General features: G+C 40.4%; 2 protein-coding genes across 3 annotated transcripts; one reads left to right on the forward strand and one right to left on the reverse strand.

Moving 5' to 3' along the window:
• Positions 1-67,201: 67,201 nt before the first annotated feature.
• SEPTIN14 (septin 14) lies at positions 67,202-234,106 on the reverse strand. 2 transcript variants are annotated; one of them, XM_045993586.1, is made up of 10 exons: positions 234,046-234,106; positions 233,274-233,342; positions 224,656-224,776; positions 224,083-224,278; positions 187,759-187,945; positions 184,284-184,445; positions 135,124-135,220; positions 133,397-133,565; positions 117,415-117,547; positions 67,202-67,381 (listed from the first exon to the last, which is right to left on the reverse strand). In XM_045993586.1, the coding sequence occupies exons 2-10, from the start codon at positions 233,325-233,327 to the stop codon at positions 67,202-67,204; spliced, it is 1,299 nt and encodes a 432-aa protein (XP_045849542.1). In that variant the 5' UTR covers positions 233,328-233,342; positions 234,046-234,106. The 2 variants fall into 2 exon arrangements, with proteins under 2 accessions (XP_045849542.1, XP_045849543.1); XM_045993587.1 differs by lacking the exons at positions 224,083-224,278; positions 224,656-224,776; positions 233,274-233,342; positions 234,046-234,106 and adding an exon at positions 193,165-193,178.
• On the forward strand, positions 156,392-157,291 carry LOC123933883 (transcription initiation factor TFIID subunit 9-like). The gene has a single exon (XM_045993588.1). It carries the CDS (start codon positions 156,392-156,394, stop codon positions 157,175-157,177), a length of 786 nt encoding a protein of 261 aa, XP_045849544.1. The 3' UTR covers positions 157,178-157,291.
• Positions 234,107-256,383: the final 22,277 nt, after the last annotated feature.

The following is a 256,383-nucleotide window of genomic DNA, read 5'->3' on the forward strand; positions in this document are numbered from 1 at the left end:
GGTGCAATCAAAAATGGAGGCTCTCACTGCTAGGATAAATGAGGCAGAAGAAAGAATTAGTGATATCGAAGACCAAATGACAGAGAATAAGGAAGCCGAGCAAAAGAGGGAAAAACAGCTACTGGACCACGAGGGGAGAATTCGAGAGATAAGTGACACCATAAGATGAAACATTAGAATAATTGGGATTCCAGAAGAAAAAGAAACAGAGAGGGGAGCAGAAGGTCTACTGGAGAGAATCATTGGAGAGAATTTGCCTAATATGGCAAAGGAAGCAAGCATCAAAATCCAGGAGATGCAGAGAACCCCCCTCAAAGTCAACAAGAATAGGTCCACACCCCGTCACCTAATAGTAAAATTTACAAGTCTTAGTGACAAAGAGAAAATCCTGAAAGCAGCCCGGGAAAAGAAGTCTGTAACATACCGTGGTAAAAATATTAGATTGGCAGCAGACTTATCCACAGAGACCTGGCAGGCCAGAAAGAGCTGGCATGATATATTCAGAGCACTAAACGAGAAAAACATGCAGCCAAGAATACTCTATCCAGCTAGGCTATCATTGAAAATAGAAGGAGAGATAAAAAGCTTCCAGGACAAACAAAAACTGAAAGAATTTGCAAACACCAAACCAGCTCTACAGGAAATATTGAAAGGGGTCCTCTAAGCAACGAGAGAGCCTAAAAGTAGTAAATCAGAAAGGTACAGAGACAATATACAGTAACAGTCACCTTACAGGCTAATAATGGCACTAAATTCATATCTCTCAATAGTTACCCTGAATGGTAATGGGCTAAATGCCCCCAATCAAAAGACACAGAGTATCAGAATGGATAAAAAAACAAAACCCATCTATATGTTGCCTACAAGAAACTCAATTTAGGCTCGAAGACACCTCCAGATTTAAAGTGAGGGCGTGTAAAACAATTTACCATGCTAATGGGCATCAGAAGAAAGCTGGGGTGGCAATCCTTATATCAGATCAATTAGATTTTAAGCCAAAGACTATAATAAGAGATGAGGAAGGACACTATATCCTACTCAAAGGCTCTGTCCAACAAGAAGATCTAACAATTTTCAATATCTATGCCCCTAACGGGGGAGCAGCCAACTATATAAACCAATTAATAACAAAATTAAAGAAACACATCAATAATAATACAATAATAGTAGGGGACTTTAACACTCCCCTCACTGAAATGGACAGATCACCCAAGCAAAAGATCAACAAGGAAATAAAGGCCTTAAATCACACACTGGACCAGATGGACGTCACAGATATATTCAGAACATTTCATCCCAAAGCAACAAAATACACATTCTTCTCTAGTGCACATGGAACATTCTCCAGAAAAGATCACATCCTGGGTCACAAATCAGGTCTCAACCGGTATCAAAAGCTTAGGACCATTCCCTGCATATTTTCAGACCACAATGCTCTGAAGGTAGAACTCAATCACAAGAGGAAAGCTGGAAAGAACCCAAATACATGGAGACTAAACAGCATCATTCTAAAGAATGAATGGGTCAACCAGGAAATTAAAGAAGAATTGAAAAAATTCATGGAAACAAATGATAATGAAAACACAACGATTCAAAATTTGTGGGACACAGCAAAGGCAGTCCTGAGAGGAAAATATATAGCGGTACAAGCCTTTCTCAAGAAACAAGAAAGGTCTCAAGTACACAACGTAACCCTACACCTAAAGGAGCTGAGAAAGCACAAGAAAGAAACCCTAAACCCAGAAGGAGAAGAGAAATCATAAAGATCAGAGAAGAAATCAATGAAATAGAAACCAAAAAAACAATAGAACAAATCAATGAAACTAGGAGCTGGTTCCTTGAAAGAATCAATAAGATTGATAACCCCCTGGCCAGACTCATCAAAAAGAAAAGAGAAAGAACCCAAATAAATAAAATCATGAATGAAAGAGGAGAGATCACAACTACCACCAAAGAAATACAGACAATTATAAGAACATACTATGAACAACTCTATGCCAACAAATTAGACAATCTGGAAGAAATGGATGCATTCCTAGAGACATATCAACTACCACAACTGAACCAGGAAGAAATAGAAAACCTGAACAGGCCCATAACCAGTAAGGAGATTGAAACAGTCATCCAAAATCTCCAAACAAACAAAAGCCGAGGGCCAGATGGCTTCCTAGGGGAATTCTACCAAACATTTAAAGAAGAACTAATTCCTATTCTCCTGAAACTGTTCCAAAAAATAGAAATGGAAGGAAAACTTCCAAACTCATTGTATGAGGCCAGCATCACCTTGATCCGAAAACCAGACAAGGATCCCACCAACAAAGAGAACTACAGACCAATATCCTTGATGAACACAGATGCAAAAATTCTCACCAAAATACTAGCCAATAGGATTCAACAGTACATTAAAAGGATTATTCACCACGACCAAGTGGGATTTATTCCAGGGCTACAAGGTTGGTTCAACATCCACAAATCAATCAATGTGATAGAAGACATTAATAAAAGAAAGAACAAGAACCATATGATACTCTCAATAGATGCTGAAAAAGCATTTGACAAAGTACAGCATCCCTTCCTGATCAAAACTCTTCAAAGTGTAGGGATAGAGGGCACATACCTCAATATTATCAAAGCCATCTATGATAAACCCACCAAAAATATCATTCTCAATGGAGAAAAACTAAAAGCTTTTCCGTTAAGGTCAGGAACACCTCAGGGATGTCCATTATCACCACTGCTATTCAACATAGTATTAGAAGTCCTAGCCTCAGCAATCAGACAACAAAAAGAAATTAAAGGCATCCAAATCGGCAAAGAAGAAGTCAAACTATCACTCTTCGCAGATGATATGATACTATATGTGGAAAACCCAAAAGACTCCACTCCAAAACTGCTAGAACTTGTCCAGGAATTCAGTAATGTGTCAGGATATAAAATCAATGCACAAAAATCAGTTGCATTTCTGTACACCAACAACAAGACAGAAAAAGAGAAATTAAAGGAGTCAATCCCATTTACAATTGCACCCAAAACTATAAGATACCTAGGAATAAACCTAACCAAAGAGACTAAGAATGTATATGCAGAAAACTCTAAAGTACTCATGAAAGAAATTGAGGAAGACACAAAGCAATGGGAAAAAGTTCCATGCTCCTGGATTGGAAGAATAAATATTGTGAAAATGTCTATGCTACCTAAAGCAATCTACACATTTAATGCAATCACTACCAAAATTCCATCCATTTTTTTCAAAGAAATGGAGCAAATAATCCTAAAATTTATATGGAACCAGAAAAGACCTCGAATAGCCAAAGGAATATTGAAAAACAAAGCCAAAGTTGGTGGCATCACAATTCCGGACGTCAAGCTCTATTACAAAGCTGTCATCATCAAGACAGCATGGTACTGGCACAAAAACAGACACATAGATCAATGGAACAGAATAGAGAGCCCAGAAATAGACCCTCAACTCTATGGTCAACTCATCTTCGACAAAGCAGGAAAGAATGTCCAATGGAAAAAAGACAGCCTCTTCAATAAATGGTGCTGGGAAAATTGGACAGCCACATGCAGAAAAAATGAACTTGGACCACTTCCTTACACCACACACGAAAATAGACTCAAAATGGATGAAGGACCTCAATGTGAGAAAGGAATCCATCAAAATCCTTGAGGAGAACGCAGGCAGCAACCTCTTTGACCTCAGCCGCAACAACATCTTCCTAGGAACATCGGCAAAGGCAAGGGAAGCAAGGGCAAAGATGAACTATTGGGATTTCATCAAGATCAAAAGCTTTTGCACAGCAAAGGAAACAGTTAACAAAACCAAAAGGCAACGGACAGAATGGGAGAAGATATTTGCAAACGACATATCAGATAAAGGGCTAGTATCCAAAATCTATAAGGAACTTAGCAAACTCAACACCTAAAGAACAAACAACCCAATCAAGAAATGGGCAGAGGACATGAACAGACATTTCTGCAAAGAAGACATCCAGATGGCCAACAGACACATGAAAAAGTGCTCCACGTCACTCGGCATCAGGGAAATACAAATTAAAACCACAATGAGATATCACCTCACACCAGTCAGAATGGCTAAAATCAACAAGGCAGGAAATGACAGATGCTGGCGAGGATGCGGAGAAAGGGGAACCCTCCTTCACTGTTGGTGGGAATGCAAGCTGGTGCAACCACTCTGGAAAACAGCATGGAGGTTCCTCAAAATGTTGAAAATAGAACTACCCTATGACCCAGCAATTGCACTACTGGGTATTTACCCTAAAGATACAAACGCAGTGATCCAAAGGGGCACGTGTAGCCGAATTTTTATAGCAGCAATGTCTACAATAGCCAAACTATGGAAAGAACCTAGATGTCCATCAACAGATGAATGGATAAAGAAGATGTGGTATATATACACAATGGAATACTATGCCCCCACTCAAAGAAATGAAATCTTGCCATTTGCAACGACGTGAATGGAACTAGAGGGTATCATGCTTAGTGAAATAAGTCAATCGGAGAAAGACAACTATCATATGATCTCCCTGATATGAGGACATGGAGATGCAACATGGGGGGTCAGGGGGATAGGAGAAGAATAAATGAAACAAGATGGGATTGGGAGGGAGACAAACCATAAATGACTCCAAATCTCACAAAACAAGCTGGGGGGTTCTGGGGGGAGGTGGTGTTGGGAGAAGGGGAGGGGGTTATGGACATTGGGGAGGGTATTTGCTATCATGAGTGCTGTGAAGTATGTAAACCTGGCGATTAACAGACCTGTACCCCTGGGGATAAAAATACATTATATGTTTATTAAAAAAAAAATTGGAAGGGGAGGCAAACCATAAGAGACTATGGACTCTGAAAAACAACCTGAAGGTTTTGAAGGGGTGGGGGTGGGAGGTTGGGGAACCAGGTAGTGAGTAATAGGGAGGGCACGTATTGCATGGAGCACTGGGTGTTGTGCAAAAACAATGAATACTGTTACGCTGAAAAAAAAAATAAATAAATTTATTTTTAAAAAATTGAAAAATCCAGAGTACACCTGCTGTCTCTACACCTTAAAGGGCTGGAGAACCAACCACAAATAAAACCAACTCCACACATAAGAAGGGAAATAATCAAGATTAGAGCAGAGATCAATGAGGTAGAAACCAGAGATACAGTAGAACATATCAATGAAACTAGAAGCTGGTTTTCTGGAAGAATCAATAAGATCAATAAACAATTGGCCACACTAATCCAAAAGAAACGAGAGAAAGCCCATACTAATAAAATTATGAATGAAAAGGGAGAGATCACAACTAACACCGGGAAGTAGAAACAATCATCAGAAGTTATTATCAACAGTTATATGCCAATAAGCTAAGCAACCTAGATGAAATGGGTGCATTCCTGGAAAACTACAAACTCCCAAAATTGAACCAGGAAGAAATTGACAACCTGAATAGATGGATATCTAGTAACAAGATCGAAGCAGTCATCAAAAACCTCCCAAAAAACAAGAGCCCAGGTCCTGACGGATTCCCTGGGGAATTCTATCAAACTTTCAAAGAAGAAATAACACCTATTCTCCTGAAACTGTTTCAAAAAATTGAAACAGGAAGAAAACTTCCAGACTCATTTTATGAAGCCGGCATTACCCTGATCCCCAAACCAGGCAAAGACCCTAACAAAAGGGAGAATTTCAGACCAATATCACTGATGAATATGGATGCAAAGATTCTCAACAAGATCCTAGCAAACAAAATCCAAAAGTACATTAGAAAGATTATCCACCATGACCAGGTGGGATTCCTCCCTGGGTTCCAAGGATGGTTCAACATTCTCAAATCAATTGATGTGATAGAACAAATCAATAAGAGAAGAGAGAGGGGCGCCTGGATGTCTCAGTGGGTTAAGCCGCTGCCTTCAGCTCGGGTCATGATCTCGGGGTCCTGGGATCGAGTCCCGCATCGGGCTCAGGCTCTCTGCTCAGCAGGGAGCCTGATTCCTCCTCTCTCTCTCTGCCTGCCTCTCTGCCTACTTGTGATCTCTCTCTGTCAGATAAATAAATAAAATCTTTAAAAAAAAATAAGAGAAGAGAGAAGAACCACATGATCCTCTCAATTGATGCAGAAAAAGCATTTGACAAAATCCAGCGTCTGTTCCTGATGAAAACGCTTCAAAGTATAGGGATAGAGGGAACATTCCTGAACTTCATAAAATCTATCTATGAAAGACCCAAGCAAATATCATCCTCAATGGGAAAAAGCTTGTAGCCTTCCTGTTGAGGTCAGGAACACGACAAGGATGCCCACTCTCACCACTCTTGTTCAACATAGTATTAGAAGTCCTAGCAACGGCAATCAGACAACAAAGAGAAATAAAAGGTATCCAAATTGGCAAGGAAGAAGTCAAACTCTCTCTCTTCGCAGATGACATGATTCTTTATATGGAAAACCCCAAATATTCCACCCCCAAACTGCTAGAACTCATACAGCAATTAAGTAATGTCGCAGGACACAAAGTCAATGTACAGAAATCAGTGGCTTTCTTATACACTAACAATGAAAATACAGAAAGGGAAATTAGAGAATCGATTCCATTTACTATAGCACCAAGAACCATCAGATACCTGGGAATAAACCTAACCAAAGAAGTAAAGCATCTGTACTCGAGGAACTAAAGAACACTCATGAAAGAAATTGAAGAAGACACAAAAAGATGGAAGACCCTTCCATGCTCTTGGATTGGAAGAATAACATTGTTAAAATGTCTATACTGTTTAGGGCAATCTATACTTTTAATGCCATTCTGATCAAAATTCCAACGGTATTTTTCAAAGAGCTGGAGCAAATAATCCAAAAATTGTATGGAATCAGAAGAGATCCCGAATTGCTAAGAAAATGTTGAAAAACAAGCAAACAGGGCGCCTGGGTGGCTCAGTGGGTTAAGCCGCTGCCTTCAGCTCTGGTCATGATCTTGGGGTCCTGGGATCGAGTCCCGCGTCGGGCTCTCTGCTCAGCAGGGAGCCTACTTCCCTCTCTCTCTCTCTCTGCCTGCCTCTATATCTACTTGTGATCTCTCTCTGTCAAATAAATAAATAAAATCTTTAAAAAAAAAAGAAAAACAAGCAAACAAACAAACAAAAAAAAACCTGGCAGCATCACATTACCTGATTTCAAGCTTTACTACAAAGCTGTGATCACCAAGACAGCGTGGTCCTGGCATTAAAACAGACACATAGACCAGTGGAACAGGGTAGAGAGCCCAGATATGGACCCTCAACTCTATGGTCAAATAATATTTGACAAAACAGGAAAAAATATACAGTGGAAAAAAGACAGTCTCTTCAATAAATGGTGCTGGGAAAACGGGACAGCTATATATAGAATAATGAAACTCAACCATTCTCTTACACTCGAAATGGATAAAAGACCTCATCATGAGAGTCAAGATGACGGGGAAGTAGGAGGAGGTACCATTTCAACCTGTACCCTAAAGTGAGCTGATTACCTACCAAAGAACTCCGACCACCCATGAAATCAGCCTGAGATCAGAATTATACACGTCTGGATCTCTACAGGAGCAGAAGACGCCAGTGGCAGGTAAAGCAGACTGGGAACGTCCGACTGATATCGGAAGATAAACAAAAGGGGGAGGGAGCCACCAGAGGTGACCGATCGGAAAGTAACACCCCAACATGAGAGTGCTCTGCGTCTGGGGACCAGCATTAACTTGGAGTCTGGTTGAAAGCACTCAAAAAACAAACAGCAAAGGATCGCGGGGGGTAATAGTGCAACCTGGGCAGTTAGGGTCAGGGACCTAAGTCCCCGGACCCAGGACAGCCTCCCCTGGCACGGAGCCAGAGAGAGTGTGGCGGAGAAATCAGGTCTCCATCCCTGAGCGGCCAGTGCACCTGAACGCCAGCGCGCCCGAGAACGAGTGGGGTCTGGCTCCCGTGAGGGGCTGGGAGCCCGGCCAGACGGCAATCCTGAAACGCGCACGTCCCACACCCTCCCTTGGGATAGGTGCTCATAGGCGCTAGCCTGGAGCTCTGGCAGCCGGAAAAACCAGACATTCCCAGCCCGGGACAGCGGGAAAATCTCAGTGTGTGATCTCTGCTCCGAACCTCTCTGGCGGTCTGGAGCTGCCCAGACAGCCACCGCTGCCCTGGTTTTGGGTACAACGAGGAGCTCCTGCATCCCCAGGGACAGTGACTCAGAACCGACTCTGCCAGCAGCTTTTGCAAAACAGTCTGAGGCTTCTCTCTGAGAGGGAGGTCAGGGTGCTGTTTGCTCTCCTCTAAACCTCCAAAAACCATCAAAATCTGTCAAGGCGAGAGAAAGCAGATGAAAGAACATAAAAACCCCCAGAGAACAAAAGGCTGAAAAAAACAGTTTCCTGAAAAAAGAAAAAGAGCTCACCCCCTTGAGGGGAGCGGGAGGACCTAACTCAGGGAACATCATTGTCTGAAAACCCACGTGGCAGGCCCCTCCCCCAGAAAACCAACCAGGAAGGAAGAAAAAAAAAAAAGACTACAAGAGAACAACCACCACTACTTCATAAATACAACTTTTATTTTTAACTCTTTACCAATATTCTGGTTCTTTTTTTTTATACATACAGATAATTTATAACCTATTTACCATCACACTGAGATGTCCAGTACATCAAATTCTTTAATAACCTTCTAACCTGAACTTTTTGATACATACACCCGTGTTTTTCTTTTGTTTTTCTTTTTTTTAATTCTTTTTTAATTTTAACTTAGTTTAGTCTAGTTTATTCTTTTTTAATTTTTATTTTCTACTATACATATAGAGTTAAACTTCAAGGTAATCCCCTTTCCCCAATCAATGCTACCCCTATAGGCAAACCAGTTTCTAATCCCCCTGTAACTTAGGAAAGTTGAGTCCCTTAACAAAAACATCAAGATACCTTCAGGAAGAATCAAAATAACCTTCCTCACCCACACTGAGAATCTATAACCATTCTCCCAATTTTTCCTTCTGTCAGTGTTTCTGTGAATTTGTGTTTGTCCTGATAATATATAAACCTTATACTTGGGGTTCTTTCTGATGAGGTTCTTCCCTTTTTTTTTTTTTGCTTATATATACATATTTTTTTCTCTTGTCATATACTTTTATCACTCTTTTTGTCTGTCTGTTTTTGTTTGTATACTCCACAAATCTTACCTTGTGGCCCATTTGGACTGAGCCTTCTCTTTTATCTTCCCTTTTTTTCCTATCTCTCTCTCTATTTTTTTTCTTTTTTCTTTCCCCTTTTTGTTTTCTTTTTTCTTCTCTATTTCTTTTTCTTTTCGTTTTTCTCTCATTTGGGTGGGGAATCCTGATTGCACAGAAGCGTTCCAGGGTGAACCTTGACTGCACCACAATCGATAAGTCCAGCTGCATCCGTTTAGTCATCTCTTACCAAAATGACTAGGAGGAGGAATACCCAACAGAAGAAAAATACAGAGGATGGGCCTTCTGCAACAGAGCTAATGGCTATCAACATAGACAATATGCCAGAAAAGGAATTCAGACTAACAATTATCCAGGCAATAGCTAGGTTGGAGAAAGCCATGGATGACCAAACAGAATTGATTAGGGCAGAACTGAAAGCCACCAGGGATGATGTTCACAATGTTAGGGCAGAACTGAAAGCCACCAGGGATGATGTTCAAAATGCTCTCAATGAGTTCCAATCCAATCTAAATTCTCTAAAAGCTAGGGTAACTGAGACAGAAGATAGAATTAGTGATCTGGAGGACAAACAGATAGAGAGAAAGGATCAGGAGGAAGCCTGGAACAAACAGCTCAGAAGCCACGAAAACAGAATCAGGGAAATAAACAATGCCATGAAACATTCCAACGTCAGAATTATTGGAATCCCTGAAGGGGAAGAAAAAGAAAGAAGTCTAGAAGATATAGTGGAAGAAGTTGTCTATGAAAATTTTCCCAATCTCACGAATGGAAACAATGTTCATGTACTAGAGGCAGAAAGATTTCCTCCCAAGATTATAGATTCTCGAAAGTCCTCACAGCACCTTATCGTTAGAATGGGGAATTTTGTTTCAAGAGAGACCCTCTTAAAAGCAGCTAGGACAAAGAAGCTTCTTACATACAGAGGAAAGCCCATTAGAATAACGTCAGACCTTTCAACAGAGACCTGGAAAGCCAGGAAGGGCTGGCAAAATAGATTCAGAGTACTAAATGAGAAGAACATGCAACCAAGAATACTCTATCCGGCAAGACTGACATTTAAAATGGATGGAGAGATAAAGAGTTTCCAAGACCGGCAAGGCTTAAAAGACTATGCAACCACCAAGCCGACACTGCAGGAAATATTAAGGGGGGTCCTATAAGAGAGAAAAAAATCCTAAGAATATCATTGAACAGAAATATAGAAACAATCTATAGACAGAAAGACTTCAAAGGCAACACGATGTCAATAAAAACCTATCTCTCAATAATCACTCTCAATGTGAATGGCCTAAATGCGCCCATAAAATGACACAGGGTTGCAGATTGGATAAAACGACAGGACCCATCCATATGTTGTCTACAAGAGAACCATTTTGAACCTAAGGATACACCCAGACTGAAAGTGAAGGGATGGAGAAGCATCTTTCATGCCAATGGGCGTCAAAAGAAGGCCGGAGTAGCGATTCTCATATCAGATAAATTAGATTTTAAACTAAAGACTGTAGTCAGAGATACAGAAGGACACTACATAATTCTTAAAGGGACTATCCGCCAAGACGATCTAACAATTGTGAATATCTATGCCCCCAATATAGGAGCACCCAATTACATAAGAAAACTATTAATCAAGATAAAGAGTCATATTGATACGAATACAATAATAGTAGGAGATCTTCATACGCCTCTCTCAGAAATAGATCATCGAAGCAGAAAATTTAAAAAGAAATAAGAGCATTGAATGAAACATTGGACCAGATGGACCTCATCGACATATACAGAACATTCCACCCTAAAACAACAGAATACTCGTTCTTCTCAAGTGCACATGGAACCTTCTCCAGAATAGACCACATACTGGGCCACAAAGCAGGACTCAACCGATACCAAAAGACTGACATTATTCCCTGCATATTCTCTGATCACAATGCTTTGAAACTGGAGCTCAATCACAAGTAAAAGTTCAGAAGGAACTCAAACACCTGGAAGCTAAAGACCACCTTGCTTAAGAATGCTTGGATCAACCAGGAGATCAAATACGAACTTAAACAATTCATGGAAACCAATGAGAATGAAGACACCTTGGTCCAAAACCTATGGGATACAGCAAAGGCGGTTCTAAGGGGGAAATACAGAGCCATCCAAGCCTCCCTCAAAAAGAATTGAAAAATCCAGAATACACCAGCTGTCTCTATACCTTAAAGAACTGGAAAATCAACAACAAATCCAACCAACTCCACATCAAGAAGGGAAATAATCAAGATTAGAGCAGAGATCAATGAGGTAGAAACGAGAGATACAGTAGAACGTATCAATGAAACTAGAAGCTGGTTTTTTGAAAGAATCAATAAGATCGATAAACCATTGGCCACACTAATCCAAAAGAAAAGAGAGAAAGCCCAAATTAATAAAATTATGAATGAAAAGGGAGAGATCACAACTAACACCACGGAAATAGAAACAATCATCAGAAATTATTACCAACAGTTATATGCCAATAAGCTAAGCAACCTAGATGAAATGGATGCATTCCTGGAAAACTACAAACTCCCAAAATGGAACCAGGAAGAAACTGACAACCTGAATAGACCTATATCTAGTAATGAGATTGAAGCAGTGATCAAAAACCTCCCAAAAAACAAGAGCCCAGGACCTGACGGATTCCCTGGGGAATTCTACCAAACTTTCAAAGAAGAAATAACACCGATTCTCCTGAAGCTGGTCCAAAAATTTGAAGCAGAAGGAAAACTTCCAGACTCTTTTTATGAAGCCAGCATTACCCTGATCCCCAAACCAGGCAAAGAGCCTACCAAAAAGGAGAATTTCAGACCAATATCACTGATGAATATGGATGCAAAGATTCTCAACAAGATCCTAGCAAACAGGATCCAGCAGCACATTAAAAAGATTATCCACCATGACCAGGTGGGATTCATCCCTGGGTTGCAAGGTTGGTTCAACATTCGCAAATCAATCAGTGTGATAGAACACATCAATAAGAGAAGAGAGAAAAACCACGTGGTCCTCTCAATTGATGCAGAAAAAGCATTTGACAAAATCCAGCTTCCGTTCCTGATGAAAACGCTTCAAAGTATAGGGATAGAGGGAACATTCCTGAACTTCATAAAATCTATCTATAAAAGACCCACAGCAAATATCATCTTCAATGGGAAAAAGCTTGTAGCCTTCCCTTTGAGATCAGGAACACGACAAGGATGCCCACTCTCACCACTCTTGTTCAACATAGTATTAGAAGTTCTAGCAACGGCAATCAGACAACAAAGAGAAATAAAAGGTATCCAAATTGGCAAGGAAGAAGTCAAACTCTCTCTCTTTGCAGATGACATGATTCTTTATATGGAAAACCCCAAAGACTCCACCCCCAAACTACTAGAACTCATACAGCAATTCAGTAACGTGGCAGGATACAAAGTCAATGTACAGAAATCAGTGGCTTTCTTATACACTAACAATGAAAATACAGAAAGGGAAATTAGAGAATCCATTCCATTTACTATAGCACCAAGAACCATAAGATACCTGGGCATAAACCTAACCAAAGAAGTAAAGGACCTGTACTCGAGGAACTACAGAACACTCATGAAAGAAATTGAAGAAGACACAAAAAGATGGAAGACTGTTCCATGCTCTTGGATTGGAAGAATAAACATTGTTAAAATGTCTAGACTGCCTAGAGCAATCTATACTTTTAATGCCATTCCGATCAAAATTCCACCGATATTTTTCAAAGAGCTGGAGCAAATAATCCTAAAATTTGTATGGAGCCAGAAAAGACCCCGAATTGCTAAGGAAATGTTGAAAAACAAAAACAAAACTGGCGGCATCACGTTACCCGATTTCAAGCTTTACTACAAAGCTGTGATCACTAAGACAGCGTGGTACTGGCATAAAAACAGACACATAGACCAGTGGAACAGAGTGGAGAGCCCAGATATGGACCCTCAACTCTATGGTCAAATAATCTTCGACAAAACAGGAAAAAATATTCAATGGAAAAAAGACTGTCTCTTCAATAAATGGTGCTGGGAAAACTGGACAGCGATATGTAGAAGAATGAAACTCAACCATTCTCTTACACCGTACACAAAGATAAACTCGAAATGGATAAAAGACCTCAACGTGAGAAAGGAATCTATCAGAATCCTAGAGGAGAACATAGGCAGTAACCTCTTCGATATCAGCCACAGCAACTTCTTTCAAGATATGTCTCCAAAGGCCAAGGAAACAAAAGTGATAATGAAATTTTGGGACTTCATCAAGATCAAATCTTCTGCACAGCAAAGGAAACACTCCACAACACAAAAAGGCAACACACGGAATGGGAGAAGATATATGCAAATGACAGTACAGACAAAAGGTTGATATCCAGGATCTATAAAGAACTTCTCAAACTCAACACACACAAAACAGATAATCATATCCAAAAATGGGCAGAAGATATGAGCAGACACTTCTCCAACGAAGACATAAAAATGGCTATCAGACACATGAAAAAATGTTCCTCATCACTAGCCATCAGAGAGATTCAAATTAAAACCACATTGAGATACCACCTGACACCAGTTAGAATGGCCAAAATTAGCAAGACAGGAAACAACAGGTGTTGGAGAGGATGTGGAGAAAGGGGGACCCTCTTACACTGTTGGTGGGAATGCAAGTTAGTGCAGCCACATTGGAGAACAGTGTGGGGATTCCTGAAGAAATTAAGAATAGAGCTTCCCGATGACCCTGCAATTGCACCACTGGGTATTTACCCCAAAGATACAGATGTAGTGAAAAGAAGGGCCATCTGTACCCCAATGTTTATAGCAGCAAAGGCCTCGGTTGCCAACCTGTGGAAAGAACCAAGATGCCCTTCAATGGACGAATGGATAAGGAAGATGTGGTCCATATACAAGATGGAGTATTATGCCTCCATCAGAAAGGATGAATACCCAACTTTTGTAGCAACATGGACGGGACTGGAAGAGATTATGCTGAGTGAAATAAGTCAAGCAGAGAGAGTCAATTATCACATGGTTTCACTTATTTGTGGAGCATAACAAATAACATGGAGGACATGGGGAGATGGAGAGGAGAAGGAAGTTGTGGGAAATTGGAAGGGGAGGTGAACCATGAGAGACTATGGACTCTGAAAAAGAAACTGAGGGTCTTGAATGGGTGGGGAGTGGGAGGTTGGGGGAAGAAGGTGGTGGGTATTAGGGAGGGCATGTGTTGCATGGAGCACTGGATGTGGTGCAAAAATAAGGAATACTGTTATGCTGAAAAGAAATAATATATATATTACATATAGATTGATAGATAGATACTGAAAGTGAAAAAAAAAAAGGAATGTGCTGAACCCACAGAGCAGAAGAAACCAGAATGCATCCCTGACGCCACCCCCAATACCGGCGCCCCTGAGGAGCAGGAACGAGGAGTCTCACGGTCCTGCAGACTCACGCCCTCAACTCAGGCATTGGGATTGGTCACCACTGTGCTGGCAGATCCGGGCCGCCATGCCCCTATGACCTAAACCTAACCCTCGGTTGGGTGTTCAGGCTTCACTCCCCAGAAGACTGGCTCCCTAGCCTTCCAGATTGGGGACCCCATATTCCCAACGTAGGACTCTGGCTGCCACCCATGATGAAACTTGATCACATGGACCTTTGCAGAACGCTCCTTGCCGGAGAAACCTCCATGACCCCTAAAGCCAACCACACCTTCTGAGCACCCCCACAACAAAATCCCATAGCCTTACAGGCCGCCAGAACAATGCCCTAAGCCCAGCCCTCCAGAGAGCCTGAGTGCGTGCTGGCACATCAAGCCTGCCATTCTCCCAGGACCAAACCCTAATCCTAGGTTGGGTGTTCAGGTTCTAGAACCCAGAGGCCTGACACCCAATTCCACCCATGGGTGGGAGCATCAAACTGATGGCATGACTCAGCTTCTCAACCAGCAGGAGATTACATTTGGTGCTCTCCAACACCCTCAGAGCCCTAGGAACCGGCCATGCTGCCCTGAGGCCATTCCCGCCATCTTTGCACCTCCAGGCCAAACACCCAGGGCCTGAGAAGCCTCCAGAGCCCTGCCCTCAACTCAGCCCTTGAGTAAGCCAATATCTGTGCTGGCAGATCCCACTTGCCTTCTCCCTAACCCTAACGCTAAGCCTAACCCTAATACTAACTCTAGCCCAGGTTGTGTGTTCAGGCATCCCTTCTCCATAGCCTGGTCCCCCAAACGGCCAGATGGGGGACCCCCGAGCTGCACCCCATAATTGCGCCTGATCCCAGGAGGAAACCCTGCCCTTTAGAAATGTGTTGAACCCGCAGAGTGGGAGAAACCTGCATGCCTCCCAGAGGCCACTGCCACTTCCGGCACACCCAAGGACCAGCAACCAGGACACTCACAGTGCTACAGACTCGTGCCCTCAACTCAGGCATTGGGAAGCATCACCACAGCGCCATCAGATCGGGGCTGCCATGCCCTTACAACCCTACCCTAACCCTAGGTTGGGTGTCAGGCTTCTGTCCCCTGAGGACTGGACCCCTAGCCCTCCAGACTGGGAACCCTGTATTCCCAATGCAGGACTCTGGCTGCCACCCACGATGAAACTGGACCATATGGCCCTGTGCAGTATGCTCCTGGCCACAGAAACCTCCAAGCCCCCTAAAGCTAGCCACGCCTTCCAAGAAATGCCACACCACAAACCCAGAGCCTGACAGGCCACCAGAGCAATGCCCTCAACTCAGCCCTCCGGAGAGCCTGAGCTGCACTGGCAGGCCTGCCATTCTCCCAGGACGAAACCCTAACACTAGGTTGGGTGTTCAGGCATTGGACCCAGAGGCCTGACACCCAATTCCTCCCATGGGTTGAGCATCACACTGTCGGCAGGACTCAGTTCTCAGCCAGGAGGAGACCTTTTCATTTGGTGTTCTCTCACACCCTCAGAGCAGTAGCAACCAGCCATTCTCCCTTGAGGCCATTCCCACCAGCTTTGCTCCTCCAGGCCAAGAACCCAGGGCCTGAGGACCCTCCTGAGTCCTGCCCTCAACTCAGCCCTTGGGTGAGCCCGTATCTGTGCTAGCAGATCCGACATGCCCTGTCCCTAAGCCTAACACTAACCATAATACTAAACCTAGCCCAGGTTGTGTGTTCAGGCGTCCATACTCTGACTCCTGGTCCCCAAGGCCCCAGATGGGGGACCCGTGAGCGATACCCCATCATTGAACCTGACACCAGGAGGAAACCATGCTGTTTAGAATTGTGCTGAACCCATAGAGCGGGATAAATTTGAATGTCTCCCTGAGGCCACCCCACTTCTAGCGCCCCCAAGCACCAGGAACCAAGAGTCTCATGGTCCTGCAGCACACGCTCTGAACTCAGGCATTGGGATGGGTCACCACAGCACCAGCAGATTGGGGCTGCAATGCCCCTACAACCTAACCCTCTCAGCAGGACTCACCCTCTCAGCCAGAAGGTGACCTTTCATTTCGTGCTATCTAATGCCCTGAGAATTGAAGAAACTGGCATGCTCCCCTGAGGGGATTTCCAACATCTTTGCCCATACAGCCCAAAACCCCAGTGCCCGAGGAGCCTCCTGAGTCCGGCCCTTAACTCAGCCCTTGGGTGAGTTGATATCTGTGCTTGCATATCCAACATGCCTTGTCCATAAGACATAACCCTAACCCTAATCCTAATACTAACCCTAGCCCAGGTTCGTGATCAGGCATCATCCTCCCACAACTCGTCCTCAAAACCCCAGATAGGGGACCCCTGAGTTGCACCCCACAATTGCACATGATCCCAGCATGAACCGTGCCGTTTAGAAATGGGCTGAAGCCACAGTGCAGGAGAAGCCTGCAAGTCTCCCTGAGGCCAAAGCACTTCTGGACCCTCCCAAGCCCGGGAACCAGAGTCTCAAGGTCCTGCAGACATAGCCTCAACTCAGGAATCAGGATGGGTCACCACAGCACTGGCAGATTGGGGTTACCATGCCCCGAAGACTTAACCATAACGCTAGGATGGGTGTTTATGCTTCGATCCACAGAGGCCTGGCTCCCTAGCCGTCCAGACTGGGGACCCCGTATTTGCAATGCCGGACTCTGGCTGCCACCCACAAGGAAAATGGCCCACATGGTCCTGTGCAGTACGCTCCTGGCCAGAGAAAGCTCCATGCCCCCTAAAGACACCCACACCTTCCGAGGACCCACACACCACCGCCCAGTGCCTGATGGGCCACCAGAGCAATACCCTCAACTCAGCCCTCCGGAGAGCCTGAGTCCGCACTGGCACCTCAGGCCTGCCATGCTCCCAGGACCAAACCCTAATACCCTAGCTCAGGTGGTCAGGCTCTGGACCCCAGAGGCCTGATACCCAATTCCATCCCAGTGGATAGGATCATCAGACTGATGGCAGGACTCAGCCTCTCAGCCAGGAGAATAAATGAAATAAACCATTTCATTTAGTGCTATCTAACACTCTCAGAGACCTAGAAACCAGCATGCTCCCCTGAGGCCATTCCCAGCATCTTTACCCTCTAGGAAAAAAACCCAGGGCCTGAGGAGCCTCCTGAGTCCCGCCTTCAACTCAGCCCTTGGGTGAGCCCATATAAGTGTTACCAGATCCAATATGCCTTGTCCCTAAGACATAACCCTAAACCTAAATTTTTTTTAAGATTTTATTCATTTCTTTGACACAGACAGATCAGAAGTAAGCAGAGAGAGGAGGAAGTAGGCTCCCCGCTGAGCAGAGAGCCTGATGCGGGGCTCGATCCCAGGAGCCTGAGATCATGAGCTGAGCTGAAGGCAGAGGCTTTAACCAACTGAGCCTCCCAGGCGCCCCACCCTAACCTCATCTTAAAACTAACTCTAACCACAATTCTAACCCTAACACCTAAACCTAACATAACAACCTCGGAGCAGTAGAAACCATCATGCTCCCCAGAGGCGATTCCCACCATCTTTGCCCCTCCAGTCCAAAAATCCAGGGCCTGAGAAGACTCCTGAGTCCCGCCCTCAACACAGCCCTTGGGTGAGTCCATATCTGTGCTGGCAGATCTGACATGCCTTGTCCCTAAGACATACGCCTAACCCTAGGCCTAACCCTAAACCTTACCCCTAACCCTATCCCCTAACTCCAAACTCTAACCCTGACCCTGACCCTGACCCCTAACCCTAACCCTAACCCCTAACCCTAACCCTAACCCTAACCTTAACCCTAACCTTTTTTTTTTTTAATTTTTTTTATTTTTTACTTATTTATTTGACAGAGAGAGAGATCACAAGTAGAGAGGCAGGCAGAGAGAGAGAGAGGGAAGCAGGCTCCCTGCTGAGCAGAGAGCCCGATGCGGGACTCGATCCCAGGACCCTGAGATCATGACCTGAGCCGAAGGCAGCGGCTTAACCCACTGAGCCGCCCAGGCGCCCCCCTTAACCCTAACCTTAACCCTAACCCCTAACCCTAATTCTAACCCTAACCCTAACCCCTAACCCCTAACCCGTACCCCAACCCCTAACCCGTACCCTAACCCCTAACCCGTACCCTAACCCGTACCCTAACCCGTACCCTAACCCGTACCCTAACCCTAACCCTAACCCTAACCCTGTCAGAAACCAAGAAGCTGGTGACAGTTGTAATACTTCAGACCTTCAACGGCCCTAGACCCTAGCACAAACCCTAGGTTGAGTTATCAGGCATAGATACCCAGTGCCCTGCTCTTGAATCACTCCATATGGGGACCTTAGAGCCATACACAGGACTCCACCTCTCTCCCAGAATGAAACCATATTATTTGGAGCTTGTCAAAAGCCCCAGAGCAGGAGAAAAACCATAGCTCCAGGATGCCACCCACACATACGACAGCCCTAGTGGACATAAATTATTCCCTTAGAGAATGCCTGACACTCGCCCTAATGTCAGATCCAGGACCTCACCTCAGCATCTGCAGATCGGTGATCCATGCCCTAGACACTAACCATAAACTAGCTTAGGGTTCAGAAATCTGAACTGAGAGTCCTGGAACACAAGTCCTACAGATGGAGGACTGCCTAGCCACACCAGGATTCTCCCTACCCTCCAGATTGAAACTGTGCCCTATGGAGCTACACAAAACCCTAGATTAGGGGGAAGATGCACCACACCCAGGCCAACCACTTTTGTATGCCACATTGCACACTAATGTGCAGGCTGGAACACCTGAGTCCCATCCTCCAACCAGGCACCGAGACAGCTGGGCCCAGAACCAGGAGATCGGGCCTGCCATGCCCCAAAGCTCTTATGGCAGAACGCTCATGAGAATTGGCTGAAAAATGCCCGGTGAATGTGCTTTGGGTGACGCACGTCTGCAGGTCAGCCCCCTGGGACTGGCCCGGGATCCCGAGTGGTCGCGTACCAACACCGCCAGAAAGACCTCCGTGAGTCAGGCACAGATGATGCCGACGCCTCCTGCTCCTCAACCTCTAGGGGTCCCCTCCCTTGCGCTGGCAGATGGGGCCGGGCCTGCCCTGAAACCCGGGCATGGACCCTTGCCTGCTTGTTCAGCCTTCCGTTTCCAGGGTCCTGTCCCTTGGGACCTCCAACTGGGGAACCTGGAGTCCCACGCCACAAGTCCCCAGACCATCCCAGAACAAACGGTGCCTTTTGGAGCTGTGTCCCAGCCTTCAAGCGAGACATTCGTTCCCCCACAGAGGGTAGCCCCATCCCTGGGTGCACCAGCCGCATGAAAAGTTGGGAGGCAGACGCCCGGCCACTACCCCTCAATCAACTCTGTTTCGGGAAAGCTCCCCTGCACTGGGGCCCCTGGCTGGGCCACGGCATCTAGGCACTTTTTCAGGTTGGCTGAGACATGCCCCAATGAGAAAGGGCCCTTGGCCACTGGGAAAAGGGGAGTCCCCAGGGCTGCCCAACGCTGGCCAATTCTCACAAGAGTTCTGCACAAATCGATCCTGATTTGGGCAGAACACTCGCGAGAATTGGCCGGAAAACGCCCGGTGAACTCACTTCGGGTGCCGCACGTCTGTAGATCCGCCCCCTGGGCCGAGCCCGGGATCCCCAGTGGTCGCGTCCCAACACCACCAGAAAGACCAATGTGAGTTAGGCACGGGCATGGCTGATGCCTTCTTCTCCTCAGCCTCTGGAGATCCCCTCCCTGGCACTGGCAGATGGGGCTGGGCCTGCCCTGAAACCCGGGCACAGACCCTTTCCTGCTTGCTCAGCCTTTCGTTTCCAGGGTCCTGTCCATAGGGGGCTCCAACTGGGGTACCCTGAGTTCCGAACCACGAGTCCCCCGACCATCCCAGTACAAATAGTGCCATTCGGAACTGCATACAAGCCTTCAAGTGAGAGATACATTCGTTCCCCTACAGAGGCCAGCCCCATGCCTGGGTGCCCCAGCCGCCCGAAAAGTTGGAGGCAGACACCTGGCCACAACACCTCAACCAACTCTGCTTCAGGAAAGCTCCCTGCGTTGGGGCCCCCAGCTGGGCCACGTCATCTTGGCGCGTTTTCTGGGTGACCCCGACATGCCCCGAGCGAGAAAGGACCCTCGGTCACGGGGATCAGGGTGGTCCCCAGGGCTGCCAAACGCTGGCCAATTCTCACGAGTGCTCTGCCGAAATCAATCCTGATTTGGGAAGAACGTTCCTGAGAACTGGCCGGAAAACGCCGGTGAACTTGTTTCTGGTGCTGCACTTCTGCAGGTCCACCCACTGGGCCTGGCCCAGGGTCCCGAGTGGTCGTGTCCCAACAGTGCCAGAAAGACCTCGGTGAGTCAGGCGCAGGCAAAGCCAAAGCTTCTTGCACCTCAGCCTCCAGGGGTCCCCTCCCTGGAGCTAGCAGGTGGGGCCAGGCCTGCCAAGATACCCAGGCATGGACATACACCTGCTTGCTCAGCCTTCTGGTTCCAGGGTCCTTTCCCTTGGGTCTCCAACTGGGGAAACCTGAGTCCCATGCTGTGAGTACACCAACTATTCTGGCGCAAATGTTGCCTCTAAGCTGAGTACCAGTCTTTGAGTGAGAGATACATTCGTTCTCCCACAGAGGCCAGCCCCATCCCTGGGTACCCGAGCCGGATGAAACGTCGCAGGCGGACACCCAGCCACAACCCCTCAATCAACTCTGCTTTGGGAAAACTGTCCTGCACTGGGTCCCTGGCTGGGAAATGTCATCTCACCACATTTTCCAGGGGGCCGCGACATCCCCTGAGCGAGAAAGGGCACTTGGCTACTGGGAACAGGGCGGTGCCCAGGGCCGCCCAATGCTGGCCACTTCTCACAAGCATTCTGCCCAAATCGATCCTGATTTGGGCAGAATGCTTGTGACAATTGGCCAGAAAATGCCCAGTGAACTGGCTTCTGGCGCCGCATGTCTGCAGGTCTGCCCCCTGGGCCTGGTCGGGGATCCCGAATGGACACGTCCCACCACTGCCAGTAAGACTTATGTGAGTCAGGCGCAGGCAAGGCTGATGCCTCCTGCTCCTCAGCCTCCGGGGGTCCCCTCCCTGCCCCTGGCAGTTGGGGCCGGGCCTGCCCGGAAACCTGGGCACAAACCCTCACCTGCTTGCTCAGCCTTCCGTTTCCAGGGTCCTGTCCCTTGGGGCCTCCAACTGGGGAAGCCTTAGTCCGGAGCCAAGGGTCCCCTGACCCTCCCGGCACATACAGTGCCTTTGAGAGCTGCATCCCAGCCTTCGAGAGAGAGATATATTCGTTCCACCACAGAGGCGAGCCCCATCCCTGGGTGCCCCAGCCGCCCGAAACGTCAGAGGCGGATGCCCAGCCACAGCCACTCAATCAACTCTGCTTTGGTAAAGCAGCCCTGCGGGGGCCCCAGCCTGGGCAACATCATCACCGCACATTGTCTGGGGGGCCGCGACATGCTCCGAGAGAGAAAGGGCCCTCAGCCACGGGGAACATGGCGGTCCCCAGAGCACACCAACGCCAGCCAATACTCAGGAGCATTCTGCCCAAATCGATCCCAATTTGGGTAGAACGCTTGTGAGAATTGGCCGGAAAACGCCTGGCAAACTCGCTTCAGGTGCCAAACTTCTGCAGGTCTGCCCCTGGGCCTGGCCTGGGATCCCAAGTGGTCGCGTCCGAAAACTGCCAGAAAGACCTACATGAGTCAGGCACAGGCGAAGCCGAAGCCTCCTGCTCCTCAGCCTCCGGGGGTCCCCTCCCTGGCGCTGGCTGATGGGGCCGGGCCTGCCCCGAAACCTGGGCATGGACCCTTGCCTGCTTGCTCAGCCTTCCGTTTCCAGGGTCCTGTCCCTCGGGGGCTCCAACGGGGGAAACTGAGTCCCACGCCACAAGTCCCCCAACCATTCTGGCACAACCGGTGCCTTTCAGAGCTGCATCCCAGCCTTCAAGCGAGAGATACATTCGTTCCCCCACAGAGGCCAGCCCCATCCCTGGGTGCCCAGTCATCCGAACCCTTCTATCAACTCTGCTTCTGGAAATCTGCCCTGCACTAATGCCCAGGGCTGGGCCGCTTCATCCCGGCGTGTTTCCAGGGGGCAGGGACATGCCCTGAGCGAGGAAGAGACCTCTGCCTTGGGGAACAGGGTGATCCTCAGGGCTGACAATGCCGGCCAATTCTCATGGGCGTTCTGCCCAAATCAATCCCGATTTGGGCAGGACACTCGTGACAATTAGCGAGAAAATGCCCGGCCAATTCGCTTCCGGTGCCTCACGACTGCAGGTCCACCCCCTGGGCCTGGCCAGGGATCCCGAGTGGTCGCGTCCCAATACCGCCAGAAAGACCTCTGTGAGTCAGGCGCAGTCGGGGACAACGTCTTCTACTCCTCAGCCTCCGGGGGTCCCCTCCCTGGCACTGGCAGATGGGGTCGGGCCTTCCCCGAAACCCGGTCATGGACCCTCGCCTGCTTGCTCAGGGTCCTGTCCCTCGGCGCCTCCAACTGGGGAACCCTGAGTCCCGTGCCACGAGTCCCCCGACCATCCTGGTGCAAACAGTGCCTTTTGGAGCTGCGTCTCACCTTCAAGCGACAGATACTTTCATTCCCCCACAGAGACCATCCCCATCCATGGGTTCCCCAGCCACCTGAAACGTTGCTGGCGGATGCCCAGCCTCAACCCCTCAATCAACTCTGCTTCAGGAAAGCTGCCCTGCATCAGGGCCCCCGGCTGGTCCACAATATCTCTGTGCGTTCTCCAGGGGGATGCGACATGCCCCAAGCAAGTAAGGGCCCTCTGCCACGGGGAACAGGGCGGTCCCCTGCGATGCCCATTGCCGCCCAATTCTCATGAGTGTTCTGCCCAAATCAATCCCAATTTGGGCAGAACGCTCATGACAATTGGCTGGAAAACACCCGACGAACTCACTTCGGGCACCGCACATCTGCAGGTCCGCTCCCTGGGCCTGGCCCAGGATCCCCAGTGGTCATGTCCCAACACTGCCAGAAAGACCTCCGTGAGTCAGGCGCAGGCGAGGCCAATGCCTACTGCTCCTCACCCTCCAGGGGTCCCCTTCCTGTCGCTGGCAGATGGGGCCTGGCCTACCGCAAAACCCGGGCATGGACCCTCGCCTGCTTGCTCAGCCTTCCGTTTCCAGGGTCCTGTCCCTCAGGGTCTCCAAATGGGGAACCCTGAGTCCCACGCCACGAGTCCCCTGACCATCCTGGTGCAAATGGTGCCATTTGGAGCTACATCCCAGCCTTTGAGTGAGATACTTTCGTTCGTCACAGAGGCCAGTCCCATCCATGAGTCCCCCAGCCACCCAAAATGTCGGAGGTGGACATGCGGCCACAAGCCCTCAATCAACTCTGCTTCGGGAATGCTGCCTTGCATCAGGGGCCCCGGCTGGGCCACATCATCTCGGCACATTTTCCGTGGGACCGCGACATGCCCCGAGTGAGAAATGGCCCTTGGCACGGGGAACAGGGTGGTCCCCAGGACTGCCCGATGCCGGCCAATTCTCACAAGCATTCTTCCCAAATGAACCCGATTTGGACAGACCGCTCATGAGAATTGGCCGGAAAACATCCGGCGAACTTGTTTCAGGTGCTGCACGCCTGCATGTCCGCCCCCAGGGCCTGGCCCAGGATCCTGAGTGGTCACGTCCCAACACCTCCAGAAAGAACTCCGAGTCAGGTACAGGCGAGGCCAAAGTCTCCTGCTCCTCAGCCTCTGGGGCTCCCCTCCCTGGCACTGGTAAATGAGGGGGGCCAGGCTGAAACCCGGGCCCGGACCCTCACCTGCTTGCTCACCTTCCGTTTCCAGGGTCCTGTCCCTCAGGGCCTCCAAATGGGAAACCCTGAGTCCCCCCGCCACTAGACCCCATCATCCCGGCACAAACGTTGCCTTTCAGAGCTGCGTCCCAGCCTTCGAGCAAAAGATACATCCGTTCCCTAACAGAGGCCAGCCACATCCCTGCTTGCCCCAGCCTCCCAAAACGTCGGAGGCGGAAGCCCGGCCACAACCCTTCAATCAGCTCTGCTTTGGGAGTTCCCCTGTGCCTGGCCCCGGCTGGGCCACATCTTCTCGGCGTGTTTTCCGGGTGGCTGTGACATGCCCCGAGCGAGAATGGGCCCTCGGCCATGGGGAACAGGGCGGTCCCCAGGGCTGCCCAATGCCGGCCAATTCTCACAAACGTTCTGCCCAAATCAATCCCGATTTGGGCAGAACGCTTGTGAGAATTGGCCAGAAAATGCCCAGCAAACTAGATTCAGGCGCGGCACATCTGCAGGGCCACCCCCTGGGCCTGGCCCGCTCTTCCGATTGGTCGCGTCCCAAACCACCAGAAAGCCCTCCGGGGGTCAGGCACAGGTGAGGCAGACGCCTCCTGCTCCTCAGCCTCCGGGGGTCCCCTCCCCACTGCTGTCTGATGGGGCCGGAGCTGCCCCGAGGCCCAAGCATGAGCCCTCGCCTGCTTGGTCACCCTTCCATTTCCAGGGTCCTGTCCCTCGGGGACTCTAACTGGGGAACCCTGAGTCCAGCACAAAGAGTCCACCGACCATCCCGGCGCAAACGGTGCCTTCCTGAGCTGCATCCCGGCCTTCAAGCGAGAGATACATGGGTTCCCCCGCAGAGGCCAGCCACATCCCTGCATGCCCCCGCCACCCGAAACTTCAGAGGCGGACGCCCGGCCACAACCCCTCCTTCAACTCTGCTTCAGGAAAGCTCCCCTGCCTCGGGGCCCCTGGGTGGGCAACATCGTCTTGGCGCGTTTTCCGGGAGGCCGCAACATGCGCCGAGTGAGAAAGGGCCCTCGGCCACGGGGAACAGGATGCCTGTAGGGCTGTCCTATGCCGGCCAATTCTCACGAGCATTCTGCCCAAATGGATCCTGATTTGGGCAGAACGCTTGTGAGAATTGGCCGGAAAACCCCCAGCTAACTCGCTTCTGGCGCCGCACGTCTGCAGGGCTGCCCCCTGGGCCTGGCCTAGCATCCCGAGTGGTCGCGTCCGAACCCCGCCAGAAAGTCCTCCGGGAGTCAGGCGCACCCATGGCCGACACCTCCTGCTCCTCAGCCTCTGCTGGTCCCCTCCCTGGTTCTGGCAGATGGGGCTGGATCTACCCTGAGGCCTGGTCAAATCCCTCACCTGCTTTCTCAGCCTTCCATTTCCAGCATCCTGTTCCTCCGGTCCTCCAACTGGGGAACCCTTAGTCCCGTGCCAAAAGTCGCCCTACCATCCAGCGCAAACAGTGCCTTTCGCAGCTGCGGATAAGCCTTGGAGCAAGAGAAACCTTCGTGTCCCCACTGAGACCAGCCCTATCCTTGGGTGTCCCAGTGGCGCCCAATGTTGGAGGCAGATGCCCGGCTACAACCCCTCCCTCTACTCTGCTCCGGGAAAGCTCCCCTGTGCCGTGGCCCCTGGGTGGGCCGCATCGTCTTGTCGTGTTTTCCAGGTGGCCGTGACATGCCCCGAGCGAGATAGGGCCCTCAGCCATGGGGGACAGGTGCTCCGCGTGGCCGCCCTACACCGGCTAATTCTCAAGAGCAATCTTTCCAAGTTGATCCTGTTTTTGGAGCGGAAGTAACCTGGTCACCCTTCTAAACCACCCCCACCATCATTGTTCCCCCGGCCATAAACCCAGATTCTGCCACACTGCAGGACACATTTCATCAATTCAACCCGAGGGAGCCCGCAACAGCACCGGCCGATCGGAGCAGCCATTCCCCAATGCCATAACCCTAACCCTCAGAAGAGTTTTCACGCTTCCTTCTATTGGGTCCTGTCCCAAAAACTCTCTGGCTTGACATCCCTGAAGTAAGACTGTAGTAGTCCACCTGCCACCCAGCAGGTAACCAGTCTCTTTGGAGCTGCACAGGGCCATCAGATCCAGTGAAAGAATGCTTTTCCCCATGAGTACTCCCTCACATTCTGCAGCCCCCCAGAGTCTGATGTGCCGCCTGACACCATTCGGCTCCTTGGGGACCCCACCTCCTGACCAGCAGTTCAGGCCTGCCACACCCCTATCTCAGCTCTCTTCTGGGACCCCTGTCAGCTTGAGGCAGACCTGGAACTCCCCTGACTGCCACAGAGCTCTGGGATCCCCTCTCCTTCTCAATTCACATCGGCCCAAGGCTTTCTTGACAAAGGAGGAAGGCTACCTCCTGACTGCTTAACACCTCCTTTTCCTCTTCTGCCCTATTTCTCTCCACTTACCTTGTACCTGGGCAAACTGGCAGGAACATACCCTTGGAACATGGACATACTCTGACAACTGAATCTTCCTGGCAGTTTTCTGAGCACCCCTTATGCAAACAGAAACTAGTGTATCATACCACGGTGTGTTTGCAAATGATCATCAAGAGAACAAGAGAGCGAATATCACTCCATTTTTACCTCACTCGTCATGAAGTAGAACATGGTCTTCTTCTTTCCTTCCTTGACTTCCATTCCAATTTATTTCCATGCAGTGTTCATTCCTTTGCTTCAGGGGTAGGATTTTGTGATTCCTCACCTGAAGAGAACACCCAGAGCTCAGCACAAGTGCCCTCCCTAATAGCCGTCACCCATTGAACCCTTCCCCTCCACACCCCTGCTCTCTAGCCGCCCTCATTTGGTGCTATAAGTTTGAGTCTCTTTCCTCATTGACCTATCTTTCTCCCCTCACTATGTTCATGTTTTCTTTCTGAAATTCCATAGAAGTCAAATTATAGGCTATTGGTCATTTCTTACTGATTTTGCTTAGCTAAATCCACTCTGGATCCATCCACATCCTTGCAAATGGTAAGATCTCATTCTTTCTGAACCTGGCTCCTATTCCATTAAGAACACGTGGGAGATTAGATATCTACACTCATATATATATATATATATATATATATATATATATATCACTCATCAGCAAATGGACATTGGGACTCCCTCCATCATTTCAATACAGTGGATAATGCTGGTGTCCTGATCACGTGCTTGTACCCCATTGAATGTGCATTTTTGTGCCCTTTAGGGAAATATTTAGGAGGGCAACAGCTGGATCCCAGGGTTGTTCAGTTCTTAGCTTTCAGAGGAACCACCATGCTCTTTTCCAGGGTGGCTGCAACAACCCGCATACCCACCGACAGTGCAGGAGGGTTCCACTGGAAGAAGAACATTCCCTGTCAGCAATTTCCTAAGGAGGAAACAGAAAACCTGGGGGATAACATGAATCACCCTGTGTCTGGCAAGCAGCCACAGAAATTCACCCCAGGGTTCCTGACGCCATGCCCTGGAGAGCCATCAGAATGCCTCTATCCAGGGGAATTCCCAAAGATTCTCCTTCTGACTTCACCACCCCTGAAACTGCAGAGAAAGGATGCCATGGCCAACTCTCTAGATGGTCCACTGAGTGAAACTAGAAAGTCAAGCTTCCCTTTTCAATCGTCCAAGGCTCCTTGGAATCCCTTTGAATGATCCTTCTATCCTCATCAGAACTCTTTGGATAAAAAAGACAAATCCATTAGGATCCATCACCTTGGACAAAGGAGAAGCTATCCTCCAAGCCTCTATCTGACCACAAACAGCCACCACACTCTAGATACCAGCCATTCCACCACATCCTAGGACCCATGGAATCAACACTGTTAGAGGAAGGAACGCATTCTAGGTCCCAAACACACACTGAGTCTGTCTCACCTTCCTTTTCCATTCCAAGGGATTGCCTAGGAAAGAGATGTTTCAAATACCTGTATGGGCCAGAAATAAGCAGAGAAAATGAGATCCCCTGCCAGGTGCGCCCTGCAAGGAATCTCAGGAACCCTAGCACCCACTAGCCATGGCTGACAGCTGTGTTCGTGTGACTTTTTGGCTCCAGTAGAGATGAGAGAAAACCCAGGAGGTTTGGGGTGAAAGAGAAGTTTTACCTCCCATGCTAGCGTGGATGTGCCATGCCCCATGGGCCTGCTGTTTTCTCTGAACGCTGACTTCCTGGGACAAGCTGCATGACTGACTCAGACGCTGATTTCCAAACTTCAGGTCTCATGGAGCCAGAGCGAAGAAGGGTTGTCAGGTGCAGATAAGCAGGCACCTCCCACCTAAAGCCTGCACACCTGCTCCAGTTCCTGGGAGGAGAGACACAGGCTTGTTTCTTAAGTGGTCATTCACTTCCTTCTCAAGCCGGCCAATGCCCTTGTCCTTTTTGGAGAAGCAAATAGACTCTCCAAACAGACACTCAACTCCTCGGTTCCAAAGGCACCATGGGTTGGATTTGATTCCCTCGGCTCCAGACCCCCACCAGGAGGACCCTCCTGAGCCATCCTGACAGCACTTTACCAGCAAACCTGGGGCAACGGGGCACAGTGCTGAGTGAAGACCCGGCTCCAGGGGTTCTTACCACCAATCTTGAACCTGGGGAAATGGAGAGTCTTCAGCTCAACACTCCATCTTGTAAAAACAAGTTGCAGTGCCTCACGTTTCAGGGTCTCTCACCCAGCACCTCACCGCTGCCCTCAGAGCCAGCAGGCTCCACTGACTCCTCTTCCCGCGTGTTTCCTACGGCAGCTCTCCACTGCCTCCAGTGATCGCAAGCAGCATTGCCATGCTTTCTGGGGCCTCTCGCTCCACAGCTCACCACTCCCTCCAGTGGCGTGAATCGGTACTGCCGGGCCTTCCACAGACTCCTAATGCAGCTCACAAACCCTCCACAGGTCTGAAGCCACACTGGCACTGTCCCTCCAGATTGGGGACCTCTAGGCCACACCCCAGGAGTCTGCCTGCGGCCCAGGAGGAAACTGTGCCATTCAAAGCTGCACCTTTGAATGGAACCTAGGAATGGAACAAACCCGCATGCCTCCCTGAGGACACCCCCAACCTCAATGGCCCCCCAGTCACAAACTCACAGCCTGACATGCTCCTTCACCCCTGTACTAGACTCAGGCCCCAGGGTTCCACCTCAGCGCTGACAGATCGGGCCTGGATACTCCTGAGCCCTAACTCAAACCCTAGGTTTTCAGGCTTCCATGCCCAGAGAACTGGCCCCCAAGCCATCCAGATTGGAGACACCTGAGCCATACCCCAGGACTCTGTCTGCCATCCACGAGGAGACCGTGCAGATTGGAGCTGCGCAAAAAACTCAGAGCAGGAGAAAACTGCATGCCCCCCTAAAGCCACCCCAACCATCAGCGGACCCCGGCTTTAAAGCCAGATTCCGCTGCACTGACAGACGCATGCCCTCAACTCAGCCCTGAGGGGAGCCCGCCTCAGCATGGGAAGATGGGGCCTGTAATGCCCCTAGGCCCTAACTCTAACCCTAGTTGCTGTTTCTTGGGCTATTCTGAGGGGCCTGGCTCCCAAGCCCCCCGGATCAAGGGCCCCTGAGCTATACTTCAAGAGTCCACCAGCCACGTGGTAGGAAACAGTGCCATTTGGAGCTGCACCAAACCCTCAAATGGGGAGAAACCTGCATGGCCACCTAAAGCCACTCCAACCATCGGCGGCTCCCCAGCCATAAAGCCGGATTCCACCGCGTCCAAATGCATGCCTTCGACTCAGCCCTGAGGGAAGCCCGCCTCAGCGCTGGCAGATTGGGCCTACCGTGCCCCTAGGCCATAACGGTACCTCTACATGGAGGTATAGGCTTCTGTGCCCAGAGGGCTGGCTCCAAACCCCGCCAATTGGGGATGCTGGAGACTTCCGCTGGCCTCCTAGGGTGAAAAGGTGCCATTTGGAGCTGTGCAGAAACCTCAGAGTGGAAGAAACCTGCCTGCCCCCTGAAGCCAGTCCCAGCATCTGCGCTCCCCCTGGACCCAAACCGAGACTCTGACCTGCCACATGATGCTCACCCTCAACTCAGTCCATCAGGGAGCCCACCTCAACACTGGCAGATCGGCCTGCCATGCCACTAGACCCTAACCCTAACCCTAGATAGGGTTTTCAGGCTTCCATCCCTAGAGGCCTGAACCTCAAGCCCCCCAGATTAAGGATCCCTGAGTGACACCCCAGGACTCCTCCTGCCACACAGGAGGAAACCTTGCCATTTGCAGCTTGCCGGCCCCACAAAGTGGGTGAACCCTTCATAGCCCTCTAAAGCCACCTCCACCATCGGCGACCCTCCTGGCCATAAAGCCGGATTATGCCGTGGCACCAATAAATGCCCTCAACTCAGCCCTGAGGGGAGCCTGCCTCAGCACTGGCAGATCAGGCCCGTAATGCCCCTAGGCCCTAACCCTAACCCTAGGTTTGGGTTGTCAGGCTTACATTCTGAGAGGCCTGGATCCCAAGCCCCCCGCATAAAGGACCCCTGAGTGATACTCCAGGACTCTGCCAGCCACGCAGTAGGAAACTGTCCCATTTGAAGCTTCCCTGAACCCTCAGGGGGGAGAAACCTGCATGCCCCCCTAAAGCCAACTGTAAGAAGCCCCCCCGCCATAAAGCCGGATTCCGCTGCACCGCTGGACACAAGCACTCAACTCAGCCCTGAGAGGAGCCCACCTCAGCGCTGGCAGATCAGGCCTGCCATGCCCCTAGGCCCTCATCCTAACCCAAGGTGGGGTGTACAGGCTTCTGTGCCCAGAGGGCTGGCTCCCAAGCCCGCCAGACTGGGGACACCTGAGACTTATGCCAGTATCTACCAGCCTCTTAGGGTGAAATGGTGCCATGTGGAGCTGTGCAGAGACCTCAGAGTGGGAGAAACCTGTAAGTCCCCAAGGCAACCCCCAGCATCAGCAACCCCCCTGGACCCAAACCCAGACTCCGACCCACCTGAGGCCCGCCCTCCACTCAGCCCACAGCAGAGCATGACTCAGCACTGGGAGATCAGGCCTGCCATGCCCCTAGGCACTAATCCTAACCCTAGTTTGGGTTTCTAGGTTTCCATCCCAAGAGGCCTAGCCCCCAAGCCCCCCAGATTAAGGACGCATGAGTGACAACCCTTAACTCCACCTGCCACATGGGAGGAAATCTTGCCATTTGAAACTGCGCCAAACCCTCAGAGGGGAAGAAACCTGCGTGCACCACTAAAGTCACCCCCACCAACGGTGGCCCCCCTGGCCAAAAATCCAAATTCTGCTGCGCCACTGGACACATATCCTCAACTCAGCCCTGAGGGGAGCCCACCTCAGTACCAGCAGATCAGTTGTGCCATGTGCTAGGCTCTAAGCCTAACCCAAGTATGGGTTTATAGGCTTCCATTCCGAGGTGCCTGGCCAGCAAGCCACACAGATTAAGGACCCCTGAGCTATACACCAGGACTACACCCATCACACGGTAGGAACCCATGCCATTTGGAGCTGCACCAAACCCTTGGCAGGGGAGAAAAGCCATGCCCACCATTGGTGGCCTTCCAGACCATCAAGCCAGATTCTGCCATGGTGCCAGTTTTAGGGGGGCATGCAGGTTTCTCCTCTGCTAAGGATTTGGGGCAGCTCCAAATGGCACAGGTTCATACCGTGTGGATGGTGGAGTCTTGGAGTGTCACTCAGGGGTCCTTTATCTGGGGGTCTTGGGAGCCAGGCCCCTCGGAATGGAACCCTGACAACCCAAACTAGGATTAGGGTTAGGGCCTAAGGGGATTACAGGCCCCATCTGCCAGCGCTGAGGCAGGCTCCCCTCAGGGATGATTTGAGGGCATTTGTCCAGCACCACAGCATAATCCGGCTTTATGGCCAGGAGGGCTGCTGATGGTGGGGGTGGCTTTAGGGGGGCATGCAGGTTTCTCCCCCTCTGAGGGTTTGGTGCAGCTCCAAATGGCCCGGTTTCATATCACGTTGCCAGCGGAGTCTTGGAGTGTCACTCAGGGGTCCTTTATCTGGGGGTCTTTGGAGTCAGGGCCCTCGGAATGGAAGCCTGAAAACCAAAACTAGGGGTAGGGTTGGGGTCTAGGGGCATGGCACAACTGATCTGCTGGCAATGAGGTGGGATCCCCTCAGGGCTGAGTAGACGACATGTGTCCATCAACGAAGCAGAATCCAACTTTATGGCCAGGAGGGCCGCCGATGGTGGGGGTAGCTTTAGGGGAGCATGCTGGTTTCTCTCCCTCTGAGGGCTCGGAGCAGTTCCAAACCACAAGGTGCCCCCCCCCCCCAGCTATTAACCCGGATCCCGCAGCACTGCCGGACACATGATCGAGCCTGTAATACACCTATGCCCTAACCCTAACCCTAATTTGGGTTTTCAGGCTTACATTCTGAGGGGCCTGGCTCCCATGACCCCCGGGGATGAAGGACCCCTGAGTGACACTCCAGGACTCTGCCAGCCACATGGTAGGAAACTGCCATTTGGAGCTGTGCCACACTTTCAGATGAGGAGAAAACTGCTGCCACCCTAAAGTCACCCTAAGTCATCAGCGGCCCTCTGGCCATAAAGCCGGATTCTGCCACAGTGCTGGGCAAATGCCCTCAACTCAGCCCTGAGCAGAGCCAGCCTCAGCTACGGCAGATCAGGCCTGCCATAGCCCTAGACCCTAACCCTAACCCTAACGCTAGGTAGGGTGTGCAGGGCCCGTGCCCAGAGGGCTGGCTCTCAAGCATGCCAGATTGGAGATGCCTGACACTCGCGCTGGCACTCTGCTGACCTAGGGTGAAACGGTGCCATTTGGAGCTGCACAAAAACCTCAGAGCGGGAGAAACCTGCATGCCCCCCCCGAGGCCACCCCCAGCATCTCACACACCCTGGACCCAAAGCCACACTCCTACCCTTCCACCTGATGCCCTCCCTCAATTAGGGATTAATTAGGATTAATCCTAATCCTACCCTAGTTTGGGTTTTCAGGCTTCCATCCCAAGAGGCCAACATGGCCAGAAAGCCCTCTATGAGTCAGGCGCATGCGTGGCCAATGCCTCCTGCTACTCAGCCCCCTGGGGTGCCCGCACCAGCGCTGGCAGATTGAGCCTGCCATGCCCCTAGGCCCTAAGCCTCTGTTGGGTTTCACGCTTCCATCCCCAGAGGCCTGTCCCTCGAGTCCTCTTCTGAACCACACCGCATGACTCTGCCTGCCACCCAGGAGGAAACTGTGCCATACAGAGCTGCAGAAAACCCTCACACCTGGAGAAAGCTGCACGCCCACCCTGAGATTATCCCCCCCATTCGGCGCCACACTGTGCCACAAACTCAGAAGCTGACTCCCAGCAAGAATTCCTCCTTCAATTCTGTCCCTGGAAAGCTACCTTGTACATGGGTCCTTGGTGGAATCACTTGGGGCCGGCCCATTTTTCCGGATGACCAAGAGGCACACCTAACAAGAAAGCACTCTAGACCACGGGCACCAGCGTGGCCCAAATTGCTGCCCAATGCCAGCGAATTCTCAGGAGCCTTCTGCCCAAATCAGTATCCATTTGAGCAGAAACCTTGTAAAAATTGGCCAGAAAACCCCCCGCGATCTCGCTGACTGTGGTGCATGTCTGCAGGGCCTCCGCCAGGGCCTGGCTGAAAGTCCCTAGTGGTCATGGCCCAAAGCTTGTGAGAAAGCCCTCTACGAGTCAGGCACATGCGAAGCCAACCCCTCCTGCTACTGAGCCCCCTGGGGGTGCCTGCCCCAGCGCTGGTAGATCGGGCCTTCCATGCCCCTAAGCCCTGGCTCTAACCCTCTGTTGGGTTTTCAGTCTTCCTTCTTCAGGGGCCTGTCCCTCGAGCGCTCAAATTGGGGAAACCTGAAACATACCCCATGAGTCCGCCTGCCACCCAGGAGGAAACCATGCCATTCAGACCTGCAGAAAACCCTCAGAGCGGGAGAAAACCGCATGACCCCCCCCCCCCGATGCCATCCCCCACCTTCTGTGCCACACCAGGTCAAAAACTCAGAAGCTGACGCACAGCCAGGACCCCTCTCTCAACTCTGCCCCCAGAAAACTGCCCTGCTTGGGGCCCCTACAGGAAGCCACGTGGGCCCGGCCCGAGTTCCTGGATGGCCGGGACACACACCAACTGAGAAAGCACTCTAGACCACAGGCACCAGCAGAGCCCAAATCATTGCCCAACAAAAGAAAATTCTCACAAGCTTTCTGCCCAAATTGATTTGAGCAGAGAGCTTGTGAGAATTGGCCGGGAAGCCCCTGGCAAAATCGCTTCCTGCGGCACATGTCCGCAGGGCCTCTACCTGGGCCTGGCCTGGGATCCCAGGGCAGCAGGAAGAAAGCACCAGGTGCATAAGCTGGAGAAAGGCGACACAGTGCACAGTTGATGGTTTTCAAGTAACATTGTCTCCCCTGATCCTAGAAGCATTTCCCCAAACCTGGGGGAGGGGGTCAAAAGCGCCATGTGGTCCACTCTGAGAAGCCAGTCTGGGTACAGTGCGACTCATGGCTGACCCCTGGCTTCAGAAGCTAGAACTCTCTTCAGAGCTCTGTGGAGGCAGAAGAGAAACAGAAGTGAAGTAGGAAGAAATGGCACGGGACAGACAGTGCCCTGCTTCAAAATGTCTTTGCGGACGACTGTAGCACGACCACGTGTCTGTGAAAGCAAGGGTGGGTGGGATCTGTATGCTGCAGAGAGTACCCCACTCAGGGGTGTGTGTGTGTGTGTGTGTGTGTGTGGACACATAGGATAAGTGCTATACGCCCAAGCCTGAGAGATAACCCTGTGGAGGAACCGTCTCCATCTCGCCCACCAGCCCTGCATGTTGCAGAGAGGAGGGGGAAGGCATAAGGAGCTTGCCACAGACTCCACTCTGTGAAGCAATGCTGGGGGAGACTGTCCCTCCACAGGGCTGACTTCTCTTTCCTCTGGAAAGACGCGTTTTCCAATGTGTGCTTGACAGCCAAAGGAAGGAGCCATGTCCCTGAAACTGAGAAACAGCATCCCTGAGAAGCTGCCCTTCTACCAGCCTCTTGCTGCCTGAAGACAGAAGCGTTTCCCAGCGTGTGTGAGGAAGCATCGGGAAGAGGTCCTGAATTTCCCTCAGAGAAAGGAGTGTGCGTGGAGCACAGCTTTGGCAGACAGCTTCCTTTGGGAATAAAGTCACGTTTTCCACAGGCTGTGGGGCAGCCTGAGGGAAGGGCCTACCTAAGGGGCTTCCCCAAGTGAAAGATGGAGCACTGCCAAGGTACAAGTTTTCATTTACATCTCCTCCCCTGAAGCTGGAAGCATTTTCAGGACTAAGGCTGAGCATGCTTTGGGCTCAACTCTGAGAAACACTTCTGGATACCATGCAGCTTATGGCTGGCCACTGGCTGCTGGAAGATAGCAGTGTTTGCAGACTTCTGTGTGGACACTGCAGGGAAATGGAAATGAAGTGATGCGGGAAGAAACAGCACTGGACAGAAAGCGCCTGGCTTCTAATGCTTTCCCAGACAACTGTAGCCCATTCAGGGGGTTGTGAAAGCAAGGGTGATGGGTCTGTTATCAAAGGAGCAAGACTGATACAAAGCAAAGGTCAAGCAAAGCTTTATTTTGTGCCAGCACCGAGAATCAAACCAACCAGTCGGAGCCACCTCTTACAGAGAGGGCGACCCCTCCCAGCCTCAGAGACTAACTTTTATAGAGCAAAGGCCATGTGTGAGCCTGGCCACACACAGGTGGCCAACTGAATTACAATTCACCCTATAGTAGCTATTTGAACTAGCCTATCACTCTGGTCAGAATTGGCGCCCAAAAGGCAGGGCCCACATTCTTGGGTGGTTAGGGAGGTGCTTTACTGATTGGATGTCTCCACCTGCCTTGACTCATCCTTGCATTCTGGGCTCTGTTATCTCCCCCTGACCTGACACATCCTGGTATATGGGCTCTGTTACCAGGGGCTGGTCAGCTATATTTTACTGGTTTCCCAGACTTGTTTCTAAGTAAGTTCCTCTGGGGGGCAGGGTCAATCTAAGTTTACTGCATAAACAACAAAATGGCAATTTAACCGAGATGGAGTCACACTGGCTAAGTAGGCCCTTACAAAGGGCAATTTCCAGGTAGTGCAGAGAGTACCCTAGTCAGCTTGTGGGGGTGGCGAGAGCCTAAGGTATGTGTCATATTCCTGCCCCTGAGCGGTAACACAGTGGAGGAACCATCCTTCATGCCCACCTGTGCCACATGTTCTTTAGAGGGGCAAATGCATAAGGAGAGCACCCCAGACTCAACTCCATGCAGCAGCACTACAGGGAGACCGTGCCTCCACACAGTTACCTTCTCTTTCCTTGGGAGAGAATCATTTTGCAAACTGGGTGGGACAGCGTATGGAAAGGGCTGTTTACCTAAGGCTGAGAAACAATGCCACCCCCTAACCCCCGAGGACCTGCCCTTCTGCCAACGTCTTTCTGCCTGAAGACAGAAGCGTTTTGCAGAGCATGTGAGGAAGAAAGGAGAAGGGGCCATGCACGTCCCTCGGAGGCATGTGTGTGCCTGAAAGGCAGCTTTCAGCAGACATCTTGTTTCAAGAAGAGAACTTTTCCAGACTCTGTGGGGCAGCAGGAGGAAAACATCTGGTGCTTAAACAGGAGAAAGGCGACAAACTGCGAACATACTGGTTTTCAAGTAACACGGCCTCTCCGGATCCTAGAAGCATTTCCCCAAACCTGGGGATGGGGGGAGGTGAAGGTTGTTATGGGCTCCATTCTGAGAAGCCAGTCTGGGTACAGTGCGACTCTCAGCTGACCCCTGACTTCTGAAAGCTAGAACCCTTTTCACAGCTCTGTGGAGGCTGAAAGGAAACAGACGTGTAAAAGGAAGAAATGGCACGGGACAGATAGCGTCCTCTTTCTAAATGCATTTCCAGATGACTGTTGCACGATCACGTGTTTGTGAAAGCAACAGTGGGGTCTGTATACCGTAGAGTAGCCCACCCAGCTCTGTGTGGAAACGTATGTTAGGTGGCATATACCAAACCCTCAAAGAAAACACTGTGGAGAAACCGTCCATCATGCCCACTTGCCCTATATGTTCCAGAGAAGACGGGAAGGCATAAGGAGTGCGCCACATACTCAACTGTACGAAACAACACTGGGAGAGACTCTCCCTCCACAGGGTCAACTTCTCTTTCCTTTGGAGAGTAGCATTTTCCAAAGTGTGTTTGACAGCTTAAGGTAAGGGCTTTGTACATAAAACTGAGAAACCAGGCCCTGGTAACACTGCCCTCCCACATACCTCTTGTTGCCTGAAGACAGAAGCATTTTCCAGAATGTGTGAGGAAGCACTGGGAAGGAGCCTTGCACTTTCCTAGGAGGAATGAGTGTGCATGGGATGTACCTTTCAGCAGACATCTTGTTTTGCGAAGAGAGGAATTTTTTCCAATGGCTGTGCAGCAGCATGAGAAAAGTGGCAGCTGCTTCCCTAAGAGAATGGAGGAACACAGTAAAGGTACCAGTTTTCATTAACATCTCCTTCCCTGAAGCTGGCACCACTCTCAGAACTGGGGGCGAAATTGCTATGTGTTCCACACTGAGAAACAACTCTGTGCAAATTTCAACTCACAGCTGGCTTTGGGAAGATAGAAACTTCCTCAAACTTCTGTTGATGCTAAAGGAAAATGGTCAGGAAGTGAAGTAAGAAGAAATGGCACTGGGAAGAACTATCTTCCTTCTCACATCTTTCCAGCGATGGCAGCACATCAGAGTGTTTGTGAAAACAAGGGAAAATTCCATATACTGCACAGTTTCTTTGTCATCTGTGTGTGTGTGTGAAAGCGTTAAGTAAATGTCATACACCTAACACTGAGAGACCACTTTGTGGAGGAACTGTCCTTCAAGCCGACCTCCCCTGCATATACCATAGGGTGGGTGAAGCATAAGGAGTGCACAGACTCAAGTCCGAGCAGCAACACTACAGAAAGACCATCTCTCCACACCGTTTCCTTCTCTTTCCTTAAGAGACAAGCATTTTCCAAACTGTGTGTGACAGCATAAGGAAAGGGCTGTTACTTAAGGCTGAGAAAAAATGCCCCCAAGAACATGCCCTTCCACGAAGCTCTTGCTGCCTGAGGACAGATGCATATTCCAGAGTGTGTTAGGAAGTACTGGAAAGTGGCCATGCAATACCTTTGAAGAAATGAGTGTGTGTGGAATGCAGCTTTTGGCAGACATCTTGTTTCAGGAAGAGAAGAATGTTTTCCAATGTCCATGGGGGCAGCATGAGGAAAATGCCTGGTGCTTAATAAGATAAAAGTGTCAAACTGTAGAGATACTGGCTTTCAAATAATATCTCCTCCCCTGATCCTAGAAGCGTTTTCAAAACTTGGGAGGAAAGTACTATGTGCTCAACTCTGAGAAACAAGTCTGAGTACAGTGCAACTTACAGCTGACATCTGCCTTCTTGAAGACAGAAGCATTTTCAAACTTCTGTGTGAATGTTTCAGGGAAACAAATGAAGTGATGTAGGAGAAATGGCACTTGGCAGAAAGCGCCTTGCTTCTAACGTTTTTCCAGATGACTGCAGCACGTTCAGGGGGTTGTAAAAGCAAAGGAAAGTTCCATATAGTGCAGAGAGTACCCTAATTAGCTGTGGGTGTGGAAGCCTATGTTAAGTAGCACATACAGAGCACTAAGAGACAACCCTGTGGAGGAACGGTCCATCACCCCCACCTGCGTGCATGTTCCAGAGGGGAGAGGAAGGCATAAGGAGAGTACCACAGAATGAAGCATGTGAACCACATATTTCCCCACTATTACCATACTATGAAATAACACTGGAAGAGACCCGTCTCTCCACAGGCTTAACTACTCTTTCCTTTGGAGAGTTGCATTTTCCAAACTGTGGCTTCTGGCTTCTGACTTCTGGATGATAGAACCTTTTTCAAACTTTGTGGACACTGAAGGAAATGGTAATGTAGTGAAGTAGGAAGAAACTGCACTGAATAGATTGTGCCCTGCATTCTATCATCTTTCCAGATATCTGCAACATGATCTGGTGTTTGTGAAAGCAAGGGAAGTTTCCATATACTGCAGAGAGTACTCTTGTCAGTTGGGAGTGTGAAAGCCTAGGTTATGTGCCATCAATATACCTATTACTGAGAGACAACCCTGTTGAGGAACCATCTTTCACACCCACCTGTCCTGCACGTTCCGAAGAGTTGGCAAAGTCATATGGAGAGTACCACAGACTCTGTGAAACAGCACTACAGAGAGACTGTCCCTCTACATGGTTACGTTCTCTTTCCTAAGGAGAGAAGCATTTTCCAAACTATGTGTGACAGCATAAGGATTATGTATGGGGCACTTCCCTTATGCCTTCATACATTCATGAGGAAAGGCCTCTGTCTTCATGATACCAGATGTTGGTTGAGACTTTTGTGCTACACGAACTTGTTTCTCACATTCAAGTATATGTCACTTTTCTTTTGCTTTCACATACAATTTGGAAAAAACTCCTGTCTTCCTGAATGCTTTTCATTGAAGTCTTCTTTTTCTACAGTGTTGCTACTCAGAGATATGTCCATGTCACTTTCCTTGGGCAATCACACACTTTTGGAAAGCACTTCCATCTTCAGGAAAGAAATTATTCATTGAACTTTTCTTACACAGTGCTGTTTCTTAGATTTAAGTAAAGGGTCCATTGTTTGGGCTTCCAATGGAACATCTTCAAGAAGCAAGATATTAGTGGAAAGACACATTCTATCCATCCTTGTTTCCCAGAATTCAGTGTCTGGCACTATCTTTCTACATTCACACACACATTTGAACTTGCTTCCACCTTCAGAAGAGAAGACTTGAGTTGAAATTCAATTTCTTTCCTGCATTGTTGCTCGGAGTTACATTTAAGGCACCTTCCTTATGCTTCCAGACACCCCTTGGAAAACACTTCTCTACCTTCGTGAAACCAGAAAGTAGTCCCAAATTGCCTTCTATACAGACTGGGTCCTCTGAATTAAGTATGTTGCACTTTTCCTTATATTTCACATACACTTTGGGAAGTACTTCTTGTGTCTGGAAAGAACTGGTTTGTTGAAGGACAGTTTCTCCAGTGTTTTCTTAGAGGTAGGTCTATATAGGACCCTTTCCTTAAACTTCAACACACGTATTTGAAAATATTTATATCTTCCTGGATCAAGATCACAACAAACTTGGTTCTCAGAATGACATAAATGACCCCTCCCTTAAGGTTTCATACACACTTGTGCAAACATCCCCATCTTCATGACAGAAGATGTGAGTTGAAAGAAGGTTTCTCTACACTGTTCTCTCTGAGTGTTATGCATGTGGCACTTCCCTTATGCCTTCTCACATACATGTGGAAAGGCATCTGTCTTCATGGTATTAGACATTGGTTGAGACTTCTGTGTTTCTCGGAGTCAAGTATATGTCACAAGTTTCCTTGTGCTTTCACACACAATTTGAAAAACACTCCTGTTTTCCTGAAAATTGTTCGTGGAAGGCTTCTTTCCCTACAGTATTGCTTCTCAGAGTTATGCCCATGGCCTTTTCCTTAGGCTATCACACACTTGGAAAGCGCTTCCATCTTCAGGAAAGATGTTCCTTGAACTCCTTTTATTATAGTGCTGTTTCTTAGAGTTAAGTAAAGGGCATGTTGATGGCACTTTCACCTGTACATTGGAAATCTGTTTGTTCTTCATGAAACAAGATGTTTGTGGAAAGACGTATTCTATGCAGACTCGTTTCCCAGAGGTAAGTGCCTGGCACTATCTTTCTACTTTCACGTACACGTTTGACGATGCTTCCAGCTTCAGGAGAAAAGACGTTAGTTGGAATTCGGTTTCTCGCCCCATTGTTGTTTGGAGTTACATATAGGGCACTTTCCTGTCACTTCCAGATGGTGTGGAAACGCTTCTCTACCTCCGTGAAACCAGAGTAGTCCAAATATGCCTTCTATAAAGACTGAGTTTTCAGAGTTGAGTATATTGCACTTTTCCTTTATGTTTCAGATACACTTTGGGAAGTACTTCTATCCTCTGGAAAGAAGTTTCATGAAGGACGGTGTCTCCACAGTGTTGTTTCTTAGAGTTAAGTCTATATAGGGCCCTTTCCTTAAACTTCAACACGCATATTTGAAAACCCTTGTCCGAAGGTGCATTCGCTCTACACAACAAACTTGATTCTCAGAATGAAGTAAACCACACACAATATTCCCAACACCTCTATCTTCATGACAGAAGATGTGAGTTGAAAGTAGGTTGCTCTACACTGTTTTCTCTTAGTGTCATGTATGGGGCATTACCCCATTATGCTTTCACATGTACATGTAGAAAGTCATCTGTCATCATGATACCATTTGTTGGTTGAGACTTCTGTGCTACACAAACTTATTCCTCACAGTCAAGTATATGTCACTTACTTGTGCTTTCACACACAATTTGGAAAACACTCCTGTATTTCTCAATGCTGTTCATGGAAGACTGCTTTCTCTACAGTGCTGCTTCTCATAGTTACGTTCATGGCATGTTCCTCGGGCCCTCACACACACTTTTGGAAAGTGCTTCCATCTTCAGGAAAGATGTTCGTTGAACTCCTTTTCTTATACGTGCTGTTTCATAGAGTAAATATAGGGCATGTTGTTTGGACTTCCAGCAGTACCCTGGATATCACTTCTATCTTCATGAAACAAGAAGTTAGTGGAAAGATGCATTCTACACACACTCATTTCCCAGAATTTAGTGCCTAACACTATCTTTCTACTTTCACACACACCTTTGAACATGCTCCTACCTTCTTCGGGAGAGAAGACATTGGTTGGAATTCAGTTTCACTCCCGTGTTGTTGCTTAGGGTTATGTTTAGGGCCCTTTCCTTATGCTTCCAGACATAACTTGGAAAATGCTTCTCTACCTTCATGAAACCAGAGAACAGTTCAAATTTGTGATCTATACAGACTGGGCCCTCTGAGTTTTGTTTATTGCCCTTGTCATTATGTTTCAGACACATTTGGGAAGTACTTCTGTCTTCTGAAAAGAACATGTTAGTTGAAGAACGGCTTCTCCACTGCTGGTTCTTAGAGTTAAGTCTATATAAGGCCTTTTTCTTAAGCTTTAACACACCTATTAAAAAACGCTTGTATCTTCCTGAATCAAGATGTTAGTTCAAAGGTCCATTCTCTCTACACAACAGACTTGGTTCTCAGAATACAGTCAATGACGTTACCTTTACGTTTTCACAAACCTCTTTGCCAACATGTCCATTTTCATGACAGAACATGTAAGTTGAAAGATGGTTTCAATACGGTGTTCTTTCTTAGTATGTATGTGGCACTTTCCTTATGCTTCTACCCATACATTCATTGGAAGATGCTGGAGAAAGGGTTTCTCTGTGTTGTTTTTTGGTAGATTAAGTATATGACACTTTCCTTATGCATCCACACATACATGGGGAATCACTCTATCTTCGTGAAAGAATATGTTATTATGAATATGAAAGAGGTTTTCTACACAGACTTGTTTCTCAAAGTTAAGTAGATGGCTCTTGCTTTAGGTTTTCTCACATACATATGAAAATGCTTCTGGCCTCATGAAAGATAATGTTGGTCGAAAGTGTTGTGTTTTTTTTTATGGTGTGCTGTCAGGGTAATCATATGGCCCTTTCCCTGTGTTTTCACACACACATTTGAAAATGCTTCTATCTCTATGAAAGATGTTAGTTAAATGATGACTACTATATGGTGTTCTTTCTTAGAGTTAAGTATCTATGCCACTTCCTTATGCTTCCACACGTATATTGCAAAAGGCTTCAGGTTTCACAACTGATGATGCAGTTGAAAGAAGGTGTCTCTACAGTTTTCTTTCTTAGTGTTAAGTATATGGAACTTTCCTTATGTGTTTCACACATACATTTTTAAAGGCTTCTGTCTTCATGAAGGAAGACATTAGTTGAAAGCTGGTTTCTAGACTGTGTCCTTTCTTGGAGTAAATTCTATGGTCCTTTTCTTATGCTGGTGCAGAGACTTTTGAAAATGCTTCTATCTTCCTGAAGGGCGTTAACTCAAGGATGGTTTCTCCATAGTCTTCTTTCTGAGACATATGTCCGTGGAAGTCTGCCCACATCTCCATGGATGTTTTAATTGTGTCAAATCCCTTGTGCCTTGAGTCCTAGTGTTCAGGCTCTTTCTGCCCCATAAGCCTCTTGAGGATTAAGATGATCTCCCCAGAGTTATTGGCAACCTATCTGATGGCACTGTGGTGATCTTCCATGAGGGCTGAGTTGAGGACTGCATTAGGGTGAGTCTCCAGCTTTCAGTGTGGCCAGGTGTTGCTGAGGACTATGGGTGAGGGTTCAATTTTTGCTAAAATCCTGCCCTGACACTCCATTCTGGGGGTTGCCTATGGCATGGTCTTACTACTTCTGTACCACAACTTGAGTAGTCTGACATTTGCCTGGGAATCCAAATCCATTGTGCCCTCAGACTAAGGTTCAGGCCCCATCATTGCCACAGCCAGGACTAGGATTATGGTTGCATTCCATGGTTCCAAACAATAGGGGCTGAGTCAATGACAGTGAGGTGATCTGCCTGGGGAATGAGTTGAGGATGACCTTGAGGGTGAGGCTCCTGCTTCTAGTTTGGTCTCACTGGGATGCTGCTAGTGATGATGAAGCTTAGGATTCACTAGAATCATGCTCTCCCGAGAGAACCCAGAGACAGCATGTGGCACAGTTTGCTTCTGTGTTCTTGCCTTTTGCAAATCCATTGTAACCTTGGAAGTAGGGTTCAGGAGCTGTCAGCCCCAGATGCTGTTCTAGGATTAGGATATGTGAATGGGAGGCAGTTAGAGCCTATCTAATGGAAGTAAGGGAGCCTTCCCTGAGGGCTATGTTAGTGACTAACATGAGGGTGAAGCTCCAGCTTCTGGTTTAGCCTCATGGCAATGCTGATGCTGTTGGTCAGGATGAGATTTTTTAAAGAATCCGACCTCCTGCTCAAAAGCAGGGTTGCAAGATGCAGGGTTTCCTTCAGTTGCCTGCCTCAGTGGTCAGCCATTTTCCAGTTGTCCCAAATCCATTGAGCTCCCAGATTTTATTTTTGGTAGGTACCTTCAGTGCCCTGACCAAGGCAAGAGTTAGAGTCATGGTCTGGGAGGTAGTAGGAGTCTATCCAATGGCAGCATGGAGACCTGCTGTGGGGCCTGAGTGGAGGACAAGCATTTCAGTGAAGCTCAGTGTTCACTGGGGCTGGGTCTCAGGGTCTAGGCCCATTGTGGTGTTGGGGGTCAGGTTTTTGCCAGAATTCTGCTGCTGTCTCAACTGTGATGTTGGCCCTTGGCCTGGTTTATTTCTGAATTCTTGACAGAGTGGTCCTATGCCCGTCTTGTATCCCCAGTCCCATTGTTCCTCAGACTTCACATTCAGGCCAAGGTAAGGCCCAAGTCATGCCTAGGGTGAGGGTGAGAATCTGGGAGATGCTTGTTCCCTAAGCCATGACATTAAGGGGATGTGCCTTGAGGACTGAGTTGAGGGATAGCACTAAGGAGAGCATCTGGCCTCCCACTTGGCCCCAGGGAGATGCTCCTTGTCTTTGTGAGTTTCAGGGTCTTCACTGGAAACACAGTCTATCTTCAACAACATCCTCCGTGACTGCAAGTTGCAGGGTTTCAACCTTCTTTGTTCTTGCCTAATTAGCCTGGTGTTGCCCAGTAGCCCAAAATCCATTCAGGCTTCACAAGTAGGATTCAGGTCTCACCAGGGCTACAGATAGGTCTAAGGCTAGGGATACAGTTCCATGAAGAGGTTAGGGGCCAGTGCGATGGTGGTGCACAGTCCTATTCTGTGGGCTGAGTGGAGGTCTGGCATTGCACTGAGGCTCAGTCTTCAGGGTTCACCTCAGGAGGATTCTCATAGTGATGCTGACATTCAGGTTTGGGGCTTGAATCCTATTGTTCAGTCACACTCTGGGGTTGCCAGGGTCAACGTTTCCTTCTGGGTTCCTTACTAATGAGTCTGGCATTAGTCAGGTGAACCAAACTGATTGTGCCCTGAGGACTAGGGTTTGGGGACCTTTAGTTCCACATCCAGGGCTAGGGCTAGAGTTACGTATGATCTGGGAGATGGTGGGAGTCTATCTGATGGGAGTGTTACATACAGCCTGGGACATGGTGGGAGTATATCCCAGATGTCCAGTGTGGACATCTGCCCTGAGGCCTGATTTGAGGGGAGCTTTAAGGGGAAGCCAGGGTTAGGGACTGATCTCTAGGGCTAGGCCCATTGTGGGGTCCAGTGTCAGGTTTTTCTCAGAATTGTGCTATTAGTTCCAGCCTTGTAGTTGTCTGTGCATGTTCCTTTGACATTTTGGGAGGAATTGCCCAACAACATTCTTTTGTCCCACTTCCCTTCATTCCTCTGACTTTCAGTGGGAAGAAGCCTTCTACAGAGGCTCCTTTCTCAGACTTTCTTGTGCATTCACACACACTTCTGCAAAATCCTTCTATGTTCTGGAGATAAGATTCTGGTTCAAAGATGGATTCTCCACAGTGTTGTTTCTTAGAGTTAAGTGGATGGAACCTAGACTTCCACACACACATTGATAACATCTGTATCTTCATTAAACAAGCTGAAGTTGAAAAGTGTATTCTATTTTTTAATTAACATATAATGTATTATGTATTTCAGTGATACTGGTCTGTGAATCATTAGTCTTATGCAATTCACAGCACCCTGCATAGCACATACCCCCCCTAATGTCCATCACTGGCACCCTGCTCCTCTCTTTCTTCTTCTGGGATCCCAATTTTTCTAATAATGTTTTGTCTTATGGTATCACTTATCTTTCGAATTCTTCCCTTGTGGTCCAGTAGTTGTTCATCTCTCTTTTGCTCAGCTTCCTTATTCTCCATCCTTTGATCTTCTACATCACTAATTCTCTCTTCTGCCTCATTTATCCTAGCAGTAAGAACCTCTGTTTTTTATTGCACCCCATTAATAGAGTTTTTTGTAAATTTCAACTTGGTTAGATTTTTGTTCTTTTATTTCTCCAGAAAGGGATTTTATTTCTTCAGATCGGGATTCTCTAATATCTTGCATGCTTTTTTTCAAGCCCAGCTAGCATCTTGATAATGATCATTCTGAACTCTAGTTCTGACATATTACTAATGTCCATAGGGATTAGGTCCCTAGCCATTGGTACTGCCCCTTGTTCTTCTTTTGGTTGTGAGTTTCTCCACCCTGTCATTTTATCCAGAGAAGAATACATGAATGAGAAAACAAAATACTAAATAGGTGTCAAAGACCCCAGAAAAATATACACTAACCAAATCAGAAGAAACCTGAAATGGGGGGGAGAAGAAAGGGGGAAAAATAATAAAAAATTTAAAAATTAGACTGATGAATAGAACAGAGCCACCCACTTGATTTTGAGTGTATTCTTGTCTCTTAGAAGAAACTACCTCCCAAATTTTTAAAGAAAAACTTATATATATACAAAAATAAGGGTAAACACATGAAGGGATGGAATATGACTGTAAAGATAAAAATTAAATAAGATTCTAAAAGAGGAATTGATAAGTTGGTTGGAAAAAGAAAAAAAAGAGGAGAGAATGTGCTCAGGCTGGAGAGTAGAACAAAGCTCTGTGCTAGATTTATGATATATTTTGATCTATGAGAAGAAATTGTTTCCCTAAATTAAAAAAAACTTTATGTATATTAAAAAATAGGGTTAAATACAATGAAGGGATAAAATATGACTATAACAGTGAAAATTTAAGATTTTTTAAAAAGATATTGGTAAGATAAAATAGCTTTAAAACATTAAAAGAGGAAAGAGGAAAAGTTTAAAAATAGAATAAAAGAAAAAAATAAAATTTTAAAAATTTAACTTTGAAATACTAAAGGATCATGGGGAAAAGGCCATGAATTCCTTGTGTTGCTTTCCCCTAGCTCTGGAGTTCAACAGCTCTCATTGATCAGTGAACTTGGTCTTGGATGGATGTTTTTGCTGATCTTCGGGGGGGGGGGGGGTCTTGCTGCAATGATTCTCAAATGTCTTTGCCCAAGGAGGAACTGCACCTCCCTTGCCAGGGGCCAGGCTAAGTAATCTGCTAGGGTTCGCTCTCAGGAGCTTTTGTTCCCTGAACATTTTCCATAGAGATTTGGAGGATAGGAATGAAAATGGCACCATCCCAATCTCCGGCCCCATAGGAGCTGAGAGCTCGGGGCCCTGCTCTTCAGTGTGCCCTCAGAGAAAAGCAGTCACTCCCTTCTCCCTGGTCTCTGGACACTCTCCATGGTCACGTGGCCTGTGACCATGCATTTCTATCTCTAGCACATGGTCCCATTTGGAGTCTCCAAACCCAGCAGATTCCTGCCACATGCTTCTGCACTGCTCCTCCCAGAGGAGGAAAGAGGGGGTTTCTCTGGGTCTGCCACTTGTGGGGTCCCTGCTCAAAGAGCAGTGGCCTGACTGAACCTCAGATCATGGCTTAAGGTAACCCTGAGCTGAGAGCCCCTCCTTGGTTCCATCTCTGTAGCCAGCTTCCCCACTCTGATACCTGGGAGCTCTGTCACACTCAGACACCCTAGGTCTTTCTGTGACCCATTGGGTCCTGAGACCACACTGTCCCTGCTAGGGCTTCACCCCCACTTAGCCTCTGGAGCAACGTCCTTCAGTGAAGCAGACTTCTAAAAGTTCTGATTTTGTGCTCTGCTGCTCCACTGCTTGCCAGGAGCCATCCCCTCCCCCCCACAGTCTATCTTCCCATTGCTTCAGATTTACTAGTCCACACATCCTACCTTCCAGAAAGTGGTCAGTTTTCTGTTCCTAAAATTGTTGCTCTTCTTCTATTTCCTGTTGGGTTTGTAGGTGTTCAGAATGGTTTGATAACTATCTAGCTGAACTCCTGGAACCTAATAATATTTCAATCTCCTATGCCTCTGACATCTTGCTTCCTCCTGGGTTTTCTGTATAGAGTATTGTGTTATTTGTTAAGAGTGGAAGTTTGACTTCTTCCTTGCTGATTTGGATGTCTTTTATTTCCTTTTGTTGTCTGATTGGTAAGGCTAGGACTTCCAATAATATCTTGAATAACAGTGATGAGAATGGACATCGCTGAGTGTTCCTGACCTCAGTTTGTGCCCATTGAGGATGAAAATAGTTTTTATATATAGCCTTTAAGATACTATATTTCCTTTATCCCTACATTGTGAACATTTTTTTTATCAAGAATGGATGCTGTATTTTGCCAAATGGTTTTTCTGCATCTACTGAGGATTATATGTTTCTTATTCTTCCATTAGTGTGGTGTATCACTTTGATTGATTTTTGGATTGATTTTGGATGTTGGGCCACCCCTACATCTCAGGAAAATAATCCCACTTGGTCATGGTGAACAATTCTTTTAATGTATTATTGGGTCCTATTGGCTAGTATCTTGGTGATAATTTTTGTATCCATGTTCATCAGGGATATTGGTCTGTAATTCTCCTTCTTGGTTTTGGGATCAAGGTAACTCTGATCTCACAGAATGAACTTGGAAGTTTTCCTTCCATTTCTAATCTTTGGAACAGTTTCAGAAAAATAGATATTAATTCTTCAAATATTTGGTAGAATTCCCCTGGGAAGCTGTCCAGCCCTGGACTCTTGTTTTTTGTGAGATTTTTTGATTACCACTTCAATTTCTTTGCTGGTTATGTGTCTGTTCAGGTTTTCAGCTTTGGTAGTTTATATGTTTCTAGGAATGCATCCATTTTCCAGATTGTCTAATTCCTTGGCAAAAAGTTCTCAAGTACACAATCTAACCCTACATCTAAAGGAAATGGAGAAAGAACAGCAAAGAAAGCCTAAACCCAGCAGGAAAAAAGAAATCATAAATATCAGAGAAGAAATCAATGGAATAGAAACAAAAAGAACAGTAGAACAAATCAATGAAACTAGTAGTTGGTTCATTGAAATAATTAATAAGACTGATAAATCCATGGCCAGACTTTAAAAAAAAGAAAGAGAAAAGGGAAAGGACCCAAATTAATAAAATCATGAATGAAAGAGGAGAGATCACAACCAACACCAAAGAAATGCAAACAATTATAAGAACATATTATGAGCAACTATATGCCTGAAAATGCTGAAAAAGCATTTGACAAAATACAACATCCTTTCTTGATCAAAACTCTTCAAAGTGTAGGGGTTGAAGATACATAACTCAATACCATCAAAGCCATCTATGAAAAATGCACAGCGAATATCATTCTCAATGGGGAAAAACTGAGAGCTTTACTGCTAAGGTCAGGAACATGGCAAGGATGTCTAATATCACCACTGTTATTCAACATAGTACTAGGAGACCTAGCCTTGGCAATCAGACAACAAAAAGAAATTAAAGGCGTATGAATCAGCAAAGAAGTCAAACTCTCTCTTTACAGATGATATGATACTTTGTGTGGAAAACCCAAAATACTCCATTCCAAAACTGCTAGAACTCATACAGGAATTCATTAAAGTGGCAGGATATAAAATCAATGCACAGAAATCAGTTGCATTTCTATACACCAACAGCAAGACAGAAGAACGAGAAATTAAGGAGTCAATCCCATTTGCAATTGCACCCAAAACCATAATATACCTAGGAATAAACTTAACCAAAGAGGTAAAGAACCTATACTCAGAAAACTATAAAGTACTCATGAAAGAAATTGAGGAAGACACAAAGAAATGGAAAAATGTTCCATACTCATGGATTGGAAAAACAAATACTGTGAAAATGTCTATGCTACCTTAAGCAATCTACACATTTAATGCAATCCCTATCAAAATACCATCAATTTTTTTTCAAAGAAACGGAACAAATAATCCTAAAATTTATATGGAACCAGAAAAGACCTCGAATAGCCAGAGGAATGTTGAAAAAGAAAGCCAAAGTTGGTAGAATCACAATTCCAGACTTCAAGCTCTATTACAAAGCTGTCATCATCAAGGTAGTATGGTACTGGCACAAAAACAGACACATAGATCAATAGAACAGAATAGAGAGCCCAGAAATATACCCTCAAATCTATGGTTAACTAATCTTCAACAAAGCAGGAAAGAATGTCCAATGGAAAAGACAGTCTCTTCAACAAATGGTGTTGGGAAAATTGGACAGCCACATGCAGAATGAAACTGGACCATTTCCTTACACCACACACAAAAATAGACTCAAGATGGATGAAGGACCTCAATGTGAGAAAGGAATCCATCAAAATCCTTGAGGAGAACACAGGCAGCAAATTTTTCGACCTCAGTCACTGCAACTTCTTCCTAGAAACATCACCAAAGGCAAGGGAAGCAAGGGAAAAATGAACTATTGGGACTTAATCAAGATCAAAAGCTTTTGCACAGCAAAGGAAATAGTCAACAAAACCAAAAGACAACTGAAAGAATGAGAGAAGATATTTGCAAATGACATATCAGATAAAGGGCTAGTATCCAAAATCTGTAAAGAATTTATCAAACTCAAATCCCAAAGAACAAATAATCCAATCAAGAAATGGGCAGAAGACATGAACAGACATTTCTACAATGTCATCCAGATGGCCAACAGACACATGAAAAGATGCTCAACATCACTCAGCATCAGGGAAATACAAATCAAAACCACAATGAGATACTACCTCACACCAATCAGAATGGCTAAAACTAACAAGTCAGGAAAGTACAGATGTTGGCGAGGATGCAGAGAAAGGGGAACCCTCCTACACTGTTTGTGGGAATGCAAGATGGTACAGGCACTCTGAAAAACAGTATGGAGGTTCCTCAAAACGTAGAAAATAGAGCTACCCTATGACCCAGCAATCGCACTACTGGGTATTTACCCTAAAGATACAAATGTAGTGATCTGAAGAGGCAGGTGCACCAGAATGTTTATAGCAGCAATGTCCATGATAGCCAAACTATGGAAAGAATCTAGATTCCATCAACAGATGAATGGATAAAGAAGATGTGGTATATATACACAATGGAATACTATGCAGTCATCAAAAGAAATGAAATCTTGCCATTGGCAATGATATGGATGGAACTAGAGGGTATTATGCAGAGTGAAATAAGTCAATCAGAGAAATAAAATTATCATACGACCTCTGATATGAGGAATTTGAGAGGCAGGGCGGGGGGTTGTGGTGGGTAGGGAAGGAAAAAATGAAACGATGCAATCAGGAGGGAGACGAAACATAAGAAACTCTTAATCTCACAAAACAAACTGAGGGTTGCTGGGGGTTGGGGAGCTAGGGATAGGGTGGCTTGGTTATGGACATTGGAGAGTGTATGTGAAATGGCAGGTGCTATGAAATGTGTAAGCCTGATGATTCACAGACCTGTGCCCCTGGAGCAAATAATACATTATATATTAATTTTTTTAAAAAAAAGAAAGAAAGAAAACCAAAAAGACTCTACCCCCAAATTGCTAGAACTGTTACAGGAATTCAGCAAAGTCACAAGATATAAAATCAATACATTTCTATACACTCACAATGAAACAGCAGAATGAGAAATCAAGGAATCAACCCCATTTACAATTGTACCAAAAACCATAAGATACCTCAGAATAAACTGAACCAAACAGGTAAAAGAACTGTGCTCTCAAAACCAAAGAGCACTTAAGAAAGAAATTGAGAAAGGAACAAAGAAATGGAAAAATATTTCATGATCTTGGACTGAAAGAACAAATATTGTTAAATTGTCTATACTACCCAAAGCAATCTACACATTCAAAGAAATCCCTATCAAAATACCATCAGCATTTCTCAAAGAGCTAGAAAAAAATCCTAAAATTTGTATGGAACCCAAAAAGACCCTGAATAACCAAAGAAATGTTGAGAAAGAAATACAAAGCTGAAGGCATCACAGTCCCAGACATCAAGCAATATTACAAAACTGCAGTCAAGACAGTATGGCACTGGCACAAAAACAGAAACATAGATCAAGGAACAGAACAGAGAACCCAGAAATGCATTCTCGGCTCATGGTCAACTAATCTTCAACAAAGCAGAAAAGAATATCCAAGAGCGGGGGGTGGGGGTGGGGGTGGGAACAAGTCTCTTTAGCAAATGGTGTTGGGAAACCTGCACAGCCACATGTAGAAGAACAAAACTGGACCACTTTCTAACACCATACACAAAAATAAACTAAAATTGGATGAAAGACCTAAATGTGTGATAGGAATCTATCAAGATCCTAGGAGAACACAGGCAGTAACCTATTTGGTGATGGCTGAACAACTTCTTCTTAGGCATGTTTGCAGAGGCAAGGGAAATAAAAGTAAAAATGAACTATTGGGACTTCACCAGGGTAAAAATTTCTGCACAGCAAAGGAAACAAAAAACCTGACTAGAAGACAACCTATAGAATGGGAAAAGATATTCACAAATGACATATCAGATAAAGGTCTAGTATTTAAAATCTATAAAGAACTTATCAGACTCAACACCCAAAAAAAACAAAAAAGTCCAGTCAAGAAATTGGCAGAACACATGGATAGACACTTTTCCAAAGAACATACAAATGGCTTAGAGACTCATGAAAAAATGTCCAACATCATTCATCACCATGGAACTATAAAAACCAAACCACAATGAGATACTACTTCACACTGGTCAAGAGGTCTAAAATTAACAACTCAGGAAACAACAGATGTTGGCGAGGATGCAGAGAAAAAGGAACCCTCTTACACTGTTGGTGGGGATGCAAACTGGTATAGCTACTCTGGAAAGTTCCTCAAAAAGTTAAAAATAGAGCTACCCTCTGACTCAGGAATTGCATCATCAGGTATTTATCCAAAGGACTGAAAAATAATGACTCAAAGAGGCATGTGCTCTCCAATATTTATAGCAAGAATGTCCACAATTGCCAAAATATTGAAAAAGCCTAGATTGTCATTAACTGACAAATGGATAAAGAAAAAGTGGTGTGTGTGTGTGTGTGTGTGTGTGTGTGTGTGTGTGTGTGTGAGATGGAATATTACTCAGCCATCAAAAAACGAAATCTTGCCATTTGCAATGATGTGGATGGAACCAGAGGGTATTATATTAAGCTAAATAAGTCTGTCAGAGAAATACAAATGCCATATGATTTCACTCATATGTGGAATTTAAGAAACAAAGCAGATGAACATAGGTGAAGGGAAGGAAAAATAAAACAAGATAGAGTGAGACAAATAAAAGAGACCCTTACCTATAGGGAACAAATTGAGAATTCCTAGATGGGAAGTGTGTTGAAGAAATAATAATTGGAAGATGGACATTAAGGAGGGCAATTGATATAATGAAATCTTGTGTTATATGCAACTAATGAATCACTAAACTCTATCCTGAAAAAAATAATACACACTAACTTTAATTAAACTTTTAATTGACCTTTTACAAGGTCAATTAGATTAAGCACTTATTTCCTGTGGGGTTTTTTTTAAGATTTTATTCATTTATTTGACAGACAGAGATCACAAGCAGGCAGAGAGGCAGGCAGAGAGAGGGAGGAAGGGAAGCAGGCACCCCACTGAGCAGAGAGCCCAATCCAGGGCTCGATCCCAGGACCCTGGGATCATGACCTGAGCCAAAGGCAGAGGTTTTAATCCACTGAGCCACATAGGCGCCCCTTTCCTGTGGGTTTAAATAGGTTTATCTTCTATAATAAAGTTGGATTTCAGAGCTCCTTAATGCCATAACCATGGCATAGTATTAAAATGGTCATTTATAAAGGTGTTTTCAAATAATTTCAAGCCTCAGAAAACTTACAATGTCTAATATCCCTTCATTCAGTGGTTATTGATGCACATTTGCTTCTTCACAGAAAATTCTCCAGTGTATTTTTCCCAGTTTAGTTACAATTTAACTCAATGATAGTATACAACTCACACATCAGGATAACAACAATGTTGAAAATCTAATCCACAAACACACTTCAATACAAGTATTACCAAGTACAACAACTACATAAAAATATGCATCTTTCTTCATCCAGTCTGAGACTATTCCTTATTTTCATAACCTTGATTAATTTCGGGAGTTCAAATTTCTTCAACCTCATCAGGCAGTTTCAGGCATCATTGTATTCCTGATTTTAGAGGAAAAGTTTGCAGTGTTTTACCATTGATTATAATGTGAACTGTGACTTTGTTGTATGTGGCCTTTATTAAGCTGAGGTATTCTACTATACACAATTTTTTGGTGGTTTTATTATGAAAGAATTTCATATTTTGTCAAATTTATTTTTGCATCTACTGAGATGATATGATTTTATCTTTAATTCTATTAATTTGATATACCATATTTATTGATTTGTATGTTTTGAACCATACTAGCCCCTCAGGAATAAATGCTACTTGGTCATGGTGTATAATCTTTTTAACTTTTTTTTTTATTTGGTTTCTTAATATTTTCTGAGAATTTTTGTATCTATATTCATCAAGAATATTGGTCTAAAGCATTTTTTTTCTTCTATAGTCCTTATCTGGATTGATAGCAGTGTAATGTTGGCCTCATAGAAAGAGTCTGAAAGTGTTTCTATTCTTAAATTTTTTGTAAGGGTTTGAGAAGTTCTTCATTAAACATTTGGTAGAATTCACGAGCTGTTAAGTCCCGGGGTTTCTGTACAACTAGTTTATTCTGTGTTTTCAGAATATTATAGTACACCTTATAGTGGTGTACTAAGTGTAGCATGGTGTAGTGAAAACCTGCATTTACTGAAATAAAATATTAAACATTATTTTTAAAACATCTTTCATATTGGGGCACCTGGGTGCCTCAGTGGATTAAAGCCTCTGCTTATGCTCAGGTCATGATCCCAGGGTCCTAGGGTCGAACCCCACATCAGGCTCTCTGCTCAGGGGTGAGCCTGCTTCCCCCCTCTCACTCTGCCTGCCTCTCTGCCTACTTGTGATCTCTCTCTGTCAAATAAATAAATAAAATCTTTTTTAAAAAGGGCAAAAAATCTTTCATATTAATGCCTTTACAGAGTGTGTTACATGCCACATTCATGAAGACCACATTCTTTGACTGAAATCATACTGCTTTTATGTTATCATATTTTCTCACTCTTAGAAAACTACTTTAAACTTTGAAACAATCCATGTAACATGCACCATAGTGTAGTGAACATATATTTCACTTAATAACACTATACTTGCTCACATATACAACTAGCATTCCTACCTTTTATATCTGGGAATTTACAGAGTGTATTAAATTGACTTTTGTAGTGGGAGTAGAGTTCCTTGTTCCTTGGACATGGCTGTATTGAGATCAGATCACTTGGAATACCCAGGAAATTGGTCTGAGCATTGGAAGAAGGATTTCCATGGTTGGAGGGATATGGTGTGGCAGGTACAAGGTGTGTGGAAGTGAATTGGGGGAGAGAAAGCTGCCATCCTGCAAAGCAGAGGGAATCATTTCCATGGGGATAAAAAAAGACAGAGAGGGAGAGAGTGGCTAAAAGAGTGTGGTATAAGACTCACACAAGAAGCTGGGGAGCTGTGGAAAACACTTGGTGGAATTTAGCATCTGTTTAGTCCTGGGTTTTCTCTACAACTAGTGTTTTCAGAATATTATAATACATCTTATACTGGTGTACTAAGTGCAGTGGTGTGCTACTTCACTTGGTACACAGGTTTTTTGCAGTGAGTTTAGCTCAAAGTCTGAGATTTTGGAAGTACACAAGTTTTGGCTGAGCAGAGCTATAGCATGTACACTTGAAGAGAAGGATGGCTTTGGCCCAAAAGTGTACACAAGGTGGTGTAGAGATCTCCTGGGTCACATAGAGAGTGATCATTCCCCTTCCTGGAGTACATTTGAAAGAGGGTACATTGCCTCTCCAAGGATGAAAGACCATGCAGGTGCCAGAAAACGGGCTCCCATTGGCAGGGCAAAGAGGCATGCACAGAGGGTGGATAACCTAGTCATTGCTTTTTGTTGTCTACACCATAGATTTTGCACACTGCACAGACATAGACTGTTTTTGTGTTTCAAAGGGAACTAATAAGAACACAGAAGGGCTCTCATCTGAGGAGGGAGCAGATCCAAGGAGTTCCAGGTCCTTTAAGATTTGGAGTTTTGAATCTCAGCCATGTACAAAAGATAAAAAGCAGGAGAGCTGTCCAGACAGGCATGCTGATGGCCCTCAACTTTTTGTAGGGCTTCCTGAAATGGAGATGGGAAATCCCCTGTCCATGGACAAGAGACTGGGGTAGCACTATTTTACCATTGCTACAAATACAGTTGGACTACGGAGAACAACACAGCAACCCCAGTTGATGTGAAGCCCCTCACATCAAACCATGCCACCCATGCTTGGCAAATGCTTTTTTTTAAAACTGGGGAAAGATTGACTCAGTGCCAGCCCAGCAGGCCTCTCCCCTAGAGAGGAAACAGAGGCAGCATGCCATAAGCCCCATACAGTGCCTCACAGCATCCCCTTCAGTTCCAGTGGAAATAGGACCAGGCTGTATTATTTTCTTTCTTTCTTTTCTCTCTCTCTCTCTTTGAATCAGGCTTATGCTTTCTGATTTGTTTGGTTTTCTTTCCATCTCCTTTTTGTTTTTTTCTTCTTTTTTTGGGGTCAGTCTTCATTTTTTTTTCCTTTCCTTTTTTTTTTTTTTTTGATAGAAAGGATCACATTTTTATTTTATCTTATTTTATTTATTTTCTTTTTTCTTTTCTTTTTTCTTTTTATTATTGTGTTATGTTAGTCACATAAAATACATCATTAGTTTTTTGATGCTGTGTTCCAAGATTCATTGTTCATGTACAACACCCAATGTTCCATGCAACACATGCCCTCCTTAATACCCACCACCAGGCTCACCGATACCCCCACTCCCTCCCCTCTAAAACCCTCAGTTTGTTTCTCAGGGTCCACAGACTCTCATGGTTCTTCTCCCCCCACCCCGATCTCCCCCAATTCACTTTTCCTTTCCTTCTTCTAATGTCATCCATGTTATTCCTTATGTTCCACAAGTAAGTGAAACCATATGATAATTGACTCTCTCTGCTTGACTTATTTCACTCAGCATAATCTCCTCCAGCCCCACCCATGTTGCTGCAAAAGTTGGGTATTCATCCTTTCTGATGGCTGGGTAATATTCCATTGTGTATATGGGCTACATCTTCTCTATCTATTCATCTGTTGAAGGGCATCTTGTCTCTTTCCACAATTTGACTGTTGTGGACATTGCTGCTATGACCATTGGGGTACAGATGGCCTTTCCTTTCCCTACATCTGTATCTTTGGGGTAAATACCCAGTGGTGCAATTGCAGGGTCATAGGGTAGCTCTATTTTTAATTTTTTGAAGAATCTCCACACTGTTTTCCAAAGTGGCTACAGCAACTTGCTTTCCCACCAACAGTGTAAGAGAGTTCCCCTTTCTTCACATCCTCTTCAACATTTGTTGTTTCCTGTAGTGTTCATCTTTGCCATTCTATCTGGTGTAAGGTGGTATCTCAGTGTGGTTTTTTTTCTCAGTGTGGTTTTGATTTGAATTTCCCTGATGACTAAAGATGATGAACGTTTTTTCATGTGTCTGGTAGCCACTTGTATGTGTTCTTTGGAGAAATGTCTGTTCATGTCTTCTGCCCATTTTTTTGACATGATCATCTGCATATTTTCAAACCAAACTGCCCTGAAACAGGAGCTCAATCATAAGCAAAAAATTAGAAAAAATTAAAACACTTGAAAGTTAAAGAGCATCCTGTTCAAGAATGATTGGGTCAACCAGGAAATCAAAGAACTTAAACAATTCATCACAAACAATGAGAATGAAAACACATCATTACAAAACTTATGTGATATTGCAAAGGTGGTCCTAAGGAGGAAATATATAGCCATCCAAGCCTCATGCAAAAATGTAGAAAAATCCCAAATGTACAAGCTAACCTTACAACTAAAGGAGCTGGAGAAAGAACAGTAAATAAAATCTAAACCAAACAGGAGAAAAGAAAAAATAAAGATTAGAGAAGACCAATGAAATAGAAACACCAAAAACAGTAGAGCAGATCAATGAACTAGAAGCTGGTTCTCTGAAAAAAATTAATAAGATTGATGAACTTCTAGCCAGACTTATCCAAAAGAAAAGAGAAAGGACACAAATTAATAAAATCATGAATGAAAAGGGAGAGATCATGATTAACACCAAGGAAATAGAAACAATTATTAGAAATTATGATCAACAACTATATGCCAATAAATTAAGCAACCTGGAAGAAATGGATGCCTTCCCAGAAACTTATAAAATACCAACGCTGAAACAGGAAGAAATAGACAATCTGAATAGACCAATAACCAGGAACAAAATTGAAAGAGTATCAAAAACCTCCCAAAAAACAAGAATCCTGGGCCAAATAGCTTCCCAGGGGAATTCTACCAAACAATTAAAGAAGAAATAATACTTATTCTTCTGAAGTTGGTTCAAAAAATAGAAGTGGAAGGAAAACTTCCATACTTTCTCTATGAGGCCAGGATGACCATGATCTCAAAACCAGGCAAAGGCCCCATCAAAAGGGAGAATAATCTACCAATATCCTTGATTAACATAGATGCCAAAATACTCAACAAGATCCTAGCCAATAGGATCCAACAGTACATGAAAGGATTACTCATCATGACCAGGTGTGATTTATTCCTGGGATGAAAGGGTGGTTCAACATTCACAAATCAAACAATGTGATAGAACACATTAATTAAAAAAAACCAAGAACCATTGCTTTGTCAATTGATGCAAAAAAAGCATTTGGACACAGCAAAGGCGGTTCTAAGGGGGAAATCCATAGCCATCCAAGCCTCCCTCAAAAAAACTGAAAAATCCAGAATACACCAGCTGTCTCTACACCTTAAAGAGCTGGAGAACCAACAACAAATCAAACCAAGTCCACACGCAAGAAGGGAAATAATCAAGATTAGAGCAGAGATCAATGAGGTAGAAACCAGAGATACAGTAGAACGTATCAGTGAAACTAGAAGCTGGTTCTTTGAAAGAATCAATAAGATTGATAAACCATTGGCCACACTAATCCAAAAGAAAAGAGAGAAAACCCAATTTAATAAAATTATGAATGAAAAGGGAGAGATCACAACTAACACCAAGGAAATAGAAACAATCATCAGAAATTATTACCAACAGTTATATGCCAATAAGCTAAGCAACCTAGATGAAATAGATGCATTCCTGGAAAACTAGAAACTCCCAAAATTGAACGAGGAAGAAATTGACAACCTGAATAGACTGATATCTAGTAATGAGATTGAAGCGGTGATCAAAAACCTCCCCCAAGGGGCGCCTGGGTGGCTCAGTGGATTGAGCCGCTGCCTTCAGCTCGGGTCATGATCTCGGGGTCCTGGGATCGAGCCCTGCATCGGGCTCTCTGCTCCGCAGGGAGCCTGCTTCCTCCTCTCTCTCTGCCTGCCTCTCTGCCAACTTGTGATCTCTCTCTCTCACTGTCAAATAAATAAAATAAAATCTTTAAAAGAAATATATATATCCAACTTTCAAAGAAGAAATAACACCAATTCTCCAGAAGCTGTTTCAAAAAATTGAAGCAGAAGGAAAACTTCCAGACTCTGTTTATGAAGCCAGCATTACCCTGATCCCCAAACCAGACAAAGACCCTGCCAAAAAGGAGAATTTCAGACCAATATCACTGATGAATATGGATGCTAAGATTCTCAACAAGATCCTGGCAAACAGGATCCAGCAGCACATTAAAACGATTATCCACCATGAACAGGTGGGATTCATCCCTGGGTAACAAGGATGGTTCAACATTCGCAAATCAATCAATGTGATAGAACAAATCAATAAGAGAGAAGAACCACACGGTCCTCTCAATTGATGCAGAAAAAGCATTTGACAAAATCCAGCATCCGTTCCTGATTAAAATGCTTCAAAGTATAGGGATAGAGGGAACATTCCTGAACTTCATAAAGTCTATCTATGAAAGACCCAGAGTAAAGATCATCCTCAATGGGAAAAAGCTTGCAGCCTTCCCGTTGAGATCAGGAACACGACAAGGATGCCCACTCTCACCACTCTTGTTCAAGTCCTAGCAATGGCAATCAGACAACAAAGAGAAACAAAAAGTATCCAAATTGGCAATGAAGAAGTCAAACTCTCTCTCTATTTGCAGATGACATGACTCTTTATATGGAAAACCCCAAAGACTCCACCCCCAAACTACTAGAACTCATACAGCAATTCAGTAACGTGTCAGGATACAAAGTCAATGTACAGAAATCAGTGGCTTTCTTATACACTAACAATGAAAATACAGAAAGGGAAATTAGAGAATCAATTCCATTTACTATAGCACCAAGAATCATAAGATACCCGGGAATAAACCTAACCAAAGAGGCAAAGGATCTGTACCCAAGGAACTACAGAACACTCATGAAAGAAATTGAAGAAGACACAAAAAGATGGAAGACCATTCCATGCTCTTGGATCGGAAGAATAAACACTGTTAAAATGTCTATACTTCCTAGGGCAATCTATACTTCTAATGCCATTCCGATCAAAATTCCACCGGTACTTTTCAAAGATCTGGAACAAATAATCCTAAAATTTGTATGGAATCAGAAGAGACCCCAATTGCTAAGGAAATGTTGAAAAACAAAAACAAAACTGGCAGCATCACGTTACCTGATTTCAAGCTTTACTACAAAGCTGTGATCACCAAGACAGCGTGGTACTGGCATAAAAACAGACACATAGCCCAGAGGAACAGAATAGAGAGCCTAGATATGGACCCTCAGCTCTATGGTCAAATAATCTTTGACAAAACAGGAAAAAAAATATACAATGGAAAAAAGACAGTCTCTTCAACAAATGGTGCTGGGAAAACTGGACAGCTATGTGTAGAAGAATGAAATTCGACCATTCTCTTACACCATACACAAAGATAAATTCAAAATGGATAAAAGACCTCAATGTGAGACAGGAATCCATCAGAATCCTAGAGGAGAACATAGGCAGTAACCTCTTCGATATCAGCCACAGCAACTTCTTTCAAGATATGTCTCCAAAGACCAAGGAAACAAAAGCAAAAATGAACTTTTGGGACTTCATCAAGGTCAAAAGCTTCTGCACAGCAAAGGAAACAGTCCACAAAACAAAAAAAGGCAACCCACGGAGTGGGAGAAGATATTTGCAAATGACAGTACAGACAAAAGGTTGATATCCAGGATCTATAAAGAACTCTTCAAACTCAACACACACAAAACAGATAATCATATCAAAAAATGGTCAGAAGATATGAACAGACACTTCTCCAATGAAGACATACAAATGGCCACCAGACACATGAAAAAATGTTCATCATCACTAGCCATCAGGGAGATTCAAATTAAAATCACATTGAGATATCACCTTACACCAGTTAGAATGGCCAAAATTAGAAAGACAGGAAACAACATATGTTGGAGAGGATGTGGAGAAAGGGGAATTCTCTTCCACTGTTAGTGGGAATGCAAGTTGGTGCAGCCACTTTGGAGAACAGTGTGGAGATTCCTCAAGAAATTAAAAATAGAGCTTCCCTATGACCCTGCAATTGCACTACTGGGTACTTACCCCAAAGATACAGATGTAGTGAAAAGAAGGGCCATGTGTACCCCAATGTTGATAGCAGCAATGGCCACAGTCACCAACCTGTGGAAAGAACCAAGATGCCCTTCAACGGAAGAATGGATAAGGAAGATGTGGTCCATACACACGATGGAGTATTATGGCTCCATCAGAAAGGATGAATACCCAACTTTTGTAGCAACATGGACGGGACTGGAAGAGATTATGCTCAAGAAAATAAGTCAAGCAGAGAGAGTCAAGTATCATATGGTTTCACTTATTTGTGGAGCATAACAAAGAACATGGAGGACATGGGGAGATGGAGAGGAGAAGGGAGTTGAGGGAAATTGGAAGGGGAGATGAACCATGAGAGACTATGGACACTGAAAAACAACCTGAGGGTTTTGAAGGGGCGGGAGGTGGGAGGTTGGGGAACCAGGTGGTGGGTAATAGGGAGGGCCCGTATTGCATGGAGCACTGGGTGTGATGCAAAAACAATGAATACTGTTATGCTGAAAATAAATAAAATAAAAATCAAGATATAAGGGGCACCTGGTTGGCTCAGTGGGTTAAAACCTCTGCCTTTGGCTCAGGTCATGATTCCAGGGTCCTGGGATCGAGCCCCACATCAGGCTCTCTGCTCAGCAGGGAGCCTGCTTCCTCCTCTCTCTCTCTCTCTTCCTGCCTCTCTGCCTACTTGTGATCTGTCTGTCAAATAAATAAATAAAATCTTTAAAAAAAATAAAGATATAAGCAAGGCACACAAAAAAAAAAAACTCTTCAGAGTATAGGGATGTAGGGAACTTTCCTCCACTTCATAAAATCCACAGTAAATATCATTCTCAATGGGGAGAAGCTGAGAGCCTCTCCTATAAGTTCAGGAACATGACCAGGATATCCACTCTCACCACTATTGTTCAACATAAAACTAGAAGTCTTAGCAACAGCAATCAGAACACAAAATGAAAAAAAAGCATTCAAATTGGCAAAGAAGTAGTCCAACACTCTCTCTTTGCAGAAATATGATACTCTATGTGGAAAACTTAAAAGTCTTCATCCCCAAGTAACTAGAACTCAAACAACAATTCAGTAATGTGGCAGGATAAAAAAATCAATGCACAGAAATCAGTTGCTTTTCTGTACAGTAATAATGTAAGTCTAGAAAGAGAAATTAAGGAATCAAATCCATTTACAATAACACCAAAAGCCATAATGTACCTAGGAATAAGCCTAACTAAAAGGTAAAGGATCTGTACTCTAGAAACTACAGAACAAATAGGGAAAAAATTGAGGAAGACATAAAAAGATGGAAAAGTATTCCATGCTCAAGGGTTGGTAGAATAAACATGGTTCAAGTGTCTATGCTATCCGAGCAATCTACATTTCCAACACCATCCCTATTAAAATAAAATTGGCATTTTTCAAAGAGCTGGAACAAACAATTTTAAAATTTGTATGGAAACAGAAAAGACTATGAATTTCCAAGGGAATGTTGAAAAGGAAACCAAAGCTGGGGGCATCACATTGCCTGATTTTATGCTCTATTACAAAGCTGTAATCACCAAGACAGCATGTATTGGCATAAAAACAGACAAATAGATCAGTGGAACAGAGTATAGTGTCCAGAAATGGACCCTCAACTCTATGGTCAACTAATCTTCAACAAAGCAAGAAAAAATATTCAATGGGAAAAAAGACAGTTTCTTCAATAAATGGTGCTGGGGGAATTTGACAGCTATACACAGAAGAATGAAGCTCAACCATTCTCTTACACCATACACAAAGATGAACTCAAAATGGATGGAAGTTCTCAATGTGAGACAGAAAACCATCAAAATCCTAGAGGAGAACACAGGCAGTAATGTCTTCAAACTCAGCTTCAGAAACTTCTTGCTAGACATGTCTCCAAAGGCAAGAGAAATAAAAACAAAAATGAACTTTTAGGACTTCATCAAGAGAAAAGCTTCTGCCTAACAAATGAAACAGTCAACAAAACTAAGAGACAACACACTGGATGGGAGAAGATATTTGTAAATAACATTACAGATAAAGGGTGGTATACAAAGTCTATAAAGAACTTCTCTGGGTACAGTACATAAACAATGAATTCTGGAACACTGAAAAGAAATTTTAAAAATAATTAAAATTAAAATAAATAAAATCGTCATAATTCAAACTGCAAAAAAAAAAAACTTCTCAAACTCAACACCCAAAAACAAATAATCACATCAAAAAATGGGCAGAAGACATGAACAGACACTTCTCCAAAGAAGATATACAAATGGCTAAGAGACACATCAAAAAATGTTCAACATCACTAGTCATCAGGGAAACTTAAATCAAAACCATATTGATAATCAATTCTCTCTACTTGACTTATTGCACTCAGCATAATCTCCTTCATTCTTCTGTGTTTGTTGATACAAAAGTTGGGTATTCATCCTTTCTGATGGCAGAGGGGGAGACAAACTATGAGAGACTGTGGACTGTGAGAAACAAACTGAGGGTTTTGGAGCAGTGGAGTGTGGGGGGTTGGTGCTGGGTTGGAGCCTGGTGCTGGGTGTTAAGGAGGGCACATATTGCATGGAGCACTGGGTGTGGTGCATAAACAATGAATCTTAGAACACTGAAAAAATAAAATAAAATTGTAAAAAAAACATATTGAGATACCACCTTACATCACTTAGAATGACAAAAATTAACAAGTCAGGAAACAACAAATTCTAGTGAACATGTGGAGAAAGGGGAACCCTCTTACATTGTTGGTGGGAATTAAAGCTGGTATAGTCACTCCAGAAAACAGTATGGAAGTTCCTCAAGATGTTAAAAATAGAGCTACCCCACGACCCCAGAATTGCTCTACTGGGTATTTACCCCAATTATAGAGATGCAATGAAAAGAAAGGCACCTGCACCCCAATGTTCCTAGCAGCAATGTCCACAATAGCTCAACTATGGAAGGAACTGAGATGCCCTTCAACAAATGAATGGATAAAGAAGATATGGTTCATTTATACAATAGAATATTACTCAGCCATCAAAAAGGATGAGTACCCACAATTTGCATCAGCATGGATGGAACTAGAGGGGATTATGCTAAGTGACATAAATCAAGCAGATAAAGACAAATATCATATGGTTTTTACTCATGTGTAACATAAGGACTAGCACAGAGGACATTAAGGGAAGGAAGGGAAAACTGAAAGGGGGAAGTCAGAGGGACAGACAAACCATGAGAGACTATGAAGACTGGGAAATAAACTGAAAGCTTTAGAGGGGAGAGGGGTGGGGAGATGGGTAGCCCAGTGATGAGTATTAAGCAGGGTATATGTTGTAATGAGCACTGGATGTTATATACAAATAATGAATCATTGAACACTACATCAAAAACTAATCATGTACTCTATGATGATTAACATTACATAACAACAACAACAAAAACTATTACCCTGATTCTAAAGAAAAAAGTAAAGGAAAAAAAGAAACCTGATCCAAAGAAAAAGAGAAAATGAAATGAAACAAACAAAAAAGCAAACAAACAAACAAAAAAAAACTATAAGCCTAATTCCAAAGAAAAAAGAAAAAGTACAAAAGAATAAGTTAAAAAAAAAAAAAATACGGCCTGATCCTATTTCCACCAGAACTGAAGGGGATGCTTTGAAGCACTTGATGATTAGTAGACTTAGTGCATGTGGCCTGTTACCTCTTTTGCTCTTCTGGGAGAGAGGCCTGCTGTGCTGGCTCAGAATCAATCCTGCCCTTGATAAAAATAAAACAAAACAAAACAGTTGTCAAGAATGGGGTGGGAGGCTTATGGAGGTTGATGTAAGCAACTCCCACCTCCACTGGGGGCCACTGTGTTGTTCTCTGATGTCTGACTGTGTTGATAGTGGGAGTAAAATGATGACATCCCCATCTCTCTTTCCTAGACAAGGGATCTCACACACCCTGCTGTTCAGGAGGCACTCACAGGAGATCGAAGGCTGTTAGCATACACAGTACTTAGTTTTCCTGCATTGTATATTTGTCAGTGCTGGTATTCAAAACTCTAAATCTTAAAGGAGCCAACCACTGGGATCCACTCCCTCCTCTGGATCAGAGGCCAGCTATACTCGTACTAGTGCTTCTTGCCCCAGAAAAACAGTCCCCTGCTTTTGCAGTGCTCAGAGTCTATGGTATGTTCACCTCAAAAATCAGCGAATGGGTTATCCATCCCCTGCCCTCACCTTTGACCCCTACCTATGAAAGGCCATTTGCTGGTGACTGCAGGGTCTATTGTCCTTGGAGAGGCAATATACCCTCTTCCAAATGTACTCCAGAATGGGGAACAATTTCTCCCAGAGCCACCCTCGTGATTGATCCCTAGACCATTCTTTGTGCACTCCCAGGCCAGAGCCCTCCTTCCCTCCAGGAGTGTATGCTACAATTCTGCTCCTACAAAAGTAATGTTGTTTTCAAAATCCCTGAGCATGAGTTTCACACACTATGGAAAAACCTGTGCCACTCAGTTCCCCCCAGGTTTTCTTCTTGCCAGAACCTGACACCTCACTCTCTCAACAATTCTCTCCCAATCTCCCTTTTCTCTCTCTGTGGAAAGGGTTCCCTCCATTCTGCAGCACAGCAGCTTTTCTCTCCCCCAAATCACTTCCATGTACCTCACACCTGCCTCCAGCTATGGAGATCCTTCTTCCAATCCTCAGATCAATTTCCTGGGTGTTCCAAGTGATCTGGCCTCAATACAACTGTGTTTGAGGGACAAGAAAAGCCCAGAATCTCCCTACTTCTTCACCATCTTAACTCTTCTCTCCAATATTAGATTGTTTTACACCACATTTTATGCCTATGGCTCATGAACAAATCCCCTAGTTTTTTTCTTTTTTTTGTTTTTTAAACAAATGCCCTACTTATATTCAGATATATTTTAAGATGTGCACTGGAAGTACAGCCAGAGGTATAGTTTTAAAAAAAAATCTCACAGCTTATCAACACTATTTACACTGTGCTATATATTCCTTTGATTTTTTTTTCATTTTAGCAAATATTTATTGAGTGGAAATTCTGTGCTAGTCTTTATTATAAACACTGAAGATACAGAATCTAACAAGATGGTCAAGGTACCTGCTCTTGAGGAGTTAACATTCTAGTTGGTGAACATATACAATAATAAAACAAATTTTAAAAGCTAGTACAGTTAAGTACCATAAAGGTCATCTCACCAGAAGATAGAATTGAGAGTGATAGTTTCTACCGTACACAGAAATGTAAGAGAGGACTACTTCTTACGCTCTTTCTCCTTCTTTATATTGGTGCACACTTGAGTCTGTAATGTTTCAGAAACAGCCTTCATTTTATAAAAATCTATTATTTCTTCTTCCAATTGTCTTCTCTCCTCCTCAAGTTTCATTGTCTCTTCTTGCTGGACTCTTTTAAGATGCTCAAACTTTTCCTGTAGCTGGGGAACAAATGTGCAGTTATGACTCAAAGCACTCTATTCCCAGGTGGCATATTCCCAGGAACATGCTTGTCTTTTCTACTGGTTATCAAACAGACTACATCAGAGTAGAGCTTGATATTAATAACAGTTTCAAAGTTTCATATTTAAAGTAAAAAATCAGGTATGGAATTTCTGTTAATTTTAAATGTGTCCCCATTGAACCAAATGGAATAAAACACGAAGTTATGGAAAACACTCAATTGTAGAAATTTTTCCTAATGAGGTAATGTTTTTAACTCTATATTTTACCATAAATCTCTTTGACTAAAATTTGATAAATCCCTATCCACTAAAAGTACATACATTAAAATATGACATGGATTATAAAATATTTTTGACATTTAATTGATAAAGGCATTCTTTAGCATAATTATAGGAAGAAACAAAAACCTCATTCAGTTACTTTTTACTTGCTTCTGAGATCTTATTTAATCTGTGGAACTGGAAATGAGCCCAATTAATCATAGGAAGGAAATAATATCACTTTACTTTCCATTACAGAAAGGCCTGGGTCTTTAGCATGAATTTATTTAACATAAGGATTGCTTGTATGCATCAGAGGACATATTATTTTTAAAATTGTGGCTACTATGATGTAAAAGTATGAAGGACAGGCTTATTTTCAGTTTAACCGTTTGAAAAACAAACAGACTAGGAGCTTAAACTGCCATAATATTAATTAGCTAATTTATATGGCTATGAAGAACACAGAACATTGTTAATACTAGAGGTTCTCAACTCTAGATGGCCATTAGAATCATTCAGTAAGCTTGGATATCTCCCAGTGCACAGGTTGCCCACAGATCAGTTGCATCGCACTATCTGGAGTGGAAACCTGAGTATCACAGCTTTTAAAAATTCATAGGTGACTTTAACACGCAGCAAAGTTTAAGATCCATATTTTTTTCTTTTTCTTTTTTTTAATTTATTTTCAGCATAACAGTGTTCATTGTTTTTGCTCCATACAACACGTGCCCTCACTAATACCCACCACCTTGTTCCCTCAACCTCCCACCCCCCAATCCTTCTAGACCCTCAGGTTGTTTTTCAGAGTCCATAGTCTCTCATGGTTCACCTCCCTTCCAATTTCCCTCAACTCCCTTCTCCTCTCCATCTCCCAATGTCATCCATGTTATTTGTTATGCTCCACAAATAAGTGAAACCATATGATACTTGACTCTCTCTGCTTGACTTATTTTGCTCAGCATAATCTCTTCAGTCCCGTCCATGTTTCTACAAAAGTTGGGTATTCATCCTTTCTGAAGGAGTCATAATATTCCATCGTGTATATGGACCACATCTTTCTTATCCATTCTTCCGTTGAAGGGCATCTTGGTTCTTTCCACAGGTTGGGGACCGTGGCCATTGCTGCTATAAACATTGGGGTACAGAAAGTACTTCTTTTCACTACATCTGTATCTTTGGGGTAAATACCCAGCAGTGCAATGGCAGGGTCATAGGGAAGCTCTATTTTTTTTTAAGATTTTATTTATTTATTTGACAGAGAGAGATCACAAGTAGGCAGAAAGGCAGGCAGAGAGAGAGGGAGAAGCAGACTCCCTATTGAGCAGAGAGCCCGACGCGGGGCTTGATCCCAGGACCCTGAGATCATAACCTGAGCCAAAAGCAGAGGCTTAACCCACCGAGCCACCCAGGTGCTCCTCTACTTTTAATTTCTTGAGGAATCTCCACACTGTTCTCCAAAGTGGTGCACCAACTTGCATTCCCACCAACACTGGAAGAGGGTTCCCCTTTCTCCACATCCTCTCCAACACATGTTGTTTCCTGTCTTGCTAATTTTGGCCATTCTAACTGGTGTAAGGTGATATCTCAATATGGTTTGAATTTGAATCTCCCTGATGGCTAGTGATGATGAACATTTTTTCATGTGTCTGGTGGCCATTTGTATGTCTTCATTGGAGAAGTGTCTGTTCATATCTTCTGACCTATTTTTGATATGATTATCTGTTTTGTGTGTGTTGAGTTTGAAGAGTTCTTTATAGATCCTGGATATCAACCTTTTATCTGTACTGTCATTTGCAAATATCTTCTCCCATTCCGTGGGTTGCCTTTTTTTTTTTTTTTTGTTTTATGGACGGTTTCCTTTGCTGTGCAGAAGCTTTTGACCTTGATGAAGTCCCAAAAGTTCATTTTCGATTTGTTTCCTTGGTCTTTGGAGACATATCTTGAAAGAAGTTGCTGTGGCTGATATCGAAGAGGTTACTGCCTATGTTCTCCTCTAGGATTCTGATGGATTCCTGTCTCACATTGAGGTCTTTTATCCATTTTGAATTTATCTTTGTGTATGGTGTAAGAGAATGGTCGAGTTTCATTCTTCTACACATAGCTGTCCAGTTTTCCCAGCACCATTTATTGAAGAGACTGTCTTTTTTCCATTGTATATTTTTTTCCTGTTTTGTTGAAGATTATTTGACCATAGAGCTGAGGGTCCATATCTAGGCCCTCTACTCTGTTCCACTGGGCTATGTGTCTGTTTTTATGCCAGTACCACGCTGTCTTGGTGATCACAGCTTTGTAGTAAAGCTTGAAATCAGGTAACGTGATGCTGCCAGTTTTGTTTTTGTTTTTCAACATTTCCTTAGCAATTGGGGTCTCTTCTGATTCCATACAAATTTTAGGATTATTTGTTCCAGATTTTTGAAAAGTACCGGTGGAATTTTGATCGGAATGGCATTAGAAGTATAGATTGCCCTAGGAAGTATAGACATTTTAACAGTGTTTATTCTTCCGATCCAAGAGCATGGAATGGTCTTCCATCTTTTTGTGTCTTCTTCAATTTCTTTCATGAGTGTTCTGTAGTTCCTTGGGTACAGATCCTTTCCCTCTTTGGTTAGGTATATTCCCGGGTATCTTATGGTTCTTGGTGCTATAGTAAATGGAATTGATTCTCTAATTTCCCTTTCTGTATTTTCATTGTTAGTGTATAAGAAAGCCACTGATTTCTGTACATTGACTTTGTATCCTGACATGTTACTGAATTGCTGTATGAGTTCCAGTAGTTTGGGGGTGGAGTCTTTGGGGTTTTCCATATAAAGAGTCATGTCATCTGCAAATAGAGAGAGAGTTTGACTTCTTCATTGCCAATTTGGATACCTTTTGTTTCTCTTTGTTGTCTGATTGCCATTGCTAGAACTTCTAATACTATGTTGAACAAGAGTGGTGAGAGTGGGCATCCTTGTCGTGTTCCTGATCTCAACGGGAAGGCTGCAAGCTTTTTCCCATTGAGGATGATATTTGCTGTGGGTCTTTCATAGATAGATTTTATGAAGTTCAGGAATGTTCCCTCTATCCCTATACTTTGAAGCGTTTTAATCAGGAATGGATGCTGGATTTTGTCAAATGCTTTTTCTGCATCAATTGAGAGGACCGTGTGGTTCTTCTCTCTTCTCTTATTGATTTGTTCTATCACACTGATTGATTTGTGAATGTTGAACCATCCTTGTTACCCAGGGATGAATCCCACCTGTTCATGGTGGATAATCTTTTTAATGTGCTGCTGGATCCTGTTTGCCAGGATCTTGTTGAGAATCTTAGCATCCATATTCATCAGTGATATTTGTCTGAAATTCTCCTTTTTGGCAGGGTCTTTGCCTGGTTTGGGGATCAGGGTAATGCTGGCTTCATAAACAGAGTCTGGAAGTTTTCCTTCTGCTTCAATTTTTTGAAACAGCTTCTGGAGAATTGGTGTTATTTCTTCTTTGAAAGTTTGATAGAATTCCCCAGGGAATCCATCAGGGCCTGGGCTCTTGTTTTGGGGGAGGTTTTTGATCACCGCTTCAATCTCATTACTAGATATCAGTCTATTCAGGTTGTCAATTTCTTCCTGGTTCAATTTTGGGAGTTTCTAGTTTTCCAGGAATGCATCCATTTCATCGAGGTTGCTTAGCTTATTGCCATATAACTGTTGGTAATAATTTCTGATGATTGTTTCTATTTCCTTGGTGTTAGTTGTGATCGCTCCCTTTTCATTCATAATTTTATTAAATTGGGTTTTCTCTCTTTTCTTTTGGATTAGTGTGGCCAATGGTTTATCGATCTTATTGATTCTTTCAAAGAACCAGCTTCTAGTTTCATTGATACGTTCTACTGTATCTCTGGTTTCTACCTCATTGATCTCTGCTCTAATCTTGATTATTTCCCTTCTTGCGTGTGGACTTGGTTTGATTTGTTGTTGGTTCTCCAGCTCTTTAAGGTGTAGAGACAGCTGGTGTATTCTGGATTTTTCAGTTTTTTTGAGGGAGGCTTGGATGGCTATGGAGTTCCCCCTTAGAACTGCCTTTGTTCTATCCCATAGGTTTTGGACCGAGGTGTCTTCATTCTCGTTGGTTTCCATGAATGGTTTAAGTTCTTCTTTGATCTCCTGGTTGATCCAAGCATTCTTTTTTTTTTTTAATGTATTTATTTTTTTCAGCGTAACAGTATTCATTGTTTTTGCACAACACCCAGTGCTCCATGCAATACGTGCCCTCCCTATTACCCACCACCTGGTTCTCCCAACCTCCCACCCCCGCCCCTTCAAAACCCTCAGGTTGTTTTTCAGAGTCCATAGTCTCTTATGGTTTGCCTCCCCTTCCAATTTTTTTTTATAAACATATAATGTATTTTTATCCCCAGGGGTACAGGTCTGTGAATCGCCAGGTTTACACACTTCACAGCACTCATGATAGCACATACCCTCCCCAATGTCCATAACCCCCTCCCCCTCTCCCAACCCTACCTCCCCCCAGCAACCCCCAGTTTGTTTTGTGAGATTAAGAGTCATTTATGGTTTGTCTCCCTCCCAATCCCATCTTGTTTCATTTATTCTTCTCTTATCCCCCTAACCCCCCATGTTGCATCTCCATGTCCTCATATCAGGGAGATCATATGATAGTTGTCTTTTTCCGATTGACTTATTTCACTAAGCATGATACCCTCTAGTTCCATCCACGATGTCGCAAATGGCAAGATTTCATTTCTTTTGATGGCTGCATAGTATTCCATTGTGTATATATACCACACCTTCTTTATCCATTCATCTGTTGATGGACATCTAGGTTCTTTCCATAGTTTGGCTATTGTAGACATTGCTGCTATAAACATCGGGTACATGTGCCCCTTCATGATCCAAGCATTCTTAAGCCAGGTGGTCTTTAGCTTCCAGGTGTTTGAGTTCCTTCCGAACTTTTCCTTGTAATTGAGCTCCAGTTTCAAAGCATTGTGATCTGAGAATATGCAGGGAATAATGTCAGTCTTTTGGTATTGGTTGAGTCCTGATTTGTGTCCCAGTATGTGGTCTATTCTGGAGAAGGTTTCATGTGCACTTGAGAAGAATGAGTATTCTGTTGTTTTAGGCTGGAATGTTCTGTATACATCTATGAGGTCCATCTGGTCCAATGTGTCATTCAATGCTCTTATTTCTTTATTGATTTTCTGCTTCGATAATCTGTCTATTACTGAGAGAGGTGTGTTAAGATCTCCTACTATTAATGTATTCATATCAATATGACTCTTTATCTTGATTAACAGTTTTCTTATGTAATTGGCTGCTCCCATATTGGGGGCATAGATATTTACAATTGTTAGATCATCTTGGTGGCTAGTCCCTTTAAGAATTATGGAGTGTCCTTCTGTATCTCTGACTACAGTTTTTAGTTTAAAATCCAATTTATCTGATATGAGAATCACTACCCCGGGCTTCTTTTGAGGCCCATTGGCATGAAAGATGCTTCTCCATCCCTTCACTTTCAGTCTGGGTGTATCCTTAGGTCAAAATGGGTCTCTCATAAACAACATATGGATGGGTCCTGTCATTGTATCCAATCTGCAACCCTGTGTCATTTTATGGTCGCATTTAGGCCATTCACATTGAGAGTGATTACTGATAGATACATTTTTATTGACATCGTGTTACCTTTGAAGTTGTTCTTTCTGTAGATTGTCTCTATATTTCTGTTCAATGATATTCTTAGGATTTTTTCTCTTTTATAGAACCCCCCTTAATATTTCTTGCAGTGTCGGCTTGGTAGTTACATAGTCTTTTAAGCCTTGGTGGTCTTGGAAACTCTTTATCTCTCCATCCATTTTGAATGTCAGTCTTGCTGGATAAAGTATTCTTGGCTGCATGTTCTTCTCATTTAGTACCCTGAATATATCCTGCCAGCCCTTTCTGGCTTGCTAGTTCTCTGTGGACAGGTCTGACATTATTCTGATGGGCTTTCCTCTGTAGGGAAGGAGCCTCTTTGTCCTAGAGGCTTTCAAGAGATTGTATCTACAATCATGATTTCTCAATTTTACTATCAGGGGCCTTGATGTTTTTTTAGAATCTATAATCTTGGGGGGAGACCATTCTGCCTCTAGTACATGAATGCTGGTTCCATTTGTGAGATTGGGAAATTTTTCATAGACAACTTTTTCCACTTTATCTTCTAGACTTCTTTCTTTCTCCTCCCCTTCAGGGATTCCAACAATTCTGACGTTGGAACATTTCATGGCATCATTTATTTCTCTGATTCTGTTTTTGTGGCTTCTGAGCTGTTTGTTCCAGGCTTCCTCCTGATCCTTTCTCTCTATCTGTTTGTCCTCCAGACCACTAATTCTATCTTCAGTCTCAGTTACCCTAGCTTTTAGAGAATTTAGATTCGATTGGAACTCATTGAGAGCTTTTTGAACATCATCCCTGGTGGCTTTCAGTTATGCCCTAACATTGTGAACATCATCCCTGGTGGCTTTCAGTTCTGCCCTAATCAATTCCATTTGGTCATCCATGGCTTTCTTCAACCTAGCTATTGCCTGGATAATTGTTAGCCTGAATTCCTTTTCTGAAATATTGTCTATGTTGATAAACATTAGCTCTGTTGTAGAAGGCCCATCCTCTGCTTTTTCTTCTGTTGGGAGTTGTTCAGTTCAGTTGTGACTGAACGGATGTAGCTAGATGTATCGACTGTGGTGCAGTCAAGGTGCACCCTGGAATGCTTCTGAGCAATCAGGATTCCCCACCCAAACAAGAGGAAAAGGAAAAGAAAAAAAAAGATAGAGAGAGGGAGAGAGACAGGGGAAAAAGGGAAGGTAAAAGAGAAGGCTCAGGGGCACCTGGGTGGCTCAGCGGGTTAAAGCCTCTGCCTTCAGCTTTGGTCATGATCCCAGGGTCCTGGGATCAAGCCCCACATGGGTTCTCTGCTCAGCAGGGAGCCTGCTTCCTCCTCTCTCTCTCTCTCTCTGCCTGCCTCTGCCTACTTGTGATCTCTATCTGTCAAATAAATAAATAAAATCTTAAAAAAAAAAGAGAAGGTTCAGCCCAAATGGGCTCCAAGGTAAGATTTATGAAGTATAGAAACAAAAACAGACAAACAAAAAGACTGATAAAAGTATATGATAAGAGAAAAAATATACATATATATATAAAAGCAAAAAAGGAAGAACCTCGTCAAAAAGAACCCCAAGTATAAGGTTTATATACTATCAGGACATACAAATACACAGAAACACTGGTGGAAGAAAAAGTTGGGAGAGTGGTTATAAATTCTCAGTGTGGGCGGGGAAGTTTATTTTGATTTTTCCTGGATGTATCTTGATATCTTTGTTAAAGGACTCAACTTTCCTAAGATAAAGAGGGGTTAAAAATTGGTTTACCTATAGGGGTAGCATTCATTGGGGAAAGGGGGTTACCTTGAAGTTTAACTCTATATGAATATTAGAAAATAAAAATATAAAAAAGAATAAACTAAACTAAAATTTAAAAAAAATTTTAAATAGAAAAGCAAAAGAAAAACACGGGTGCATGTATCAAAAAGTTCAGGTTAGAAGGTTATTAAAGAATTTGATGTACTGGACATCTCATTGTGATGGTAAATAGGTTAAAAATTATCTATATAAAAAAAATGAACCAGAATAGTGGGAACGAGTTAAAAATAAAAGTTCTATCTATGAAGTAGTGGTGGTTGTTCTCTCGTCATCTTTTTTTTTTTTTCTTTCTTCCTGGTTGGTTTTCTGGGGGAGGGGCCTGCCACGTGGGTTTTCAGTCAATGCTGTTCCCTGAGTTAAGTCCTCCCTCCCCCCTCAAGGGGGTGGGCTCTGAGGAAACCGGTTTTTCAGGCTTTTGTTCTCTGGAGGTTTTTATGTTTGTTTGTTCATTTTTTTTTCCTCTCGCCTTGACATTTTTTTATGGTTTTTGGAGGTTTAGAGGAAAGCAAACTGCACCCCAACCTCCCTCTCAGAGAGAAGCCTCAGATTGTTCCCTGTGGGTGTTGCAGAGCTGCTGGCAGAGCAGGTTCTGAGTCGCAGTCCCTGGGGATTCAGGATCTCCTCCTTGTACCCAAAACCATGGCAGTGGCGGCTTTCTGGGCAGCTTCAGACCGCCAGAGAGGTTCCAAGCAGCGGTCCCACACTGAGATTTTCCTGCTGGCATGGGCTGGGAGTGCCTGGTCTTCCTGGTCTGAGAGCGCCGGGTGGCGTGCACCGGGTCTAAGGGTCTAAGAGCACCGGTCTGGTGCGCACCTCTCCCGGGAGAGGGTGTGGGGTGTGCGTGTCTCAGGTTCTGCCATCTGGCGAGGTTCCCAGCCCCTCACAGGAGCTGGACCCCACGTGTTCTCAGGCATGCTGGCGTCTCAGGGACCAAGACTTGGTTTCTCCACCACACTCTCTCTGGCTCATCGCCAGGGGAGGCTGTCCTGGGTCCAGGGACATAAGCCCCTTTCTGTAACTGCCCCAATGCCCACAATTTCCCCCCATGATCTTTTGCTCTTTTTGAGTGCTTTCAACCAGACTCCAAGTTAATGCTGGTCCCCAGTCGCAGGGCAGTCTCGTATTGGGGTATTACTTTCCAATCAGTTGCCTCTGGTGGCTCCCTCCCCCTTTTGTTTATCTTCCGATATCAGTCCGATGTTCCCACTCTGCTTTACCTGCCCACTGGCATCTTCTGCCCCCATAGAGATCCAGACATGTACAATTCTGATCTCAGGCTGATTTTATGGGTGAACGGAGTTCTTTGGTAGGTAATCAGCTCACTTTAGGGTACAGGTTGAAATGGCACCTCCTTCTACTTCCCTGCCATCTTGTCTCCCCCCACCGAGATCCATGGTTTTAAACAAAGATTACTTTTTCCTCTGCTGAAGTTGGGTAACTCTTAGAATTATATTTCATCCCTGAGAAGGAAATGAATATCTACACACAATTAGAAAAGCTGGGGATGAGACAGTCTTGTATCTATAAATGAGAGCAAAACCAGGGGGAAAAAAAGTTTCACCTAAACATGGAAGGGTGAGTCTTGGAAGGAAGATAGCAGTGGAATAGGAGGATCTGTGGCTCACCTCATCCCACAAACACACCTAAGTATGCCAAAAATCAACCTCAAGAGTGACAGAACAAACTCCACAACAAGGAGGAGAGAGGAGGCCACATTGAAAAGGTAGGAAGTGTGGAGATGTGATTTTGGGGAGAAATGGATCATAGGTGCTGTGAAGGGGAGAGAGCTGTTGTCACAGAGAAAGGGCATGAGACAGAGGACCACGTAGGGGAACACACCAGGAGAACATTTCCCCAAAGCCATTGGTTTGGAAAGTAAGAATGACTGAGCTTTGTGAGTTCTTGCAACCTGTGAGGTTTAAAGCCTGGAGTTTTAAAGGTCAGCAGGCCTGACTGGGATAGAGTCCTGAGGGCACTGCCCTGCTCCTGGAGAGAAGATATATAGACAAACCAGGGGCATATTGCTTGGAAACAGCAATCTGAAGAACACCTGGGGCACACAGGTGAAAGACTATTTATTCTTCTCAGCGTGCATACCTGAGAGGCAGCATTCACTGAGACTTCTCTCCAGAAACAAAGGAGGTGGCTTGCACCATTTGCCTACAAGTTCCTCAGCATAAACACAGAGCCACCTGCTGGAACAGATACAGCACTGCCGCTGGCTTCCTAAATTCCTTACACCAAGCCCACCCCTCTGCATTCTGGCAGGACTGCTCTTCTTAGTCAAGCTATCCTCAGTGTAGTGGGCCCCTCCCCCAGAATGCCAGCACAAACTTCCACCCATACCACATCTCCCCACGGAGTACTTCGGGGTCTTAGTTCTGAAGGAAACGGTGTTGGGTCTCATTTCACAAGCAGACCAGAGCACATCTAGTTAAACCTCACCACATTCAGATCAGAGACCAAACACTGCCCACTCTTGGCAAGTAGTGCCCCTGCAGAGGAATGGCCTCATGGATATATTAGCCAAACGCAATAGCAGTGTGCACACAGGACACGCTGGAGACATTCTCTGAAGGCCAGGCCTGGGCACTACATGATCTTTTCTTCATAGACCATTACTTTCAGGAGCAAGAGACATAACTGGACCTTATAACACAGAGAATAAGGTAGAGAATTGGTCAAAATACCAAAACAGGAGGATTTATCCCAAATGAAAGAACAAAGTAAAATCAAGTCATAGAGTGAAGCTAGAAAGATATAGGTAACATGCCTAACGGAGAATTTAAAGGACCAGTCATAAGGATACTCACTGGGCTTCAGAGAGGAATAGAAGACATCAATGAGACCCTTATCACAGAGATAAAAGAGTTTAAAAAAAAGGAAGAGAGGTAAGATGGCAGAGGAGTAGGGTGACTCTAAGCCTGCCTTGTCATTGGAACACAGCCAGATAAAAATTGGATTGTTCTTTTCTTTTAAGATTTTATTTATTTATTTGACAGAGAGATCACAAGTAGGCAGAGAGGCAGACAGAGAGAGAGGGGGAAGCAGGCTCCCCGCTGAGCAGAGACCTGATGCAGGGCTCAATCCCAGGACCCTGAGATCATGACCCAAGCCAAAGGCAGCAGCTTAATCCACTGAGCCACCCAGGTGCCCCAAGATTGGATCATTCCAAACACCCACAGAAGGTAGGAACTGTAGAGAGTTGTTCCATGGGAGAAAAGAGCAGAGGTTGCTACCCAAGAAAGGGAAACCTGACTGAAGAGGGAGTAGCAAGAGAGAAGAGGAGAGAGAGAAAAAGCATGGAAAAAGAGAGATGGAGGAGAAAAAAGTAAAAAAACAGACAGGTGTGTTTCACACAGTGAAAATATGCACAAGAAAGCTATTGCTCAAAACCATTCATGGGGGGAAAAGAGAGACTTACATTACCACCAGTTTTCTATAGACAGAAGAACACAGACTCTGAGGTACGGGAAGTTTGCAACACACCCAGTTTCATGCTTGGGGAACTGAGTGGTGTCCTTGTGTGGGAGCAGAACTTAGCCCCAGCAGCTGGCAGCCTCAGCTCCCCCTTGAGAAGCAGTTCCCCTGCCTGGAGTGCATTTGGGAGAGGTGACATGGCCTCTCTGTGGACAAAGTTCCCTGTGGGTGTCATTAAAGGGTCCTGCCCACCAGTATAGGGACAAAGATGCTGGCTGAGAGGTGCAGACTCTGACAGTTCTGGCTGGGTATTGCAATTTACCATAAAATCTCGTACACTGCTTTCTGTGACAAACCAACTCCAGCCACAGCTTGAGAGCTTGCATGCATTTGAGAGAGGTGACAGGGCCTCCCCACAGGCAATGGACCCTGAGGGCACCATCGAAGGATCTGGCCCACCAGCACAGGAACAAAGATACCAGCTGAGAGCTACAAACCTCAGTGCCGTGTGTGTTGCGATTCACAGAAGCTCCAAACTGCTGCATGATCCTGCTACTATGTTCTGCTACAAGGCATCACTAGCCACAACATCAGGAAAACCTCTCCAGAGAATCAGTGCGGGTCTGCCTTTCCAGGGTCTCTGAAGTGTGGGGTTTTGAATCAGCCACTTTACAGGTAATACAATGGCACTAAATTCATGTCTTTCAGTAATTACTCTGAATGTAAATGGACTAACTGCTCCAATCAAAAGGCACAGAGTATCAGAATGAATAAAAAACATAAGACCCATCACCATGCTGTTTATAAGATACTTATTTTAGACCCAAAGACACCTCCAGATTGAAACTGAAGGGGTGGAGAATCATTTGTCATGCTAATGGCCATCAAAAGAAACCTGGAGAAGCCATCCTTATATGAGACAAACTAAATTTTAAACCAAAACTGTTGGGGCACCTGGGTGGTTCAGTCTGTTAAGCCTCTGTCTTTGGCTCAAGTCATGATTCCAGGGTTCTGGGATCAAGCCCTGCATCAGGCTCCCTGCTCAGCAGAGGAGTCTGCTTCTCCCTCTCCCTCTGTCCCTGTTCTTGTGCTCTCTCTCTCTCTCACTCTCTCAAATAAGTAAATAAAATATCTTAATAAAAAATAATAAATAAATAAATAAATAAAAATTTTAAAATCTTAATAAACCAAAGACAGTAATAAGAGATGAAGAAGGACACTATATCATAATAAAGGGATCTACCCAAAAAGAAAATTTAACAATTGTAAAATATTTATGCCCCTAACTTAGGAGCAGTCAAATATATAAGTCAATCAATAACAAACATAACAGAACTCACTGATAATATTACAAAGTAAAAGACTTTAACACCAATCTTACAGCAATGGACATATCATCTAAACAGAAAGTCAACAAGGAAACAAGGGCTTTGAATGACACACTGGGCCAGATGGACTTCACAGATACATTCGGAGCATTTTATCCTAAAACAGCAGAATACACATTCTTCTCTACTGCACAGGAGACATTCCCCAAAATAGATCACTTATTAGGTCACAAATCATGGCTAAACAAGTACAAAAAGACTGAAATCGGACCATACACCTTTTCTGACCACAATATTATGAAACTAGAAATCAATCACAAGAAAAAATCTGGAAAGACCATGAATACATGGAGGTTAAGTAACTTTCTACTAAACAATGAATGGATAAAACAGGAAATCAAAGAGGAAATTTTAAAAATACATGGAAACAAATGATAATGAAAACACAACCATCAAAAACCTTTGGGATGCACTTAGAGTGGTCCTAACAGGGAAGGATAGAGTAATATGGGCCTACCTCAACAAGCAAATAAGGAAAATCTCAAATAAGGAACAGAAATAAGGAACATAACCTTACACATAAGGAAGGTAGAAAAAGAACAAAAATTATTCCTAAAGCCAGCAGGAGGAAGGAGATAATGAAGATTAGAGCAGAAATAAATGATACAGAAACAAAAACATGAATAGATCATGACATTAAGATCTGGTTCTTTGAAAAAATTAATACTATTGATAACCCCTAGCCAGACTTATCAAAAAGTAGAGAGACGGGACCTGGATAAATAAAATCACAAATGATACAGGAGAAATAAGAACTGTAGGAACACAAATTATTATAAGAGAATATTATGAAAAATTATATGCCAACAAATTGGATAATTGAGAAGAAATGGATAAAGTCCATTTGGATATCAAAACTGAAACAGAAAGAAATAGAAAACCTGAACAGACCAATAGCCTGCAAAGAAATTGAATCAATAATTGGAAAACTCCCAACAAACAGAATTCCAGGACCAGATGATTTCCCAGGCAAATTTTACCAAACACTTAAAGAAGAGTTAGTATCTTGTCTTCTCAGACTATTTCAAAACACAGAAGAGGAAGGAAAACTTCCAAATTCAGTCTATGAGGCCAGCATTACCCTGATATCACCAGATAAGGACTCTAATAAAAAAGAGAACTAAAAGCCAATATCCTTTATGAACACAGATGCAAAAATTCTTAGTAAAATACTGGCAAACCAAATCCAACAATACATTAAGGATGTCATTCATCACAATCAAGCGGGATTTATTCCTATGCTGCAAAGGTGATTCAATATATACAAATCAATCAATGTGATACACTATAGTAGTAAAAGAAAGGATAAGAACCATATGACCTTTTCCATAGAGGCAGAAAAAGCAAATGACAAAGTACAACATCAATTCATTAAAAAACCCTCAACAAATTAAGATTAGAAGGAATGTAATTCAACATAATAAAGCCCATATATTAAAAACCTACCACTAATATAATCTTAAGGGAGAAAACTGAGAGCTTTCCCTCTATAGTCAGGAACAGGGATGTCCACTCTCACCACTCTTATTTAATATAGTACCAGAAGTCCTAGCCATAGCAATCAGACAACAAAAAGAAATAAAAGGCATCCAAGACAGCAAGCAGGAAGTAAAACTTTCAGTATTTGCAGAAGACATTATACTCTATATGAAAAACCTGAAAGATCCCCCAAAACTGCTAAAACTAATAAGAGAATTCAGTACATTTGCAGTATACAAAATCAATGTACACAAATCTGCTGCATGTCTATACATCAATAATGAAACATCAGAAGAATTTTTTTTAAAAATCTGATTTATAATTGCACCAAAATAATAAGATATCTAGGAGTCAGTCTAACAAAAGAGGTGAAAGATCTATACTCTGAAAATGATAAAATGCTGATGAAAGAAATTAAAAATGACAATTTTTAAGCATGGAGTGGAAAAACACTCCATGCTCATGTGTCGGTTAAAAGCACTTTAAAAAAAGCAAAAGATCTTAAGGTGCAACTGGTGGAATTGGGTGGTCATGGGCACGGGCCTAAGCCCATGAACCCAGGACAGCCACCGCCAGCAACCACCCATGATGGAGAGAGTGCAGTAGAGCCTCCAGTTCCTGGTCCTTGAGCCCCCCGCTGTGCACTGCTTGCACGACTGCTCAGCTGGGACCACCCCCGCCCACGTTTGAGGGAGTCTGGTGGGCATTCTCTAGAACCACACCCTTTTGCATTCTACACACACTGCATGAATAGGATCTGACTACACTCCCCTCCACATCCCATGACTGAGAGAGCTTGATGTGGGTGCTAGCAGGCAGGACCGGCCAGGCTTCCAGATGCTGGGCATTCCCGGCCTGTGCCTGAAGGAACTCAGCTTGATCTCTGGTCTGGATCTCTTAGCTGTTGCAGCCCCATGACTGAGCACTCCCGGCCGGCATGGGCCTGGTCCCCAGACAGCAGTCCCAGCAAAGGCAGCCAGCAGAAGTGGGCTCCCTGGAACAACATTGCTCATGGTTTTAGTGGTGCAGGGGTGCAGAGACAAGTGGGCTCTTCAGGCAAACCCTGAGATGGTGACTGGGGATGTGCACTGCCTGTGGGAGGTAACATAGCTCAGTGGAGTTTGCAGAGGTGAAGTCTGTGTGTTCTGGACCACCCAGAGTGGAGCAGACTGAGGCTTCTCTCTGAGATAGAGGTATGGGTGCAGTTTGCTTTCCACTAAACCTCCAAAAACCCAAAAAGCTGCAAAAAGCTGCCAAAGAACAAAAAACCTCCAGAGAACAAAAGCCTGAAAAACCAGTTTCACAGAGACCAGCCCCTTGATAGGAGGACTCAACCCAAGCAAGACTGACTGAAAAACAATGAGGCAGGACCCTTCCCTAGAAATCAAGACAAAAGAATGAGAGGACAACCACCACTGGGACCCATAAAACTGTAAAACCCCAACATCAGGAGAAAACAATATATTAAGCTCCTGGTTTTGCCCTAAAACCTGTATATTTCATAGATACAACTTTTTTTTTAATTCTTTCTTATGATTCTTGCTCTTTTAATTCCTTTAACCTACTTAGCAGTACAACTAGAAGTTTAATACAACATACTCCATAATGTTTTAACTTGAACTTTTTTCATACAAGTACTTGTGTTTTTCTTTTTCTTTTAAATACATATAGATATAAGCTTCAAGATAATCCTTTTTCCCTATTCAGTACTACCCCTATATATAAACCAGTTTTAATCTCCCTTCGTCTCTGGAAAGTTGATTCCTTTAACAAAAATAACAAAATATACCAAGGAAGAGCCAAAATAACCTTCCTCACCCACATCAAGGACTGATGACCACCCTCCCAGCTTTTTCTTCTGACAGTGTTTCTGTGTATTTGTTTTGTTCTAGTATTATATAAATCTTATTCTTGCAGTTCATTTTGACTGGGTTCTTGTCATTTACTTTTGTTGTTCTTTTTGTTTGTCTGTTTTTGTTTATATATCTTACTCTGGGGGCTCATTTTGGCTGGGTTTCTCTTTTTTTTCTCTCTCTCTCTCTCTCTTTCTCTCTCTCTTTTTTTCTTTTTCTTTCTTCTGATTGCTGAAAAACTTTCCAGGGTGCACCTTGCCTGGATCATGGTTGATATATTCAGCCATACATCCCCTCAACCACCTCTCACCAAAATGACTAGGAGGAGGAACACCCAAGAGAGGAAAAATTCAGAGACTGTGCCCTCTCCCACAGAACTATTGGAAATGGACATAAACAGTATGTCAGAAAGGGAATTCAGGGTAACAATTATTCAAGCAATGGCTAGGTTGGAGAAAACCATTAGTGACAACATAGAATCTCTAAGGGCAGAAGTGAGAGCTACCAGGGCAGAAGTTAAAAATGCTATCAGTGAGATCCAATCTAATCTAAATATTCTAACAGCTATGGTAACAGAAGCAGAAGATAGAATTAGTGATCTAGAGGACAAATTGATAGAGAAAAAGGATCAGGAGGAGGCATGGAACAAACAGCTTAGAAGCCATGAAAACAGAATTAGGGAAATAAATGATGCCATGAAATGTTCCAATGTCAGAATAATTGGGATCCCTGAGGGAGTGGGAAAAGACAGATAATAGAAGATATAGTTGAACAAATTCTGGATGAAAATTTTCCCAGTCTGGGGAAAGGAATAAGCCTACGTGTCCTAGAAGCAGAGAGAACACCCCCCCAAGGTAAACAAATCCAGAAAGACCTTGAAGCACTTAATTATGAAACTGACTAATCAAAATTTTAGATAAGAATTTCTGAGGGCAACTAGGGGGGGGAGTTTCCTTACACAAAGAGGAAGGTCCATCAGAATAACGTCAGACTTCTCCACAGAAAACTGGCAAGCCAGAAAGGGCTGGCAAGACATATTCAGGGCACTAAATGGAAAGAACATGCACCCAAGAATATTTTATCCAGCAACGCTGACATTCAAAATGGATGGAGAGATAAAGAGCTTCCAAGACTGGCAAGGTTTAAAAGAGTAGGTGACCACCAAGCTGGCAGTACAAGAAACATTAAGGGGGGTTCTATAAAAGAAGAAAGAACCCAATAGTGCCATAGAACAGAAATTTACAGAGACAATCTATAGAAACAAGGACTTCACCAGCAACATGATGTCAACAAAAATGTATCTTTAAATAATCACTCTCAACATGAACAGCCTGGATGCTCCCATAAAATGGCACAGGGTTGCAGATTGGATAAAATGAAAGGACCCATCCATATGCTATCTACAAGAGACCCATTTGGAACCTAAAGGTACATCCAGAGTGAAAGTGAAGGGATGGAGAAGCATCTTTCATGCCAGCAGGCCTCAAAAGAAAGCTGGATAGCGATTCCCATATCAGATAAACCTGATTTTAAACTAGAGACTGTAGTCAGAGATACAGAAGGACACTACATCATCCTGAAAGGGTCTATCCACCAAGAAGATCTAGAAATTGCAAATATAATGCTCCCAACATGGGAGCAGCCAACTACTTAAGCCAACTGTTTATCAAAATAAAGAGTCATATTGATATGAATACATTAATAGTAGGGGATCTTAACATACTGCTTTTGGTAACAGATCATCCAAGCTGAAAATCAATAAAGAAACAAGAGCTTTGAATGACACATTAGACCAGATGGACCTCATAGATATATACAGAACATGCCATCCTAAAACAACAGAATACTCATTCTTCTTGAGCGCACAAGGAACTTGTCCAGAACAGACCACATACTGGGTCACAAATCAGGACTCAACTGATACCAAAAGACTGAGATTATTCCTTGCATATGCTCAGAAGAAAATGCTTTGAAACTGGAACTCAACCACAAGAAAAAGTTTGGAAGGAATTCAAACACTTGGAAGCTGAAGACCACCCTGCTTAAGAATGTCTGGATCAACCAGAAAATCAAAGAAGAACTTTAACAATTCATGGAAACCAATGAGAATGAAGACATATTGTTCTAAAACCTATGGGATATGGCAAAGGCAATCCTAAGGGGGAAATACACAGCCATCCAAGCTTCACTCAAAAAAACTGATAAATCCAGAATACACCAGTTCTATTTACTCCTTAAAGAACTGGAAAATTAACAACAAAATAAGCCAACCCCACATATAAGAAGGGAATAATCAAGATTAGAGCAGAGATCAATGAGATAGACACTAGAGATACAGTAAACACAACAACAAAACTAGAATCTGTTCTTTGAAATAATCGATAAGATCAATAAACCACTGGCCAAAATAATCCAAAAGAAAAGAGAGAGGACCCAAATTAATAAAATTATGAATGAAAGGGGAGAGATCATGACTAACACCAAGGAAATAGAAACAATCATAAGAAATTATTATCAACAGTTATATGCCAATAAGTTAAGCAACCTAGGAGAAGTGGATGCATACCTGGAAACTTATAAACTTCCAAGACTGAAACAAGAAGAAACTGACAACCTGAATAGACCAATATCTAATAATGAGATTGAAGCAGTAATCAAAACCTCCCAAAAAATAAGAGCCCAGGACCTGACAGATTCTCTGGTCTACCAAACATTAAAAGAAGAAATAATACCAATTCTTCTGAAGCTGTTTCAAAAAAATAGAAACAGAAGGAAAACTTGCAGATTCTTTCTATGAAGCCAACATTACCCTGACCCCAAACCAAGCAAAGACCCCATCAAAAAGGAAAATTTCAGACCAATATCACTGATGAATATGGATGCCAAGATTCTAAACAAGAGGTGTGCCTGGGTGGTTCAGTGGGTTAAAGCCTCTGCCTTTCACTCAGGTCATGATCCCAGGGTGCTGGGATCCAGCCCCGCATCGGGCTCTCTGCTTGGCAGGGAGCCTGCTTCCTCCTCTCTCTCTCTCTGCCTGCCTCTCTCCCTCCCTACTTGTGATCTCTATCTGTCAAATAAATAAATAAAATCTTAAAAAAAAAAAGATTCTCAACAAGATCCTAACTAATAGGATCTAACACTACATTAAAAACATTATCCATGGGGCGCCTGGGTGGCTCAGTGGATTAAGCCACTGCCTTCGGCTCAGGTCATGATCTCAGGGTCCTGGGATCGAGTCCCGCATCGGGCTCTCTGGCCTGCAGGGAGCCTGCTTACTCCTCTCTCTCTGCCTGCCTCTCTGCCTACTTGTGATTTCTCTCTCTGTCAAATAAATAAATAAAATCTTAAAAAAAAAAAAACATTATCCACCATGATCACGTGGGATTTATCCCTGTGATGCAAGGGTGGTTCAACATTTGCAAATCAATTGATGTGATAGAACAAACCAATAAGAGAAGAGATAAGAACCACATGGTTCTCTCAATTGATGCAGAAAAAGCATTTGACAAAACACAGCATCCATTCCTGATTAAAACACTTCAGAGTATAGGGATAGAGGGAGCATTCCTCACTTTGTAAAATCTATCTACAAAAAACCCACAAGTGAATATCATTCTCAATGGAGAAAAGTTGACAGCCTTCCCTTTGAGGTCAGGAACATGACAAGGTTGTCCACTCTCACCACTATAGTTCAACATAGTACTAGAAGTCCTAGCAACAGCAATCAGACAACAAAAAGAAATAAAAGGTATTCAATTTGGCAAAGAAGAAGTCAAACTGTCTTTGCAGATGACATGATACTTTAATGGAAAACCCAAAAGACTCTACTTCCATAACTATAGAACTCATACAGCAATTCAGTAATGTGGCAGAACACAAATCAACATACAGAAATCAGTTGCTTTCTTATACACTAACAATGAAAATACAGGAAGGGAAATTAGAGAATTGATCCCATTTACACCAAGAACCATAAGATACCTGGGAATAAACCTAACCAAAGAGGTAAAGGATCTGTACTCAAGGAACTACAGAACACTCATAAAAGATATTGAAGACACAAAATGATGGAAGACAATTCCATGCTCATGGATCAGAAGAATAAACATTGTTAAAATGTCTATACTGCCTAGAGCAATCAATACTTTCAATGCTATTCTGATCAAAATTCCACCGACATATTTTAAAGAGTTGGAACAAACAATCCTAAAATTTGTATGGAACCAGAGGAGACCACGAATTGCTAAGGAAATGTTGAAAGAGAAAAACAAAACTGGGGGCAACGTGATGCTTTAGTACAAAGCTGTGATCACCAAGACAGCATGGTACTGGCACAAAAACAGACACATAGACCAGTGGAACAGAGTAGAGAGCCCAGATATTGCCCCACAACTCAATGGTCAAATAATCTTTGACAAAGCAGGGAAAAATATCCAGTGAAAAAAAGACAGTCTCTTCAATAAATGGTGCTGGAAAAATTGGACAGCTATGTATAGAGAATGAAACTCGACCATTCTCTTACACCATACACAAAGATAAATTTGAAATGGTTAAAAGACCTCAATGTGAGGCAGGAATCCATCAAAATCCTAGAGGAGAACATAGGCACAGCAACTTCTTTCAAGATATGTCACCAAAGGCAAAGGAAACAAATGTGAAAATGAACTTTTGGGACTTCGTCAAGATCAAAAGCTTCTGCATAGCAAAGGAAACAGTCCAAAAAACAAAGAGGCAACCCATGGAATGGGAGAAGATATTTGCAAATGACATCACAGACAAAGGGCTGATATTCAAGATCATAAAGAATTCCTCAAACTCAACACACACGAAACATATAATCACAAAAATGGGCAGAAGACATGAACAGACACTTCTCCAAAGAAGATATACAAATGGCTACCAGACCTATGAGAATTTGTTCGTCATCACTAGCCATCAGGGAGATTCAAATCAAAACCACATTGATATATAACCTTACACCAGTTAGAATGGCAAACATTAACAAGACAGTAAAATACGTGCATTGGAGAGGATGTGGAGAAAGGGGAACCCTCTCACACTGTTGGTGGGAATGCAAGTTGGTGCAGCCACTTTGGAAAACAGTGTGGAGATTCCTTAAGAAATTAAAAATAGAGTTTCCCTATGATGCTTCAATTGCACTATTGGGTATTTACCCCAAAGATACAGATGTAGTGAAAAGAAGGGCCATCTGTACCCGAGTGTTCACAGCATCAAGGGCCACAGTTCCAAACTGTGGAAAGAGCCAAGATGCCCTTCAACGGACAAATGGATAAAGAAGTTATGGTCCATATATATTATAGAGTGTTATGCCTCCATCAAAAAGGATGAATATCCAACTTTTGTATTAACATGGATGGGACTGGAAGAGATTATGCTGAGTGAAATAAGTCAAGCAGAGAGAGTCAATTATATGGTTTTGCTTGTTTGAGGAACATAAGAAATAACATGGAGGACATGGGGAAATGGAGAAGAAAAGTGAGTTGGGGGATATTGGAGGGGGAGACAAACCATAAGAGACTGTGGACTCTGAGAAACAAACTGAGGGTTTTGGAAGGGTAGAGGTTGGAGGGTGGGTGAGCCTGGTGGTGGGTATTATGGAGGGCACATATTGCATGGAGCTCTAGATATGGTGCATAAAGGATGAATTCTGGAACACTGAAAAGAAATAAAAATAAACTTAAAAAAATAAAACAACCACCATAGGGTCCCATAAAACTATAAAACCCCAGCACCAGGGGAAAACAGTGTATTAAGCTCCTGGTATTACCTCACAGTCTGTATATTTCTCAGATACAACTTCTCACTCGCTCACTTGCTCGCTCGCTTTTTAATTCTTTCTCATGATTCTTGTTCTTTTATTTTTTTTACCTACTTACCATTTCATTTTTTTAAATTTTATTTTACTTTTTCAGTGTTCCAAGATTCATTGTTTATGAACCACACCCAGTGCTCCATGCAATATGTGCCCCCCTTAATACCCACCACCAGGCTCACCTAATCTCCCCACCCAACTACCATTTCATCTAGATGTTTAATACAACATATTACATAGTAACTTTTTAACTTGAAGTTTTTCATACATAGAATTTTTTGTTTCTTTTATATATATAGATAGATAGATAGATAGATAGATATAAGCTTTTTCCCCATTCAATATTACCTTTATATATACACCAGCTTTAATTTCCCTGTATCTCTGAAAAGTTCTGTTCTCTAACAAAGATAACAAGATACACCCAGGAAGAACTGAAATACACTTCCTCACCCACATCAAGGGATTATAACCATCCCTCCACCTTTTTATTTTGGATTTTATTTTCTTTTGTTGGTCTTTTTATTTCTCTGTTTCCTTTTGTTTTCATACTTTATAAATCTTACTCTTGGGGTTCATTTGGTCTAGGGGTTTTGTTTGTTCTGTTTGTTTTTTCTTCTTTTTCTTTTCTTGGACGTCTGTTTGTTATGTTTTGTACTTTATAAATCTTACTCTTGGGGATCATTTTGGCTAGATCTCTTTTTCTTTCTTTCTTTTTGATCATGACTTCTGATTACTCCAAAACTTCCCAGGGTGCCTGTTGCCTGGAGAGTGGTTGATATTTTCACCTATACACCCCTCAACCACAACTCAACAGAATGATGAAAAGGAGGAGCTCCCAACAAAGAAAAGACCGAGAGACAATGGTCTCTCCAGCAGATCTGATGGATATGGATCTAAGCAAGATATCAGAAATAGACTTCAGGGTAGCAGTTATGAAGACAATAGTCAGGCTGGAGAAAAGTATTAATGGCAACATTGATTTGTTAAGGGCAGAAGTGAGAGAAGATGTGGCAGAATTTAAAAATGCTATCAATGAGATACAATCTAATCTAAATTCTCTAACAGTTAGGGTAAAGGAGATAGAAGAACGAATTAGTGATCTTGAAGACAAACTGAAAGAAAAGAAGGAGCAGGAGGAGGACTGGGGCAAAAAACTTAGAATCCTTGAAAACAGAATTAGAGAAATAAAAATGCCATGAAACTTTCCAATGTCAGAATTATTGGGATCCCTGAGTGAGGGAGAATGGAGAGAGAGAGAGGACTAGATGATATAGTTGAGTGAATTCTAACTGAGAACTTCCCTAATCTGGGCAATGAAGCAATCCTGTCATAGAGGCAGAGAGGATATGCCCCAAGGTCAATGAAGGCAGATCAACCCCCAATCATGTAATCATAAAACTCACAAATCTTACAACCAAGGAAACCATTTTAAGGACAAGTAGGGAGAAGAGATTTCTTATGTACAGAGGGAGGAACATCAGAATAACATCAGACCTGTTACAGAGACCTGGCAAGCCAGAAAAGTTTGGCAAGACACATTCAGCTCACTAAATGCAAGAATATGCAAACAGGGGGGAGGAGTCAAGATGGCGGAGAAGTAGCAGCCTGAGACTACATCAGGTAACAGGAGATCAGCTCGATAGCTTATCTAAACATTGCAAACACCTACAAATCCAACGGGAGAGCGAAGAGAAGAAGAACAGCAACTCTAGAAACAGAAAATCAACCACTTTCTGAAAGGTAGGACTGGCGGAGAAGTGAATCTAAAACGACGGGAAGATAGACCGCGGGGGGAGGGGCCAGCTCCCGGCAAGCGGCGGAGGAACAGAGCACAAAATCAGGACTTTTAAAAGTCTGTTCCACTGAGGGACATTGCTCCAGGGGCTAAACCGGGGTGAAGCCCACGCGGGGCCAGTGTGGCCCCAGGCCCCGCAGGGTCACAGAAGGATCGGGGGTGTCGGAGTGTCGGAGAGCTCGCAGGTATTAGAACGGAGAAGCTGGCTGCAGAGACAGAGCCGAGGACTGAACTCTCAGCTCAGGGTTACCTTGAACTGGTCGCGGGCTGGGTGAGCTCGGAGCGCGGCTAGAGGCTGGGGATACGGGAGTGATTGGGTGCTGTCCTCTGGGGGCGCACTGAGGAGTGGGGCCCCGGGCTCTCGGCTCCGCCGGGCCGGAGACTGGGAGGCTGCCATTTTCATTCCCGTCCTCCGGAACTCTACGGAAAGCGTTCAGGGAACAGAAGCTCCCAAAAGCAAACCCGAGCCGATTACTTAGTCCGGCCACCGGTAAGGGCGGTGCAATCCCGCCTCGGGCAAAGACACTTGAGAGTCACTACAACAGGCCCCTCCCCCAGAAGATCAACAAAATATCCAGCCAGGACGAAGTTCATCTATCAAGGAGAAAGCAAATTCAATTCCTAAGACAGCAGAGCAATTCCAGAGGAGGAGAAAGCAAAGCACGGAACTCATGGCTTTCTCCCCATGATTCTTTAGTCTTGCGGCTACTTCAATTTTCTTTTCTTTTTTCAATTTTTTTTTCTTTTTTCAATTTTTTTTCTTTTTTCTTTTTTCTTCTTCTGCTAAATTTTTTAAAACTTTTACCCTTTTCTTTTTTAACGTTTTTTGACTAGTTCATCTAAATATATATTTTTTTCTTTCTTTTTTATATTTTTTTATTTGTTTTCTTTTTTAAATTTTTTTCTTTTTTTTTTTCTTTTTTTTCAGAACCTGTTTTTATCCCCTTTCTCCCCCCCACAATTTGGGGTCTCTGCTGATTTGGTTACAGCGCATTTTTCCGGGGTCTTTGCCACCCTTTTAGTAGTTTATTTGCTCCTTCATATCCTCTTATCTGGACAAAATGACAAGGCAGAAAAAATCACCACAAACAAAAGAACAAGAGACAGTACCGAAGGCTAGGGACCTAATCAACACAGACATGGGTAATATGTCAGATCAAGAGTTCAGAATGACGATTCTGAACATTCTAGCCGGGCTCGAAAAAGGCATGGAAGATATTAGAGAAACCCTCTCTGGAGATATTAAAGCCCTTTCTGGAGAAATTAAAGAACTAAAATCTAACCAAGTTGAAATCAAAAAAGCTATTAATGAGGTGCAATCAAAAATGGAGGCTCTCACTGCTAGGATAAATGAGGCAGAAGAAAGAAATAGTGATCTAGAAGACCAAATGACAGAGAATAAGGAAGCCGAGCAAAAGAGGGACAAACAGCTACTGGACCACGAGGGGAGAATTCGAGAGATAAGTGACACCATAAGATGAAACAACATTAGAATAATTGGGATTCCAGAAGAAGAAGAAACAGAGAGGGGAGCAGAAGGTCTACTGGAGAGAATCATTGCAGAGAATTTCCCTAATATGGCAAAGGGAACAAGCATCAAAATCCAGGAGATGCAGAGAACCCCCCTCAAAGTCAACAAGAATAGGTCCACACCCCGTCACCTAATAGTAAAATTTACAAGTCTTAGTGACAAAGAGAAAATCCTGAAAGCAGCCCGAGAAAAGAAGTCTGTAACATACAATGGTAAAAATATTAGATTGGCGGCAGACTTATCCACAGAGACCTGGCAGGCCAGAAAGAGCTGGCATGATATATTCAGAGCACTCAACGAGAAAAACATGCAGCCAAGAATACTCTATCCAGCTAGGCTATCATTGAAAATAGAAGGAGAGATCAAAAGCTTCCAGGACAAACAAAAACTGAAAGATTTGCAAACACCAAACCAGCTCTACAGGAAATATTGAAAGGGGTCCTCTAAGCAAAGAGAGAGCCTAAAAGTAGTAGATCAGAAAGGTACAGAGACAATATACAGTAACAGTCACCTTACAGGCTAATAATGGCACTAAATTCATATCTCTCAATAGTTACCCTGAATGTTAATGGGCTAAATGCCCCAATCAAAAGACACAGGGTATCAGAATGGATAAAAAAACAAAACCCATCAGTATGTTGCCTACAAGAAACTCATTTTAGACGCGAAGACACCTCCAGATTTAAAGTGAGGGGGTGGAAAACAATTTACCATGCTAATGGGCATCAGAAGAAAGCTGGGGTGGCAATCCTTATATCAGATCAATTAGATTTCAAGCCAAAGACTATAATAAGAGATGAGGAAGGACACTATATCCTACTCAAAGGGTCTGTCCAACAAGAAGATCTAACAATTTTAAATATCTATGCCCCTAACGTGGGAGCAGCCAACTATATCAACCAATTAATAACAAAATCAAAGAAACACAGCAATAATAATACAATAATAGTAGGGGACTTGAACACTCCCCTCACTGAAATGGACAGATCATCCAAGCCAAAGATCAACAAGGAAATAAAGGCCTTAAATGACACACTGGACCAGATGGACATCACAGATATATTCAGAACATTTCATCCCAAAGCAACAGAATACACATTCTTCTCTAGTGCACATGGAACCTTCTCCAGAATAGATCACATCCTGGGTCACAAATCAGGTCTCAACCGGTATCAAAAGATTAGGATTATTCCCTGCATATTTTCAGACCACAATGCTCTGAAGCTAGAACTCAATCACAAGAGGAAAGCTGGAAAGAACCCAAATACATGGAGACTAAACAGCATCCTTCTAAAGAATGAATGGCTTAACCAGGAAATTAAAGAAGAATTGAAAAAATTCATGGAAACAAATGATAATGAAAACACAACAGTTCAAAATCTGTGGGACACAGCAAAGGCAGTCCTGAGAGGAAAATATATAGCGGCACAAGCCTTTCTCAAGAAACAAGAAAGGTCTCAAGTACACAACCTAATCCTACGCGTAAAGGAGCTGGAGAAAGAACAAGAAGGAAACCCTAAACCCAGCAGGAGAAGAGAAATCATAAAGATCAGAGCAGAAATCAATGAAATAGAAACCAAAAAAAAAACAATAGAAAAAATCAATGAAACTAGGAGCTGGTTCTTTGAAAGAATCAATAAGATTGATAAACCCCTGGCCAGACTCATCAAAAAGAAAAGAGAAAGGACCCAAATAAATAAAATCATGAATGAAAGAGGAGAGATCACAACTAACACCAAAGAAATACAGACAATTATAAGAACATACTATGAGCAACTCTACGCCAACAAATTGGACAATCTGGAAGAAATGGATGCATTCCTAGAGACATATCAACTACCACAACTGAACCAGGAAGAAATAGAAAACCTGAACAGGCCCATAACCAGTAAGGAGATTGAAACAGTCATCCAAAATCTCCAAACAAACAAAAGCCCAGGGCCAGATGGCTTCCCAGGGGAATTCTACCAAACATTTAAAGAAGAACTCATTCCTATTCTCCTGAAACTGTTCCAAAAAATAGAAACGGAAGGAAAACTTCCAAACTCATTCTATGAGGCCAGCATCACCTTGATCCCCAAACCAGACAAGGATCCCACCAAAAAAGAGAACTACAGACCAATATCCTTGATGAACACAGACGCAAAAATTCTCGCCAAAATACTAGCCAATAGGATTCAACAGTACATTAAAAGGATTATTCACCACGATCAAGTGGGATTTATTCCAGGGCTGCAGGGTTGGTTCAACATCCGCAAATCAATCAATGTGATAGAACACATTAATAAAAGAAAGAACAAGAACCATATGATACTCTCCATAGATGCTGAAAAAGCATTTGACAAAGTACAGCATCCCTTCCTGATCAAAACTCTTCAAAGTGTAGGGATAGAGGGCACATACCTCAATATTATCAAAGCCATCTATGAAAAACCCACCGCAAATATCATTCTGAATGGAGAAAAACTGAAAGCTTTTCCGTTAAGGTCAGGAACACGGCAGGGATGTCCATTATCACCACTGCTATTCAACATAGTACTAGAAGTCCTAGCCTCAGCAAACAGACAACAAAAAGAAATTAAAGGCATCCAAATTGGTAAAGAAGAAGTCAAACTATCACTCTTGCAGATGATATGATACTATATGTGGAAAACCCAAAAGACTCCACTCCAAAACTGCTAGAACTTGTCCAGGAATTCAGTAAAGTGTCAGGGTATAAAATCAATGCACAGAAATCAGTTGCATTTCTGTACACCAACAACACGACTGAAGAAAGAGAAATTAAGGAGTCAATCCCATTTACAATTGTACCCAAAACTATAAGATACCTAGGAATAAACCTAACCAAAGAGACTAAGAATCTATACACAGAAAATTATAAAGTACTCATGAAAGAAATTGAGGAAGACACAAAAAAATGGAAAAATGTTCCATGCTCCTGGATTAGAAGAATAAATATTGTGAAAATGTCTATGCTACCTAAAGCAATCTACACATTTAATGCAATCCCTATCAAAATACCATCCATTTTTTTCAAAGAAATGGAACAAATAATCCTAAAATTTATATGGAACCAGAAAAGACCTCAAATAGCCAAAGGAATATTGAAGAACAAAGCCAAAGTTGGTGGCATCACAATTCCGGACTTCAAGCTCTATTACATAGCTGTCGTCATCAAGACAGCATGGTACTGGCACAAAAACAGACACATAGATCAGTGGAACAGAATAGAGAGCCCAGAAATCGACCCTCAACTCTATGGTCAACTAATCTTCGACAAAGCAGGAAAGAATGTCCAATGGAAAAAAGACAGCCTCTTCAATAAATGGTGCTGGGAAAATTGGACAGCCACATGCAGAAAAATGAAATTGGACCCCTTCCTTACACCACACACGAAAATAGACTCCAAATGGATGAAGGACCTCAATGTGAGAAAGGAATCCATCAAAATCCTTGAGGAGAATGCAGGCAGCAACCTCTTCGACCTCAGCCGTAGCAACATCTTCCTAGGAACAACGGCAAAGGCAAGGGAAGCAAGGGCAAAAATGAACTATTGGGATTTCATCAAGATCAAAAGCTTTTGCACAGCAAAGGAAACAGTTAACAAAACCAAAAGACAACTGACAGAATGGGAGAAGATATTTGCAAACGACATATCAGATAAAGGGCTAGTATCCAAAATCTATAAGGAACTTAGCAAACTCAACACCCAAAGAACAAACAATCCAATCAAGAAATGGGCAGAGGACATGAACAGACATTTCTGCAAAGAAGACATCCAGATGGCCAACAGACACATGAAAAAGTGCTCCACGTCACTCCGCATCAGGGAAATACAAATCAAAACCACAATGAGATATCACCTCACACCAGTCAGAATGGTTAAAATTAACAAGTCAGGAAATGACAGATGCTGGAGAGGATGTGGAGAAAGGGGAACCCTCCTCCACTGTTGGTGGGAATGCAAGCTGGTGCAACCACTCTGGAAAACAGCATGGAGGTTCCTCAAAATGTTGAAAATAGAACTACCCTATGACCCAGCAATTGCACTACTGGGTATTTACCCTAAAGATACAAACATAGTGATCCGAAGGGGCACGTGTACCCGAATGTTTATAGCAGCAATGTCTACAATAGCCAGACTATGGAAAGAACCTAGATGTCCATCAACAGATGAATGGATAAAGAAGATGTGGTATATATACACAATGGAATACTATGCAGCCATCAAAAGAAATGAAATCTTGCCATTTGCGACGACGTGGATGGAACTAGAGCGTATCATGCTTAGTGAAATAAGTCAATCGGAGAAAGACAACTATCATATGATCTCCCTGATATGAGGACATGGAGAAGCAACATGGGGGGGTAGGGGGATAGGAGAAGAATAAATGAAACAAGATGGGATTGGGAGGGAGACAAACCATAAATGACTCTTAATCTCACAAAACAAACTGGGGGTTGCTGGGGGGAGGTGGGATTGGGAGAGGGGGAGCGGGCTATGGACATTGGGGAGGGGAGGCGAACCATAAGAGACTATGGACTCTGAAAAACAACCTGAGGGTTTTGAAGGGTCAGGGGTGGGAGGTTGGGGCAACCTGAGGGTTTTGAAGGGTCAGGGGTGGGAGGTTGGGGGAACAGGTGGTGGGTAATGGGGAGGGCACGTTTTGCATGGAGCACTGGGTGTTGTGCAAAAAGAATGAATACTGTTACGCTGAAAAAATAAATAAAATGGGGAAAAAAAAATCATTCACCAGATCAAGTGGGATTTATTCCTGAGCTGCCGGCATAGTTCAATATTCACAAATCAATCAATGTAATACATCATATTAATTTTTAAAAAGGGGTGAAGAACCATATAAAAATTTCAATAGTTACAAAAAAAATCTGACACAGTACAATATCGGTTGATGATAAACACCCTCAACAAAGTAGGTTTAGATGAAACACCTCCACATAATAAGGGCCATATATGAAAAAACCATAGCTTATATAATCCTCAATGGGAATAAAACAGAGCTTTTTTCAGGAACAAGAGAGGGATGCCCACTCTCACAATTGTTATTTAACACAGTGCTGCAAGTCCTAGCCTCAGCAATCAGACAACAAAAAGAAATAAAGGGCATCCAAATTGGCTAAGAAGAAGTAAAACTTCCACTATTTGCAGATGACATGATACTCTATACAGAAAACCTGAAAGACTCCACCCAAAAACCACTGAAAAATGAATTCATTAAAGTTGCAGGATATAAATATCAATGTACAGAAATTTTTTTGCATTTCTATATATCAATTATGAAGCAGCAGAAAGAGAAATTAAGGAATCAATCCCATTTATAATTACACCAAAGACGATAAGATACCCAGGGAAAAAACTAAACAAAGAGGTGAAAAACCTGTACTCTGAAAACTGTAAAACACTGATGAAAGAAATTGAGATGCCATCAAGAAGTGGAAAGACATTCCATGCTCACAGATTGTTAACGACAAATACTGTTAAAATGTCTATACTACCCAAAGCAATATAAAGTTTTAAGGCAATATTAACAAAATACCACAAACATTTTTCACAGAACTAGAACAATCCTAAAATTTGCATGGAACCACAAAACCCGAGTAGTCAAAGCAATCCTGAAAAAGAAAAGCAAACCTGAAGGTATCACAATTTCAGATTTCAGGTTATATTATAAAGCTGTAGTGATCAAAAGAGTACGGTACTGCGCCTGTGTGGCTCAGTGGGTTAAAGCCTCTGCTTTCGGCTCAGGTCATGATCCCAGGGTCCTGGGATGGAGTCCCGCATTGGACTCTCTGCTCAGCAGGGAGTCTGCTTCCTCCTCTCTCTCTCTGCCTGCCTCTCTGCCTACTTGTGATCTCTGTATGTCAAATAAATAAATAAAATCTTTAAAAAAAAAAGAGTACAGTACTGCCACAAAAACAGACACATAAATCAATGGAACAAAATAAAAAATGCAAAAATGAACCCACAACTATATGGTCAATTAATCTTAAACAAAGCAGGAAAGAATACCCAATTAGAAAAAGACAGTCTCTTCAACAAATGGTGTTGAGAATACTGGACAGCAACATTTAGAAGACTGAAACTGGACCACTTGTCTATACCAAACACAAAAATAAATTCAAAATGGATTAAAGACCTAAATATAAGGTCTAAATATATTGAAACCACAAAAAGCCTAGAGAACACAGGCAGCAACCTTTTTGACATCAGTCATAGCAACATTTTTCTAGATAGGTCTCCTGAAGCAAGGGAAACGAAAGCAAAAATAAACTATGGGGACTTCATCAGAATAAGAAGCTTCTACAAAGTGAAGGAAACAGTCAACAAAACTAAAAGGCAATGTACAGAATGGGAGAAGATACTTGCAAATGACATATCCAATAAAGGGCTAGTAACCAAAATATACAAAGAATTTACAAAACTCAACACCCAAGAGGGGCACCTGGGTGGCTCAGTGGGTTGAGCCTCTGCCTTCAGCTCAGGTCATGATCTCGGATCCTGGGATCGAGTCCCACATCGGGCTCTCTGCTCAGCAGGAAGCCTTGTTTCCTCCTCTCTCTCTGCCTGCCTCTCTGCCTACTTCTGATCTCTGTCAAATAAATTAAAAATTAGAAAAAAAAATTAGAAAAAAAAAAACTCAACACCCAAGAAATGGAACAATCCAATTAAAAAATGGGCATTTTCCAAAGGAGACATACAGATGGCCAACAGACACAGAAAAAGATGCTCAACGTCACTGATCGTCAGGGAAATACAAATCAAAACTGCAATGAGTTATCGACTCACACCTGTTAGAATGACTAAAATGAAAAACACAAGAATCAACAGGTGTTGGGAAGGATGTGGAAAAGAGGGAACCCTCTTGCACTGTAGGCAGAAATGCAAACTAATACAGCCACTCTGGAAAACAGGATGGAATTTCCTCAAAAAAGATAAAAATAGAACTGCCCTACAATCCAGCAATCATACTATCAGGTATTTACCCAAAGAATACAAAAATACTATTTTGAAAGGATACATGCACCCCAATGTTTATAGCAGCATTATCTATAAGAGCCAAATTATGGAAATAGCCCAAGTGTCCACTGACTGATGAACAGATAAGGAAGATGTGGTGTATGTGTGTGTACACACACAGACTACATATACATACAAAATATGTATAACAGAGTATTACTCAGCCATCAAAAAGAATGAAATCTTCCATTTGCAATGATGTGGATGGATCTAGAGAGTATTATGTCAAGTGAAGTAAGTCAGAGAAAGACAAATACCATGATTTCATGCATATGTGGAATTTAAGAAATAAATGAGCAAAGAGAAAAAAAAAGAGAGGGAGACAAACGAAGAAAGAGACTCTTAACTATAGAAAACAAACTGATGGTTACCAGAGAGGAGGTGGGTGTGGGGATAGGTTGAATAGGTGATGGGAATTAAGGAGTGCACTTGTTGTGATAAGCAAGTGTTGTTACAGAAGGGCTGAATCACTATACTGTACACCTGAAACTAGTATTATGCTGTATATTAACTGGAATCTGAATAAAAACTTTTTAAGAAATCATCCAAATACGTTTCTTACAAGATATACTTTGGACTCAATGACCAAATGGGCTGAAAGCAAAAGACGGGGAAAAAGATGCACCACGTACCGTAACAAAAAGACTTTGGAGTAGCTATACTCACATCCTATACAATGCACTTTAAGATAAAAATTGTTACTAGAGACAAAGGGCACTATATAATTATAAGAACTGAAATCCATGAAGGAGATATAAAAATTATAAATACATATGCATCTAACAAGAACTTCCAAACACAAGAGGCAAGAATTGACAGTTGATGGGGCACCTGGGTGGCTCAGTGGGTTAAACCCTCTGCCTTCGGCTCCGGTCATGATCCCAGGGTCCTGGGACTAAGCCCCATATCAGGCTCTCTGCTCAGCGGGGAGCCTGCTTCCCCCCTCTCTCTCTGCCTGCCTCTCTGCCTACTTGTGATCTGTCTGTCAAATAAATAAATAAAATCTTAAAAAATATATTGACAGTTGAAGACAGAAATAGGTAATTCTACAACAATATTCGGAGAATTTATTATTCTATTTTGGGGGTTTTTTTGTTTGTTTGTTTGTTTGTTTGTTTGTTTAAAGATTTTATTTATTTGACAGACAGAGACCACAAGTAGGCAGAGAGGCAGGCAGAGAGAGAGAGGGGAGGAAGCAGGCTCCCTGCGGAGCAGAGAGCCTGACATCCCAGGACCCTTGGATCATTACCTGAGGCGAAGGCAGAGGCTTTAACCCACTGAGCCACCCAGGCACCCCTATATTCTATTTTTCATATCAGATAGAACAACCAGAGAAAAGATGATCAAGGAAAGAGACTTGAACAATATTACAAGTCAACTAGACTTAGTAAACATCTGTAAAACAGTCTAGGGGGTCACATCATTTTCACATGCACATAGAACATTCCCTACGATAGGCCATAAACAAATCTCAGTAAATGTAAAGGACTGAAATCATACAAAGTATATTCTCCAATCACAATAGAATAAAATTAGAAAACAGGATCAGTTAAGATATTTGAGAAATTTGCAAATATGTGAAAATTTATAGAACATTCTCCTAAATAACCAATGAGCCACAGAAGAAATACCAAGGGAAGTTAAGAAATACTTGGAGATAAAAAACACAGAACTTATGGGATATAGCAAAAGCAGCAAGAGCTACATCATAAGGGAAATTTACAGTGTAAATACCTATAAAAAAGAAAATCTCAAATCAATCTGTTGTACGCCTTAAATTTACACAATGTTACACGTTAGCAATATGAAACTTAAAAAATAAAATTAAAAAGTTTAAAACTTAAAAAAGTTTAAAACTTTACAAGTTAAAAAGACCCCAAATCAACAACTTAACTGTTCACTTTAAGAAACCAGAAAAAAGGGGCACTTGGGTGGCTTAAGTGTCAGACTCTTGATTACAGCTCAGGTCATGATCTCAGAGTCATAAGATGGAGCTGCACATCAGGCTCCAAATTCAACAGGGAGTCTGCTTGAGATTCTCTACCTTCCCTTCTGTCCCTCCCCATGCTTACAAGCACGTGTTCGTGTACTCTCTCTCTCCAATAATCTCTAATAAATACATAAATAAACTAAAACAAAAACAAAAACAAAAAATAGAAAAAGAGTAAACTGGACCCAAAGCCAGCAGACAGAAGGAATGAATTAGATTACAGTGAAATAAACACAACAGAGAGAAAAGAATAAAGAAATTCAACAAAATAAAAAGTTGGTTCTTTGAAAAGATCAACAGAATTAACAATATTATTTAGATTTAAGAAGAACAAAAAAGACTCAAATTACTAAAATCAGTAATTATTAACAACCTTATATAAATAAAATTATAATGAATTATACGTGGATGGAACTAGAGCGTATCATGCTTAGTGAAATAAGTCAATCAGAGAAAGACAACTATCATATGATCTCCCTGATATGAGGACATGGAGAAGCAACATGGGGGGGTAGGGGGATAGGAGAAGAATAAATGAAACAAGATGGGATTGGGAGGGAGACAAACCATAAATGACTCTTAATCTCACAAAACAAACTGGGGGTTGCTGGGGGGAGGTGGGATTGGGAGAGGGGGAGCGGGCTATGGACATTGGGGAGGCGAGGCGAACCATAAGAGACTATGGACTCTGAAAAACAACCTGAGGGTTTTGAAGGGTCAGGGGTGGGAGGTTGGGGCAACCTGAGGGTTTTGAAGGGTCAGGGGTGGGAGGTTGGGGGAACAGGTGGTGGGTAATGGGGAGGGCACGTTTTGCATGGAGCACTGGGTGTTGTGCAAAAAGAATGAATACTGTTACGCTGAAAAAATAAATAAAATGGAAAAAAAAAGAATATGCAAACAACAATTCATTCTCTGGCAAGACTGTCTTTCAGAATAGATGGAGAGATAGGAAGATTTCACACAGGCAGAGACTGAAAGAATATTTGACCACTAAGCTGGTCTTGAAAGAAATATTAAGGGGGGGTTCGATAAAAGGAGAAAGACCCCAAGAGTGATATAGAACAGAGATATACAGAGACAATCCATAGAAACAAGGACTTCACAGGCAACATGGTGACAATAAAATCTTATCTGTCAATAATCACTCTCAATGTGAATGGCTTAAATGTTCCCATGAAATGGCACAGAGTTGCAGATTGGTTGAAAAGACAGGACCCATCCATATGCTGTCCACAAGAGACTTATTTGGAACCTAAAGATACACCCATATTGAAAGGGAAGGGATGGAGAACTATCTTTCATGACAATGAACCTCAGTAAAGCTGGGGTAGTAATTCTCAGATCAGACAAATTAGATTTTAAGCTAAAGACTATAGTTAGATAGAGTAGGACACTAGATCATGCTTAAAGGATCTATCCAACAAGAATATTTAACAATTGTAAATAACTATGCCCCCAACATGGGAGCACCCAACTACGTAAGCCAACTGTTAACCAAAATAAAGAGATAAGATTGATATTGAAAAGAATACATTAATTGTAGGTGACCTTAATACTCTACTCTCAGCAATGGACAGATCAACTAAGCATAAAATCAACATAGAAACAAGAGCTTTGAATGACACATTGGGCCAGACGGACCTCATATGTACAAACAGAACATGCCACCCTAAAACAAAAGACACTCATTCTTCTCAAGCACACATGGAACTTTCTCCAGAATAGACCACATACTGGGTCACAAATCAGGGTTTAACCAATACCAAAAGACTGAGATTATTCCCTGCATATACTCAGACCACAATGCTTTGAAACTGGAACTCAACCACAAGAAAAAGTTTGGAAGAAATTCAAACACTTGGAACCTAAAAACCAGCCTGCTCAAGAATGTTTGGGTCAACCAGGAAATCAAAGATGAAATTAATAAATTAATGGAAACTAATGAGAATGAAGACACATCAGTCCAAAACCTATAGGATACAGCAAAGGAGGTCCTAAGGTGGAAACACATAGCCATCCAAGTCTCACTCAAAAAAAAAAATAAAACACAGAGAAATCCTGAACGCACATATTATATTTACACCATGAAGGAATCAACAACAAATTAGACCTACTCCACACATGAGAAGAGAAATAAGATTAGAGCAGAGATCAATGAATTAGGAACCACATATAGAGTAGAACACATTAATGAAAATAGAAACTGCTTCTTTGAAAGAATAAGATAAATAAACCAATAGCCAGACTTATCAAAAAAAAAAAAAGACCAAGGACCCAAAATAATAATATTATGGATAAAAGGGGGAGATCACAACTAACACTGAGCAAATAGAAACAATCATAAGAAATTATTATCAACAGCTATATGTTAGTAAGTTAATCAACCTAGAAGAAATGGATACATTCCTGGAAACCTATAAAATTCCATGACTGAAACAAGAAGAAATTAGCAACCTGAATAGACCAATAACCAGCAATGAGATTGAATCAGTGATCAAAAACCTCCCCCAAAACAAGAATCCAAGACCTGATGGATTGCCTGAAGAATTCTACCAAATATTCAAAGAAGAAATAATAACTATTCTCCTGAAACTATTTCAAAAATAGAAACAGAAGGAAAACTGGCTTTCTATGAAGCCAGTATTACCTTGATCCCCAAACCAGGCAAAGATCCCATCAAAAAGGAGAATTTCAGAACAATATCCCTGGTAAATATGGATGCCAAGATTCTCAACAAGATACTCACTAATAAGATCCAACAGTACATTAAAATGATTTATCCATCACAACAAGGTGGGGTTTATCCCTGGGATGCAAGGGTGGTTCAACATTAGAAAATCAATCAATGTGATAAAACACATAAATGAGAGAAAAGAGAAGAACCACATGGTCTTCTCAGTTGATGCAAAAAAAAAGCATTTGACAAAAATATAGCATCCATTCCTGATTAAAACTCTTCAGAGTCTAGGGATAGAGGGAACATTCTTCAACTTCATAAAATCCATCTATGGAAAACCCACAGTAAATGTCATTCTCAATGGGGAAAAGCTGAGAGCATTTCCCTTAAGAGGAAGAACATGACAAGGATGTCCACTCTCACCAAAATTGTTCAACATAGTACTAGAAGTCCAAGCAACAGCAATCAGACAAGAAAAACAATAAAAACAACAAAATTTATTCAGATTGACAAAGAAGAAGTCAAACTCTCTCTCTTTGCAGATGACATGACACTTTATGTGGAAAACCCAAAAGACTCCATCTCCAAATTATTAGAACTCATAGAGCAATTCAGCAATGTGACAGGATACAAAATCAATGTACAGAAACCAGCTGCATTTCAATACACTAATTATGTAACTGAAGAAGGAGAAATTTAAAAATCGATCCCTTTTACAATACCACCAAAAACCAAAAGATATCTAGGAATAAAACTAACAAAAGAGGTAAAGGATCTGTACTCTAGAAACTACAGAACACTTATGAAAGAAATTGAAGAAGACACAAAAAGATGGAAAAACATTCCATGCTCATGAATTGGAAGAATAAACATTGTTAAAATATCTATGCTACCCAAATCAATCTATACATTCAATGTGATCACTATCAAAATACCATTAGCATTTTTAACAGAGCTGGAATAAACAACCCTAAAATTTGTATGGAACTAGAAAAGACCCTGAATTGCCAGGGATTATTGGAAAAGAAAACCAAAGCTGGTGGCATCACAATGCCTCACTTCAAGCTATATTACAAAGCTGCAATCATCAAGACAGCATGGCAGTGGCACAAAAATAGACATGTAGATCAATGGAACAGAAGAGAGAGCCCAGAAATGGACCCTCAAGTCTATGGTGAAGTAATCTTAGACAAAGAAAGAAAGAATAACCAATGGAAAAAAGACAGTATCTTCAATAAATGGTGCTAGGAAAACTGAACAGCCATATGCAAAAGAATGAAACTAGACCGTTCTCTTACAACATACACAAAGATAAACTGAAAATGAATGAAAGACTTCAATGTGAGACAGAAATCCATCAAAATCCTAGAGGAGGATTACTGGTGGGGGGAGCAAGATGGCGGGGAAGTAGGAGGAGGCACCATTTCAACCTGTACCCTAAAGTGAGCTGATTACCTACCAAAGAACTCCGACCACCCATGAAATCAGCCTGAGATCAGAATTATACACGTCTGGATCTCTACTGGAGCAGAAGACGCCAGTGGCAGGTAAAGCAGACTGGGAGCATCGGACTGATATCAGAAGATAAACAAAAGGGGGAGGGAGCCACCAGAGGTGACCGATTGGAAAGTAACACCCCAACACGAGAGTGCTCTGCGTCTGGGGACCAGCATTAACTTGGAGTCTGGTTGAAAGCACTCAAAAAACAAACAGCAAAGGATCGCGGTGGGGGGGTGGTAATAGTGGGAACCTGGGCGGTTAGGGTCAGGGACCTAAGTCCCCGGACCCAGGACAGCCTCCCCTGGCGCGGAGCCAGAGAGAGTGCAGCGGAGAAATCAGGTCTCCGTCCCTGAGCCGCGAGTGCACCTGAACGCCAGCGCGCCCGAGAACGAGTGGGGTCTGTCTCCCGTGAGGGGCTGGGAGCCTGGCCTGACGGCAATCCTGAAACTCGCGCGTCCCACACCCTCCCTTGGGAAAGGTGCTCATAGGCGCTAGCCTGGAGCTCTGGCAGCAGGAAAAACCAGACATTCCCAGCCCGGGACAGCGGGAAAATCTCAGTGCGCGATCTCTGCTCGGAACTTCTCTGGCGGTCTGGAGCTGCCTAGACAGCCACAGCTGCCCTGGTTTTGGGCACAACGAGGAGCTCCTGCATCCCCAGGGACAGTGACCCAGAAGCAACTCTGCCAGCAGCTTTTGCAAAACAGTCTGAGGCTTCTCTCTGAGAGGGAGGTTGGGGTGCTGTTTGCTCTCCTCTAAACCTCCAAAAACCATCAAAAGCTGTCAAGGCGAGAGAAAGCAGATGAAAGAACATAAAAACCCCCAGAGAACAAAAGGCTGAAAAAAAAAAAAAAAAAAACAGTTTCCTGAAAAAAAAAGAGCTCACCCCCTTGAGGGGAGTGGGAGGACCTAACTCAGGGAACATCATTGTCTGAAAACCCACGTGGCAGGCCCCTCCCCCAGAAAACCAACCAGGAAGGAAGGAAAAAAAAAAAAAGACTACAAGAGAACAACCACCACTACTTCATAAATACAACTTCTATTTTTAACTCTTTACCAATATTCTGGTTCTTTTTTTTTATACATACAGATAATTTTTTAACCTATTTACCATCACACTGAGATGTCCAGTACATCAAATTCTTTAATAACCTTCTAACCTGAAATTTTTGATACATACACCCGTGTTTTTCTTTTGTTTTTCTATTTTTTTAATTTTAACTTAGTTTAGTCTAGTTTATTCTTTTTTTAATTTTTATTTTCTACTATACATATAGAGTTAAACTTCAAGGTAACCCCCTTTCCCCAATCAATGCTACCCCTATAGGCAAACCAGTTTCTAATCCCCCTGTACCTGAGGAAAGTTGAGTCCCTTAACAAAAACATCAAGATACCTTCAGGAAGAATCAAAATAACCTTCCTCACCCACACTGAGAATCTATAACCATTCTCCCAATTTTTCTTTCTGTCAGTGTTTCTGTGAATTTGTGTCTGTCCTGACAATATATAAATCTTATACTTGGGGTTCTTTCTGAGGAGGTTTTTCCCTTTTTTTTGCTTATATATACATATTTTTTTTCTCTTGTCATATACTTTTATCACTCTTTTTGTCTGTCTGTTTTTGTTTGTATACTCCACAAATCTTACCTTGTGGCCCATATCTAGAAGATATAGTGGAAGAAGCCCATTTGGGCTGAGCCTTCTCTTGTATCTTCCCTTTTTTTCCTATCTCTCTCTCTCTCTTTTTTTTTCTTCCTTTTTTCTTTCCCCTTTTTTTCTTTCTTCTTCTCTATTTCTTTTTCTTTTATTTTTTCTCTCATTTGGGTGGGGAATCCTGATTGCACAGAAGCGTTCCAGGGTGCACATTGACTGCACCACAATCGATAAGTCCAGCTGCATCTGTTCAGTCATCTCTTACCAAAATGACTAGGAGGAGGAATATCCAACAGAAGAAAAATACAGAGGATGGGCCTTCTGCAACAGAGCTAATGGCTATCGACATAGACAATATGTCAGAAAAGGAATTCAGACTAACAATTATCCAGGCAATAGCTAGGTTGGAGAAAGCCATGGATGACCAAACAGAATTGATTAGGGCAGAACTGAAAGCCACCAGGGATGATGTTCACAATGTTAGGGCAGAACTGAAAGCCACCAGGGATGATGTTCAAAATGCTCTCAATGAGTTCCAATCCAATCTAAATTCTCTAAAAGCTAGGGTAACTGAGACAGAAGATAGAATTAGTGATCTGGAGGACAAACAGATAGAGAGAAAGGATCAGGAGGAAGCCTGGAACAAACAGCTCAGAAGCCACGAAAACAGAATCAGGGAAATAAACGATTCCATGAAACGTTCCAACGTCAGAATTATTGGAATCCCTGAAGGGGAAGAAAAAGAAAGAAGTCTAGAAGATATAGTGGAAGAAGTTGTCTATGAAAATTTTCCCAATCTCACGAATGGAAACAACGTTCATGTACTAGAGGCAGAAAGATCTCCTCCCAAGATTTTAGATTCTCGAAAGTCCTCACGGCACCTTATAGTTAAAATGGGGAATTATGTTTCAAGAGAGACCCTCTTAAAAGCAGCTAGGACAAAGAAGCTTCTTACATACAGAGGAAAGCCCATTAGAATAACGTCAGACCTGTCCACAGAGACCTGGAAAGCCAGGAAGGGCTGGCAAAATAGATTCAGAGTACTAAATGAGAAGAACATGCAACCAAGAATACTCTATCCAGCGAGACTGACATTTAAAATGGATGGAGAGATAAAGAGTTTCCAAGACCGGCAAGGCTTAAAAGACTATGCAACCACCAAGCCGACACTGCAGGAAATATTAAGGGGGGTCCTATAAAAGAGAAAAAATCCTAAGAATATCATTGAACTGAAATATAGAAACAATCTATAGACAGAAAGACTTCAAAGGCAACACGATGTCAATAAAAACCTATCTCTCAATAATCACTCTCAATGTGAATGGCCTAAATGCGCCCATAAAACGACACAGGGTTGCAGATTGGATAAAACGACAGGACCCATCCATATGTTGTCTACAAGAGACCCATTTTGAACCTAAGGATACACCCAGACTGAAAGTGAAGGGATGGAGAAGCATCTTTCATGCCAATGGGCCTCAAAAGAAGGCCGGAGTAGCAATTCTCATATCAGATAAATTAGATTTTAAACTAAAGACTGTAGTCAGAGATACAGAAGGACACTACATAATTCTTAAAGGGACTATCCGCCAAGACGATCTAACAATTGTGAATATCTATGCCCCCAATATGGGAGCACCCAATTACGTAAGAAAACTATTAATCAAGATAAAGAGCCATATTGATATGAATACAATAATAGTAGGAGATCTTAATACGCCTCTCTCAGAAATAGACAGATCATCGAAGCAGAAAATTAATAAAGAAATAAGAGCATTGAACGAAACATTGGACCAGATGGACCTCATAGACATATACAGAACATTCCACCCTAAAACAACAGAATACTCATTCTTCTCAAGTGCACATGGAACCTTCTCCAGAATAGACCACATACTGGGTCACAAAGCAGGACTCAACCGATACCAAAAGACTGACATTATTCCCTGCATATTCTCCAATCACAATGCTTTGAAACTGGAGCTCAATCACAAGGAAAAGTTCAGAACGAACTCAAACACCTGGAAGCTAAAGACCACCTTGCTTAAGAATGCTTGGATCAACCAGGAGATCAAAGATGAACTTAAACAATTCATGGAAACCAATGAGAATGAAGACACCTCGGTCCAAAACCTATGGGATACAGCAAAGGCGGTTCTAAGGGGGAAATACATAGCCATCCAAGCCTCCCTCTAAAACATTGAAAAATCCAGAATACACCAGCTGTCTCTACACCTTAAAGAACTGGAGAATCAACAACAAATCAAACCAACTCCACATGCAAGAAGGGAAATAATCAAGATTAGAGCAGAGATCAATGAGGTAGAAACGAGAGATACAGTAGAACGTATCAATGAAACTAGAAGCTGGTTTTTTGAAAGAATTAATAAGATCGATAAACCATTGGCACACTAATCCAAAAGAAAAGAGAGAAAGCCCAAATTAATAAAATTATGAATGAAAAGGGAGAGATCACAACGAACACCAAGGAAATAGAAACAATCATCAGAAATTATTACCAACAGTTATATGCCAATAAGCTAAGCAACCTAGATGAAATGGATGCATTCCTGGAAAGCTACAAACTCCCAAAATTGAACCAGGAAGAAATTGACAACCTGAATAGACCGATATCTAGCAATGAGATTGAAGCAGTGATCAAAAACCTCCCAAAAAACAAGAGCCCAGGACCTGACGGATTCCCTGGGGAATTCTACCAAACTTTCAAAGAAGAAATAACACCAATTCTCCTGAAGCTGTTCCAAAAAATTGAAGCAGAAGGAAAATTCCAGACTCTTTTTATGAAGCCAGCATTACCCTGATCCCCAAACCAGGCAAAGACCCTACCAAAAAGGAGAATTTCAGACCAATATCACTGATGAATATGGATGCAAAGATTCTCAACAAGATCCTAGCAAACAGGATCCAGCAGCACATTAAAAAGATTATCCACCATGACCAGGTGGGATTCATCCCTGGGTTGCAAGGTTGGTTCAACATTCGCAAATCAATCAGTGTGATAGAACACATCAATAAGAGAAGAGAGAAGAACCACATGGTCCTCTCAATTGATGCAGAAAAAGCATTTGACAAAATCCAGCATCCGTTCCTGATGAAAATGCTTCAAAGTATAGGGATAGAGGGAACATTCCTGAACTTCATAAAATCTATCTTTGAAAGACCCACAGCAAATATCATCCTCAATGGGAAAAAGCTTGCAGCCTTCCCGTTGAGATCAGGAACACGACAAGGATGCCCACTCTCACCACTCTTGTTCAACATAGTATTAGAAGTTCTAGCAACGGCAATCAGACAACAAAGAGAAATCAAAGGTATCCAAATTGGCAAGGAAGAAGTCAAACTCTCTCTCTTCGCAGATGACATGATTCTTTATATGGAAAACCCCAAAGACTCCACCCCCAAACTACTAGAACTCATACAGCAATTCAGTAACGTGGCAGGATACAAAGTCAATGTACAGAAATCAGTGGCTTTCTTATACACTAACAATGAAAATACAGAAAGGGAAATTAGAGAATCCATTCCATTTACTATAGCACCAAGAACCATAAGATACCTGGGCATAAACCTAACCAAAGAAGTAAAGGACCTGTACTCGAGGAACTACAGAACACTCATGAAAGAAATTGAAGAAGACACAAAAAGATGGAAGACTGTTCCATGCTCTTGGATTGGAAGAATAAACATTGTTAAAATGTCTAGACTGCCTAGAGCAATCTATACTTTTAATGCCATTCCGATCAAAATTCCACCGATATTTTTCAAAGAGCTGGAGCAAATAATCCTAAAATTTGTATGGAGCCAGAAGAGATCCCGAATTGCTAAGGAAATGTTGAAAAACAAAAACAAAACTGGAGGCATCACGTTACCCGATTTCAAGCTTTACTACAAAGCTGTGATCACCAAGACAGCATGGTACTGGCATAAAAACAGATACATAGACCAGTGGAACAGAGTGGAGAGCCCAGATATGGACCCTCAACTCTATGGTCAAATAATCTTCGACAAAACAGGAAAAAATATTCAATGGAAAAAAGACAGTCTCTTCAATAAATGGTGCTGGGAAAACTGGACAGCGATATGTAGAAGAATGAAACTCGACCATTCTCTTACACCGTTCACAAAGATAAACTCGAAATGGATAAAAGACCTCAACGTGAGACAGGAATCTATCAGAATCCTAGAGGAGAACATAGGCAGTAACCTCTTCGATATCAGCCACAGCAACTTCTTTCAAGATAAGTCTCCAAAGGCCAAGGAAACAAAAGCAAAAATGAACTTTTGGGACTTCATCAAGATCAAAAGCTTCTGCACAGCAAAGGAAACAGTCAACAAAACAAAGAGGCAACCCACGGAATGGGAGAAGATATTTGCAAATGACAGTACAGACAAAAGGTTGATATCCAGGATCTACAAAGAACTTCTCAAACTCAACACACACAAAACAGATAATCATATCAAAAAATGGGCAGAAGATATGAACAGACACTTCTCCAACGAAGACATACAAATGGCTATCAGACACATGAAAAAATGTTCATCATCACTAGCCATCAGGGAGATTCAAATGAAAACAACATTGAGATACCACCTGACACCAGTTAGAATGGCCAAAATTAGCAAGACAGGAAACAACGTGTGCTGGAGAGGATGTGGAGAAAGGGGAACCCTCTTACACTGTTGGTGGGAATGCAAGTTAGTGCAGCCACTTTGGAGAACAGTGTGGAGATTCCTGAAGAAATTAAAAATAGAGCTTCCCTATGACCCTGCAATTGCACTACTGGGTATTTACCCCAAAGATACAGATGTAGTGAAAAGAAGGGCCATTTGTACCCCAATGTTTATTGCAGCAATGGCTACGGTCGCCAAACTGTGGAAAGAACCAAGATGCCCTTCAACGGATGAATGGATAAGGAAGATGTGGTCCATATACACAATGGAGTATTATGCCTCCATCAGAAAGGACGAATACCCAACTTTTGTAGCAACATGGACGGGACTGGAAGAAATTATGCTGAGCGAAATAAGTCAAGCAGAGAGAGTCAAGTATCATATGGTCTCACTTATTTGTGGAGCATAACAAATAACATGGAGGACATGGGGAGATGGAGAGGAGAGGGAGTTGAAGGAAACTGGAAGGGGAGATGAACCATGAGAGACTATAGACTCTGAAAAACAACCAGAGGGTTATGAAGGGGCGGCGGGAGGGGGTGGGGTGGGGTGGGAGGTTGAGGAACCAGGTGGTGGGTAATAGGGAGGGCACGTACTGCATGGAGCACTGGGTGTGATGCCAAAACAATGAACACTGTTATGCTGTAAATAAGCAAATAAAAATAAATTAATTAATTAAAAAAAAAATCCTAGAGGAGAACATAGGCAGTAACCTCTTTGACACTGGATACAACAACTTCTTTCAAGACATGTCTCTAAAGATAAGGGAAATAAAATCAAAAATGAACGTTTGGGACTTCATCAATATCAAAAGTTTTTGCACAGCAGAGGGAACAGTCAACAAAACTAAGAGGCAATCCACCGAATGGGAGAAGATATTTGTAAATGACATTTAAGATAAAGGGCTGATATCCAAGATCTATAAAGAACTTCTCAAACTCAACACTCACAAAAGAAATAATCCCATCAAGAAATGGGCAGAAGACGTGAAGAAACACTTCTCCAAAGAAGACATACAAATGACTAACAGACACATGAAAAAATGTTCAACATCATTAGCCATCAGGAAATTACAAATCAAAAACACAATGAGATACCATCTTATAGCAGTTAGAATCACAAAAATTAACACGACAGAAAACAAGTTTTGGTGAGGTTTTGGGGAAAGGGAAACCCTCTTGCACTGTTGATGTGGATGTAAGCTGTTATAGCCACTCTGAAAAACAGTGTAGAGGTTCCTCAAGACATTAAAAATATAACTATCCTATGACCCAGCAACTGCATTACTAGGTAGTAACCCCAAAGATACAGATGTAGGAAATAAGGGCCATATGCACCCCAATGTCCATAGCAGCAATGTTCACAATAGCCCAACTATAGAAGGAACTGACATGCCCTTCAACAGATGAAAGGATAAAGAGATGTGGCACCTATATACAACGGAATACTACTCAGCCATCAGATAGGATAAGTACTCATTTGCATAAGTACTCATTTGCATGGACATAGATGGAACTGAAGAGGATTATGTTAGCTGAAATAGGTCAAGCAGAGAAAGACAATAATCATATGGTTTCACTCATAGGTGAACATAAGGAATAGTGTGGAGGACCACAGGGGAAGGGAGGAAAAACTGAATGGGAAGAAATCAGAGAGGGAGAAAAACCATGAGAGACTCTGGACTCCAGGAAATAAACTGAGTGTTACAGAAGGGAGAGTGTGGGAGGATGGGGTAGCCAGGTGATGTGTATAAGGAGGGATGTGTTGTGATGAGCACTGGGTTTTATATGTGACTAATGAGTTGTTGAACACTACATCAAAAACTAATGATGTACTATATGTTGGCTAACTGAACATAAAAAATAATTCCTCAAACCTAAAAAAGAGAAATAGAGAGAGAAATACAAATCAAAACTGTAAGGGCCTGGCTTGCCAGAGGGAGTCATTTTGTGTTTATGCAGTGAACTTAGATTGACCCCACCCCTCCCAGAGGAACTTACTTGCAAAACCTAGATACAAGGGCAGGTCAGGCCAGGTGAAGACATCCAATCAGTGGGATGCACATATATCTACTAGGGTAAATTGAAATTCAATTGGCCACCCATGTGTAACCTAGCATTTTTCTCTGTGTGTGGCAGACCTAGCATGACTGTGCAGTTTTCTCTGTGTATTGCAATCTCATTGGCCACCTGTGTATAGTGCCACTAAACTACCTCTATAAAAGTTAGTCTGTGAGGCTGGGAGGGGTCGCCTCTTTGCAAGAGAGGGCTTTGAACAGTCAGCTTGATTCTTGATGCTTGGCGGGAAATAAAGCTTTGCTTGACCTCTGCTTTGTATCAGTCTCACTCCTTTGATTATGGATCCTAACAAAAACCACAGTGAGATACTATTTCACACCATTCAGAATGACTAAATATAACAACAATGGGAAAATTTAACAGCAACATAAAAAAATAGTGAAACTTGACCACTTTCTTACACCATACACAAAAATAAATTCAAAATGGATGAAAAATCTCAATATGATATAGAAAACCATTAAAATCCTAGTGAAGAAATAGGCAGTAACCTCTGACATCAGCCATAGCAACTTATTTCTAGTATGTCTCTTGAGGCCAGGGAAACAAAAGCAAAATAAACTATTTGAATTTACCAAGATAAAAACCTTCATACAGTGAATAAATAACAAGACTAAAAGGCAACTGACAGAATGGGAGAAGATATTTGCCAATGACTTATCTAATAAAGTGTCAGTATCCAAAATAAGCGACCAACTTATAGAACTCAACACCCCCCCCAAAAAACCCACAAATAGTCCAGTTATAAAATGTGCAAAAGACATGAATAGACATTTTTCTAAAGAAAACATATGGGATGGCCAAGAGACATACGAAAAGATGCTCAAAATCACTCATCATCAGGAAAAAACAATCAAAACTACAATGAGGCATCACCTCACAATTGTGAGAATGACGAAAATTAACAACACAGGAAACAAGAGGTATTGGTGAGGATGCAGAGAGAGGGGGAACTTCTTGTGCTGCTGATGGGAATGCAAACTGGTGCAGCCACTCTGGAAAATAGTATGGAGGTTTCTCAAAAAGTAAAAAATGGAACTACCCTACAGCAATTGCACTAACTAGGCATTTACCCAAAGGACACAAAATATTGGCTCAAAGGGTTACATATACCCTGATGTTTGTAGTAGCATATTTAACAATAACCGAAATCAGAGATAGCCCAAATGTCCATTGATGAATGGATAAAGAAGAAGTGGTATGTATATACAATATAGTACTACTCAGCCATCAAAAAGAATGAAATCTTGCCATTAGCAACAACATGGATAGAGCAAGGATGTATTATGCTAAGTGAAATAAGTCACTCAGAAAAAGACCAGTACCATATGATCTCTCTCATATGTGCAATCTAAGAAAGAAATCATATGAACATATGGGAAGGGGGAAAAGAAAAAAGGGAGTGAGGGAAACAAGCCATCAGTGACTTTTAATGATAGAGAACAAACTGAAGGTTAATGGAGGGAGGTGGTTGGGGGTTAGGCCAGATGGGTGATGGTTATTAAAGAGAGCACTTGTAATGAATTCTGAATGTTTTTATGTGAATAACAAATCGCTGAATTCTACTCCAGAAACCAGTATTGTACTCCATGTTAACTAACGACAGAAAGAAAGAAAGAAAGAAAAAAAAAAAGAAAGAAAGAAAGAAAGAAAGAGACTCTTAATTATAGAGAGCAAACTGATGGTTACCAGAGGGAAAGGACTGATGGAAATTAAGGACTGTAGTTGTCATGATGAGCCCAGCATGGCATATGGAAGTGTTGAATCACTATATTGTATATGTGAAACTAATATAACACTGTATGTCAACTAACTGAAATTAAAATAAAAAAGTTTTTAAAAACTGAAAAGAAAGATGAACTAATCTCTAGTAATGTGGTAGATGTACAAACTTGTCAATTTTTAAGTATTTAAAATTATAAAGTTGTAATTTTGAATTCTGACTAATCTATCTGCTAGATGTTCTTAAAAGCTTACTTTACCTCTGTGAGCCTTCACTTTCCATGTCAGCTAATCCTAGTTTCTGTCAGCTTATTCTATTTTCAGTGATTAAGTTGTTCCTTTTCTGAAGAAAGCCTAGTGGGCCTGCTACCTGTCACTTTGTCCTGTGTGGATGCTTTTATAGTCCTGGTCATTTTATTTCTGCCAGAATTTTTTACTATAGCCATTCATTAATCTCTGTTAAGAATTTTGGCAACTCCTCAGTTTGCACAACAAATTTTTGTTTGGTTTTTCTTGAGGGAACATATAACTGAAGAACCGGAAAAAACAGATGTACACAAATAAGGCAGGGGAAAAAATAGAGGATTTAAATTATTGATTTGGTTTTTGGTCACTTTGTACTCTGGGCTTAAGTTATCCTAAGATCCAGCTATACTGCCTGTTCTTGGATTCCATAGGAGACCCTTGAATACTTCTAAACTTTACCTTTATCTTTAAGATAATAGAATTTTTATTATTGATAGTTCAATTAACCATGATTGAGACATCTGGTATACAGCACCTAGTCACTATCTTGCTTCTATTGAAAAAGTTCAATTTACCTATTTCTGCTCTAAACTAAATTCTTAAGTTAAAACCACATACGCTTGAGAGAATGATATTTATGATTCAAAATATATTTTTGTTAAAAAGACATTGGTGAAAATATTCAAAATTATATAAGTAGTCTCTTTTCCATTTCTTTGGAAACATAAAGAAATGAAATGGAACTCATATGATTCATCAACCAAAAGTTCTCAAGGTCTTGTGTTAGTGAATACTTATCCACTTACTTACAAAAGGTAAGAAAATTTTCTAATGCAGTAGCAGTGTTAGAGAGTAATGACTCTTCACAGAAGTCAGTAGCTTGAATTTGTTATAAATTAATTAAAATTTAATAATAAATAGAAATATTTAATTTAAATAATTTAATAATTTATAAACTAATAATGAATTAATAATTAATTGATAATTTAAGTATATATTTAATTATAATCAAATAATATGATTATAATTAAAATAATTATAAATTAGTAATTTAATAAATTGAATAATTTGAATAATTTAAATAAATATAATAAATATTTTAAAATAAATAATAAATTAATTAAAATTAAAATGCTATAAATTAATTAAAATTTATGCTTGAAAATTCAAATTGTAAGATAAAATAAAGGTAAATAGGTCTTACAAAATTGTTTTCATTTTTTAAAAAAGCAAATTAGATATTCTAGAAAAAAATAAAATTGCTGACTCTAATTTTTAAAGCTTGCATTCAAACCTATATCATAAATAGCTATCTTTTGAAAAATAGAAAATATTCTAAAATCATCAAATAAATCATTGAGACTAATACACCTAAAAATGAATGAATACAAATTATATCAGATTAGCATACTTGCCTCTTTTTCAGATTCTTTAAATGTTGTTTCTTTCTCCTTTACTCGCTGCATAAACTTTTGTTTCAGTTCTTCTTCTTCCCTCTGACATTGATCATAGAACTTTTGTCTTTTGGCTTCATAGATCTCTTGAAAACTATAAAAAATAATTTATTACTATCATATTAAAATGGTAATATAAATAAACCTGTAAAAATATATATTGCATGTTAAGTCCCATGTAAGGACACTGGATGTCTGAAGAGGAGTAGAAGTTTAAAACAGTTGTATTAGTGATTTCTTGTTATCATCATTTTTCAATATATCATACTTCTTCACATCTTTTGATAATAAAATTTGGGGAAACCTCTACTTTATAAGGTTCTTATTTAAAATAAATCTGGGCAAGGATGCCAAGATGGGACAATCAGTTAAGCGTCTGCCTTTGGCTCGAGTCATGATCCTAGGGTTCTGGGACTGAGTCCCACATTGGACTCCTTGATCAGCAGGGAGTCTGCTTCTCTCTCTGCCTATCACCCCCCCCCAATTTTGCTCTCTCTGTCTCTCACTCACTGATAAATAAATTTAAAGTCTTTTAAAAATAAAAATAAAATAAAGCCAGGCATCGTCATCATCACCAGATCATCATCGCTAAAATAATCAAAATAGTATGGCAGTGGCACAAAAATAGATACATAGATAAATGGAACATTGTAGAGAGCTCATAAACAGACCCAGGTTTATATGGTCAATTACTATATGACAAGAGAAGCAATAATATACAATGGGGGAAAGATAATCCCTTCAATAACTGGTATTGGAAAACTGAACAGCTACATGCAAGAGCATGAAACTGTACCAGTTTCTTATACCATACACAAAAAGAACCTCAAAATTAATTAAATACCAAAATGTGAAACCTGAAACCATAAAAATCCCAGGAGAAAAAATAAGCAGTAATCTCCTGGATGTTGGGTAACCTTTTTTTACCAACATTTTCTAGCTATGACTCTTCAGGCAAAAGAAACAACAGCAAACATAAACTACTGTGGCTACACCAAAATAAAAGTTTTTTGTACAGTGAAGGAAACCATCAACAAAACAAAAACAACCTACTGGATGGGAAAAAATCATTTGCAAATGATATATCTGATAAAAGGTTAATAACCAAAATGCATAAAGAACTTATATGACTCAACACTAAAAAATAATAAACTGATAAAAAATGGGCAAAGAACATGAATAAACTTTTTTCCAATGAAAATATACTGATGGCCAGAGAACATGAAAAAATGCTCAACATTATTATCATTAGGGAGATGCAAATCAAATCACAATGAGATATCATCTTACAACTGTCAGAATTGTTAGAATCAAAAAGACAAAAATAAAAAAATGTTGGTAAAGATGTGGCAAAGAGGAACCCTCATGCACTGTTGGCTAGAATATAAATTGGTGCAGCCACTGTGGAAAAAAAATACGGAGGTTCCTTAAAAAATTAAAAAATAAATACCGTATGTTTCAGGAATTCCACTACTGGTTATTTATCCAAAGAAAGAAAGAATACTAATTTAAAAAAATAGATGAAATATATGAATTTTTGTGTTCATTTCAGCATTATTTACCATAGACAGGATATGGAGAAAAACTAATTTTCCATCAATAGGAAATGGATAAATAAAATGTGCGGTGTGTGTGTGTGTGTGTAAAGAATATTACTCAACCTTAAAAAAAATAATCTTGCTATTTGTGACATGAATGGACCTAAGAGTACTATGTTAAGGGAAATGTCAGACACAGAAAGAAAAATACCATATAATTTCATTTATATGTGGAAACTAAAAAACAAAACAAATGAACAAGTAAACAAATAAGAAAAGGAGAAACAAAAGAATAAATAGAGAGAACAAACTGGTGATTGTCAAGGGGAAGGGTAATGGGAGATTGGCAAAAATAGGTGAAAGGGAGTAGAGTACAGGCCTCTGGTTATGGTATAAAAAGCCATGGGATGAAAGGTACAGCATAGGAAATATAGTCAGTGGTATCATAATAGTGTTGTATGGTGACAAATGGTAGCTACACTTGTGAGCATAGCATAATGTATAAAGTTTTCAGATAATTATGTATACACTTGAGAGTAATGTAATATTGGTATCAACTTCATTTTTAAAAATTGATTTTGAGTGAAAAAAATCTGGTTTCAACATCTTTATTAAAAAGTCCATCTCTTGGGGGGAGTCAAGATGGCGGGGAAGTAGGAGGAGGCACCATTTCAACCTGCACCCTAAAGTGAGCTGATTACCTACCAAAGAACTCCGACCACCCATGAAATCAGCCTGAGATCAGAATTATACACGTCTGGATCTCTACAGGAGCAGAAGACGCCAGTGGCAGGTAAAGCAGACTGGGAACGTCCGACTGATATCGGAAGATAAACAAAAGGGGGAGGGAGCCACCAGAGGTGACCAATCAGAAAGTAACACCCCAACACAAGAGTGCTCTGCGTCTGGGGACCAGCATTAACTTGGAGTCTGGTTGAAAGCACTCAAAAAACAAACAGCAAAGGATCGCGGGAGGTAATAGTGGGAACCTGGGCGGTTAGGGTCAGGGACCTAAGTCCCCGGACCCAGGACACCCTCCCCTGGCGCGGAGCCAGAGAGAGTGCAGCAGAGAAATCAGGTCTCGGTCCCTGAGCCGCCAGTGCACCTGAATGCCAGCGCGCCCGAGAACGAGTGGGGTCTGGCTCCCGTGAGGGGCTGGGAGCCTGGCCAGACGGCAATCCTGAAACGCGCGCGTCCCACACCCTCCCTTGGGATAGGTGCTCATAGGCCCTAGCCTGGAGCTCTGGCAGCCGGAAAAACCAGACATTCCCAGCCCAGGACAGCGGGAAAATCTCAGTGTGTGATCTCTGCTTGGAACCTCTCTGGCGGTCTGGAGCTGCCTAGACAGCCACCGCTGCCCTGGTTTTGGGTACAACGAGGAGCTCCTGCATCCCCAGGGACAGTGACTCAGAACCGACTCTGCCAGCAGCTTTTGCAAAACAGTCTGAGGCTTCTCTCTCAGAGGGAGGTTGGGGTGCTGATTGCTCTCCTCTAAACCTCCAGAAACCATCAAAAGCTGTCAAGGAGAGAGAAAGCAGATGACAGAACATAAAAACCCCCAGAGAACAAAAGGCTGAAAAAAACAGTTTCCTGAAAAAAAAAGAGCTCACCCCCTTGAGGGGAGCGGGAGGACCTAACTCAGGGAACATCATTGTCTGAAAACCCACGTGGCAGGCCCCTCCCCCAGAAAACCAACCAAGAAGGAAGAAAAAAAAAAAAAAGACTACAAGAGAACAACCACCACTACTTCATAAATACAACTTTTATTTTTAACTCTTTACCAATATTCTGGATCTTTTTTTTATACATACAGATAATTTTTTAACCTATTTACCATCACACTGAGATGTCCAGTACATCAAATTCTTTAATAACCTTCTAACCTGAACTTTTTGATACATACACCCGTGTTTTTCTTTTGCTTTTCTATTTTTTTAATTCTTTTTAAATTTTAACTTAGTTTAGTCTAGTTTATTCTTTTTTAATTTTTATTTTCTACTATACATATAGAGTTAAACTTCAAGGTAATCCCCTTTCCCCAATCAATGCTACCCCTATAGGCAAACCAGTTTCTAATCCCCCTTTAACTTAGGAAAGTTGAGTCCCTTAACCAAAACATCAAGATACCTTCAGGAAGAATCAAAATAACCTTCCTCACCCACACTGAGAATCTATAACCATTCTCCCAATTTTTCCTTCTGTCAGTGTTTCTGTGAATTTGTGTTTGTCCTGATAATATATAAATCTTATACTTGGGGTTCTTTCTGATGAGGTTCTTCCCTTTTTTTTTGCTTATATATACATATTTTTTTCTCTTGTCATATACTTTTATCACTCTTTTTGTCTGTCTGTTTTTGTTTGTATACTCCACAAATCTTACCTTGTGGCCCATTTGGGCTGAGCCTTCTCTTTTATCTTCCCTTTTTTTCCTATCTCTCTCTCTCTTTTATTTTTCCTTTTTTCTTTCCCCTTTTTTTTCTTTCTTCTTCTCTATTTCTTTTTCTTTTATTTTTTCTCTCATTTGGCTGAGGAATCCTGATTGCACAGAAGCGTTCCAGGGTGCACATTGACTGCACCACAATCGATAAGTCCAGCTGCATCTGTTTAGTCATCTCTTACCAAAATGACTAGGAGGAGGAATACCCAACAGAAGAAAAATACAGAGGATGGGCCTTCTGCAACAGAGCTAATGGCTATCGACATAGACAATATGTCAGAAAAGGAATTCAGACTAACAATTATACAGGCAATAGCTAGGTTGGAGAAAGCCATGGATGACCAAACAGAATTGATTAGGGCAGAACTGAAAGCCACCAGGGATGATGTTCACAATGTTAGGGCAGAACTGAAAGCCACCAGGGATGATGTTCAAAACACTCTCAATGAGTTCCAATCCAATCTAAATTCTCTAAAAGCTAGGGTAACTGAGACAGAAGATAGAATTAGTGATCTGGAGGACAAACAGATAGAGAGAAAGGATCAGGAGGAAGCCTGGAACAAACAGCTCAGAAGCCACGAAAACAGAATCAGGGAAATAAACGATGCCATGAAACATTCCAACATCAGAATTATTGGAATCCCTGAAGGGGAAGAAAAAGAAAGAAGTCTAGAAGATATAGTGGAAGAAGTTGTCTATGAAAATTTTCCCAATCTCACGAATGGAAACAACGTTCATGTACTAGAGGCAGAAAGATTTCCTCCCAAGATTTTAGATACTCGAAAGTCCTCAGGGCACCTTATAGTTAGAATGGGGAATTATGTTTCAAGAGAGACCCTCTTAAAAGCAGCTAGGACAAAGAAGCTTCTTACATACAGAGGAAAGCCCATTAGAATAACGTCAGACCTTTCAACAGAGACCTGGAAAGCCAGGAAGGGCTGGCAAAATAGATTCAGAGTACTAAATGAGAAGAACATGCAACCAAGAATACTCTATCCGGCAAGACTGACATTTAAAATGGATGGAGAGATAAAGAGTTTCCAAGACCGGCAAGGCTTAAAAGACTATGCAACCACCAAGCCCACACTGCAGGAAATATTAAGGGGGGTCCTATAAAAGAGAAAAAATCCTAAGAATATCATTGAACTGAAATATAGAAACAATCTATAGACAGAAAGACTTCAAAGGCAACACGATGTCAATAAAAACCTATCTCTCAATAAGCACTCTCAATGTGAATGGCCTAAATGCGCCCATAAAAAGACACAGGGTTGCAGATTGGATAAAATGACAGGACCCATCCATATGTTGTCTACAAGAGACCCATTTTGAACCTAAGGATACACCCAGACTGAAAGTGAAGGGATGGAGAAGCATCTTTCATGCCAATGGGCCTCAAAAGAAGGCCGGGGTAGCGATTCTCATATCAGATAAATTAGATTTTAAACTAAAGACTATAGTCAGAGATACAGAAGGACACTACATAATTCTTAAAGGGACTATCTGCCAAGACGATCTAACAATTGTGAATATCTATGCCCCCAATATGGGAGCACCCAATTCCATAAGAAAACTATTAATCAAGATAAAGAGTCATATTGATATGAATACAATAATAGTAGGAGATCTTAATACGCCTCTCTCAGAAGTAGACAGATCATTGAAGCAGAAAATTAATAAAGAAATAAGAGCATTGAACGAAACATTGGACCAGATGGACCTCATCGACGTATACAGAACATTCCACCCTAAAACAACAGAATACTCATTCTTCTCAAGTGCACATGGAACCTTCTCCAGAATAGACCACATACTGGGTCACAAAGCAGGACTCAACCGATACCAAAAGACTGACATTATTCCCTACATATTCTCCAATCACAATGCTTGGAAACTGGAGCTCAATCACAAGGAAAAGTTCAGAAGGAACTCAAACACCTGGAAGCTAAAGACCACCTTGCTTAAGAATGCTTGGATCAACCAGGAGATCAAAGATGAACTTAAACAATTCATGGAAACCAATGAGAATGAAGACACCTCGGTCCAAAACCTATGGGATACAGCAAAGGCGGTTCTAAGGGGGAAATACATAGCCATCCAAGCCTCCCTCTAAAACATTGAAAAATCCAGAATACACCAGCTGTCTCTACACCTTAAAGAACTGGAGAATCAACAACAAATCAAACCAACTCCACATGCAAGAAGGGAAATAATCAAGATTAGAGCAGAGATCAATGAGGTAGAAACGAGAGATACAGTAGAACGTATCAATGAAACTAGAAGCTGGTTTTTTGAAAGAATTAATAAGATCGATAAACCATTGGCCACACTAATCCAAAAGAAAAGAGAGAAAGCCCAAATTAATAAAATTATGAATGAAAAGGGAGAGATCACAACGAACACCAAGGAAATAGAAACAATCATCAGAAATTATTACCAACAGTTATATGCCAATAAGCTAAGCAACCTAGATGAAATGGATGCATTCCTGGAAAGCTACAAACTCCCAAAATTGAACAAGGAAGAAATTGACAACCTGAATAGACCGATATCTAGTAATGAGATTGAAGCAGTGATCAAAAACCTCCCAAAAAACAAGAGCCCAGGACCTGACGGATTCCCTGGGGAATTCTACCAAACTTTCAAAGAAGAAATAACACCAATTCTCCTGAAGCTGTTCCAAAAAATTGAAGCAGAAGGAAAATTCCAGACTCTTTTTATGAAGCCAGCATTACCCTGATCCCCAAACCAGGCAAAGACCCTACCAAAAAGGAGAATTTCAGACCAATATCACTGATGAATATGGATGCAAAGATTCTCAACAAGATCCTAGCAAACAGGATCCAGCAGCACATTAAAAAGATTATCCACCATGACCAGGTGGGATTCATCCCTGGGTTGCAAGGTTGGTTCAACATTCGCAAATCAATCAGTGTGATAGAACACATCAATAAGAGAAGAGAGAAGAACCACATGGTCCTCTCAATTGATGCAGAAAAAGCATTTGACAAAATCCAGCATCCGTTCCTGATGAAAATGCTTCAAAGTATAGGGATAGAGGGAACATTCCTGAACTTCATAAAATCTATCTATGAAAGACCCACAGCAAATATCATCCTCAATGGGAAAAAGCTTGCAGCCTTCCCGTTGAGATCAGGAACACGACAAGGATGCCCACTCTCACCACTCTTGTTCAACATAGTATTAGAAGTTCTAGCAACGGCAATCAGACAACAAAGAGAAATCAAAGGTATCCAAATTGGCAAGGAAGAAGTCAAACTCTCTCTCTTCGCAGATGACATGATTCTTTATATGGAAAACCCCAAAGACTCCACCCCCAAACTACTAGAACTCATACAGCAATTCAGTAACGTGGCAGGATACAAAGTCAATGTACAGAAATCAGTGGCTTTCTTATACACTAACAATGAAAATACAGAAAGGGAAATTAGAGAATCCATTCCATTTACTATAGCACCAAGAACCATAAGATACCTGGGCATAAACCTAACCAAAGAAGTAAAGGACCTGTACTCGAGGAACTACAGAACACTCATGAAAGAAATTGAAGAAGACACAAAAAGATGGAAGACTGTTCCATGCTCTTGGATTGGAAGAATAAACATTGTTAAAATGTCTAGACTGCCTAGAGCAATCTATACTTTTAATGCCATTCCGATCAAAATTCCACCGATATTTTTCAAAGAGCTGGAGCAAATAATCCTAAAATTTGTATGGAGCCAGAAGAGATCCCGAATTGCTAAGGAAATGTTGAAAAACAAAAACAAAACTGGAGGCATCACGTTACCCGATTTCAAGCTTTACTACAAAGCTGTGATCACCAAGACAGCGTGGTACTGGCATAAAAACAGATACACAGACCAGTGGAACAGAGTGGAGAGCCCAGATATGGACCCTCAACTCTATGGTCAAATAATCTTCGACAAAACAGGAAAAAATATTCAATGGAAAAAAGACAGTCTCTTCAATAAATGGTGCTGGGAAAACTGGACAGCGATATGTAGAAGAATGAAACTCGACCATTCTCTTACACCGTTCACAAAGATAAACTCGAAATGGATAAAAGACCTCAACGTGAGACAGGAATCTATCAGAATCCTAGAGGAGAACATAGGCAGTAACCTCTTCGATATCAGCCACAGCAACTTCTTTCAAGATAAGTCTCCAAAGGCCAAGGAAACAAAAGCAAAAATGAACTTTTGGGACTTCATCAAGATCAAAAGCTTCTGCACAGCAAAGGAAACAGTCAACAAAACAAAGAGGCAACCCACGGAATGGGAGAAGATATTTGCAAATGACAGTACAGACAAAAGGTTGATATCCAGGATCTACAAAGAACTTCTCAAACTCAACACACACAAAACAGATAATCATATCAAAAAATGGGCAGAAGATATGAACAGACACTTCTCCAACGAAGACATACAAATGGCTATCAGACACATGAAAAAATGTTCATCATCACTAGCCATCAGGGAGATTCAAATGAAAACAACATTGAGATACCACCTGACACCAGTTAGAATGGCCAAAATTAGCAAGACAGGAAACAACGTGTGCTGGAGAGGATGTGGAGAAAGGGGAACCCTCTTACACTGTTGGTGGGAATGCAAGTTAGTGCAGCCACTTTGGAGAACAGTGTGGAGATTCCTGAAGAAATTAAAAATAGAGCTTCCCTATGACCCTGCAATTGCACTGCTGGGTATTTACCCCAAAGATACAGATGTAGTGAAAAGAAGGGCCATTTGTACCCCAATGTTTATTGCAGCAATGTCTACGGTCGCCAAACTGTGGAAAGAACCAAGATGCCCTTCAATGGACGAATGGATAAGGAAGATGTGGTCCATATACACAATGGAGTATTATGCCTCCATCAGAAAGGACGAATACCCAACTTTTGTAGCAACATGGACGGGACTGGAAGAAATTATGCTGAGCGAAATAAGTCAAGCAGAGAGAGTCAAGTATCATATGGTCTCACTTATTTGTGGAGCATAACAAATAACATGGAGGACATGGGGAGATGGAGAGGAGAGGGAGTTGTGGGAAACTGGAAGGGGAGATGAACCATGAGAGACTATGGACTCTGAAAAACAACCAGAGGGTTATGAAGGGGCGGCGGGGGGGTGGGGGGGTGGGAGGTTGAGGAACCAGGTGGTGGGTAATAGGGAGGGCAGGTACTGCATGGAGCACTGGGTGTGATGCCAAAACAATGAACACTGTTATGCTGTAAATAAACAAATTTAAAAAAAAAGTCCATCTCTTCTCCCAAAATAAAAGTATAAAAATTAAGATAGACATCTTTCAAAATTTAATTCAAAGATAGTCAGTTCAATTTTGTTTGTCTTCAAAGTACCTAAAAAATCAATATACCTGGATCATACCACACTGTCATCCCTTGCAGTACAAATCCTATTCCTCTTAAATATAACTAAATACACCTGCTCTTAAACTATTTTCACTTGACTTCTACAATGTTACTGTTGCTTTTCCTCTTTCCATCATCCAACATTCATTGTCCTTTGACATCTTTCTCAATATCCTTTGCCAATCTTTATTACTCTTAGCCAATTTTGAACATCTCCTTCTTGAACATCTATTTCATATAAAATTCAAAAATAAAAACAAAATAATATTTTTCTTTTAGAAACATATTTCAGCATTATTCATATTGAATACTCATGTTTGAGCATATAAGTGGTCCCTTGAATTACATTGCTGCTAATAACTCTACCCATCCATGATGATTAGTAAACATATAATTCAGTTAGGGCAGAATTGAAAGCCACCAGGGATGATGTTCACAAGCGCTCAATGAGTTCCAATCGAATCTAAATTCTCTAAAAGTTAGGGTAACTGAGATAGAAGATAGAATTAGTGACCTGGAGGACAATCAGATAGAAAGGATCAGGAGGAAGCCTGGAACAAACAGCTTAGAAGCCACGAAAACAGAATCAGAGAAACAAATGATGCCATGAAATGTTCCAACGTCAGAATTGTTGGAATCCCTGAAGGGGAGGAGAAAGAAAGAAGTCTAGAAGATATAGTGGAACAAGTTCTACATGAAAATTTTCCCATTCTCACAAATGGAACCAGCGTTCATGTACTAGAGGCAGAACGGTCTCCCCCCAAGATTATAGATTCTAAAAAAATATCAAGGCACCTGATAGTAAAATTGAGAAATCATGATTGCAGATACAATCTCTTGAAAGCCTCTAGAACAAAGAGGCTCCTTCCCTACAGAGGAAAGCCCATCAGAATAACGTCAGACCTGTCCACAGAGAACTGGCAAGCCAGAAAGGGCTGGCAAGATATATTCAGGGTACTAAATGAGAAGAACATGCAGCCAAGAATACTTTATCCAGCAAGACTGACATTCAAAATGGATGGAGAGATAAAGAGTTTCCAAGACCACCAAGGCTTAAAAGACTATGTAACTACCAAGCCGACACTGCAAGAAATATTAAGGGGGGTTCTATAAAAGAGAAAAAATCCGAAGAATATCATTGAACAGAAATATAGAGACAATCTACAGAAAGAACGACTTCAAAGGTAACACGATGTCAATAAAAACGTATCTATCAGTAATCAGTCTTAATGTGAATGGCCTAAATGCACCCATAAAATGACACAGGGTTGCAGATTGGATACAACGACAGGACCCATCCATATGTTGTCTACGAGAGACACATTTTGAACCTAAATATACACCCAGACTGAAAGTGAAGGGATGGAGAAGCATCTTTCATGCCAATGGGCCTCAAAAGAAGCCCGGGGTAGGGATTCTCATATCAGATAAATTGGATTTTAAACTAAAGACTGTAGTCAGAGATACAAAAGGACACTACATAATTCTTAAAGGGACTAGCCACCAAGATGATCTAACAATTGTGAATATCTATGCCCCCAATATGGGAGCAGCCAATTACATAAGAAAACTGTTAATCAAGATAAAGAGTCATATTGATATGAATACATTAATAGTAGGAGATCTTAACATGCCTCTCTCAGTAATAGATTATTGAAGCAGAAAATCAATAAAGAAACAAAAGCATTGAATGACACATTGGACCAGATGGACCTCATAGATGTATACAGAACATTCCACCCTAAAACAACAGAATACTCATTCTTCTCAAGTGCACATGGAACCTTCTCCAGAACTGACCACATACTGGGTCACAAAGCAGGACTCAACCAATACTAAAAGACTGACATTATTCCCTGCATGTTCTCAGATCACAATGCTTTGAAACTGGAGCTCAATCACAAGGAAAAGTTTGGAAGGAACTCAAACACTTGGAAGCTAAAGACCACCTTGCTTAAGAATGCTTAGATCAACCAGGAGATCAAAGAAGAACTTAAACCATTCATGGAAACCAAGGAGAATGAAGACACTTCGGTCCAAAACCTATGGGATAGAACAAAGGCAGTTCTAAGGGGGAAATCCATAGCCATACAAGCCTCCCTCAAAAATATTGGAAAATCCAGAATACACCAGCTGTCTCTACACCTTGAAGAGCTGGAGAACCAACAACAAATCAAACCAACTCCACACACAAGAAGGGAAATAATCAAGATTAGAACAGAGATCAATGAGGTAAAACCAGAGATACAGTAGAACATATCAATGAAACTAGAAGCTGGTTTTTTGAAAGAATTAATAAGATCGATAAACCATTGGCCACACTAATCCAAAAGAAAAGAGAGAAAGCCCAAATTAATAAAATTATGAATGAAAAGGGAGAGATCACAACTAGCACCAAGGAAGTAGAAAGAATCATCAGAAATTATTACCAACAGTTATATGCCAATAAGCTAAGCAACCTAGATGAAATGGATGCATTCCTGGAAAACTAAAAACTCCCAGAATAGACCAGGAAGAAATTGACAACCTGAATAGACCAAAATCTAGTAACGAGATTGAAGCAGTGATCAAAAACCCCCAAAAACAAGAGCCCAGGACCTGACGATTCCCTGGGGAATTCTACCAATCTTTCAAAGAAGAAATAACACCTATTCTCCTGAAGCTGTTTCTAAAAATTGAGGCAGAAGGAAAACTTCCAGACTCTGTTTATGACGCCAGCATTACCCTGATCCCCAAACCAGGCAAAGACCCTGCCAAAAAGGAGAATTTCAGACCAATATCACTGATGAATATGGATGCTAAGATTCTCAACAAGATCCTGGCAAACAGGATCCAGCAGCACATTAAAAAGATTATCCACCATGAACAGGTGGGATTCATCCCTGGGTAACAAGGATGGTTCAGCATTCGCAAATCAATCAATGTGATAGAACAAATCAATAAGAGAAGAGAGAAGAACCACACGGTCCTCTCAATTGATGCAGAAAAAGCATTTGACAAAATCCAGCATCCGTTCCTGATGAAAATGCTTCAAAGTATAGGGATAGAGGGAACATTCCTGAACTTCATAAAATCTATCTATGAAAGACCCACAGCAAAGATCATCCTCAATGGGAAAAACCTTGCAGCCTTTCCATTGATATCAGAAACATGACAAGGATGCCCACTCTCACCAGTCTTGTTCAACATAGTATTAGAAGTCCTAGCAATGGCAATCAGACAAGAGAAATAAAAGTTATCCAAATTGGCAATGAAGAAGTCAAACTCTCTCTCTTCGCAGATGACATGACTCTTTATATGGAAAACCCCAAAGACTCCACCCCCAAACTACTAGAACTCATACAGCAATTCAGTAACGTGGCAGGATACAAAGTCAATGTACAGAAATCAGTGGCTTTCTTATACACTAACAATGAAAATACAGAAAGGGAAATTAGAGAATCCATTCCATTTACTATAGCACCAAGAACCATAAGATACTCGGGAATAAACTTAACCAAAGAGGGAAAGGATCTGTACCCAAGGAACTACAGAACACTCATGAAAGAAATTGAAGAAGACACAAAAAGATGGAAGACCATTCCATGCTCCTGGATCAGAAGAATAAACACTGTTAAAATGTCTATACTTCCTAGGGCAATCTATACTTCTAATGCCATTCTGATCAAAAGTCCACAGTTATTTTTCAAAGAGCTGGAGCAAATAATCCTAAAATTTGTATGGAATCAGAAGAGACCCCAAATGCTAAGGAAATGTTGAAAAACGAAAACAAAACTGGCAGCATCACGTTACCTGATTTCAAGCTTTACTACAAAGCTGTGATCACCAAGACAGTGTGGTACTGGCATAAAAACAGACACATAGACCAGTGGAACAGAGTGGAGAGCCCAGATATGGACCCTCAACTCTATGGTCAAATAATCTTCGACAAAACAGGAAAAAATATTCAATGGAAAAAAGACATTCTCTTCAATAAATGGTGCTGGGAAAACTGGACAGCGATATGTAGAAGAATGAAACTCGACCATTCTCTTACACCATTCACAAAGATAAATTCGAAATGGATAAAAGACCTCAACGTGAGACAGGAATCTATCAGAATCCTAGAGGAGAACATAGGCAGTAACCTCTTCGATATCAGCCACAGCAACGTCTTTCAAGATATGTCTCCAAAGGCCAAGGAAACAAAAGCAAAAATGAACTTTTGGGACTTCAAGATCAAAAGCTTCTGCACAGCAAAGGAAACAGTCAACAAAACAAAGAGGCAACCCACGGAATGGGAGAAGATATTTGCAAATGACAGTACAGACAAAAGGTTGATATCCAGGATCTACAAAGAACTTCTCAAACTCAACACACACAAAACAGATAATCATATCAAAAAATGGGCAGAAGATATGAACAGACACTTCTCCAACGAAGACATACAAATGGCTATCAGACACATGAAAAAATACTCACCAGCACTAACCATCAGGGAGATTCACATTTAAACCACATTGAGATATCACCTTACACCAGTTAGAATGGCCAAAATTAGCAAGACAGGAAACAACATGTGTTGCAGAGGATGTGGAGAAAGGGGAACCCTCTTCCACTGTTGGTGGGAATGCAAGTTGGTGCAGCCACTATGGAGAACAGTGTGGAGATTCCTTGAGAAATTAAAAAATGGAGCTTCCCTATGAGCTTGCAATTGCACTAGTGGATATTTACCCCAAAGACACAGATGTAGTGAAAAGAAGAGCCATCTGTACACCAATGTTTATAGCAGCAATGGCCACGGTCGCCAAACTGTGGAAAGAACCAAGATGCCCTTCAATGGACGAATGGATAAGGAAGATGTGGTCCATATACACGATGGAGTATTATGCCTCCATCAGAAAGGATGAATACCCAACTTTTGTAGAAACATGGATGGGACTGGAAGAGATCATGCTGAGCAAAATAAGTCAAGCAAAGAGAGTCAAGTATCATATGGTTTCACTTATTTGTGGAGCATAACAAATAACATGGAGGACATGGGGAGATGGAGAGGAGAGGGAGTTGAGGGAAATTGGAAGGGGAGATGAACCATGAGAGACTATGGACTCTGAAAAACAACCTGAGATTTTTGAAGGGGCTGGGGGTGAGAGGTTGGGGAACCAGGTGGTGGGTAATAGGGAGGGCACATATTGCATGCAGCACTGAGTATGTTTCAAAAACAATGAATACTTGTATGCTGAAAATAAACAAATAAATTTTTTAAAAAAGGAAAAGAATGGGCAGAAGTTATGAACAGACACTTCTCCAATGAAGACATACAAATGGCTATCAGACACATGAAAAAATGTTCATCATCACTAGCCATCAGGGAGATTCACATTTAAACCACATTGAGATAGCCTCTCACACCAGTTAGAATGGCCAAAATTAGCAAAACAGGAAACAACACTTGAGGATGTGGAGAAAGGGGAACCCTCTTGCACTATTGGTAGGAATGCAAGCTGGTGCACCCGCTTTGGAGAACAGTGTGGAGATTCCTCAGGAAATTAAAAATAGAGCTTCCCTATGACCCTGCAATTGCATTACTGGGTATTTACCCCAAAGATACAGATGCAGTGAAAAGAAGGGCCATCTGTATCCCAATGTTTATAGCAGCAATGGCCACGGTCGCCAAACTGTGGAAAGAACCAAGATGCCCTTCAATGGACGAATGGATAAGGAAGATGTGGTCCATATACACGATGGAGTATTATGCCTCCATTAGAAAGGATGAATACCCAACTTGTGTAGAAACATGGACGGGACTGGAAGAGATCATGCTGAGCAAAATAAGTCAAGCAAAGAGAGTCAAGTATCATATGGTTTCACTTATTTGTGGAGCATAACAAAGAACATTGAGGACAAGGGGAGATGGGGAGGAGAAGGGAGTTGAGGGAAATTGGAAGAGGAGATGAACCATGAGAGACTATGGACTCTGAAAAACAACCTGAGGGTCTTGAAGGGGCGGGGGGTGAAAGGTTGGGGGAATAAGGTGGTAGGTATTAGTGAGGGCCCGTGTTGCATGGAGCACTAGGTGTGGAGCAAGAACAATGAATACTGTTACGCTGAAAAGAAATTTTTCAAAAATTGAAAAAAATCAATTAAAACAAAAAAAAAAGAAATACATGCTCATTTTCAAAAATTTGCTAAAATTCCAAATGGAAATAAATAGAAATTATCGTTGTGTAAATATTTAAATTCACTTTGTTTCAATAAAATTATGACGTGTTTTTCTCTAACATTACAAACTCATTGGAACAGAATTGTATTTGCTTCAGAATCATTATTAGGTCAATACCTTTATAATAATTAGTCTATACCATTACTGTAAACCATGTTGTAATAAACATCTTTGTGTATGAATCTCAAAGAAATAAAAATAAAAATAAAAAATTTAAAGAAAAAAATAAATAAAATTTTTTTAAAAAGCACATAATTCAGGATGACCCAGAGTATGAGATGTACCGTTATTGTCATTCCCAAATAATTGAATCTCATGGTTGTAAGGGATTTCTAAATCACCCATTAGCTTGTTCTGACAAGATCTTCTCCACTCACCTAAGTGGCTTGTTGTCTGGACCCACATCAGTAAAGCCCATTTTCTTCAGTTTGCAGCACCTATAGCGTTCATAATGCTGAATGTGGGTTTGTTCTTTCAGGTCTTCCATATTTATACAAAGAAGCATATCCCGGAGCTTGACAAAATCACAGTGATTTTCATTTTCCACTAGGCAGAAAAATAAGAAAAGAACACCACTCATTATCAATCCTTGACACCCAGTAAGTATTACTGAGTGAACTTATGCATGAAAAGCACGTTTAAAATAACAGCTAAGAGATTGTTATAATTAATAGATATAATTTTTTGTAAATGTTAACTATAATTATATGGTATATATCTATTATAGGCAGAGTTTATTTTTGATAAGGACATTTGCTTTATATTTATTAGCCAATGAATAAATAAGGAACTGAATTAATGTTCATTATTAGTGTACAGTGTAGTTTTTTGTTAATTAGTTACAGTGTAATTAATTAGTGTACAGTGTAGTTTTTTGTTAATGATTGTTAGTGTTTTACAAATTGCCCCCAAGGTATTTCACAGAGCACTAACAAATACTGTTATATAATTTCACTAAAGTAAATAATTTCATTAATGTAAATCCTGTTTCCATCAGGGCATTAAAAATTATGCATGATTTGGTTCTCAAATAGTATTTATATCCCATATTTATGAAAACAAATTAGCAATATTTAAAATCAATCAATAAATTTACATGGCTCTCTCCTGTGTTTGTCATATCCAGACTACTGAGCATTATATATATTTTATTGTGCATGATATTGTAACCAAACTTAATATTCATTAAGATATATTATTTTTAAGTATGTTTTATGTATTTAGTTTTTAAGATATCAATTTATAAAACAATATTTTGGAAACTAGTACAAGTAGAGATAATCTAATCCCCAATAATTTGTATTACAACTATATAAACCAGAGGATAAATGACTGCCTGTTATACTATTTCAACCATCACAATGTTAGATAGCTAATAAATATTTAAGCATAATGTTTCCAAAGGTAAATTATCTTTCTTTATTTTAAAAATAGTTTACCATCCTTTTTGTCTAGTAACCTCTCAAAAATGCTTTATAAATTAAGCAGTAATTAATTTATGTAACAGGTTTTTTTTAAAGATTTTTTTATTTATTGGACAGACAGAAATCACAAGCAGGCAGAGAGGCAGGCAAAGAGAAAGGAGGGAAAGCAGGCTCCCCGCTGAGCAGAGAGCCCGATGCGGGGCTTGATCCCAGGAGCCTGGGATCATGATCTGAGCCAAAGGCAGAGGCTTTAACCCACTGAGCCACCCAGGTGCCCCTGTAACAGGTTTTAAACACTGATATTTATTCAATTATTCAGTGTTGTTCAAAGTTCTTTTGTTCAAGTCACTTCCAACATTCTGAATGTAATTCTGTATGCATAGAGAGATAGCATGCATATGTCAGATTGGGGTAAATGAGGAGGTTCTAACAAACATCTGTGAATATTTTTCTAAAGTACCACCTAGCAAACTCCTATGAGAATGAATTATAGTTGAAGTAAGATTTCACTTAAATGGAAAAGAATTTGTGCTCTTCATGAGTAACCCTTCATTTATTCTTTAGCAACAACTACCAATATTGACTCAAGTTAAAATATTTTAAGACTATGAGAATACACACACACACACACACGCACGCACACTTTCCAGAGCAAACCTGCTCACTTTCATCACATTTACCTTGTAAAACTCCCCAAGGGTACTGACGGCCTCTGACCATTCTTTTTCCAACTTTAACTTCATCCATACTCCCTACTACAGCAAAAGGTAGTTGTCCCTAAAAGTAAGAACACTTTCAGTTATGTTCCCTTATAACAATATGGCTACTCTGTTATTTTTTTCTGTTATGGAAATCAATAGAGACAAGAATATCATAATAAATTTATTCAAACAAGGCATTACCCAGTCTTGGATTTTAAGACTTGGTAGTAAATATGTGCAAATTAATTTTTGCAAGCATTATCATCCAGCCATGCACACAACTGAAAACTATCTACTGAGTAGAGCCTAAAGCAAGGGATTCTTCTGTGAGGAATACAAATAAATATTTTTACTAATAAATAAAATTAAATAAATTAATAAATTAATAAATTAATTATTTAATTAAATAATTAAATAAATTAATAAAATAACAAAATAAATTAAAAATAAACAATTTTTCCCACATTATCCTTACCATGAAACACAAATATGTTGAGGAAATAATATGTAAACAACTTTTAACTCCAGTATACAAGTTCAAATAGAAAGTATTTTAAAAACTATAATAATTACATAGATTGCCTTAATAGAAGGGTTGATATACAAGAAATTTCAAATATAAAAATCATTAAACATCATGTTGAATATTAAATATTTAACAGTATTTACTTTATTAATCAATTTTGGTTTTAAAAAAGTATTCCCTATGGATTCCTAGAGGTAAAATTAGAAAGGTCAAAATCTTTAAGACAAAATCTAAAGAAAATATAACACAGAAGAATAAATAAAAATTTTGTGAACATTGGGGTAGAGATGGCCCTTCTTTTCACTACATCTGTATCTTTGGGGTAAATACCCAGCAGTGCAATTGCAGGGTCCTAGGGAAGCTCTATTTTTAACTTCTTAAGGAATCTCCACACTGTTTTCCAAAGTGGCTACAGCAACTTGCATTTCCACCAACAGTGTAAAAGGGTTCCCTTTCTCCACATCCTCTCCAACACTTGTTGTTTACTATCTTGTTAATGTTTGCCATTCTAACTGGTGTAAGGTGATATCTCAATGTGGTTTTGATTTGAATCTCCATGACGGCTAATGATGACGAACATTTTTTCATGTGTCTGGTAGCTACTTGTTTATGTTCTTTGTGAAATGTCTGTTCATGTCTTCTCCCCATTTTTTGACATGATTATCTGTTTTGTGTGTGTTGCATTTGAGGAGTTCTTCATAGATCTTTGATATTAGCCTTTTGTCTATAGTGTCATTTGCAAATATCTTCTTCCATTCCATGGGTTGCCTCTTTGTTTTTTGGACTGTTTCCTTTGCTGTGCAGAAGCTTTTGATCTTGATGAAGTCCCAAAAGTTCATTTTCACTTTTTTTTTCCTTTATTATTGGAGACATGTCTTGAAAGAAGTTGCTGTGGCTGATGTCAAAGAGGTTACTGCCTATGTTCTCCTCTAGGGTTTTGATAGATTTCTGCCTCACGTTGAGCTCTTTTATCCATTTTGAGTTTATCTTTGTGCATGGTATAAGAGAAAGAAACAGATAAGTCAAAAACAAACAAGCAAAAAAAACCCAGATAATCACATCCAAAAATGGGCAGAAAACATGAATAGACACTTCTCCAAAGAAGGCATACAAATGGCTAACAAACCCTGAAAAAATGTTCACCATCATTAGCCATCAGGGAGATTCAAATCAAAACCACATTGAGATAGCACCTTACACCAGTTAGAATGACCAAAATTAAGACAGTAAACAAGTGTTGAAGAGGATGTGGAGAAAGGGGAACCCTCATATACTGTTGGTAGGAATGCAAGTTGGTGCAGCCACTTTGGAAAACAGTGTCGAGATTTCTTAAGAAATTAAAAATAGAGCTACCCTATGATCTGAAATTGCACTGCTAGGTATTTACCCCAGATGTAGTGAAAAGAAGGGCCATATCTACCCCCATTGTTCATAGAAGCAATGGCCACAGTCGCCAAACTGTAGAAAGAAATGCCCTTCAACAGACAAATGGATAAAGAAGATATGGTCCATATATACAATGGAATATTATGCCTCCATCAGAAAGGATGAATGCCCAACTTTTGTATTAACATGGATGGGACTGGAGATTATGCTGAGTGAAATAAGTCAAGCAGAGAGAGTCAATTATCATATGGTTTCACCTACTTATTGAGCATAAGGAATAACATGGAGGACATTGGGAGGAGAGAAGTGAGTTGTGGGAAATCAGAGGGGAAGATGAACCATGAGAGACTGTGGACCACGAACCATGAAAAACAAACTGAGGGTTTGGGAGGGGAGGGGGGGAGGGGTTAGGTGAGCCTGTGGTGGGTATTAAGGAGGGCACATATTGCATGCAGCACTGGATGTGGTGCATAAACAATGAATCTTGGAACAGTGAAAAAATAAAATAAAATAATATATAAAAAGATACTGTAGACTTTTTAAGTAGTTTTATACTTTTTTAAAGTTTTTATTCAAATTTCAGTTAGTTAACAAGTAGTGTAACATTAGTTTCAGGTGTACATCGTAGTGATTCAACTCTTCCATATAACACTCAGTGCTCTTCACAATGCACTCCCTAATCCCCATCACCTATTTAACCCATTCCCACAACCAATCTCGCCTCTGATAACTATCGGTTTATCAACAGTTAAAAGTCTGTTTCTTGTTTTATCTCTCTCTCTTTCTTTCTCTTTTTCCTTTGTTCATTTGTCTTGTTTCTTAAATTCCACATATGAGTGAAATCATATGGTGTTTGTCTTTTTCTGACCAACTTATTTCCCTTGGCATTTTACTCTCTAGCTCTATCCATGTCATTGTAAATAGCAAGATTTCAGTCTTCTTTTTTTTTATTTCTTTTCAGCATAACAGTGTTCATTATTTTTGCACCACACCCAGTGCTCCATGCAACACGGGCCCTCACTAATACCCACCACCTTGTTCCCCCAACCTCCCACCTCCCACCCCTTCTAGACCCTCAGGTTGTTTTTCAGAGTCCATAGTCTCTCATGGTTCATCTCCCCTTCCAATTTCCCTCAACTCCCTTCTCCTCTCCATCTCCCTATGTCCTCAATGTTCTTTGTTATGCTCCACAAATAAGTGAAATCATATGATACTTGACTCTCTTTGCTTGACTTATTTTGCTCAGCATAATCTCTTCCAGTCCCGTCCATGTTACTACAAAAGTTGGGTATTCATCTTTTCTGATGGAGGCATAATACTCCACAGTGTATATGGACCACATCTTCCTTACCCATTCTTCCGTTGAAGGGCATCTTGGTTCTTTCCACAGTTTGGTGACCGTGGCCATTGCTGCTATAAACATTGGGGTACAGATGGCCCTTCTTTTCACTACATCAAGACTTCTTTCTTCTTATGGCTGAATAATATTCCACTGTACATATGAACCACATCTTCTTTATCCACTCATCTATTACTGGACACATGGGCTGCTTCCATAATTTGGCCATTGTAAATAATGCTGCTATAAACATAGAGGTGCATGTATCCCTTTGAATTAGTGGTGTTTTTTTATTTTTTAATTTGGAGGGTAAATACCAAATAGTGCAACTACTGGATCATAGGGTAGCTCTATTTTTAACTTTCTGAGGAATTTACATACTGTTTTTTCCTGTTTTGCTTCTTATATTCTAGTTTTCTTTATTTCCATTTACATTTTAATGTTTTTTCATACCTCCACTTTTAATCTGCCTGAGTCTTTAGATCTGAAGTGAATATCTTATAGAAAACATATGGGTCTTGCTTTTTTATATGTTCAGTAATTATATGCCTTTGGATTAAAGTATTTAAAACATTTACCTTTAGAGTTATTAGTGATAAATTGATACTTATTGCCAGTTATTAATTGTTTTACAGTTGTTTTTATAGTTTTTCTCTGTTCCTTCCTCCATCTCTTGCATTCTTCCTTTGTGGTTTAATGTTTTTCTCTAGTGTTATTCTTCTATTTTTTCTTTTTAATATCTACTTTAGATTTGGGGGTTTTTTTCTATAGTTTTATATATAATATCATGTGTATAGTAGCTTATATTAAGTTGATGATCACTTAAGTTTGAACCCATCTTAAAATAACTAAATTTCTATTCCCCCTCCCCACATTTAAAATATATTATGTCATTTTTTACATTATTTTATCTTATAAATTCTTGACTTCATATTTGTGGATAGGATGATATGGGTTTTTGTTTTGTTTTGTTTTAAATTCAAGTTAGTTAACATATAGTGTATTATTAGTTTCAGGAGGAGAATTCAGTGATTCATCAGTTGCATGTAACACTCAATGCTCATTACATCAAGTGTCCTCCTTAATGCCCAACACCCAATTACCCCATCACCCAAGCACTTCCCCTCCAGCAAATCTCAATTCATTCCATAGAGTTAAGACTCACATCTGTTGTTTCCTGGCTTGTTAATTTTATCCATTCTGACCAGTGTGGGGTGGTATCTTATTGTGGTTTTGATTTATATTTCCCTGATGTCAAGTGACGTTCAGCATTTTTTTCATATGCCTGTTGGACATTTGTATATCTTCTTTGGAGAAATGTCTGCTCATTTCATGGCTGGATTATTTGTGTTTTGGCTGTTGAGTTTCATAAGTTCATTATAGATTTTGGATACTAAACCTTTATCTGATATGTCATTTGCAAATATCTCCCCCAATTACATAGGTTGCTTTTTAGTTTTGTTGATTCTTTATTTTGCTGTGTAAACAATTTTTATCCTGATGACATCCCAACAGTTTACTTTTGCTTATGTTTCCTTTGCCTTTGGAGACATGACTAGGAAGAAGTTCCTGGAGCCAGTATGAAAGAGGTTGCTACTTGTGTTCTCCTCTAAGATTTTGATGGATTCCTGTGTCACACATAGGTCTTTCATCCATTTTGAATTATAAAAAGTACTTACGTATTTATTTATTTAATTTATTTATTTGACAGAAAGAGAGAGAGAGAGAGAGCGAATGCACAAGCAGGGGGAGTAGGAGAGAGAGAAACGGACCCCCACCAAGCCAGGAGCTTGAGCAGGGCTCAATCCCAGCACTCTGGGATTACAACCTGAGCCAAAGGCAGATGCTCAACTGACTGAGCCACCCAAATGCTCCTGAATTTATTTTTGTGTATGGTGTAAGAAAATTGTCCAGTTTCATTCTTTTACATGTACTTGTCCAATTTTTCCAACACCATTTGTTGAAAGACTATCTTTTTTCCCATTGGACAATCTTTCCTGTTTTGTCAAAGGTTAGTTGATCATAGTGTTGAGAGTCTATTTCTGGGTTCTCTATTCTGTTCCACTGATCTATATGTCTGTTTATGTGTCAGTACCATCCTGTCTTGATGATTACAGTTTTGTAATATAGCTTGAAGTCTGGAAATGTGTTGTTTCCAGCTTTGCATTTCTTTTTCACCATTATTTGGACTATTTGGGGTCTTTTGTGGTTCCATACAAATTTTAGAATTGTTTGTTCCAAGCATGCTATGACTTTTAAGTACAGAAGAAAGAATTGAAATTTAAGTCTCACTACAAGGTTTATCTCTTCAAATATGATTTGAGGAGAAGTTAAGATGACAGAAGAGTAGGGGGAACATAAACTTACCTCATCCCTTGGACACAGCTAGATAATTATCAAAACAATCTGAGCACCCAATAAATCAACCTGAAGGCTGAAAGAACAAAAATGCAAGTCTACAAGTATAAAGGCAAGCACCTTCTGGAAGGTAGGAGGTGCAGAGAATGGATTTGGGGGAGATAAGAACTTTGAGGGCTGGGAAGGGGAGGGAGCCCTGCTTACCAAGACTCCACATGGTATTATAAGCAACAGAGCATAAAATCTGAAGTTTTATAAGTCAGCAACCACCAGGTCATGACTGGCTTAAAGGCTCTTTAGTGGGGAAGGAGAGCAGAGACTGGGGAATGGACAGCATGGTCTGAGAATGCCCTGTGTCACAAGAAGAATGGGTGGTGCCAACATGCTACACCGTTTCCAGGCATAGGAGTAAGGAATCCAGCTGAGGGTAGTGATACTGGATCCCCATTCTCTTTTCCTTGGCATAAGCTCTAAACTGCTGTGTAGTAACATGACCACTTTCTTGGGATGGGCCAGAAGATGGCTAAAGAGCCATGAGACCCTGACCCAGAGGACTAGCATGGGTCTTCACCCCAGAAGCCCCTAAAATTTGAGTTTTAAAACCCAGCCACAGATCTGAGATAAACAGCACAGACACAGGCAGGGTGAAGGCATGGATCTGAAGAAAGGCAGGTTCAAGATGGGGTGATTATTTGCACTTCTGTGAAAGCTTCCTGAAGAGTGGTGGATGTAAACTCTCAGCTCCAGGGCTAGAGAGCATGGTGCCACAATTTTCACCTACCCATCAGTGCTAAAATTCTTAAGGGGGCAAACCTCCATCTAGCAGAGGTTGGAGTAGCATACCCCAAGCCCACCCTCTGCACCTTGCAAGTATATCTCCACTTAGGCAAGCCCACCTGAGAATCAGCACGAGGCCTCTCCCCCATAAGACAAGCAGAAACAACTCATACACAAGTGTACTGATCATAGAGGACTGCAAAGCCTCATCTCTAGAGGAAGTAGAATCTAATTTCCTTCCTATTTCTCTTTTAATTATTTTTATTCCCTTTTTAATTGTTTATTATTTTTGACAATATATAAAATATATAAATGTATTTATATATTTTATAATATATATTTTATATATATTATATATTTTATATTTTTTTAAAATATATTTTTATATAAAAAAGATTATATATATTATCCTTCTCTTTTATTTTCTTGGAGTTTTTTTTGAGATCTAGCTTATTCTTCTTTTTGGAAGGGAATCTAGCTTTTTTTTTAGCATAATTAATGTAATGCCTGAACTTGCCTTGGACTGAGGTATTCAATTATACAGTGAATCATTATCATTATACAGAGGGAATCTAGCTTTTTTTAACAAACAGACCAAAACACAACCAGGATCTAGTTTGTTTTCTTTTGTTTTTTTTTTTTGAAAAATGGAAAAAATGACAAGGCAGAGGAATTTCTACCAAAAAAAGTAGGGCTAATGGCCAGGGATTTAATTGATACAGATATAAAAAAAGATGTCTAATGAGAATTTAAAAACAACAATTATAAATATCTTAGTTGGCCTTGAAAAATATCAGAAGAAACTAAAGAATCTCTTAATGTAGAGATTTAAATTAATGTAATGTGAATGAATTAAAATCTATTAAGACCAAAATTAAAAATACTATAACTGAGATGCAAAGCCAAATGCAGGTCATAAAACTGAGGATAGATGAGTAGAGGAATAATTCAGCTATAAAGAAGATAAAATTATAAAATAATGAAGCTGAAAACAAGAGAGGAAGAAAGGTAATGGATCATGAAGGTAGGCTTAGGGAAATCAGAGACTTATTAAACTGTATTAACATTAGTTCCATAGGAGTCCCAGAAAATGAAAAGAGAGAAAAGAGGGCAGATTGTTTATTTGAACAAATTATGGATAAAAACTTCCCTAATATGGGGAAGAATGCAGACATCAAAACCCAAGAAGCATAGAGAACTCCTATTAATTCAACATCACCAATGCATATCATAGTCAAATTCACAAAATGCACAGATAAGGAAAGATTCCTGAAAGCAGCAGGGCGGGGGGGGGGGGGGGGGGCTTAACCTACAAGAGAAGAAAGATTAGGTTTACTGCAGATTCGTTCACAGAAACTTGGCAGGCCAGAAGAAAGGATACTCAACATGCTGAATGGGAAAATAGAGAACAAGGAATTCTTTATCCAGCAGAACTGTCATTCAGAATGAGGGAGAGATGAAGAGTTTTCAGACAAACAAAAACTAAAGGAGTTCATGACCACTAAACCAGGCCTGTAAGAAATTTTAAGAGAGACTCTTTGAGTGGAGAAAAAAGATCAAAAGCAACAGACTAGAAAAGACCACAGAACATGATGAAAAACACAAACTTCACAAGTAGCACCATGACAATAAATTCAAATCTTTCAATAATCGCTCAGAATGTAAATGAACAAAATGTGCCAATCAAAAGATACAAGATGTCATAATGGATTTTTTAAAAATAAGATCCATGTATACGTTGCCTACAAGAGATTCATTTTAGACCTAAAGACACCTGAAGATTGAAAATGTGGGGATGGAGACCAGCCATATTTGTATATGACAAACTAGATTTTCAAACAGACTATAAGAAGAGATGAATGAAGTTTTTATATCATAATTAAGGGGTCTATCCATCAAGATGATTTTTGCAATAATGAATATTTATGCCCCCAACTTGGGAGCACCCAAATGTATACATCAGTTAATAACAGATATAAAGAGACTGATTGATAATAACACAATAACAGTAGAGGACTTTAACACTCCACTTACAGTAATGGACAAATTATCTAGGCAGATGATCAACAAGGGAACAGGAGCTCTGAATGACACACTGGACCAGATGGACTTAACAGATATATTCAGAACATTTCATCCTAAAGCAGAATATATATTCTTCTTGAGTTCACATGGAATTTTCTACAGAATAAATCATATGCTGGGTCACAAATCAGCCATCAACAAGTACAAAAAGATTGAGATCATATCATGCATATTTTCAGACCAAAATAATATAAAACTGGAAGTCAACCACAAGAAAAAATGTGAAAAGATCTCAAATACATGGAGGTTAAAAAAACATCCTACCAAAGAATAAATGGGTTGGGGCAGTGGGTTATGTGTCTGACTTCAGCTCAGGTCATGATCTCAGGGTCCTGGGATCAAGCCACACATTGAGCTCCCCATCAGCAGGGAGTCTGTTTGACCCTCTTCCCCTGCCCCAGCCCTCACTTGTGCTCTCTCGCTCGCTCTCTCTTTCTCTCTCGCTCTCTCTCAAATAAATAAATGAAATATTTTTTAAACGAATGGTTTAACCAAAAGTTAAAGAAGAATTTAAAAAAATCATGGAAACAGGGAGGGAGTCAAGATGCCGTGGAAGTAGGAGGAGGCACCATTTCAACCTGCACCCTAAAGTGAGCTGATTACCTACCAAAGAACTCCGACCACCCATGAAATCAGCCTGAGATCAGAATTATACACGTCTGGATCTCTACAGGAGCAGAAGACGCCAGTGGCAGGTAAAGCAGACTGGGAACGTCCGACTGATATCGGAAGATAAACAAAAGGGGGAGGGAGCCACCAGAGGTGACCGATCGGAAAGTAACACCCCAACACGAGAGTGCTCTGCGTCTGGGGACCAGCATTAACTTGGAGTCTGGTTGAAAGCACTCAAAAAACAAAGAGCAAAGGATCACGGGGGGGTAATAGTGGGAACCTGGGCGGTTAGGGTCAGGGACCTAAATCCCCGGACCCAGGACAGCCTCCCCTGGCGCGGAGCCAGAGAGAGTGCGGCGGACAAATCAGGTCTCCGTCCCTGAGCGGCCACTGCCCCTGAATGCCAGCGTGCCCGAGAACGAGTGGGGTCTGGCTCCCGTGAGGGGCTGGGAGCCTGGCCAGACGGCAATCCTGAAACGCGCGCGTCCCACACCCTCCCTTGGGAAAGGTGCTCATAGGCGCTAGCCTGGAGCTCTGGCAGCCAGAAAAAACAGACATTCCCAGCCCGGGACAGCGGGAAAATTTCAGTGCGCGATCTCTGCTCGGAACCTCTCTGGCGGTCTGGAGCTGCCTAGACAGCCACCGCTGCCCTGGTTTGGGGTACAACGAGGAGCTCCTGCATCCCCAGGGACAGTGACTCAGAACCGACTCTGCCAGCAGCTTTTGCAAAACAGTCTGAGGCTTCTCTCTGAGAGGGAGGTTGGGGTGCTGTTTGCTCTCCTCTAAACCTCCAAAAACCATCAAAAGCTGTCAAGGCGAGAGAAAGCAGATGAAAGAACATAAAAACCCCCAGAGAACAAAAGGCTGAAAAAAAACAGTTTCCTGAAAAAAAAAAGAGCTCACCCCCTTGAGGGGAGCGGGAGGACCTAACTCAGGGAACATCATTGTCTGAAAACCCACGTGGCAGGCCCCTCCCCCAGAAAACCAACCAGGAAGGAAGAAAAAAAAAAAAAGACTACAAGAGAACAATCACCACTACTTCATAAATACAACTTTTATTTTTAACTCTTTACCAATATTCTGGTTCTTTTTAAATTTTTTAACCTATTTTTTATACTTTTTATAATTTTTTAACCTATTTACCATCACACTGAGATGTCCAGTACATCAAATTCTTTAATAACCTTCTAACCTGAACTTTTTGATACATATACCCGTGTTTTTCTTTTGTTTTTCTATTTTTTTAATTCTTTTTAATTTTAACTTAGTTTAGTCTAGTTTATTCTTTTTTAATTTTTATTTTCTACTATACATATAGAGTTAAACTTCAAGGTAATCCCCTTTCCCCAATCAATGCTACCCCTATAAGCAAACCAGTTTCTAATCCCCCTGTAACTTAGGAAAGTTGAGTCCCTTAACAAAAACATCAAGATACCTTCAGGAAGAATCAAAATAACCTTCCTCACCCACACTGAGAATCTATAACCATTCTCCCAATTTTTCCTTCTGTCAGTGTTTCTGTGAATTTGTGTTTGTCCTAATAATATATAAACCTTATACTTGGGGTTCTTTCTGATGAGGTTCTTCCCTTTTTTTTGCTTATATATACATATTTTTTTCTCTTGTCATATACTTTCATCACTCTTTTTGTCTGTCTGTTTTTGTTTGTATACTCCACAAATCTTACCTGGTGGCCCATTTGGGCTGAGCCTTCTCTTTTATCTTCCCTTTTTTTCCTATCTCTCTCTCTCTTTTTTTTTCCGTTTTTTTCCTTTTTTTCCCTCTTTTCTTTCCCCTTTTTTTTTTCTTTCTTCTTCTCTATTTCTTTTTCTTTTCTTTTTTCTCTCATTTGGGTGGGGAATCCTGATTGCACAGAAGCGTTCCAGGGTGAACCTTGACGGCACCACAATCGATAAGTCCAGCTGTATCTGTTTAGTCATCTCTTACCAAAATGACTAGGAGGAGGAATACCCAACAGAAGAAAAATACAGAGGATGGGCCTTCTGCAACAGAGCTAATGGCTATCGACATAGACAATATGTCAGAAAAGGAATTCAGACTAACAATTATCCAGGCAATAGCTAGGTTGGAGAAAGCCATGGATGACCAAACAGAATTGATTAGGGCAGAACTGAAAGCCACCAGGGATGATGTTCACAATGTTAGGGCAGAACTGAAAGCCACCAGGGATGATGTTCAAAATGCTCTCAATGAGTTCCAATCCAATCTAAATTCTCTAAAAGCTAGGGTAACTGAGACAGAAGATAGAATTAGTGATCTGGAGGACAAACAGATAGAGAGAAAGGATCAGGAGGAAGCCTGGAACAAACAGCTCAGAAGCCACGAAAACAGAATCAGGGAAATAAACGATGCCATGAAACGTTCCAACGTCAGAATTATTGGAATCCCTGAAGGGGAAGAAAAAGAAAGAAGTCTAGAAGATATAGTGGAAGAAGTTGTCTATGAAAATTTTCCCAATCTCACGAATGGAAACAACGTTCATGTACTAGAGGCAGAAAGATTTCCTCCCAAGATTTTAGATTCTCGAAAGTCCTCACGGCACCTTATCGTTAAAATGGGGAATTATGTTTCAAGAGAGACCCTCTTAAAAGCAGCTAGGACAAAGAAGCTTCTTACATACAGAGGAAAGCCCATTAGAATAACGTCAGACCTTTCCACAGAGACCTGGAAAGCCAGGAAGGGCTGGCAAAATAGATTCAGAGTACTAAATGAGAAGAACATGCAACCAAGAATACTCTATCCAGCAAGACTGACATTTAAAATGGAAGGAGAGATAAAGAGTTTCCAAGACCGGCAAGGCTTAAAAGACTATGCAACCACCAAACCGACACTGCAGGAAATATTAAGGGGGGTCCTATAAAAGAGAAAAAATCCTAAGAATATCATTGAACAGAAATATAGAAACAATCTATAGACAGAAAGACTTCAAAGGCAACACGATGGCAATAAAAACCTATCTCTCAATAATCACTCTCAATGTGAATGGCCTAAATGCGCCCATAAAACGACACAGGGTTGCAGATTGGATAAAACGACAGGACCCATCCATATGTTGTCTACAAGAGACCCATTTTGAACCTAAGGATACACCCAGACTGAAAGTGAAGGGATGGAGAAGCATCTTTCATGCCAATGGGCCTCAAAAGAAGGCCGGAGTAGCGATTCTCATATCAGATAAATTAGATTTTAAACTAAAGACTGTAGTCAGAGATACAGAAGGACACTACATAATTCTTAAAGGGACTATCCGACAAGACGATGTAACAATTGTGAATATCTATGCCCCCAATATGGGAGCACCCAATTACATAAGAAAACTATTAATCAAGATAAAGAGTCATATTGATATGAATACAATAATAGTAGGAGATCTTAATACGCCTCTCTCAGAAATAGACAGATCATCGAGGCAGAAAATTAATAAAGAAATAAGAGCATTGAATGAAACATTGGACCAGATGGACCTCATCGACGTATATAGAACATTCCACCCTAAAACAACAGAATACTCATTCTTCTCAAGTGCACATGGAACCTTCTCCAGAATAGACCACATACTGGGTCACAAAGCAGGACTCAACCGATACCAAAAGACTGACATTATTCCCTGCATATTCTCCGATCACAACGCTTTGAAACTGGAGCTCAATCACAAGGAAAAGTTCAGAAGGAACTCAAACACCTGGAAGCTAAAGACCACCTTGCTTAAGAATGCTTGGATCAACCAGGAGATCAAAGACGAACTTAAACAATTCATGGAAACCAATGAGAATGAAGACACCTCGGTCCAAAACCTATGGGATACAGCAAAGGCGGTTCTAAGGGGGAAATACATAGCCATCCAAGCCTCCCTCAAAAACATTGAAAAATCCAGAATACACCAGCTGTCTCTACACCTTAAAGAACTGGAGAATCAACAACAAATCAAACCAACTCCACATGCAAGAAGGGAAATAATCAAGATTAGAGCAGAGATCAATGAGGTAGAAACGAGAGATACAGTAGAACGTATCAATGAAACTAGAAGCTGTTTTTTTGAAAGAATCAATAAGATCGCTAAACCATTGGCCACACTAATCCAAAAGAAAAGAGAGAAAGCCCAAATTAATAAAATTATGAATGAAAAGGGAGAGATCACAACGAACACCAAGGAAATAGAAACAATCATCAGAAATTATTACCAACAGTTATATGCCAATAAGCTAAGCAACCTAGATGAAATGGATGCATTCCTGGAAAGCTACAAACTCCCAAAATTGAACCAGGAAGAAATTGACAACCTGAATAGACCGATATCTAGCAATGAGATTGAAGCAGTGATCAAAAACCTCCCAAAAAACAAGAGCCCAGGACCTGACGGATTCCCTGGGGAATTCTACCAAACTTTCAAAGAAGAAATAACACCAATTCTCCTGAAGCTGTTCCAAAAAATTGAAGCAGAAGGAAAACTTCCAGACTCTTTTTATGAAGCCAGCATTACCCTGATCCCCAAACCAGGCAAAGACCCTGCCAAAAAGGAGAATTTCAGACCAATATCACTGATGAATATGGATGCAAAGATTCTCAACAAGATCCTAGCAAACAGGATCCAGCAGCACATTAAAAAGATTATCCACCATGACCAGGTGGGATTCATCCCTGGGTTGCAAGGTTGGTTCAACATTCGCAAATCAATCAGTGTGATAGAACACATCAATAAGAGAAGAGAGAAGAACCACATGGTCCTCTCAATTGATGCAGAAAAAGCATTTGACAAAATCCAGCATCCGTTCCTGATGAAAATGCTTCAAAGTATAGGGATAGAGGGAACATTCCTGAACTTCATAAAATCTATCTTTGAAAGACCCACAGCAAATATCATCCTCAATGGGAAAAAGCTTGCACCCTTCCCGTTGAGATCAGGAACACGACAAGGATGCCCACTCTCACCACTCTTGTTCAACATAGTATTAGAAGTTCTAGCAACAGCAATCAGACAACAAAGAGAAATAAAAGGTATCCAAATTGGCAAGGAAGAAGTCAAACTCTCTCTCTTCGCAGATGACATGATTCTTTATATGGAAAACCCCAAAGACTCCATCCCCAAACTACTAGAACTCATACAGCAATTCAGTAACGTGGCAGGATACAAAGTCAATGTACAGAAATCAGTGGCTTTTTTATACACCAACAATGAAAATACAGAAAGGGAAATTAGAGAATCGATTCCATTTACTATAGCACCAAGAACCATAAGATACCTGGGCATAAACCTAACCAAAGAAGTAAAGGACCTATACTCGAGGAACTACAGAACACTCATGAAAGAAACTGAAGAAGACACAAAAAGATGGAAGACTGTTCCATGCTCTTGGATTGGAAGAATAAACATTGTTAAAATGTCTATACTGCCTAGAGCAATCTATACTTTTAATGCCATTCCGATCAAAATTCCACCGATATTTTTCAAAGAGCTGGAGCAAATAATCCTAAAATTTGTATGGAGCCAGAAGAGACCCCGAATTGCTAAGGAAATGTTGAAAAACAAAAACAAAACTGGCGGCATCACGTTACCCGATTTCAAGCTTTACTACAAAGCTGTGATCACCAAGACAGCGTGGTACTGGCATAAAAACAGACACATAGACCAGTGGAACAGAGTGGAGAGCCCAGATATGGACCCTCAACTCTATGGTCAAATAATCTTCGACAAAACAGGAAAAAATATTCAATGGAAAAAAGACAGTCTCTTCAATAAATGGTGCTGGGAAAACTGGACAGCGATATGTAGAAGAATGAAACTCGACCATTCTCTTACACCGTACACAAAGATAAACTCGAAATGGATAAAAGACCTCAACGTGAGACAGGAATCTATCAGAATCCTAGAGGAGAACATAGGCAGTAACCTCTTCAATATCAGCCACAGCAACTTTTTTCAAGATATGTCTCCAAAGGCCAAGGAAACAAAAGCAAAAATGAACTTTTGGGACTTCCTCAAGATCAAAAGCTTCTGCACAGCAAAGGAAACAGTCAACAAAACAAAGAGGCAACCCACGGAATGGGAGAAGATATTTGCAAATGACAGTACAGACAAAAGGTTGATATCCAGGATCTATAAAGAACTTCTCAAACTCAACACACACAAAACAGATAATCATATCAAAAAATGGGCAGAAGATATGAACAGACACTTCTCCAACGAAGACATACAAATGGCTATCAGACACATGAAAAAATGTTCATCATCACTAGCCATCAGGGAGATTCAAATGAAAACCACATTGAGATACCACCTGACACCAGTTAGAATGGCCAAAATTAGCAAGACAGGAAACAACGTGTGTTGGAGAGGATGTGGAGAAAGAGGAACCCTCTTACACTGTTGGTGGGAATGCAAGTTAGTGCAGCCACTTTGGAGAACAGTGTGGAGATTCCTGAAGAAATTAAAAATAGAGCTTCCCTATGACCCTGCAATTGCACTGCTGGGTATTTACCCCAAAGATACAGATGTAGTGAAAAGAAGGGCCATTTGTACCCCAATGTTTATTGCAGCAATGGCTACGGTCGCCAAACTGTGGAAAGAACCAAGATGCCCTTCAACGGATGAATGGATAAGGAAGATGTGGTCCATATACACAATGGAGTATTATGCCTCCATCAGAAAGGACGAATACCCAACTTTTGTAGCAACATGGACAGGACTGGAAGAAATTATGCTGAGCGAAATAAGTCAAGCAGAGAGAGTCAAGTATCATATGGTCTCACTTATTTGTGGAGCATAACAAATAACATGGAGGACATGGGGAGATGGAGAGGAGAGGGAGTTGAGGGAAACTGGAAGGGGAGATGAACCATGAGAGACTATGGACTCTGAAAAACAACTAGAGGGTTATGAAGGGGCGGTGGGGGAGTGGGGGGGTTGGGAGGTTGAGGGACCAGGTGGTGGGTAATGAGGAGGGCACGTACTGCATGGAGCACTGGGTGTGATGCCAAAACAATGAACACTGTTATGCTGTAAATAAACAAATAAAAATTTTAAAAAAAAAATCATGGAAACAAATGACAATGAAACCACAAGAGCCTCAAATCTTTAGGATGCAGCAAAGGGAGTCCTACGAGGGACGTTCATTGAAGAGCAAACCTAAATGGAAAAGCAAGTCTCAAACACAAAATGTAAACTTAAACCTAAAGGAGCTAGAAATGGAACAGGAAATAAAGTCTAAAACCAGCAGAAGAAGGAAAATAATAAGATTACAGCAGAAATATATGATATAGAAACACACAAACAAAAGAGTAGAATGGAATTTAAAACGTGAGAGCTGGTTTTTCAAAATAATTAACAAAATTGATAAATACCTCGTCAGACATTCAAAAAGAAAGGTAAAGGATGCAAATAGATAAAATCGCAAATGAAAGAGGAGAGATCACAACCAACACTACAGAAATACAAATAATTATAAAAGAATACTATGAAAAATTATCTGCCAACAAATTAGGCAATCTGGAAGACATGGATAAATCCCTAGAAACATAGAAACTACCAAAACTAAAGCAAAATGGAATAGAAAATCTGAACACACCCATAACCAGGAAAAAAATTGAAGCAGTAATCAAAAATTTCTCAACAAACACAAGTACAGTGCTAAATGGTTTCCCAGGGAAATGCTACCAAGCATTTAAAGAATTAATACATATTCTTCTGAAACTGCTTTACAAAACTAGAAATGTCAGAAAAACTTACAAACTCATTCTACAAGGCCAGCATTACCTTGATCCCCAAAGACCCCACTAAGAGACTTACAGATGAATATCTCTGATGAACATGGATGCAAAAATTCTGATCAAGATACTAGCTAATAGGATCCAACAGAACAATAAAAGGATTATTCACCATGACTGCATGGGATTTATTCCTGGGCTGCAGGGGTGGTTCAACATCCACAGATCAGTCAATGTGATACACCACATTAATAAAAGAAAGGATAAGAACCATATGATCTTTTCAGAAGATGCATAAAAAGCATTTTGCAAAATATAGCATCCTTTCCTGATAAAAACACTCCATAAAGTAAGGACAGAGGGAACATACTTTGACATTATAATGGCCGTATATGAAAGACCCACAGCTAATATCATCTTCAATTGGGAAAAAATGAGAGCCTTTCCCCCCCTATAGTTAGGACCAAGACAAGAATTGTCCACTCTACCAATTTCCATATAACTCAATACTGGAAGTCTTAGCCTCAGACATCAGACAACAAAAAGAAATGAAAGGCATCTAAATTGGCAAGAAAGAAGTCAAATTTTTACAATTTGCAGATGATGTGATAGCCTATCTGGGGAAAAAAAAAAAGATTCCACCAAAATATTGCTGAACTCACACAGGAATTCAGCAAAATCACAGGATACGAAATCAAAGTGCAGAAATCAGTTACTTTTTTAAATTTAATTTCAATTCACATAAACAATAGCACAGAGGACCATAAAGTAAGGGAGGGAAATCTGAAGGGGGAAAAATCATAGAAGGAGATGAACCATGAGAGATTATGGACCCTGAGAAACAAACCAAGGATTTCAGAGATATGGGTGGAGGGGATTACAGGTGGATGAGTATTAAGGAGGGCACAGGTTATGATGAGCACTGGGTGTTATACATAACTGATGAATCTGTTGAACACTACATCAGAAACTGATGTGTACTATACAGTGGCTTACAGAACATAATCAAAAAAATAAAAATCAATTAATTCAACTAATAAATTATTGAACATTACATCTGAAACTAATGATGTACTCTATGTTAGCTAATTGAATTTAAATTTAAAAAATAAATTCAATTAACAAATACTGTGTTAGTTTCAAAATAGAGTTCAGTGATTCATCAGTTGTGTATAACACCCAGTGCTCATTACATCAGGTGCCTTTCTTAATGCCATCACCCAGTTACCACATCCCTCCCACTTCTTCCCCTCCAGCAACCTTCGGTTTCTTACCTTTGATTAAGTCTCTTAGGGTTTGTCTCCCTCTCTGACTTCACCTGGTTTTATTTTTTCTTCTCTTCCCCTATGATCCTCTGTTTTATTTCTTAAATTACACATATCACTGAAATCATATGATAATTGTCTTTCTCTGACTGACTTAATTTGCTTAGCATAATACCAGCATCCCTGTCCTATTCCTGACCTTAAAGGAAAAACCCTCAGTTTTTCCCTGTTGAGGATGATATTTGCTGGGGATTTTTTGTATATGCCTTTATGATATTGAGGTATGTTCCCTCTATCCTTACACTGTGGAGAGTTTTTATAAAGAAACAATGGTTATTTTGCCAAATTCTTTTTATACATAAATTGAGAGGATTGGTTCTTGTCCTTTCTTTTATTACTATAGTGTATCACATTGATTACTTTGTGGATGTTGAACCACCCCTGCAGCTCAGGAATAAATCCCACTTGGTCATGATGAATAATCCTTTTAATGTACTGTTGGATCCTATTAGCTAGTATCTTGATGAGAATTTTGCACGCATGTTCATCAGGGATATTGGTCTGTAATTCTCCCTTTTATTGGGGTCTTTGTCTGGTTTTGGAGTCAAGGTAATGTTGGCCTCATAGAATGAGTTTGTAAGTTTTCCTGACATTTCTATTTTGTGAAGCAGTTTCAGAGGAATAGGTATTAATTCTTCTGTAAGAATTTGGTAGAATTCGCCTGGGAAGCCATTTGACCCTGGATTCTTGTTTGTTGGGAAATTTTTCATTGTTTCTTACATTTCTTTGCTGGTTATGGGTGTGTTCAGGTTTTCTATTTCTTCCTAGTTCCGTTTTGGTAGTTTATAAATTTCTAGGAATTTATTCATATCTTCAAGATTGCCTAATTTTAAAATATGGTTGCTCATAATGATTTTATAATTACTTGTATTTCTTGGATGTTGGTTGTGATTTCTCCTCTTTCATTATGATTTTATTTGGGTCCACTCTCTTCTCTTTTTGAAAACTCTGGCCAGTAGTTTATTGATCTTATTAATTCTTTCAAAGAACGAACTCTTACTTTCGTTGATCTGTTCTACTCTTCATTTGGTTTCTGTTTCATTAATTTCTGTTCTAATGTTTATTAATTATCTTCTGCTGATTTAGGCTTTATCTGCCATTCTTTCTCCAGCCCCTTAGTTGTAAGGTTAGGTTGTGTATTTGAGACCTTTCTTATTTCTTGAAAAAGGCTTGTATTGCTATTTTATTCTCTCTTAGGACAGCCTTTGCTGCCACCCAAAGGTTCTTGTTGTTGTTGTTTGATTGTTTTTTGTTTGTTTGTTTGTTTGTTTTTTGCAGCTGGACCCTTGGCACCAGAAAATAACACCCCTTGGGGCTCGCCCCCCCCTCACATGCCACACCAAGACAGTGAAAAAACATTAAGAGTAGTGGTACTTCACCAGTGGTGCACAAGGCCAATGGAACCCACCCTGCCCTCTAACAAGGACAAAGGGACACCAGGGGCATCCCGTTTATCTCCCAAAGATTTTTGACACTGGAATGTTTCATGGTGTCATTTATTTCCCTAATTCTGTTTTTGTGGCTTCTAAGCTGTTTGTTACAGGCTTCCTCCTGATCCTTTTTCTCTATCAGTTTGTCCTCCAGATCACTAATTCTATCTTCTGCCTCAGTTACCCTAGCTTTTAGAGAATTTATATTAGATTGGAACTCATTGAGAACATTGTGAACATCATCCCTAGTGGCTTTCACTTCTGCCCTAATCAATTCCATTTTGTAATCAAAGGCTTTCTCCAACCCTGAATTCCCTTTCCAACATACTGTCTATGTCCATATACAATAGCTCTGATGCAGAAGGCCCAGTCTCTGAATTTTTCTTCTGTTGGGCATTCCTCCTCCTAGTCATTTTGGTGAGAGATGGTTGAACAGATGTGCAGCTGAATGTATCAACCATGGTGCAGACAAGGTGCACCCTGGAATGCTTCTGAGCAATCAAGAGTCCCCACCAAAAAGAAAGAAAAAAGAAAAAAATAGAGAGAGAGAGAGAGGGAAAAAAGAAGGATAAAATAGAATAGAAGGCCTAGCTCGAATGGGCCCCAAGGTAAGATTTATGAAGTATACAAACAAAACCAGACAAAGAAAAAGACTGACAAAAGTAGATGACAAGAGAAAAATAAATTTTTTTTAATTTTAAAAAAGAAATTCATCGGGGCGCCTGGGTGGCTCAGTGGGTTAAGCCTCTGCCTTCAGCTCAGGTCAAGATCCCAGGGTCCTGGGGTCGAGCCCCGCATCAGGCTCTCTGCTCACAGGGAGCCTGCTTCCTCCTCTCTCTCTCTGCCTGCTTCTCTTCCTACTTGTGATCTCTGTCTGTCAAATAAGTAAATAAAATCTTAAAAAAAAAAAAAGAAATTCATCAAAAAGAACCCCAAGTATAAGATTTATATACTACCAGGACAAAAACAAATACACAGAAATACTGACAGAAGAAAAAGATGGGAGAGTAGTTATAAATTCTCAGTGTGGGCAAGAAAGGTTATTTTGATTCTTCCTGGATGTATCTTGATATCTTTGTTAAAGGACTCAACTTTCCTGAGATAAAGGGAGATTAAAACTGATTTACCTGTAGGGGTAGCCTTGATTGGGGAAAGGGGATTACCTTGAAGCTTATCTCTACATGAATATTTTTATTTTTTTTTTATTTTTTTTAAAGATTTTATTTATTTATTTGACAGAGAGAGAGATCACAAGTAGGCAGAGAGGCAGGCAGAGAGAGAGGAGGAAGCAGGCTCCCTGCGGAGCAGAGAGCCTGATGTGGGGCTCGATCCCAGGACCCTGAGATCATGACTGGAGCCGAAGGCAGCGGCTTAATCCACTGAGCCACCCAGGCGCCCCGAATATTTTTAAAAATAGAATAAAATAAAAAATAGAAAAGCAAAAGAAAAACACAGGTATATGTATCAAAAAGTTCAGGTTAAAAGGTTATTATGGAATTTGACGTACTGAACATCTCATTGTGATGGTAAATAGGTTAAAAAGTTATATATTAGGCTTCCAAACATCCTGCTCACCGGTACACCAGGGGTTGGAAAAACCACGCTAGGCAAAGAACTTGCATCAAGATCAGGACTGAAATACATTAATGTGGGTGATTTAGCTCGAGAAGTCTGATCAACGGATATCATGGAGCCTGACAAGATGGCTTCTCCCAAGAGCATGATGAAAGATGCACAGATGATGGCACAAATCCTGAAGGATATGGGGATTACAGAATATAAGCCAAGAGTTATAAATCAGATGTTGGAGTTTGCCTTCGGATATGTGACCACAATTCTAGATGATGCAAAAATTTATTCCAGCCATGTTAAGAAAGCTATTGTTGATGCAGATGATGTGCGATTGGCTATCCAGTGTCGCGCTGATCAGTCTTTTACCTCTCCTCCCCCAAGAGATTTTTTATTAGATATTGCAAGGCAAAGAAATCAAACTCCTTTGCCATTAATCAAGCCATATTCAGGCCCCAGGTTGCCACCTGATAGATACTGCTTGACCGCTCCAAACTATAGACTTAAGTCTTTACAAAAAAAGGCATCTACCTCTGCGGGAAGAGTAACAGTTCCACGGTTAAGTGTTGGTTCAGTTACTAGCAGACCAAGTACTCCCACTCTTGGCACACCAACCCCACAGACCATGTCTGTGTCAACTAAAGTAGGGACTCCAATGTTCCTCACAGGGCAAAGGTTTACAGTACAGATGCCCACTTCACAGTCCCCAACTGTAAAAGCATCAATTCCTGCAACATCAGCAGTTCAGAATGTTCTGATTAATCCATCATTAATTGGGTCCAAAAACATTCTTATTACCACTAACATGGTGTCATCACAAAATACTGCCAATGAATCATCAAATGCAATGAAAAGAAAACGAGAAGATGATGATGATGACGATGATGACTATGATAATTTGTAATCCAGCCTTGATGCTTGTAACATGTATACTTGGTCTTGAATCCATTGTACTAGATTAAACATGCATGCTGGGTATTTTCAAGTTGTGTTGTAGAAAACTTAAATGCTATTTAATGAGTAAATATGGTTATACTTTCTGATTGGAAAAAAAAAGTTATATATTAAAAAAATGAAAAGAACCAGAATAATGGGAACAAATTATCCATGAAGTAGTGGTGGTTGTCCTCTTTTTTTTTTTTTTTCTTTTTGGTTGGCTTTCTGGGGCCGGGGCCTGCGGCATGGGTTTTCAGGCAATGTCCCTAGAGTTAAGTTCTCCTGTTATCATCTAGGGGTTGGGCTCTGAGGAAACCAGTTTTTCAGGCTTTTGTTCTCTGAAGGTTTTTTTTGTTTGTTCCTTTGTTTTCTCTTCCCTTGGAGGCTTTTGACAGTTTTTGGAGGTTTAGAGGAAAGCAAACTGCACCCAGACCTCCCTCTCAGAGAGAAGCCTCAGTTCCTTCCCCTCTGGGTGCTCCAGAGCACATAAATGCTCCCTCTGCCACTGGCAGAGCACGTTCCCCATCATGGTCTCTGGGGTCATAGAACTCCCGCTTGTACCCACGAGAAATACTAGCTGTGGCTGTCTGGGCAGCTCCAGACCACCAGAGAGGTCCCATGCAGTGATAGCGCACTGAGATTTTCATGCTGGCCCAGGCTGGAAGTGCTCAGACTCTCCAGGTCCTAGAGAGCACTGGCTGGTGCCTGCTTGCACCTCTCTCAGGGGAGGGTGCAGGGCACGACTCTGGTCCCATGGCAAGAGCTTGGTGAGTGCCAAAGTGTATGGTTCCACCTACTTGTAAGGCTCCCTCACCCTCATGGGTGCCACCACTCAGACGCTCTCAGGTGCGCTGGCAGCTCAGGGACCAAGACCTGGCTTCTTCACTGAACTCTCTCTGGATCAGCACCAGTGGTGGCTGTCCTGGGTCAGCGGGCTTAAGGCCCTGTCCCTAACCACCCAATTCCCCCAATTTCCCCCTATGATTCTTTGCTCTTTTTGAGTGCTTTCAACTAGACTCCAAGTTAATGCTGATCCCCAATCACAGGGCACTCTCATATTGGGGTATTACTTTCCAGTGGGTCACTTCTGGTGGCTCCCTCCACCTTTTGTTTATCTTCATATGTCAGTCCAATATTCCCACTCTGCTTTACCTGCCCACTGGCATCTTCTGCCCCCATAGAGATCCAGAAGTGTATAATTCTAATCTCAGGCTGATTTCATAGGTGGTCAGAATTCTTTGGTAGGTAATTAGCTTACTTTATGGTACAGGTTGAAACGGTGCCTCCTCCTACTTCTCCACCATCTTGTCTCCCACCCCTTCCCAAAGGTTTTGAACCATTCTGTTTTCATTTGTTTCCATGAGCTATTTTTTAATCCCTCTTTAATTTCTTGGCTGACCCATTCATTCTTTAGCAGGTTTCTCTTTAACCTCCAAGTATTTGAGTTCCATTCCAATTTCCTTTTGTGATTCCTTTCAAGTTTCAAAGCACTGTAGTCTGAAAATATGCAGGGAATAACTCCCATCTCTTGGTACTGGTTGAGAACTGATTTGTGTCTATGGCCATACCACCCTGTACACGCCCGATCTCCTCTGATCTCGGAAGCTAAGCAGGGTCGGGCCTGGTTAGTACTTGGATGGGAGAACTGATTTGTGAGCCATTATGTGGCCTATTCTGGAGAATGTTCCATGTGCACTCTGAATACATCTGTGAAGTCTATCTGGTCCCATGTGTCATTCAAAGCCTTGTTTTCTTTTAATCTTCTGCTTAGATGATCTGAACATTGCTGTGACTGGGGTGCTAAAAAAGTCCCTTCTACTATTGTGTTATTATCAATGTGTTTCTTTAATCTTGTTATTAAGTGGTTTATATAATTGGTTGCTCCCATGTTAGAGGCAATTGTTATATCTTCTTGTTGGATAGACCAACAAGATATAGTGTCCTTCATCTCTTATTACAGTCTTCGATTTAAAATCTAATTTGTCTAATATAAGGATTGACACTGCAGGGGTTTTTTTGAATGCCATTACCATGATAAATATTTTTCTACCCCTCACTTTCAATCTGGATCTAAAAGACTCTAAAAATGAGTCTTTTGTATACAACAGATGTATAGGTCTTGCTTTTTGTCCAATCTGATAATCTGTGTCTTGATTGGAGCATCTAGCTGATTCACATTTAGAGTAACTATTGAAAGATATGAATTTAGTGCCATTGTATTACCTGCACAGTTAATGTTTCTGTATATTGGCTGTCCTTCTCTGGTCTATATTACTTTTGGGCTCTCTCTTCACTAAAGATCCCTTTTAATATTTCCTGCTGGGCTAGCTTAGCGATCACAAATTCTTTTAGTTTCTCTTTGTCCTGGAATCACCTTTTCTCTCCTTTTTTGAATGACAGGTTTGCTGGACAAAGTATTCTTGGTTGCATGTTTTTTCTCATTTAGCACCTGAATATATCATACCACTCCTTTCTGGCCTGCCAGGTTGCTATGGATAATTCTGCTCCCAGGCTTATGTGTCTACCCTTGTAGGTTAAGGACCTCTTGCCCTGAGCCACTTCCAGGATTTTCTCTTTATCTCTGAAATCTGCAACCTTCACTATTATATGTTGAGGTGTTCACTATTTTTACAGAATTTGACAGGGGTCCTCTCTAACTCCTGGACTTGAATACCTATTTCCTTCCCCAGATTAAGGAAGTTCTCCACCATGATTTGTTCAAATGTGCCTTCTGCCCTTCTCTCTTTCCTCTTCTCCTGGGACCCCAATTATTATAATATTGTTTTGCTTTATGATATCACTTATCTCTCAATTTCTCCCCCTTATGGTCCAGTAGTTGATTACTTCTCTTTTTCTCGGTTTCTTTATTCACCATCATTTTTTCTTCTAAAACACTAAATCTCTTTCTGCAATATTTATTCTAGTAGCTCAAGCCTCCATTTTTTATTGCATCTCATTATTAGCATTTTTTAATCTCAACATGATTAGATTTTAGTTCTTTTATCTCTCCAGAAAGGGACTTTCTACTGTCTTCTATGTTTTTTTAAGCCCAGCCAGTATCTTTATAATCATTATTTTGAACTCTAGTTCCATGATCTTACTTATATCCATACTAATTAAGTCCCTGACAGTCAGTATTGTCTTTAGTTCTTTTTGAGGGGAGCGATTTCTTGCATGAGAGAACAAAGCATTAAAATAGCAACAACGACCCCAGAGAAATACACACTAAACAAATCAGAAGGGACCAAAAACCATAAAGAGAGAGAAAGAGAATATAATCAGACAGCTGAACAGAACAATAAATAGATTCTGTATGTATTTTGACCTGTTTATTAGAAGAAACTAGATCCTAAAATTGTAGAGAAAGAAATACTTACACATACATAAAAATAATATTATATATATATTATATATATATTATATATATAAAGAAGATTTAGTCTATATATACAATGGAACATTAATTAGCCATCAGAAAGGATGAATACCCAACTTTTGCAACAATATGGATGGCACTGAAGGAGATTATGCTGAGTGAAAGAAGTCAAACACAGAAAGACAATTATCATATGGTTTCATATTACTTGTGGAACATAAGGAATAACATGGAGGACATTAGAAGGAAGGGGAAAATGAAGGAGAAAGGGGAATCAGAGTGGGAGAGGAACCATGAAAACCTATGGACTATAGGAAACAAACTGATGGTTTCAGAGAGGAGAGGTATGAGGGCATGGGTTAGCCCAGTGATGGGTATTAAGGAGGGCATGTATGGCGTGGAGCACTGGGTGTTTTATGCAAGCAATGAATCATGGAACACTACATCAAAAACCTATGATGTACTCTATGGTGACTAACATAATAAAATTAAATTTAAATTAACTAATAAATAAATCTAATAAAATTTGCAAACATATTTAAAATAAAATTATAGACAATGAAAGATAGAATGGAACTGTAAAAATTAAAATTAAAAATATTTTTTAAAGTTGATAAAATAAATTAGTCAAAAAGGAAAAAATATTAAAATTGAAAGACTAAAGAATCATGAGACAAAACCACAAATTTTATATACAATTTTCCACCAGTGTTGCAGTTTTACAGTACTGTGAGACCCATAAACTTAATATTAGGGATTTTTTTTTCTGGAAAGGGGAGAAGATGGTGGCAGAGTAGGAGACCTCATTTCATATGGTCCCTCAAATTTAGCTGGATATCTATCAAGCCATTCTGAACACACAAGAATTCAACCTGAGGTTTAAAATTTATCTGGGTCTCCACAAGCAGAAAAACGACTACTTTTTGCAAGGTAGAGGGTGAGGAACCTTGCATCTTTGGGCAAACTATCCAAAGATAAGCAGAGCAGGGAGGGAGCCTCCATAAGCCAACTGCCAGAAAGTTATATAACACTGGAGCAAAAAAAAAAAAAAAAATCAGGACCCTTAGAAATCTGCTCTACTGAGAAGCACTGCTTTCTAAAAAGGGCACAGGGGTGAATAGGGCAGAATTCAAAGAGGATCATGGTGCTCTCAGGATTCCAGGAGACTCATAAAGAATAGGGGAGCCCGAACTGATAGAGTGCCCAAGCAGTGGCGTGGGGGGACTGGTTATGGTCAGCAAGCCCAGAAGGGATTTAATCTCCAGTCACCAGAAACCACAAGCTGAGGAGACTGCACTCTGCCTGACCACCCAGAAAAGGACTGGGCTGTCTAAATTCCTAGGGGAGATATAGAACACCCTGCACCCATGACAGGGACAGCCCTCAGGGCAGAGTGGCTCATGAAGTGATGCTGGGGCAGCACCCAGTGTGACCTGGAGCTGTGGAAGAGGTTGCATGTGCAACCCTACAGCTACTAGCAATTGCAAAGTCACAAAGCATAGAGACGCTCATGGGTCCCCCACAATTCCTATAGGAGAGGGACAATGGACATGAATTGCATGAGTCTGTGCAGGTTGGTAGTGCAGAGGTGGAGATGAATTGACCTGGGGGACTTATTAGGGATGGTGGTATACCACATTTAGGCTCGGGGCCAGAGATACCCATACTACCATATTAGCTCTGACCCTCTAAACAGCAGAAAGACATCAGGGAAAAAAAGCCTCACAGTCAACCAGCTCACGTTAAGCCCATACTCCTGACAAAGATGCCGGAGAAGCTCAGCAGCAGGCCCCTCCCCCAGAAGATGGACTGGAAGAACAGGTGAAAAATAAGCTTATTTCCTACAGGACTGTAAAACTCCAAGGCCAGGGGGAAATAAAATAGGGAACTCCAGGTCTTCATTAATGACTTGGTTATATTTCAGGTTAAAATTTTATATTGTTTTTTTACTTTCTTTTCTTATTTTTTTTAATTTATTTTCACTGTAACAGTATTCATTGTTTTGCACCACACCCAGTGCTCCATGCAATACCTGCTCTCCCTATTACCCACCATCTGGTTCCCCAACCTCCCACCACCAGCCCCTTCAAAACCCTCAGGTTGTTTTTCAGAGTCTATAGTCTCTCATGGTTCCTCTCCCCTTCCAATTTCTCTGAACTCCCTTCTCCTCTCCATCTCCCCATGTCCTCCATGTTATTTGTTATGCTCCACAAATAAGTGAAACCATATGATACTTGACTCTCTCTGCTTGACTTATTTCACTCAGCATAAACTCTTTCAGTCCCATCCATATTGCTACAAAAGTTGGGTATTCATCTTTTCTGATGGAGGCATAATACTCCACAGTGTATATGTACCACATCTTCCTTATCCACTCGTCCATCGAAGGGCATCTTGGTTCTTTCCACAGTTTGGTGACCGTGACCATTGCTGCTATAAACATTGGGGTACAGATGGCCCTTCTTTTCACTCCATCTGTATCTTTGGGGTAAATACCCAGCAGTACAATTGCAGGGTCATAGGGAAGCTCTATTTTTAATTTCTTGAGGAATCTCCACACTGTTCTCCAAAGTGGCTGCACCAACTTGCATTCCCACCAACAGTGTAAGAGGGTTCCCCTTTCTCCACATCCTCCCAAATACATGTTGTTTCCTGTCTTGCTAATTTTGGCCATTCTAACTGGTGTAAGATGGTATCTCAATGTGGTTTTAATTGAATCTCCCTGATGGCTAGTGATGATGAACATTTTTTCATGTGTCTGATAGCCATTTGTATGTCTTCGTTGGAGAAGTGTCTGTTCATATCTTCTGCCCATTTTTTGATATGATTATCTGTTTTGTGTGTGTTGAGTTTGAGAAGTTCTTTGTAGATCCTGGATATCAACCTTTTGTCTGTACTGTCATTTACAAATATCTTCTCCCATTCCGTGGGTTGCCTCTTTGTTTTGTTGACTGTTTCCTTTGCTGTGCAGAAGCTTTTGATCTTGATGAAGTCCCAAAAGTTCATTTTTGCTTTTGTTTCCTTGGCCTTTGGAGACATATCTTGAAAGACGTTGCTGTGGCTGATATCGAAGAGGTTACTGCCTATGTTCTCCTCTAGGATTCTGATAGATTCCTGTCTCACGTTGAGGTCTTTTATCCATTTCGAGTTTATCTTTGTGTACGGTGTAAGAGAATGGTCGAGTTTCATTCTTCTACATATCGCTGTCCAGTTTTCCCAGCACCATTTATTGAAGAGACTGTCTTTTTTCCATTGAATATTTTTTCCTGTTTTGTCGAAGATTATTTTTTTTTAAGATTTTATTTATTTATTTGACGGAGAGAGAGATCACAAGCAGGCAGAGAGGCAGGCAGAGAGAGAGGAGGAAGCAGGCTCCCTGTGGAGCAGAGAGCCCGACGCGGGGCTCGATCCCAGGACCCTGAGATCATGACCTGAGCCGAAGGCAGCGGCTTAATCCACTGAGCCACCCAGGCGCCCCCTGTCGAAGATTATTTGACCATAGAGTTGAGGGTCCATATCTGGGCTCTCCACTCTGTTCCACTGGTCTATGTGTCTGTTTTTATGCCAGTACCACGCTGTCTTGGTGATCACAGCTTTGTAGTAAAGCTTGAAATTGGGTAACGTGATGCCGCCAGTTTTGTTTTTGTTTTTCAACATTTCCTTAGCAATTCGGGGTCTCTTCTGGCTCCATACAAATTTTAGGATTATTTGCTCCAGCTCTTTGAAAAATATCGGTGGAATTTTGATCGGAATGGCATTAAAAGTATAGATTGCTCTAGGCAGTCTAGACATTTTAACAATGTTTATTCTTCCAATCCAAGAGCATGGAACAGTCTTCCATCTTTTTGTGTCTTCTTCAATTTCTTTCATGAGTGTTCTGTAGTTCCTCGAGTACAGGTCCTTTGCTTCTTTGGTTAGGTTTATGCCCAGGTATCTTATGGTTCTTGGTGCTATAGTAAATGGAATGGATTCTCTAATTTCCCTTTCTGTATTTTCATTGTTAGTGTATAAGAAAGCCACTGATTTCTGTACATTGACTTTGTATCCTGCCACGTTACTGAATTGCTCTATGAGTTCTAGTAGTTTGGGGGTGGAGTCTTTGGGGTTTTCCATATAAAGAATCATGTCATCTGCGAAGAGAGAGAGTTTGACTTCTTCCTTGCCAATTTGGATACCTTTTATTTCTCTTTGTTGTCTGATTGCCGTTGCTAGAACTTCTAATACTATGTTGAACAAGAGTGGTGAGAGTGGGCATCCTTGTCGTGTTCCTGATCTCAACGGGAAGGCTGCAAGCTTTTTCCCATTGAAGATGATATTTGCTGTGGGTCTTTCATAGATAGATTTTATGAATTTCAGGAATGTTCCCTCTATCCCTATACTTTGAAGAGTTTTAATCAGGAATGGATTGTCAGTCTTTTGGTATCAGTTGAGTCCTGCTTTGTGACCCAGTATGTGGTCAATTCTGGAGAAGGTTCCATGTGCACTTGAGAAGAATGAGTATTCTGTTGTTTTAGGGTGAAATGTTCTGTATATGTCTATGAGGTCCATCTGGTCCAATGTTTCATTCAATGCTCTTATTTATTTATTTTCTGCTTCAATGATCTGTCTATTACTGAGAGAGGTGTGTTAAGATCTCCTACTATTAATGTATTCATATCAATATGACTCTTTATCTTGATTAATAGTTTTCTTATGTAAGTGGCTGCTCCCATATTGGGGGCATAGATATTAACAATTGTTAGATCATCTTGGTGGCTAGTCCCTTTAAGAATTATGTAGTGTCCTTCTGTATCTCTGACTACAGTCTTTAGTTTAAAATTGAATTTATCTGATATGAGAATCACTACCCTGCCTTCTTTTGAGGCCCATTGGCATGAAAGATGCTTCTCCATCCCTTCACTTTCAGTCTGGGTGTATCCTTAGGTTCAAAATGGGTCTCTTGTAGAGAATATATGGATGGGTCCTGTCGTTTCATCCAATCTGCAACCCTGTGTCATATTATGGGCACATTTAGTCCATTCACATTGAGAGTGATTACTGATAGATACGTTTTTATTGACATCGTGTTACCTTTGAAGTCTTTCTGTCTGTAGATTGTCTCTATATTTCTGTTCAATGATATTCTTGGGATTTTTTTCTTTTATAGAACCCCCCTTAATATTTCCTGCAGTGTCGGCTTGGTGGTTGCATAGTCTTTTAAGCCGGTCTTGGAAACTCTTTATCTCTCCATCTATTTTGAATGTCAGTCTTGCTGGATAAAGTATTCTTGGCTGCATGGTCTTCTCATTTACTACTCTGAATATATTTTTCCAGCCCTTCCTGGCTTACCAGGTCTCTGTGGACAGGTCTTTCGTTATTCTAATGGGTTTCCTCTGTATGTAAGGAGCTTCTTTGTCCTAGCTGCTTTTAAGAGGGTCTGTCTAGAATTGTAATTCTTCATTCTATCAGGTGTTGTGAGGACTTTTGAGAATCTAAAATCTTGGGGGGAAACATTCTGCCTCTAGTACATGAACGTTGTTTCCATTCGTGAGATTGGGAAAATTTTCATAGACAACTTGTTCCACTGTATCTTCTAGACTTCTTTCTTTCTCCTCCCCGTCAGGGATTCCAACAATTCTGACGTTGGAACATTTCATGGCATCATTTATTTCCCTGATTCTGTTTTTGTGGCTTCTGAGCTGTTTGTTCCAGGCTTCCTCCTGATTCATTTTCTCTATCTGTTGTCCTCCAGATCACTAATTCTTTCTTCTGTCTCAGTTACCCTAGCTTTTAGAGAATTCAGATCAGATTGGAACTCATTGAGAGCATTTTGAACATCATCCCTGGTGGCTTTCAGTTCTGCCCTAACATTGTGAACATCATCCCTGGTGGCTTTCAGTTCTGCCCTAATCAATACCATTTGGTCATCCATGGCTTTCTCCAACCTAGCTATTGCCTGGATAATTGTTAGCCTGAATTCCTTTTCCAACATATTGTCTATGTCGATAGCCATTAGCTCTGTTGCAGAAGGTCCATCCTCTGTATTTTTCTTCTGTTGGGCATTCGTACTCCTAGTCATTTTGGTAAGAGATGACTGAATGGATGCAGCTGGTTGTATTGACTGTGGTGCAGTCAAGGTGCACCCTGGAATGCTTCTGTGCAATCAGGATTCCCCACCCAAATGAGATAAAAAAGAAAAGAAAAAGAAATATAGAGAAAAAGAAAAAGAGAGAGAGAGAGAGAGAGAGGAAAAAAATGGAAGATAAAAGAGAAGGTCAGCCCAAATGGGCCCCAAGGTAAGATTTATGAAGTATACAAACAAAAAACAGACAAACAAAAAGACTGATAAATGTATATGACAAGAGAAAAAAAAATATATATATAAGCACAAAAAGGAAGAACCTCGTCAAAAAGAACCCTAAGTGTAAGATTTATATACTATCAGGACAAACACATATACACAGAAACATTGGTGGAAGGAAAAGATAGGAGAGTGGTTATAAATTCTCAGTGTGGGCGAGGAAGGTTATTTTGATTCTTCCTGGATGTATCTTGATGTCTTTGTTAAGGGACTCAACTTTCCTAAGATAAAGGGGGATTTTAAATTGGTTTACCTATAGGGGTAGCATTGATTGGGGAAAGAGGATTACCTTGAAGTTTAACTCTATATGTATATTAGAGAATAAAAATTTAAAAAGTATAAAATAGACTAAACTAAATTAAAATTTTTTTAAAAGTTAAAAAATAGAAAAGCAAAAGAAAAACACGGGTGTATGTATCAAAATTCAGGTTAGAAGGTTATTAAGGAATTTGATGTACTGGACATCTCACTGTGATGGTAAATAGGTTAAAAAATTATCTATATGTATAAAAAAATGAACCAGAATAGTGGTAAAGAGTTAAAAATAAAAGTTGTATTTATGAAGTAGTGGTGGTTGTTCTTTTGTTGTCTTCTTTTTTTTTTTCCTTCCTTCCTGGTTGGTTTTCTGGGGGAGGGGCCTGCCACGTGGGTTTTCAGTCAATGATGTTCCCTGAGTTAGGTCCTCCCACTCCCCTCAAGGGGGTGGTCTCTGAGGAAACCGTTTTTTTCAGGCTTTTGTACTCTGGAGGTTTTTATGTTTGTTCATCTGTTTTCTCTTGCCTTGACAGCTTTTGATGGTTTTTGGAGGTTTAGAGGAGAGCAAACTGCACCCACACCTCCTTCTCAGAGAGAAGCCTCAGAATGCTCTGCAGAGCTGCTGGCAGAGTAGGTTCCAAGTCACAGTCCCTGGGATGCAGGATCTCCTCCTTGTACCCAAAACCATGGCAGTGGCGGCTGTCTGGGCAGCTCCAGACCGCCAGAGAGGTTCCAAGCAGCGATTGCACACTGAGATTTTCCCACTGGCCCGGGCTGGGAATGTCTGGTTTTTCCGGGTCCCAGAGCTCCTAGCTAGCACCTGTGAGCACCTCTCCCAGGGGAGGGTGTGGGACACACGTGTTTCAGGAATGCCATCTGGCGAGGCTCCCAGCCCCTCATGGGAGCCAGACCCCACACATTCTCAGGCGTGCTGGTGGCTCAGGGACCAAGACCTGGTTTCTCCACTGCACTCTCTCTGGCTCAGCGCCAGGGGAGGCTGTCCTGGGTCCAGGGACTTAAGCCCCTGTCCCTAACCACCCCAATTCCCACAATTTCCCCCCGCGATCCTTTGCTCTTTTTTTTTTTTTTTTGTTTGCTTTCAGCCAGACTCCAAGCTAATGCTGGTCCCCAGATGCAGGGCACTCTCATATTGGGGTATTATTTTCCAATCAGTTGCCTCTGGTGGCTCCCTCCCCCTTTTGTTTATCTTCTGATATCAGTCCGATGTTCCCACTCCACTTTACCTGCCCACTGGTGTCTTCTGCTCCTGTAGAGATCCAGACGTGTATAATTCTGCTCTCAGGCTGATTTCATGGGTGATCAGAGTTCTTTGGTAGGTAATCAGCTCACTTTAGGGTACAGGTTGAAAGGGCATCTCCTACTTCCCCACCATCTTCTTATTTTTTTCTTTTTTTAACCCTGTTCCTATTTCAAATAGGGTCTTATTTCCCAACTAGTGTTTTTAAGTTGTTTCTCAACTTTTTTTTTACATATATGTTTTATAGATTTATGCCCCATACTAGCCCATTTTTCACTCTATTCAATTTGAGTGTTCTCTCCCTCTCTCTCTATATATATATACACACACTTATATATATATAAATGAAAATTTATATATATAAATGATATATAAATGAAAATTTTCTATATGAAAAATTTTCTACATGAAAAAATTTTTTCTATAAGAAAAAAATTTTCTATAAGAAAAATCTTTTCTAAAATGAAAAAGAAATGAAAATATATATTCTCCTTTCTTTGAAATTTTGGAATAGAGTGTCTCCGAAAACACAAACTGAAAATCAAGCAGGAACTGACAAATCACCCTGATGAGTCCACCCTGAGAAATTATAATCTCTCTCCTGGCCTCCCCCTTCTTTATCTTTTTCTCTTTCTTTTTTATTGATTTGGACCATCTTGGCTTTGGTGACATATCTGTAGTAGCTTTTGACTACTTCAGATTATTTCTAAGGTACATTTTGCTTGGGGCATGGTTGACATTTTGGACTCTGTCCATTCCCTCAAACATCCTTCAACAGAATGACTAGGAGGAGGAACTCCCAACAAAGGAAAGAACCAGAGACAATGTCCTCTGATACAGATGTAATGGAAATGGATTTAAGCAAGATGTCAGAGATAGACTTCAGAATAGCAATCATGAAGTCAATAGCTAAGCTTGAAAAAAAGCATTAGTGAGAATACAGAATCTCTAAGGGCAGAAATGAGATCTAATCAGGATGAACTTAGAAATGCTATGAATGAGATGTCCTCTCAACTGCATACACTAACAGCTATGGTAAATGAGGCAGAATAACAAATTAGAGATCTAGAAGATGAGCTGATAGAGAGGAAGGAAGCTGAGGAATATAGGGATAGGCACTAGTAGCCCATGGAAATAGACTTAGAGAGATCAATGACACCACAAATTGTTCCATTGTCAGAATTATTGGGATCTCCGAGGGGGTAGAGAGAGAGAGGGCAAGAAGTATAATTAAGTAAACCATAGTTGAGAACTTCCCTGATCTGGAAACAAGCATTCGTGTCTAATAGGCAGAGAGGACTCCTCCAAAGCCAACAGTAATAGAACAACACCTGACATATAACAGTGAAGCTTGCAAACTTTAGAGCCGGAGAAGCTAACCTGAAAGCAGTTAGGGGGAAGAGATTTCTTACTCTCAGAGAGAGGAACAACAGAATAATGTCAGACCTTACTACAGAGACTGGCAAGCCAGAAAGGGCTGCCAAGTTATTCAGGGTACTAAATGAGAAGAAAATGCATCCAAGAATACTTTATCCAGCAAAGCTGTCATTCAGAATGGTCGGAGAGAAAAGGAGTTTCTGAGACCAACAGAAACTGAAAGAATATGTGACCACCAAGGTGGCCCTGCAAGAAATATTACTGGGGGTTCTATGAAAAAAAGAAAGACCCCAAGAGTAATATAGACTAGAAATTTACAGAGACAATCTATAGAAACGGGGACTTTACAGGCAATAGGATGGCACTAACTTCATATCTTTCGATAGTTACTCTAAAAGTAAATGAGCCAAATGCTCCCATCAAGAGTTTCAAATTCAATGAAAAAACAGGAACCATCCATATCCCGAGTTCAAGAGACTCATCTTAAACCTAAAGATGCCTCCAGACTGAAAGTGATGGGATGGAGAACCATCTATCATGCCAAGAGACTTCAAAAACAAAACAAAATAAAACTGGTGTAGCAATTCTCATATCATACAAATTAGATTTTAAACCAAATAGTGAATGGTGACTAACATAACACCATTAGGGGGGAAAAGGGCAAAAAACAAAATAAAATAAACCAAATAGTGTAGTAAGGAATGTAGAGGGACACTATATCATACTTAAAGGGGCTATCCAACAAGAAAATCTAACAACTGTAAATATCTATGTCCCCAACATGGAAGCAGCCAACTATATAAGCCAACGGTCAACCAAAATAATGAATAATATTGATAATAATGCATTAATAGTAGAAGACTTCAACACTCCACTCACAGCAATAGACAAATCATCTAAGCAGAAGATCAACAAAGAGACAAGAGTTTTGAAGGACAGTTAGACCAGATGGACATTATAGATATATACAGAGCATCCCACAAAACAACAGAATACTTATTCTTCTCGAATTCTTTCTCCAGAACATATCACATACTGGCTGATGAACCTGGTTGCAACCAGTACAAAGATGGAGGTTATTTCCTATAAATTTTCAGACCATAATGCTTTGAAACTGGAACTCAACCACAAGGAAAAATTTGGAAGGTATGCAAACACTTGGAGGTTAAAAATCATCCTGCTAAAGAATAAATGGGTCAACCAGGAAATTAAATATGAATTTAAACAATTCATGCAAACCAGTGAAAATGAAAACACAATAGTTCAGAACCTATGGGATACTCCAAAGGTGGTCTTTAGAGGGAAGTACATAGCCATCCATGCCACTCTCAAACAAAATAGAAAATTCCCAAATGCACAAGCTAACCTTACACCTAAAGGATCTGGAGAAAGAACAACAAATAAAGCCTAAACCAAGCAGGAGAAGATAATTAATAAAGATTAAAGCAGAAATCAATGAAATAGAAACTAGAAGAACAGTAGAAGAGATAAACAAAACTAAAAGCTGGTTTGTTCAAAGAATTACTAAGATTGATAAAACTGGCCAGACTTATCAAAAAGAAAAGAGAAAGGAACCAAATATATAAAATCATGAATGAAAGGGGGGAAATCACGACTAATACCAAGAAAATAGAGACAATTTATTAACTTATTACCAGCAGCTACATGCCAACAAACTAGGCAATCTGGGGAAAACATGGATGCATTCCTGGAAACTTATAAACTACCAAGACTGAAACAGGAAAGGTAGAACATCTGAACAGACTAGTAACCAGCAAGGAAGTTGAAACAGTAATCAAAAACCTCCTAAAACCAAGAGTCCAGGGCCATATGTATTCCCAGGAGAATTCCACCAAACATTTAAAGAAGAAATCATAACTATTCTATTAACACTGTTCCAAAAAATAGAAATGGAAGGAAAACTTCCAAACTTAGTCTATGAGGCCAGCATTAATTTGATTCCCAAACAAGGCAAAGGCCCCATCAAGAAGGAGAAACATGGACCAATAACCCTGATGAACATGGATGCCAAAATACTCACCAAGGTCCTAGCCAATAGGGTCCAACAGTATATCAAAAGTATTATTCATCACAACCATGTGAGATTTATTCCTGGGGTGCAAGGGTGGTTCAACATTTGCAAGTCAATCAACATAATAGACCAAATTGATAAAAACAAGAACCATAGGATTCTCTCAACTGACCCAGAAAAATCATTTGACAAAATGCAGCATTCTTTCTTGATTAAAACTCTTCAGAGTGTAGGTATAGAGGGAATATACTTTACTATCATAAAAGCCATCCATGAGAAGCCCACAGTGAATATCATTCTCAATGGGGAAAAAATGAGAGCATTTCTTTTAAGGTCAGGAACATGACAGGGATGCCCACTCTCACCACTACTGTTCAACATAGTACTAGAAGTCCTAGCCTAAGCAATCAGACAACAAAAAGAAATAAAAGCATTCAAATAGGCAAAGAAGAAGTCAAACTCTCTCTCTGCAGATGACATGATACTTTATGTGGAAAACCCAAAAAACTCCACTAGAACTCACACAGTAATTCAGCAATGTGGCAGGATACAAAATCAATGCACAGAAATCAGTGCATTTCTATACACTAAACATGCAACTGAAGAAAGAGAAATTTAAGAATCAATCCCATTTACAATGGCAACCTCAAGATACCTAGGAATAAATCTAACCAAAGATGTAAAGGATCGGTACTCTAGAAACTACAGAACACTTATGAAAGTATTTGAGGGAGACACAAAGAGATGGAAAAATATTTCATTCTCATGGATTGGAATAATAAACATTGTGAAAATGTCTATGCTGTCCACAGCAATCTACACTTTCAATGCAATCGCTATCAAAATACATTTGGTAAATTTTCACAGAGTTGGAACAAATAATCCTAAAATTTGTATGAAACCAGAAAAGACCCTGAATTTCCAGGTAATTGTTGAAAAAGAAAGCTAAAGTTGGGAGCATCATGATGCTTGACTTCAAGTTATATAATAATGCTGTGATCATCAAGATAGCATGGTATTGCCACAAAAACAGACATATAGATTAATGGAACAGAATAGAGTCTCTAGAAATGGTCCCTCAAGTCTATGGTCAACTAGTCTTAAATAAATTAGGAAAGAATATCCAATGGAAAAAAAATAATCTCTTGAATAAATGGTTCTGGGAAAATTCGACAGCTATGTACAGAAGAATGAAACTTGACCATTCCCTTGCATCATACACAAAGATAAACTCAAAATGGATGAAAGATCTCAATGTGAGATGAATCCATCAAATCTTAGAGGAGAACATAGGCAGTAATCTCTTCAACATTGACCACAGCAACTTCTTTCAAGACATGTCTCTAAAGGCAAGGGAAGTGAAAGCAAAAATGAACTTTTGGGACTTCATCAAGATAAAAAGCTCTTGCACAGCAGAGGAAATGGTCAACAAAACTAAGAGGGAACCCACGGAAAGGGAGAAGATATTGCAAATGAAGATAGGGCTGGTATCCAAGATCTATAAGGAACTTCTCAAACTCAACACCCAAAACCCAAATAATCCAGTCAAGAAATGGGCAAAAGACTGAAGAGACACTTCTCCAAAGACAAACAAATGACTAGCAGATGCATGAAAAAATGTTCAACATCACTAACCATCAGGGGAATTCAAACCAAAACCACAATGAGATACAAGTTTACATCAGTTAGAATGGCAACTAACAAGATAGGAAACAATAAGTGTTGATGAAGATGTGGAGCAAGGGTAACCCACTTACACTGTGGGTGGGAATTTAAAGCTGGTATAGTCACTCTGGAAAACAGTATGAAGTTTCCTTAAGACATTAAAAATAGAGCTACCCTATAACCCACCAACTGCACTACTAGGTATTTACCCCAAATATAGAGATGTTGTGAAAAGAAGGGGAACATGCATCCCAACGTTCATAGCAACAATGTCCACAAGAGCCCAACTGTGGGAGGAACTGACATGCTTTTCAATTGAGGAATAGATAAAGAATATGTGGCACATATACTCCAAGGAATATTACTCAGCCATCAGAAAGGATGAATACCCACCATTTGCATCAACATGGATGGAACTGGAGGAGATTAAGTTACGTGAAATAAGTCAAGCAGAAGAAGACAATTATCACATGGTTTCACTCATATGTGGAACATAAGTAATAGTGCAGAGGCCCACAGAGGAAGGAAGGGAAAACTGAGTGGGAAAAAATCAGAAAGGAGAAAAAACTATGAGTGACTCTAGACTCTGGGAAATAAACTGAGGTTTACAGAAGGGAGGGGTGTGGAGATGGGGTAGCCCGGTGATGTGTATTAATGAGCACATGTGTTGTGATGAGAACTGGGTATTATACACGACTAAAGAATGATTGAACATTACATCAAAAACTTTGATGTACTATATTGCCTAATTGAACATAATAAAAAATGTTTAATTATAAAAATAAAAACATTTTTCCAATTAAAAAAAAACGCTTAGTATTAGGATGTTCCTGCTGATCTTCCAGGGGAGGCATTTGTTGTACTGGTTCTCAGGTATCTGCCTCCTCAGAATTGCACCGTCCTTGCTAGGGGGCTGGGCTCAGTGTGAATGCCTCCAGATTGTTCTATGTGGCTTTTGTTCCCTGAAAGCTTTCTGCACTTTTAGAGGATGAATATCAAAATGGTAGTCTCTCAATCTTCAGCCCCAGATCTTAAATATTGTGTCCCCCCTTCTTCAATGAGTCCTCACAGAAAACCATTCCGTCACTCTTGTATCCCTGGTTTCCATCTGTGTTCAACCAGGCTGTGACCAGACATCTTTATCTTGGGCTCCTAACCCCATTTTGAGTCTCCAAACTTTAGAGTCTCCAGTGGCATGCACTGCACCCACTCCTCCCAGGAGTTAGGAAATGTCTTGCCACAGTTCTGCCTCTTGCTGGGCCCTTGCTTGGAGAGTGGTTTCCTGACCAGATCAAGGTTCATGGTTTATGGCAACACAGAGCTGAAAGCCCATTTCTGGCCACTCTGTTTGTAGCTGGCTTCCCTGCTCCAGTGTTTGGGAACTCTGCAACCCTCAGGTACCCCTATTCTTTTTGTTACCCCAGGGATCCTGAGACTATACTGTTCCACTTGGGATTCTGCCTGCTTTGCCACCTGAGTGCCTTTCAGACCAGAACATCCATCACTGGAGTAGATATCTAGAAGTTTTGATTTTGCACTCCACTGCTATATCACTTTGCAGTAGCCAGCTTATGGAGGCTCCCTCCCCCTACCCCCATGGTTTAATCTTCAGATATATGGCCTAGGATTCCTTGCAAAAATAGTTGCATTTCTATTTGGAGAATTTCAGCAATTCTTTTCTTAAAGATCCAGTTGAGTTCATAGATATTCAGAAAGATTTTATAGGTATCTAGCTGAATTCCAGGGTCCAGACAAAACTAGGGTCCACTACTCCTCTGCCATCTTCTTCTAAAATCTGTTATGCTTCTGTACACCTATAATGAAGCAGCAATAAAGAAACCAAGCAACAGATCCCATTTGTAATTGCACCAGAGACAGTATGATACCTAGGAATATATATGACTGAAGAAGCAAAAAGTCTACACTCTGAAAACAATAGAACACTTATGAAAGAAATTGAAGAGGACACAAATAAATGGAACAACTTCCGTGCTAATGGTTTTGAACAACAAACATTGTTAAAATATCTATACTAACAAAAGCAACCTACACATTTAATGCAATCCCTATCAAAATACTATCAGCATTTTTCACAGAGCTAGAACAAGCAATCCTATAATTTGTTTGGAACCAGAAAAGACCCCAAATAGCCAAACAATTGTGAAAAAGAAAAAAAAAACTGGAGGCATCACTATTCTGGATTTCAAGCTATGTTACAAAGCTGTAGCCGTCAGGATAGTAAGGTACTGGGGCACCTGGATGACTTAGTCTGTTAAGTGTATGCCTTCAGCTTAAGTCATGATATCAGGGTCCTGAGTTCAAGTCCTTCATCAGGCTCCATGCCTAGTGAGGAGCTTGTTCCACCTTCTCCCTCTGCAGTTCCCCTTGCTTGTGTTCTCTCTCTGTCAAATAAAGAAGTAAAATCTAAAAACAAAAAGACAGTACAGTACTAAAACAAAACAGCCACATAGATCAATGGAACAGAAAAGAAAACTCATGAATGAACTCTCAAATCTATGGTCAACTAATCTTCAATAAATCAGGAAAGAACATCCAAAGGGAAAAAGACAGTCTCTTTAACAATGGTGTTAGGAAAACTGGGGAGCAACATGCAAAAGGATGAAATTGACCCTTGCTTACATCATAAAACAAAAATAAATTCAAAAGGGATTAAAGACCTAAATGTGAGACAGGAATCTGTCAAAATCCTAGAGGAGAACACAAGAAGAAACCTCTTTGACCTCAACCTTGCAACTTTTTATTAGACATATCACCTGAAGCAAAGTAAACAAAAGCAAAAGTGACTTATTGAGACTTCACCAACATTAAAAAGTCTCTGAAGAGCAAAGGAAACCATCAACAAAACTGAAAGATAACCAATGGAATGGGAGAAGATATTTGCAAATGACATATCTGATAAAGGGTTAGCATCCAAAGCCTATAAAAGACTTATCAAATTAAACCTCAACAATAAAAATAATAATCCATTTAAGAAATGGGAAGAAAACATAAATAGAACATATAAATGACTACCAGGTACACGAAGAGATGGACAACATAACTTATGATCAAGGAAATGCAAATCAAAACCATGATGATATGCCTCCTCACACCTGCCAGAATGGCTAAAATTGACAACACGAGAAACAAGAGGTGTTGGCAAAGATGTGGAGAAAGGGGAAACTTCTTGCATTGTTGTTGGAAATGCAAACAGGTGCAGTCACTCTGGAGACCTCTACAGAGGTTACTTAAAAGTTAAAAATAAACCTGCCTTAAGATCTGATAATTGTAATACTAGGTATTTACCCAAAGGATATAAAAGTACTGATGTTTGTAGAAGCATTATCAACAATAGCCAAATTATGGAAAGAGCCCAAATGTCTACTGAATATCCATTGAATGATGAATGAATAGAGAAGATGTGATAAATATATAATGGAACATTACTCAGGCATCAAAAAAAATGAAATCTTAACATGCAATGACATGGAGGGAAAGAGAGGGTATTATTTTAAGTAAAATAAGTCAGTCAGAGAAAGACAAATATCATATGATTTCACTCATGTGGAATTTAAGAAACAAAAAATGAACAGAGGGGAAGGGAAGGAAAAATGAAATAAGATGAAATCAGAGATGGAAACGAACTATGAGACTCTTAACTATAGAAAAAAACAGGATTCTTGGAGGGAGATGGGGGGTTAGGGTACTGAAATAGATTGTGCTGAGTGAAATAAGTCAAGCAGAGAGTGTCAATTAACATATGGTTTTGCTTATTTGTGGAGCATAAGGAATAACATGAAGGACATGGGGAGCTGGAGAGGAGAAGGGAGTTGGGAAATTGGAGGGGGAGATGAACCATGAGAGACTGTGGATGCTGAGAAAAAAATCTGAGAGTTTTGGAGGGGAGGGGTGGGAAGTTGGGTGAGCCTGGTGGTGGGTATTATGGAGGGCACGTATTGCATGGAGCACTGGGTGTGGTACATAAACAATGAATTCGGGAATTCATTGAAAAGAAATTTTTTTAAAAATGGATCTTTGTTTCCATTTTTCAGATCCTTATAAAATGGATATAAGCAAACATTTCTCCTGGGAAGATATGCTAATAGAAAATAAGTACATGAAAAGACCAAATATCATTAATTCTCTTCATAATTATATGTCCACAACAGAGCAATCATCTACAGAAAGAAGTCGATTAGTGGTTGTCTAGGGTTGTTGAGGAAGAGATTTGACAGGTAGCAGAGGAGAAGAGAAGCAAGAAAGAAAGGGAGGAAGGAAGGAGAAAAAATGTAGGAAGGAAGGAAAGAAGAGGAAGAAGGAGAAGGAGAAGGAAGGAGAGGGAGGAGGAGGAGAAAGGAAAGAAAGAAAGGAAGGAAGGAAGGAAGGAAACAAGGAAGGAAGGAAGAGGAGGGAGGGAGGGAGAGAGGACAGAAGGAAGGAAGGAAGAGCTGAAGAGGAGGGGATTGAAGGGAAAGAGAGAAAAGAGATTTCCCACAATAGATTTAAATTCTCTTTGGTGTGTTCGTGTGTGTGTGTGTGTGTGTGTGTGTGTGTGTTTGCTTGTTTGTTTTTTGCAAGCAAGATGGTGGAGAAGTAGGGGACTGTATTTCAACCACCCCTTGAATTGAGCTAGATATCTACCAGAGAATTCTGAACACCTGAACATTCTGAGATGTAAGAATATATATCCAGATCTATACCAACAGACTATCTATGGCAAATGATTTCAAGGTATGAAGCAGGGAGATATGATTCTGTAGGAGGATCTCAGACAATAAACAGAAGGGGGGGTATCTGCCATAAGCCATGTTATGGGGAAGGTGAAATAACACAGGAGCACAAAAGTGTCCCACACTGGGGCCCAGACACAGGCTCACAGAGCAGTAGTGGCATGGAAAGGACTTAAGGAAACCCCTCAGACTGAAACCTGGAGCTGTGGGGGCATGCGAATGAACTGGGGAAGGTTGGTGGTTTTAGAAGCACGAAGGACAAAGACATGTCTGGACATGGAAGCAAGGGCTGGGAGTGCTTCTGTGTGGCATACAACCCAGGATGCTGACATTTTTAGCAGCACAGACAAAAATGAAATCAGTATGGCCTGGAGGGCTCTCTGGAGAGCACACTGCAATCTCTTTGTTCTGAGACAGAAATTTGAATACAGCCAATTCGGCGTTGTATGTGCTCGGTAGAGACATGGAAAGCCATCAGGAAAAGCCACCAGAAAACAAAAGCCCCCCTAAACTGGTTTTTCCTGACCAACCCTCCCCCAACAGGGAACAGGGGAACTCTGCCCAAACAGCATTGCCTGAGTAACAGCACAGCAGGCCCCTCCCCAAGATGACAAGCTGAAAGAACAAAAGACTGACAACCCTAAGATCTCTATAAAACAGGTGCATCTTGCTTGGATTGTGGTCAACAGTTTGGTCTCTGTACATTCCCTCAACAACTCCTCACCAGAATGACTAGGAGAAGAAACCCCCAACACAGGAAAAATTCAGAGACTGTGACATCTGCCACAGAACTAAAGGATACGGATATAAGCACAGAATCAGAAATAGAATTCAAGGTAACCAGAAGATCGCTACCCAGAAACAGAATTCAGGGTAACCAGAAGATGGTTGGAGAAACAATTAGTGGCAACATAGATTCTCTAAGGGAAGAAGTGAGAGCTGATTTGGCAGAACCTTAAAATGATATTAATGAGATTCAATCTAATCTAGACACTCGAATAGCTAGGGCAAATGAGGTAGAAAAAGAAATTAGTGATCTAAAAGACAAACTGATAGAGAAGGAGCAGGAGGAGGCCAGAAACAAGCAGCTTAGAAGCCATTGAAGCAGAATTAGAGAAATAAATGATGCCATGAGACGTTCCAATGTCAGAATTTTTGGGATCCCTGAGGGGCTGGAGAGAGAGAGAAGACTAGATGATACAGTTGAGCAAATCCTAGCTGAGAACTTCCCTAGTCTAGGGAATGAAACAAGCATTCATGTCCTAGAGGCAGAGAGAATATCAATCCCCAAGATCGAGGAGAGCTGACCAATCTCCAGGCATGTAATAGTGAAACTCGTGAATCTTAAAACAAGGAAAAACATCTTAAGGGCAGCTAGGGGGAAGAGATTGTTAGGCACAGGGGGAGGAACACTGGAATAATGTCAGCCCTGTCCACAGAACCTGGAAAGCCAGAAAGGCAAGACACAGTCAGGGTACTAAATGAGAAGAACATGCAACCAAGAATACTTGATCCGGCAAGGCTGTCATTTGGAATGATGGAGAGATAAAGAGTTTCCAAGACTGGCAAAAACTGAAAGAATATGTGGCCATTAATCTGGCCCTGCAGGAAATATTAAGGAGGGCTCTATAATAGCAGAAAGACCCCAAGAGTGATACAGAACAGAGAGATATGGAGACAATCTGTAGAAACAAGGACTTCACATAACATGATGACAATAAAATCATATCTTTCAATAATTGCTCTCAACGTGAACAGAGTAAATGATCCCATGAAATGGCACAGGGTTTCAGACTGGATGAAAAGACATGACCCATCCATACACTGTCTACAAAAGACACATTTTGAACCTAAAGATACATCCAGACCAAAAGTGAAGGGACAGAGAACCATCTTTCATGTCAATGGACTGCAAAAAGAAATCTGGGGCAGTGATTCTCATATCAGACAAAAAAGATTTTAAGCTAAAGACTGTAGTCAGAGATACACAAGGACACAACATCATGCTTAAAGGATCTATCCAACAAGAGGATCAGATCTAACAATTGTAAATATCTATGCTCCCAATATGGGAGCAGCCAACTATATCAGCCAACTGTTAACCAAAATAAAGAGGCATATTGATAAGAATTCATTAATTGTAGATGATCTTAACACACCATTCTCAACAATAGACAGACAACCAAGCGGATAATCAAAAGAAGTAAGAGCTTTGAATGACACATTGGACCAGATGGACCTCATAGATATATGCAGAACATTCCACAACAGAATACTCATTCTTCTCAAACTCACATAGAACTTTCTCCAGAATAGACCACATACTGGGTCATGAATCAGGGCTCAACCAATACCAAAAGACAGAAATTATTCCCTGCATATTCTAAGACCACAATGCTTTGAAACTGGAACTCAATCACAAGAAAAAGTTTGTAAGAAATTCAAACACTTGGAAGATAAAAACTATTCTGCTCAAGAATGTTTGGATCACCAAGGAAACCAAAGAAGAGCTTAAACAATTCCTGGAAACCAATGAGAATGAAAACACTTCATTCCAAAACCTATGGAATAGGGCAAAGGCAGTCCTAAGGGGGAAATACATAGCCATCCAAGCCAAAAGAAAGAAAGAAAGACAGACAGACAAAAGAGTAAAAGAAAAATCCTGAATACACAAACTGTTTTTACACCTGAAAGAATGGGAGAATCAACAACAAATTAAACGTACCCCCTGCACAAGAAGGGAAATAATTAAGATTAGAGCATAGATCAATCAGTTAGAAACCAAAAGTACAGTAGAACACATCAAGGGAACTAGAAGCTGGTTCCTTGAAGGAATTAATAAGTGATAAACCACTGGCCTGACTAATCCAAAAGAAAAGAGAAATGACCTAAAATAATAAAATAATGATTGAAAGGGGAGATCACGACTAACACTAAGGAAATAGAAACAATAATCAGAAATTATTATCAACACCTATATGACAATAACTTAATCAACCTAGAAGAAATGGATGCATTCCTAAAAACCTATAAACTCCCAAGACTGAAACAGGAAGACTTGACAACCTGTATAAAATAATATCTAGCAACTAGATTGAAGCAGTGATCAAAAATCTCCCAAAAAACAAGAGGCCAGGACGGGATGGATTCCCTGGGAAGTCTGCCAAACATTAAAAGGAGAAATAAAACCTATTCCGAAGTTGTTTCAAAAAAATAGAAACAGAAGGAAAACTTCCAAACTCTTTCTATGAAGCCAGTATTACCTTGATCCCAAATCAGGCAAAAACCCCATCAAAAAAGATAATTCCGAACAATATCCCTGACCAATATGTATGCCAAGAATCTCAACAAGATCCTAGGCAATAGGATCCAACACTACATTAAAAAGATTATCCACCAGGATGCCTGGATGGCTCAGTCAGTTAAGTGGCTGCCTTCAACTCAGGTCATCATCCCAGTGTCCTGGGATTGAGTCCCACATGGGACTCCTTTCTCGACAGGGAGCCTGCTTCTCCCTCTTCCTGCCTGTGCGCTCGCTCTCTCTCTCGCTCTCTCTCTGACAAATAAATTAAAAATATTTTTTTAAAAAGATTATCTACCACAACCAGATTTATCCCTGGGAGGCAAGGGTGTTTCAACATTTTTAAATCAATCGATGTGATAGATCAAATCAATAAGAGAAGTGAGAAGAACAACATGGTCCTCTCAATTGATGCAGGAAAAGCATTTGACAAAACATAGCATCCTTTCCTGATTAAAAATTTTCAGAGTATAATACTCCAGAGTATAGGGATAGAGGGAACATTCCTCAACTTCATAAAATCCATCTATGAAAAACCCACAGTGAACATCATTCTTAATGAGGCAAAGCTGAGAGCCTTCCCATTGAGATCTGGAACACAACAAGGATGCCCACTATTGCCACTATTGTTCAGCATAGTGCTTCTAGCAACAAAAATCAGCAATCAGACAACAAAATGAAATAAAAGGTACTCAAATTGGCAAAGAAGAAGTCAAACTCTCTCTCTTCGCAGATGACATGATACTTTACGTAGAAAACACAAAAGACTCCACCCCCAAATTACTAGAACTTATACAGCAATTCAGTAATGTTACAGGGTACAAAATCAATGCATAGAAATCAGTTGCTTTCTTATATACTAAGAATGAAATTGTAGAAAGAGAAATTGGAGATTCAATTTTATTTACATAGCACCAAATACCATAAGATACCTTGGAATAAACCTAACCAAAGAGGTAAAGGATCTATACTCGAGGAACTACAGAACACTCAAGAAAGAAATTGAAGAAGACACAAAAAGATGGAAAAACATTCCATGCTCATGGATTAGAAGAAGAAACATTGTTAAAATGTCTATACTGCCCAGAACAATCTATAATTTCAATGCCATCCTGATCAAAATACCATTGTCATTTTTCAAAGCACTGGAACAAACAATTCTAAAATTTGTATGGAACAGAAAAGATTCTGAATCGCCAGGGAATATTAAAATAGAAAAACAAGGATGGGGGCATCATGTTGCCTTATTTCAAGCTATATTACAAAGTTTACTACCAAGACATCATGGTATTGACACAAAAACAGACACATAGACCAATGGAAGAGTATAGAATCTAGTTATGGACTCTCAACTCTGTGGTCAACTAATATTCAACAAAGCAGGAAAAAATATGGAATGGAAAAAATATAGTTGCTTCAATAAATGATGTTGGGAAAATTGGAAAACTATGTACAGAAGAATGAAACTCAACCATTATCTTATACCATACACAAAGATAAACTCAAAATGGATGAAAGACCTCAATCTGAGACAGGAATCCATCAAAATCCTAGAGGCGAACATCGGCAGTAACCTCGTTGACATCAGTCACAGCAAATTCTTTTGAGACACGTCTCCAAAGGCAAGGGAAACAAAAGTGAAAATAAACTTTTGGGACTTCATCAAGATGAAAGTCTTCTGCACAGCAAAGGAAACAGTCATCAAAACAAAGAGGCAACCCCAGAATGGGAGAAGATATTTGCAACTGACACTACAGACAAAGGGCTGATATCCAAGGTCTATAAATAATTTCTCAAACCAAACACACAAAAAACAGATATTTCCAAAAAATGGACAGAAGAAATGAACAGACACTTGTCTAATGAAGACATGCAAATGGCTAACAGACACATGAAAAAATGTTCATCATCATTAGCCATCAGGGAAATTTAAATCAAAACCACATTGAGATACCCCTTTACATCAGTTAGAATGGCAAAAATTGACAAGGCAAGAAACAACAAATGTTGGAGAGGATGTGGAGAAAAGGGAACCCTTTTACACTGTTGGTGGGAATGCAAGTTGGTGCAGCCACTTTGGAAAACAGTGTGGAGGTTTCTCAAAAAAAATTAAAAATAGAGCTACCCTATGACCCTGGAATTGCACTACTGGGTATTTACCCTGAAGATACACATGTAGTGAAAAGAAGGGCCACATGTACCCCAATGTTTATAGCAGCAATGTCCACAGTAGCCAAACTGTGGAAAGATCTGAGATGCCCTTCACCAGATGAATATAAGGAAGATGTGGTCCATATACATAATGGACCATTACTGAGCCATCAGAAAAGATGAATACCCAACTTTTGCATCAACATGGATGGGACTGGAGGAGATTATGTGGAGTGAAATAAGTCAAGCCGAGAAAGCCAAGGATCACATGGTTTCACTTACTTATGGAAAATAAGGAACAACATGGAGGACATTAGGAGAAGGAAAGTAAAAGTGAATTAGGGGAAATCAGAGGGGGGGATGAACCATGAGAGACTGTGGACTCTGACAAACAAACTGAGGGTTTTGGAGGGGGCAGAAAAGGGATGGGTGAACCTGGTGGTGTATTAAGGAAGGCACGTATTACAAGGAGAACAGGGTGTTATATATAAACAATGAATCTTGAAACACTACGTCAAAACCTAATGATGTATTGTATGGTTACTAACATAACACAATAAAAATAAAAAAAAATAAAATAAAATCTTACATTCATTGAGGAGTTCACCTGAGCAGTAGTTTCATCATCTGTTGGAAACTGATAGATCTGGATGCCATTGCTAACCAATTCACTCATTATTTTACACTTGAATTTCTGCAAATCATTTTTAGAAATTGTATCTGCTTTGGCAATCAATGGTACAATGTTCACCTGTAAATAAAGAACCAAACAAAATCTCACCATTGAAGATTTGTTGTTATTACTAGAATTTTTATGTCAAAGCCTCATAATCTCTCACAGTGAATTTTTATAACTAGATAATCACTGGCTAGTACCATACCCTTGTCACAAAATGGCTGTCCAAAATCATCAGTACTTTTGAATATTGGTCTTTTATCAGAATTCAGGTTTAGAAGTTCCAAATTTATTTTCTCAAAGTTTCTTAAACTTTCCACACATTTGCAGTTATTAAAATGTACATAGTAGAACAAGATAGTCAAATTAATTCATATTCAATTTGATTTCTTTTTTTTTAAGATTTTATTTATTTGACAGAGAGAGATCACAAGTAGATAGAGAGGCAGGCAGAGAGAGAGAGAAGCAGGCTCTGCTCAGCAGAGAGCCCAATGCGGGACTCGATCCCAGGACCCCGAGATCATGACCTGAGCCGAAGGCAGTGGCTTAACCCACTGAGCCACCCAGGCGCCTCCAATTTGATTTCTTAAACTGAGTACTGAAAGTCAGGAGTAACTTTCATCAATACCATTCACTAAAATAATTTTGTCTTTCATTTTCATCACCTTCTCCATAAACCCATGTCTTTGTAGATGTATTTGTGGTTTTCAAAGGCCACCTAAAAATAGTATACCTTTTTTTGTTACCATACCTTGAAGACTGAATGTGTGTGTGTGTGTGTGTGTGTGTGTGTATAAAATACCTTGCTCACAAGTATCATTTGATATTTGTAAAAAGGTATTATTTCTATGTTGCCTACTTGAGGTTGAAATTTTATTCATAAACTTTTCTTTGTAGTTCTGCAATATGATGGCTCCTGTCTCCATGCAGTTACATTTTAATAATTAAACTTTGTAAAAATTAAAAATATGCAAAATTAGAAAATATCTGTTTTTACTGTGAAAGTATCTTATTAAATCGTTGATACACAATGTCAAGTTCTGTGATATTGTAAGTGTGCATAAAAGTCAGTTCAAGGTATATTGGTTTTGTTTTAGATTCTTCAAAGTGCATTTTTTAAAAATCCTTGTACAAATCTAGGGCCTCAATATAACACTGATGTTCAAATTTTTATCAAATTTTAGAATCTTAAATAATACCTTCCACAGTAAAAAGCAGACAACTACTAAGATAGGTTCAAGTTTAACATAAATATCTTGGGTCATATCGCTGAGAAAGCTATCTTCTAATGATAGCAAAACCTTAACACAAAACAAGTAGAAATTTCCATGTTATTAATCCCTTAAGTGTTCATATTTGAGGGATTAAAGTCACTTATTGCAGAAGATAACGGAGCAACCTAGAAGAGAAGACAGCAGACACACACACACACACACACACACACACACACACACACACCATTGTTCACCCTTTTATATAATGTTCCTGTAAAAAAAAAAAAAGTAGTTTTCTATATCTGGAAGTTGTTTGATGATAATAGCTACCCATAAAATTAAAAATAAAACTGTGTCCCTAGTGATTGAATATCCTAATGATCAAGAAATTGGGCCATCTCTTGATTTTAACTAGAAATCTAATTTCTTTCAACAACATGGTGACATATAAGATTAGGAACAGGACAGGTGAGCCTGTTGGTGGGTATTAGGAGGGCACATATTGCATAGAGCACTGGGTGTGGTGCATAAACAATGAATCTTGAAACACTGGAAAAAATAAAATAAAATTAATATGTTTTAAAAAAAGATTAGGTACAAATTTCTTTCCAGTTTGAACAATACATAGCACAACTCAGGCCTTCTTTGATAAAAATTTTACAACTTTTTCTCTCTTCAAGTTAATAAAGTGTAGGAAAAAACTCATGACATAAAAGTTTCTTTTACATGTATATTTATCCTCTACTGGAAAAAATATATACATACGTATTACGTCCTGAATCCTCTGTGATAGGACCACTAACCAGGATCATGAAAACTTCATGATTCACACAATCAGCAGTAATAGGTAAATGTTAATGGGATTGTTTTATAGTACTGTAGAATGAAATCAATTTTAAAAATACAGAAAAACTGCCACAACCTCTATGATTTTAATCATAAAAAACCTGTAAATTTTTATTTAAAAAATTTTTAAACTTTATCTTATTTTCCTAATAGACACCTAATTAAATGTTTCTGGAAAGCTAACTAAGGTTGAAATTTATCAAATGCTAGTACGTGCTCAATGTATCATCCCTCCCCAGTGTGTGTGTTGAGGCCTTAACCCCAAGTATCTCTAAAAAGACTCTTTAAAGAGCTGATCAAGTGAAAATAAGGTCATTAGAATAGGCCCTAATCCAATGTGACTGGTGTGTTTATAAGAATAGGAAACACAGGGTGCCTGGGTGGCTCAGTGGATTAAGCCTCTGCCTTCAGCTCAGGTCATGATCTCAGGGTCCTGGGATCAAGTCCTGCTTTGGGCTCTCTGCTCAGAGGGGAGCATGCTTCCCCCCTCACTCTGCCTACTTGTGATCTCTCTCTGACAAATAGACAAATAAAATCTTAAAAAGAAAAAAGAATAGAAAACATAGACATAAAGAAACATCAGATATGTGCAGAGGAAAGACCATGTGTGGATGCAGTAAGAAGGCAACCTCTATCACTAAAATAAATAAATAAATAAAAATAAAGGTTTTAGGGGGAAAAAACCTTGGTGACATCTTCAGCTTGGACTTCTAATTCACATAACTGTGAGAGAATTAATTTCTGTTGTTTGAACTACTAAGTTTGTAGTACGTTTCCCTTGGAAACTCAGAGCAATGCTTTAAAGACTAACAGAAAAAAATTATATTTGGGGGAGCCTGGATAGCTAAGTGTGTCCCTTCGGCTCAAGTCATGATCCCAGGATCCTGGGATCAAGCCCATCAGGATCCCTACTCAGAGGAAAGCCTGCTTCTCCCTCTTCCTCTGCCTACTGCTCCCCTTGCTCATACTTTCTCCCTCTCTCTGTCAAATAAATAAATAAAACCTCTTTTAAAAGAAAAATTATGGGGCACCTGCATGGCTAGGTGGGTTAAAGCCTCTGCCTTCAGCTCGGGTCATCATCTCAGAGTCCTGGGATTGAGCCCCGCATTGGGCTCTTTGTTCCATGGGGAGCCTCTCTCTGCCTGCCTCTCTGCCTACTTGTGATCTCTGTCAAATAAATAAATAAATATATTTTTTTAAAAAGAAAAGAAAAACTATATTGTAACATATTAAAATTAACAATTTCTTGTATGTAAATACCCTCAAGTTATATATTATCACAAAATAATTATCAAGTCTTGGTACATTGATGGATTTATCTAACACACCTTACTGTCAATGTTCTTCATAGTTAATAGATCAAGGGACTTCAGGGAATGTCCTGTAGGTGAAATGAAGTAAAGACACACGTGTATACGGGAATCGTGGTAGTCAATGAAGGAACGTTTAATTTTCAATTCTTCTTGAAGATAGGCCTCAAATTGAGCATCTAAATAGTCAACTACAGGTTGATAGCTGAAAAAAAAAGATTATTTCAACATATTAAAATGACAGATTAATAACACCAATAGTTTGTCTTTTCACCATTTAATAAATTATTAATATGGGGGAGCTTGGGATGATGGTGGAGTAAGACACTGGGCTCACCCCATCCCATGTTTATAAATAGATATCATCCACATCCAAGTCAACAAATCAGAAAGAGATCCAAAGACTGGCAAAACAAATTCCACAACTAAATATAGAGAAGCTGCATCTGGGGTGCCTGAGTGGCTCAGTAGGTTAAGCCTTAGGTTCAGGTCATGATCCCAGGGTTCTGGAATTGAGCCCCACAATGGGGTCCCTGCTTAGTAGGGAAACTGCTTATTCCTCTCTCTCCCTCTGTTCCTCCCTCTGCTTGTCCTCTCTCTCTCAGATGAATAAATCTTAAGAAGAAGAAGGAAGAGGAAGAGGAGGAGGAAGAGGGAAAGGAGGAGGAGGAGGGGGAGGAGGAGGTGAAGGAGAAGGTGAAGGATAAGGAGAAGTGGAAGAACCTGCATCTGAAAGTTTAGGAAGGTCAGAAAGGTGGATGAAAAGTGCCCACAGAAGGGAGAGAGCTGCATGTGCATAGAGGGGAGAGAAATAGGTCCTTGCACCAGGGAGCTCACACAAGGAAGACAAATCCCCACATCTTTTGGTTTTAAAAGCCAGAGGTGTGGGGGAGGAGTCAAGATGGCAGAGGAGTAGCAGGCTGAGAGGACATCAGGTAGCAGGAGTTCAGCTAGATATTTATCAAACCATTCTGAACACCTACAAATCCAACAGGAGATCAAAGAGAAGGAGAGCAGCAATTCTAGAAACAGAAAATCAACCACTTTCTGAAAGGTAGGAACTGTTGAGAAGTGAATCCAAAGTGACAGGAAGATAGACCGCGGGGGAAGGGGCCGGCTTCTGGCAAGTGGTGGAGCAAAGGAGCACAAAATCAGAACTTTTAGAAGTCTGCTCCACTGAGGGACATTGCTCCAGAGGCTCAGTGGGAGTGGAGTCCTTGTGGGGACAGCGTGGTCTCAGGTCCCGTGGGGTCACAGAAGGATCAGGGGTGTCTGAGTGTAGCAGAGCTCGCAGGTATTAGAGGGGGAAGCCAGCTACAGAGGAAGCAGAGGAGTGAGCTCTCAGCTTAGAGTTACCTTAAACTGTGATCCGTGGCACAGTTGGGACACTGCCCTTTGAGCAGGGACCCCACAAGTGACAGATCCAAGGAGACCCCCTGGAAGAGCAATAGGGATCTGCTGGGTTTGGAGACTCCAAATGAGGCTGTGTGCCAGAGACAGAAAAGCTCAGTCACAGGCTGGGTGAGCTCAGAGCACTGATAACTAGATAAACTAGGACATAAAGGCCTTAAATGACACACTGGACCAGATGGACATCACAAATATATGCAAACATTCCATCCCAAAGCAACAGAATACACATTCTTTTCTAGTGCCATGGAAGATTCTCCAGAATGGATCACATACTGGGTCACAAATTGGGTCAACCAGTACCAAAAGATTGGGATCATTCCCTGCATATTTCAGACCATAATACTCTGAAGCTAGAACTCAATCAGAAGACGAAATTTGGAAAGAACCCAAACACATGGAGACTAAAGAGCATCCTTCTAAAGAATGAATGGGTCCACCAGGAAACTAAAGAAGAATTGGAAAAAATCATGGAAACAAATGTTAATGAAAACACAACTTTCAAAATCTATGGGACACAGCAAAAGCAGTCCTGAGAGGAAAATATATAGCAATACAAGCCTTTCTCAAGAAACAAGAAAGGTCTCAAATACACAGCCTAACCCTACACCTAAAGGAGTGGAGAAAGAACAACAAATAAAGCCTAAACCCAGCAGGAGAAGAGAAATAATGAAGACCAGAGCAGAAATCAATGGAATAGAAACCAAAAAAAAAACACACACACACACACACACACACACACACAATAGAACAAATGAATGAAACTAGGAGCTGGTTCTTTGAAAGAATTAATAAGACTGCTAAATCCCTGGCCAGACTTATCAAAAGGAAAAGAGAAAGGACTCAAATAAATGAAATCAAGAATTAAAGAGGAGAGATCACAATCAACACCAAAGAAATACAAACAATTATAAGAACACGTTATGAGCAACTACATGCCAGCAAATTTGACAATCTGGAAGAAATGGATGCATTCCTAGAGACATATTAACTACCACTAATGAACCAGGAAGAAATAGAAAACCTGAACAGACCCATAACAAGTAAGGAGATTGAAGCAGTCATCAAAAATCTCACAACAAACAACAGCCCATGACCAGACAGCTTCCCAGGAGAATTCTACCAAGCATTTAAAGAAGAATTAATACCTATTCTCCTGAAACTGTTCCAAAAAAATAGAAATGGAAGGAAAACTGTCAAACTCGTTTTATGAGGCCAGCATTACCTTGATCCCAAAACCAGACAAGGACCCCATCAAGAAAGGGAAAAAAATATACAGTGGAAAAGACAGTCTCTTCAATAAATGGTGCTGGGAAAACTGGACAGCTATATGTAGAAGAATTAAACTCGACTGTTCTCTTACACCGTACACAAAGATAAACTCGAAATGGATAAAAGACCTCAACGTGAGACAGGAATCCATCAGAATCCTAGAGGAGAACATAGGCAGTAACCTCTTTGATATCAGTCACAGCAATGTCTTTCAAGATATGTCTCCAAAGGCAAAGGAAACAAAAGCGAAAATGAACTTTTGGGACTTCATCAAGATCAAAACTTCTGCACAGCAAAGGAAACAGTCCACAAAACAAAAAGGCAACCCACGGAATGGGAGAAAATATTTGCAAATGACAGTACAGACAAAAGGTTGATATCCAGGATCTATAAAGAACTCCTCAAATTCGACACACACAAAACAGATAATCATATCAAAAAATGGGCAGAAGATATGAACAGACACTTCTCCAATGAAGACATACAAATGGCTATCAGACACATGAAAAAATGTTCATCATCACTAGCCATCAGGGAGATTCAAATTAAAACCACTTTGAGATACCATCTTATACCAGTTAGAATGGCCAAAATTAGCAAGACAGGAAACAACGTGTGTTGGAGAGGTTGTGGAGAAAGGGGAACCCTCTTCCACTGTTGGTGGGAATGCAAGTTGGTGCAGCCACTTTGGAGAACAGTGTGGAGATTCCTCAAGAAATTAAAAATAGAGCTTCCCTATGACCCTGCAATTGCACTACTGGGTATTACCCCAAAGATACAGATGTAGTGAAAAGAAGGGCCATCTGTACCCCAATGTTTATAGCAGCAATGGCCACGGTCGCCAACCTGTGGAAAGTACCAAGATGCCCTTCAACAGACGAATGGGTAAGGAAGATGTGGTCCATATACACAATGGAGTATTATGCCTCCATCAGAAAGGATGAATACCCAACTTTTGTAGCAACATTGACAGGACTTGAAGGGATTGTGCTGAGTGAAATAAGTCAAGCAGACAGAGTCAATTATCATATGGTCTCACTTATTTGTGGAGCGTAACAAATAACATGGAGGACATGGGGAGATGAAGAGGAGAAGGGAGTAAAGGGAAATTGGAAGGGGAGATGAACCATGAGAGACTATGGACACTGAAAAACAACCTGAGGGTTTTGAAGGGGTGGGTGGTGGGAGGTTGGGGAACCAGGAGGTGGATAATAGGGAGGGCACGTATTGCATGAAGCACTGGGTGTGGTGCAAAAACAATGAATACTGTTACACTGAAAAGAAATTTTAAAAAAAGAATGAGAATTACAGACCAATATCCTTGATGAACAGAGATGAGAAAATTCTCACCAAAATCTAGCCAATAGGATCCAACAGTACATTAAAATGATTATTCACCACGACAAAGTGGGATTTATTGCTGGGCTGCAAGGTTGGTTCAACATCCGCAAATCAAACAATATGATATAATACATTAATAAAAGAAAGAACAAGAACCATTATGATACTCTCAATAGATGCTGAAAAAGCATTTGACAAAGTACAGCATCCCTTCCTGATCAAAACTCTTCAAAGTGTAGGGATAGAAGGCACATACCTCAATATCATCAAAGCCATCTATGAAAAACCCACAGCGAATATCATTCTCAATGGAGAAAAACTGAGAGTTTTTCCGCTAAGTTCAAGCACATAGCAGGGGTTTCCATTATCACCATTGCTATTCAACATAGTACTAAAAGACCTAGCCTCAGCCATCAGACAACAAAAAGAAATTAAAGGCACCCGAATCAGCAAAGAAGAAGTCAAACTATCACGCTTTGCAGATGATATGATACTATATGTGGAAATCCCAAAAGATTCCACTCCAAATCCGGTAGAACTGGGACAGGAACTCAGTAAAGTGTCATGATATAAAATCAATGCACAGAAATCAGTTGCATTTCTATACACCAACTAGACAGAAGAAAGAGAAATTAGGGAGTCAATTCCATTTAAAATTGTACCCAAAACCATAAGATACCTAGGAATAAACCTAACCAAAGAGGCAAAGAATCTACTCAGACAACTATAAAGTACTCATGAAAGAAATTGAAGAAGACACAAAGAAATGGAAAAACAATCCATGCACATGGATTGGAAGAACAAATACTGTGAAAATGTCTATGCTACCTTAATCAATCTATACATTTAATGCAATCCCTATCAAAATACCATCCTTTTTTCCCCCAAAGAAATGGAACAAATAATCCTAAAATTTATATGGAACCATAAAAGACCCCGAATAGCCAAAAGAATGTTGAAAAAGAAAGCCACAGTTGGTGGTATCACAATTCCAGATTTCAAGCTCTATTACAATTCTGTTGTCATCAAGACAGTATGGTACTGGCACAAAAATAGACACATAGATCAGTGGAACAGAATAGAGAGCCTAGAAATATACCCTCAAGTCTATGGTTAACTAATCTTCAACAAAGCAGGAAAGAATGTCCAATGGAAAAAAAGACAGTCTCTTCAACAAATGGTGTTGGGAAAATTGGACAGCCACATGCAGAAAAATGAAACTGGACCATTTCCTTACACCACACACAAAATAGACTCAAAATGGATGAAAGACCTCAATGTGAGAAAGTAATTCATCAAAATCCTTGAGGAGAACACAGGCACCAACCTCTTGGACCTCAGTCACTGCAACTTCTTCCTAGAAACATTGCCAAAGGCAAGGGAAGCAAGGGAAAATTGAACTATTGGGATTTCATCAAGATCAAAATCTTTTGCACAGCAAAGGAAACAGTCAACAAAACCAAAATACAACTGACAGAAAGGGAGAAGATATTTGCAAATGACATATCAGATAAATAACTAGTATCCAAAATCTATAAAGAACTTATCAAATTCAAAACCCAAAGAACAAATAATCAAGAAGATGGGCAGAGGACATGAATAGACATTTCTGCAAAGATGGCCAACAGACACATGAAAAAGTGCTCCACATCATTCAGCATCAGGGAAATACAAATCAAAACCACAATGAGATACTATCTCTCACCAGTCAGAATAGCTAAAATTAACAAGTCAGGAAATGACAGATGCTGGCAAGGATGCAGCAAAAGGGAAACCCTCCTACACTGTTGGTGGGAATGCAAGATTGTACAGCCATTCTGTAAAATAGTATGGAGGTTCCTCAAAAATTGGAAAATAGAGCTACCCTATGACCCAGCAATTGCACTACTGGGTATTTACCCTAAATATACAAATGTAGTGACCCGAAAGGGCACATTCACCCAAATGTTTGTATCAGCAATGTCCACAACATCCAAACTATGGAAAGAACCTAGATGTTCATCAACAAATGAACAGATAAAGAAGATATGGTGTATATACACAATGGAATACTATGCAGCCAGTAAAATAAATGAAATCTTGCCATTTGCAATGATGTGGATGGAACTAGAGGGTGTTATGCTGAATGAAATAAGTCAGTCAGAGAAAGGCAATTATCATATGATCTCCCTGATATGAGGAAGTTGAGAGGCAAAGTGGGGGATGGGGGTAGGGAAAGAAAAAATGAAACAAGATGGAATTGGTAGGGAGAAAATCATAAGAGACTCAAACTTACAAAACAAACTGAGGGTTGCTGGGGGAGGAGGGTAGGGAGAGAGTGGTTGGGTTATGGACAATGGGGAAGCTATGTTCTATGGTGAGTGCTGTGAAGTGTATATACCTGGCGATTCACAGACCTGTACCCCTAGGGCTAATAATACATTATATGTTAATTTTAAAAATTAATTTTAAAAAAGCAGAGGGGCTGAATTCCATGAATTTGTATAACCATTGGGATTTGGAACCTGGAGCTTTAAATGCCAGCTGACTCAGCACTGGGCAAGCCCAGAGAGTTAGTAATAGCTGTAATAGCTGTGTCACACTACCATTAAGAGAAAGCAGCTTGTGCATGGAAGTAACATAAAAAATGGCAGTCTAACAATACAGAGAACATCCACAGTCCACAACCCTGGGGGCAAACTGGAGACACATCTGTTTATACTGATTTCAGATTATGTTGGAGACTTCGCTGAAAATGAGAGAGTTGGTAGGTGTCACTTTCCACTCCCATTTCCCAACATAAGCACAGAACCATCTGCAGGACCCTGGGCTGCATAAACACTAGTTAACTAACTTGTTAGCAAAGTGCCATGCCCACAAGTTCTCCTAAGGACTCCAACACACCAAAGCTGCTAGTCTCAGCCCTGGGCTCAGAGAAGATTTCATTAAGCTGTATATGAGCCCTGCCCAGCTGCTGGGCGCACAGCCACCATTGCACACCTAACTCAGCTATGCCCACCTATCACCACAAACTGTGCCCAGAAACCCATACCCTCTCCTACTGAAGCCCAGCCTCCAACTGTCCCAAAACTTCAAGGGGTCCAACATAAAAATATTTGCATAAAGAAAATTTTGCTAAAGCTGCTGCCCCACCCTCAAGTTCTCCAGCAGGTGAAACTCCTAAGAGATGCCTTGCCTAGGTCCCACTAACACTACAGAGAACATGCACAGTCCACAATAGGCAGAGAGTCAGTGCTGGTGACTAACTGAAGGGAAAAGTAACACAGACACAAAAGCAGGATGTAAGTAGCACATGCAGGACACTCTACTGGAGTGCAATTTCCAGTAGACAGGGGACACTGCACAGGACCTCTTCTTCATAAAATCACTACTCTCAAGAGGAGAAGACATAGCTGACATTCTTAACACACACCAATAGACACAAAGAGGCAGACAAAGTGAGGAGGTAGAGAAACCTAACCAAATTGAAAGAATGGGACAAGGCCACAACCCATTCAAAGAAAAACAAAAGAAACATGCCTAAGAGAGAAGGCTCATGAGGACTCACTGGAACTGAAAGAGTGGAAGACATAAGTAAGGCCCTTAAGAAAGAGATAAGGAACAAACAGCAGAGACAATGAGCATAATATAATTGTTTATTTCCTTTCATTGTATTTTATTGTATTTTCCATTAGATATATATGTTTTTCATTCTTTCCTATTTTGGAATCTAGTTTCCTTTAACAAGGAGGCCAAAATAGCAAGATCTAGTTCTTTGTTTTGTTTCTAGTTTGATTTTTTCTTATTTTGTTTTGTTTTTCTATTCTTCAGTTTGCTTTTTTTTTCTGTTGTTGTTGTCATTGTTGTTGTTAAGGCTATCTTTTCTGTATATTTCTAATATTCCTTTCTGGACAAAATGACAAAACAGAGAAAATCCTCTAAAAGGAAGAACAAGAGCTTTTACTCACTGTGAGATTTAATCAACATGGATATAAGTAAGAGGACTGAGATAGAATTTAAAACTATTATAAAGATACAAGCTGGGTTTGAAAAAAAAGTACAGAAGACACAAGAGAATTCCTTACTGTAGAAATAAAAGAACAAAAATCTGCTCAGGACAAAACTAAAAATGCCATTACTAAGATGTAGTTAAAAATTGAGGCTCTAAAAGCAAGGATAAATGAGACAGAAGAGTCTGTGACAAAAGATAAAATTCTGGAAAATAAAGAAGCTGAAAAGATGAGAGAAAGAAAACTACTGTATCACAAAGGGAGACTTACAGAAATAAGCAAATCCATAAAGTGAAATAATATCTGGATAATAAGGGGTCCCAGAAGATAAATAGACGGAGACAGGGGCAGAATATTTATTTGAACAAATTATAGCTGAGAACATCCCTAATCTGGGGGAGAAAAGAGGTATTCAACTCCAGGAGGCACAGAGAAACCCCCTCAAAATCCATAAAAATAGGTCATACCTCCACATATAAGAGTGAAGCTTACAAATTTCAGAGACAAATAGAAAATCATGAAAAGAACTCAGGACAAGAGGTCCTCAACCTATAAGGGTTGGCACATAAGGCTGGCAGCAGACCTATCCACATAGACCCAGCAGGCCAGAAAAGACTGGCATCATATCTTCAATGTGCTAAATGGGAAAATATGCGACCAAGAATACTTTATCCAGCAAAGCTATCATTCAGAATAGAAGCAGAGCTAAAGAGTTTCAAAGACAAACAAAAACAAGGAATTTGTGAATACTAAACCAACCCTACAAGAAATATTAAAGGGGACACTTTGAGCAAAAAGAGAGACTAAAATTAAAGATATCAAAGAATACGATCTACAGAAACAACTTTATAGATAATACAATGGCACTAAATTCATATCTCTCAATAATGACCCTGACCATAAATGCAATAAATGCTCCAATAAAAAGGCATAGGTTATCACATTGGATAAGGGGGTAAACACAAGACCCATCAAAATGCTTCTTACAAGAGACTCATTTTAGATATATAAACACTTCTGGAATGAAAATGAGGTGGTGGAGAACCATTTATCATACTAATGGACATCAAAAGAAAGCTGGAGTAGACATCCTTATACTGGACAAACAATATCTTAAAATAAAGACTATAATAAGAGATGAAGAAGGATAATATATCATAAAAGTATCTATCCAACAAGATCTAACAATTTTAAGTCATTATGACCCTAACTAGATAGCATCCAAATATATAAACCAATTAAAAACAAATCTAAAGAAATTCATTATAGTAATACAATGACACTAGGGGACTTTAATACCCCACTCACAGCAATGGACAGATAATCTAGATCATCTAAGCAGAAGACCAACAATTGAATGACACGAAGGACCAGATGGATTAAAAGATATATTCAGATAGTTCATTCTAAAGTAGCAGACACACGTTCTTCTCAGTGCACGTGTTACATTCTCCAGAATAGATAACATACTGAGTCACCAATCAGGACTCAACTGGTACAAAAAAATTGAAATCATACAATGCATATTCTCAGACCACAATTTCAAAACTTGAAATCAACTACAAGAAAAATATGGAAGAGCATCCTACTAAAGAATGAATGGGTCAACCAGGAAACTAAAGAAGAACTTTTTAAAATAAATGAAAATGAAAACACAACATTTCAGAACTCTTGGGATACAGCAATGGTGTTTCTAGGAGGGAAGCATATAGCAATACAGGCATGTACAGATATGATGCCAGTCTTTTCTTTCTCAAGAAACAAGAAAAGTCTGAAATGGATACCTAACTTTACACTTGAAGGAGCTGGAAAAAGAACAGCAAATAAAGCCTAAATAAGGCAGAAGAATAGAAATAAGAAAGATTAGAGCAGAAATCAATGACAAAGAAATTTTTTAAAAAACAGTAGACCACACCAATGAAATTAAGAGCTTGTTCTGCAAAAGAATTAATGACATTGATACACCCCCAACCAGACTTATCAAAGAGAAAAGGGGAAAGACCAAAATAAATAAAATCATGAATGAAAGAGAAGAGATTACAACAAACATCGAAGAAATACAATTCTAAGGCAATATTATGAGTAATTCCATGCCAACAAATTAGACAATGTGGAAGAAATGGATGCATTCCTCGAAACATATAACTACCAAAACTGAAATAGGAAGAAATAGAACAGACCTGGACAGACCCATATCCAGCAAAGAAATTGAATGAATAATCAAAAATTTCCCAACAAATAAGAGTACAGGGCCAGATGGCCTCCCAGAGAAATTCTACCAAACATTTAACGAACTAAAGATCATAGTTAGAGATACAGAAGGACACTATATCATGCCTAAAGAGTCTATCCAATGGGAGGATCTAACAATCAATTGTAAATATCTATGTCCCTAACATAGGACAAATAAACTACCTAAGCCAGCTGTTAACCAAAATAATGAATCATGTTGATAATAAAACGCTAATAATAGGAGACCTCAACACACCACTCTCAGCAATAGACAGATCCTCTAAGTAGAAAAATCAACAAAGAAACAAGAGTTTTGGGGCGCCTGGGTGGCTCAGTGGGTTGAGCCGCTGCCTTCGGCTCGGGTCATGATCTCAGGGTCCTGGGATCGAGTCCCGCATCTGGCTCTCTGCTCAGCGGAGAGCCTGCTTCCCTTCCTCTCTCTCTGCCTGCCTCTCTTGTGATTTCTCTCTGTTAAATAAATAAATAAAATCTTTTAAAAAAAAAAAGAAGAAAGAAACAAGAGTTTTGAATGACACAGTGGACCAGATTGACCCAATAGATATATGCAGAATATTCCACCCTAAAACAACAAAATACTCATTCTTCCTGAGTACACATAGTACTTTCTCCAGAATAGATCACATACTGAGTCACAAATCATGTCTCAACTGATACCAAAAGATTTGAAGATATTACCTGTATATTCTCAGATCACAGTGCTTTGAAACTGGACTTCAATCACAAGAAAAAAAATTTGGAAGGAATGCAAACATTTGGAAGCTAAAAACTATCCAGCTTAAGAATGATTGGTTCAAAAAATAAATAAAAATTTTTAAAAAGAATGATTGGTTCAACCAGGAAATCAAAGAAACACTTGAACAATTAATGGAAACCACAGAGAACAAAAACACCTTGATCCAAAACCTATGGGATACTGCAAAGGAGGTCCCAAGGAGAAAATACATAACCATCCAAGCCTCATTCAAAAAAAAAAAAAAAAGAAGAATCCTGAATTCACAAATTAACTTTACACCATAAAGAACTGGAGAATCAACAACAAATTAAGCCTACCCCACGGATAAGAAGAGAAATAATTAAGATTAGAGCAGAAATCAATGAATTAGAAACCAGAAAAACTGTAAAGCAGATCAATGAAACCAGAAGCTGGTCCTTTAAAAGAATTAGTAAGATCGATAAACCACTGGCCAGACATACCCAAAAGAAAAGAGAAAAGACCCAAATTGATAAAATCATGAATGAAAGAGGAGAGATCACTACTAACACCAAGGAAGAGGAAAACAATAATCAGAAATTATTATCAACTACTATTTGGCAATAAATTAAGTAACCTGAAAGAAATTGATGCCTTCCTGGAAACTAAAAAATTCCAAGACAGAAACAAGAAGAAACTGACAACCTGAATAGACCAATAACTAGTAACAAGATTGAAGCAGTTATCAAAAGCCTTCCCAAAAAACAGGAGGCCAGGACCTGATGGATTACCTGGGGACTTCTACCGAACATTCAAAGAAGAAATAATACCTTCTCTCTTGAAGCTGTTTCAAAAAATAGAAACAGAAGGAAAACTTCAAGACTCATTCTATGAGGCCAGGATTACCTTGATCCCAAAACCAGGCAAAGATCCCACCAAAATGGATAATTACAGAGCAATATCCCTGAAGAATATGGGTGCCAAAATTCTCAGCAAGATTCTAGCCAATAGGATCCAACAGTACATTAAAAGGATTACCCACCACAACCAGATGGGATTTATCCCTGGGAGGCAAGGGTGGTTCAACATTGGCAAATGAATTTCTGTGATAGGACAAGTTAATAAGAGAACAGATGAGAACCACATAGTCCTCACAATTAATGCAAAAAAAAAAAAAAAAGCATTTGACAAAATACAGCATCCATTCCTGATTAAAACTCTTCAGAGTATAGGGATAGAAGAAACATTCCTCAATTTCATAAAATCCAACTATAAAAAGTGCATAGTGAATACCATCTCCATGGGGAAATGCTGAGAACATTTCCCTTAAGATCGAGGAAATGACAAGGATACCCAGTCTCGCCACTATTGTTCGACATAGAACTGGAAGTCTTAGCAACAGCAATCAGAAACCAAAAAGAAATAAAAGGTATTCAAATTGGCAAAGAAGAAGTCAAATTCTCTCTCTTCACAGATGACATGATACTCTACATGGAAAACCCAAAAGACTCCACCCCCATAACTATAGAACTCATACAGCATTTCAGTAATGTGGCAGGATACAAAATCAATGTACAGAAATCAGTTGCTGTCTTATACACTAACAATGAAAATATAGAAAGGGAAATTAGAGAATAGCACCAAGAACCATAAGATACCTGGGAATAAACCTAACCAAAGAGGTAAAGGATCTGTCCTCGAGGAACTACAGAACATTCTTGAAAGAAATTGAAGAAGACACAAAAAGATGGAAAAGCGTTCATGCTCATGGATCAGAAGAATAAATATTGTTAAAATGTCTATACTGCCTAGAGCAATCTGTACTTTCAATGCCATCCCAATCAAAATTCCACTGGCATTTTTCAACGTGCTGGAACAAACAATCTTAAAATTTGTATGGAACCAGAAGAGACCCCAAATTGCAAAGAAAAACAAAACTGGGGGCATCACATACCTGATTTCAAGCTTTACTACAAAGCTCTGATCACCAAGACAGCATGGGACTGGCATAAAAACAGACACACAGACCAGTGGAACAGAGTAGAGATCCCAGGTAAGGACCTGCAATTCTATGGTCAAGTAATCTTTGACAAAGCAGGAAAAAATAATGAGTGGAAAAAAGACAGTCCCTTCAATAAATGGCGCTGGGAAAATTGGACAGCTACGCATAGAAGAATGAAACTTGACTACTCCCTCACACCATACAAAAAGATAAACTCGAAATGGATAAAAGCCCTTTTTATCCATACGGTATGGTATGGTATGGTATGGGAGCCACGAAAAAACGTGAGGTAGGAATCTATCAGAATCCTGGAGGAGAACATAGGCAGTAACCTCTTCTACATCAGCCACAGCAACTTCTTTCAAGACATGTCTCCAATGACAAAGGAAACAAAAGCAAAAATGAACTTTTGGGACTTCATGAAGATCAAAAGCCTCTGCACAGCAAAGGGAACAGTCCACTAAACAAAGAGGCAACCCACAGAATGGGAGAAGATATTCACAAATGACACTACAGATGAAGGGCTGATATCCAAGATCTATAAAGAACTCAAACTCAACACACACAAAACAGATAATCACGTCAAAAAATGGGCAGAAGACATGAACAGACACTTCTCCAAAGAATACATAGAAGTGGCTACCAGACACATGAAAAAATGCTCATCATCATTAGCCGTCATGGAGATTCAAATCAAAACCACCTTGAGATACCACCTTACACCAGTTAGAATGACAAAATTACCAAGACAGGAAACAAGTGTTGGAGAGGATGTGGAGAAAGGGGAACCCTCTTACACTGTTGGTGGGAATGCAAGATGGTGCAGCCGCTTTGAAAAACAGTGGAGATTCCTTAAGAAGTTAAAAACAGAGCTACCCTATGACTCTTCAATTATACTACTGGATATTTACCCCCAAAGATACAGAAGTAGTGAGAAGAAGGGCTTTATATACTCCAATATCATAGCAGCAATGTCCACAATTGCCAAACTGTGGGGAGAGCCGAGATGCCCTTCAACAGATGAATGGATAAAGAAAATGTGGTCCATACATACAATGGAATATTACATAGCCATCAGAAAGGATGAATACCCAGCTTTTGTATCAGCATGGATGGGACTGGAGGAGATTATGCTGAGTGAAATAAGTCAAGCAGAGAGAGTCAACTATCATATGGTTTCATTTACTTGTGGAGCATAAGGAATAACACAGAGAACATTATGAGAAGGAGAGGAAAAGTGAATTGGGGGAATCAAACGGGGATACGAACCATGAGAGATTGTGGACTCTGAGAAACATACTGAAGGTTTCGGTGTGGAGAGGGTGGGGGGTTATGGGAGCCTGGTGCTGGATTTTAAGGAGGGCATGTATTGCTTGGAGCACTGGGTGTATTACATAAACAGTGGAACACTGAAAAGGTAAAATTACATATTTTTAAAAAGATAAAAACAGAAAGGGAGACAAACCATAAGAAACACTTAACTCCGGGCGCCTGGGTGGCTCAGTGGGTTAAAGCCTCTGCCTTTAGCTCAGGTCATGATCCCAGGGTTCTGGGATCGAGCCCCGCATCGGGCTCTCTGCTCTGCAGGGAGCCTGCTTCCTCCTCTCTCTCTCTCTCTCTCTCTCTCTCTCTCTCTCTCTCTGCCTGCTTCTCTGCCTACTTGTGATCTCTGTCTGTCACATAAATAAATAAAATATTTTTTAAAAAGGAAACTCTTAACTCTATGGGGAAAAAATGAGGTTTGATAAAGGAGCAGTGGGTGAGGGGATGGGCTAAATGGGTGATGGGCATTAATGAGAGCACTGGATGTAATGAGCACTTGATGTTATATTCAACTGATGAATCTGAATTCTACATCTGAAACTAATTTTTAAAATATTCATTCAATATGGGTACATGCGGGATGCCTGTGTGACTCAATTGGTTAAGCTGCTGCCTTTGGCTCAGGTCATGATCCCAAGGTCCTGGTATCAAGCCCCACATTGGGCCCCTTGCTTGGTGGGGAGCCTGTTTCTCTCTCTGTCTCTGCCTGCTTTTGTGCATTCTCTCTCTCTCCCCCCCAACACATAAATTTTAAAAAATATGGGTACATGCATCCTTATGTTATAACATCATTATCAACAACAGCCAATCTACAGAAAGAGCTTAAATATCCATCACTGAGAAGAGGAAAGTGTATAGAAGAGTAGAGGACCCCCACTTCATCGGGTCCCTCATATTCAGCTGGCTGTCTAACAAATCATTCTGAACACCTGTGAATTCAACCTGAGATCTAAGAAAAGAATTGCTGAAATTCTTGAAATAGAAAAGAGAACCATTTTTGAAGTAGGAGGTGAGATTTGAATCTGAGGGGATAGATCAGAAGATAAGCCATGGGGGAACAGACCCTCTGTAAAGTGACTGTCAGAAATTGATATAGCAGTGAAGTGCAAAATTGGATCTTTTGGAAGTCTGCTCCTGTGAAGGACTCCCAGACTTAATGATGCTCAGAGTGTGAAGTGTGACAGAATCCTGTGTGGGAGAGTGTAGTCTCGGTATCCTTAGGGTCAAAGAAAGAACGGATATTCCTGAGTGTGGCAGAGTTTCCAAACATTGGAGTGGGGAAGCCTGTCACAATTAGCAAGACCCAGAATGGCCTCTTACCTAGGTGTTGACATAAACCATGAACCATGACAGGATTGGGTCCTGTCCAAAGAGGGGACCAGTGAACTTTGGGGCCACAGTGAGACATCTCTTCCTCTCATCCCTTCCTCCCATGGGAGGTTTGGTGCAGATGTGCACTACAGGAGTCTGCAGAATTTGGTGAACATGGAAGGAACTGACTGCCTTTCCCTGAGGATACACTGAAGAAAGGGGGCTGTGATTGTTCACACAGAGCTGGAAATCAGGCATCACCATGGTTTTTTTTACTTTTATTTCATCATCTAAAAGAACTCGAAAAGCCTTCAGGGAACAAAAGCCACATAGAGCAACACAAAATAGCTTATACTGAGACTGGCCCCCTGGCAAGGTTTGGTGCAACTCTGTCAGGCAAAGACATATGAAAAGCAGTGCAACAGACACCCCCTTCAGAAGACCAACAGAATCAAGTTTACAAATCACTCATAACTGAAAAACTTCTGCACTAGGTATAAATAGCTTATAGAATTGGAGGTTTTTCACATGAGTCTTTAGACTTTCAATTTAATTTTTTTTCTTTTTTCCTTTTCAAGTAGTTTATTTTATCAACTCTTTGCCTTTAAGTCTTTTTTAATTTTCATTTTACATTTACATTTTATAGATATATTCCTCATTTTTTGCTTCTTTCACTGTGTTCAATTTTATTATTGAATATATATATAAGTTCTGCTTTCTTTACAATTTTGAGATTTAGTGTCTTCTAAAAAAATAGACCAGGGCACCTGGGTGGCTCAGTGGGTTAAACCTCTGCCTTCGGCTCAGGTCATGATCTTGGGGTCCTGGGATCAAGCCCTGCATTGGGCTCTCTGTTCAGCAGGGATCCTGCTTCTCCCTCTCTCTCTCTGCCTGCCTTTCTGCTTACTTGTGATCTCTGTCAAATAAGTAAATAAAATCTTTTTAAAAAATAAAAAATAAATTAAAAAAAACAGACCAAAATACATGCAGGACCAATTGGATCACACTGTTTTGTCCAAGTATATTATTTCTTTTTTCCCTTCGTTTTTCATTTTCTTTTCATTTTTGGATTCTGACCTTTTCAAATGTGTCTAGTGTGTATTTCACTTGGGTCATAGTTGATATTTTTCATTTTGTCTTCTTGTTCATCCATTCCTCTCTGGGCAAAATGACTAGAAGGAGGAATTCACAACAAAAGAAAAAAACAGAGATAATGTTCTCTGCCACATATCTAATTAATATGGACATAAGTAAAATGTCAGAGCACACATTCGGGATAACAATTATAAAGTTACTAGATCGGCTTGAAAGAGGCATAAAAGATACTAAGAGGATCTCTTAATGCATAAATAAAACCTAATCAGGTTGAAATTAAAAATGCTTTAACTGACATGCAGTTTAAAATGGATGCTTTAACAGGTTAAATGAAACAGAAGAGAGAGTCAGTGACACAGAAAAAGAGAAAATGGATAGGAAGAAGGCTGATGGAATGAGAGAAAAACAACTAATGGACCATGAGGGCAGGCTTCAAGAAATCAGTGGTACCATAAAGTGAAACAATATTAGAATAACTGGGGTCCCAAAGGAAGAAGAGACAGATAAGGAAGAGAGACAGAAGGTATATTAGAGTAAATCATAGCTGAAAACTTCTCTAAACTGAGGAAGGAAACAGGTATTCAAGTCCAGGAGATGGAGAGAACCTCCCATAAAAATCAACAAAAATAGATCAACACCCCAACATAAAATAATGAATCTTGCAAATTTCAGAGATAAAGAGAAAATCTTGAAGGCATCTAGAGACAAGAACTCTTTAACCTACAATGATAGGAGCATTAGACTGACAGCAGACCTATCAAGAGACCTGGCAGACCAGAAAGGACTCACATGATATATTCAGGGTACTAAATGAGAAAAACTTGCAGCCAAGAATATTTTATCTCAACGCTGTCATTGATACTGTAAGGAGAGATCAATAGCTTCCAGGAAAAACTAAAACTAAAAGAATTTGTGATCACTAAACCAGCACTGCAGGAAATATTAAAGGGTATCCTGTAAGCGAACAGAGAACCCAAAAGTATCATAGACCAGAAAGAAGCAGAGACAATTATTCAGAAACAGGACCTTTACAGGTAATACAATTGTACTAAATTCATATCTTTCAATAATTACTCTAAATAGGTTAAACTTTTGGGATGCAGCAAAGGAGGCCCAAAGAAGGGATTACATAGCAATACAAGCCTTTCTCAAAAAATTAGAAAAGTCAAATACACAAGCTAACCATACACCTAAAGGAGCTGGAGCTGGAACAGCAAATAAAGCCTAAGTCCAGCAGGAGAGGAGAATTAATAAACAGAACAGAAATCAATTAAATACAAACTGAAAGAACACTAGAACAGATTAATGAAACTAAAAGCTGGTTCTTAGAAAGAATTAACAACATTGATAAACCCCCTAGACAGACTTATCCAAAATTAAAAAGAAAGGACCCAAATTAATAAAATCATGAATGAAAGAGGAGAGATGACAACCAACACCAAGGAAAAACAAAAAAATTGAATAACATATCATGAGCAACTATATGCCAATGAATTATGCAATCTGGAAGAAATGGATACATTTCTAGAAACTTATAAACTACCCAAACTGAAACAGGAAGAAATAGAAAACCTGAACAAACCCATAACTATCAAGTAAATTGAACCAATAACTAAAAATCTCCCAACAAACTAGAGTCCAGGGCCGAATGGGTTCCCAGGGGAATTCTATCAAACATCTATAGAACTAATACTTATTATTCTAAGCTGTTTCCAAAAATAGGAAAGGAGGACACAGAAAAGATGGCAGAGGAGTAGAGAACCCTATTTCGACCAGACCCCTTAATTTAGCTGGATATCTACCACACCATTCTGAACATCCACGAAATCAGCCTGAGATGTAAAAATACATATCTGGATCTCTAAAAACAGAATATAGCCAATGGTCTCATGGTGTGAGGCAGGGAGCCATGATTCTGTGTGCAGATTCCAGAAGATACACATAAGAGGGAGGGAGCCAACATAAGCTGGCGCCAGGAAGGTGATATAACACCAGAATGCAAAAGTGTCCTGCACAAGGGACTGGGAAGACTCACAGACCCATAGAGGCAAGGAAATGACCTTAATGTCGCCTCCATACAAGATCCAGGAGTTGCAGCTGCACACACGTGAACTGGGAGCAGCTTGAGGTTTTAGAAGCACAAAGGGCAGAGACACACCCGGCCCTGAGTTCCACCTCTGGGAGTGTTGCTGTGGGGCACATAACCAGAGAGACTGTGATTTTCAGCAGCCCAGACAGAAATGCAGACACCATGGCCTGGAGAGCCCAGTGAAGAGCAGACTGTGATTTCTCTGGTCTGGGACAGAGGTTTGGATGCGGTCACTTCTGCTCTGATTCTTGGAAGAGACACAGAAAGCCACCAGGGAAAGTTACAAGAAAACAAACCCCCCCCCCAAAAAAAATTTCACTGAACCCACCCCACTGACAGGGGGCAGGGCAACTGCCCAAACAGGGTTTCCTGAGTAACAGCGTGGCAGGACCCTTCCCCAGAAGATAGGCTGGAAGAACAGGAGGATGACAATCCTAAGGTCCCTATAAAACAGGTGCATCTTGCTTAGGTTGTGGTTAATACTTTGGATCTGTACATTACCTCAACCACCCCCAACAGAATGACTAAAAGGAAGAACCTCCAACAAAGAAAATAATCAGAGACTGTGACCTCTGCCACAGACCTAATGGATATAGATATAAGCAGGATGTCAGAAATAGACATCAGAGTATCCATTATGAAGTTGATATCTAGGCTTGAGAAAAATATGAGTGACAATATGAATCTCTAAGGACGGAAATGAGATCTAATCAGGCCAAGCTTTAAAATGCTGTGAATGAAATGCATTCTAAACTGGATATCTTGACAGCTAGGGTAAACAAAGCAGAAAAACAAATTAGTGAGCTAGAAGATAAGATGATAGAAAAGAAGGAAACTGAGGAGGTCTGGGAAAAACAGATTAAATCCCAGCTGATCAGACTAAGAGAGATTAATGACACCATGAAATATTCCAATGTCAAAATTATTGGGATCCCTGGAGGAGGGGGGTGGAGAAAGAGAGGAGTCTAGAAAATATATTTGAGAAAATCCTAGCTGAGAACTTCCCTAATCTGGGGAAGAAAACAAGTAGAGAGGCAGAGAGGACCCCTTCCAAGATCAATGAGAGCAGACTGACACGCAAAATATACTAGTACAATTTGCAAACCTTAGATCTAAGGAAACAATCATAAAAGCAAATGGGGGGAGAGATTTCTTACATACAGAGAGAGGAATATCAAAATAACGTCACACCTGTACACAGAGACTTGGCAAGACAGAGGGTATGGCAAGACTTATTCAGCATACTAAGTGAGAAGAACATGCATCCAAGGATACTTTATCCAGCAAGGATTTCAGTGAGAATGGATAAAGAGACAAGGAGTTTCCAAGACCAGCAGAAACTGAAAGAATATGTAACCACTAAGCCAGCCCTCCAAGGAATATTAAGAGGGAAGGACTATAAAAGAAGAAAGACACCAAGAGTGATACAGAACAGAAATTTACAGATACAATCTGTAGAAACAAGAGCTTCACAGACAGCATGATGAAAATAAAATCAAATCTTTCAATAATCACTCTCAATGTGAATAGCTCAAATTATTCCATTAAATGCCACAGGGTTGCAGATTGTATGAAAAGATATGACCTATCCATATTGTGTCTACAAGAGCCTTTTTGAACCTAAAGATACATCCAGACTGAAAGTGAGTAGATGGAGAACCACCTTTCATACAAATGGACCACAAAAGAAAGCTGGGGTAATAATTCTTGTGTCAGAAAAATTATATTTTAAGTTAAAAACTAGTAAGAGATACAAAAGGACATTATATAATTCTTCAAGGATCTATCCAACAAGAAGATCTAACAATTATAAATATCTATGCCCCCAACATGGGAGCAGCCAACTACATAAGCCAGTTGTTAACCGAAATAATGAATCAGGTTGATAATAATATTTTAATAGTAGGAGACCTCAACATTCCACTCTCAGCAATAGACAGATCACCTAAGCCAAAGATCAACAAAGAAACAAGACCTTTGAAAGATACACTGGCCCAGATGGACTGCGTAGATATAGACAAAACATTCCACCCTAAAAAACCAAACTACTCATTCTTCTCAAATGCACATGGAACTTACTCCACAATAGACCACATACTGGATCACAAACCAGGTCTTAACTGATACCAAAAGTCAGGGATTATTTCCTGCATATTCTCAGACAACAATGCTTTGAAACTGGAACTCAGTCACAAGAAAAATATTGCAAGGAATCCAACATTTGGAAGCTAAGGGCCATCCTGCTTAAGAATATTTGGATAAACCAGGAAATTAAAGAAGAACTTAAACAATTCATGGGAACCAATGAGAATGAAAAACACCTTGGTCCAAAAATCTATGGGATATAGTAAAGAAGGTCCTAAGGGGGAAATACATAGCCATCCAAGCATCACTCAAAAAAAATTAAAAATCCTGAATACACAAGATAACCATACACATTAAAGAACTGGAGGAAAAACAAAAAATAAAGCCTAAGCCAAGCAGGTGAAGAGAAATAATAAAGATTAGAGCAGAGATCAATGAATTAGAAACCAAACAGTAGAGCACATCAACAAAACTAGAAACTTTTTCTTTGAAAAAATTAATAAAATCAACAAACCACTGGCCAGACTTATCCAAAAGAAAAGAGAAAGGACCCAAACTAATAAAATCATGAATGAAAGGAGAAAGATCACAACTAACACCAAGGAAATGGAAACAATAATCAGAAATTACTATCAACTACTATATGCCAATAAATTAAGCACTCTGGAAGAAACTGATCCTTTCATGGAAACCTATAAACTACCAAGACTGAAACAGGAAGAAACTGACAATCAGAATAAATCAATAACAAGGAATGAAATTGAAGCAGTGATCAAGAACCTCCCAAAAACAAGAGTCCAAGGCATGACAGATTTTCAGGGGAATTCTACCAAACATTAAAAGAAGAAATAACACCTATTCTCCTAAAGCTGATTCAAAAAGTAAAAACAGAAGGAAAACTCCAAACTCATTCTATGAGGCCAGCATTACCTTGATCCCCAAACCAGGCAAAGACTCATCAAAAAGGAGAATTTCACACCAATATCCCTGGCAAATATGGATGCCAAGATTCTCAACAAGATCCTAGCCAATAGGATTCAACAGTATATTAAAAGGATTATCCTCTGAAAAACAACCTGAGGGTTTTGAAGGGTCAGGGGTGGGAGGTTGGGGCAACCTGAGGGTTTTGAAGGGTCAGGGGTGGGAGGTTGGGGGAACAGGTGGTGGGTAATGGGGAGGGCACGTTTTGCATGGAGCACTGGGTGTTGTGCAAAAAGAATGAATACTGTTACGCTGAAAAAATAAATAAAATGGAAAAAAAAAAGGATTATCTACCAAGACCAGGTGGGATTTATCCCTTGGAGGCAAGGGTGATTCAACATTTACAAATCAATTTCTGTGATAGAACAAATTAATAACAGAAGAGACAAGAACCAGATGGTCCTCTCAACTGATGCAAAAAAAAAAAAAAAGCATTTGACAAAATACAGTATCCTTTCCTGATTAAAACTCTTCGGAGTTTAGTGATAGAGGGAATATTCTTCAATTTCATAAAAATCACCTATGAAAAGTCTGTAGTGAATATCATTCTCCATGGGGAAATGCTGAGAGCATTTCCCTTAAGATCAGGAACATGACAAGGATGCCATTCTCTCCACTATCATTCAACATAGAACTGGAAGTCCTGGCAACAGCAATCAAACAACAAAAAGAAGTAAAAGGTATTCAAATTGGCAAAGAAGTCAAACTCTTTCTTTGCAGATGACATGATACTTTATGTGGAAAACCCACAAGACTCTACACTCAAATTACTAGAACTCATACAGCAATTCAGTAATGTGGCAGGATACAAAATCAATGTACAGAAATCAGTTGCTTTATTTTTTTTATTTCTTTTCAGTGTAACAGTATTCATTGTTTTTGCACCACACCCAGTGCTCCATGCAACACGTGCCCTCACTAATATCCACCACCTTGTTCCCCCAACCTCCCACCCCCCGCCCCTTCAAGAGAAATCAGTTGCTTTCTTATAAACTAACAGTGTAACTGTAGAAAGACAAATCAGGGAATTGATTCCATTCACAGTAACACCAAAAACCATAAGATACTTTGGAATAAACCTAACCAAAGAGATAAAGGATCTGTACTCTAGAAACTACAGAACACTTTTGAAGGAAACTAAAGAAGACACAAAAAGATAAATAAACATTCCATCATCATGGATTGGAAGAATAAATATTGTAAAATGTCTATGCTGACAAGAGAAATCTATACTTACAATGCTATCATGATCAAAATACTATTGGCATTTTTCAAACTGCTGGAACCAACAATCCTAAAATTTGTATGGAACCAGAAAAGACCTTGAATCACCAAGGAAATGTTGAAAAAGAAAAACAAAGCTGGGGGCATCACGTTGCCTGATTTCAAACTATATTACAAAGCTGTAATCACCAAGACAAGATGATACTGTCACAAAAACAGACACAGAGATCAAAGGAACAGAACAGAGAGCCCAGATATGGACCCTCAACTCTTTAGTCAACTAATCTTTGATAAAGCAAGAAAGAATATCCACTGGAGAAAAGACAGTCTCTTCAATAAATGGTGCTGGGAAAATTGGACAGCTACATAAAGAAAAATGAATCTGGACCACTCTCTTACACCATACACAAGGACACACTCAAAATGGATGAAAGTCCTCAATGTGAGACAGGAACTCATCAAAATCCTAGAGGAGAACATAGGCAATAACCTTGGCCACAGCATTGTGGCCACAGCAACTTCTTTCAAGACACATCTTTAAAACAAATGGAAACAAAAGTGTTTTGGGGGACATCACCAAGATAAAGAGCTTCTGCATAGCAAAGGAAATAGCAACAAAACTAAAAGGCCATCTATGGAATGAGAGAAGATATTTGCAAATAACATAATAGATAATTGGCTTGTATCCAAACCCTCTAAAGAACTTCTCAAACTCAACAACCAAAAAGCAAATAATCCAGTCGAGAAATGGGCAGAAGACATGAATAGACACTTCTCCAAAGAAGACATAAAAATTGCCAACAGACACATGAAAAGTGTTCTACATCACTTGGTATCAGGGAAATACAAATCAAAACCACATTGAGATACCACCTTATATCAGTTAGAATGGCTAAAATTAGCAAGTCAGGAAACAACCAATTTTGATGAGGATTCAAAGAAAGGGGAGCCCTCTTGCACTTTTGGTGGGAATGCAAGCTGTTACAGCCACTCTGGAAAACAGTATGGAAGTTCCTGAAGAAATTAAAATAGATCCACCTCATGACCCAGTAATTTAACTACTAGGTATTTACCCCCAAAGATACAAATTATTGATCCAAAGGGGCCCCTGTACCCTAATGTTTATAGCAGCAATGCCTACAATAGCCAAACTATAGAAAGAGTAAAGATGTTCATAGACAGATGAATAAAGAAGATGTGATACAAGCATACAATGGAATATTACTCAGCCACCAGAAAGGATGAATACTTACTGTTTACATCATCATCGATGTAGTTGGAGGGTATTATGCTGAGTGAAATAAGTCAATCAGAGAAGGACAATTATATGGTTTCACTCCCATATGGAACATAAGAAACAATGCAGAAGATCATAGGGGAAGGGAGGAAAAACTGAATGGGAAGTCATCAGATAGAGAGAAAAAGCAGGAGAGACTCTTAACTATAAGAAACAAACTGAGGGTTACTGGAGGGGAGATAGGTGAGAGTAATGGGGTGATTGGGTGATGGGCATTAAGGAGGATATGTGATGTGATAAGCACTGGTTGTTATATGCAACTGATGAATTATTGAACTCTACATCTGAAACCTATGATTTGCTATATGTGGTTAATTGAATTTCAATAAAAAATAAATAAAAATAAATAAATACCCACAAATGATGAATGGATAAAGTTGTGATTTTATATATATATATATATATATATATATATATATATATATATATATATTCAGCCATCAAAAAAGAATGATTTCTTGCCCTTAGCAATGATGTGGATGGAACTAGAGTGTATTATGCTAAGTGAAATAAGTCAGAGAAAGACAAATACCATATGATTCCACTCATATTTGAACTTAAGAAACAAAGCAGATGAACATATGGGAAGGAAAAAAAAAGAGAGAACAGATGGACATATGGCCAGGAAGAAAAGAGAAAGTGAGCAAATCATGAGACTCTTAAAGATAGAGAACAAATTGAGGGTTAGTGGAAGGGAGTGGGTAGGGGATGGGCTAAATGGTTAATGAGTATTAAGGAGGGTACTTGTTATGATGAGCACTGGATGTTACATGTAAGTGATGAATCACTAAATTCCACTCCTGAAACCAATATTATTACACTATTTGTGAACTTCTTAGAATTTAAATAAAAATTTAAAAAAGAAAAAGAGAGTGTTGAATCACTATATTGGAACCTTCAAACTATACAACACTGTGTATTAACTAACTAGAATTAAAACCTTAGAAGCACACACATATTTTTTAATTAAATTCACTGTCTTTTGTCTGTAGTGTCATTTGTGAATATCTTCTCCCATTCTGTGGGTTGCCTCTTTGTTTCATGGACTGTTTCCTTTGCTGTACAGAGGCTTTTGATCTTCATGAAGTCCCAAAAGTTCATTTTTGCTTTCGTTTCCTTTGTCATTGGAGACATGACTTGAAAGAAGTTGCTGTGGCTGATGTAGAAGAGGTTACTGCCTATGTTCTCCTCCAGGATTCTGATAGATTCCTGCCTCACGTTGAGGGCTTTTATCCATTTCGAGTTTATCTTTTTGTATGGTGTGAGGGAGTAGTCAAGTTTCATTCTTCTATGCATAGCTGTCCAATTTTCCCAGCGCCATTTATTGAAGGGACTGTCTTTTTTCCACTCATTATTTTTTCCTGCTTTGTCAAAGATTACTTGACCATAGAATTGCAGGTCCTTACCTGGGATCTCTACTCTGTTCCACTGGTCTGTGTGTCTGTTTTTATGCCAGTCCCATGCTGTCTTGGTGATCAGAGCTTTGTAGTAAAGCTTGAAATCAGGTATGTGATGCCCCCAGTTTTGTTTTTCTTTGCAATTTGGGGTCTCTTCTGGGTCCATACAAATTTTAAGATTGTTTGTTCCAGCACGTTGAAAAATGCCAGTGGAATTTTGATTGGGATGGCACTGAAAGTACAGATTGCTCTAGGCAGTATAGACATTTTAACAATATTTATTCTTCTGATCCATGAGCATGAACGCTTTTCCATCTTTTTGTGTCTTCTTCAATTTCTATCAAGAATGTTCTGTAGTTCCTCGAGGACAGATCCTTTACCTCTTTGGTTAGGTTTATTCCCAGGTATCTTATGGTTCTTGGTGCTATTCTCTAATTTCCCTTTCTATATTTTCATTGTTAGTGTATAAGACAGCAACTGATTTCTGTACATTGATTTTGTATCCTGCCACATTACTGAAATGCTGTATGAGTTCTATAGTTATGGGGGTGGAGTCTTTTGGGTTTTCCATATAGAGTACCATGTCATCTGTGAAGAGAGAGAATTTGACTTCTTCTTTGCCAATTTGAATACATTTTATTTCTGATATCCAAGATCTATGAAGAACTCCTCAAACTCAATACTCAAAAAAACAGATAATCATATCAAAAAATGAGATATTCAAAAAATGTCTTCTCCAAAGAAGACATATGAATGACTAACAGACACATGAAAAAATGTTCATCATCACTAGCCATCAGGAAGATTCAAATTAAAACCACATTGAGATACCACCTTACATCAGAAAGAATGGCCAAAATTAGGAAGACAGGAAAATACATGTGTTGGAGAGGATGTGGAGAAAGGGGAACCCTCTTACACTGTTGGTGGAAATGCAAGTTGGTGTAACCGCTTTGGAGAACAGTGTGGAGATTCCTCAAGAAATTAAAAATAGAGCTTTCCTATGACCCTGCAATTGCTCTGCTGGGTATTTACCCCAAAGATACAGATGTAGTGAAAAGAAGGGCCATCTGTACCCCAATGTTTATAGTAGCAATGGCCACGGTCGCCAAACTGTGGAAAGAACCAAGATTCCCTTCAACCAATGAATGGATAAGGAAGATGTGGTCCATATACACGATGGAGTATTATGCCTCCATCAGAAAGGATGAATACCCAACTTTTGTAGCAACATGGATGGGACTGGAAGTGATTATGCTGAGTGAAATAAGTCAAGCAGAGAGAGTCAAGTATCATATGGTTTCACTTATTTGTGGAGCATAACAAATAACATGGAGGACATGGGGAGATGGAGAGGAGAAGGGAGCTGAGGGAAATTGGAAGGGGATGTGAACCATAAGAGACTATGGACACTGAAAAACAACCTGAGGGTTTTGAAGGGGCGGGAGGTGGGAGGTTGGGGAACCAGGTGGTGGGTAATCAGGAGGGCATGTATTGCATGGAGCCTTGAGTGTGGTGCAAAAACAATGAATACTGTTATGCTGAAAAGAAATTTTAAAATAATAATAATAATAATAATAATAAACTAGATGCCAAAATGGGAGCCTGCTTCCTCCTCTCTCTCTCTCTGCCTGCCTCTCTGCCTACTTGTAATCTCTATCTGTCAGATAAATAAATCTTTAAAAAAAAAAAAAAAAAACTAGATGCCAAAATAAGGAGAAAAGAAAAAAAACAGAAAATCTTACAAATATAAAACAATTTAATGAAAAGGACTAGGAAAAGATATACATGTACATAACTTATATGTAAAAATAAATATCAAAAATAATAAAAAGTTAAAAAAGAAAAATAAAACCAAAAATAAAACACTAAAAATAAATAAATAAATAAATAAAATCTTTTAAAAAAAAAAATCTACCAACATAGAGAAACTCAGGACCATATGGCTTCAATATTGAATTCTAATAAACACTTAAGGAAGAATTAACACCAATATTTAAACTCTTCTACAAATTTAAAGGGAAAATTTTAAGCTCATTTGAATGGTCAGAATTATCCTGATACTAATACTAATACTAAGAAATGACAGGCCAATATCCCTATTGAACACAAATGCAAAGTCTTCAATGAAATACTTAGCAAATGAATTCAACATCAAATTAAAAGGATCATACACGAAGACAAAGATGGATTTATCTTCAGAATGCAAGGATTATTCAACATAAGCAAATTGATTTATAAATGCCACATTGCAAAATGAAAATCAAACAACCAATAGTTACAGAAAAGTATTTGATAAAATTCAACACCCTTTCATGATTTTTTTTAAAAACTCATGAAACTAGGTATAGAAAGAATTTATCTCAACACAATAAAGGCCTTTTATGAAAAGCATCTAAATTGTTGACTTTATTATACACTGGTTAAGTGAACATAATAAAAAATTAAATTATAATCCAAGCAGCTTGCACCCTAAAAAAAAATGATAAAAATAAACTGCTGGGGAGGAGTTAAGATGGCGGAGAAGTAGCAGCCTGAGACTACATCAGGTAACAGGAGATCAGCTCGATAGCTTATCTAAACATTGCAAACACCTACAAATCCAACGGGAGAGCGAAGAGAAGAAGAACAGCAACTCTAGAAACAGAAAATCAACCACTTTCTGAAAGGTAGGACTGGCGGAGAAGTGAATCTAAAACGACGGGAAGATAGACCGCGGGGGGAGGGGCCGGCTCCCGGCAAGCGGCGGAGCAACGGAGCACAAAATCAGGACTTTTAAAAGTCTGTTCCACTGAGGGACATTGCTCCAGAGGCTAAACCAGGGTGAAGCCCACGCGGGGCCAGCGGGGCCCCAGGCCCCGCAGGGTCACAGAAGGATCGGGGGTGTCGGAGTGTCGGAGAGCTCGCAGGTATTAGAACGGAGAAGCCGGCTGCAGAGACAGAGCCGAGGACTGAACTCTCAGCTCGGGGTTACCTTGAACTGGTCGCGGGCTGGGTGAGCTCGGAGCGCGGCTAGAGGCTGGGGATACGGGAGTGATTGGGTGCTGTCCTCTGGGGGCGCACTGAGGAGTGGGGCCCCGGGCTCTCGGCTCCTCCGGGCCGGAGACTAGGAGGCCGCCATTTTCATTCCCGTCCTCCGGAACTCTACGGAAAGCGTTCAGGGAACAGAAGCTCCCAAAAGCAAACCCGAGCCGATTACTTAGTCCGGCCGCCGGTAAGGGCGGTGCAATCCCGCCTCGGGCAAAGACACTTGAGAGTCACTACAACAGGCCCCTCCCCCAGAAGATCAACAAAATATCCAGCCAGGACGAAGTTCATCTATCAAGGAGAAAGCAGGTTCAATTCCTAAGACAGCAGAGCAATTCCAGAGGAGGAGAAAGCAAAGCACGGAACTCATGGCTTTCTCCCCATGATTCTTTAGTCTTGCGGCTACTTCAATTTTTTTTTCTTTTTTCAATTTTTTTTCTTTTTTCTTTTTTCTTCTTCTGCTAAATTTTTTAAAACTTTTACCCTTTTCTTTTTTAACGTTTTTTGACTAGTTCATCTAAATATATATATTTTTTCTTTCTTTTTTATATTTTTTTATTTGTTTTATTTTTTAAATTTTTTTCTTTTTCTTTTTTTTTTTTTTTTCAGAACCTGTTTTTATCCCCTTTCTCCCCCCCACAATTTGGGGTCTCTGCTGATTTGGTTACAGCGCATTTTTCCGGGGTCTTTGCCACCCTTTTAGTAGTTTATTTGCTCCTTCATACCCTCTTATCTGGACAAAATGACAAGGCGGAAAAAATCACCACAAACAAAAGAACAAGACACAGGACCAAAGGCTAGGGACCTAATCAACACAGACATTGGTAATATGTCAGATCAAGAGTTCAGAATGACGATTCTGAACATTCTAGCCGGGCTCGAAAAAGGCATGGAAGATATTAGAGAAACCCTCTCTGGAGATATTAAAGCCCTTTCTGGAGAAATTAAAGAACTAAAATCTAACCAAGTTGAAATCAAAAAAGCTATTAATGAGGTGCAATCAAAAATGGAGGCTCTCACTGCTAGGATAAATGAGGCAGAAGAAAGAATTAGTGATATCGAAGACCAAATGACAGAGAATAAAGAAGCCGAGCAAAAGAGGGACAAACAGCTACTGGACCATGAGGGGAGAATTCGAGAGATAAGTGACACCATAAGACGAAACAACATTAGAATAATTGGGATTCCAGAAGAAGAAGAAACAGAGAGGGGAGCAGAAGGTCTATTGGAGAGAATCATTGGAGAGAATTTCCCTAATATGGCAAAGGGAACAAGCATTAAAATCCAGGAGATGCAGAGAACCCCCCTCAAAGTCAACAAGAATAGGTCCACACCCCGTCACCTAATAGTAAAATTTACAAGTCTTAGTGACAAAGAGAAAATCCTGAAAGCAGCCCAAGAAAAGAAGTCTGTAACATACAATGGTAAAAATATTAGATTGGCGGCAGACTTATCCACAGAGACCTGGCAGGCCAGAAAGAGCTGGCATGATATATTCAGAGCACTAAATGAGAAAAACATGCAGCCAAGAATACTCTATCCAGCTAGGCTATCTTTGAAAATAGAAGGAGAGATCAAAAGCTTCGAGGACAAACAAAAACTGAAAGAATTTGCAAACACCAAACCAGCTCTACAGGAAATATTGAAAGGGGTCCTCTAAGCAAAGAGAGAGCCTAAAAGTAGTAGATCAGAAAGGTACAGAGACAATATACAGTAACAGTCACCTTACAGGCTAATAATGGCACTAAATTCATATCTCTCAATAGTTACCCTGAATGTTAATGGGCTAAATGCCCCAATCAAAAGACACAGGGTATCAGAATGGATAAAAAAACAAAACCCATCAGTATGTTGCCTACAAGAAACTCATTTTAGACGCGAAGACACCTCCAGATTTAAAGTGAGGGGGTGGAAAACAATTTACCATGCTAATGGGCATCAGAAGAAAGCTGGGGTGGCAATCCTTATATCAGATCAATTAGATTTTAAGCCAAAGACTATAATAAGAGATGAGGAAGGACACTATATCCTACTCAAAGGGTCTGTCCAACAAGAAGATCTAACAATTTTAAATATCTATGCCCCTAACGTGGGAGCAGCCAACTATATCAACCAATTAATAACAAAATCAAAGAAACACATCAATAATAATACAATAATAGTAGGGGACTTGAACACTCCCCTCACTGAAATGGACAGATCACCCAAGCAAAAGATCAACAAGGAAATAAAGGCCTTAAATCACACACTGGACCAGATGGACATCACAGATATATTCAGAACATTTCATCCCAAAGCAACAGAATACACATTCTTCTCTAGTGCACATGGAACCTTCTCCAGAATAGATCACATCCTGGGTCACAAATCAGGTCTCAACCGGTATCAAAAGATTAGGATTATTCCCTGCATATTTTCAGACCACAATGCTCTGAAGCTAGAACTCAATCACAAGAGGAAAGCTGGAAAGAACCCAAATACATGGAGACTAAACAGCATCCTTCTAAAGAATGAATGGGTTAACCAGGAAATTAAAGAAGAATTGAAAAAATTCATGGAAACAAATGATAATGAAAACACAACAGTTCAAAATCTGTGGGACACAGCAAAGGCAGTCCTGAGAGGAAAATATATAGTGGTACAAGCCCTTCTCAAGAAACAAGAAAGGTCCCAAGTACACAACCTAACCCTACGCGTAAAGGAGCTGGAGAAAGAACAAGAAAGAAACCCTAAACCCAGCAGGAGAAGAGAAATCATAAAGATCAGAGCAGAAATCAATGAAATAGAAACCAAAAAAACAATAGAAAAAATCAATGAAACTAGGAGCTGGTTCTTTGAAAGAATCAATAAGATTGATAAACCCCTGGCCAGACTCATCAAAAAGAAAAGAGAAAGGACCCAAATAAATAAAATCATGAATGAAAGAGGAGAGATCACAACTAACACCAAAGAAATACAGACAATTATAAGAACATACTATGAGCAACTCTACGCCAACAAATTGGACAATCTGGAAGAAATGGATGCATTCCTAGAGACATATCAACTACCACAACTGAACCAGGAAGAAATAGAAAACCTGAACAGGCCCATAACCAGTAAGGAGATTGAAACAGTCATCCAAAATCTCCAAACAAACAAAAGCCCAGGGCCAGACGGCTTCCCAGGGGAATTCTACCAAACATTTAAAGAAGAACTCATTCCTATTCTCCTGAAACTGTTCCAAAAAATAGAAATGGAAGGAAAACTTCCAAACTCATTCTATGAGGCCAGCATCACCTTGATCCCCAAACCAGACAAGGATCCCACCAAAAAAGAGAACTACAGACCAATATCCTTGATGAACACAGACGCAAAAATTCTCGCCAAAATACTAGCCAATAGGATTCAACAGTACATTAAAAGGATTATTCACCACGATCAAGTGGGATTTATTCCAGGGCTGCAGGGTTGGTTCAACATCCGCAAATCAATCAATGTGATAGAACACATTAATAAAAGAAAGAACAAGAACCATATGATACTCTCAATAGATGCTGAAAAAGCATTTGACAAAGTACAGCATCCCTTCCTGATCAAAACTCTTCAAAATGTGGGGATAGAGGGCACATACCTCAATATTATCAAAGCCATCTATGAAAAACCCACCGCAAATATCATTCTCAATGGAGAAAAACTGAAAGCTTTTCCGTTAAGGTCAGGAACACCTCAGGGATGTCCATTATCACCACTGCTATTCAACATAGTATTAGAAGTCCTAGCCTCAGCAATCAGACAACAAAAAGAAATTAAAGGCATCCAAATTGGTAAAGAAGAAGTCAAACTATCACTCTTCGCAGATGATATGATACTATATGTGGAAAACCCAAAAGACTCCACTCCAAAACTGCTAGAACTTGTACAGGAATTCAGTAAAGTGTCAGGATATAAAATCAATGCACAGAAATCAGTTGCATTTCTGTACACCAACAACAAGACTGAAGAAAGAGAAATTAAGGAGTCAATCCCATTTACAATTGTACCCAAAACTATAAGATACCTAGGAATAAACCTAACCAAAGAGACTAAGAATCTATACACAGAAAATTATAAAGTACTCATGAAAGAAATTGAGGAAGACACAAAAAAATGGAAAAATGTTCCATGCTCCTGGATTGGAAGAATAAATATTGTGAAAATGTCTATGCTATAAAGCAATCTACACATTTAATGCAATCCCTATCAAAATACCATCCATTTTTTTCAAAGAAATGGAACAAATAATCCTAAAATTTATATGGAACCAGAAAAGACCTCGAATAGCCAAAGGAATATTGAAGAACAAAGCCAAAGTTGGTGGCATCACAATTCCGGACTTCAAGCTCTATTACAAAGCTGTCATCATCAAGACAGCATGGTACTGGCACAAAAACAGACACATAGATCAGTGGAACAGAATAGAGAGCCTAGAAATCGACCCTCAACTCTATGGTCAACTAATCTTCGACAAAGCAGGAAAGAATGTCCAATGGAAAAAAGACAGCCTCTTCAATAAATGGTGCTGGGAAAATTGGACAGCCACATGCAGAAAAATGAAATTGGACCACTTCCTTACACCACACACGAAAATAGATTCCAAATGGATGAAGGACCTCAATGTGAGAAAGGAATCCATCAAAATCCTTGAGGAGAATGCAGGCAGCAACCTCTTCGACCTCAGCCGTAGCAACATCTTCCTAGGAACAACGGCAAAGGCAAGGGAAGCAAGGGCAAAAATGAACTATTGGGATTTCATCAAGATCAAAAGCTTTTGCACAGCAAAGGAAACAGTTAACAAAACCATAAGACAACTGACAGAATGGGAGAAGATATTTGCAAACGACATATCAGATAAAGGGCTAGTATCCAAAATCTATAAGGAACTTAGCAAACTCAACACCCAAAGAACAAACAATCCAATCAAGAAATGGGCAGAGGACATGAACAGACATTTCTGCAAAGAAGACATCCAGATGGCCAACAGACACATGAAAAAGTGCTCCACGTCACTCGGCATCAGGGAAATACAAATCAAAACCACAATGAGATATCACCTCACACCAGTCAGAATGGCTAAAATTAACAAGTCAGGAAATGACAGATGCTGGAGAGGATGTGGAGAAAGGGGAACCCTCCTCCACTGTTGGTGGGAATGCAAGCTGGTGCAACCACTCTGGAAAACAGCATGGAGGTTCCTCAAAATGTTGAAAATAGAACTACCCTATGACCCAGCAATTGCACTACTGGGTATTTACCCTAAAGATACAAACATAGTGATCCGAAGGGGCACGTGTACCCGAATGTTTATAGCAGCAATGTCTACAATAGCCAGACTATGGAAAGAACCTAGATGTCCATCAACAGATGAATGGATAAAGAAGATGTGGTTTATATACACAATGGAATACTATGCAGCCATCAAAAGAAATGAAATCTTGCCATTTGCGACGACGTGGATGGAGCTAGAGCGTATCATGCTTAGTGAAATAAGTCAATCAGAGAAAGACAACTATCATATGATCTCCCTGATATGAGGACATGGAGAAGCAACATGGGGGGGTAGGGGGATAGGAGAAGAATAAATGAAACAAGATGGGATTGGGAGGGAGACAAACCATAAATGACTCTTAATCTCACAAAACAAACTGGGGGTTGCTGGGGGGAGGTGGGATTGGGAGAGGGGGAGCGGGCTATGGACATTGGGGAGGGGAGGCGAACCATAAGAGACTATGGACTCTGAAAAACAACCTGAGGGTTTTGAAGGGTCAGGGGTGGGAGGTTGGGGCAACCTGAGGGTTTTGAAGGGTCAGGGGTGGGAGGTTGGGGGAACAGGTGGTGGGTAATGGGGAGGGCACGTTTTGCATGGAGCACTGGGTGTTGTGCAAAAAGAATGAATACTGTTACGCTGAAAAAATAAATAAAATGGAAAAAAAAATAAACTGCTGACTTTATAGGCATTGAATTATTTGTTGTGTTCTTATCTTTTTAATTTTTATAAAACCAGTAATAATGTCTGCTTTTTTATTCCTAGATTAGTGATATTTGACTCCTCATTTCTTTTGCTTGCTCAGTCTGGTTAAAGTTTTTCACTCCTATCAACCTTTGTAAATAACCAGCAAAGTTAATTTCCTGATTTAAATGATTTTCTGATCTTTTTTTCTGTTTTCATCAATTTCTGCTGTAGTATAATTTTTCCTTCTTTTTCTTGCTTTAGGGTAAATTTGTTTTTATTGTCTAGTTTCTTAACATGGAAATTACAATACTTGGGATTGTCTTTTTTCCCTAATATAAATATTTTATGCTATAAATTGCCCTCTAAGCAATACTTTTGCAACATCCTGGAGGTGGGTTTTTTTCTTTAATTGTGGTAAGAACAATTAACAGGAGGTCTACTTGCATAACAAATACTGTTAAATCTTCTATTGTCCAGAAGACCTCAAGAACTTGTTCATCTTGCATAATTAAAATGTTATATCCATTGAACAGTAACTCTTAATTCCTCCTTCTCAGACACTAGAAAACATTTTACATTCTTCTATGAGTTTGATGAGAGTTTGTGTTCAAGAAAAATGCCTGAGGTCATAATTTGCATAGAAAGGTGTTTACATAGGATGTTTGGGGTTTTTTATTGTTTTTTTTAGGACGTTTCAGAATTATCTACTCACCTGTTCATAAAGGTGTTTGCATTTTTAATTACACTTAATATAGTTTAAATAAGTTTGTTCTGTATTATTTCAAACATATTTTAATTATTACAAAAATTCAGTAGTTGTATGACAACAAAAGGTCTGAGAGGATACTAACTAAACCTACAGTAGTGTCTGTTGTTGGAAAAAGAGAAGGCCCAAAGTACCTATGTTTGGCTAAGTGGGTTTTCATTTCATCTGGTGCATTTCAATTTTTACAGAAACAAATTTACTTATAACTTGGATAAGGGATAGAAAACAAGTAATCTAGCAAGTAAATTTTAAGATTTTATTCATTCACTTATTTATTTATTTATTTATGAGAGAGCGAGAAGGTGAGAGCACAAGAGGGGGTGGAGGGGCAAAGGGAGAGGGAAAAGCAGGCCCTCCACTGAGCATGGAGCCCAATATGGGGCTTGATCCCAGGGATCATGATTTGAGCTGAAGGCAGATGCTTAACTGACTGAGCTACCCAGGCATCCCAAACACAAATAAATAAATGAAAAAGATCCATTTTAGAAATTATTTAAGAATCAATCTTATCTTATAAATTAGGAGCAGTGGATTCAATGGTGAGACCCAAAAAGATATATCTGAATTCTAATCCATAAAACCAGTAAATTTAATTTTATTGAAAATAAAGAATGTTTATACAAATAAGATCATCCTGGATAATCTAGATATATCTTGTGTCAAATAACAAATGTCCTTAAAAGAGATGCAAGAGGAGCAAAGAAGGCTATGTGAAGAAATGGCAGATGGGAGAGAGATAGCCAGAGGAAGTATCAACAAAGAAACTAAGTTCCTTGAAATAAGAAAATCTTTTATAATTAAAATAAGAAAACACTAACCTGGCTTCTTTGTTTATTTGATCACCATATCCCACTGTCTTCACAACAGTTAATTTCAGTTGAACATTACTTTCTTGAAGTTCATATGTCTGAATTTTAAGTCCAACATTTGAGTAAAAATGTGAGGATTTTTTGTCTTTCAAATTGGTGTTGAATAATGTATCAATGAGTGTTGATTTTCCAATCCCAGTTTCCCCTGTAACAAACATAGATGCATTATCTAGGGGCATAAGATGGCTGAGAGGAAGTAACACTCTTAACCCCTAAAGTGGTTTAAAGGGTCTCAAATATTTCAATGACTATAATTTCCTTTAAAGTATACTTGCTTCTCTTGACCCTCTCAGTCATTAATATAATATAGAAAATATATACACAAAGATAATCCGATTTTGAAGAGCAATGAAACATTTAAAGAAAAAAAGTCAAGGTAGTATAACTAACATGATGAAAACAGATACAGATCAACAGACATGGTCTTGAATTAACAGCACCAGTGTTATACTACTTAATATAAGTTGAAATGAGCATTAAAGAAAATTAATTAATAATTCAGATGAAGAGTCAGACACTTACCCACACAGAGAATATTAAAAGAGAATCCTTGTTGGATAGATCGATTCACCAACTGATGAGGCAAACATTCAAAACCAAAATGACCAAGCATTGTTAAACAACGGACAGTATCTCCTTTGGGCTTAAAAAATAAAAATAAAATATTTTAATTAGAATTATTAATATCATTTGAAAATATAACTTTAATATGTTAAAGAAATTAGAATTATCATTTGGTTATCATAACTCAGACAACATTCAAATGAAGTAAATTTGTAAGCAAGTAAGTCTTTGTCCAGATGCATAGATTTTGCTTTCAACTTAAAAAATAGTGAATCTGGGGAGTCAAGATGGCGGGGAAGTAGGAGGAGGCACCATTTCAACCTGTACCCTAAAGTGAGCTGATTACCTACCAAAGAACTCCAACCACCCATGAAATCAGCCTGAGATCAGAATTATAAACATCTGGATCTCTACAGGGGCAGAAGACGCCAGTGACAGGTAAAGCAGAGTGGGAACATCGGACTGATATCTGAAGATAAGCAAAAGGGGGAGGGAGCCACCAGAGGTGACCGATTGGAAAGTAATACCCCAACACAAGAGTGCTCTGCATCTGGGGACCAGCATTAACTTGGAGTCTGGTTGAAAGCACTCAAAAAAACAAAGATCAAAGGATCGCGGTGGGTAATAGTGGGAACCTGGGCAGTTAGGGTCAGGGACCTAAGTCCCCCCACCCAGCACAGCCTCCCCTGGCGCTGAGCCAGAGAGAGTGTGGCAGAGAAATCAGGTCTCCATCCCTGAGCCGCCAGTGCGCCTGAATGCCAGTGTGCCCGAGAACGAGTGGGGTCTGGCTCCCGTGAGGAGCTGGGAGTCTGGCCAGACGGCAATCCTGAAACGCGGGCATCCCACACCCTCCCTTGGGATACGTGCTCATAGGCGCTAGCCTGGAGCTCTGGCAGCCAGAAAAACCAGACATTCCCAGCCCGGGACAGTGGGAAAATCTCAGTGTGCGATCTCTGCTCGGAACCTCTCTGGCGGTCTGGAGCTGCCTAGACAGCCACCGCTGCCCTGGTTTTGGGTACAACGAGGAGCTCCTGCATCCCCAGGGACAGTGACTCAGAACCGACTCAGCCAGCAGCTTTTCCAAAACATTCTGGGGCTTCTCTCTGAGAGGGAGGTTGGGGTGCAGTTTGCTCTCCTCTAAACCTCCAAAAACCATCAAAAGCTGTCAAGGCGAGAGAAAGCAGATGAAAGAACATAAAAACCCCCAGAGAACAAAAGGCTGAAAAAAACAGTTTCCTCAGAGCCCACCCCCTTGAGGGGAGCGGGAGGACCTAACTCAGGGAACATCATTGTCTGAAAACCCACGTGGCAGGCCCCTCCCCCAGAAAACCAACCAGGAAGGAAGAAAAAAAGACTACAAGAGAACAACCACCACTACTTCATAAATACAACTTCTATTTTTAACTCTTTACCAATATTCTGGTTCTTTTTTTTTATACATACAGATAATTTTTTAACCTATTTAACACCACACTGAGATGTCCAGTACATCAAATTCTTTAATAACCTTCTAACCTGAACTTTTTGATACATACACCCGTGTTTTTCTTTTGCTTTTCTATTTTTTTAATTCTTTTTAAATTTTAACTTAGTTTAGTCTAGTTTATTCTTTTTTAATTTTTATTTTCTACTGTACATATAGAGTTAAACTTCAAGGTAATCCCCTTTCCCCAATCAATGCTACTCCTATAGGCAAACCAGTTTCTAATCCCCCTGTAACTTAGGAAAGTTGAGTCCCTTAACAAAAACATCAAGATACCTTCAGGAAGAATCAAAATAACCTTCCTCACCCACACTGAGAATCTATAACCATTCTCCCAATTTTTCCTTCTGTCAGTGTTTCTGTGAATTTGTGTTTGTCCTGATAATATATAAATCTTATACTTGGGGTTCTTTCTGATGAGGTTCTTCCCTTTTTTTTGCTTATATATATATTTTTTTCTCTTGTCATATACTTTTATCAGTCTTTTTGTTTGTCTGTTTTTGTTTGTATACTTCATAAATCTTACCTTGTGGCCCATTTGGGCTGAGCCTTCTCTTTTATCTTCCCTTTTTTTCCTATCTCTCTCTCTCTCTTTTTTTTTTCCTTTTTTCTTTCCCCTTTTTTTTCTTTCTTCTTCTCTATTTCTTTTTCTTTTCTTTTTCCTCTCATTTGGGTGGGGAATCCTGATTGCACAGAAGCGTTCCAGGGTGCACATTGACTGCACCACAATCTATAAGTCCAGCTGCATCTGTTCAGTCATCTCTTTCCAAAATGACTAGGAGGAGGAATACCCAACAGAAGAAGAAAAATACAGAGGATGGGCCTTCTGCAACAGAGCTAATGGCTATCAACATAGACAATATGTCAGAAAAGGAATTCAGACTAACAATTATCCAGGCAATAGCTAGGTTGGAGAAAGCCATGGATGACCAAACAGAATTGATTAGGGCAGAACTGAAAGCCACCAGGGATGATGTTCACAATGTTAGGGCAGAACTGAAAGCCACCAGGGATGATGTTCAAAACGCTCTCAATGAGTTCCAATCTAATCTAAATTCTCTAAAAGCTAGGGTAACTGAGACAGAAGATAGAATTAGTGATCTGGAGGACAAACAGATAGAGAGAAAGGATCAGGAGGAAGCCTGGAACAAACAGCTCAGAAGCCACGAAAACAGAATCAGGGAAATAAATGATGCCATGAAACGTTCCAACATCAGAATTATTGGAATCCCTGAAGGGGAGGAAAAAGAAAGAAGTCTAGAAGATATAGTGGAAGAAGTTGTCTATGAAAAATTTCCCAATCTCATGAATGGAAACAACGTTCATGTACTAGAGGCAGAGAGATTTCCTCCCAAGATTTTAAATTCTCAAAAGTCCTCACGACACCTTATAGTTAGAATGAGGAATTATGTTTCAAGAGAGACCCTCTTAAAAGCAGCTAGGACAAAAAAGCTCCTTACGTACAGAGGAAAGCCCATTAGAATAATGTCAGACCTTTCCACAGAGACCTGGAAAGCCAGGAAGGGCTGGCAAAATATATTCAGAGTACTAAATGAGAAGAACATGCAACCAAGAATACTCTATCCAGCAAGACTGACATTTAAAATGGATGGAGAGATAAAGAGTTTCCAAGACTGGCAAGGCTTAAAAGACTATGCAACCACCAAGCCGACACTGCTGGAAATATTAAGGGGGGTCCTATAAAAGAGAAAAAATCCTAAGAATACCATTGAACAGAAATATAGAAACAATCTATAGACAGAAAGACTTCAAAGGCAACACGATGTCAATCACAACCTATCTCTCAATAATCATGCTCAATGTGAATGGCCTAAATGCGCCCATAAAACGACACAGGGTTGCAGATTGGATAAAACGACAGAACCCATCCATATGTTGTCTACAAGAGACCCATTTTGAACCTAAGGATACACCCAGACTGAAAGTGAAGGGATGGAGAAGCATCTTTCATGCCAATGGGCCTCAAAAGAAGGCCGGGGTAGCGATTCTCATATCAGATAAATTAGATTTTAAACTAAAGACTGTAGTCTGAGATACAGAAGGACACTACATAATTCTTAAAGGGACTATCCGCCAAGATGATCTAACAATTGTGAATATCTATGCCCCCAATATGGGAGCACCCAATTACATAAGAAAACTATTAATCAAGATAAAGAGTCATATTGATATGAATACAATAATAGTAGGAGATCTTAATACGCCTCTCTCAGAAATAGACAGATCATCGAAGCAGAAAATTAATAAAGAAATAAGAGCATTGAACGAAACATTGGACCAGATGGACCTCATAGACATATACAGAACATTCCACCCTAAAACAACAGAATACTCGTTCTTCTCAAGTGCACATGGAACCTTCTCCAGAATAGACCACATACTCGCTCATAAACCAGGACTCAAACGATACCAAAAGACTGACATTATTCCCTGCATATTCTCAGATCACAATGCTTTGAAATTGGAACTCAATCACAAAGAAAAGTTCAGAAGGAACTCAAACACCTGGAAGCTAAAGACCACCTTGCTTAAGAATGCTTGGATCAACCAGGAGATCAAAGATGAACTTAAACAATTCATGGAAATCAATGAGAATGAAGACACTTCGGTCCAAAACCTATGGGATACAGCAAAGGCGGTTCTAAGGGGGAAATACAGAGCCATCTAAGCCTCCCTCAAAAACATTGAAAAATCCAGAATACACCAGCTCTCTCTACACCTTAAAGAACTGGAGAATCAACAACAAATCAAACCAACTCCACACGCAAGAAGGGAAATAATCAAGATTAGAGCAGAGATCAATGCGGTAGAAATGAGAGATACATTAGAACGTATCAATGAAACTAGAAGCTGGTTTTTTGAAAGAATCAATAAGATTGGTTTACACTGATCCAAAAGAAAAGAGAGAAAGCCCAAATTAATAAAATTATGAATGAAAAGGGAGAGATCACAACTAGCACCAAGGAAGTAGAAACAGTCATCAGAAATTATTACCAACAGTTATATGCCAATAAGCTAAGCAACCTAGATGAAATGGATGCATTCCTGGAAAGCTACAAACTCCCAAAATTGAACCAGGAAGAAATTGACAACCTGAATAGACCGATATCTAGCAATGAGATTGAAGCAGTGATCAAAAACCTCCCAAAAAACAAGAGCCCAGGACCTGACGGATTCCCTGGGGAATTCTACCAAACTTTCAAAGAAGAAATAACACCAATTCTCCTGAGGCTGTTCCAAAAAATTGAAGCAGAAGGAAAACTTCCAGACTCTTTTTATGAAGCCAGCATTACCCTGATCCCCAAACCAGGCAAAGACCCTGCCAAAAAGGAGAATTTCAGACCAATATCACTGATGAATATGGATGCAAAGATTCTCAACAAGATCCTGGCAAACAGGATCCAGCAGCACATTAAAAAGATTATCCACCATGACCAGGTGGGATTCATCCCTGGGTTGCAAGGGTGGTTCAACATTCGCAAATCAATCAATGTGATAGAACAAATCAATAAGAGAAGAGAGAAGAACCAAATAGTCCTCTCAATTGATGCAGAAAAAGCATTTGACAAAATCCAGCATCCGTTCCTGATGAAGGCGCTTCAAAGTGTAGGGATAGAGGGAACATTCCTGAACTTAATAAAATCTATCTATGAAAGACCCACAGCAAATATCATCCTCAATGGGAAAAAGCTTGCAGCCTTCCCGTTGAGATCAGGAACACGACAAGGATGCCCACTCTCACCACTCTTGTTCAACATAGTATTAGAAGTTCTAGCAATGCACTCAGACAACAAAGAGAAATAAAAGGTATCCAAATTGGCAAGGAAGAAGTCAAACTCTCTCCACAGATGACATGATTCTTCACATGGAAAACCCCAAAGACTCCACCCCCAAACTACTAGAACTCATACAGCAATTCAGTAACATGGCAGGATACAAAGTCAATGTACAGAAATCAGTGGCTTTCTTATACACTAACAATGAAAATATAGAAAAGGAAATTAGAGAATCGATTCCATTTACTATAGCACCAAGAACCATAAGATACCTGGGAATAAACCTAACCAAAGACGTAAAGGACCTGTACTCGAGGAACTACAGAACACTCATGAAAGAAATTGAAGAAGACACAAAAAGATGGAAGACTGTTCCATGCCCTTGAATTGGACGAATAAACATTGTTAAAATGTCTATACTGCCTAGAGCAATCTATACTTTTAATGCCATTCCGATCAAAATTCCACCGATATTTTTCAAAGAGCTGGAGCAAATAATCCTAAAATTTGTATGGAATCAGAAGAGACCCCGAATTGCTAAGGAAATGTTGAAAAACAAAAATAAAACTGGCGGCATCACGTTACCCAATTCCAAGCTTTACTACAAAGCTGTGATCACCAAGACAGCGTGGTACTGGCATAAAAACAGACACATAGACCAGTGGAATAGAGTGGAGAGCCCAGATATGGACCCTCAACTCTATGGTGAAATAATCTTCGACAAAACAGGAAAAAATATTCAATGGAAAAAAGACAGTCTCTTCAATAAATGGTGCTGGGAAAACTGGACAGCGATATGTAGAAGAATGAAACTTGACCATTCTCTTACACCGTACACAAAGATAAACTCGAAATGGATAAAAGACCTCAATGTGAGACAGGAATCTATCAGAATCCTAGAGGAGAACATAGGCAGTAACCTCTTCGATATCAGCCACAGCAACTTCTTTCAAGATATGTCTCCAAAGGCCAAGGAAACAAAAGCAAAAATGAACTCTTGGGACTTCATCAAGATCAAAAGTTTCTGCACAGCAAAGGAAACAGTCAACAAAACAAAAAGACAACCCACGGAATGGGAGAAGATATTTGCAAATGACAGTACAGACAAAAGGTTGATATCCAGGATCTATAAAGAACTCCTCAAACTCAACACACACAAAACAGATAATCATATCAAAAAATGGGCAGAAGATATGAACAGACACTTCTCCAATGAAGACATACAAATGGCTATCAGATACATGAAAAAATGTTCATCATCACTAGCCATCAGGGAGATTCAAATTAAAACCAGATTGAGATATCACCTTACACCAGTTAGAATGGCCAAAATTAGCAAGACAGGAAAATACATGTGTTGGAGAGGATGTGGAGAAAGGGGAACCCTCTTCCAGTGTTGGTGGGAATGCAAGTTGGTACAGCCACTTTGTAGAACATTGTGGAGATTCCTCAAGAAATTAAAAATAGAGCTTCCCTATGACCCTGCAATTGCACTACTGGGTATTTACCCCAAAGAACAGATGTGTGAAAAGAAGGACCATCTGTATCCCAATGTTTATAGCAGCAATGGCCACAGTCAGCAAACTGTGGAAAGAACCAAGATGCCCTTCAACGGACGAATGGATAAGCAAGATGTGGTCCATATACACGATGGAATATTATGCCTCCATCAGAAAGGATGAATACTTGAATACAAATTTTGTAGCAACATGGATGGAACTGGAAGTGATTATGCTGAGTGAAATAAGTCAAGCAGAGAGAGTCAAGTATCATATGGTTTCACTTATTTGTGGAGCATAACAAAGAACATGGAGGACATGGGGAGATTGAGAGGAGAAGGGAGTTGAGGGTAATTGGAAGGGGAGATGAACCATGAGAGACTATGGACTCTGAAAAACAACCTGAGGGTTTTGAAGGGGCTGGGGGTGGGAGGTTGGGGACCCAGGTGGTGGGTAATATGGAGGGCACATATTGCATGGAACACTGGTTGTGGTGCAAAAACAATGAATACTGTTACGCTGAAAAGAAATTTTAAAAAGTGAAAAAAAAAGATGTATAGCAAGCATTTATATATCAGATTTAAGTTTGACTATTGGCCTTTCAAATCCCTTCTATTTCTAAAATTTTATTGTTTTAATATCATGTAAACAAAGGAGTGTTCACCATGGTTTAATGCAAAGGGGGGATCAAAGAAAATATGGAATGGACATAAGTCAATGGTTTAGTTTCTGAAACAATACTTTGACAGTGATTTAAAAAGCAGTGAAGATGAAAGGTGGATCAAGTGTTATTTCAAAAGTGTGACTGATACAGAAATAAAATCGAATAAGACATTCACTCCAAAGGAGCACCAGTGAGAAGGAAAAGAAAAAAAAATTGTAGTTTGGATATAGAAAAACCTGCATGTTTAGAGGAAGAGAAAACACCTCGAAGAGAGCCATTAGTGGTTAAGACAATGGGGGTGTGGGGAATGAAAGGGAAGAAATCAGAGAGGGAGACAAACCATATGATACTCTTGATTCCAGGAAACAAACTGAGGGTTGCAGAAAGGGATATGGGTAGGGGGATGAGATAACTGGGTGGTGGGCATTGAAGAGGACACATGATATGATGAGCACTGGGTGTTGTACTGAACTAATGTATCATTGAACATTATGTCAAAAACCTTGGCTAACTGAATTTAAATTTTTAAAAAAGACATAAAAGAACATTATTTAACATAGATCAATATTCATGCATATATTTGAAATTCTGCTCAAAAAGGATTCAAAACTGAGTTTTCACCCATTCAGGCATTCTACTCTTTTTAGTTAAATTTTTATGTGAATTATTATATATTATCCCTAGTACAGAGATAATCTTAAAATGAAACTTGGTTCAATCTCCCACTGAGCAAATAAATAAGCAAGGAGTTACCCAACTATTTCCTAGAATAATTCATTTAGAAGTTATTTATTATCAGCACATAAAGTTCCACAAATACCCACATCAAAGTAAGGCTATTCTTCTCAGCTAATGGAAAGTTCTGGAGTTTTAATTTGTTATTCTTTGGTGTTAAATAGGAATACTCTTTTGCACTACTGAAAAGGTCTGTAAAGTAAAGAAACAGGCAATGACTATTCAAACCATTATTGATATTTAACTCCAATCAATATAAAAGTTAATTCATGTGCAAACATAACAAACATGAGCCTTTATCATCTATATCTATATCATTTTACTGAGTTAATATTTTAAAATTATTCAATCTCATTAAAGTAAAAAATGGAAAGTTCTATTTAAAAGATATACTCAACTATATCTTCATCATGGGGTATTTGTGTGGACATACACATTGGTTTTTCTGCCATACCAGGCTGAAAGAACTGAAAATGAAGAAATAAAAATTGTATTAAAATTACCTTAAAATTAAATTACTTTAAAAGGCTATATTCGTATAATATAATTTAGATCAATAAGGAAGTCTAATAGAACATATCCCAGGTTTTAGCTTTCAGTCCACACAACTGACCTATTTTAAATTGTGGCTGTTTTTCTAGACAGGCTTCTATATAATAAATAATATGTAGTATTTAACTTGTAATGTATACAGATACATTAAATAATAATTGTGCAAAATCATCCAAAGAAAGTAAACTCTCTTCTGAAATCAAGACAACAGAGAACATTTTTCTTAAAGTACTTTGTGGTTAGGTTTAGAATAATAAAATAAAATAAAGTACTATGTGGGTGTGAAATAGGTAACGTTGCTTTAAAAGGTGCTTAAAAGAATCGGGAAAACACATAATTACTTAACTTTCAAAAGTAGCTTACCAGGGAAGACTAGGGTGTTACAGTGTACTTATTCAAGGAGAATTGGAAAAGAAGAGTTTATAAAATCTAAACAAGTCCCTTAGATTTAATTAAATTAATAATTGTCATTTATGATGCTCTTTGTGCACCTAGCATTGTGCTGAGTGCTTATGAGCTTCAGCTCCTTTAGTCTTCATAGTAGATAGATATATACATATTTTTGTTGCCATATGCCAAGAGAGAAAATTCAGATTCAGAAAAATTCAAGTAACTTACTTGCCTAAGATTTCAATTATGCAGCAGACATAGGTCTAAACAGATCCAAAGCTGGTGTTCTTTCTACTGTCCCGAGTTATGGACCAAATAGTCGCTGTGTTTGCAACACTGTGGAAAAGGGAGGAAAGATACAAAAAGAGCATGTTGTGCTGATTTCTAAACAGAACTGCCTGAGAAGGACATGCCACCCTACTTTTGAGTACAGCACGAAGATATGAGAAATGAGGCATGATTTAAAAGGAAATGTTATATACAAGTATACCAAAAAGAAAAGCAAGCAGAATGAATGAATGGCTCTGTACCATTTTCTTCACTTGATACATCTTGAGGATTATTCCTCTTTTGTGTATATATTGCTCTCAATTTTTTCCTTTGTAACAAATAATGTCCTCTAATAAAGATAGTGTTCTGTTTTATGGTATGGTTTACTCTAGTCTCGTATATATGAAAGTTCTATATTACTTAGTAGAATTTTAATGATGGGTATTGCAGTGATTTCCAGCCTTTAATTACAATCAATAATAAACATCTAAACCACTAAAAAAGAATTATTTCTTAACTTTTTCTACCTATCCTATCATAATTTGAAATATTACTATAAATTCAAGAGTTTTTTTTTTAAAGATTTTATTGATTTATTTGACAGACAGAGATCACAGGTAGGCAGAGAGGCAAGGAGAGAGAGAGAAGGGAAGCAGGCTCCCTGCTGAGCAGAGAGCCTGATACGGGGCTCGATCCCAGGACTCTGGGATTATGACCTGAGCTGAAGGCAGAGGCTTTAACCCACTGAGCCACCCAGGCGCCCCAAATTCAAGAGTTTTGAGTTTTAGTTATGCAGATGAAAAAGTTCTGGAGAGCTACTAAATACCGTGGTAACTATAGTTAGTAATACTGCATTGCATACTTGAAATTTGCTAAAACTTTGCTAAAAGAGTATATCTTAAGTGTTCCTCCATCCCCCCACACACATGCATACAAATGGTCTACCTATATGAGGTAATGGTAGATTTGTTGGGATAATCACTTCACAATGTATAGGTATATCAAATCATCATATTGTATATCTAAAATATATATAGTTTTTATGTGTCAGTCACATCTTAACAAAGCTGTAAAAAAGAGAAAAACATTTTCAGAAAGAGTATCTCTAACTGCTGACTTTCTGGCAAGCCTGTACAAAATGTCTTGAAAACTAGAGATACAAGTTATCTTGTATTTTAAAACCTAATTAACTGTATCTTAAACAAATTGGAGTTTACTTATGTCACATAAGTCTTGAGCAAAAATTCCTGAAGTGCGTTCCCTGTGACTCTGGAGATCACTGATAATTTTTCAAGGAATCCATAAGAACAAAATTTTTTGTAGGGGCACCTGGGTGGCTCAGTGTGTTGGGCTGCTGCCTTCGGCTCAGATCATAATCTCGGGATCCTGGGACTGAGTCCCACATTGGGCTTTCTGCTCAGTGGGGAGCCTGCTTCTCTCTCTCTCTCTCTCTCTCTCTCTCTCTCTCTGCCTATCTCTGCCTACTTGTAACCTCTCTCTGTCAAATAAATAAATAAAAACTTTTTTAAAAAGAACAAAATTTTTTCTAATAATATGAAGGTAATTTGCTTTTTACAATGTGTTGACATTTGCACTGACGGTTCAGAAACAATGGTAGGTAAAACTGGTGCTGCTTCAATCTGGCAGTAGCACCAAATTGTATTATTAGTCATTTACACATTCATGCAAAAAGAAAAAGAAGGCGAGTACCCATAAATATTTATACTATGCAAGTGTGATGGATGTCTGAGGTAAAATAAGTTATGTGATTGTGAGAAATAAGAACTCCTTGACAAAAGGAGTTTTTTTCAATTTCCATTGAAAAAACAACTGACAACATTAGTTTTCAGGCTTTGTTATTTCTAGGACAGTTTCTTGAAAATGAATAAAATGTGCTTTGTAACATGAAGGAAAATAACTGGAAATAATATGTTTCAAATGGTAAAATTTTAGTCTTTTGATTTCTAGAGAACTCATATCCACCAACATTTTCCTGACAGATTCCTAATGCTTACAAACTTGCCCTAAAAGATTAGTGGTGGTATAAACAAATACAAAATTTTTATGTTGTATAATGAAGCATGTCAGCATTAAATAGACAAGGTTCCCAACTACTGACATTTGAAGGTGCGTAATTCTTTGTTGTGAAAGGGCTGTAAGATGTTTAGCAGCATCTCTGGCCTGTACTTAGTGGATGACAGCAACAAGCCTAGAGTGTGACAACCAAATCTGTTTCCAGATATTGCCAAATATTTCCTAAAGGGCAAAATCACCCTCAGCCAAGAAACACTGGGTTGAATAATGTAAACAGATACTTTCCAAATTACCAATGCATTACATTACAAAGTTATACATGAGTTCAAGATCCATTTGGAGAGTGAGATAGAACAACAGATTTTAATGTAATAAAACAAAAAGTTCTTTAATATTGTTTCAGATTCTACATTGCAACTTATCTTATCACATTTTGGTGGAGTATCAAAGAAAAACATTAACAATTATGTGAGAAAATTACTTAAGGATTCCTTTTTCTCCAACTGCATATGTGTATGAAACCAGATTTTCTTCAGAAATATCAACCAAGACAACACATTTCAAGAGATTGAATGTAGAAGCAGATACGGTAATTGAACTGTCTTTTAACTTTTTGCTTTTTATATTAAGTGAGAATATAGTTTTTTTTACCATATTAAGTTCAGCAGTATTCAGTAAATTCACATTGTATCTCCAGAACTCTTCTTTTTCTCAAAGTGGTTATACTCATTAAATAGCAACTGACCATCCCCTACACCCTCCCCTTAGTCCCTGGCAATCTTTGTACTTACTGTGAATGTCAGAATTTGAATACTCTAGGTATTCCATATAAGTGGAATTATATAATATTTGCCCTTTTGTAACTGATTTATTTCACTTAGCATATATCTTCAAGATTCATCCATGTTGTACCATGTATCAGAATTTTTTTTCCTTTTTTAAATTTTTTATTTAAATTCAATTTAGTTAACTATAGTTAACATATAGTGTATTATTGCTTTCATGGGTAGAATTTAGTGATTCATCAGTTGCATTTAACACCAGTGCTCATCCCATAAAATTTCATCCTTTTAAAGGCTGAATGATATTCCATAGTATGCATATACCCCATTTTGCTTATCCATTCATCTGTCAATGGACACCGGGTCTCTTCCACTTTTTGGCTGTTGTAAATAATGTTGCAATGCAAATATTTCCTTGAGACCCTGATTTCAATTTTGTGTGGGTATATGGACAGGAGTAGAATTTCTGGATCAGATTGTGATTCTGTTTAATTTTTTAAGAAACTGCTTAACTGTTTTCCACAGTAAGTGTACAATTTTACATTCCCACTAGTAATGCACAAATACTTCCTTTTCTCCACATCATTCCCAACATTTGTGTTTTCTGTTTTTTAAGTAGTAGCCCTCCTAGTAGGTGTGAAATAGCATCTTATAGTTTTGATTTGCATTTCTCTAATCATTGGTGATGTTGAATACCTTTTCATGTGCTTATTGGCTATTTGTATACCTTGTTTGAAGAAATGTCTATTCAAGCCTTTTGCCCACTTTTTAATGTGGTTGTCTCTTATTTGTTGTTGACTTGTAGGAGTTTTTATATTCTGGATATTAACATCTTATCAGACATATAATGATTTGCAAATGATTTCTTGTATTTTGTTAATTGTCTTTTTACTCTATACTAACGTCCTTTGATCTACAGAAGTGTAAAATATTCATGAGATCCAATTTATTTTTTTTCTTTTGTTGCCTGTGCTTTTGATGTCAACTGCAAGAAATCATGGTCAAGAGCATGTCATGAAGTTGTACTCCTACGGTTTCTTCTAAGATTTTTATAATTTTAGCTCTCACATTTAGATATTTGATCCATTGAGTTAGTTTTGTATATGGTAGAAGGTTAGGGTCCAACTTTATTATTTGGGATATGAACATCCATATTTCCCAACACTATTTGTTGAAAAGTCCATTCTTTCCTCATTGAATGTGCTTGGGACTGTAGTTGAAAAATTATTTGATTATATATGTGAGGAGTTATTTCTGGGCTTCCTATTCTATTTCATTGGTCTATATATTTGTCTTTATGTGAATGACACACTGTTTTGATTACTGTAGCTTTGTAATGAGTTTTGATATCAGAAAGTGTGAGGCTTCCAACCTTTCCCTATTTTCAAGATTTTTTGCCTTTATAGGACCCCTGAAGACTCTTCATGAATTTTAGAACAACCTTTCCTATTATGGGAAACATTTTTGAATTCTGATAGGATTACATTGAATCTGGAGGTCATTTTGAATAATACTTACATCTTAACAAGAATAAGTTTTCCAATTTATGAACAGAAGATGTTTATGTTTGTCTTTTTAAAAAATTTTTAACCAGCTTTCTTTAACTAAGTCAAACATTTAAGAGATTTGAAAAACTACAATTCTCAACAAATTTCCTTTGTTTGAGAAAATATTGTTTAGGAGCTTACAAGGAAGATGGCAAAGTAAGAGGACTCTAAACCCACCTCGCCCCACGGATATGACTAGATAACTCTTGCATCAGAGCAAACAACACAGAAAAAGGACCCAAACACTGACTGAACAAATTCCACAACTAAATGTAGAAAAAAAGAGAGAGAGAGTGGGAAGGGTGAGCACTAGGTGAGAACACAAATACCAATAGATCTGACCACCAGAGGGAGGGATCTATGGGCAAGAGAAGAGAGAAAAAACTACTAGCACACCAGGGAGCCTACAAAGGGAAGAAAAATCCCCATAGCATCTGGCTTTGAAAATAAGAGGGGCCAAATTTCTGGTGCTCAGAACCAGCAGGACTTAAAGCCTGGAACTTTCAAAATCAGCAGAATTGCCTCTGAGACAGCCTGAAGGATGATAGGAAGCTGAACCTCTTACATTAAGGAAAGAGCACAACAAACAGCCCACAGATATACAGGAGGAAGACTCATCTCAGAGTTTGCTGAGGGGCTTCTCCAGGAATAAAGGAGCTAAAAGTTGGCATTTCTCTCCCCTATTCCTCATCAAAAACACATAGCCATCTGCCAGAACCAGCAAGGCTCCAGAATTCACTACCAAACTTGCTTACACCGTGCTCTAGCCTCTACCAACAGACCTGTCTCAGACTTGGGAGCTGTGGATCCTCTCCCCCCCCCCCAGAGAATCTGTACAAACCTTGACAATACTGTATTTTCCAACCTTCCACAGAGATGTATACACCTTGTTATAACTGCACCCCTCATCTGTGCATGTTTTGCAGTGTCCCTGGTGGAGGAGGACCAGCACCACCTAGTTAAAAATGCACATCCCACCCACTGCTTTCAGGAGCAACAGACTTAGCTGACTTTCCTAACACAGAGAAACAGACATGGAGAGGAAGGCAAAATGAGGAGTAACATGCCACAAATGAAAGAACAGGACAACCACAGCAAGAGACCTAAGCAAAACAGATACAAGTAACATGACTGATAGAGAATTTAAAGTAATTATCATAAACATAGTCACTGGACTTAAGGAAGGACTGGAATACATCAGTGATATCCTTAACAAAGAAATAGAAAACATAAAAAAAGAACCATCAAAGATGAAGGACACAATAAATGAAATTAAAAATACATTTGAAAAAAAAAAATACATTTGATGATGAGGTACCTGGGTGGCTCAGTCAGTTAAGCATCTGCCTTCAGCTCAGGTCATGATCCCAGAGTCCTGGGATTGAGCACTGAACTGGGCTCCCTGATCAGTGGGAAGCCTATTTCTCCCTCTGTCCCTTTCCTGTTTGTGTGTATACTTGTGCTCTCTCACTCTCTCTCCTCAAATAAATAAAATCTTTAAAAAAAAAATACACTTGACATCAGGGCACCTGGATGGCTGAGTCAGTTAAGTGTCTAACTCCTGGTTTCAGCTCAGGTCATGATCTCATGTGTTGTAAGGACTAGCCCACATTGGGCTCTGTTCAGTGGGAAGTCTGCTTGAAGATTTTCTCCTTCTGCCCCTCCCCTCATCCATTCACTTTCTCTCTCTCTCCCAAAATAAATAAATATTTTTTTAAATACACTTGGGGTGCCTGGGTGGCTCAGTCAGCTAAGCAGCTGTCTTTGGCTCAGAGGTCATGATCCCAGGGTCCTGATATCAAGCCCCATGTCAGGCTCCCTGCTCAGTGGAGAGTCTGCTTCTCCTTCTCCCCCTACTTGTGCTGTCCCTTGCTCACTTGCTCTCTTTCTCTCTCTCTCTCTCTCTCTCTCTCTCTCTCTCTCTCTCTTTCTCCCAAATAAATAAATAAAATCTTTTTAAAAATACACTTGGTGGGGGGCGCCTGGGTGGCTCAGTGGGTTAAAGCCTCTGCCTTTCGCTCAGGTCATGATCCCAGGGTTCTGGGATCGAGCCCCGCATCGGGCTCTCTGCTTGGCAGGGAGGCTGCTTCCTCCTCTCTCTCTCTCTGCCTGCCTCTCTCCCTACTTGTGATCTCTATCTGTCAAATAAATAAATAAAATCTTAAAAAAAATACACTTGGTGGAATAAATAGGCTAGAAGAAGCAGAGAGAAAAAATAATAAACTAGAAGACACAGTAATGAAGCTGAACAAAAGAGTAAAAAGAATTATGCAAAATGAGAATAAAGTTAGGGAATTCAGTGACTCCAACAGGCATAATAATATTCACATTATGGGGATCCCAGAAAGAAAAGAGAGACAAAAGGGGGAAGAAGTTTTATTTGAAGAAATAATAGCTGAAAGCTTCCCTAATCTGGGGTAGGAAACAAATATCTAGATCTAGGAGGCTCAGAGATGACCCAACAAATTCAACACAAGCATATCCACAACAAGATATATTGTAATTAAAATAGGCATGTGCTGTGATGAACACTGGATGTTATATGCAACTGATGAATCATTAAACATTACATCAGAAAGTTATGATGTACTATATGCTGGCTAGCTGAACATAATAAAAAATAAAATAAAATAGCAAAATGTAGTGAAAGAAGAAAAAATTAAAAGCAGCAATATGAAGACAGTTGCATACAAGGGAAACCTCATAAGGCTATCAGTGGATTTTTTTTTTTCAACAGAATCTTTGCAAGCCAGAAGGGAGTAGCATGATACACTCAAAGTGCTGAATGGGGAAAATCTGCAGCCAAGAATGCTCTATTCAACAAGGCTATCATTCAGAATAGAAGGAGACTTAAAGAGTTTCCCAGATAAACAAAAGCCTTTCAGGAGAAAGAAAAAGTGACAGCATAAAAATAGGAAACACAAAAACAATAAAAATGAATGTTTCTGTAAAAAATCAGTCAAGGAACTCATGAAATAAAAGTATATAAAATATGACACCATATACCTAAAACATGGGGAGGAGAGGAATGAGAGTGGGTTCAAACTTAAACGATAATCAACTTAATATGCATAAAGTAGTATATACAAACCTAATGGTAACCACAAATCAAAAATCACTAAGATATGCAAAGAAAAATAAAGAAACCAAATATATCACTAAAGGAAACCAGCAAACCATGAAAGAGAAAAAGAAAAGAAAGGATCACAGAAAAACTTCATAAATAACCACAAAACAAGTAATAAAATAGCAATAAACTCATACTTATCAATACTTACTTTGAATGTAAATGGACTAAATGCCCCAAACAAAATACATAGGATGACTGAATGGATTAAAAAAAAAATAAGACCCATGTACATGCTGCCTAGAGAAGATTCATTTTAGACCTAAAGACACCTGCAGGTTGAAAAGGTGGAAACAGAGAAATATTTACCATGCAAAAAGATGTCAAATGAAAGTAATAGTAGCAGTACTTACATCAGACAAAATTGATTTTAAAACAAAGAGTGTTAAAAGAGACAAAGGAGGACACCCTATAATAATAAAGGGCTCTGGGTTTATGCTTAGGGGGTGGAGTAGGGAATGGCACTAACCAGCTGCATCTTGCCATTTGCAATGTTGTGGATGGAACTAGAGGGGATTATGCTAAGCAAAATAAGTCAAAGAAAGAAAGACAAACACCATATGATTTCACTCATATGTGTAATTTAAGGAACAAAACATGAATATAGGGGAAGGGAAGGAGAAATAAAGTGAGAGGAAAGCAGAAAGGGAGGCAAACCATGAAAGACTCTTAACTATAGGGAACAAAAAGGGTTGCTGGAGGGGAGGTTGGTGGGGTAACTGGGCGATGGGCATTAAGGAGGGTACTTGAAGTAATGAACACTGGGCAGTGTATGCAACTGATGAATCACTGAATTCTACCTCTGAAATTAATAATACAGTAGTGTTAATTAAATTAAATTAAATTTTAATTTTAAAAAATAAAATAAACTAGAATTTAAGCTCCACTGGTTACGAGAACTCATGAAATTCAGCCCCTCTCACTTTCTAAACCAATAGCTTTGGGGAAACGTTCTCCTTATGTGTGTTCACTTCTCTGATGCCCTTCTCCATGACCATGGCTCCCTCCCCTTCTCAGTACCTACAATCTGTTTCACCCGTAAACCATATCTCTGTACTTCCTACCTTCTTTGATGTTGCCTTTTCTCTCCCCTTAGTTGTGGAGTTTGTTCTATCAGTCTTCAGGTCAATTTCTGAGGTATCAAGGAAGATTTGAGTTATCTAGTTGTGTTTGTGGGACAAGGGGAGCCTAGGGTTCTCCTACTCCTCTACCATCTTCCTCTCCTCTAAACAAGTTTAATATAAAAAATTATTAAGCTATCTTCTCCTCTCTATCTCCCCAGTGGAGAGGAGAAGGGAGCTGGGGGGAATTGGAGGGGAAAACTAACCATAAGAGACTGTGGACTCTGAAAAACAATTTGAGGGTTTTTGAGGGGCGGGAGTAGGAGATTGGGTGAGCCTGGTGATGGGTATTATGGAGGGCATGTATTGCATGGAGCACTGGGTGTGGTGTGTAAACAATGAATTCTAGAACACTGAAAAGAAATTTAAAAAATAAATAAAAGTTTTTTGAAAAAGACACTATTAAGCTATCGTGGAAGATGTTAAAAGACAGAAAGAGAGCTCTGGAACATATTCTAGGACTGAGGAGTATACTCAAGAAAGGACACATGGTTAAAGACTGGATAAAAGACAGGACCCATCCATATGTTGTCTACAAGAGACTCATTCTGAACCTAAAGAAACATCCAGACTGAAAGTGAAGGGATGGAGAACCATCTATCATGCCAACAAACCACAAAAGAAAGCTGGGGTAGCAATTCTTGTATCAGACAAATTAGATTTGAAGGTAAAGACTGTGGTTAGAGATACAGAAGGACACTACATCATTCTTAAAGGGTCTATCCAACAAGAAGATCTAAGAATTACAAATATCTATGACCCCAACATGGGAGCAACAAACTAAATAAGCCAATTGTTAATCAAAATAAAGAGAGATATTGATAATAATACATTATTTGTAGGGGATCTTAACACTCCACCTTCAGCAACAGACAGATCATCTAAGAAGAATAAACAAAGAAACAAGAGCTTTGGGGACGCCTGGGTGGCTCAGTTGGTTAAGCAGCTGCCTTCGGCTCAGGTCATGATCCTAGCATCCTGGGATCGAGTCCCATATCAGGCTCCTTGCTCGGCAGGGAGCCTGCTTCTCCCTCTGCCTCTGCCTACCTCTCTGCCTACTTGTGATCTTTCTCTCTCTGTCTCTCTCTCTCTGATAAATAAATAAAATCTTTAAAAAAAAAAGAAACGAGAGCTTTGAATGACACACTGGACAAAATGGACCTCATAGATACATAGAGAACATTCCACCCTAAAACAAAAGAATACTCATTCTTCTCAAATGCACATGGAACTTTCTCCAGAATAGACCACATACTGGGTCACAAATCAGGTCTCAACCAATATCAAAAGATTGAGATTATTCCCAGTGTATTCTCAGACCATAATGTTTGAAACTGGAACTCAATCACAAGAAAAAAGTAGGATGAAATTCAAACACTTGGAATCTAAAGACTATCCTGCTCAAGAATGTTTGGATTAACCAGGAAATCAAAGAAGAACTTAATTCATGGAAACCAATGAGAACTCAGTCAAAACCTATGGGATGTGGCAAAGGTGGTCTTAAGGGGGAAATACATAGCCATCCAAGCCTCCCTCAAAAAAATAGAAAAGTCCTGAATATACGAACTGTCTTTACACCATGAAGTACTGGAGAATCAACAACAAATTGGGCCTACCCCATACACAAGAAGAGAAAGAATTAATATTAGAGCAGAAAGAGCAGAGATCAATGAATAAGAAACCACAGATACAGTAGAACACATCAAGAAAACTAAAAGCTGGTTCTTGGAAAGAATAAACAAGATCGATAAACCACTGGTCAGATGAATCCAAAAGAAAAGAGAAAGGACCCAAATTAATAAAATTATGAATCAAAAGGGAGAGATCACAACTAACACCAAGGAAATAGAAACAATAATCAGAAATTATCAACAGCTATATGCCAATAAGTTAATCAACCTAGAAGAAATGGATGCAGTCCTGGAAACGTATAAATCCCTAATACTGACACAGAAAGAAATTGACAATCTGAATAGACCAATAACTAGTAACAAGATTGAAGCAGGGATCAAGAACCCCTAAAAAACATGAGACAGGACCTGATGGATTCCGTGGGGAATTCTACCATTCAAAGAAGAAATAATACCTATTCTCCTGAAGCTATTTCAAAAAATAGAAACAGAAGAACTTCCAGACTCTTTCTATGAGGCGAGCATTATTACCTTGCTCCCCAAACCAGGGAAAGACCCATCAAAACGGAGAATTTCACACCAATATCCCTGGTAAATCTGGATGCCAAGATTCTCAACAAGATCCTAGCCAATAGGATCCAACAGTACATTAAAAAGATTATCCACCATGACCAGATGTGATTTATCCCTGGGATGCAAGGGTGGTTCAACATTTGCAAATCAATCAATGTGATAGAACACATCAATAAAAGGAGAAGAACTACATGGTCCTCTCAGTTGATGCAGAAAAAGCATTTGACTAAATACAGCCTTTCCTGATCAAAACATTTTAGAGTATAAGGATAGAGGCAACATTCCTCAACTTCCTAAAATCCATCTGAAAAACCCACAGTGAATATCATTCTCAATGGGGAAAAGCCAAGAGCCTTTCCCTTAAGAACAGGAACATGACAAGGATGCCCACTCTCACCACTATTGTTCAACATAGTACTAGAAGTCCTAACAACAGCAATCAGACAACAAAAAGAAATAAAATGTACTCAAATTGGCAAAGAAGAAGTCAAACTCTCTTCCTTTGCAGATGGCATAATACTTTATATGAAAAACCCAAAAGACTCCACCCCCAAATTACTAGAACTTATACAATTCAGTACTGTGGCAGATAAAAAATCAATGCACAGATCAATGATCAAGTTGATCAAAATCAAATTGATCAATTTGATCAAATTGATCAAAATCAATGCTTTCTTATACACTAACAATGAAATTGTAGAAAGAGAAATTGGAGATATGATTCCATTGACAGAGCACCAAAAACCAAGATACTTTGGAATAAACCTAACCAAGGAGGTAAAGGATCTATAATCTAGGAACTACAGAACACTTAGGGAAGAAATTGAAGAAGACACAAAAAGATGGAAAAATATTCCATGTTCATGGATCAGAAGAACAAACATTGTAAAAATGTCTATAATGCCCAGAGCAATCTATACTTTCAACAGCATCCTGATCAAAATACCTTGGGCATTTTTTCAAAGTGCTGGAACAAACAATCCTAAAATTTATATGGAACCAGAAAAGACCCTGAATCACCAAGGAAATGTTGAAAGAGAAAAACAAGATGGGGGTATCACGTTGCCAGATTTCAAGCTTTACTACAAAGCTGTGATCACTGAGACAGCATGGTACTGGCACAACAACAGACACATAGACCAGTGGACCAGAGTAGAGAACCCAGATATGGACCCGCAACTCTATGGTCAAATAACCGTTGACAAAGCAGGAAAAAATATCCAGTGGAAAAAAGATAATCCCTTCAAAAAATGGTGTTGGGAAAATTGGACAGCTATATACAGAAGGATGAAATGTGACCATTCTCTTACACCGTACACAAAGGTAAACTCAAAATGGATGAAAGACCTCAATGTGAGACAGGAATCCATCAAAATCCTAGAGGGGAACATAGGCCAAAACCACCTCCATATCAACCACAGCACATCTCCAAAGGCAAAGGAAACAGAAGTGACAATGAACTTTTGGGACTTCATCACAATAAAAGCTTCTGCACAACAAAGGAAACAGTCAACAAAACAAAGAGGCAACCCATGGAATGGGAGAAGATATTTGCAAATGACACTACAGACAAAGGGCTAATATCCATGATCTATAAAAAACTTCTCAAACTCAACACCCAAAAAAACAAATTAAAATGGGTGGAAGACATGAACAGTCACTTCTCCAAAGAAGACATACAAATGGCTAACAGACACATGAAAAAATGTCCATCATCATTAGCCATCAGGGAAATTCAAAAATTCAAAATTCAAATAAGAATTTTTGAATTCAAAATTCAAAATTCAAAAATCAAAAACACATTGAAATACCACAATGTGATTTTCACATTGGTGCAGGATATCTTCAGGGAAAATTCCTAGAAGTGGGCTTGCTGAGTCAAAAGGTAAATGCATATGCAGTTTTGTTAGATATTGCCAAATTCCCTGCAAAAGAATGGTAGTACTTTACATGCTCATGAGCTATAGATTTTTAGTATATGTGCTGCCGAAGCGAGCACTCATGAGCTATAGATAAATGCCTTTTTCTTTACAAACTAACAAACAGAATATGTTGTCAAGGTTTTCAATTTCTGTCAGTCTAATGGGTGAGAAATTGTATCTCCATTTTAGTTTGCATATTTCTTATTATGAGTAAAATCGAACATCTCAATATGTTCTTGGGCCATTTTATAAATTTTTTATGATTTCTACATCCATGACTTTTGGCCATTTTTCTATATTTCTTCTGTGATATATATTGCAAATAGTTTCTCCCATTTTGTTATCTGTTCTTTGACTTTACCCATGGTATTGTATTAATAGACAAAATTTGGGGTTTGGGGTTTTTAAAATGTTTTCAAAGACCGATGTCAAAAAGCTTACTGCCTATGTTTTCTTCTAGGAGTTTTGTGGCTTCAGGTCTTATGTGCAAGTCCTTAGTCCATTTTAACCTAATTTTTGTGCACAGTCTAAGATAGTCCAGTTTCATTCCTTTGCATACAGCTGCCCAGTATTCCCAGCACCAGTTACCAAAGAGTCTGTCTTTTCCCATTGTTTATTCTTGGCTGCTTTGTCATGAACAAATTTACCAAATATGCAAGGGCTTATATCTGCACTCTCTGTTCTGTTCCATTGATCTACATGTCTTTTTTTATGCCAGTAACATACAGTTTTTATTACTATAGCTTTGTAATAAAGTTTGAAATCAGGAAAAAAAAAAAAAAAAAGAAATACCACAATGTGATCAGAGCGCAGCTGGAGACCAGGGAGACAGGAGTGATTGACTGCTTTTCTCTGAGGGCACACTGAGGAGTGGGGCCCCAAGCTCTTGGCTCCTCTGGGCCAGGGATTGGGAGCCACCATTTTCATTCCTGTCCTCCAGAGTTTACGGAAAGTGTTCAGGGAACAAAAGCTCTGAGAGCAAACCCTAGCAGATTACTTAGCCTGGCCCCTGGCAAGGGCAGTGCAATTCCGCCTCAGGCAAAAACATTTGAGAATCACTGCAACAGGTCCCTCCCCAAGTAGATAAGCAAGAACATCCAGCCAAGACCAAGCTCACTACTCAAGGAGAACAGTGGAACTCCAGAGATAGGGGAAAGCAACACATGAAATTCATGGCTTTCTCCCCACAATCCTTTAGTCTTGCAAAGTTAATTTTTCTTAATTTTATTTTTTATTCTATTTTTTTAACTTTTCCTCTCCTCTTTTAACATTTTAACTAGTTTATCTTAACAATACCTTTCTTTTTAAAAAATCTTTTTAAATCTTCATTATTATAGTCATATTTTATCACTTTATTGTATTTAACCTTATTTTTTATATACATATAGTTTTTTTCTAAAAAAAATTTGGATACAATTTCTTCTAACAGATTGAAATATACCCTAATCTAGCACATGGCTTTGTTCTAGTCTCCAGCCTGAGAATATTCCCTCCTCTTTTTTTTCTTTTTCCAACCAACTTATCAATTCTTTTTTTAGAATTTCTTAAAAATTTTCATCTTTACAGTCATATTCCATCACTTCATCATGTTTACCCTTATTTTTGTATATATATGTTATCCTTTATTTAAAATTTTGGGAGGTAATTTACTCTAAGAGACCAAAATACACCCAAAATCAATTGGGTGGATCTGTTCTATTTACCAGTTTAATATTTTAATATACATGCATAATTTTTTTATTTTTTATTTCTTTCCCCCCCCCCCCCCATTCTTCTCCACCTGCTTTTGGATGTCTTCTGATTTGGTTAGTGTATATTTTTCTGGGATCTTTGCCACCCTTTTAGTATTTTATTCTCTCATACATATATTCTTACCCGGATAAAATGACAAGGTGGAAAAACTCACCACAAAAAAAAAAAAAAGAAGAAGCAGTACTGATGGCTAGGGACCTAATCAGTACAGAACTAGAGTTCAGAACTATGATTCTCAAGGTGCTAGCTGGGTTCAAAAAAGGCATGGAAGATATTAGAGAAACGCCTTCTGGAGAAATAAAATTACTTTCTGGAGAAATAAAAGAACTAAAATCTAACCAAGTTGAAATTTTAAAAGCTATTAATGAGGTGCAATCAAAAATGGAGGCTCTTACTGCCAGGGTAGATGAGGAAGAAGAGAGAATTAGTGATATAGAAGACCAAATGACAGAGAATAAAGAACCTGAGCAAAAGAAAGACAACTGCTGGACCAGGAGGGGAGAATTTGAGAGATAAGTGATTCCATAAGATGAAACATTATTAGAAAAATTGGGATCCCAGAAGAAGAAGGGGGCAGAAAGTATATTGGAGCAAATTACAGTAGAGAATTTCCCTAATATGGCAAAGAGAACAAGCATCAAAATCCAGGAGGCACAGAGAATCCCTCTCAAAATCAATAAGAATAGGTCCACACCCCATCACCTAATAGTAAAACTTGCAAGTCTTTGTTACAAAGAGAAAATCCTGAAAGCAGGTCGGGACAAGAAGTCTGGTAGAAATATTAGATTGGCAGCAGACTTATCCACAGAGACCTGGCAGGCCAGAAAGAACTGGCATGATATATCCAGAGCACTAAATGAGAAAAACATGCAGCCAGGAATACTATATCCAGCTAGGTTATCATTGAAACTAGAAGGAAAGATAAAAAGTTTCCAGGACAAACAAAAACTAAAAGAGTTTGTAAACACCAAAGCAGCCCTCCAGGAAATATTGAAAGGGGTCCTCTAAGCAAAGAGAGAGCCTAAAACTAGTAGAAAAGAAAGGAACAGAGACAATATACAGTAATACTCACCTTACAGGCAATACAATGGCACTTAATTCATATCTTTCAATACTTACCCAGAATGTAAATGGGCTAAATGCCCCAATCAAAAGACACAGGGTATCAGAATGGATTAAAAAAAAACCCATCAATATTCTGTCTACAAGAAACTCATTTTAAACTCATTTAGACACCTCCAGATTAAAAGTGAGGGGGTGGAAAACAATTTACCATGCTAATGGACATCAAAAGAAAGCTGGGGTGGCAATCCTTATATCAGATCAATAGATTTTAAGCCAAAGACTATAATAAGAGATGAGAAAGGACACTATATAATACTCAAAGGGTCTGTCCAACAAAAAGATCTAACAATTTTAAATATCTATGCCCCTAACATGGGAGCAGCCAACTACATAAACCAGTTCATAACAAAATCAAAGAAACACATCAACAATAATACAATAATGGTAGGAGATGTTAACACCTCCCCTCACTGAAATGGACAGATCATCCAAGCAAAAGATAAACTAGGACATAAAGGCCTTAAATGACACACTAGACCAGAGGGACATCACAGATATATTCAGAAAATTCCATCCCAAAGGAACAGAATACACATTCTTCTCTAGCGCACATAGACCATTCTCCAGAATAGATCACATCCTGGGTCACAAATTGGGTCTTAACCAGTACCAAAATATTGGGATCATTCCCTGCATATTTCAGACCCCACTGCTCTGAAACTAGAAATCAATCACAAGTGGAAAGTTGGAAAGAACCCAAATAAATAAAATCATGAATGAAAGAGGAGAGATCCCAACCAACATCAAAGAGTACAAACAATTATAAGAACATATTATGAGCAACTATATGCCAACAAACTTGACAATCTGGAAGAAACAGATGTATTCTTAGAGATATATTAACTACCACTAATGAACCAGGAAGAAATAGAAAACCTGAATAGACCCATAACCAGTAAGGAGATTGAAGCAATCATCAAAAATCTCCCTACAAACAACAGCCCAGGACCAGACTGCTTCCCAGGGGAATTATACCAAACATTTAAAGAAGAATTAATACCTATTCTCCTGAAACTGTTCCAAAAAATAGAAATGGAAGGAAAACCGTCAAACTCATTTTATGAGGCCAGCATTATCTTGATCCAAAAACCAGACAAAGACCCCATCAAGAAAGAGAATTATAGACCAATATCCTTGATGAACAGAGATGAGAAAATTCTCACCAAAATACTAGGCAATAGGATCCAACAGTACATTAAAAGGATTATTCACCACGACCAAGTAGGATTTATTACTGAGTTGCAAGGTTGGTTCAACATCCGCAAATCAATCAATACGATACAATACATTAATAAAAGAAAGAACAAGAACCATATGATACTCTCAATAGATGCTGAAAAAGCATTGGACAAAGTACAGCATCCCTTCCTGATCAAAACTCTTCAAAGTGTAGGGATAGAAGGCACATACCTCAATATCATCAAAGCCATCTATAAAAAACCCACAGCGAATATCATTCTCAATGAGGAAAAATGGAGAGCTTTTTCCCTAAGGTCAGGAACATGGCAGGAATGTCCACTATCACCACTGCTATTCAACATAGTACTAGAAGATCTAGCCTCAGTAATCAGACAACAAAAAGAAATTAAAGGTATCGAATCAGCAAAGAAGTCAAACTATCACGCTTTGCAGATAATATGATACTTTATGTGGAAAACCCAGAAGACTCCACTCCAAAACCGCTAAAACTCATACAGGAATTCATTAAAGTGGCAGGTTATAAAATCAATGCACAGAAATCAGTTGCATTTCTATACACCAACAGCAAGACAGAAGAACGAGAAATTAAGGAGTCAATCCCATTTATAATTGCACCGAAAACCATAAGGTACCTAGGAATAAACCTAACCAAAGAGGCTAAGAGTATATACTCAGAAAACTATAAAGTATTCATGAAAGAAATTGAGGAAGACACAAAGAAATGGAAAAATGTTCCATGCTCATGGATTGGAAGAACAAATATTGTGAAAATGTCTATGCTACCTAAAGGAATCTACACAATTAATGCAATCCTTATCAAAATACCATCAATTTTTTTTCAAAGAAATGGAACAAATAATCTTAAAATTTATATGGAACCAGAAAGGACCCCGAATAGCCAGAGGAATGTTGAAAAAGAAAGCCAAAGTTGGTGGCATCACAATTCCAGACTTACAGCTCTATTACAAAGCTGTCATCATCAAGACAGTATGGTACTGGCACAAAAACAGACACATAAATCAATAGAACAGAATAGAGAGCCCAGAAATAGACCTTCAACTCTATGGTCAACTAATCTTCAACAAAGCAGGAAAGAATGTCCAATGGAAAAAAGACAGTCTCTTCAACAAATGGTGTTGGGAAAATTGGACAACCACATGCAGAAGCATGAAACTGGACCATTTCCTTATACCACATTCAAAAATAGACTCCAAATCGATGAAAGACCTCAGTATGAGACAGGTATCCATCAAAGTCCTTGAGGAGAACACAGGCAGCAATCTCTTCAACCTCAGCCGCAGCAACTTCTTCTTAGAAACATCACCAAAGACAAGGGAAGTAAGGGCAAAAATGAACTATTGGCACTTCATGAAGATCAAAAGCTTTTGCACAGCAAAGGAAACAGTCAACAAAACCAAAATACAACTGACAGAAGGGAAAAGATATTCACAAATGACATATCAGATAAAGGGCTAGTATCCATAATCTATAAAGAACTTATCAAATTCAACACCCAAAGAACAAATAATCCAATCAAGAAATAGGCAGAAGAGGGCGCCTGGGTGACTCAGTGGGTTAAGCCGCTGCCTTCAGCTCAGCTCATGATCTCAGGATCCTGGGATCGAGTCCCACATCGGGCTCTCTGCTCAGCGGAGAGCCTGCTTCCCTTCCTCTCTCTTGCCTGCCTCTCTTGTGATTTCTCTCTGTCAAATAAATAAATAAAATCTTTAAAAAAAAAAAAAAGAAATAGGCAGAAGACATGAACAGACACTTCTGCAAAGAAGACACCCAGATGGCCAACAGACACATGAAAAAGTGCTCAATATCACTCAGCATCAGGGAAATTCAAATCAAAACGCAATGAGATACCACCTCAGACCAGTCAGAACGGCTAAAATTAACAAGTCAGGAAACAACAGATATTGGCGAGGATGCGGAGAAAGGGAACACTTTTACACTGTTCATGGGAATGCAAGATGGTGCAGCCACTCTGGAAAACAGTATGGAGGTTCCTCAAAAAGTTTGAAAATAGAGCTACCCTATGACCCAGCAATCAGACTACCAGGTATTTACCCTAAAGATACAAATGTAGTGATGTGAAGGGGCACATTCACCTGAATGTTTATAGCAGCAATGTCCGCAATAGCCAAACTGTGGAAAGATCTGAGATGTCCATCAACAGATGAATGGATAAAGAAGATGTGGTATAAAATGGCTATCAGACACATGAAAAAATGTTCATCATCACTAGACATCAGGGAGATTCAAATTAAAACTACATTGAGATACCACCTTACACCAGTTAGAATGGCCAAAATTAGCAAGACAGGAAACAATGTGTGTTGCAGAGGATGTGGAGAAAGGGGAACCCTCTTCCACTGTTGGTGGGAATGCAAGTTAGTGCAGCCACTTTGGAGAATAGTGTGGAGATTCCTCAAGAAATTAAGAATAGAGCTTCCCTATGACCCTGCAATTGCACTACTGGGTATTTACCCCAAGGATACAGATGTAGTGAAAAGAAGAGCCATCTGTACCCCAATGTTTATTGCAGCAATGGCCACGGTCGCCAAACTGTGGAAAGAACCAAGATGCCCTTCAACGGATGAATGGATAAGGAAGATGTGGTCTATATACACGATGGAGTATTATGCCTCCATTAGAAAGGATGAATACCCAACTTTTGTAGCAACATGGATGGGACTGGAAGAGATTATGCTGAGCGAAATAAGTCAAGCAGAGAGAGTCAAGTATCATATGGTCTCACTTATTTGTGGAGCATAACAAAGAACACGGTGGACATAGGGAGATGGAGAGGAGAGGGAGTTGAGGGAAACTGGAAGGGGAGATGAACCATGAGAGACTATGGACTCTGAAAAACAACCAGAGGGTTTTGAAGGGGCGGGGGGGTGGGAGGTTGAGGAACCAGGTGGTGGGTAATATGGAGGGCACATATTGCATGGAGCACTGGGTGTGGTGCAAAAACAATGAACACTGTTACGCTGAAAATAAACAAACAAACAAAAAAAGATGTGGTATACATACACAATGGAATACTATGCAGCCATCAAAAGAAATGAAATCTTGCCATTTGCCACGACGTGAATGGAACTAGAGAGTATTATGCTGAGTGAAATTAGTCAATCAGAGAAAGACAATTATCATATAACCTCCCTGATATGAGGAATTTGAGAGGCAGAGTGCGGAGTTTGTGGGGGTAGGGAAGGAAAAAATGAAACAAGATGGGATTGGGAGGGAGACAAATAATAAAAGACTCTTAATCTGGGGCACCTGGGTGGCTCAGTGGGTTAAGCCTCTACCTATGGCTCAGGTCATGATCTCAGGGTCCCGGGATTGAACCCCACATCGGGCTCTCTGCTCATTGGGGAGCCCGTTTCCCCTCTCTCTCTCCCTCTCTCTCTGCCTGCTTCTCTGCCTACTGTGATCTCTGTCTGTCAAATAAATAAATAAAATCTTTTTAAAAGAGAGAGAGAGAGACTTAATCTTACAAAACAGACTGAGGAGTACTGGAGGGAGGGGAGGAGGAGAGGTAGTTGGAGATGTGATGAGTGCTGTGAAGTGTGTAAGCCTGACAATTCACAGACCTGTACCCCTGGAGCAAATAATACATTATATGTTAATAAAAATAATCAATAAGAAAAGAAAGAAAATTTGAACAGGCCAATTACTAGGAAAGAAACTGAATCAGTAATCAAATCTCCCAACAAACAAAAATCTAGGAACAGACGGCGACACAGGAGAATTTATTAAACATTTAAAGAAAAATTTTTTTCTATTCTGTTAAGTCACCAATACCTATTCTTCTCAAACTATCCCAAAAAACAGAAAGGAAGGAAAACTCCCAAATACATTCTGTGAGGTCAGCATTAGCCTGACGCCAAAACAGAAAAGGTATCACTATAAAAAGAGAACTACAGGACAATATCTCTGATGAAAATAGATTTTAAAAATCCTTCACAAAATACAGAATCCAACAATACATTAAAAAAGAAATCATTAACCACATCAAGTGGGATTTACTCCCAGTGTGCAGGGGTAGTTCAATGTTCGTGAATCAATCAACATGATACATCCCATCAACAAGAGATAGGATAAAACCACACGATCATTTCAACAGACACAGAAAAAGCATTTGCCAAATTATATCCATTCATGACAAAAACCCTCAACAAAGTAAGTTTAGAAGGACATACCTCAGTATAAGTAAAGGCCATATATGACAAACCCACAATGAACATTATACTCAATGGTGAAAAGTTGAGAGTTTTTCTACTAAGGTCAGGAACAAGACAAGGATGTCCACTCCCACCAGTTTTACTCAACATAGTACTGTGTAACTGCCCCTTAGAATAATGTACTGCTTAAAATATAACCCAGGAGAAACTATACTAGTCACCAAGCATGCTTAGATATAGTCTTAAGAAAAATATGTACTAGCAACAGACCTCTGGGGGAGAAGATGATATATGTCCTTGAAGCCCAGCAGCTGGGAACACCTGGACCACTCAGGGTGGAATGTCACCTGCTTCATTTTTCTGTTATCTCCCCTTCCCTGGAGAGCACCTACAGTTAGTCAGACAATCCCTTTTGTTTGGGTTTGCTCAACTATCCGTCATGTACTACGTGACCAGACATATTTTGCCTTTCTTCTTACTTACCTGCAAGACTCTTGGTTAATGTGTAACCTACTTTGGCTTCTTGGTGGGTTGTTAACCTACCTTCCAATAAATATGAGACTGAAGGGTTGTTCGGGGCAACAGTCTTCTCTACTGTCCACCCCTGCTCCCTTTCTCTTGCAGCTGGCTTGTGCCTCATTCTTCTCCTATGCATGGTCAGGAAGTGGCAGTACTGAAAATCCTAACCACAGCAATCAGACAACAAAAAGAAATAAAAGGCATCCAAATTGGTAAAGAAGTAAAACATTCCCTATTGGAAAAAACCTGAAAGACTCCACCAAAAAACTACTAGAACTGACAAATGAATTCAATAATGTCCCAGGATACAAAGTCAATATAAAGAAATCCGTTGCACTTCTATACATTGATGATGAAGCAGCAGAAAGAGAAATTAAGAAAACAATCCATTTTGCAACTGCACTGAAAATAATAAAATATCTAGGAATAAATTTAATGAAGAAGGTTAAAGATCTGTTCTCTGAAAACTATAGAACATTGATGGAAGAAATTGAGATTCCATGCTCATGAATTGGAAAAACAAATATTGTTAAAATGTCAATATCACCCAAAGCAATCTACACCTGTAACGCAATCCTTATCAAAATACCAACAGCATTTTTCACAGAACTAGAACAAACAACCTAAAAGTTTAATGGAACCACAAAAGATCCTGAGTAGAGAAAGCAATTTTGAGAAAGAAAACCAAAGCTGGAGGGGTCACAATTCCACATCTCAAGTTATACTACAAACCTGTCAAAATCAAAACGGTTTCTACTGGCATGAAAGTA

The sequence above is a fragment of the Meles meles genome, chromosome 21, assembly GCF_922984935.1.
Source record: "Meles meles chromosome 21, mMelMel3.1 paternal haplotype, whole genome shotgun sequence".
Classification (NCBI taxonomy): Eukaryota; Metazoa; Chordata; class Mammalia; order Carnivora; family Mustelidae; genus Meles; species Meles meles.

Excerpts from the sequence above, each read along its gene's own strand:
- LOC123933883 (XM_045993588.1), top strand. The coding sequence starts at position 156,392 with ATGGAGCCTGACAAGATGGCTTCTCCCAAGAGCATGATGAAAGATGCA.
- SEPTIN14 (XM_045993586.1), bottom strand. The coding sequence starts at position 233,327 with ATGGCAGAAAAACCAATGTGTATGTCCACACAAATACCCCATGATGAA. Across the intron at positions 224,777-233,273 it reads TACCCCATGATGAAGATATA|CCCAAAGGAGATACTGTCCG; the intron begins GTTGAGTATATC and ends TTATTTTTTAAG. Across the intron at positions 135,221-184,283 it reads AGGTGAACTCCTCAATGAAT|GGACAACTACCTTTTGCTGT; the intron begins GTAAGATTTTAT and ends TCTTACTTTTAG.